The following is a 243,793-nucleotide window of genomic DNA, read 5'->3' on the forward strand; positions in this document are numbered from 1 at the left end:
GGACACTCGGCACAGTTTTTGTACTATTTGATCAGTGGGTCTGGTGCTATGACTCACTATTTTGCTCGGTGCTGCATCTGTTTCCTAACAGTCTCGACATATGCTTATGTTTGCTGTCTTGCTGGAACACTGTCGTCCTTTTCATACCCATAGTACTCGATTTTACAAAGTAGCTCGTCTTGTAGGATACTCACATGAAACTCAGCATTGAGACCACAATCTATCCTGGTCAAGTATCCAATGCTTTTGGCTATGAAACAACCCCATATCATCAGACTTCCTCCACCAAATTTGACAGTTCCTTCGATTTCTCGATCCATTAGCCCCCTTTACCCTTGTTTCTTCCAGACTCATTTGTACCCATCAGAGCAAAGTTTATTGACTCTCATCTCATCGCTCCAAATTACCCGTTTCCAGTCTTCTACAGTGCACTGTCCGTATTGTTTTGCAAACGCAAGCCGATGCTCCTTATGGCAATATTAAAGTCAAGGCTTCTTCACCTTTTTTCCAGCAACCATTTCAAACTTGTATAATGCACGTCGCACAGTGCTTGCATGGACAACTGTATCTCACTACTACAAAAAATGTTTGTGGCAGCCAGAGCAGTCATCTCTAGGCACTGGCGCAGTACTGCCTCCCCCTCTCTACAGGAATGGCTTCAGGAGTTCCTACACATACAGCGAATGGAGATAATGGTAATGGCAGACTCCACCATCTCTTCCAAGTTTGACGCTCTCTGGTGGCTATGAGTGGTATTCGGGAAGTTAGCTGACTTTGTTAGTTCATTCTCTTGAGCACCCGTTACCTGTTCTGGGTGTGTTCCTGGTCCTACGTTTTGGCTTGATGTCTCTCCTTTTCTCTTCCTGTTTCTTTCCTCTGTTGTCATCCCTGTCTCTATGTCTCCTTGTTTCTTTATTTTGTGTTCACCTATCCCCATGGGTACAATGCGTCTGTGGGGCCTTCTACATCAGATCCAAGTCTTTCCCCCACCCTTCTTTTTCATTATTACTACATATTGCTAGGACTTATTTTCTGGTTACCGTTGGTGAAAGCACCTTTTTGGCCTGTTTTGTTCTATGGGCCTGTGACCCCGACCAGCCTTTGTTTTCTTATGTTGTATTACGCTGGGTTTTTTCTCCCTTTCCTTTTATATAATTGAAAATTGTCAATAGACTTTGATTAAACATAAGGGGGATGGTGATCTGAGTCAACATGGCAGCATCCAATTACCACTTTTCAGTTCAGAACCGATTTAACAGTGCATAAGTTAGCTCTAGCATATGATGGTGAAAAAAGTCAAATAGATCTTTTTCTCTCTTATGGAAACTTTTTCTACAGGTTTACACAATATTTTTGGCATCTAAAAAGTTTAGCCCACAGTAATAAAGCAGGTAGACTTATGTGCTCAATGATTAAAAAAGAAAGGGCTAAATCACACATTGAAGCGATAAAGAACAAATTGGGTAACTAAGATCTGGACACAAAGAAGATAGCAGACTGCTTTCAAACTTACTATTCAGAACTTTATAATGTAAACACAACAAACCCCATTCTCACCCCAAAAGAAGAATAACTGAATGCTAGACTTCCTCATGGGCCTTGCCCTACCATTCATAAACACAGGTGAAGCAGAATTTTTACTGACCCTCATCTCACTTACAGAAATCACAAAACTAGTCCGTATCTTTTCAGTAGGTAACAAGAACCAAAACAACAAAGAATAAACCAACAGCAAAAATTATCATCTCAAATCATATGAATTTGCTAATACATATAATATAGCAATATCAAATCCAGACAATAAACCGGTAAAATACTAAAGACAGGAGACAGCTATAAAATATAGTCTTTCTCCACAACAATGGAGAACACACAAAGACAAAGAAAGTGGTATACGTGATACAGCCCCCTCTTGCATCATACCAAATATAACAAATCCACTTAGGGAAAATATAGTGATAAATATATAGTGGGGAAGGTAGCTCAGTAGCAGCAGCTGTGTAGACCCAACCATTCAGAGAGAGGGACACAAGTCTAGCAGCAAGCAGGTTTAGTTACAAAAACATGGCAAAATACTGTAAATAAACCTTCACTTCAAGTATAAAAAAACAAGCAAAATAAAATACAGGTTTAACTTCAGCAAAACAGTAAGAAACAAAATCCTGCTCGTCTGAGCTACTAACTAAGCAGTGAAAATAAGCTAACTATACATGTGGCTTACTAATAAAAAATAAGCACATGAACAAACAAATAAGCACAGTCTCACCAGACTCAGAGCGTCAGGACAGACCCAAATGCCTCCTTTTACTCCCTGGATCTGCACTGAAGTGCAGGAGCTGCAGCCTTCAGTAATGAGCCTAGGACTCACACCTGGGGCTGAGGCCTACTCAACACCCGCACTGGAACACACAAGTTAAAAATCTGGACTGAGATATAATGTGATTCCAGCAGTCTGTCTGTCACCTTCTCACTACAGATAGATAGATAGATAGATAGATAGATAGATAGATAGATAGATAGATAGCTCTGAAGAACAGTTGTAATCAAATAGGAGAAATTGTGTATATGTATAGTGCTATTACATCAGATAGTATCAATATTACAGCCTATACAATAATAGACATAGGACGATAAAAATCATCAACAAGCATAAAGAGCAGATATCATCCACTACAAAGTATAAACACATCCCCCTCCTCTGTAAATCTCTATAAATAATAGCACAGTGCTGCATAGTGTATAATAAACAAGGAATAATCAACAACCAAAGCAGAGAAAAATTATGTGCTAGATACCACCAACTTGCCTATCCACAAAATGATAGCTTCCCAGCAGGAAAAAGCTCAGGACCAGATAGCTTTCCAATGGTACATTACAAGAAGCTTCAGAAAACTCTTCTTCCACATCTCTCCTTGATGTGCAATGCCTTCCTACAAAAACATGCTCTGCCCAAACAAACCCCAGAGACACATATCATATTGAAAGCATAAGAGGGCAAAAATACGCTTATGTACAGCAATTACAGACCCATGTCACTCCTTAACCTTGACCTGAAGATTTGGGCCAAACACCTAATTCATAGACTACAGAACAAACTCCCATAATGAATCCATGATGAACAAGTGTGCTTTGTAAAGGGGAGGAAAAAAGACAACACAGGCAAACTCCTGCATGTGATTGCTTTAGCAAATTAAACTAGTTCCCCTATAGTCTTGCTCAGAGTAGACGCTGAAAAGGCATTTGATAGAGTGGACTGGTCTTTTATGAAAGCTATCTTTTCTGCTTTTGAGATTCCTGACTCCTTTATAACAGCTATATTCCCCCCTGTACTCCCCGTTTGAAAGTCAATGACACCCTCTCATGGTACTTTACCATACCAAGTCCCCACCACCACCCGTTTCGTCCTTGCCCTCAAAACACTACTGCAGGCAGTTTGCAAACGCCAAGGCATACAAGGCCTTCATGTAGGAAAACACATAATTTCGATCCATAGCCTTTGCTGATGACATACTTTCCGTTGTCACGAACCCCTTTATGTGACTTCAAAAACTGACATCTCTAATGACCCAATATGGAGAACTATCTAATTTTAAGGTTAATGTATCTAAGGGTGCATGCACACTGAGTAACGCCGGGCGTGTATGAGAGCCGTACACGCCGGCGTTACAGCAGGGCTGCTGAACACTTCCCATTCACTTCAATGGGAGCGCTCGTAACAGCGGCATTTACGAGCGCTCCCATTGAAGTGAATGGGAAGTGTTCGGCAGCCCTGCTGTAACGCCGGCGTGTACGGCTCTCATACACGCCCGGCGTTACTCAGTGTGCATGCACCCTAAATTGGGAATCCTGAACATCTGTGTACTATTCTCAGCCACCAAACATCTCCAGTGTAATTCACCATAGCTCTGAAAAATGATTACATCAAATACCTAGGGGTTAAGCTGGCTAGCAAAACTGATAGTGTGTATTCCAGGAACTTCTTACCCCTCTTACAAGACATTAAAGACCTACTCAAGGCCTATGGCCTTCCCTACAAATTCTGGTTTGTTAGGAAGAATCTACTGCAATCTTATATGGAACCCAAAATCACCTATATGATGCACTTGCTACCAGTCCATTTACCTTTATGCTTAAGTCCCTTTGCGGCTTTTTCTCTAGTTATGTTTGGAAACATAAACCACCTCCATTAGCCTATAGGTTACTGATCAAGAAAAGAGAAGAGGGAGGCATTGCCTTACCAAATAAATATGTTGGCCTACTACAAAGCAAATAAACTAAATAGATGGCCCTAACTAAGCTAAAATAAGATGTCCCATTAGCGACCTAGCAAAAACTCAGTTTCATACCTCCCTTTTGAGAGGTCAGAAATATATCAGTAAATTGATAATAGCCAGCATGCTCAGAGAAGCTAATAGCCAGCATCCAAGAGATGGCTGGGAAACTATATAGATGGAATCAGGAATCCACCCTAGGATTGATTGGCAAGGAAGGATGTCAATCAAATAGCTACTAACATTAACGCCTTAGTAACCAGAGGAACTGATAGCACTGACTGGACTGACACACTGCAACGAATACTCAGCTTTGCAAAAACAACAGGAGCAGAAGATCACAAATGGACATGCCTCCTCCACCGTAACATGTGACTGGAGGATGGCGCTGAGGTCCGAACAGGCAAAGATGTTACACTGTTTACTGGAAAAGCAGAAAAAAAAACCTTTAGAAAAGGAGATCAGTGCAGATGGAGTCAGCGTTTTGCTGTTAGATCAACTGTATTTAACAAAATTTGTCAGTTTAAGAAATGTAAACACTCTGTGGACACTTATAGACAGTCTCATATCAAACTTCACTATTGCAAAACAGACCTAAACAAAATTAGATTATTGGCAGTTAAAGGGTTAACCAGCCATTGTTTTTACTGCAGCAGTCTGGCTCACATATATTCTCCCTCACTTCAGTCTATGATTTCTGTCACTAATCTGCCTGTAATTGATTAAATCTGTCTAAACTTTGTTCTAATTTTCCTACTCCTAAGATTCTCTTGCTGTATTGCAGGCTTTGCTGTGTATTGCTTAAGAAGATACAGTAGTTGCTGTAGATCATGCAGTGATGAACAACACATCGATCCGCCACTTCTACCATAACTGAAATGACTTGTGTTCCTGCCCACAGGACCTTATATACCGTAAATTACATTAGTACTGTTCACCTACCACAGACTATTGGCTGAGACAAGGTCAGGTCACACCAGGACGTCGCAGTGACTCACAGATACCTGTGTTTACTACATGTAGCAGCAGCCATATCAGTTTGTCTGAAACAAATCACCATTTGTTTGGTTTTCTTAAAAAACTAACAATTTGGGTCGAACCCAGCTAAGAGCGAATTGGTTTGTCCATCTCTACATGTAACGGACTCAACTGAGGGTCTGTAACATGGATGTTCTGAATATGCTGGCTGAATATATTTCACAACATTTCAGCTCAATATCATTGGAATGTTGGAATGCTACTTCTCTTTCTTGATTTTCTAAAATACTCATAGTTTTTGCTCAGTGGTATATCATACTGTCCCAGGTACAGGTTCTCTCCCTTGGTGCAACATCCTGTCAGTTTTAACTGAAACAATTCACTGGCCACCAAATGATTTCCAGATTTACCTGATAGAAATCTTTGTTTAAATTTTTTTTAAAAATCCATGTATATAATTTGTTTACAAATGGTTCACATAGTGTGTGCTAAATGCTCATACTCCCAGATTTGAAGCATGCTTAATCTTTCACGTACAATATCTGGTCATGATGAATAGAAGTATTTCTGACCATGAGATGATATTATGTATTTTGCATTTTTTTAGAGTTTTTTTCTCTGCAGGCTTTATTTACAAGTTTCTGCTCTCCCTGACCTGGTGTTTAGATAGCAGCTGCCATGATGTCTCTCAAGCACTGCACACAGAAAGTAGATGAAAATATGCTCATCTAAGGGAGGTGTTCACACTACAGCCACTGTCCGCCCAGGGATTTCCGTCCCAAACCCCGGGGAAACTGGACAGGGGACGGCTTCCAGGCGGAGAGGCTGCATACGGACACCAGCAGTTCCATTTGAAACTCATTCAAATGAATGTATTTTAAAGTTGATTGCCAACAAGCTGTTCCCTGTCCAGGACGGAGACCCCAGAGCGGACAGCGGTGGTAGTGTGAACACCCACTAACTCTCAATTACAAGTAGCATCAAAATCATATCGGACATTATAGAGAACTACCAACCTGTATTGATGTGAATAAAGGAATTCTGTCCATGTACATGGTTTTTCTCTTGTACTCAGTCCGATCCCAAAACTAAACTAATCTTCAGAGGTTTCCTAATCTCTACAATGAACCCCCAGTTCTTGTGATCAGTCGGGTTCCCAGCAGTAAAATCCTTACTAATATAGCAGTTGTTCCCTATCCTATTGATATCAAATAACTTGTTCTTACTGGAATATCCCTTTAAATGTTATTGACAGTTTAGTAAAAACATTATAGCTGTTGGATAAATATGAATGCTCGTGGGCCACACGGTGGCTCAGTGGTTAGCACTGCAGCCTTGCAGCGCTGGAGTCCTGGTGTTCAAATCCCACCAAGGGCAAAAAAAACATCTGCAAGGAGTTTGTATGTTCTCCCCGTGTTTGCATGGATTTCCATCACATATTCCAAAAAAGACATACTGATAGGGAAAAATGTACATTGTGAGCTCTGTGTGTGGCTCACAATCTACATTTAAAAAAAATAAATATGAATGCTCATATGCCAATTTTAGTGTTGGGACCCAATGATTAATGTACCCACGGTATTGTTTATCTCATTTCTAAAATAGGTGAGGCTTGTCAACCATCTATAAAAAATAAAGAAAAGGATGGAAGGTATTCTATGGAAATATATTCCACATTAATACTCTGAAAATGCAAATGTGAGTGCAGTGCTCCTTATACATACACGATTAAACTAGTGATTGACTTGTGACTATTTTATGAAGATCTGGATCTCGTTGTTTAGATTTTAGGGGGTGCCATTTTCTATTCTAATATGCAGCACTTTGCTGTCTTTACTAAATAACTTAAAGGGATGCACGTCTTGTATTACAAGTGTTGCTGTCAACATTGTGTATTAATTAATCTTGAAATGTGTAAATGTATGTCAGCTTTTCTTGGAATTTCAGAAACACTAGCGTGTCTCCTCAGCTGTTTGTTCATTGCTGCATTAGGTTGCTTGGCCACTGAACACTTGCCTCCCTATGGAGATCACAGCATGTGCCTATGGAAACAACACATTATAAATCACATGTATAAAACTAGCAGATAACTAGTAAAGCAGAACTACCAATCCGATAATTTGGAGGAGTCGTCTCTCCACCACTGTGGGCATCCTATCTGCTGACTAAGCTAGTCCTTTTATACACCTGAGTATTTTAATAAATGAGGCCAATAGATTTTATATTAAACAATCAGTTAATTTTACATTGCGATTTTATGTGACATGACGCTTTATCTTTTCCTAACCATCATTGAAACAGATCAAAACATAATCATCTTTCATATATATGTTAAAAACCTAGTTGAAAAACCAGGGGATTACATCAGACCTCCAGCTTTGGAATAAACCTCCATGGTTTCCGCCAGTAATCCTTTCACATTGAGATTTATTCAAGGTTACAAAAGTTTATTGATACATATTCTGTTTAATTTTTTAAAAAAGAACATGAAATAATACTTTCATTTTTTTATTGTGTGTACATGGGGTATTGAATGTGTTTACCTTTGGTTTAGAGATGTTACTATGACCCAAACTAACTTCAGCGTGCGTCTGCAATATTGATGCCTAAAACAGACAGACATGTACTTCTATCTGTCTTAGCAGCAGATTTGATCTGGTTCTCCACTAATGGCTGAAACACTCTATTTCACATGAAATCTATAGTTTTATGGGTCATGACAACAGAGTTAACTGGCAAATTCACCTTTGAGGCTAGTTCAGAGAGACTTGCAGGGAACAGCTGTAAAAGCTCATGTAGTCTTTCAGCAGCCTTCATGGTATGTACACACTTTCCAACAGTACAATCTTCAATTGAGCTGTGAGGCAGATGCAATATATAAGCTTTAGAAACTATAGCAACTTGGCCTGGTCTCCTGCTACATACAGATGACATTTGGAAAGCTAAGAAGCTCTACAGTCTTTAAATAACTTGTTTTGTTGGTGCAATAATACTGCACATGCAATAAAATAAGCCATACAGTGGCAGGAAAGGTCAAGTCTATACTAAATGGAATGGAGTGGAGCTTTATATATATAGTGACACTTGTGCAGGACTGGTTGTGGTGGGGAGGTATATTTTTTCCCAGATTCTCAGATGTGAAGTGGCAGGCATAGGTCCTCACCTTCTAAGTAATTGACAGAGCGGGTATTTAAGAGGGGCTAGAAGGGCAGCTCTCTCTCGCCTGGAGACACAAAACTCCTTTCTATGAAAGACACACATGTGAGCAAGAGGTTGCTGAACTTTGTTTGTGAGTTAGCTAAGGTTGTTTAATGTCTAATTACTACTAAGTGTTGGACAGTCACAGATTTTCTTTTGTTGCTCTCTTCCTTTCTTTTTTTTTTTGTATATCTCCAACCCTATCAATAAAACCTGACCTAGTGTCAGCTTACACCTATCTGCTGCTGTTTGGTTTGGTTTTGATAAAACAAATACATGTTCTTTGACCTCAGCAAAGGCGATCTCTAGTGTAATCTCTCACTATGTTGACGTGTACACCAAAATACTGTAACATTCTAAAAAAATACCGCAAAAAGTATAGATTTTGTCTAATGGTCTAGCCACTTGTAAAAAGTAAAAGGATATAGCCCCAAATGGCTATATGTAAATTAGCTCTTAGCTAATTTACATAAAACCTTCCAGGGGTTATACTTTCTAAAATGTGGACAGTAAAAAACAAGAAAAGATAAATAAATTGTTCAGGGACAAGGCAACAATCAAATGATGTATGCCATTCAGTATTTTGTACTTGGTGATAGGTCCCCTTTAGGCGGCATGGGTAAATGCATGCTTTTAAGATCTCTTATGCCAAACTGGCAGCCTTCATGTGTCTGATGTGTGAGGCCTATTATATGATGTAATTGGAGCAGGAACTCCTATACATTTGGTATGTGTATATTTGTACATCTATGCATGCACTTTTTATATGCCTGTGCTCTGCATTCCCTCTATTATTATAATTAATAATAATACATTTTATTTATATAGCGCCAACATATTCCGCAGCACTGTACAATTTGTAGTGTTCAAATACAAACAGAAAGATACATTACAAAGAAAGTCATTTCACACAATGGGACTGAGGGCTCTGCTCACAAGAGCTTATAATCTATGAGGTAGAGAGGGTGACACAAGAGGTTGCAGGGGCGGCATTGCTTACACAGTGGTCAGACAATTTTATAATAGAGGTGACTGTCATTACACAAACATAAAACTTTATGAGCCCTCTATATATATATATATATATATATATATATATATATATATATATATATATATATATATATATATATAGTAAAAACTGTCAAACTATGTTCAGCATCATTAATCAGTCAAAAACACAATATAACATATGCATATGTGTGACATCCCCATGAAATGGCCTTAGCTGAAAGCATGTAAAGAGAGGAGAGAAGGGAGCTTGAAGTCAAGACCCAGGCCACAAGTAGAAAGGCTTAATTTTTACAGACAGTTTTTTGTGCAACAAGATTCTTAAGGGATGTCCAACTACTAAAAAAAAAATGTATCATCATGCTGATGATAGAAGAAAAAGCCTGAGGAAGGTAAAGTGTTTGTATCTAACAGTGTGTGTGTGCAGGGGTGTAACTACCAGGGTAGCAGCGGTAGCGGGCCCCTGAAGTGTGTGTTTTTTGGGTTTTTTTGTTTTGTTTTTTTTCTAGAAGGCCATTACCTGCTGGAGTATCCCCAGCAGGTAACAGGCCCTATTTACTTACCAATCCTTGCTCCTGCTCACGGCCACTGGCGCTTCTTCAGAGGCGGCTGTGATCAGGAGCGGGGATCGATAAGTGAGGCTGCGAGCCCGTGAAACCCAACACACTGCTATCATTATACTGTGGGGTCTTTTCAGACTCCAGAGTATAACGATCGAAGGGCCAGGGGAGGTGAAGAAACATAAAAATCACTATTACTTACCTCTCCTGGGCTCTGGCAGGTTTCAGGCCAGTTTGGTGACGTCACAAATGTCACGTGGGCCAGGCCAGCGTCATTATGCATCACGACACCGGCCTGGGTCTTGTGACTTCTGGTCCAACATTGAAGATGGCTGAAATCAGTGGGGAGTGCTTTGTAGCCAGAAGGAGGTAAGTAACTGTTTTTTTATGTTTGTATCCTCTCGTGGGTCTCTGATTATACTCTGGGATCTGAGAGTATGAGACCCCAGAGTATAATAATTGTACATGAGTAATAGTAATTGTACATGAGTGGTCTGAGAAGACCCCAGAGTATAACAATGGTACATGAGTGGTTCACCCACAATGGGGCATAATACTGTGAGCAGAGACCACTATAGGGCATAATAGTGGGTGCAGGGGCCACTATGGCGTATAACACTGTGTGCAGGGGCTGCTGTGGGGCATAATATTGGGTGCAAGGGCCACTGTGGGACATAATACTGTGTGCAGAGGCCACTATGGGGCATAATAGTGTGTGCAGGGGCCACTATGGGGCATAATAGTGTGTGCAGGAATCCGGTATATGCGGGGGGAGGGGGAGAGGATGGTCAGGGGGCTGGGGGGAAATGCTCACCTTGGGACCCCGCCATTCCTAGTTACGCCCCTGTGTATGTAATGTGTGATGGATGCAGTTCTATCCCAAGTGCCCCCAGTACCACTCTCATTTCCCCTTCCTGTATAGACTGTGCAGAGTACCACTTACATTTCCATTGAATCATATAGACATTGAACAGTACCACTTCACTTGTCCCATATACAGGTGTAATTCTAAGTATCTTATTCTTATTCTGTATATATGGACAGTGCACAGTACTACTTTTCTAGTCCTGTATAATGTGTGTATTTCTCAGTATTTTCACTTATTCTATATACAGTATATGGACACTGCATAGTATCACTTCTCTTGTCCTGTATGTTGGTTGTAATTCTCAGTATCTGCTTTCATTATTTATACAGTCATGGCTGTAAATGTTGGCACCCCTGAAATTTTCCATAAAATGAAGTATTTGTCCCATAAAATTATTGCAGTTACACACTTTGAAGAGGCACAAAGACAGCAGGGAGTCATGCCAGAACCCAGGAGGTAAGTTACAATTGTTTTATGTTTCTTCAACTCCCTGGGACCTCCAATTATTATGTATTCATCTCTTCAGATCCCCAAATATAATGATATCATTTTCGGTTTGCAAGTTTTCGGTTCAAACGGAACCACCAGATGAACCTCATGAGATGAGTCTTGTAACGTTACCCCAAAAATACTCTTGCTGAAGACCCTGTTTACTGATCCCCAATCCTGGCCACGGCCATCTTCGCTTCCACTTCAGCCCTCCAGGGGGCCCTTGAGTTATATACCACGTCACTGTCAGCAATATGGGAAGGTGGGGTCCCCAGGAGTGCTGAAGTGGAAGTGAAGGCGGCTGTGAGCAGGAACTGGGATTGGTAAGTAAATTTTAGGGTAACAGATACAGTTCTGAGCCAATAGTGAGAACTAGTACTAGATACACTGATCAAAATGGTATATATGGCACTGTGTGTCCAACAGCCTCTGTGCCGCACCAACTCCAACACCACAGTGGCATGCCCCAGATGGTGGGCATGGACTTGGTGGCACTGCTGGGCAGAGCGGTACGGGTAGGGAAATGCCAAACACACAGTGCACCACAAATCACAGTACAACCAGACACTGAGACACAGCAAATGTTTAGGGTAGTGGTGTAGGTCAAAGAAACCAGAAGGCAGTAGCGGGTGGTCAGCAGGTGGCAGCAGAGAGTCAAGCGTAGTCGAACAATCCAGGTCGTCAACAAGAGGGCAGCGCAGTACAGTGGAAAATCCAAAGGGAAGGATAGGCAGGCCGAGTCGGTAACAGGAACGGTATGGCAGTACAAAATCGGTGTTCAGGAAACAGAGGTCCAAATGCAAGCTGGGGTCATAAACAGGAGCAGGCACAGTACTTAAATCAGGAGGCAAAAGGCAAGGTCAGAGGTCATGGCAAGGGGTCAGAGCACAGGAAATCAGAACAGGAGAAACGCTTACTGTCAGGAACACTAGAGGAAACACTGAATAGCCAGCGGTGGTCCGGAGCCAGAGCCATCCTTAAACAGTCTCCGGCCCACCGCTAGGCTGAAAACCGGAAATCTCCTCTCGGGCTCAGGAGGAGACCAGCAAACCCCACAAATTGCTGCGGAGTTCTGGCCTGCCTTCCGAGACCCGAAAACAGGGGACTTGGGAGTGCAGGAAGGAGGGGGCCAGCAGCCTCCACACAGCGTTGCAGAGGCTCAGGCCTACTCCTAACAGTAAAAAGGGCACATTACCTGCTGGTGTTTGTTTGTAGGGTGATCGTACTACTGGGGGGTTCATGTATGGAGGTGCTGGACAGCCCGCCTAATCTAATAGTATGGTGTGCATTGTACGCCTTACATTATCATGTGACTATCATCTTATACAAGCTCTGTATGCATTTCAAATGCTGGCATTCACCCCCTCATGGATTGTATTTGTGAGTGGTTCCTTCATGAGTATTGTGCATCAAAATCTTCATCATATACTGCATGGGTCTGCCTGCATCCTTCACAGAAACATGGTATCATCCACATCAGGAAAATGTGGCCTTTTTTCAGTTAGGTTGTGTACTAGGACTGTGTAAAATATGGAGGAGGTGTAGAACTATTATTAATGGGAGCATAACATTTTTAGTGGTGCTATTCTATATAGTTACATAGTTACATAGTAGATGAGGTTGGATAAAGACATCAGTCCATCAAGTCCAACCTATAACCCTACAATCTCTACAGTGTTGATCCAGGGGAAGGCAAAAAAAACCTCATGAGGCTCATGCCAACTGCCCTATTTCAGGGGGAAAAATTCCTTCCCGACTCCAAATCTGGCAGTCAATATAAAAACCCTGGATCAACGTGTCCTTAAAATCTAGAGTCCATAACCTGTTATATATATTTTTTTTTATAGTTTCTTCTAGTTAAAAAGAAAACCTATTCCATATGCATGCCATATACAGTATGCCATGTACACATAGAGGATGGATGCTATTATCTGTCTGGAGCTTTCCAAGTACATAGGTTAAACTGACAGAAATACTGTGGACACAGCCTAATGCTGATGTTAATAATAATAATACTTCTGTAATTATTAGATCTACCACCAATGTAACCATGGCTAATGGTTTGTTGACTTAAAACATAGGGCTACTTTTAGATTTTTTTCCTGGGCCATTTTGAGCCAATTTAGTTTCAGAAATAATATCCCAGCCTGCACCTGCCTAGGATCCCTGACAGTGTCATACACTATGTTTTAAGCCAATTTATGTATTTAATGATAAATATGCAAAATGTTTTTTTTTGTCGAATCATACATGTTACTTCCAACATCATATCAGTGATGCTTTATTCACATTACTGCAGAATTTGGTTTTATTTTTTATCTAAAAAAGGGGTAGACATAATTTTTTGTGGTATTGAATATTATTGTAGACTGGCCCACCCAATGAGTTCAAGAATTAGTATCCAGATTCTCAAATATAAATTGTATATGAAAGTATTAACAAGTATTGGTTTGACGTTCCAGACACACACAGTCCAACAAAATTCAACGAGTGGTGTAGATTCAAGTCAGAGCTTATGTTAGTATGCACAGGCTTTAATCCTTAATAAGATATTATTTCTGAAACTAAATTGGCTTTTCTATACCAGCACACTTTTTAACGCAGAATCATGCTGGGAACAGTCATATGGCATGTCAGCCTTTTATTGACTGCAGATTAGTACACATTACTTTTCCTATTGATACAACAGTGTTATGTACATAATAATTTTGACTTACTGTCATATACCATTTCACAACAAATTAAGAAATCTTATGCTTACTGTCTCAACTTCATATGGGCACAATCGTTATTATTTGCTGTGGCTTTAAGACAGCACCACATGGTCTGGCAGATGTCTTATCACTAATCTCTGAATGCAGTATTTCATTATAATTAGCTAATTGAAGTAGGTGCTATATTAACTACAGACTATCACTAGACAGCTTCGTGACTCTGACAAGCTTGGCAAGATTTGTTTGAGTATTTTTGCTGTTTTAAATAGATTAGGGTGTACATTAAATAATTCCAGAAGTTAAGTATAATTTCTATGAATTTGTATCTTTAAAGCTAACTATATATGATTTATGACAATCAATTATGTCCATATACAGATAGAAGCAAAGAGTGAACAACTTAAGAAAACATAAATTGTGAGGCCTGGCAATAATTACTTAAATTATAATGAAACAACTCAATGTCATAGTATATGAAATATACAGTATGTATAGATAACCTCTATTAACACAACAAAATGACCAGTTAATGTTTCATTACAGCATCTTAAATTATTAGAAAAATAAATGTATGTCAATGTCACCATTGACTATATTATTAAAATAACCTTCAGCTAATGATTAAAGCAAACCTGTAATTTAATTAGACTTTTTGGCATACGATATTATCGTAACACTATTTCTGTTCATTATGTAACATATATTCTGCACTTTTCAGACTATAGATGATTTAGATTGCACACAGTCAGTACAGGAGAATCTGCTCTCTCTCCCACTCCAGACCAAGAACATGTAGGACATATGTAGAGAAGTAGATGGCCACAAGTAAAAGCATACAATGGACATAACCAAAGTGCTGCTGTAGAAGAGTTTTATTGTAACACATTTTCCAGTAAATACTGTTAGGAGTATTTTGGTTCATTGCTTTCTATTTTTCTTACCTGGGGAGTTTTTGGCTGCGCGGTGTCTGGGGTGGCATCCTGGCGCTGCGGGGTTGTCCTGTCGTGGGTATTGGTGCACACCTTCTGACTTGCACGCGCGCACTGTTGGTAGGCAGCTTTATTTCCTGGTTGATTAGTCTGTCCTCCCATTTGCACCTGGGAGGAGTGGTCTCTACTCTGTATTTAAAGAGGACCTTTCACCACTTTTGGGCACATGCAGTGTTATATACTGCCAGAAAGCTGACAGTGCGCTGAATTCAGCGCACTGTCGGCTTTCCCGATCTGTGCCCGGTGTGAAGAGCTTACGGCCCGGTACCATAGCTCTTCTATGGTCAGAAGGGCGTTTCTGACCATTAGCCAGAGACGTCCTTCTGCCTTGCGGCGCCAATCGCGCTGTACTGTGAAGCGGGGAGGAACGCCCCCTCCCTCTGCTCACACAGCTTGTCCGTAGACGAGCATTATCAGGAGCGGGAGGGGGCGTTCCTCCCGGCTCCACAGCACAGCACGATTGGCGCCGCGAGGCAGAAGGACGTCTCTGGCTAATGGTCAGAAACGCCCTTCTGACTGTAAAGCGCTACGGTACCGGGACCGATAGCGCTTTACACCGGGCACGGATCGGGAAAGCCGACAGTGTGCTGAATTCAGCGCACTGTCAGCTTTCTGGCAGTATATAACACTGCCTGTGCCCAGATATGGTGAAAGGTCCTCTTTAAACCCATGCCTCCCATGGTTCTGTGCTGAGTGTCTCTTTTACAGTGCTAGGCCTTAGCAGGAGGAGTAGGTGGTTATCTTGGATAGAGGAAGTTCCGTGGTTGGTTTTTGGGAGGTTTGGGTGAACTAGTTGGTGTGTGAGTTTTCCCTTCTGTGTTCACCAATCCTCCCTCTGTGTATAATTGACTGTGTGAGTGGATTGCCTTATCCTTTGATTTCTACTCAGTTTCCCTGTGTTTGTTTCCTAGTGTAAGGTACCTTCCCATATTGGTTTGGGGAAATCCTTTCCCACATTTTTCCTGTGTGCTGCTTGTGTTGTTAGTCAGCGCACACCCTTGTCAGTCCCTGTCAGTAGCAGCTTCACTTGTTCGTTAGGGGTGACCCCCTTTAGTCTCCAGTCCCTAGAGATCTTATAGGGCATTCCTTCTCCCACTTCCCTCTAGGCCTACGGTATCAGTGAGAGAGGAGCCGTCGGGGTCAGGCTTAGCCTGAGAACAGCCGACCCACACCCGTGAGGCAGGGACCGGGATAGCTAGTGGGAGTAGTGCAGGGCGAGATTTCCTACTGCTATTCCTTAGCCCCGTTGCAGCTACCTGGACTGACATAACAGTACACTCACCCGTAAAAAAAAAAAAAAAAGGTTCGTTTGCATTATGGCGGACCTGAAACAGTTGTACCAGGCGGTGCAGCAGATTTCCACTGAGATGGAGGGGATCAAGCTACGAGTGGATGCCATCCAAGCTTCTGACGTATCTCAGTTACAGCAGTTGGCTCAACACACAGCCTCTCAGGTGGAGGGCATACAGAGGCAGGTGAGTAGCGCCCCTGTGGGTCGGCCTCTGGAGCCAAATGTCAGCTTACCTGAACCCTTCCGAGGTAAGAGGTCAGATTTTTTCCGATTTCAAAAGGACTGTCTTTTGTATTTCCGGCTATGGCCGTTTTCCTCCGGTTCTGAGGTACAGAGAGTTGGGATTATTATTACTTTATTGAGAGATGATCCCCTCATCTGGGCACATTCGTTACCAGCCGACTCAGCTTGCTTACTAACTGTAGAGGCGTTTTTCTCCACAATGGGGTTACTGTATGACGATCCAGACAGGGTACGCACGGCTGAGTATAACCTACGACGTTTGGTGCAAGGGGATCACGCTATAGAGAAATATTGCACAGAGTTTCGTAGGTGGGCAGCAGAAGTACACTGGAATGACCCCGCTCTACTTAGTCAGTTTGAGACAGGGCTCTCGGACCAGGTTAAAGACCATCTAGTTTCTCACCCTGTTCCGAGAGATCTAGATGAGGCCATGCAGCTGGCAATTAGAGTTGGACGGCGCCTCCGGGAGCGTGGAGACAAGAGTCCTGGGGGGGTTAGCCCTCCTCAATTCTCTGTTTTTAGAGAGGACCCGGGGGACCAACCCATGCAGATTGGGGCCACTGTGCGAAGTGCTAGACCCAAGAGTGAAGGGTCCCGCACAGTACGCTGTTTTGTGTGTGGAGGGATGGGACATGTGGCAAGGGTATGCCCCTCCAGAGAATGGTTCGCCAAGGAGAGTAATAACCCCAGGTCTATTGAGGGTAAAGGGAGAAAACCTACTAAGGAGGGAGGTGTGTATGTTTCCTGTACTCAGACTGCCGGGTTGACCCTTGATGGATGGGTAAATGGGCAGAAGTGCCGGATTTTGGTTGATTGTGGTTCGGCAGTCAACCTTATTGACTCAGAGTTTTGTGAGCAATTAAGGGTGAGTCCTTTGGTCTTGAAGTCTCAGATACCAGTGTGGGCTATTGATAAGACCCCTCTACAGCAAGCTGTCATCTCCAAACAGGTGGAGGGTCTGGAGTTTATTGTGGGTGGCCACAGGGAAGAGATTGACTTGTTCTTGTTGTCTAAGTTACCAGCACAAGTAGTGTTGGGGTGGCCCTGGCTGAAGCAGCATAACCCTATTATCAACTGGGAGACCGAGTCAGTAGTTTCTTGGGGGCAGGGGTGTAATGGTCGATGTCTGCCCATATCCGTTATGTCTTTGTCTATAGACAATTTGCCTCAAGAAATATGTGAGTTCAGGGAGGTCTTTGAGGAAAGGGCAGCCAAGACATTACCACCACATCGCACCTATGATTGCTCGATTAAATTTATACCAAATGCAGTGCTACCCAAGACACGATTGTACAATCTCACTATTCCAGAGAGGGAGGCGCTCAAAGAGTATATTGAGGGGAGTCTAGAGGTGGGGCATATTCGCCCATCTAAGTCCCCAGTAGCAGTGGGGTTTTTCTTTGTAAAGAAGAAAAATGGAGGGTTGCGCCCTTGTTTGGATTTTAGGGAGATTAACAAGATCACGGTGCGGAATCCCTATCCCATCCCGTTGATCTCGGATCTATTCAGCCAGATTACGGGAGCTTGCTGGTTTAGTAAAATAGACTTACGTGATAGCTAGTGGGAGTAGTGCAGGGCGAGATTTCCTACTGCTATTCCTTAGCCCCGTTGCAGCTACCTGGACTGACATAACAAATACAATAAAATCCTAAAAAACAAAATAATATATGGCAATGTGTTTCGACAGAAATCCTCCACCTTTTTCAAGCTTATACACACTAGCAGAATGAGAATATTTAAATAGTATGAACAGAAGTCTGAACACCCATTATGGGTGGATCTCGCACTACAATCAAAAGCATTTGCTATGCCATGACCAACTTTTTTGCTAACATTGCTGGTTTAATATAAAACAAACCAGAGATAAGAATACATCCATTCTATTACACACATTTAACAAATAATATACAATGGCATGATATTGATGATTATGTAGTATATATATATTGAATGTTTTGTTTTGATATTGAAGCATAATATGGTAATCAAACAGTTATTTGATTTTATGTGCATTTCACATTGATCTGGTAATAGGACTATTTGTTGTTTTTATTTGCTTCAGTTGCAATGGAGATCTGAACACATTATGAACCTAGTGTTAGTAAAAATTTTATACAGTATTGTATATAAATGAGTACATTTCTGGTCTGATTAGACTTTGGGTCTTGTCGCAAGAGAGAGCTTCCCTGTTACCCTGGGGGCTACTATTGGGTAGTGTACCTCTTTGTGAGAGATTGTTGATTGCTAGACATGTCTCTATGATACATTCAAAGGCATTTGGCCAAATTCATAGACTTTGAGAAGAGACACATCAATGGACTGAGAGAAGCAGGATAATTGCTTCAGCATATTGCCTACCATCTAGGCAGTTCTAACCCTGTTAAAAAGGGTTTGGAGCAATGGTTACACAAGGATACGCAAACACAGCAAACAGGTTGCAGATGATCCAGACAGACCACCAGTGGAGAGGATAGTTTGATTTACCAACAAACAGAAACATCACCCACAGTTTCCTAATGCACCGCTCAAGCACACGTGGCACCTTCATTACAAACCACTGCCTCTGTCTGGATAATTTCCAGGTGTTAATCAGAAGGAAACTTGATGTCACAATGCTCATTACATCTCCTGCCATTGACAAACAGCCACTATATACTTCATTTGCAGTGGTTTTGTGAATGAGAAACTTGGACTCCTATGGACTGGAACCATATTAGAGCTAGGGATCCAACAATGGTCGGGTTTGAGTATGGAGCCACATAGTGAGTTCTTCAATTCGTCCTTTGCTGTAGGGCAATACATCTGTTGATCTGAGAAGCCATCGCATACGACAATTGGTCACCCCTAACAGTTATATGATGGACACTATGCAGCACATCCTGGGATCACATGTGTTTTCAGCAAAATAATTCTGACACATAGTATTCCAGGGATGTCTCTGCCAGACTGCAGCACTTATTTAGCCTGCCCAGCCATCAGATTTATTAAGGGTCAAGCATTTATGGAACCAAATGGCTTGTCAGTTTCAGTAACCTATTGAGTGTGCAGGCTCTACAGGCCCAACTGGTGCATATGTGGGCAAATGTGTCTCAGGATACTATACAGAACCTGTATGTCTCCATGCCCAACCATATCTCATCTTAGTGTACAGGGGACCCATCCGGGTACTAGAACCTCTTTTTAATTGTACAGTTTTCTTCCATAAATGTATCCCTTCACTATTATATTGTAAACATCTACATATCTCATCAGTACATTCATACATATAAAGATTCATTCAGCTGCAAAAACTCGTTCTCGGTGCATTATTATTTTTTGCCAATCATTATATTTATACTAATACATTCTATTGACAAACACAATATATAGTTGTAGTCAGATTTGCTTTGCTAATCTTCCATGTACATCTTATTGTGCTTTCCATGTCTGCTGTCATTCCCCACTGAGTTTTACCAGGGTTCACGGTAGAGGTTTTGCCCTTATTGATTATCCTATTGTCATTTGTCTTGCATTATAACAATACAAATTATTTGCTTACATTTAGACTTAGATGCAAAATTATAGCAAACCATAGCAACCAGCCAGCAAATTGGTCTCCTTGTTATCATGTACTGAGCAGACACAAGCTAATTATTATATTGTTTACTGCTAATTGCACATAAATGCTATGTTAAATGAGCTTGCAGACCCCATAGAACAACCTGCTAGTAATATCTGAAATAAGACCATGTCCAGAGAGATATACTAGAAGCAGCTGAGATGCAGTGCTCACATTCATTACACTGATAACACACCTTAGCACTTCCTTACATCACTTTATTATGGTCCCTTTTTGCTTCAATTTTTTCTTTTGTGTCAAAATTTGTATTGAATCCCAGGAAATGAGCATAGGCAAGAAGATTGAAGTCCTTTCTGAAACAAAAGTTTTTTTCCCTTTTCATCCTGTTTACTTCCTTCCTGTTTTTGGCAGATATAATGATACTTAAGGCTAATTCAGGCAACTGCAATGTGGATACATTATATTGTCTGTATTACAGCAGCAAATCCTGTCCTGACTGCATGTCTAATTCCCCTAACTAATAGTATCATAGTGATCTATGGTGCTGTATGTTTAAATCCCATGGTGGGGACAGGATTTGCGTGCATAATACAGCCTGTATAATACCACTGTCTGACATCAGTCTGAATTAGCCCTTAAAGGGATTCTATCACTAGAATACCCTTTTTAAACTAAATACATGCAGGAATAGCCTTAAGAAAGGCTATTCTTCTCTAACCTTTATTATTCTGATCTGGGATGCCGTTCCTTAGAAATATCATCTTTTTTCCTAATGCAAATGAGTTTTCTCGCAGCACTGGAGGTGTCCCCAGTGCTGCTTGAAAACTCTCTAGTGTTGGCCTTTGTCGTCTTCTTCTCTGCCTCCTGCCTCTTCTCTCACACTCCTCTTCTCCCAACCGGTCGCTATAGTTAAACACCCGGAATCCACCGTAATAGTACAGTGGATGTCTGGAAGGGGTTAAAGTTTTTGGCAACTTTAGCCTTACTTTTTTGGAATAAGCACAATAAGCATACCCTAATCTATAGTTATAACAGGTGCACAGAGGATCTCACATCACCACACTCATCAATCATCGTCCTCCATGGAACAACTCTGCACACAGTCCTGTGCATACACTAGTCTCCCATGCCGTGTTCAGAGGCTGCAGATAGACCAGTCTGGTCATGTGCCCTTCCATCACCAAAGTTTATAAGTTAGAAGAAATTTATCATCTAGCCACAAAACTTTTTTCACCAGGCTGCATCGTTTCTGTGAAGTAGAGTTTGAATTGAGCAGTGACTTCATTCAATATCTATTGGCCCTCCACCAATCAACAAGTTTTCCTATTCTGCGGATAGAGGATAACTTGGAATAACTAGAATATTCCTTTAACATAAAAGATGAAGCCTGAAATTTAGGATCACATAATTTATTTAAGGTAACTGCCCTTCTGTTTAAACCGTTTTCTTGCTCTGAATTCCCTTTGTTAAATCTGTTTTGGGAAAGAAGATGAACAGTCAACTCATATAGGGATCAAATCACAGCTGAGAAGAAAGGAGGAATAGGGTAAGGCAGAAGAAGAGAAACACACCTGTATTTCTGAAGCTAAAAATGCTTTACAACCTTATAGCTGCTGGACTACTTTTTTTGTATGTGGAAGATAGAGATAGCAGAATATCATCTTCTTTCCGTACAATCAGAAAGTATCCACACAATAGCTCAGGGAAAACTGACAATTGGACACAGTAGAAGGGGAAACAAATTTATACTACATGTCATAAAATGACCAGAAATGGTGTCATTCCTCAGCACTCTGTAAGTGACAGCGGATGTGGACCTGTTGTGCCACCTATGACTTTTGGATTTTATTTAAGTAACCTCCCCTGCCTTCACTCTTTAACATATATGAAAAATGGGGGAAAAAGGGGAATATCACAGCCCACTTGCGTGTCAGATGGAAAAGAAAATGTGTCTAAACACGTACAGTATTAAAAACAATCACGGATGTCCAGGAAAGTAGAGCTCCATCGGTTTGGATAATGGTGTATGATTCACAAAACGGGATCCAGCACCAACGTGATGTTTCTTAAAACTTAGCTTTTATTATTCCATAGTTAAAAACCATACATCAGGAATATTCTTTGAATCTGATTCATATATTGAACATATCAGCAACGTCCTAGCTGACGCGTTTCGAGGATGGATGATCCCCTTAGTTGTAGCCTGACATTATACCATACAGGTCTCCAATATAAGGATATCCACTGGTCAGAGCTAAATGGAAACACCTGACACTTTGACCAGTGAGCTCAGAACAACATATTAACCCTTAAGCAAGAAGGTAAACTAATGATAGTATGGTAATAAAAACAATAATTAAAAACATTGATACGTTGTTTCACCTAAATGATGATAATATAAACAATGGAATATTCACTAACAAAATTGCATCACACACTCTTATCAGAAATACTGTACATTTTTTCTTATAAAAAATCCCCCCCAGGAGGAAATTAAAGGAAAATAAGTATTATGATCGCTATCCACCCCTGTGTCTATAAGCATTCTCATGGGTGTACAAAAAAAGCTACTTATTACCTTCAAATAACACCTTGATCAAACAGATAATGTAAATAATTTAAATAAAGAAAAACAAGGAAAAAACAAACATAGCTCACGTCCAGAATGAACCGGCAAGACAGAACTGGCAAAAGGTTCCCTCATGCCCTTAACAAAAATGGCCTGTATAAACTCATTAAAGACACAGCGCATGCGTATTATTACCGCCTTGGAAACTAATCAAAAATAGAATCTGAGTAGAAAATCCCTTCTCCAGTCACTCAACTACAACTGACAATGATCGCAACAATGATGACATCCATCATGGAGGTAAGTGAATATCTGCACTTACGTATAACTTATATACCTTGTATATACGGGGAGGGAAAAAAGAGGGGGAGTGCCAATCCACAGGAGATTATTGGGCACGCATACATCACAAAAGGTATTCACAACAATCTAATAGATGTATGCCAGATCATTTCTACGGTTCAAACCACCAGGGTTTCTAGTGCCCAATTTAAATATCCAAAAGGCCTCCCTGATTCTCAATTTATGATCCCAATCCCCTCCCCTAATAGGCTTGTGTACTTTTTCTATTATTTTGAAGGTAAATGACGAACAATCGCCCTGATGTTCATATATAAAATGCTTGGACACTCCTGTTGATTTTCCAGAATTAGGATTGTGTATACTCTGGATATGCTCAGAAATTCTGGTTTTAACAGATCTAGACGTGCTCCCGACATAATGTAACTGACATAGAGTGCATGTAATCAAATAAACCGAATGATCAGTTGTACAGTTTACAAAATCTTTTATGTCTATGTGATCCCGAAGAATCAACAAAGGTGTTGCTTTTGTCCGCATGTTTGCACATTTGACATCTACTGGCTCCACATCTAAAAAATCCCTTCAGATGTATCCAAGTTTCGGATTTTGTTGTTGTTTTGCTAACATATAAACTAGGGGATAGATGATTTCCCAAGGTTTTTCCGCGACAAAATTACAGTCCCCAGACAACATGTTATATAACACATCGCCTTGATATAAGATAGGTAAATTCCTCTTGATGATATTGACTATACTATCATAATCATTACTAAATCTCGTTGAGAAATACAAAAGGGGCTCTCCTCCAAATTTCTTTTTTTTGTTGCTGTCACTAAATAACATAGTACTCCTATCCGAATCTATTGCCATGCGTCTGGCTCTCTTCAATGACCAATCTGGATATCCACGCTGTTTGAGTCTCTTCCATGTCTCCTGTGTATGCACTTCAAAGGAGTTGTCATCTGTACAAGCTCTCCTAATTCTTTTAAACTCACCTACCGGTAAGGATTTCATAGTATGGCGGGGATGAGCACTATGGGCATGCAGTATAGTGTTACCTGCATATTCCTTTTGGAACATACAGGTAGACACTTTTCCACTACTACTGTCCCCTTTAAGAGTAATATCCAAAAAGTTCACGCTATATTCTTCAATTTGATGTGTAAACTTTAAATTAAAGGGATTATCATTAATATAGCTGACAAACTGTGAAATTAACGATTTTTCTTTGGACCAAACAATGAGAGAATCATCAATGTACCTACCATAGTAGGCTATTGCCTCCCTATAGGAGTTGTCATTACAAAAAATATACTTCTCCTCCCACCAAGCCATAACTATGTTCGCAAGAGATGGTGAGAATTTTGCACCCATAGGGGCACCGCATATCTGGATGTAATATTTGCAATCGAATATGAAATAATTATGGCTCAGTAGGTATCTAATGACAGTAATAACCTACTCACATTGTTCGCCCGTTAGTTTTGAATATTTAGCCAAATGAAATTCCACAGCCCGCACAGCCACCTCATGTGGTATTGAGGAGTACAGCCCCTATATGGGGCTCACAATCTACATTTAAAAAATAATAAAAAAAAGAAACGCTGGCATTTTCCACATAGGTATAATAGGGGAAGAGAGTCCGCAGAGAAAAACTCAAAATACAATGAAAAATGCTGCAGAAAAACACACATCTCGCTACGTGGGGCCTTAGCTTAAAGGGGTTTTCTGGGACTATTCCCAAGTTAATGGCATCACATCTAATATAATCCTAGAATTCAACCCCATTCAACTGAGCTGAAAAAACAAGCACAGCTGATGTACAATGAGCTGTTCGTGTTGGCGTGTAATGTGAGGGTTTCAGTAATCAATATCATAGTTCCAGAAAATTATTTTAAGGCTAGGGCTCCCACATGGTGTAAACTCCACAGTTTGGCCGCAGTATAAATGCTGCAGAAAAAAACGCAGCACTTTACAGTTTCTGCATAGTGGACTAGCAAATCCTATCCACACAAATTGCAATATGTCAATTATACCTAGGGAAATGCCAGCAGTTACTGTATAGGTATAATTAAAACAGGGGAAACGTCTGCAGACATTTTGTGAAAAACGCTGCAGGAAAAATGACAATGCTGCAGCCTGCTATGTTGGGCCTTAGCCTAAGAAAGCATAAAGTAACTGCTGTGACCCCTTGACACATTTTCCCTGCAAAAAAATTATTCCAGCGACTCAACATTCATGGCATCTCAACAAACCAGCATTCAAGACAAGAATCCTGGTAGTGCTAGTGATATAACTTACCACCTTTATGATGGGAAAAATTCTTTTAATTAGGCCCGGTTCACATCTGTGTTCGGTATTCCGTTTAGAAAACAGAAAACCGAATGCATTAAAAAGCAGTTATAAAAGAAACCACGCAGACCTCATAGACTATAATGGGGTCCATGTGTATCCCGCACGGTGTTCACATAAATCATGCACAGAGAAAAGAACTTCCTGCAGCATGTTTCTCTCCACATAATTCGTGCAGACACGGCGTGGAAAACACATGGAGCACTATAGCCTTGCAGCGCTGGAGTCCTGTGTTCAAATCCTGCCAAGGACAACATCTGCAAGGAGCTTGTATGTTCTCTCCGTGTTTACGTGGGTTTCCTCCTTGTACTCCGGTTTCCTCCCACACTCCAAAGACATACTGATAGGGAATGTAGATTGTGAGCCCTATATGGGACAGTGACTGACAATGTATGTAAAGCGCTGCGGGATATGATGGTGATATATAAGTAAGCATAATAAATAAATAATATGGTCAGTGTGGTTTCTTTGCTAACTGCTTTTTAAAGTGTTCAGTATTCTGTTAGGGAGGTCCCCAAGAGGACTCCCCAAACGGAATACAAAACGCAGATGTGAACCAGGCCTAAGCCAATATATGCAATGCAATAAATAGTTGGAATAATCTATAACTAGCAGTAATATTTATTAATATTTTTCAATGAACCAGAATTATGTTTTGATTCACAAAACCAAGTCCGCGTCTAAGTGAAGGCGATTATTACACTCCTGTCCACATCACATAAAATCACATATTTCAAATGACTTTCAAATGAAAGCCTTTTATGTGTGTGGAAATGTTACAGACTTCTCCGATATACAAGAAATGCCATTTTGCCTTTAATCTCCCATTACAATGGATCCTTCCATTCACACAAAAGCAATAGGCATCCATATAAGTCTCATCGAAAGACCAAATGTGAATTTATTAGATGCATGTGAATTTCACAGCAGGTAGAAAATTTATAAACCTGTTTCTAATTTGCGCGAGCTTGAAAGAATTTCAGCAGCAGATGGTAACGAAATAGCTAATACAGCAATCCACAGATGTGGCCTATGGCTGCCTGCTAGGGAAGAAAGGGTGCTACAGATTTACACAATATACTCCCTACTAAGGATGAGACCGGGAAAAGTTTTTGAGTTTACCAACACATAAAGTATGTCACTAGACTCAGAGTGTATGAGATGTTATGGTGGCAGGGATGGTGTATTATACTTCCCCTGCCCATAGTCACAGCTTTCTCACACCGTTCACTTCTCTACTGCTCTTATATAAACATTATAATGGACACTTCCAAACCAAACACTTGGAATCAGTATTTATTTAGGCCGCTTCAGTAGTAGAACGCTCTCCATAAACTCAATACATTGCATTAGTACAAGACGTTTTAATACAATTTCATAAAAAGTGCTTTCTTGCCGGGAAAAAAAATCTCCATTGTCTGCATATTTTAGGCACACATGATTGTTTCCCTCAGGCATGCGAAAAAAATGAACATCAAAAGAAGAACATTTTAGTGTGGGAAGTTTTCAGATCGAACTGCAAGCATCACAGAGACCCTTCCTTAACAAAACCAACAGAGCAGCACTGATGTGCAAAACAGTAAGCGGAGAATTGGTAATGCTGGTGAATGCAGCAGCTGCTCGGGGGCTCCATATTCCTTTCGGGAGGCCAGAGCTAGCTTTACCTGTAATGACTGTTTGTGCTTGATTTTGCAAACGTCACCATATTTGTATGTCGTAATATAATAGGCTAGTTGTATGGATTGTCAGGCAAGTGGGCAGGGACAGTGTAGTCAGGCAAATGAGGCAAATACAATAAGGCCGGGCTCATATTTCACATGTTTAACTCAATTCTCATTCTTCAAAGAACAGAAAGCCTGAGGCCAATTTCACAGGAGTGTGAGGCTTCATATGGGTGCATGGCATACAGATATTAGTATTTCTAGGTAATATGGCATTTATACTGTTTCTGTATTTGCATTAGGAAAATTTCAGACATTTTAAAGTCTGTATTTCGACTTTAAGACTAATGGTCCAAACTAACAACAATATAGATCTTTATGAATCTATTCGCTAGGGGTCTCTATTAGCTGCATCTGGGATGGCTAAGCCCTCATTCACATGTCCAAATCTACAGGCATTTTACTTACATTTTTTATATATTGCATGTCTCTGGGTCCTTGAAAAATGGACACAGAAGTCATCTGGGTTTTTTTTTACAGACCCATAGGCTTTCATTGATGTAATTCATCCGTGAACAGAAGGATGTGCTTCCAGCTCTGACATGTGAATAAACATATTGAAATGAATGGATAAATATGGTATCCACAAGCAAGAAATGCAGCAGACGCAATGCGTACATGAAATTCAAACATGTGAATAAGGCTGACATGGCCAAATTATTTTTATCCAAAAAAAAAAACCTGTTGAAAATATATATTCATGCATTAAAAAAAACATTTTACATTTTTTTTAAATGTCAGTCTTAGCTGTGGAAATACAAACATTTTTTCTAAATGCTGTTTGTGAAATTGTCACCAAGATCACAGAAATAGAATCATACTATCCCCTTCCCAAAATGGCCATATGAAGGCTTCCATGCCTGGAATAGATATATTACTATTGAGGTTAGTAATAGTTAATGTAGCAAATCTCCCATAGACTGCAATACAGTTGTACTGAAGGATGTGGGATTTGCAATCAAACAATTGCAAGTTCAAGCCCTATAGGGACGGCTGAAAAAAAAAAAAAAAAAAGTTCACCCCCCTTTCCCTAGAACACATATAAAACTAAAACATAACTTTGAAACGCATACAAATTAAGTATATATATATATATATATATATATATATATATATATATATATATTATATAAATATTTTTCCCATATAGTGAACACCGTAGCTGGAGAAAAATTCTGAACTGCTGTTTTTTCAGTTTTCCCTCTGATAAAAATTACCCAAAATGATATAACTAAAAAAGTACACCTGGACCCTCAAAAAATATGATCTATGCATTCCTTTACATGGAAATATAAAAAAGTTATGGTGTCAGAATAAGGCGATTTAAAGATTTTTTGCAAAGTTTGGGATTTTTAAGGAGTTAATGTAAATAAAAATACATAAATTTGGAATCCCCAGAATCATACGAAAACATAGAATACAGGTGACAAGTAGAGATGAGCGAGTAGTATTCGAAACTGCAGTTTCGAACACCTCGCTCCATAGGAGTGAATGGGAGCGGCCGCCTACCGTCCGGCGCTTAGCCCCTTGCAGTTCGCCTGCTCCCATTCATTCCTATGGGAGCAAGGTATTCGAAACTAGAGTTTCAAATAGTATTCTCTCATCTTTAGTGACAAGTCATTTTGGCTTCACAGTGAACATTGCGAAAAACAAAGCCTGCAAGAAAGTAGCACAAATGCACTTTTTCTCCAAATCCACCCCATTCTGAATTTTTTTCCAGCCTCCCAGTACATTGTATAGAATAATAAATGGTACCATTACTATGAACAATTTGTCCCACAAACATTAAGCCCTCATGTGGCTCTCTGAATGTAAAAATAAAAAACTTATGGGGTTTGGAAGGGGGGACGTCAAAAATGAAAACTGAAAAATACCACCAGCGGTTAACAACCTTTGTTGGGATCTTTTTCCTTAAACAAGATCACTATCACCCAGGTTCAATGATACTGAAACCCAACCTAAAATTCTGTGTTTGATCTTAGCCTCATTCCCTGTAACTACATAAATAACTCTGTAAAACTTTCAATAAGATCCTGCCACAATGCATAATATTCTGCTGTTCTACACGTAGTTTATTTACCACTGGCAGCCAGAAATGGCCATCACAGAGTCCATTAATCCCTTTGACAGCTTGTTCACATGGCCCACACTGACTATGGCTATAGATCAGCCATGGTCATAATAGTCTATGTGATGTTTTGACTATACAACAGTCATCTCTGCAACAGATGCATCTTCTCAAGACAGACCACTTGTGGTGATTTAGGGGGAGGGGTGACTAAATTTACTACTGCAGAAACCTGAACTGTACTGAATTATGTGATGAAAATGGGATGACCAAAACAAGGAAAAAAATAATAGCATTCAGTACATTTGCCTTTTACACATTTTTCTAAATGTCTAAAATTGTTGAGAGCTTTAGACCTTCTGATTCGCTGATCTTTATGAGGATAGTTAAATTGTAGCATTTCATAATTGTTTTTTTTAATGTAGAGTGTGAGCCCCATATGGGTATACATTTTTTTCCCTATCAGTATCTCTTTGTAGAATGGGAGGAAATCCACACAAACATGGGGAGAACATACAAACTCCTTGCAGATGTTGTTCCTGGCTGGATTCGAACCCAGGACTCCAGCATTGCAAGGCTGCAGTGCTAATCACTGAGCCACTGTGTTGACCCTTCATAATTGTTGTCCATGTACAGTGTCCAATATTCCACAACATTCAACAATAACCATGTGTAGCTCACATAATGTAGGCTAAAACTCAACATAGTGATTTTTGTTTTTGAAACGGCAGCATGTCCGCTGCAGATTGAATTAGCCAGGCTCCCATCCACTTTGCAGGTACTGTAATACACAGAGGTTTTATGCCTTGCAATGTGGGGAACGGGCCTCAATCAGTATTTTACAAGAGTATTTGTAAGCCAACTACAAGCAATGGATCTCAAAACAGAGAAAAAGTATAATGGAAAGATTTGTTCACCTTTGGGTATATTCACACATAGCAGATGAGCTAAAGTAAAAAGCTTTAGAAGAACTACATGCAGTTTTTACAGGTGAAAAACATTTTTTTTTTCTCCAGTATTTTTCATTGCAATTTCACAGAGTTTTTTTTCTTTAGATTTTCTGCCCCTATTATATCTATATGGAAAGCACCAGCGTTCCGCAATCAAGTTGTAAAAGTGTTCTCCATTGGGCCAATGACTTAAGACTAACACCCTGTTGCACTACTTTTCTGGAATGTGCTACCTCGGGCAATTAGACTAACACAATTTATACAGCTTTAAGCACATCCTAAAGACTCACCTCTTCAGGCAGACCTATCACATTTCCTAATCTAAAACCTTCTGCAGTTAGGCTTCCTAAAACTAGCCCTCCTCTGTTCATGCTCCTGCATTACCCCACAGGACATGATGCCTTATCAGACTGTAACCTCACATGGCCAGACATATTGGATCTTTTCATAAAAGGACACTGGCTGGTGACAGATTTATTTTAGTTGTGTAATTAATATAATCTTTATGATAAAGACCGCTGGTCCACTGCATAAGCAATGACATATCATATGCCACCCCCTCTACCTAGATTAAATTGATTTATTACTTTGTAATATCTCATTTATGTCTGTACTTTTATCCTTCGATTTGTAAAGTGCAGATGAATATGTTAGTGAGATATATATATATATATATATATATATATATATATATATAATGTATTATTATTATTGTATTAATATATTTAAGTGTCTAAAAAGTATCTAAAACACATGATAAATGTGCACAGAATGTTATATAATAACATTATACCAGTATACTGGGGCATTTGGCTTGATAAATCTCCGCAAACGTCTTTCTTTGAGGCAGAATTTCCCCCAGACATACAGTAGTCATGGCGCATTAACTACAGTGGACTCACCAGTGGCTAAACTGCTGTGATGTGCAGCAAAGCCAATGTGATTTCACCAAATCTTATCCAAGAAATACCGCCCTGTTTCTGGAAGCTGGTGACCCAATACAGAAAAGTGGCTGACCTTATTTTTGCCAAAAAAAAAAAAACAGTAGTAGAGACATCTCCTGGAAACCAAGACTTATGCTAAGGTCGGTTGGAAACAACCATGGGCAACTGGCCTGCCATGAATTAAAAGAACGGGTGACATGGAGGGAGGAACAAGCAAACTGAATTCAAACGGACGGATGGCATACTGATGTGTGAACCAAGCATTAGTTTGCCTGTAAGAAAAAAGTCAAGATAAAACCCAAAGCAAAAGGGACTCTGCCACCTTGCTCAAGAATATTCAACTGGCACAACCATGTTACATAGCACATTACAATGACAAACAGCATACCTTTGTTAATCATGTCACTTTTGTAGAATTAGAGAAAAAGTGCAGTTGCTCCATTTGGGGCGGGGCTTCAACTCCCTGGGAGCACTGCTCTTGCTGGGGGATAGACTCTCACTGCTCCAGACAGCTCAAGTTCCACCCTACCACACACTAATTACCTAATTTGCATAATAATTGAAAGTTGTTTTTTTTTCTTACTCTACAAATGTGACATACATAACAAAGGCATGTTGTCTATCACTGTAATGTGCTCTGTAACCCAATGGTGACAGTTGAATGTACTTGGGGAGTTGTAATCCCTCTAAAATATCGGAAAATAACAAACACTCAGCTACAGATACTCCGTAGGTATTTATTAATAATTTTCTTACTTATATTTATTATTCTTTGACTTGTAGCCAAATTGTCAGACCTGAAGAAAACCTGCAAAACTTGTTAGGAGAGAAATTTCCCAACATAAGAACATATGGATTAATATACAAAACTCAGTTATGCAGATTATTTCATGGAGATTTTAGCCAAAAGTAGAAGAATATCCTAACCAGTGACTAAGCGGCAGGCTTGAATCACACAGCGCATCTGTGCCAAAAAAAAAAAAAAAAAAAAAAAATTATATTAAAAAATGCAGATGCTTTTTAGGCAAAAATGCAATGTGTAAGACCAAGTACCAAAAGTACTTGTAAAGTGGATGAGATTCTGGCCAATCCCAGGGACACACTGCAGAAAAATATCTGCAGCGAAAATGCTGAGATTTCAAAAACTGTGCCAAAAGCATGCCAATTATACCTACGGAAATGCTGGTATTTTCTGCATAGATATAGTAGGGATAGAAAGTCCACATAGGAAAACTCAGCTAACTTTCTGTAAAAAGCAATGGCGAAAAAAATGCTATCTTTTTTCAGCAGCGCTTTTTGTCTACTGCTCACTATGAGGGGCCTTAGCGTGATTATACCTATAGGGAAACCGTCAGTGTTTTCATAGGTATAATTGACATGCTGCAATTTCTAAAACTGCAATGGTTTTGGAAATCACAGTATTTTAGTTGCACATATTTTTCTGTATTGTGTGGATGGAATTCACTAGACACTGCAGGCGGTGCAAAAGGCTGTGGCTTTTGCTGTGCCATTTACACCTCATGGGGCAACGGCCTTAAAATGTTATTTGGTGTTGGGCTGGTGTGACTTCATCCTTGTGAGGGTGTGATCATACTTCTATAGTCGAAATTTGAATCTGTTTTGCTCTAAACACTAGTCTGAAATTCTCAGAAAATGCATGGACTTTAGGTCTTCCTAATTGAAAAATACTGCTAATGTATACCTCTTGAATACCCCTTCCTTTTTATGGTTCATTTGCATCTATTATATTGCCCTTGTTTTGTTTTGTTTTTTTTTTTGTCTGGGTGGGAGGTAAGATCATTAATCCTGGTCTGTTTGTTAAGGTTTCTATTACTATTACATGCAGAATATTTTATGTTTAACTTCTTATAATCTATTTTCAGCCATCAATAGCCATCAAAAGATAAAGTGGATTTGTGGAACTGGGAAAGATAAAAAAAATACAGTACATGTCGGGTAATATTGCATGAACTTACAAAGTTAAACATGCACAATTACCCGGTTGCCTAGGTCACTAAGCGATTCTCTTATAGTGCAGATGCTGACACAAAGTGTAGATACTTACACAACTTGTCTGCATGGAAAAGAATGTTATAAGAATCCAAATGGGTTTAAAGGAAAACAAAGGTCTATATCTATTCGCCAAGCAGGCAGGGAGCCCCCACATGTGATCGGGTTTTCTTATGTAAATTGCCTTGAACCACTGCATGTAATTTGGAAATGTTGGATGATAATACCCAAAACTGAAAAAAAGTTGAAATTTGTATATTATAATACTACAGTATATGACTAGAATTTTATTATAAATTATTTTTACTATATGATAAAGCCATGCTATTAGTAAGTGATTTTAAAGCCTTTTTTTTTTTGTATAAAGTAAAACAATACAATCCTTGTTTTCTGGATATGCAATGTACTGTATTTCTTTGTTAAAAGTTGTGTATGTATTTTTCCTTCTGAGAAATACAGTAAGAGACTAAGTCATCTGCTTTTATATAGCAGTGTTCAGTTTGTCTGTGGTCTGTTGACCTCAGGCCTAGGTCAAAAGTTGGTATTCACTGTAACACTCAAACACAGTGACAGGTAAAGTTTCACATATACTGTAGTCCATGTTATGAACCACACAGATAATTAGATGGCAAATGGAAACATGGTGGTTTTGTAGTAGGGTGGTAGTGGCAGGACAATGAGTTATAAGATAGCCATTACATGTGTCGTTCTTAGTAAAAGGGCAAAACGAAAACAAGTTAAAAAAAAAAAAAATTGTTAGGTCACTACTAGAGATGAGCGAACAGTAAAATGTTCAAGGTTCGATATTCGTTTCGAGTAGCACCTCAATATTCGACTACTCGAATCGAATATTGAACCCTATTATAGTCTATGGGGGGGAAATACTCGTTTCAGGGGTAGGTAACATTCGATCAAATTACACTTAACAAGTCCACGAGTGAGGGTCGGGCTGGATCCTCCGAGAAGTCTTCTCCGTGCAGCGTCCCTGCGGCATCTTCCGGCTCTGAATTCACTCTGCCAGGCATCGGGCCTGGGCAGAGCCAACTGCGTATGCCTGCACTACAAGCGGACATGCACAGTTGGCTCTGCCCAGGCCTGATGCCTGGCAGAGTGAATGAAGAGCCGGAAGATGCCGCGGGGAAGCTGCACGGAGAAGACTTCTAAAGGTAGGAGAAGAACCAGCGTTGATTGGCCGACTGTATAGTATTCGGCCAATCAATGCTGGTTCTGCATCAAACTTTCACATTCAAACAGCGAGTGGTACTCAATTGAGTATGAGTATTTCGAATACCGTAGTATTCGATCGAATACCTACTCAATCGAATACTATTCGCTCATCTCTAGTCACTACATAGGCAAAGAGGTCATGTAAATACTATCTAGCATCCTACTGATTCTAGTGGTAGATATATATAGAATATCTATAGGTTGCAAATAAAGACTTTGAAGTGAGAAAAGTTCATTGTATGCACAAAGACGAGGGAAACTGGAAAGTATTCATTAAATGTGAAAGACATTCTACATGATGTGTATCTTTATGCTGTCATAGGGTAACAATATACTGTAAGAATTGTAAATGTTTTCAGCGTTTAAATATTTTATTGTTATAATGGCAATTTCTACATTACATACAAGTAGTCCCTGATGTTCTCCGTTCAGCCTCATGGTCACAGAAAGCCATAGCACTACATTAAGCTAATTGAAATGGATCCTAAGGCTTAACATGCCTGATATCGTCTGATTCTGACCTTGATCCTTGTGGTCAGTAGCTTTTTTGTGCACTTTTATGTGTTTTATCATTTCATACTTTAATTTATGGTATACATAGAAAAACAGAATAATCGGTCTGATAACACACAAGTGACACCATTGTCATCACTAGTCTGGAGACTATAGTCTGGGTCAAGAGTGATGATAAAAATGAATTTTTTACAATTAGCATTATTAGGAGAAGGTCTACAAAATAACTGAATGGACACTAGTATTAGTGCTATAGGGAAGTTTGGAATAACACTGCATTTTAATGACTTTAAAGGGATTCTGTCATAGAGCAGGTCCCAAGGTTGGACCTCTTTTAAGAGCCAGAGCACATTGTCACTAAGTAAAGGTGCTCATGTACATTCGAGTGATTGCAGCCGAATCTTCCAATATCTTGTGTGTTTGATGTGTATGGAGTTGTCCCTCTTTCAGGACTTGTTTCAGACAAAATATGGCCTTGAGCAAATTCAAAAGTGGGGCAAAAATTTCTGACATATTGTACCAACAACACAATTACATTTAGTCAATACACATAAGGCCATGGGCAGATCATTGACCCATTGATATCTGGCATTTGGAGAGTTTCTAGAGCCTTAAAAGATTAGGGGCACAAGATCTGACTCCCTACACAAAATATTTTTTTTTATAAACATACAGTATATGGTTATGAGATAACACTATACCAAATATTACCACCATACAGTGATTAAATCTAACATCTATACCGGTATGGATAAAAATACAGAGGATAGAGACTAATGTTAACAGAAATAATTCTATGCAAGGTCCAAATTATCCCAACACCACAATATTACCACCATACTATTAGTAACACTGTACAAGAACACTAGACAAAGATAGACGTCAACACTACAAAGGTACTCTGTTGCCCCTACACACTAATGGTGCCTACATTTGTGCCCCCACATAGTAATAATGCTCCCTCTGCCCACTGCTCAGTAGCAATACGCAGCTTAATAATGCCAAAAATAATAAAGGTGGGCATTTTTATTGTGTGGGGTAAAACAGTGTTGTTATTACAGTTTGGGGGCAAAAATGGAATATTATTATTATTATTATTATTATTATTGATATATAAACCAACAATTACCCTCTTTGTGCCTCCTCACAATAATAATGACTCCCTTTGTGCTATTTAATAAGCAAGAAAGCCCACTCATAGGTTACAGTGCTTTGTTATTAGGTCAAGTGCTTCATTATTTGCTGTAGTGTCTCCATATTAGTTACAGTGCATACTTATAATAGTGCCAGTTACCCCTATTTATTACACAGGTCAACAACAAAAAAAAAAATTACTGGTGTCCAAAATATTTTAATGAATTTGGGGTATTTTTGGGGTGCTGATTCTGAATATGCTATCAGTTTTGCCAGATTGGCTCAAGTTTTTGAGATTTTTGGTATCTTATTTATAGCACTTGTTGGTAAATGCGACGCATCATCTCATTAATTTCTTTGGAGAACTGAGCAGTTCTCAATATAGTTTTTTGTTAATTAGTGTTCTAAAAGTTTGTTCATAGCTTGATTTTTGCACTAACTTTATGTTGTTGTCTGTTTTCCAGTGAAAAGCATGAACTCATCAAGAAGAAGTTGTCTTAACGATCCAGACTCATTCTGTTACATTTGTGGTGAATATACACTGCAAAAACATAGAAGAAACATAACAGACAAGTCTTGGGCACCACACATAGTGTGCAAAGCATGTATCGAATTATTACGAAAATGGAGCAAAGGACAAAGAAAAAGCTTCAAATTTGGTGTTCCAATGGTGTGGAGAGAGAAAAAAAATCATCATGATGACTGTTATTTCTGTGCAGTGCAAGTGCAAGGATTCAATAAGCATAAGAAACGAAAATGGGAGTATCCTAACATGGAATCTCAAATCTCAAAAACTTGAGCCAATCTGGCAAAACTGATGACATATTCAGAATCAGCACCCCAAAGTTACCCTAAATTCGATGAAATATCTTTGGCCCCAAAAATGCTGTTGACCTGTGTTATAAGTTCCCCTTATTACAGTGCCACTGCCTAGTTATTAGTTATAGGATCCCCTTATTATAGTGCCACTGCCTCCTTATTAGTTATAGGATCCCCTTATTATAGTGCCACTGCCTCCTTATTAGTTACAGGACTCCCTTATTATAGTGCCACTGCCTCCTTATTAGTTATAGGGTCCCCTTATTATAGTTCCACTGTCTTCTTATTAGTTATAGGACCCTCTAATTATAGTGCTACTGCCTCCTTATTAGTTATAGGATCCCCTTATTATAAATCCACTGTCTTCTTATTAGTTATAAGACCCCCTAATTATTGTGCTGCGGCCTAGTATTTAGTTAAAGGGCCCCCTTATTATAGACGCAGTGAGAGGGAGATAAGCCACCACTAGAGGTCCAGCACATAACAATACATCAATTGCGGAGTTCCATGAGTAGGCCTATGACAAGTATCAGAACAACTGTTATTAAAGGAGAATTGTTTGAGGTAAGACAATCCCTTTAAATATCACCTCCAATTTCAGAGCCTTGCTCCTCCACATCATTCACTTGTTAATACCTGACAAAACCATTTAGCAAACACATCCATTTGTCCTATATCACACAATGTTTGATACCGTCTGTGGCATTTCACAGTACTCCATTATTCCCAGTTAAAATGTATCACATTTATTCAAAAAACTAGTTGTCACGTTCAGGGAATGTGTGATAATTACATAATATAAAAAATATGCAAAAATGAGCAGTGTCACATGACTTTGACTATGTGGATTGTTTCCCATATATTTGTACTTAGTATTGTTAATTCTTAGTAGTAACAGCTCAAACAAAGTAAATACATATGGTCAGGGTCTGGGGTTGCTAGGTGGGGTGGCATAGACACACAAGTCCAGTTTCTTTACTCCAAAACAAAAGTAGAGTTTATTTTCACTCAAAAATATAGTGCAGCAACAAAAGGAAACAATACAAAAATAAATCCCTGCCCGGCGAGGCTCTACCTAAACATAGAATAGGTTACCTCACCTAGAATAACAGAAATCCAAAAGCCAGTAGAATCATTCAGGACACAGTTCCAAAAAATATGACCTCTCTCTTTGGCTCTCCAGCCAAGCTCTGCCAAAGTGTTGCTGCTGGAGCAACTTCTTAAGCCTCCTTGACGAGGAGACTCTCTGCAGCTGAGTCGCTGCCGGAGCATCGCCAAAGTGTGGACTGGAGGGGGTGGAATGACAGGTCCCACTACCAACCTACCTGTTATTCCCAAAAATCCAGCCCAATACTGAGCATTTACCAAGATGCTCAGCAGACAAAAGTTGTCTGCTAAGAACAAACATTCCTTGAGTTTTCTCATCTCACCCACCTGAGTAGTCTGGGTGAGATGTACACCCCTCCATTACCTGACCAGCCAGTGGCTTACAATATATTTTATCTAATATTGTACAAAATGCTAGAAATGTATAGAACTCTGCACAAAGTTATGCTTCAGACAGATATGTAAATGATTAGACATGAATCCTTCCATAAGAGGGTGTAAAAGTGCTTCCTCTATTGCCCTGTGTAAAGACTCTCAGAGGCTACTTTTGTGGAGTGTACCTCTTAGACTGTTGATGGCTTGACATTTCTCTATGATGCATTCAAAGACATTTTGCATAGATGACAGACTTTGAGAGAGCGTACATTATTGGACTGGAAGGAGCAGAATGGTGATTTAGGCCGCCATCTAGACTGTTCTGATCCAACTGTTAGGAGGTTTTGACTAGTTACATGAGGGCACACATACACAGCAACAGGCTTAGGACAGCGAAAACAGACCAGTAGTAGTGAGGATTGTTTGATCCACCGACAAGCACAAGCAGATCGCACAGTTTCCTTGACTACCATCCAGACATAGGTGGAACCTTCATTACACAGCCCTGCCTGCACCATTTCCAGGTTACTAGCAGAAAGAAATGTGGTGTCCTAGTGCCCATTACATGTCCTGCCATTGAGAGCCAGCCATCGTCACCTTGTTTGTTTGCAACGGTATCATGGCGAGAAACCTGGACTGCTCTAGACTGGAACTGTATTTTCTTTAGCAATGAATTCAGGTTCTGTTTGGGATCCCACAATGTTTGGGTTTCAGTATGGAGGCTTTGTGTTGAAGACTTTATTCTTGTCTTTGCTATAGAGCAACACACTTTGCCAACTTCTCAATTAGCCAGTTTAAGGCTAAGGCCCTAGGAAGTGGGCCGCAACAGAAAAGCGTTGTGTAAAAAACGTAGCGGCAACACATCGCGGTTATTCCTACAGCGCTTTTCAGAGAAAGTTCTTCTACAATTATATCTATAGAGAAACCAACGGCGTTTCCGTAGGTATAATTGACCTGCTGCAATTTCCAAAATCGCAACGATTTTCCTACAATGTATGGATGGGATTTGCAGGGATTGTAAAGTGCTGCGATTACGCCACGTAGGGCCCTGGCCTAATACAATTTCTTCCTGGTCTACTTCTCATAGATCAGCAATCTAGAGCTTCATAAGGGGAGTAATTTATCTACAGCAACAGTTTAATGAATGCAAATATTGATGTTACAAGACCTACACTGCTATATACGCTGTCCTTTACCTCCTCCATAAACTGGCAACACAGGCATGGGAAGCATTATGTAGTACTTAGACAAATGAAGTGGCCCTAATAAATACCCTGAACAAGAGCAATCTGTGTAATCTTTGTTTACAGTGTCATAATCGATGAAATAATATTAATCATAGAATAGTAACACACATAACTATTATTTATACAGGGCTGACATACATTACAAGGGATACAATATAAATACCAGAAACCAACAAATAGGGAGTGATATATGTATAGGAATGGACCAAAGTAGAAGGAGTGGATTTCTATCAATCTACATTATTTCTGGAGATTTTTTAATTAGCAATTGACTGGTGATAAGAAACAGTAGTCTATAATTATTTATGTATTTGTCACTTACTATTGATTTGGTTTCACAAATGAGGAATATTATAAACCTAGTAGTCTAGGTACTTGTAATTGGATTTTTTTTTTATTAGAGCACATTGATTCTTAAAAGGGTTTTTTGGGCAATTACATTTTTGGGCCATGTAGTCAGTAGTACACTTCCTAATATACATACCAATCTCACTTTGCGGTGGTTCTAAAATTTGCAGGGCTATGGGTGTCCCAGAAGTCTATGTTCTGCCCCTGCCTGACCCGGCTGAGTTGGCTACTTGACCCAAAGTTGGATTATCAGCAACAGAGGCAGAGTGTAAAGACCTCTGACCCCTACAGCACTCCTCAATATTAGTAAGTCTGCTTATATTGTGGCTATTCAGTACTCTGCCCAAAAGTGTAATAGCCCATAGCCCTAAAAATCAATGTACTCAAATAAAAATAGACTGTTACAAGTACTTAGGCTACTAGATTTATAATAATCTGACAAATACATGGCTGACTGTACCCGGTGCTTTGAATATTCTGCCCCAAAATGTATTTGCACACATATCCCCTTAAAAGGCATAACAGGAATATGTTATATCCTTTGGCAACTGCCAAACTCTGGCTGCCATGTTTATGTAACACTGTCATGGCTGTGCCGGCCATTTCAAAGTGCTAACTGAGTAGTGTGATACCCCAAGTCACCAGACAGGCTATAGCACATTATTTAAGGATATCTCAGCTACTGCGTGTTCACAAGGTACCTCTATGGAGTATGAGTTATTGGCCATAACCCTAATTGGATCAAAAAACAAGAAGTATATATTTTTTTTCTTTATCTCCTATTATTCTAAGGCCTCATATGGTTCTATTATTGTTCTGTACAAGATCTGATTTCTTCAGAATCAGGGCTTAAGGGTAAGTTCAAATGGTGGATTTTGTGGTGAGACCCGCCATGCAAGATCCGCTAAGTCTTCCCACTCTGGGCAGATTTCCCTCTTCTATTCACTTTAGTGGGAGGTTCGAGTGAAATCTGCCCAAAGACTGGGCAGGAGCCTTCTTTTTTTGCTAGCTGATTTTTTCAGCTAGTGGGAAAAAAAAGTGCCTTCCTTCCATTAGAATGAATGTCAGATTCCACTGCAAAAATTCCACCATGTGAATTTACTCTAACTGTACCTTTATATGCCTCTGATTTCATACAGAGGCATACAAAATTTTCCTGTCAAATTCCATATAAATACATTGCGCAATATAAATGATGTCATGTGCCATCAGACCTCATATTATGGTGGGACACAAAGCACAATATAGCAATACATGAAGTGCCTATGACTCCATAGTAAGCTGAAAGACTCTATGTTCTGTCATAGAAACTCCTTAGACTAAAAAAAGTAGACTTAAAAAAAACCCAAAAACTGCAGCAATACCACATTGTGTGGACACAGCCGGATGATGTCATTAGTGCTTAAATGGATATTCCCATGAACATAATCATATCTATATTTGTAGATAATTAAAGGGATCCTACTGTATCATTCAGAAGGTATTTTTTCTCCCTAACATGTCGGAATAGCCTTAAGAAAGGCTATTCGTCTCCTACCTTTAGATGTCTTCTCCGTGCCGCTGTTCTGTAGAAATCCCGTTTTTCGCCGGTATGCAAATGACTTCTCTTGCAGCACTGTGGGCGGGCCCCAGCACTCAAACAGCACTGGACCTTTCACTGATTTGGGCACATGCAGTTCTATATACTGCTGGAAAGCAGAAAGTGCGCTGAATTCAGTGCACTGTCGGATTTCCCGATCTATGCCCTGGGTAAAGAGCTATCGGTCCCGATACCATAGCTCTTTACAGTCAGAAGGGCGTTCCTGACGGTCTTTCATGTACGTCCTTCTCCACAGCAGTGCCTATCGTGCTGTGCGAGCGGGGACCGGGACCAATAGCTCTTTACCCGGGGCACAGATCGGGAAAGCCGACAGTGCACTGAATTCAGCGCACTTTCTGCTTTCCAGCAGTATATAGAACTGCCTGTGCCCAAATCGGTGAAAGGTACTCTTTAAGGCGATTCCGACATGTTAGGGAGAAAAAATACCTTCTGATTGATAGGATCCCTTTAAAAGTTAAACATTTTTGCAAATATAAGTAGTTCAAAAATCTGCAACATTTTAAAAATTTTCTCTATCTTGACATCTGTTGTAATGACATCTGTTATCTTGATCAGTTGCCAATGGATATAACCACAAATGCAGAAACTTTCTATGGTCTTGGACTTGTCAGGAACCCAGCTATGATTTTCTTATTGTGGCTGGGTTATCAGGCAGGCGCAATACATGTATCAGACAATATCCCGGCCACAATAAGGACACCATGGATGATTTTTCTGACCTTAAGAAGGTCCTGTATATATGGTCGTATCCACTGTGCAACTGACTATGACCACAAGTTATTTAAGAACATCTTTAAAACTCTTCAAAATGTTTAATTACTTATATTTGCAAAAATATTTAACTTTTAATTATCTGCAAATTTAAAAATAGTTATGTTAATGGCAATACCCCTTTCAGTTTGTGCCCTTTGCTATTGCATATAAATGATTGACAATGTCTAGTATTATTATTACTACTATTATTAAGCATTCTAATAATTGAAAATGCTAATATTATTATTACTACTATTACTAAGTATACTAATAGACAAGAGCAAAATGTACACTTCTCAGGCAAATTTTGGGGCAATGTGAATCTACATTGGCTATGTGTTGATTCTTCTGAATTTCACTGAATTTGATGTTCCTGACAGACCATTTTGCTGTCTACTTTAGTCTTCCTGCCTGCCACTATCTTGTCCTACAAATTCCAATTAGTTCAGAAGGCAAAGTTAGAGGTGAGCACCTGGGAATGGATGTGACTAGTTCTATTGTAAAGTACAATAGATGAATTACATAGTATCCTTGACTCTTTTGTCTGAATACTGTATCCCTCTTAAGAAACATAATATGTCTGTGTGATGAAATATCTATATACTGTATTATACTGTATCATAAGTTATGTGTCTATTTATAAATTTGCTTATAGTTCTGATTATTTTCCATTCATGGGTGTAGTTTGGAGATTGGTCTTTTGTATACTTGTCTGTGCTAGGTCTCAGTGTTTCCTGTGTACAGTAATAATAATGTGCAAGCTCAGGCTACAGCACTTCTAGTGGCGTAATAATCATGGTCGCAGGGAGTGCGACCGGGCCCAGAGGGGTACGGGGCCCGTGGCCAGCTTAAAATGGCTGGGGCACTGGACCATAGAAGTCAGGGAAAGCCTTGTTCATATTGTTAATGTATAGGGGCCTGACTGGGCCTCATTCCATTAATTGCCAGCTGAGGGGAGGTGTATAAATAAAAAGTACTTATGTTCACTTGTCCTGGGCTGCGCATCCGCTCTGGGGCTCTTCCTGGGGTAGATGCTAAATCCTAGTGAGCTAAAGATCCTTTGATGACGTAAGCTATTCGTGATTGTACAGGACAGTGTGGAACTGCATAGAATGCAGTCTAATGGAAGGTAAGGAGGAGAGAAGAGAACGTGTGTGAGCAAGAGGGATACATAGAGGGGCAGACTGTATGTGAGCAAGAGGGGGGAATGGGGGTGGAGACTGTATGTGAGAAAGAGGGTAGAATTGGGGGGCAGGCTGTGTGTGAGAAAGCAAGCAGAGGAAATGGGGTGCAGGCTATATGTGAGCAAGAGGAGGGAATGGGGGTGCAGGCTGTGTGTGAGCAAGAGGAGGGAATGGGGGTGCAGGCTCGGGGGGGGGGGTACTGTGAGCATGAAATACTGTGTGGGGACCACTGTGAGCATATAATTCTGTGTGGCGGCCACTGTGGAACATATAATAGTGTGTGGGAGTCACAGTGGAGAACGTAATTCTATGTGGGGCCACTATGGAGCACGTAATACTGTTTGGGGGCCACAGTGGAGCATGTAGTACTGTCCCAATAATTTTTACATGCCGGGTGCTTCGCTGCTCACTCACTGTATTCTTGATAACTGAAGTTGTGGGTACTAAAGCTGTATATCTTTCAAGTATCTGAGAGATCGCTTCAGTGCCCATAACCGCTACTATCAAGAATTCGCTGTACGAAGGGGGTAGAGGGCCCTGAACAAAAGTTTGCACCCAAGCCCACAAGACTTTAGTTATGCCACTGTTAAGCACTGTACTTTTATGCTTATATTAAATCTAACAATCTGAATAATATTGTTCATGGCTCTAAATGTCCTCACAAGTTTGAAGAGGGTAAATATCACTCTGGCATGTTACCCTTTTGTTTGCTATTGTCGGGTGGATATATTGGTGTCTTGCCTACCAGAAGTTGTGAGTGTTGGCAGCTATTTGTAGAGGTGATTGTAGGGGTCGCTTCACTCCTGTGTAACCTAGTGTGATAGGTAAGTTGGAAGAGACTGTAGAAATTCCTCTCTTCACAATCGCATATGCATGTGCATTGAGAAAGGTGTACAGATGGCCCAAATAACTGGTATACACTGAGCGCATTTATCTTTTGTGAGAAACCGATCCATGACACCTGTAATAGTTCATATAATTAGTAAATTAACAAATTTGTGGCATTTTTCATCCTATCCTGTTATTTTCCTTTTCTGTGTAATTTCTTGACCATTTCTTTTTATATTTTTCCTCTTTGTTTCTGTATCCATAAAATATTTCTCACTATATACAGCTTCTTTGATCAACCAGGATTCACTCTGATCAAATATCAGTGGAAGGGAAATCATTCCTTAAGGTCGGGGCTCCATGTTGAAAAAACGTCTTGAAATGCCACAGCAAAAAACACTACTAGAGGATGGAATTCAGGATAATCTCACCTACACATTGCAGAATAAAATCTGCAGCGGAAAAGCTGCGATTTCAAAAACTATTGTGTTTTTGAAAATCATAGCATATGTCTTTTTTGCAACATTTTTTGGCTGCGGCTCGCTCCGTGGGGCCCTAGCCTTAATATATAAAATCATTGTTTCTCCATTCGGTTGATTACAATTTGTAATCCATGAAACAAGCAGGGTCTAATATTAGCTACTGATACAATATTATAGGTTACGTCAGCTTTGTCAGACAATATATTGCTACACATACAATTGTTGGATTTGAAGGGTAAAATATTCACAGGCTTAATAATAAAATGTATCCAATAAAGTAACAATAATACAGAAATGACAGAAAAACGTGTTATGTTATGAATGAGCTAAAACTATTCTCATAAAATTAAGTTTTGCCCTTCCATAAAGTTATTTTTAATTATATAATTTCTATAGTATTATCAATGCACCCTTGAAAGTGAAACATTGAGAACTAGTGACACCTATAACACTGTAGTTGCTGGATTTGTGGAATATTCAACAATAAAAGAGACAAGTATCAATTTTTTGATTGTACATAATTACGGGGGCTGCCATCTTGCCTGAGCTTCTCCTCTGCTATGTGAACAGTAGTTTAGTAATACAGTATGTTTTACAGCATTTTCATGGCCATAGACAGTAATAGACTGGAGCCAATTCATTGAGGTGTCTGGGACAGTTTATACATATTCTATGCAGGGAGGAGGAGTGCAACACTGTGGTCAACAGTGAATGCAATGTGGGTTAGTAATGTTATCTATAGAAGTGTTATCTTCTATTTTAATCCTGTCTGTGATGTAAATGAGGTGACTTCTGTAAACCTTACAGAATTGGCAAGTGTAAGTCTATTATTGGGCCTAATGGAGGAAAAATGGTAGGCAAGACATGGATAATAATAATAAAAAAAAAATGTCAAAAATTCTTAAAAAAAAGTTTAACAAAAACATAAAAAATGGGTAAGTACATGTATGAGCCTTCTGTTTGAGGTTGTATCATAGTCTGTTGGATTTCCACCATTACTACAATTTTGCATAAAAGACCCAAAAAACACCTGGTAGCTACTTAGATCTTAGATAGTTAACAACTATCTTATGTCTATGGTTATTTTTAGAGAAGACAGAAGATATCTACCAGACTGTAGGTATTATAATAGCAGTGGCTGTGTATCTATGTTATTGAGTCTTTTTTGCAGCCACAATCCTGTGTCATATTACTAACATGCTAAAAAGAGGTTATTGAGACCTAACTTACTGAGTATCCATTAATCTCTTCAAAGTCGTCTCATTAGAAAATTAAAATGTAACTAAATTTGGGTGGAGGCAAAAAATAAGACTGGAAGTATTTTATATGAGCTTTCAAAGTTCAAAAGGAATCATCACAGTACAATAAGTGAATGCTTAGGACTAACATATCAAAACGTTTCCAAGAGCACAAACACACCCACCAACCACCAGAACACTCTCCGAAGTTCTTAAAACCTGCAGTCAGTTACAACTTTATAGTCGTGGCTGAAAAAAAATCTAAACATGTTGTGCATTTACTAGAGCTTAACACCCACCAGCCTTCATTCTGACTCACCAGACATAAAAGTGTTCTTCTGTCATCTCAGTCGTGTTTCTCAGTCATTCTGACGGGTTTCCTGAACATGAAGACAATTTTTAACCTGCATGGAGAGGAGTGTTTGTGTTTAACAATGGCCCTATCTAAGCATGTTTCATTAAGGGCTTAGCTGTGTGTCAGGCTTCTGTCATTTCTCTTTAAGAATGTGGTCATCCACACTACAGTAATGCTATTAAAACAACATCCTTGATACACCCAGAAAATGTCTTTATATAGTAAATGTCTCATTTCTCTGAGTGAAACTGCTAACTGAATAGGGCTGACTATTAGTACACACACATGCTAAGATACGTATCAGCATTACCTAAAGAAGTCTGTGCACAGGAGATGGACCACAATATTACTTGTCTAACAGCGGTGGTATATAAAATTGTAGGGCTGAGTTGTATAGTATATGTGTGATGAGAAACACAGGCCTCAGGTTACTGTTGTTGACAATAGATATGGCTACAAGTGAGTGCTTGAATATTTCTGTATCTCCCATACCATTCTGTAGACCAAGCACGTATGAGCAGACCGTTCTTCACCAAGACCAGTGGCCAAAATAGGAACGGTGAGGCCCCATGACAAACTTTTGACATGGCCCCTCCACCCCGTTCTCCCCACCACCACTGCATGCACTAATTTGTCCCACAGTGGCCCCTGCACACACTACTACGCCCCATTGTGGCCCTTCCACACAATATTATGCTCCATTGTGGACACCCATGAACAATTATTATACTTTGGGGTCTTTTCAGACCCCAGAATATAATAATCTGAGACCCAGGGGAGGATACAAACATAAAAAATCGCTGTTACTTACCTCTCCCTGACTCCTTTGCGCTCCGCTGATGTCGGCCATCTTCAATGCTGACCCAAATGTCACTTGAGCCGGGGCTTGCGACGCAACACATAAGGATGCAAGCCCAGCCCACATGACGTCTGTGACATCACACAAGTAGTCCCGAAGTCTGCCGAAGCCCAGAAGAGGTGAGTAACAGTGTTTTTTTTTATGTTCTCTCACCTCCAATAGGCCTCTGATCATTATGCTTGGGGGGGGGGGGATTTGAAAAGAACCCCTGAGTATAATGATAGTGTTTGTGGGGTTCACAGGCCCGCGGCCTTACTTACCAATCCTGGCTCCTGCTCACAGCCTTCGAAGAAGGAGAAGTGCAGGCAGCCATGAGCAGGAGCCAGCATCGGTAAGTAAATAGGGCCCATTACCTGCTGGAGTTACTCCAGCAGCTAATGGACTATTTAAAAAAAAAGAAAATCTGTAGTGGCTGCTGCCAGGCCCCCTAATGTCCTGGGCCCTGTGGCCCACTGATACCCCAATAGTTATACCCCTGACCAAGACCATGGCCCCCTAGTTCTTAGCATCAGTGTGTTCTTACCCAAATGAACTTCAATTTCTGTAACAGACACAACAGGAAATTCTCAAACATACAGTAATGAGAAATAAAAAGTGCACCCTCTTTGAATTATTTATTTTGCTTACCTACATAGCACCAACATATACCACAGTGCTTTACAAATATTGTCACCACTGTACCAAGTAGGGCTCACAATAATTATGCTTTAATGTATAAAGGATTCAATCTCAGATTACATGACACATTATACATTGTTATTCTTTATTTCACGAGAACTAGACCAAAACGCAGATGCAATGTGTGGAAAATGAAAAGCTTCCATAGGAATTATAAGGCCATTTCCAAACAATTTGAGGTCCATCATTCTACGTTGATAAATGTTATTCACAAGTGGAAAGCACAGAAGGCAGTAGACAGTCTTCACAAGAGTTGATGTCTCAGCACATTCACCCAAGGTCAGACACTGCAATGCTCAGAGAAAATGCAGATACTACAGGTCTCCGTCACCATGTGAAATGCACATCCACATCTGTGGCAGAGTCTGTCCAGTACATCTGAAATCCAGGAGGAAAAACCCTGCAAACCCGACATTTTTCAATTGCTGATGCCAGAGAGAAAATAATTAGAGATGAGCGAACAGTGTTCTATCGAACACATGTTCGATCGGATATCAGGGTGTTCGCCATGTTCGAATCGAATCGAACACCACGTGGTAAAGTGCGCCAAAATTCGATTCCCCTCCCACCTTCCCTGGCGCCTTTTTTGCACCAATAACAGCGCAGGGGAGGTGGGACAGGAACTACGACACCGGGGGCATTGAAAAAAATTGGAAAAAGTCATTGGCTGCCGAAATCAGGTGACCTCCATTTTAGACGAATAGTGGATTTCAAATCCGGGTCATATGAGAATGTGAACTTTGTGACTATGAGACAGGGATAGCTGTACAGGCAGGGATAGCTAGGGATAACCTTTATTTAGGGGGGAATGTTATTAAAAATAACTTTTTGGGGCTCTATCGGGTGTGTAATTGTGATTTTTGTGAGATAAACTTTTTCCCATAGGGATGCATTGGCCAGCGCTGATTGGCCGAATTCCGTACTCTGGCCAATCAGTGCTGGCCAATGCATTCTATTAGCTTGATGAAGCAGAGTGTGCACAAGGGTTCAAGCGCACCCTCGGCTCTGATGTAGCAGAGCCGAGGCTGCACAAGGGTTCAAGCGCACCCTCGGCTCTGATGTAGGAGAGCCGAGGGTGCACTTGAACCCTTGTGCACCCTCAGCTCTGCTACATCAGAGCCGAGGGTGCGCTTGAACCCTTGTGCACACTCTGCTTCATCAAGCTAATAGAATGCATTGGCCAGCGCTGATTGGCCAATGTATTCTATTAGCCTGATGAAGTAGAGCTGAATGTGTGTGCTAAGCACACACATTCAGCTCTACTTCATCGGGCTAATAGAATGCATTGGCCAGCGCTGATTGGCCAGAGTACGGAACTCGACCAATCAGCGCTGGCTCTGCTGGAGGAGGCGGAGTCTAAGATCGCTCCACACCAGTCTCCATTCAGGTCCGACCTTAGACTCCGCCTCCTCCGGCAGAGCCAGCGCTGATTGGCCGAAGGCTGGCCAATGCATTCCTATGCGAATGCAGACTTAGCAGTGCTGAGTCAGTTTTGCTCAACTACACATCTGATGCACACTCGGCACTGCTACATCAGATGTAGCAATCTGATGTAGCAGAGCCGAGGGTGCACTAGAACCCCTGTGCAAACTCAGTTCACGCTAATAGAATGCATTGGCCAGCGCTGATTGGCCAATGCATTCTATTAGCCCGATGAAGTAGAGCTGAATGTGTGTGCTAAGCACACACATTCAGCACTGCTTCATCACGCCAATACAATGCATTAGCCAGTGCTGATTGGCCAGAGTACGGAATTCGGCCAATCAGCGCTGGCTCTGCTGGAGGAGGCGGAGTCTAAGGTCGGACCTGAATGGAGACTGGTGTGGAGCGATCTTAGACTCCGCCTCCTCCAGCAGAGCCAGCGCTGATTGGTCGAGTTCCGTACTCTGGCCAATCAGCGCTGGCCAATGCATTCTATTAGCCCAATGAAGTAGAGCTGAATGTGTGTGCTTAGCACACACATTCAGCTCTACTTCATCAGGCTAATAGAATACATTGGCCAATCAGCGCTGGCCAATGCATTCTATTAGCTTGATGAAGCAGAGTGTGCACAAGGGTTCAAGCGCACCCTCGGCTCTGATGTAGCAGAGCCGAGGCTGCACAAGGGTTCAAGCGCACCCTCGGCTCTGATGTAGGAGAGCCGAGGGTGCACTTGAACCCTTGTGCACCCTCAGCTCTGCTACATCAGAGCCGAGGGTGCGCTTGAACCCTTGTGCACACTCTGCTTCATCAAGCTAATAGAATGCATTGGCCAGCACTGATTGGCCAGAGTACGGAATTCGGCCAATCAGCGCTGCCCAATGCATTCTATTAGCCCGATGAAGTAGAGATGAATGTGTGTGCTAAGCACACACATTCAGCACTGCTTCATCACGCCAATACAATGCATTGGCCAGCGCTGATTGGCCAGAGTACGGAATTCGGCCAATCAGCGCTGGCTCTGCTGGAGGAGGCGGAGTCTAAGATCGCTCCACACCAGTCTCCATTCAGGTCCGACCTTAGACTCCGCCTCCTCCAGCAGAGCCAGCGCTGATTGGCCGAATTCCGTACTCTGGCCAATCAGCACTGGCTAATGCATTGTATTGGCGTGATGAAGCAGTGCTGAATGTGTGTGCTTAGCACACACATTCAGCTCTACTTCATCGGGCTAATAGAATGCATTGGCCAGCGCTGATTGGCCGAATTCCGTACTCTGGCCAATCAGCACTGGCTAATGCATTGTATTGGCGTGATGAAGCAGTGCTGAATGTGTGTGCTTAGCACACACATTCAGCTCTACTTCATCGGGCTAATAGAATGCATTGGCCAGCGCTGATTGGCCAGAGTACGGAATTCGGCCAATCAGCGCTGGCTCTGCTGGAGGAGGCGGAGTCTAAGATCGCTCCACACCAGTCTCCATTCAGGTCCGACCTTAGACTCCGCCTCCTCCAGCAGAGCCAGCGCTGATTGGCCGAATTCCGTACTCTGGCCAATCAGCACTGGCTAATGCATTGTATTGGCGTGATGAAGCAGTGCTGAATGTGTGTGCTTAGCACACACATTCAGCTCTACTTCATCGGGCTAATAGAATGCATTGGCCAGCGCTGATTGGCCGAATTCCGTACTCTGGCCAATCAGCACTGGCTAATGCATTGTATTGGCGTGATGAAGCAGTGCTGAATGAGTGTGCTTAGCACACACATTCAGCTCTACTTCATCGGGCTAATAGAATGCATTGGCCAATCAGCGCTGGCCAATGCATTCTATTAGCGTGAACTGAGTTTGCACAGGGGTTCTAGTGCACCCTCGGCTCTGCTACATCAGATTGCTACATCTGATGTAGCAGTGCCGAGTGTGCATCAGATGTGTAGTTGAGCAAAACTGACTCAGCACTACTAAGTCTCTGCATTCGCATAGGAATGCATTGGCCAGCCTTCGGCCAATCAGCGCTGGCTCTGCCGGAGGAGGCGGAGTCTAAGGTCGGACCTGAATGGAGACTGGTGTGGAGCGATCTTAGACTCCGCCTCCTCCAGCAGAGCCAGCGCTGATTGGTCGAGTTCCGTACTCTGGCCAATCAGCACTGGCCAATGCATTTCTATGGGGAAAAGTTAGCTTGCGAAAATCGCAAACTGACAGGGATTTCCATGAAATAAAGTGACTTTTATGCCCCCAGACATGCTTCCCCTGCTGTCCCAGTGTCATTCCAGGGTGTTGGTATCATTTCCTGGGGTGTCATAGTGGACTTGGTGACCCTCCAGACACGAATTTGGGTTTCCCCCTTAACGAGTTTATGTTCCCCATAGACTATAATGGGGTTCGAAACCCATTCGAACACTCGAACAGTGAGCGGCTGTTCGAATCGAATTTCGAACCTCGAACATTTTAGTGTTCGCTCATCTCTAAAAATAATGGATACCCAACAGCCCCCATTATAGTCAATCGAGATCTGTTGTCGACTTGTCGTCATCTTTAGATGGATCAGTTTTATTGTTTAATTCCTTCTTGTCCTACAATGTACCAGAGGAACAGATTAAGCAATGCTGATGTGGTCGCATCCTAAATGTTCAAGTTCATGACAGTATTAGAAAAAGGCTGAACAAGATGTCTCATTTGAAAGGGTTGCCAGGAGAAAGCTTCATCTTTCTAAAAAAGTACACCCCAGCATGGATTTACAAAGAGACTCCGGCACATCCCCGAGGTTCTATGTCAGAAAAAAACATGGCAACCAAGGTTCAGTACAGGGGTTGTGGCACACGTGCGGCACAAGAACGGTTTTTGCACCAAATGTGCACCAGAATATCGCCCCTCTATCTCAGAAAACTGGTATAGAGGGATTGAGAAATCTCTCCCAAGTTGGGGCCCCACATGGCATGAACCACAGTGTTTTTCACTTCCTGCAAAGTGGAGTTGAAACACAATACAAAATCCATGTAAAAGATAACGGTGAAGGTATCCTAATAAAAGTCCTAATAATTGAAAGAATGTGTTTGCTAATACAAAAATGCAAATGTGTCGATCATATTCTTAGTATTTTGTATTCTAAAGTTGGGTTTTCACATGATTTTTTGGGAGGGGGTGTTCAAATGACTAACAATTTATTTTTATATCCAATCTGACACCACATAAATATTTTAGAAAGACAAGTAGGACTAGTTGTTTGTACCATATAAGGCATTGAAATACTTCCTGCCAGCACTATAAGAAGCAGATGGCTTTGCCCATGCATTGTTCTAACAGTAAAGAGATATTCTCATCTTATATTGTTCCTACCATACATCATCTTAGGCTGGGTTCACACAGGGTCTTTTGGACTGGATTTTGAGGTGAAGGGCGCCTCAGAATCCGGTCCAAAAAACGTCTATCCGTGACTGGATGCCTGTTCAGTGCATACAGCGCACTGGCATCCAGTTGTGGCATAGTCAGAAGGGAGTGTCGCGCCGTGGACTCTGCAGCGGATTCTGCCACGGAATCCACAGCAAAAAAGGGCATGTCGCTTCTTTCTTCCGTGAGTGGGAACAAACCGCTTGCGGTAAAAGGAAACCATTGAATTCAATGGAAGGCAGTTTTTTGAGCCGGATTCTGATGCGGATTCCACGTCAAAATCCGGCCCAAAAACCCTGTGTGAACCCAGCCTTATGGGTCTCTGGGACTCCCATAAATCCTGAAAGTGAACTGATTCAGCATTGTTTCCCTTTAAGAGGTGCAGCACAGTACTGTGGCCCTTTCATTCTCAGAATTGTGAGGGGCCCAAACTAATCATAAAGTGATGATATATCAATGTTATTACTTTAAATTAAGGTAAGCCTTTAACATATATAGACAATAGCAAATGGAGGGTATGTATAGACTGCCCTCTAGTGGAGTGGCAATTTAATTCTCCACTTAATACCTTGAAGATTATAAATAACCCATATGTGGAAAATAATGCCATAGTAGAATAAAGCTGTTAAGCAGGTAGAGAGCAGACTCAAACAGTGGGTGAAGCCATCTGGAAAAAATGCTCACATAATGCAAGCTTACAGCTCCCTTACTCAGAGCAGATTCTTACACTGTACATGTAATTACAGTTTGGAGGTGGAGACTACACATGAATACTGGGCTCAGTATATACCTCCTCCGCTCTGGCTGCTATGGTGGAATCATTCGCCTTCGTTACATAGCTATTTCCTTTATCCCAACCAATGATGGATTACAATAGATAAAGTTTGGAGAAATGTGTGTTTGTTCTGAGACCAAGGAGTGCTGACTTACTGCACTTACAACAACCCAAAATGTGAGACTAAGAATAAATCAAGAAAGTCATCAGTAATTGCTTTTTTCAGGGTGAACGCAGATGAGGTATTTAACCTATGAACCTCTGCTAAAAATACAGTAAACTATTAAGATCAGACACTTAAAATCAAGTACTTGTCACTAAATGTAATAAAATTAACATGTCTCTTTAAATAATTGTCTGAGTATTTTCAATCTATTATTCTCTGTTTTCTAATGTTACATTTGATGTGGAATTATTTCCATATTTGCCTTGTGTATCCTCCTTTTTTTTCACATAGGACTTTTCCCTTGTGAGAATGTTATATTGGAAAATACAACAAGACTCTCTTAAAACAGACGGTATTTACATAGCTCACTTCCATCCATTTACATAGCTCACTTTAATCCTCATTCTGGGATTGTGAGAGGAGGCATACGTCCCCCTCCCTCGGGAAAATAACACATCTACTGGTGTATACCTCGGATACCGAGCCACCTTTTCAGATTTTCACTACTCATAGCTGTTTTTCGTGTTAGTTCTTAACCTATGGAAACCATAGCCCTGAGTATAGAGATTCCTAATATGACATTTGGATACATTTCACTATCTACTATTTATGAGAGTTTGGACTGTCGCAAATGTAACTGGGAAGGATAAATTATAGAAATTTCACCATTGTTTTCTGTTTCTGTTTTTTTTTTTTTAATACTGTTTACTATATACAGTACTGTGCAAAATTGTTAGACAGATGTGGAAAAATGCTGTAAAGAAAGAATACTTTCCGACTAAGGTCTCGTGTAGCAAGGCACATAAAAAAAACACTGCAGCGGAGACATATCGCAATGAAAAATATTTTAATAATATAATAATAATACATTTTACTTATATAGCGCAAAGATATTCCGCAGCACTGTATAGTTTGTAGGGTTCAAATACAGACGAAAAGATACATTACAAAGAAATAGTCACTTCACACAATGGGACTGAGGGCCCTGCTCGCAAGAGCTTATGATCTATGAGGTAGAGGGGGTGACACAAGAGGTTGGACTAAAATGCAATTTCGTTGTGTTTACCTCTGCAGACATTCTACTCTTTTTCTGCCACTGTTTCCATATCTATAATTGACATGGTGCGATTTTCAAAAACGTTATAACTTTTGAATTGCTTTTGCAAAAACGTTAGTATTTTTGAAAATTCAGCATTTCCACTGAGGATTTTTTCTGCAGTGTGTGGTCAGGATTAGACAGAATCCCATCTACTTTGTGTTTCCGCTGCTACAAAAACGCTGTTTTCGCAACGTGGGGCGTTAGTCTCAAAAACAGAACGTTTATAATTTATTTTTGTCACACAAAACGAAGTGAATGAACAAAAGAAAAATTTATTTCTTATTAATATTTAATGTGACCGCCTTTTGGAGGAGAAGTCCTGGAAGTGATAATATGGCACCCAATGAGCTCTGATCTCAACACTGAGTCTGTCTAGGATTCCATGAAGGGAAAGAAGGATCTCAGCAAGCCTATATCCACAGAAGATCTGGGGTTAGTTCTCAAGATGTTTGGAACACCCTCGCTGCTGAGCTCCTTCATACACTTTGTACAAGAGAAGAACTGATGCTATTTTGAGGGCTGTTACACCAAATCTGGAATTGTACTTTGATTTCTATTTTATTCAGTCACCTTGCATTTTGGTAATTGGCAAACCATTAACACTTCTATTTTGAAAGCATCCTTACTTTGCAGCATTTAGTCATTTTCTGTCTAAAACTTTTGTACATGCGCAGCCTTCATTTCCTGCCGCCGGCTACGTGCATGCAAAGTGATGTTCTCCGCACACAGTGGTGACAGCGTGTGGATGAAGCTGCGGGACAGCAGCAATGTTGAACAGAACTAGGAGGAATCTGGCCTCCAAGTAAGTCTAGGGATGTAATGGGGGTAATATGTACTATACACCAACGGTTCTAGTATATTCTAGCAAATTCTTGTACATGCAAACTCATCTTAGGCCCCTCCCATAAAAGGTGGGCCTAACTGGGACATTATCTTTATATGTTGTGATTACGTAGTGTGCTACTTGTCTCTTCAACACTTGAAAAAAGGAGACGTGGTCTCCGAAATGTGTTGTGTGTTTGAGCCTACAATAAAGCATCAGATTTTCCTTAAGAAGCGCAAATTCCTCTCTTCATTGGAGTTTCCTTGTATGCAAAATGGGTGGGATTCTGGCTAATCGAATCAGCACATTGTAGAAAAAAAAGTCAGCAGCAAAAAAGCTGTGTTTTTAGAAACGCTCGTGTTTTTGAAAATTACAGCATGTCATTTATACCTACGGAAACACTGGGGTTTTCCTTAAAGGTATAATAAGGGCAGATAACATGTGAGATTGACTACGCCAGTGTTCCCTAACCAGTGACTAGAATGCCACTGTATAAGTGGGACACCTACATGTGGCTCTCCAGCTTTTGCATGACTGAAAATTAGCACTAGACTTAAAATCATATCACTGGCGTTTAATACTAGGGGAAAATTCATTATGTCTTATATTTCAGTCTTATCTTTCAAATGCAGATTTCCCTTGTAGTATCCATTATGGCTCATAGTGACTTGTGCACTAGGAGAGGTTGAGGCTGAAAAAAGACGTACAGTATGACCTGACATACAGTCTATTATCACTGGGCTGTAGGACTTTTTAATAAACGCGCGAGAGAACTCATCCAGGCGTCGGAGGGCTGTACGGACCTTACTGAGCATGCGCAGTACAATCTGTTCAGCAAAGATGTGAGGAGCGTACTCCGCGCAATTGCAGCCTTGGAAATATGGCCACTGGCCGGCATGCGCAGTCGGCTCTAACAGGGTCTCGCTGTCAGAGCCGACTGCGCAGGCGTCAGACATGACGAAGAAATAAGACGACAGACAAGGGGAGGAGGCAGATGAAGAAGAAGGACGCCCTCATTGCTGCCGAGACCTCATTAAGTACTGGTATTTCTAAGGAACGGTGCGATGGAGACCACATCTAAAGGTAGGAGATGAATAGCCTTTCTTAAGGCTATTCTGACGTGGTAATTAGAAAAAAAGTTGCTTTAATGGTAGAATCCCTTTAACTAAAAAGTGTGAAACAGCTGAAAATATATCTTATATTCTAGGTTCCTCAAAGTAGCCACCTTTTGCTCTGATTCCTGCTTTGCACACACTTGGCATTCTCTTGATGAGATTCAAGAGGTAGTCACCGGGAATGGTTTTCACTTCACAGGTGTGCCCTGTCAGGTTTAATAAGTGGGATTTTTTGCTTTATAAATGGGGTTGGGAACATCAATTGTGTTGTGCAGAAGTCAGGTGGATACACAGCTAATAGTCCTACTGAATAGACTGTTAGTATTTGTATTATGGCAAGAAAAAAAGCAGCTAAGTAAAGAAAAACGATTGGCCATCATTAATTTAAGAAATGAAGGCCAGTCAGTCCAAAAAATTGGGAAAACTTTGAAAGTGTTCCCAAGTGCACACACCCATCAGCTCTGTACAACTGGAACCATGACTCATCAGACCATGACACATGCCGCCACTGTTCCAGGGTCCAATGACCATGGTTGCGGGCCCATGTCAGTCTTCGAGCTCTGTGTTGTGGCATCAGCAAAGGGACACAGGTCAGGCGTTGACTGTTGAAGCCTATGCGGTGCAGTTCTCGGCATACAGTCCTGGTGGAAATGGGGTCCTGGCACCCTACATTGAAATTGGCAGCAATATGAACCACAGTAGACCATTGAGAGGCCAGTACAACTCTGTGGAGGTGACATTATGTCAGTTCATCGAACAACTGTGGTTGATTGGTTTACGCGGCTGCCAACATTGTCTCTGCGATATTGCAGGTCCACCCGAGACACGGTTGACCTTGGAAACCCAAATTCCCAGGTATTCTCCAAAATGCTATGCCCCATGCGTCTTGCACTGATTATCATCCCATGTTCAAAGTCAATTAACTCACGACATGCTGCCATGTTCACGAGACACCTGTCTGCATCAGACTGCTCAGATATCCTGGCGACACTAGTGCCATAGGTCGCATCACACTGTTTTAGCGTCATATCCAACACAACCGGCACTGGGACACGCCTTCCCGTGACTTTTGGCCATTGAGTGTATTATACTATAGATACTCCAGCCTTGGTTCCATATGCCTGATATTTTAAAGCTTACACTTCTGTCTAAATAGCCCCATTTTAGTAGTATTTAATAAAGATTTAGATTTTACTTAGCATTCATTCAGGTAGTAACCTAGCTTTATTGCATCCCCCAGCTATCAGTCATTGATCAAACATGTACTGTAACACTCAACTCATACAGGGTACTCCAGGACCATTGTTGTCATGGTTGGGTCCCTAGTGATGAGACAATTAGGGAATAAGTGTTTTAGTGGAAAACCCCTTTAATGTAAAGCCATTAGACATACTATAATTTATTACAATGATCAGTTCCCCTCTACAGTTCCTTTTCATACTACTGATACAGCAACATTGACAATACTTTAAATTGATTATTTGCACATGAAATATCCCAGAATATAGCTTTGGTTTCTTGAGTCTTACCATTGCTCATAATTCTAGCTTGGTTCCCTATTTTAAACCAATTTATCTTTAGTTGACTGTTTTTATGTGGCTTGGCAAATTTACAAGTTTAGTTTTCAGTTAGGGAATTTGAGGTCTCTTTTGAGAATTGCTTTTCTAACTGATTGTGTCATTTGTCACAAACATGGTCTTATATGCTGCTTATTGCTGAGCTTAGTTTAGCTATGACAAAAAACCTTACAGAAATCATGTGTTTTATTAGCCTGATTTCTTCTAGTAAATTAACATTTCAGTAAATCTGTGTTAGACATCCATGTGCGATAGGAGTTAATCCCACTATGGCCAGTGGCGCAAGAACGATGGCTGCAGGAGACAGGAGACATATAAAGTATTAGTTTTTTTTTTTCTTTTTGCAGGGGAAAATTAAATTAAGTATATATATATATATATATATATATATATATATATATATATATATGTTTTAGTACTTTCACACAATAAGTCTATTGTATAAATGCCATTTTGAAAATATGTTCCCATATTCTTATATATCTTTATATCATATATATATATATATATATATATATATATATATATATATATCTTAACTTGACTGGAATAGTGTTTCATGACAAAACAGTGTACCTATGAATCCTATACCCCTCAGTATGACCTGCACATTGTATTGACAGATCAGTTTCTTGTTCTTCCTCTATTTTCTTATTAGTAATTCTTGAAATGTTTACTATGTGCACTATAGGTCTGCTACCAAGAGAAGCCTTCCAAGTATATTGTAATCAGATCTCAGATCTTTATCATAATGACATAGTGATTAGTGAATTGTGTTTGAGTGTCCCTGTCATACATTCCACCTTTTAACTTCTTGCCTTGTTCCCACCTCCCCATGATCACATTTAATTATATACAAGCTCGGCACAGCTTTAACCTCTCACAAGGTAGGAAATTCGATATACTTTGTTATCTCATTGAAGCAATAAAATAAAGTGAGTTTGAAAAAAAATAGAATGGGGGTCTGTTGGAGGAACCCTACACATGTAAAAGAAAGCTATGTTTAAGGCTGGGATATGCTTAATACCACTGTGGAGCATTTACTAAGTGTTTATCTAACAATTTTGTGAGTAGCAGGCATATTCTTGATCTGCTAGCTATGTACTTAAGTTAAGGTAGGTTTTCCATTTCCATACATAAGAATGAGTAGTGTAGGTGCTGAATAGTAAATTCATTGTAGGATAAACAGAACAGGATTAACCACAAGGCAATCTAAAGAGATGGCAATCGTCCGGAGGGAATAAAAAGCATAAGCATGTGTCTCCTGCTAATTAACCTGGTGAAATCCTAATAATAGCCTTATGTTCCAATAATCTAGGACATTTCCCAGGAAAGGACACCAGGCCCCATGGCCTACTTAAAGACGCCTTGTTCTACCATGATTTGGCTGGTTGTTAAGGTAGCACCAAATTATATACAAAACTCACAATAAAATATCTATATACAGTATATCTTTGTTTTATCAAAAAAATGTTAAGTATTAAAATGAAGCGTCGCAGAATAGGTCCTAAGCCTAGTTATAAAGTATCAAATAATATCTAATAAATATGCTAAATAATCATGTAGTGTGTCCATCACAAAAGGTTCAATGGAGTACAGAGCATACTGCGCATGCTCCTGTAAGCGGCTACAAAAACATGGCCACCTACATGTGCATTCGGCTCTGCCTGCGGCCCGATGGCAGAACCGACTTGTGCAGGCATACAAGTGGGACTCCAGTGCCGGAGAAGACCCCCAGTGATGTTTGAGCACTGAGGCCCGCCCCCAGTGCTGCAAGAGAACTAATTTGCATACTGATGAAAAAACTGAATTTTTACCAAACGGCAGGGCGAAGAAGACATCTAAAGGTAGGAGAAGAATAGCCTTCCGACGTGTCAACAAGAAAAAAAAGTTTTTAATGGTAGAATCCCTTTAAGGTGCCTTGCCTGGATTCTGTTCCCTTGCATTGCTACAGATGATAGCTTTTTCCGGACCTGAGCCTTGTTCCTGATCTCCCTACTGTTGCTTCCTCTTCCTTTGGTTGTTTACCAGGTAGCTGTTGTGTAACAAAAAAAAAAAAAAAACATATTGTGGGAAATCAGTAGTAGATTTCTCAAATCCCTGCCATGGTAAAAACTGCCTCAAATGGGGTGGGCATGCTATGCAAAGGGTGACAAGTCCATATGGACATATTCTTCAAGGATCAAATCTGCTGATCATGTCTCAGCCTACATATTTTTATGGGAAGAATATCTGTCTTCCATGATGTAATTAGGAAGTCAGGTGCCTCAGTGTTGCAAACCAATAGAGGGCGCTCACTGGAATGTGCAAGCCTGTCTTCCCTGATGTAATTAGGAAGACAGAATCTCAGTGATATGGCCCAATAGAGGCTGCTCCCTTTAACATCACGCTCAACCTTCCAAAAGGCCTTTGTTTTGCAATGATGCTGGGATTATTACCAGGTATATTCTTCCCATGGTCCCTTGCCCAGTGGAGTGCTAAAGGCTTAATAAGTCTCCACACACCTAAATGGTGGTCTCTCCCCAAGGAGTGATGATATCCCCTAACCCTACATATTTTTATTAATATAAATATCTAATATATATATATATATATATATATATATATATATATATATATATACAGTCCTATGAAAAAGTTTGGGCACCCCTATTAATCTTAATCATTTTTAGTTCTAAATATTTTGGTGTTTGCAGCAGCCATTTCAGTTTGATATATCTAATAACTTATGGACACAGTAATATTTCAGGATTGAAATGAGGTTTATTGTACTAACAGAAAATGCGCAATATGCATTAAACCAAAATTTGACCGGTGCAAAAATATGGGCACCTCAACAGAAAAGTGACATTAATATTTAGTACATCCTCCTTTTGCAAAGATAACAGCCTCTAGTCGCTTCCTGTAGCTTTTAATCAGTTCCTGGATCCTGGATGAAGGTATTTTGGACCATTTCTTTCTAGAAAACAATTCAAGTTCAGTTAAGTTTGATGGTCGCCGAACATGGACAGCCCGCTCTCAAATGATCTGAAAACAAAGATTGTTCAACATAGTTGTTCAGGGGAAGGATACAAAACGTTGACTCAGAGATTTAACCTGTCAGTTTCCACTGTGAGGGACATAGTAAGGAAATGGAAGACCACAGGGACAGTTCTTGTTAAGCCCAGAAGTGGCAGGCCAAGAAAAATATCAGAAAGGCAGAGAAGAAGAATGGTGAGAACAGTCAAGGACAATCCACAGACCACCTCCAAAGAGCTGCAGCATCATCTTGCTGCAGATGGTGTCACTGTGCATCGGTCAACTATACAGCGCACTTTGCACAAATAGAAGCTGTATGGGAGAGTGATGAGAAAGAAGCCGTTTCTGCACGTACGCCACAAATAGAGTTGCCTGAGGTATGAAAAAGCACATTTGGACAAGGCAGCTTCATTTTGGAAACAAAAATTGAGTTGTTTGGTTATAAAAAAAGGCGTTATGCATGGCGTCCAAAAAGAAACAGCATTCCAAGAAAAACACATGCTACCCACTGTAAAATTTGGTGGAGGTTCCATCATGCTTTGGGGCTGTGTGGCCAATGCCGGCATCGGGAATCTTGTTAAAGTTGAGGGTCGCATGGATTCCACTCAGTATCAGCAGATTCTTGAGAATAATGTTCAAGAATCAGTGACGAAGTTGAAGTTACGCCGGGGATGGATATTTCAGCAAGACAATGATCCAAAACACCGCTCCAAATCCTCAGGCATTCATGCAGAGGAACAATTACAATGTTCTGGAATGGCCATCCCAGTCCCCAGACCTGAATATCATTGAACATCTGTGGGATGATTTGAAGCGGGCTGTCCATGCTCGGCGACCATCTAACTTAACTGAACTTGAATTGTTTGTCCAAAATACCTTTATCCAGGATCCAGGAACTGATTAAAAGCTACAGGAAGCGACTAGAGGCTGTTATCTTTGCAAAAGGAGGAGCTACTAAATATTAATGTCACTTTTCTGTTGAGGTGCCCATACTTTTGCACCGGTCAAATTATGGTTTAATGCATATTGCACATTTTCTGTTAGTACAATAAACCTCATTTCAATCCTGAAATATTACTGTGTCCATCAGTTATTAGCTATATCAAACTGAAATGGCTGTTGCAAATACCAAAATATTTAGAACTAAAAATGATTAAGATTAATAGGGGTGCCCAAACTTTTTCATAGGACTGTATGTGACATAGTGAGTAAACACCTCCAAAATAATATTGGCTGTAATAACAACATAAATCAAATAATATGTTATTTTCCACTGGTCGTTAGTTGTGATGTTATGTAAGGTTGTATACTCGGCATATGTAAACTGAAATGCTGTGTTTAGTAGAATAACTGTGGTTCTAATGCAGCACTGGAACAAGTGTCTAGTGATAGCTAAAGTTTGGTGGTGTTATTCCTGGAAAAGCAGTGATGAGTGTACAGCACCTCTACAGGCTAAAGTAGGAATTACTCATGGTATGGACTGGTCTATGACAAGGGAAAATATTCTACCAGAAAAATACTTTGTTAACCATTTCCTTAGTTATTTTCTAGCTTCTGTTAATAAAGATATACTAGAATACCCGGCTACCATATTTGCGCTGACATGTTATGTTATTATAATGTACTTCAAAATATTTCAAGCTAAACTTTTACATTCCCCACCCTGTTATGCTCTGCCTTCCAAAATGCAGCACAGCTGCAGCCTACGGTTTCTAAAAATGGATTGAAAGGGAAACTGGCCAAACCAAACTCTCAACCACTGACATGTGTTACACTATACCAGTCATCTCCTAGGAGGCAAAACCTGAACCCTAACAAAGCTTTTGCAAATTGAGCATTTTATTTATCCACTGGTATTATTTTATTTGTGCCACACACTTTCTCAGTTAAGGGGCAACATATGTTTCCAGACAAGGAAAAAGGGAACTGTAAGTAAAACAAGTTTAAACCGTGAAAGTATTTAGAATACAGATGTAAAATGACATGAAATGGGGCAAATTTATAAAATAGCTTATTCTACAAAAAGTGAGCAATTATTATTGGACAAAAGCCATAGTCACATAAGTGGAAATGTAAAATCCATTAGCCAGTATGCATGACATGTGTGAGTAAATACTTATTCATACTCATTCAGACACACCTGTTAGAGCAGAATACACCCTGGCTACTAATTTGCATAATACCAGTAATATCACACATATTCTATAAAATAAATGATTTATCGCAATGTGACAGTTTACCCTTTAAGAAACTCTTGTATAATATATTACTGGTCTGAGTTGCCATTGGCTCGCCAACAATTTATATATATAATGACAATAAAACCGCACCCAATATAGAGCTATAAGTTCTTTGTTGTCTATGCCAGTGAAACTAAAAATATGACTTATTATGATCTTGACAAGCTTCTTGAATGCGGCCACCATTCTGTGCTCACAATATATATTTTTATATTTCAAAATAAATCTTTATTTTTGTATAATAGAATTTACACTTCCGTGTATATACTTAGAATTTAATGATAAAATTCTGTCTATTTGAAGATACGAGTAAGGCGGCCTCACTACATAAAGATGGGTATAAAGCATCCATTCACATGCTATTTTATGGTTGTATGCAGGAAGCTGCTAAACTCCCCCTAGTGGTGACGTGACAGAATTTTATCATTTAAAGGGAACCTGTCCCATTGAACATGGTATCCCATTGACATGCTGCTTACTATAGAGAAGGTTAGTCAAGCAGAATCATCTATAGTTTGTGGAAAAAGATTCTATGTGATATGTATTACATTTATTTAACTTTCTGTCCTTTCTATGGTTAGAAGTCCACAAAGAAGTCTTATTAAGTGATTGACAGCCTTCCCTGTATGATTATGCTTACAGAGGTCAATGGATAGGACCGCCCACTGGACTCCTAAGCATAGAAAGAACAGCGATTTAAATTAATAAAATGCAAGTGATACTACTAGCTAGTCCAGAGGTATTTCTATGAACAGTACCATTAGCAACCTTACCTTCACCTGCATGGGACCGTGATGCTATTCTCCGCAAAGCACCTGGTTGCACAAAACAATAGGCACTGAAGTCCTGGCCAACACTGGTTAGACCCCCCCAAGTACGTTACAGACTATTATATAGCAATAATGATAATCTTCACTTCTCAAGCACCATGTTCAGAACTTTACAACTTTACTATGGTTGGAAATCGGCAACAGGGGCTCAACAAGTGTCACAAACTTTACACAACTGGAATTTATAGCAGGACTCTTTATATCTAAGGATAATACACAAGGACACATACCAGATAAAAGTAACACAAAGTCATGGAAAAATATGGTCTGAAGAGTTTTCTTTCCTACATCCAGATATGTTCATGTTTAAAGAAATCTGATACATGCCTTGAATTAAAATATGTTTGTTGATATATATATATATATATATATATATATATATATATATATAGTAACATTACATTCACCCATTTTCCATTATAACTAAGTAAGCAAACCAAATCTTATGTAAATACTCTAAAATGTTGTATATAGATAACACTACGGTTTCTGCATTTGCTTGTTGAATGGTGCCCGCCACTGTAAACCTTCTGTCTACTGCTATCTTCCTCCACTCTATCACAGACTCATCATGAACCTACTTAAAGAAGCAGCTTGAGCAGGTCTTCATGCTAATTTCATTCAAGCACAATGACTCCTGTAATTCAATAAAACACGATTTCAACAGGCTACAAGGTTGCATTCAGAATCTGGTTAAGTATACAGCCACCTGTTAGTATATTCTGAAAGAGAGGGAAGAAATATCTGTGTGATTGGTTCCGGAAAGCAATATGCTACAGTCATACTGCTAAAACAGAATCAATGCTATTAAAATATTCAATAGATTTGGGGGGTTTTTTTGTATCAAGTCTAAACTGGGCTCTATAAGATCCTATATACGATGACATTATAAAACCAGTATATTCTGTTATCACTGCATTAGTGGACCTGCTGCCACCTATATGAAATAATAATAAGGGTAGTGGATGCTTACAATGGTTACATCCGTTCATTTTATGAATTGCTCTATAAGGGATACATTTCCTTCTGCCAATACAAATTCTGCAAGCCTACATAATGTGATTGGTGAGAAATCTGCAGATGACAAGTATATTGGACACCTCCTGTAAGCAGAATTTGCATCAGCAGAAGGAACGTCTTCAGGGCTTTAAATAATAAACCAACATTAGGAATGTAATAAATATATGTACTGCTTAAATCCTGCTATTTTTAACTCAATGCAAGCTTCAACACCGAATAGTGAAGTGACTGACATAACTGGGAGTGTGCAGCGCATATGGTTAAAAAACAACAAAGCATTTTCTAATTTTCTTACCTACTTCACATAAACTACATGTCATTGCCAGCTGCTTCCCATACAATAAAACCTATACAGTACATAAAAAAAGAAAGGTTATTAAAAAAGCCCAAGTAGCCAGAGAGGGCTGAGCATGAATCAGTGCACAGCTGCCAGTACCCCAGCACATGTATAATACAATGATTAGTGTGTTAAGCAGGCTGAGGTCAAAGCGTGTATACAGGGCGTATTGTAAAGCTGCAGCAGACATATAATAGGTACATTTCAATTAGTGCCCAAGACTTCTGCTAGGGAAGCACATTGAGACGGATTGTGTAGCAGAAGAGCAAGCAATTGTTTTTTCCATTGGCGGTGTAATACTACTCAGCACTGCCTTGTTGCTTAGAGGGAGATGAATGTTCATCTATAGTGACAGTTTCCCCCTGATATTTTATGACACTGATGTCTGCCCCTCCCTTAACGCCTGTTCACTGTCTTTTCATGCTCTGTAACAAGAACCGCCGCCCTCACACATACATTCACTGCCTATATACATACATAAAAATACAGAGCTGATACACAAAACATTAAGATGTGATGTATTGTATGTAGCGTTCATGTTTCCTATTCAGGTATTACAAGAGATTTGCTGTTATTATTTGCGATTAGTTGTATATATAAGGATATAACTAGTTTGGGGCCCTTTGATATAGTATATAGTATAGTTGTTGTTGTCTGTTCATTGAAATATAGGTTATCCATGGGTCATAACTGTATACAGTAGCATTAAATAGGATGATATTGAGCTGCTGCTTGTCTGCTTTAGATGCCAGCTTTAACACTGCCCCCTCCTCCATCTAACAGATTTCTGAAGCTGCTATGTAAGCAGAAACATTCCTTCCTTCCCTGGGAGTTTGGTGTGGTTACTAACATAAACACGGCGAAGAGTATTCCCTCTCTCACCTATGTATATTCATATCTCCTCCCTGCTTTCTACTACTTCCTATCGCAACCCAAACAGCTTGCAAAATATACAATATATATATACAGGAGAAAATAAAAATCTGCATTTGTTTGTAAAATAAATTACACATGTTGAGTCCTCTCCAGAGACAGGAAGTTACAAATATACAATGTATAATGATAGGTGTAAATATGTGTAATGTATACTACACAGGGACATGTATAAATATAGTAACAACCATAATAATAGGATCATGCGAAAACAAAGAAGTTATACTGCTCACACACGGTGACAACTAATGCTATATATTAGTAATAATAGAGTCAACATCTAGGCCCCATATGTTACACCAGACTCATATCATCATGCACTAGCCCCCCTACATTCATCTGGCCTCCAAACAGACAAGTTCTTCCCTCTCGGCACTCCCACCCTCTACTGCAGATTGATATACAATCTGCCCCTGCCAGGCAATCTAAATATGTTACCAGGAGGAAAAAAGAGCACGGCGGAAATGCAGCAAAAAAACAAGAAAAAAAACAACTTGCATTCTTCATCTAAGCCTTTGGGGGAACTGCAGCATTTACACAAGTAAAGTTAACATGATGCAGTTTCCACAGTGTTTCTTTCTGCAATCTGTGGATGAGAATAAACAAAATTGTGTTCTCAGCCGCTCCAGAGTAATACAAATTACTTAAAACCTGCTGCTATTATGTAAGTAATCCCTTTGTTATAACCTCTTCCATTGTCATCCATAATAATAATAATAATAATAATAATAATAATAAATGTTATTTATTTAGTGCCAACATATTCCGCAGCACTGTACGTATTTTTTTATACACATCTAACCTCCATCCATAGTAGCAGGTGATCTCAGGCTTCATAAACCCATTTGGGTAGAAGCCCCACGCTGCAAAAACACAGTGTATTGGCTAAGGCAAAAAAAATGTTGCATTTTACAGTACCTGCAAAGTGTATGGGACTCTGGCTAATCCCATCCACACATTGCAGAAAAAATCTGCAGCGGAAAAGCTGTGTTTTCAAAAACATTGGCCCCGGGATCCACATCACCAGACATTTGGTCTGGTGACCCGGATCGGGAGTGCCTTAGTAACAAGTGTATTGGCGTTCTATGGACATCTTTGCTAGAGCAGGGAGCTATAAAGTCCCTGCTCTGACATAGAGGACTGCATAGAAGACGGGGTGCGATGACGTCACTGTATCGTGCCCCCTGTGCCGGACCCTGCTCAATAGAAGGGAAAGATTTTAGCCTCAGGACTTATTGGGGGATCGTGGTAAGGTAAGTAAAAGTAATTACTGTTAATGGGGAGGGGGGGCATATATTTGTTAACAGGGACTAGTTTTAATAAATCCAGGGTAAACATTATTTATAAGCGGAGGGGGGCTATTTATAAGGAGGGTCTATTGTTAATAAAGCTAGGCAAGTATTAGCCAACCCTTATTAATAATAGTTCACCAGCTTTACTATTAACAGTTACTCCTTATAGAGGGATTATTATGCTAGGGGAACTATTGTATGAAAAGGAAGTATTAATTATTATCAGTATAATAATATTAATATTATTAGTAAGAGATATTGATTTATAAGTGGGAACTATTATTCATAAGCAGAGATTATTATTTATAAGGGGGCACTGTAATAACTCATAAGGGGTTTTTCAGCCACAGACTGATTATTGATGCTGCTGTTGATCTATCCACAGGATAGGACATCAGTATGTGATCGGCCGGAGTCCAACTTGCTTCCTCGAGGTGCTGAAAGCTGCTAGTGGACAAGATGTAGCATTGCTTGGCTTCTATTTAAGTAATAGGAGTGGCACAGTGGTGCCATCCACTGTATAGTGGTGGTTCTGGGTAGTTGCAGTTCCTCCCTTATACATAATAGCCCCCTTATATTACAGTTTGCCCCCTTCCCTAATGCTGGCCCTGGTTATACTGTTTCCAAAACTCCTATATACCTCTACAGGAGTTAGGGCCCCTTGCACACAACCGTGGACTTAGGTCAGTGTGCTATTCAGGTTTTTCTTACTAGCACACTGACCCATTAATTTCTGTCGGCTCATGCACATGACTGTGTATTATGCGGACCAGAGTTCTGGCCCACAGTCCAGGCTGCAAAACTCGGGACAGGTTTTGTGGCTGTGCCCTCATGAATGAATGGGCCATGGAAGCACGGCTGGTGAACGGCGACACACAGATGACATCACAGCCGGCAGCCCATGTGCAACGGGCCTTAAGACAATGGCATAGAACTGTTGCCCGTCACTTCCAGTCAGCTCAGTCAGGCAGAGAAATGAATGGATAAGATGGAAATAACCCTTTAGCCTGGGTTCATACAGAGTTATTTTGGTCAGAAATTTGAGGCGGAATCCGCCTAAAAATCCTCCACCAAAAAATGCCTCACAATAGAGTCCTTTGTAGTCCGCTAGCTTTTTTTCCGCTTGCAGAAAAAAGAAGTGACATGAGCTTTCTTCAGGCGGATTCTGCCTGAAAAAACCAACAGGAGTCAATTTTTATGCGTTTTTTTTATAAAAACCGCTTCAAAAACTGCTAGCAGTTTTTTCAAGGTCCGTACATTGTGCTGGAGGGAAAAAAAAACAAAAAACAAAAACGCTTCAAAAAACGCTCCAAAAAATGCCTCATGACAAAAAAACGCTTCAAAAAACCCATTTCCTAATCCCTGAAGCAGACTTTTTCCTAAGCAAATTCCTCGACAACTAACAATGTGTGAACTTTCCCTTAAGGTTGCCATACACCTTCAATCTCTGTCAACCAATAGCATAGCTTCTCAAACCAATAGCATTTTTGGGCAGTGGCCCTTAATAGGAGCAGAAACTTACCTTTGTGTCCAAAAACCTTTGAGGCAATGGAGAGTTAGTTATGTTTTTATGGATATGCAAATGATCCTACAAGTGCGCTCTCCCCTCTGACATCACTGTCCAACGCTGCTCCTTTAGCTGTGACTTTCAGCGTCTGACTGTCTTACAGCTATGTGTAGGTAAATCAGGTTCCACCGAAGTCACTTACAGGTTGATTTACATATCAATACAGATATGATCATTTCTGCCATACATAGCACCAGTAAAGGGATTTCCAATGAACATAGCCATATTTAACCTTGTAGACAATTAAAGGTTAGAAAGTTTTTCACATATAAATAATTATAAATGTTGCCGGTTTGAATGCAGGGACTTTCTATGGTCTGGGACTTGTCAGAAACCCAGTCATGATTTCTTTATTGTAGACAGGTTATTAGGCAGGAACATTACATGTATGAGAAGATAACACAGTCACAATACAGAAATCATGGCTGGCTTTCTGACAAATGCCAGACCATAGAAATTCCTGCATTCATGTTTGTATACATTGGCAACCTATCAAGACAACAGTCTGTCACCACTAAGAAAGTTAGAGAATATCTTTAAAGAGGACCTTTCACCATATCCGGGCACAGGCAGTTTTATATACTGCCAGAAAGCTGACAGTGCGCTGAATTCAGCGCACTGTCGGCTTTCCCGATCTGTGCCCGGTGTGAAGAGCTTACGGCCCGGTACTGTAGCTCTTCTATGGTCAGAAGGGCGTTTCTGACCATTAGCCAGAGACGTCCTTCTGCCTCGCGGCGCCAATCGTGCTGTACTGTGGAGCGGGGAGGAACGCCCCCTCCCTCTGCTCGCACAGCTTGTCCGTAGACGAGCATTATCAGGAGAGGGAGGGGGCGTTCCTCCCGGCTCCACAGCACAGCGCGATTGGCGCCGCGAGGCAGAAGGACGTCTCTGGCTAATGGTCAGAAACGCCCTTCTGACTGTAAAGCGCTACGGTACCGGGACCGATAGCGCTTTACACCGGGCACGGATCGGGAAAGCCGACAATGCGCTGAATTCAGCGCACTGTCAGCTTTCTGGCAGTATATAACACTGCCTGTGCCCAGATATGGTGAAAGGTCCTCTTTAAATTTCAGAAAATTTTTTAATCACCATATGAAACTTTTATCGTTTCATTGTCTACACATTTAAATTTGGTTATGATCATGGAAAAAAACCCTTTAAGGCCAAGGCCCCACGGAAAAGAACCGCTGCGTAAACGCATTGTGGTTCTTTCCGCAGCGCTTTTAAGAGAAAGTTCACAGAGTTTTCCTCTGCGGACTTTCTCTTAACATTATATCTATGGGAAAGCCGCGTTTCCATTAACATGCTGCGATTTGCAAAGCTGCAACGGCTTTGCAAATCGCAGCGTGTCCGCGCTGTGATTCCTTCAGCAAAGTGGGGATGGGATTTGCCTGAACTGTACAACGCTGCGATTTTTCCCGCAGCGTCTCGGCTGCAGGCAAATCACAGCGTTTACGTCCCGTGGGGCCCCGGCCTAAGGGCCCTTTAATCTAAAATGCATTATCTCAATAATCCATGTACTGATGTTTATAGAAACTATCAATTAATTAATTGTCATCTCAATTATACCCATAATAAGTATGGCTGTTTGGTGATATAATCACCCACTGCAGATACAGGGATTTGTTCCAATATAACCTTACTTTGACTTTTTAGACTTTTACAGTTGTTAAGTGTATTTCCTTAGAATTATGTACAGGACACAACCTGATCATTGCAACATTTCTAAAGTTTTGCCTTTGTAGAAAATAAAAGTCATTGATAAACAAGTGATAGGATTGTAGGTGCATGAACTGTCCACATTACTATAAAATACTGAACCAGGAATCAATACATTAGGGAAGAGAAGGGCGCAGATGTAGTTCTTCTTATAGCTGCTTGTTCATGTTCTTGTCTACGCAGTCCAGTATTGCCATAGTGTTTATTAGCTTATATTCATCTTTTGCAACAGCTTATCTGAAATGTGCAGACTTCATGATAATTTACTATTGCAGCAAACCTCTCAGCTGTGTATTTACCCAATGACATATCTCGCTATAACCATAATAATTCTCACAATAAGAAAGTAGCACAATAATGGTGTTTTTGATCGTAGCAATGAGGCCAGGACATATCATCATATTTTCATTCTTATACAGTAAAAGTTTGCACAAGACTTTGAGAAACAACTAACATTAGGATCCCGCCAGGAACAACATCTGCAAGGAGTTTGTATGTTCTCCCCGTGTTTGCGTGGGTTTCCTCCCATTCTACAAAGACATATTGATAGGGAAAAAAAAAGTACATTGTGATCCCTATATAGGACTCACAATCTAAAAAAAAAACAAAAACAAAACAACCCTAACATTAGGATGGAGCAAATTGGTTTATTGTCCAGGGCTCCCATACCCAAGGACAAAGATACAGATGATATGGCAGAATAGGGAGCCACAGGCAGCTCTTACCTGACCTGTAGAGCTGTGGTGCAGGGAATGGCACCAGAACAAAATGCTGTCGCTATAACTATGCTATGGAACTACGTCCAACGTCTGTCACTAGACCGCTATACATTTCACCAGGGACCAAGTGTGGCACTTTAGATTAGAGAAAAGATTACACGTACAGCCCAGAATGAGAGGAGCACTGTAGAGAGCAGCAGCTCCGGCATGTCAGATGCCATTAGTGGTCTAGCAGGCCAGGGACAGCTGCTACTATGTTATTAACCTGGAGCCTTAATGACCTGTCCCATAAAATGAGTCTGAGGGGCTGAGGTCCTAAGCTGGGATGAGGACAGCACCTCTGGGAACCAGGAGTAGGTTAATTGTGTCATATTGCTGTAGAGTTGTGGAATTTACCATTACTGTATATATTGCCATCAGTCACTTTAATATATATATATTTCAGATCTGAGACACATCGATGCCATGTCCAAGAGCAATAATACATATTACTGTAATCTATTACGGGTTCTGCACTTTCTATAAACAGGTCATCAGCCCTCACAGGTTGGCTGGACATTGAGATTCAGTCCTTGGTAAGTGGTGCTCTTGCTATTGTATTGAATTTACTGACTTCTGACCTTTGGCGTTCCTTGTTACTTCTGTTTTCAATTTGGTACTGTTTGTCTCTCGGCTTGCTGACTTTGGTTCTGTGTTGTGTTGTCTTGTCCTGTTCTGTGTAACACTTATCCAGAGAAGGGACTGTCACCCAGTTATCCTCTATTGCCTAGGGTAGTTGAGGCAACTAGGCAGGGACAGGGGCTGGGTCAAACTTAGGACTCACTGTCTCTGTCATTCCCTTCCCTCCTGACTCAGCAGCAGCCTCCGGGGAATTGCTCAACATTATTATTGTGTAGGGGGCATAGATTTGCATAGACTAGACAGTATTCTGCTTCTTATAACACTTTTTGGTTGACTCAAGTTATATCTATATACTACTTGATTGTTAGCCAAGCTCCATGCATTACTTGTGTCTACTGAGGCACAAAGAGTGTGTAAAGCACTTAAAAAAGTACTCCTAACAAACAAAATCTCCCATGGTTATAAATGCTATATTCATGTAATTATAGCCCCCATTCTTATCTCACGACTGGAAGTCACTTTCTCCATTCATTCCTTTGAGATTGACTTTGAGTGTCTCATAGGAATGAATGGATAAATTTACAGTCTACACAGAAGATGATGTGTTAGTCAGTAAGTTTTATAGCCAGTCATGCGACACACCCTGAGAACAGAGGCTAAAAATATATAATAAAGCAGCTATTAAGTTTTTTGTTTGATTTTTAAATCAATATTGTTAATAACATGAGATTTACAAATAGAGGAGGGGGGAGTCAAAAACTTTTTTTTTGCTGGAAGCGCATCTTCAATATATGTGGCACAAAGTTTCTAGCTCAGTCTGGGACACAATTCTGGCACATTTTGAATAGTAAAATTCCCCTTCATTTTAAATGCTCTCTTTTGGCAAAATAATGTTGAGTTTGCAGCGTGGAGCGAAGAAGGCAGTTTGGTATATTTCCACACTTTAGCACCAACTAAAGCAACTGATAATAGAGAAAGTGATTAAGTTCCCTTTTTTTTGTAGGACATGCAAATAAAAGCCTTTCTATTTAACAGATTATTGGAGAGAACCCGCTGTTTGACTGCACAGTTGATGAAACGTCCTTTTTATTCCCTTTTCATACAGTTCTCTAGAAATGTCAAAGAACAGTAGCACCAACTACTGATAAAAACAACAGCACTTTAATGTAACCTGAGCATTTTCCCTTCTGCCAAGCTGAGACAGCGAGTACATAATAGAGATGCTTGATCACACTGCCATGTACTAAACTAAGTAGCGTGTAAGAACACAGCCCATATGGCCCAGGTTCAGCTGTGCAAATATACAAAAATTTACCTCTATATCAAAAGCATCTTATGCTTAAAGCATTATATTTAACCCTTTAAAGACCATGGCAGTCTTACCCCTCGTTCACATCTGCGTTTGGTAATCCGTTCAGGGAGTCCGCATGGGGACTCCACCGAATGGAATACCGAACGCACTGGCAAGTGGTGTGCAGTGAAAGTACACGGACCCAATAGACTATAATCGGGTCCTTATGCTTTCCGCGTGCTGCCCGCATGAATCATGCCAACATGAAAGTAGATCGCAAAGTACTTTTCTGTCTGAACACTGCGTGGAGAGCACACAGACCTCAATATAGTCTATAGGGTCCATGTGCTTTCATTGCACACCACTTGGCAATGTGTTTGGTATTCCGTTCAGGGAGGGTCCCCATGCGGATTCCCCAAACGGATTACCAAATGAAGATGTGAACGAGGGGATAGTCTTTGAAACCTGAAGAATTGTCACGTGGTGATCAGAACTTTTTGCTATTTTTTCATTCATAGGTCCACTATGAATATTACCGGAAGTCATGTGCTCCTAGAGCAGATGATATGCAGGGGTTTCAGGCTCTCGCAGATTTAATATTGATAATCTACAGTACCTAAGGATAGGTCATCAATATTAGAAAGTGAATAAATCATTTAAGGTTCTCTTCTGTGGTGCATAAACATTAGTATTTCATTGGCATTTTTTTTTGTTGAATAAATTTTTATTGAAATTTTTCAAAAGGAACATACAAAAGAGTGTGATGCGACGTACATATTAGAAACAGTAAGACAACATGTATGAAAAGACCATTAAAACAAAATGGAACAAGCATTGGCGTATTGTAAAACACCTTTTGACATGACATCAATTAAATATTGCTATAATATTCACCGGGTAAGGGTATGGGTATTGTATATTCCCTTGAGCCTTTACTGACCAGTAGCATTCCCATGCTTTTAGAACTGCAGTAACTCAATACCAGCCAGCCATTTTGAAATCGCAGCATTTCTGCTGCTAAATTTTTATGCAATGTGTGGATAGAATTAGGCAGAATCCCATTCACTTTCCATGGATTGTAAATCACGGCCAAAATGTAGCATATTCGCAATGAGGGGTTCCGGCCTAAAAGAGAGTTATTGGCAAATTATTAGTAAAAAATATTGAAACGTCAAGGTCTGGACATAGTGGTGTTTCTTTTAGAAAGTGAGATAGGCACTGCAACACTGAGAAATACAGTGGAGGCATTTCAGTCCATGCGGAATTTATGGGACACTCATTGTATACTGTGGGGTCTCTGATAGTTTCTCACCCCTCCCCCTTCCCTCCTGTCCTATCCTTGATGCTTTCCCCTATTCTTTAGTCCTTTTTCTTCTATACCATCATTATGATTGTATATTGTTTAGGTTCTTTTTCACAGAAAGTCTGCAGAGTTTTCCTCTGTGGGCTTTCTGCTTCCATTTACCTATACGGAAACCGCCAGCATTTCCGTTGATATAATTTACACGCTGTGAAATCCAAATTTCCACTGCAGATTATTTTCTGCAATGTGTGGATGGGATTTATCCAGATTCCCATCCACTTTGCAGTTAATGTAAAATACTGTGTTTTTTGCCCTTGGCGTTTATGTTACATCATTCCATCTGAAAACTGCAATACAAATAAGCCCCACTGAGTGGGGTGATTCTGGGTGCAGAACTGCAACATATCAAACTGCAAATCTATGGCAGAATCCGAGAACCAACATTGGACTCCTGTTGCAGATTCAGGAAAAATCCAACATGCAAACATAGTGTAAGGCAAGAGCTACACATGACATAGGAACTGCAGGATAGCTGCCAGCTGAATCAATACACAGTACTAGTGAGGTGGATGGAAGTTACACAAATCTCATCAACACATGGCTGAAAAAAATGTTGCATTGCCAAGGTTCAAAACTGACCCCGCTGGAGGGGTAAAACCTTTGCCTTAGGGAGGTATTCCCTCCTAGACGCTTTTCTTCTGCACTGAAAAGTACGACATAACACACTGTATCGAAATTTTCAAAACTCGATTCACATATAGTGGGGAAAAAATATTGTGTATTTAAAACCATGTTCTGGATTATCAGATCTGCAGCAGATCTTCAATTAAATAAATAGACAAACTATACAGAAAGGGGCCCAGAATAACAAGGATCGGTAAACATCCTATCCTACTAGTCCTACTAATATTATAAATGTGAAAGTTTGTGTTTGTGTTTTTGGATGTTTGTGTGTTTGTTACTCAATCACACAAAGATGGCTGAACGGATTTGAACGAAATTTGGCACATCAATAGTTTGTAACCTTCTATTAAAACATAGGCTGCTTTTTTTATCCCGGTAAATGACATGGCTTCATGACTGTTACGAATTTATATTTCACATACTATATTACACTGCTCCTGCAGCAGCTTATCTCAGGTTCTGATAAAGCCAGGTCTGTTATCTCTCTATGTAAATACTCATCTAACCCTCAGTCCATTCTGTACATGCATTTGCATATTATCTATCTCAGGATACGGAGTCGCCGCGGTCTCCTTGCTGCGCGGCGTCTCCCTGGGAGACGTGTTAGGAGTTCTATTGGGTGTGCTTAGGTCATTAAGGGTTAATCTTTTCCTTGCCTTCACTCTCCATGTCATTAGCCATCAGGTGTGTTTTTCTGCTGCTATTTAATCCCCACCCAGGCATGGATCCTTGCCAGCCATTCACTTTGTGTTTCCTGGTCCCCCTGCTCAGTCTGATTCCCTGTCTGTTTGTATTCCATATGTTTCTTGGTTTTTAGATCCGGATTGTATTTTTGACCATCCCATATCTCCTGGCTTGACCTCTTGCTCGTCTGACCTCGCCTTCTCTTCTGTGTCTTGCTGGGACTTGTGGTCCTCCCTGGTTCCATGCTGTTTAGTCTTTTGTTTTGCATTGCATTTAAACTGTGCTTTCTGTTTAGGTGTGACCCCGTGACTCCAGTCCCTAGGACTTTCAGGGCCTCCTCTCCCCTTATCCTAGCCGCCGGATAGAAGGTTAGGAGCCGTGGTAGGCGCACTTCAATTAGGAAGTGCATTGGTCTGCCTCATCTCAGACATTACAGCATAGTTATAGCTGCAGGGCCTGCGACCCCTTTTGTCATTAGTTGCACAGTGTTGCTTTCCCAGCTGTGTCACTTTGCACTGCCTGACCTTGACTCCAATCCTTACAATCTAATCTGCTCCAGGCAGTGCTGACACACAGGGATGGGAAAACACCTTTAATCCAAATTGACAGTTTGCTACTTTTAAACATGCCGGGAAAAAGAAAATCTAATTTGTCACAAAATTCTAAAACAACGAGAGCTATGAAGGTAGCCAGAAGTCAACAGAGTTCTCCTCAAGCGGAGCTGAGGGGGATCATCGGCGCCAGCAACACACTCATTACATGGTGTCCCAGCAAGCTGCTGAGATGCTGGAACAATGATGGGCACAGCGCAAGGAACGAGTTCAGCGACAGGCCAGCTTAACAGCTTCCAAAACGCCAGAGCAGGCGGATTATCAACGCCAACAACACGCTTATTATATGGCTTCCCAGTAAGCTGGCTTGACTGCCGAAACGCCGGAGCATATGGATCATCAACATCAACAACAAGCTCATTATATGGCGTCCCAACCAGCTTCTGAGATGCCCGAACAAACACAGGCATGGCGTGAGGAACAAGTTCAGCAACAGGACAGCTTAAGAGCTGCCGAAACGCCGATACAGGCAAACCATCGACGGAAGCAATTTGCTGAATATAGGTAGATCATTGATGCCAACAGCACGCGGACAAAGTCGCGGGCAGAGGCTAGTCTCAAATAAAAGAGAAGTACAACAATATAGCACAATGCCCTCTGCACAGCATCTTGCACATGACTCTATTGTGAACACTGTCTTATTGCCACTAAAATCCCAACATTTGCTAAATGTTATTCAAAATGAAGACAGAATAATAAAAACAGAGGAAAAAAAGACAATGAAAACTGCAATGCTATATGAGATAGTAAACTGCAGAACATGCCGCCGGTCTGTATGGGTGACTGCTTTATTTGAATTGATTTTTCTCAGATGTCTTGTGGTCTCTAAATGGCAAAATACATATCTAGTATATTGCACAAAATAGTGAATGGAGCTGTAGTGTACACAGATGTCACTTATGGGTAATGGCTATCTATAGTAGGACTGTACCAAGGGTATACTTGTAATGGTGGCTGAAACTGCACTACTACATCATGTAGCATATGATAGTTCTTTAATATTTCATTGGTTTGCCACTTTTGTTTCTGTAACATGTTAAATTATTGATTCAGACTGTGAAGTCGCTGTGGTGGAACAGTCCTATGGCCATATTTTCCAAACAACAGAAGTAGATTTTACATTAATAACTGTAGAATAAAAGTGCTGACACATGAAATTGTATGAAATAAAGGAGGAATGACATCACTATAACATGAAGGAAAACTATAAAACCGAAACACTTGAAAAACACGATTAACCAAAGGGAGGTTAATCCACCGAGCACAAAGTATTCCCATTGTGTAGAATTCCTAGTCATCCATGTGACAAGATGGATGCCGAACTATCAGGTACTCTATATTACTGAGCGGTTATAACAATGTATATACGTTGCCAGGTGACCACTCGGATTATACACAGCACACTACTTTACTACTAACTAGAATTCATTGGTTTGTTCTTATATTGCAATTTTGCATTCAGGTGTCATTTACTCTGTGGTTTACTGGACGGTGTACAAAGGAATATAAACTCTGCTAAAACACTAAGAATATTATTGCTAGATCAACTATAATATATGGGTATGAAAATTAGGTTCTCGGGGCACTTTCATCAAGTTGTGAGAGCCCATCTGCCAGCAACAATGCAAACCCCTTTAGATGGGACACTACGCTACAAAGCCTCACCTCTCTATGGGCCTAGGCCATCTCATGAATTCAGGCGAAGTTCAGTTCTGCCATAAGAAGCTCCATTTAAAATCATCCCCCATATACGCAATGCAACAAACTAACAATCTCCATCAGCACTGCCAAACAACATATGCTGATTCTTTCCTCTAACACAGACTTGGGCATTGTACAGCCCGCCGGCCACATCCGGCCCTTTAACTATCTCTGACTGGACTGCATGAGATTGTTGTACAGGGATGTTCCCCCTGTACTCAGAAAACACAAAGGCTGTTCCCCCTGTGCTCTGAGCACAGCGTTGTCATACATCCAGCGCCACCTTTCTTCTTTATCTTGCTCCGTCCACCATTTTCCTCCTCTTCTTACATGAGACCACCAAAAAATTGCCGACGAAACAGCTGACTGTCGATGTCCATCAGGCATTTTGTGGTGGTCTCATGTAAGAAGAGGAGGAGAATGGCCGACGGAGCAGAAGAAAAGCAGTGCTGGATGTATGACATTGCTGTGCTCAGAGCACAGGAGGAACGCACCCTGTACTCTCTGAGCACAATGAGCAATGAAGAAAAATTCATAAGTGGCGGCGCAGACTTTCAAGATAAAGATGCTACATGCTTTTAGTTTGAAACGTGTTTTTTAATGATAAAATCCCTTTAAGTTAAAGGGATGTTGGTGTTTAACCAGCATCCCTTTAACTTAGTCTGGCCCAATAAAACCTTTCCAATTTCTCATGTGGCCCCATGGGAAATTAATTGCCCACAACTGCTCTAGTGGATTTTTTCAGCTAGATCTTCATGCTTGATCATCAGGTAGATTCTGTCTGATAGCTCCCATTGAAATAAATGGGAAGAAGAAAATACCGCCCTGCAAGAGTAGCATTTGATGCGGAATTTGGAAATGCTGAAGATTCAGCTTCAAGTTCTTGTAGCTGAATTTTTCAGCTAGGAAAAATTCCTGCATGTGAACTGCCCCCAAAATGTATGAGCAGATGCATTGCCATGGCTGCAATAGAAATAGCAAACACAGAAAGTGATGACATTCTGCTAGCACTAGATGCATTACCGCTATGCTTACTGTGCCTATAAATACATAATATTCAGGTTCTTAGCACACATTGATTAAATTGTGAGAACCAATCTACTAGCGATAAGACAACCTTTAGATGGGACCCTGCACTACAAAGACTCACCTCTCCCTGGATGCGGATCTAGGGCTCCAAATGCTAAACTCGGCTCTATCACCTTCATTTTATCAAAAATGCTTAGAGTCCTTTCTGCTTATTATCAGATTTCGTGTAAATGGAGAAAATCTAATATTAAGGATTTACACACACAGCTATTCCATATGTGCACAGACTGCGCTATGTATTATGGATTTGTGCCATGTTTTTCATTTGCAGATCATCATGGAATCTATGAGAAAAAATCCTTAGTGTTTGGATGTACAGTTACACTACGGATTGATAGTTTTCTGTGGATGTTGTATGGGCATTCATGCGATCCATGCTTGCATTTATTAATTTACATAACTAAATTCAGTAAAGCTGCGCTACATTTTAATCACGGCACTAGAAAACAGTTATGATGGTAGTAACATGCAAAGTGGAGGCAAAGAGGGATTTGGAACCACATATTGACTGGCATATATGAATGATAGATCATTCCAACCGTGTGCTGGTATACGGCATATAGTGTTTTACATATAGAATCATGAATTTCAGATGAATCACTGACCTAACAGTAAGATTCAGCTATGCAGCGCTGGATCAATGTATTTATCTTATTATTAATGTGACATACAGGGTGATAGAGTAAGAGCTGAAGGAAACAGGAAATTGCTGTGAAGCAAAGAATTTGCACATAACCCATTCCATATTATTAATGATACTGGGAGGATTGGTACCTGCAAAAATAAAACATTAAGTGAAAAATTGGCAGCAGAATTGAGAGCTGTGGATTAGACAATCGGCAGAAACCCTCAATCCTTTTAAACCGATAATCAGTTAGATGTGAGATTTTATTCTCTTTCTGCACACACTATCATGCCGCATAGTGGCCCCTACATACAGTATTATCCCCCATAGTGGCCCCTGCATACAGTATTATGCCCCATAGTGGCCTCTGCATACAGTATTATGCCCCACAGTGGCCCCTGTACACACTATTATGCCTCATAGGTGCCCCTGTACACAGTATTATGCCCCATAGTGGCCCCTGTGCACACTATTATGCCTCATAGGTGCCCCTGTACACAGTATTAACCCCCATAGTGGCCCCTGCACACAGTATTACCCTGTTTCCCCCTAAAATAAGACCCCCCCCCCCCCTTCACCTTCTGGATCACATACAACCGGCAGTCATGCCGGCGCTCCGCTAAGGAAGCATCAGCATGACTGCCGATTGTTCCCCGCTCCAGCCGCTGCATAAGACATCCCCCGAAAATAAGAAAGGTCATATATTTCGTTAGATAATTTAATATAAGAAACTGTCTTATTTTCCGGGAAACAGGGTATGCCCCATAGTGGCCTCTGCACACAGTATTATGCCCCACAGTGGCCCCTGTACACACTATTATGCCTCATAGGTGCCTCTGTACACAGTATTATGCCCCATAGTGGCCCCTGCACACAGTAATATTCCCCATAGTGGCCCCTGCACACAGTATTATGCCTCATAGGTGCCTCTGTACACAGTATTATGCCCCATAGTGGCCCCTGCACACAGTAATATTCCCCATAGTGGCCCCTGCACACAGTATTATGCCTCATAGGTGCCCCTGTACACAGTATTATGCCCCATAGTGGCCTCTGAATACAGTATTATCCCTCATAGTGGCCCCTGCACACAGTATTATGCCCCATAGTGGCCTCTGCACAGAATATTATGCCCCATAGTAGCCCCTGCACACAGTATTATGCCCCATAGTGGCCCCTGCACACAGTATTATGCTCCATAGTGGCCTCTGCACACAATATTATGCCTCATAGTGGCCCCTGCACACAGTATTATGCCCCACAGTGGCCCCTGTACACACTATTATGCCTCATAGGTGCCCCTGTACACAGTATTATGCCCCATAGTGGCCCCTGTACACACTATTATGCCTCATAGGTGCCCCTGCACACAGTATTATCCCCCATAGTGGCCCCTGCACACAGTATTATGCCCCATAGTGGCCTCTGCACACATTATTATGCCCCATAGTGTCCCCTGCACACAGTATTATCCCCCATAGTGGCCCCTGTACACACTATTATGCCTCATAGGTGCCCCTGTAAATAGTATTATGCCCCATAATGGCCTCTGAACACAGTATTATGCCTCATAGTGGCCCCTGCCTGCCCCTGATGTAACCAAGTAGGTCTGAAGCCTTCCAGTACCAGGAGAGGTGAGTAACAGCGGGGTTTTTATATGTTCTCTCACCTCTCCTAGCCCTCCAATCATTAGACCCCAAGAGTATTATGATAGTGTTTGTGGGGTTCGCGGGCCTGCGGGCTTACTTACCGATCCTCCGCTGAAGGGGAAGTGCAGGTGGCCATCAGCAGGAGCCAGGATTGGCAAGTAAATAGGGCCTGGTACCTACTGGAGTTACTCCTCCAGGTAACGGCCTATTTAAAAAATAAATAAATAAAAAATCTGCAGCGGTATCGGCTGTCACTGGGCCCCTACTTTCCCGGGCCCTGTGGCAGTTGCTACTGATGCTACCCCGGTAGTAACACCCCAGATGCATTCATGGTATCTCTGTGTTCTTTTTATAGGTGTTATTTGGAACATTCGACTACACATTCAATAGTTTGGACAGGGACAACCATGGACAGATAGCATAGGGCTAGGACACTCTTATATTGACTCAATACACTTTTGGCATAGTGTATTATCACTTATTCCTGGTGGCATGTTTGTACATTGTAGCTACCAACCCAGTGTAGTAGCAGTTATTAATGTACTGGTGATTTGTGGATGTTGGGAAGCAACATGTGTCATTTTAAATCAAGTTTTTAGTTTCCTACTAATAAACGATAACAATTTTATACATATTCAGTGAGCTTTTCTATCTTTTTATTATTATGTTTTTTTCTTATAAAATATGACCCCATTCTTCATAGATTAGCGATGTCCACCATATTTCTTACTTTGTTGATTTCCAGGGAAATATGGATGTAGCATGACTGAATGTGAAGTTGTATGTATCAGTGATGAGTTGGGGGAATGTGGATGTAGCAGAGCTGAGTGCATGGAGGTAGCAGGCTGTATGAAGGGAGGAAACTTGGAAACAACAGAGTTATTGGTGGGGGAAACACTAAGGTAGTAGAGCTGTGTGTGCAGGAAGCAAATCATAGGGTAGCAACAGTGTTGTGTGCGTGTGTGTGTGTGTGTGCATGTATGTGTATGTATGTGTGTGTGTGTGTGTGTGTGTGTGCGCATGTATGTATGTGTGTGTGTATGTATATATGTGTGGGGAGGGAGCACAGCTGTCTGTGGAGGAAAAACATGGCAATCTCAGAGCTGGAAGGGCCACATCTCCACCATATACATTTACTATTCCTCAGTTATTTTATAGCATTTAAAGTAATCACCATAAATATCTGTAACAGCCATAGAACAGATGCAGAACATAAAAGTCTGCCTTATAACCTCAAGGTTTGCCACATCTTGTCACTGACTTAAATAATAAATTAAAAAATGTAAGAGAAAATACAGTAAAAATAAAGGTTGAGCATGGAAAATAAGCTATAGAGCAGGATAACCTGTAGACAGGGCTTTCAATTACCTGTGTGTATAACAACTTGTATCTATGACTATGAACAATCTTACCAATTACCAGTCCCTGAGATTTGTAAAGCAGAACTATATAGATCAATGAGTAATGAATACTTTATGAATATGGAGCTGGCTGGAAGGAATGAGCCTGTAGGTTCCATAGTATGAATTACATTTTTATTATTAATATACAGAAGAGAATATGATGGAAGATGAGTATCATAAGTCTACAATAGAAAAATACTGAAACTTTATAGCCAAGAAAATGTTTACACTGGGAGTCCAGGCTTTAAGCAAATCCACTATAGGCAAGAAATGTAAAATAAAATAAAAAAAACACTTGTTAATTCCTTGCTGGTGCCACAAGAAGTCTTTCATTTGTCTTTTTCTGATAATATGCCATATACAAGGTGTATTGTTTTACAGGTGAAAGGTTTTCTTTTTCAATGTTACCTGCTTTTAACCCATTTTAAGGGTCTTTCTTAGGAGAAGATGGTGCCAACCTAGGTTTAATATAGTCAATGCTCAATGAAGCAAAGCAAAGCAAATGCAAAGAAATCCCATTATGTTCCTAACTGATCTGCCCAGGATAAAAGGGAGACAACAATATGAGGAGGTTCATACTCTTCTATCCTTTCATTGGCCATTGCTGCTCTATAGCGATGGATTTGTATTGTCAGGCTGTTGTCTGACCATTAGCAGAGGTCACGTGATCAGAAGGATCAGGCCAGCACTATAAGGGGCCGCTAATGACTTATTATTTTCTTATTTAGATCCTATATAAATACTTTCACTGACTTCACCATTAGCCAGGCAAACATTTTTTTTCCCTCTAGATTTACTAGTTAATACTTGTTACACATTAGGGGTCTCCAGATTCTAACAAGAGCCCCATTTTACATATACAGTCATGTTATTGTAAATTGAGTGCGTATGTCAAAGGTGTAGGAAGGATTTCAGTAAAGGTTGCATGAGGACATACACATGCATATATTCCAACGTATCTAGGGAGTTTTCTTATGTATTTAAAAAGATAGCAAAATATAACTCTTTGTTTCTAATCTAGCTTTATTTTCTAACTATAGATTTTTTTTATAATCTCCATATTGGGTTTTAATTTTTTGTACAATTAATTGTAGATTAATACATATATAATTTGAATATCATCCAAAAACGTACATAGGGCTGCGTACATGAGAGTCAGGTTAACTACAGAAATAACGTAGACAAATTGCTGGAGTAAGTGAGACAATCGGAGTTTGACATAGTCTATTGAACTGAGATGGAAGGGGGAAGGAAGGGGAGGGAAGGGGGGATGGTAGAAGTGGGATAAGAGGGGGGGGGTGCATCTCATAAGTACATACATACGTAAGGAAGAACTGTAGATCTTTTTTTTAATGTCCATGATAATAGGAGCTGCCTTCTTGCTTCAACTTTGCTCTGTTAACAGCATTTAGTGACATGCTTTACAGCATGGCCATAGGCAGCGATAGTCTGGAACTGACTCACTAAAGTCTATGGGAGAGTTTTCTAGATCTAGGAAGGGAAGGGGGCTAGAAAAGCTGAGACATCATCTATTGTCAGTAGTGGATATAGTCAGGCAGTGGTATTATTTTCTATTGTCTGTGATGTAAATGAGATGGTTGTCGAAACATTGTCATTCTATTACTGGGCATAGTGACCAGATGGAAAATTGTTTATTCTTAAAAAAAAATTAATATAGTGATATGAATAATTTAAAAAAAAATATAAATATAAAATATATTTGTAACTTATGATTGTCTTTTTGTTTTTGTTTTTTTATTAGTCTGGTGACACATTCCCTTTAAGTTCTATAATACTGAAATCCACACTTAAAGCTCTTATATAAATTTTGCATATTACATGATCCTACCATCATAGCTCTTTCAATTTGTCCTAAGCCACTTCATTTTTTTTTACTTTTCCTGCAAACAAGTGGTTGGAAAGTTGCACAATATTCCTTAAGAATAACACTAGCCTTAAAAGGTCATCACAAAATAGATAAAAAGTGAACAATATTCCAAAACCGAAGATACCTATGTTTTTCCTATTTGGCCTAAATCACAGCCATAATTGTTACACTTATATGAATAAAGTAGGAAATTAAAACCACATGCAGCTTTATATAAGAACATACTCTACACAAGAAAGTGGTGAAAACCCTCCAGTTCATAAGTAGTTAAACAGGCATTAGCTGCATAAAATAATTGCCCATTAGCTACAGAATAAGAAACTACTGCTATTCCCATCATATTTTTGGCACTATAAATAGTGGTTATCAGATAGAGATTCTTCAGTAGGCTCAGTGTATACAGCGTGGTTCTCATTTTCCACATTACAGATGCATTAAGCACACATGTTCCATAAAATTCCCTGCCATCAGCTCCTTGCTGCTTCCTGGCTCCTCTCACTGCAGTGTAGTGCTTGGTAGAGCGCCACTTGCTGGCAGGCCTGACACCTTGTTTTCATTAACAGCTTCATTTATGACTTGAGCTGGGAGCTTTCTGGAAGGAATGCACTGGTGGTATGTCTACAGGACAAGTTGTACACTACTAATAAAAGCGATACAACAGTCCATATCCACACATCTAGAATGACAACACAGAGAGAGAAAACTTGGAACTGCTTCAACATGCAAGTCTCTAGAAACCCTGTAAGGCTAAGGCCCCACGTAACAAAATGCAGCAAGAAAAATGCTGTAGAAAAAAACATAGCAAAAGCACTTAGCCTTTTTTTCCGCAGCATTTTTCATTGCATTTTTGTTGAGTTTTTCTCTGTGGATTTTCTTCCCTTATTAAACCTACTGGGAAACCGTCAGCATTTCCACAGGTACAATTGACATGTTGTGATTTTCAAAAACACAACAGTTTTTTTTCTGCAATGTGTAGATGGGATTAGCCAGATTTTGATTCACCTTGCCGGTACTGTAAAACAATGTTTTTTTTATGCAACGTTGGACTTTAGCCAACTAATAATTTATGTAATGTTAGTCTAGACAGTCTAACAATATGCCTTGTCAAACATCAACTGACTAGTCTAAAGTAGTATTGTCTAAAATGTATATGCCCCAATGTTTTTTAAGGTTTTAGTTTTCTTTTCAGATAGAAGATACCTTGTATTTTTACACTTTTTGGATAAGGCAGTGAAATGCAGCTAAAAACACTGTGAAAAGAAACGCAGCTAAAATGCATTGCGTTTTTTCTGCAACATTTTTCATTGAATTTTTGCTGCGTTTTTCTCTGCACATTTTCTTCCCAAAAAATTAACATGCTGCATTTTTCAGAAGCCCACGCGTTTATCAAAACATAACAGCTGTGTGGATAACATTAAGCAAATTCTCATTCACTTTGCTGGTAAAACACAACATTGTTTTCTTTTTCTTTTCTTATAATCTCTGCAATATGGGGCTTTAGCCTTTTTCTCCTTTTGTTCTTTTTTTTTTGCTGCATTTTTTCACCTTTTTTTGTATTGTAGTATTTTAAACAGACATCTGTATGGTGTTTTTCAACTACTTTAAAGAGTATATGGGAAAAACAGCCGAAAAAAAATGCCAAATGCTCAAGAGCAGAATAAAAAACGCTTTGATCTTTTCATAATGCATTTTGCCAATGGTGTAACCAAAGTCTTGTGGGCCCAGGTGTAAACTTTTGTCTGGGGCCCCCTAACCCTCCGTACAACAAGTTTTTGGCAGTAATGGTTACGAGGGCTGTAGAAATATTTCAAATACTTGAAAGGGATACAGCTGTAATACCCACAATTGTAGTTAACAAAAAAATGATGAGTGAGCAGCGCAGCGCCTGGCATATAAAAACAATACTAGGAGCTGTGTGCTTTGGGAAACAGCTGATCTGCAGGGTCCTAACAGTCTAAGAGATATAAAGATCTGCCTCGTGAAACTGGACAGGAGACGGAAACCCGACGGTCAGTTTTCAAATCCATTCACTTGAATGGGCTTGCAAAGGTGATTGCCCGTGTGCATCTTCTGCCTGTCTGCGGGGAAACCGGTTTTTTTTTAGCCTGACACAAAGTCAGACATGGAGGACTCTGTGTCCGGTTAAAAAAACGGTTTACCTGTGGACAGGCAGAAGACGCACACATGCGGGCACCTTTGCAAACCCATATAAAAACAATACTAGGAGCTGCGTGCTTTGGGAAATAGCTGATCTGCAGGGTCCTAACAGTCTAAGGGCTCGTTCACACGTGGGGCGCCCGCGCGGGTTTTGACACAGAGAGAGACGCAGCTCGCCGCGGCTCTCTCTGGTCAAAACCCGCCTGCCACGACCAGTCGCGGTCGCGGCTTTCCCCTCCTATGTCGGCTCAAATGAATGAGCCGACACAGGATGGTGCTGCCGCTAGGCGGAAGCCGTGGCACGCTGGACCGCCTGAAGAAAGGACATGTTGCTTCTTTTCTCCGCTAGCAGCAGCTCGTCGCTAGTGGAAAAAAGAAGCCCGGCGGTCTGCATAGACCACCATTGTAAAGGGGCGGATTTTGAAGCAAAATCCGCTGTCAAAATCCGCCCCTTTGTTCACGTGTGAACGAGCCCTAAGAGATATAAAGAGCAGTGGGGTCCAACACCTGGGGCCCTTCTGATCAATTCTTTGAAGTTACTGTGGTGCTTTAGTGAGCGCCATGACGCCTTCCATTTACATTGCACAACATCAGTTTTATAATCGCCAAACAATGTTATTACATCCTGTTATAATAGTGCACGGCTGCTATAAAACAGATAGTGTGTGATGTGAATAGTGAAGGAACCCCACACAGTATTATATGATCCATAGTGGCCCCACACACAGTACTATATGCTCCACAGTGGTCCCCACATAGTATTATATGCTCCACAGTTGTCCCACATAGTATTATATACTGCACAGTTGCTCCCACACAGTATTATATGCTCAGCAGTGGCCTCCCCACACAATATTATACGCTCCACAGTGGCCCCCTTCACAGTATTATATGCTCTACAGTGGCCCCCACACAGTATTATATGCTCAGCAGTGGCCTCCCCACATAATATTATACTCTCCACAGTGGCCCCCTACACAATATTATATGCTCCACAGTGGCTCCCACACAGTATTATATGCCAAGCAGTGGCCCCCGCACAGTATTATATGCCCAGTGGGGGCTCCCACGCAGTATTATATGCTCCACAGTGGCTCCCACACAGTATTATATATCCAGCCCCACACAGTATTATATACTCACAGTGGCCCCCACACAATATTATATGCTCCCAACAGCCCCTCTCTGCTCTGGTGCTATTATTATACTCTATCTCCTCAGACCCCAAAGTATAATAATTGGAGGCCCAGGGAAGGGCAATAAAAATAGTAAACAATAATACTCACCATGCCTCACCTTTCCTGGTCAACCTGGCTCAGTCAGGTTGTCTTCAGCATCTTCGGCCATCTTCAGGAGCCCGTATTGAGGCTTGTGATTGGTCCTCAACAGTCATGTGGGGGCACACTGACTTTATTACACTACTGCAGTCCATGTGACCACTGGGGCCTAATCACAGGCCTCAGTCACATGACAAAACAGCCACGGAAAAGATGCCTAACCCAGGAGAGCTGAGTATATGTATTTTTTATATTCAGTCACCTTCACTGGGCTGCCATCTATTGGAAAGGGGCCAGGCGTTCCCCGACCACTATGATAATGGTCAAAAAAAGATTAAATAATTAAATACATGTTAAATTACATGTACACCTGAATAGTTTTTAGTTCTAATATAATAATAGTGATTTTTATTTTTACAGCAGCATTATATTCTGTAGCACTTTACAAATAATAGGGTTCATGTACAGAAAAATGAGACATTACAGAGTAATAAGACAATTTACGCAAAAGGAGTTAGGACCCGGATCGCGAAAGTTTACAATATGAATATGTTAGCTCTTATTCTTTATTATATAGTGAAGCCTCTTTGAAGCAACCTCCCAAAATGGAATTGAAAAGTAGTCTCCTAGTGTATTGTTTCTTAAAGAAGTCCACATGGTTAGCATTTGGTCAGTATTTTCACTCTTGGTTTTGGGTTATAAATACGCACCAGATATTGTCCATATAATGCTGGTTCCACACTTCAACTTTTTGGAAATTTTTGACAAAAAAATGATCTGATGTTACAAGGCAGTTAATAATATATTTTTTTTAATTCTTACATACAATGGGGCGACTTTATCAGTAATTACACACTACAAGCCAGTCTTGATGATCCATACAACAGCAAAGGGTTAACCCAATTTATGATTCAAAATAACCCACTTTAGTATTTTAGTTGCAAGTGGCATTTTTATGCCTCCCTCATGACTTTTTTTTTAAAATTAGGTGGACAGGGGGTGATTCTGATGCTATATTCATTACGATTTATGCCAATTTTGTACTCGATGCTTGAGCCTCTTCATGAAATAAGCACATTCTATGCCAGCCCAACCACCATGTATTTCACAAGAATCACTAAGATGAACAAATACCCAAAAATACAAAAACACCATTGAAAAAAATTCTGTTTTGTTTTGTTTGTTTGTTTGTTTGTTTGTTTCATAAAAATGCTTTACATGTGCGAATTCTACAAGAGTTTACAAAGGACAGGACATTCATTCAACACCAATGCATTTTACTGAATATGTATATTCACATGTCTGTGCTGAGAAAATCTCAACATGCTTTACTTTTGTCTGAGTCATGAAATGCCCCACTGGAGTCAAGGGGTCACTGAAAAAAATTGACATTATACAAGAGCCATCAAAGTTCAGTCTGCCTACCACTGATGATGGTAGTAAACACTGAAGGGAACCTTCTTTTTGTTTCTTTTGACTGGAAAAAAACTGATGCAAAAATGATGAAAACGGATGCTACTTGGTTAGGAAAAGCCTGACAAATGAAACAAACTCTGAAAGATAACTAAGGCCTCATGCACATGACTGAGTTTGCAGGCCGAGGCTCTTCTGATGTGGGGGGTCTAATGCTTGGTTCTATTCTGGTGATTATAGAGCAGGTCTTATCCTGATCCGTGACATTAGAACCGAAAAGAATTCCCCAATGAAGTCAATGAGGGATGGAGGGTACCCAGATGAAACTTGGATGTAAGGGTGGGTTCACACCTGCACTCGTCATCCAGTTTGTGCAATCAGGCCAGTTTTCTGCCTCGCGAAACTGGTCAGTTTTCAAATCCATACACTTGAATGGGTTCGCAAAGGTGACTGCCCGTGTGCATCTTCTGGCTGTCCGCAGGGAAACCGTTTTTTTAGCCAGACACAAAGTCAGACATGGAGGACTCTGTGTCCGGTTAAAAAAACGGTTTACCCGCGGACAGGCAGAAGATGCACACGGGCGGTCACCTTTGCAAACCACCGGGTTTCTGTCTCCTTTCCAGTTTCGCGGGGCAGAAGATGGAGATTGGCCATATTGCACAAACTAGATGACGAGCGCAGGTGTGAACCTGCCCTAATCTGTTTTTCACTTGTAGCGTAGTTTGCTGGTAGTTTATTACCACTCAGTCTTTGCTGTAAGTCAACGGTTCTCAACCTGTGGGTCGCGACCCCGGCGAGGGTCGAACGACCAAAAGACAGGGGTCGCCTAAAGCCATCGGAAAATACATATTTCCGATGGCTTTAGCCGCTGAGAAGCTGCGCTGCCTTTGCAGCAGGGTAGATCCTAGTGAGGTAAAGGACCTGTGATGACGTCATGACCATGTGATCGGACTCTGGTGTGGGCGGAGCTACTCAGTACAGTGACGAGTTACACAGAAAGGGAAGGCTGCAGTGAGTGGAGGCTGGAAGGTAAGATGGAGGGAAGAGACAGCAAGTGTAAGCAAGGGGTGGGACGTGGATGCAAGCAGTGTGTGAGTATGATAGGAGGGGATGCAGGCTGTGTGTGAGCATGATAGAGGGGCTCAGGCTGTGTGTCAGCAAGATGGGGGTGTTTCAGGCTGTGTGTCAGCATAATAGTGGGGTTCAGGCTGTGTGTGAACAAGATGGGGGACATGAATCTGGGGGCAGAGATGGGGACATGAATCTGGGGGCAGAGATGGGGGACATGAATCTGGGGGCAGAGATGGGGGACACGAATCTGGGGGGCAGAGATGGGGGACATGAAACTGGGGGCAGAGATGGGGGACATGAATCTGGGGGCAGAGATGGGGGACATGAATCTGGGGGGCAGAGATGGAGGGACATGAATCTGGGGGGCAGAGATGGAGGGGACATTAATCTGGGGGCAGAGATGGAGGGACATGAAACGGGGCAGATGAAGAGGTTATATGAAACTGGGGGAGAGATAGGGGGGGACATATAATTTACGGGTGACTGTAGGAGGATTATACTGTGTGGGAGCACAGGAAAAATAAATGAGAATGGGCAGAGTCAACATAAAAGTGGGCGGAGCCAAGTTTGTCGCAGCACGCTCTGTGCGCCGCACGTTTTATCCCTCTTTCTACTTTTCAAAAGTTGGGAGGTATGGGTTGTAGCAAAATTAAGGCCCGTTCACAAAGGCACAGAGGGGGCAGATTATGGTGCGAAATCCACGTCATAATCTGCCCTCTCACAATGGAGGTCTATTTAGACCGCCAGGCTTGTTTTTTGCGTGAGCGGCATGCTGACGCTCATGGAAAAAAAAAGTGGGCTGCCCTTTCTTCAGGTGGATTCCACAGCTCGGTGACCCGTGGCGTCCGCCTGGCAGTAGCAACCTCCCGAGTCGTCCCATTAATTTGAGCCGACTCCGGGGGGAAGCCGCGACAGTCGTGGCATGCGTGTTTTGACCCGAGAGTGATGCGGCTCCCCGCGTCACTCTCAGTGCCTAAATCCGCTATGGATCCGCTATACCGCCCCCTGTGTGAACTAGCCCTTACAGTTATGAAGTAGCCACCAAAATTATTTTTTGGTTTGGGGTCACCGCAACATGAGGAACTGTATTGCGGGGTCACGGCATTAGAAAGGTTGAGAACCACTGCTGTAAGTGAAGTCTCTGTCTACTGAGTACCCACTGAGGTGGTGTTTATATCTAGAAGCTGATATGAGCAAGCAGAGCTGATGTATAATGAGGAAATATATTGGGGTTGACTGAGCCTGAATGTGGATTATACACAAAAAAAATCCCAAAGGTTATATGCCATGATTTAAATCAGTGAGCAGCAATGGTGGGCAGCTGTCAGGATCAGCCTGCTGACAATATGGATGCTCCGCTGTGGCCAACACCACACTTATCCATGGCCAGTAAGTAATTCCTGCCCTTTCTATCATGACCCTTCCGACCAAAAACGCCAGGATAAGAAGAGGAGAGGACACCTCACAACTGGAAGCACCCGAGAAGAACTACTACCACCATCAGGTACAAAACAGATCCCCTCAACATTGCTCCAACTTGGGAGGTACGCTGGAGGAGTTGGTTGAATGTCCTTGACCTACCATTGACACTACTACTACTACTTCCATTTTTCAGTTCCCCCAAAGAGATATATTTGAAAGGTGTGTTTACAATATTATAAACATCGCACTTCATAAACGGACTATTGCTAAGAGATGTAGATCATGTTAAAAAAATGTATATGAACACATATAGTATGTAATCATTTTTAATATTACTCCAGTGTATCTAAGACAAAACAAGAATCAACTCTGCTTATAGTAAAATCCCTACCTATGTGTCTCCATAGTTATTGAGCACATTCAGATTCTGAGTATAGAAAGGTTCACATTCACCTCACATATGTATTAGCCTTAAAGGGGTTTTCAGGATAACCAATTTTTTTTACAGTCCTATGAAAAAGTTTGGGCACCCCTATTAATCTTAATCATTTTTTGTTCTAAATATTTTGGTGTTTGCAACAGCCATTTCAGTTTGATATATCTAATAACTGATGGACACAGTAATATTTCAGGATTGAAATGAGGTTTATTGTACTAACAGAAAATGTGCAATATGCATTAAACCAAAATTTGACCGGTGCAAAAGTATGGGCACCCTTATCATTTTATTGATTTGAATTCCCCTAACTACTTTTTACTGACTTACTGAAGCACAAAATTGGTTTTGTAACCTCAGTGAGCTTTGAACTTCATAGCCAGATGTATCCAATCATAAGAAAAGGTATTTAAGGTGGCCAATTGCAAGTTGATCTCCCATTTGAATCTCCTCTGAAGAGTGGCATCATGGGCTACTCAAAACAACTCTCAAATGATCTGAAAACAAAGATTGTTCAACATAGTTGTTCAGGGGAAGGATACAAAAAGTTGTCTCAGAGATTTAACCTGTCAGTTTCGACTGTGAGGAACATAGTAAGGAAATGGAAGACCACAGGGACAGTTCTTGTTAAGCCCAGAAGTGGCAGGCCAAGAAAAATATCAGAAAGGCAGAGAAGAAGAATGGTGAGAACAGTCAAGGACAATCCACAGACCACCTCCAAAGAGCTGCAGCATCATCTTGCTGCAGATGGTGTCACTGTGCATCGGTCAACTATACAGCGCACTTTGCACAAATAGAAGCTGTATGGGAGAGTGATGAGAAAGAAGCCGTTTCTGCATGTACGCCACAAATAGAGTTGCCTGAGGTATGAAAAAGCACATTTGGACAAGGCAGCTTCATTTTGGAAACAAAAATTGAGTTGTTTGGTTATAAAAAAAGGCGTTATGCATGGCGTCCAAAAAGAAACAGCATTCCAAGAAAAACACATGCTACCCACTGTAAAATTTGGTGGAGGTTCCATCATGCTTTGGGGCTGTGTGGCCAATGCCGGCATCGGGAATCTTGTTAAAGTTGAGAGTCGCATGGATTCCACTCAGTATCAGCAGATTCTTGAGAATAATGTTCAAGAATCAGTGACGAAGTTGAAGTTACGCCGGGGATGGATATTTCAGCAAGACAATGATCCAAAACACCGCTCCAAATCCTCAGGCATTCATGCAGAGGAACAATTACAATGTTCTGGAATGGCCATCCCAGTCCCCAGACCTGAATATCATTGAACATCTGTGGGATGATTTGAAGCGGGCTGTCCATGCTCGGCGACCATCTAACTTAACTGAACTTGAATTGTTTGTCCAAAATACCTTTATCCAGGATCCAGGAACTGATTAAAAGCTACAGGAAGCGACTAGAGGCTGTTATCTTTGCAAAAGGAGGATCTACTAAATATTAATGTCACTTTTCTGTTGAGGTGCCCATACTTTTGCACCGGTCAAATTTTGGTTTAATGCATATTGCGCATTTTCTGTTAGTACAATAAACCTCATTTCAATCCTGAAATATTACTGTGTCCATCAGTTATTAGATATATCAAACTGAAATGGCTGTTGCAAATACCAAAATATTTAGAACTAAAAATGATTAAGATTAATAGGGGTGCCCAAACTTTTTCATAGGACTGTATACAACTGACATCTGTAGATTTTTATACAGTTTAATAAAATAGCTGTCTCTTCAGTAAACCAAAGATGTCTGCTGTACGTCCAAAAGTGCAAATGGCAAAGTCTATTTTGTATCTGTTCCTTGTCTGTTAATATTTAACCAAATCACTTAAAAAACATTGTTTGCTTCAGAAGTTACATTTTAGATGTGAGGGGTAGAGGTGAGAAGGTCTTGGGTTTAGTCTAGTCACTAGTTTTATATTATATCTGTCTATCCCTTAAATCGCTTCTTTAGGCTGAGGGCCAATTTTCACACTGATGACCTAATCTGAGGATAGGTCATTCAGGGCCGCCATCAGGAATTTTGGGGCCCCATACAGCCTAAGTGTCTTGGCTCCCCCCCCCCCCCCCACACCATTTTAAAACTACTTTATTTTGCAACATACCAGTAATGTATTAAATTTACCTTTATTTAGCAGCATTACAAGGCTTAATCAGATTCTATTTGCAGGTAAAATCTGCTACGTGTGACAGCGCCTATAGAGAGCCAGCACCATTTATAAGAGCCCTCTTAATAATCCTCAGGGCTTTTTCATGTTGCGTTTTTGGCCTCCCTTGCTGGGATACGTTGGTAACCAGTCAGAATCAGCTGTCAACTTATCCCTGCACGAAGAACTGGCCATTAAAAAAAGGGGGGCCTGCAGTTCTCCGTGCAGGGATAAGTGGGTAGCTGATTGTGACTGGTTACCAACGTATCCCGGCAAGGGAGGCCAAAAACGCAATGTGAACACTCCTTTAAAGTGAAAGTCCCACCCCCAAACAGGCTGCTATGCTAGTAACATAGCAGCCTACATCATTATTAATATAAAGCACACATACCTTTGGAGGTATTGTGTGCCTTGTAGTTCTCCAGCTAAAAACTTATATATTATATATTATTGCCCCAGTTCCCTCTCCACAGTGCCGCACACCCGATGCCCCAACAATCCTAACCCCCCCCCCGTCCACCTTCTAACATCTTTCCATTGCCCCCTGTACCCATACCTCCCAACTTTTGAAGAACCGAAAGAGGGACAAAATGACGCGCTGCTGCAAATTTAGCCCCGCCCTTTTTTATGTTGACCCCGCCCATTCTCATTAATTTTTCATGTGCCCGCACACAGTATAATCCTCCTACAGTCACCTGTAAATTATATGTCCCCCCTCTATCTCTCTCCCAGCTTCATATACACCCTTCATCTGCCCCCAGTTTCATGTCCCCCCATCTCTGCCCCCAGATTCATGTCCCCTCCATCTCTGCCCCCAGATTCATGTCCCTACATCTCTGCCCCCAGATTAATGTCCCTCCATCTCTGCCCCCAGATTCATGTCCCTCCATCTCTGCCCCCAGATTCATGTCCCCCATCTCTGCCCCCAGATTCATGTCCCCCCCATCTCTGCCCCCAGATTCATGTCCCCCATTTCTGCCCCCAGTTTCATGTCCCCCCATCTCTGCCCCCAGATTCATGTCCTCCATCTCTGCCCCCAGATTCATGTCCCCCCATCTCTGCCCCCAGATTCATGTCCCCTTCATCTCTGCCCCCAGATTCGTGTCCCCTCCATCTCTGCCCCCAGATTCGTGTCCCCTCCATCTCTGCCCCAGATTCATGTCCCCTCCATCTCTGCCCCCAGATTCATGTCCCCTCCATCTCTGCCCCAGATTCATGTCCCCTCCATCTCTGCCCCCAGATTCATGTCCTCTCCATCTCTACCCCAAGATTCATGCCCCCCATCTCTGCCCCCAGATTCATGCCCCCCATCTCTGCCCCCATATTCATGCCCCCCATCTCTGCCCCCAGATTCATGTCTCCACATCTCTGCCCCCAGATTCATGTCCCTCCATCTCTGCCCCCAGTGTCATGCCGTCCTCTCCTTCATCTGCCCCCAGTTTCACGTTCCACCTCAGTGTACACATTAAACTTGCCTTCTCCTCGTTCCCCCGCTGTTGTCTGCGCGCCTTTCTCTCACTCGCGCACAGTTGTAGACGCGATGTGACGTCATCACATCACGTCTACACAGCCGGCGTGCAGCGGCGGCAGAGGTAGCTGGCGTGCAGCGGCAAAGCAAGGAAGTGTCAGCTCCTTGCTGTAGCCGCGTATGTGTCCGACGCAGATCTGAATTGAAATCGGACACATAATGACTGCTGTGGGCGCCAGGGGGCCGGCACACAGTGGCAGTCCAAAACCGGGCCCCCCCCCCCCCCCATTTTTCAATTTGGCCGGGCCCCTGACGCCAGTAGCAGTAATACTGGCCTATCGGCGGCTCTGAGGTCATTAGTATTAGATCATGGGGATCCAGCACACAGATCCTGCACTGATCAGCTGTGTCAGACATTCTGTGGCAGAAGTAGCTATACAGGGGATGGAGCCGATTGCTGATGGTTCCAGATACTGTATAAGACCTGCACTGGAGTATTGCTTCTCTATTTGTACTTAAAGCTTCAGTACTCTGGAATGGCTGCTATAGAGTGCACAGAGCCTTCAGCTTTCAGTTGCTTCCCTTGCATAGGTGAGAGCGCAAACAGCTGATCGGAGCAGGATCCAGCAGGATAATGAAAAAAATGAACTCTAAAAATGCTGTGTGGTGCCTTTCACCGTCTTGTGCATGAGGCCTTAGGCCGGTTGCAGATGATCGTATGCTTCCAGCCGTAAATTAATGGCACGGGCAGCACACGGGGACATACAGATGTTGTTTGCTGCCCGTGCACAGGCCATGCTTCTCCGACTCCTTTCATTAAATTAATAGGAGCCACGAAAGCAAGGGTCGCAAAATTGGACAGGAGTAGGACCTGTTCTATATTTTATGACAGGGACTGTCGACCCGCACATGTGACCGTGTAATTCATAGTCATGTGTATGGGCTCATAGAAATGAATGGGTTAGTGTGCTATCCGTGAAATACACAGGATAGGCTATTAATATCATAAATGACAGCTGTGAAAACTCCTTTAACCCTTCTATGATCTGGTTATTCTGTACTTACTGTATATAACAGACATCATTAAACTATTTTCAGTATATTCTGGTATAATGGTAAAATGTGATGATAATAATAATAATAATAATAATAATAATAATCTTTAATTCTAAGAAAGAAGTAGAATGACCATGTATGGGACTATGGTTATGAGAACGTCTTTTGAAGAAATGTTTAAAAAAAATTGACATTTTTTGGCATTTCCTCTTAGCTTAGTCTTCCATCTTGGGGGAAATAATGTGTTGCATTTTCTGTTAAGGGGTAAAAATCATTAGAAAAAATTCTTATACCAAGTTATAGCAAGTGTATAGCTTACAAACTATCCACAGGATAGTGCCTGAGGGCCTGACTTCTAGGGCCTCATCAATTTTGAAAACTGCGGGTCCCCTGTATACAGCATGAACGAGGCATGCGCACAATCAGCTCTAGGGGATGCCCAAAGAGAAGCCAAGTACAGCGCTGAGCCATCTTCAGCAGTCTTGTAAATATGAGTGAAGTGGCAGCACACATGTTCAACCTGCCACTCCATTTATACAGGAGTTCCGGGATCTCCAGTTTTCGTGATAAATGAGGATATCAGTGGTGAAACCCAACCAATAAACATTTATCAAGCTAATGTGTTAATAGCAGCTACATTGGAAACTTGTTGCAACCCTTTTAAGGTTTGGATAAGTCTTTATCGGTATCAGTTAATTGTGGTATGCCAACAATGAAGACAACTTGTGGTTGTACATTGATGTAGCAGGACGGTGACTGTTGCACAACATTGTGCAGTAATGTAGCAGAGCTAAGGTCTTAAAGCAATGAAGCAGGATTGTTGTTGTGCAGCTATTAAGCTGAAACCACTGGATAAGTTGAGGTCATGTGGTGTAGCAGAATGGAGGGAACTTTGTGTACCAGAAATGATGGTAGAGTTGGGACTATTTAGTGTTGCAGGGCCAAGACCACTTGTTGCAGTAATACCACTGGAGGTAGATGAACAGTAGAACATAGAGTAGCAGAATTGGCCCGGTGTCTAGCTATAGGGGGTGCAGAGGTAACACTTACTACCATACCCCGGGGACTCAGGGGTCCCAAACGTCTCTGTACAAATTAAGATCACAACAGTATTTTATATAGCACATAATATATGGGGCCCTATTATACATTTTGAATTGAGGCCCAAAAACCTCAAGTTACATCTCTGGAGTCAGCCACTAGTACAGAAAAGAGTGTCTCAAACACAGTGGGGTTAAAAAACAGGTGACAGCGAGTAAAAGCAGCCGGAGGGGAACAGGAAATCAGTATACAATGATGGATCTGCTAACATACAAAATAGCCTAATAATAAGTAGCCATATAGTAAAGGAAAAAAATGCAGTTTCCTCCTTTTTTAGCCTATAAATAGCATTATCAGTATGCAGTGTCTGGCAATGTGAGAGGCAGGACTGTGCACTGATAAGTACTGGGAAATACAAGGCAGCCAAGCACTGATGTAATCTCTTAGCTCCCTCTAGTTTCGTTGCTGAAAAAAGTTCCTATTTTTCTGTTACATTGTTTTACATGTTACAATGGCTTACATACACTGCAGAGTTAGAGCTAAAACTACTGAAAGAGCGCTCAAAAGTCTAGAATATGGAAGAGGAAAGCAAAAGCCTCCCACACATCTCCATAGCCTGTGCTGACCTGTAGTCATAAATGTGAATGCATCAGATTACCATACATACAATCCTGAGATGTTGTTCATGTCTATATGCTTCCATACATGATACAGTTCTTCTATTAATTCCTCATAAAGTCCCCTACTAAGCACAACATGGAAGAGCTGCTGTTATGGGATTATATCACTTTAAGAAACTCTACAATAAAATCTTATTGTCATCATTTATTAACTGTGCTTTCCTTATTTTTTCATCTGTGACAATATAATATGAAGGTAAAAATCTCACTCTACGCCCCCTTTGCAGACAACCGTGTGCTAGGTCAGTGTGCTTTCTGGGTTTTTCCCAGATAGCACACTGACCCATTCATTTCTATGGACCTGTACATATGACTGTGAATTGCACAGTCGTGTGTGGGTCAACAGTCCAGGCGGCAAAATATAGAATTTTATATCCGATTTTGCAGCCCTGGTTCCACGGCTCCTATTCATTAAATGAAAGGGGCAGCGGAAGCACAGCCAATGCATGGGCGGCAGATGGGTGACATCCGTGTCTCGCCTTTGCGTCGCCTGTGCCTTTCATTAACGGCAGCCGGTTAGCACATGTGCAACTGGTATTGCTATGGGTAGACAGCTGAACCACTAAGACTCTCTATGTGGTAAAGGTGGGAGACCAAATGAACAAGGGGGGATTTTTTCTTCATATCATTTGTGTTTTGTATACAGGACTACTTACAAGTAGTAAGATACTAAGGTACATTCATTTTTAGATTGTTTTTGCATGCAGTGAACTCTCTTACCCCTCGTTCACATCTGCGTTGGTATTCCGTTCAGGGGAGTCTGCATGGGGACCCCCACAAACGGAAAATCAAACGCAATTGCAAGTACTGTAAAAGCACACGGACCCCATAGACTATAATGGAGTCCGCATGCTTGCCGCGCACTGACCGCACAAATCATGCAGATTGGAAAGTAGATTGTGAACTACTTTCCTGTCCGCATGTTCTGTGCGGAGATCTGGCGGCAAGCACACGGACCCCATTATAGTTTATGGGGTGGTCCGTGTGCTTCTACTGCACAGCACTTGCAATTGCGTTTGGTATTCCGTTCGGATGGGGTCCCCATGCGGACTCCCCCAAACGGAATAGCAACGCAGATATAAACCAGACCTTAGACTAAATGCACACTACAGTGAAAAAAAGAAACATATTAAAAACAGATGAAGTTGTCAGTTTTAGGGTCTGTCTTTCATCAGTGTGTCACTCATTTTTCACCAGTTTCCAGACCATGTGTCAGTTTTAATGTCCGTTTTGCATCAGTTCTTAATTCTCAATGACAGAAACAGATGAACTTCATTGAAATATATTTTTTTATCAGTCAATCCACTCATCCATTTTTAACATCAGTGAAACTATCACATCCCTTGTATGTACCCTTTGGGGCAGATTTATTAAAATGGTCTAAAAGCTAAACTGTCTTGGTTGCCCATAGCAACCAATCACAGTGCAGCTTTCATTTTTCAAGAACAGAATACAAAATGAATGCTGCGCTGTGATTGGCTGCTATGAGTAGCTAAGACATTTCAGCTTTTAGACCATTTTAATAAAGCTGCCCCACTGACTCCCAGTATACGAAAAATGGATGTTAAACATCCATTTGCGGCTGAGGCCCAAAGTTGTGCTAACTAGCTAGCTTTTTTTGTTGCACATTTTGCCGGGGATTTTAACCAAAGTCAGTAGTGGATTGAGCAGAAGGGAGAAGTATAAGAACTTCCTATATATTTTACGTTCCTTCTATAGCCATTCTTGGCTTTGGCTCAAAAAAAAAATGCAGCAAAATCTGCAACAAAAAAAGCTGCATTTCCGCAATGTGGGGCCTCAGCCTTACAACGATTTTCACAGTTGTGTACATGGGGCCTTAGTCTCAGTTGAAATAAAAAATATAACTTGTATTAATTTATTGATTTAAGTTGCCAGGAGCAACTTCCTTGGCGTTGATTTGCATTAAAATTAGCAAACAGCGTTTATCAATATAGAGCAGGGGTAGGGAACGTACGGCTCTCCAGCTGTTGCAAAACTACAATTCCCAGCATGCATACTTACTCTGCTGTTCTTGGAACTGCCATGGAAGTGAATGGAGCATGCTGGGAGTTGTAGTTTCACAGCAGCTGGAGAGCCGAAGGGTCCCTATCCCTGATATAGAGGTTCCCTAGGGACATGTGCCCTTTTCTTCTCAATCTAGAGAGCCTTTCCTGAGCACTGGTTTATGGCAAGTTATGCCTTATACTAAACTCAGTGCATTAATGCTGATGAGGAAGGCTATATGGGTTAAAGAGGAGCTAGGAATTATTCTCTACTAGATGTGTAACATCCTTACCTGTTTGGACTTCAGTGCCATCCTCCGTTTGCATGCTACAGTGAAGAAAGCGTGTCCAGCTAAGATTCCTTGCTTTAGGTTCTTCTTGTACTGTCTGTACACTGTCCTATTCCCTCACCTCTGTAATTTATTTTCCAACACACCCATTTCTTACACCTTTGTTTCTCTCTGCTCCTCAAACAGTTAATCTTAGCCTTATCTGTGTGATTGACAGCCTATCTTCCAATCAAGTCTGGGGCGGGTTCTTTCTTCCTATATATTGTTTTCTCACACTCATCTTTGTGCATGCTACTTGCCTTTCTGTGCATGCTGGCTCTATACTCTTATCGTTTGTATTTGCATTTCTGACCTTTGGCTTTTCTTGTAACTGTTCTCTTGGATTTTGATTCTGTATTGTGCTGCTCGACTGGTTCCAACACCTTGTCTAGCTGACCTCCCATTTGTTGTTGTATGTCTTATCTTCATTCTGTGTTATCACTTATACCATAAGAAGGGACTTCTGCCTAGTTGTCCTCTGGTGTTTAGGGCAGTGAAGCAAGTAGGCAGGAACAGAGGACAGGTTCCGCTTAGGACTCACTGTCTTGTCGTTCCCTTCCTCCCAGGATTCATAGCAGCTACTGTAATTTAGTTTTGATAAAATGGAATAAAGGATAGCATTTTTCTGTGATTGTATTAGTCTCAGTTGACAAGTAAACCTGGCCATATATGGTAGATAATGATAGACAGACATGTAGACAAACAATCGATGATGGAGTAATACAGTTGAGTGATCCCACCATCAACATAAGCAACTAAACTGGTAGATTAGAGGGCCACATTAGAAAAAGAAAACAAAATATCTGACTGTGTACAGTAGGGCAAATGGTTGACTACATTCATGCAGTCATGTCATACACTCAAATGATGGCCTAAAATATCCAACAGGTCAGAAGTCTTCTGCTGTGAATGGTCAACCTCAGTGTTTTTATACCTCATCCATTGTATATGGGAAGTTTTTGGATGATGTCAATACCGCCCAATTCACCCCATTGACTTACAACTGTATCTACAGTGTTCCACCAAAGAATTTTTCATTTTGATAGAGAAAAAAGAGCTTTGTAATTTCTGTAATTAACCCTTTATATATCTAGCTAAAAAAAACTTATCTTGCAACTAAACTTTGGTGGTATTTGATGATAGAATCCAAGTATAGTATAATACGCCAATATAGAAAATATGCTCATCACATACTGCCAGCTACAGTGAGATGAAAATATATCTTGAAAATTAATATATAATGTGTATAATATATATATATATATATATATATATATATATATATATATATATATATATAATGTATTTCTCCTACTAAGTAGACTGATTTGGAAGAAAGAAATGTTTTATGAAGAGCTTATGCATAAGCTTTAGGACTGTGCAGAGTGTTGTTGCAACCTGCCATATCAGGGAAGCAGCTGTATACAATATACACAACGACCAGACAGCTTTAGTTATTAGTGTCATCTCAGTGGCAGTTTTGTGTATAGACTGTGGGACTAGGCAGTATTCTGCCTATGGTGCCAGTACACCAGATATAAGGAATTTCATTTCTCCCCTTGTATGTATAACTCCTGCTCATAAACAGAACAGTTAGGCAATAGCCGTGGATCTGAGCATTGGATATGATGAAATTCTCTATTTTCTAAGTGAAGGTTTGCCAGAGGTGCCTGTTTGCCTTTACAAATCCGCTTCTAGTCACTGAGTTTATTAACTGTTTATACACCAATAATCCAGGTAACGGCTTCCCTACATGTCCTGGCAGAAACACATATTTTGCTTCAGTGTTACAAGTAAAACACCATACAAGGGAGCAGGAAGGAAACATGAAATGTGAGAATACGATTATCAAAGAGATTCGGTTTCCAGTTCTCATCACAACTTAATATCTTTCTTTCATCCTTTCTTCATATTAAACTTCAATACAAACTATATTTTTTGAGTTGAGAACTTCAAACAGGGTCAATAATCTGAACAGAATATTGATAACATATGTGAGATTTCCCATGAATAGTCACCAATGTCCTCATACAAGTTGTCAGATCTTGTCCCAGAGGCAGATTCAGTATTGATGTGGCTCACGTCAGTTGCACACGTAGACATGTTTTTCAGCAGAGGCTTACACTTTAAACCTGCCGTCATGCAGTTAGGTGCACTGTGCATGTTTTAATTGGCTTTAAAAGCTCTTCAATAGCTTACATTCATAGTGTGCTTGTGCTCTTAGTGTTGCTTACACATTACATTACTGACCTCAGATATAACCTTTCTTATGCTCTTGTGTGTGTAGCTTTGACATCAGCTTTAAGTGTACCTTCTGTGAAACACTTACAATTCTCTTAGGATATGAACTTTAGTGTGTAAACTCTAGTTTATCATCTAAACTATATAAAAAAAAATACTCTGTACTATTCATCAGATTCTTACTTTTGTACATGTTTGTACATTGCATTTGTTTCATAATGGAACAAAGTAAGAGAAGACTTAAAGGGTTTGTTCAGGATATATTTTTAAGCTAAGTCCCCCATGCTCCCTCCTGCAACTTTATAATACATGTTTATTTAACATATTGTATATTTTGACAGTAATATATGTAGGTCATGTGACCTACATAAAATACATTTTTAACCCTTCTACTGACATAACGGGTCCTCGCTATAATTCTACCCCGTTATGTCAGTCTAAAGGCCTCGTTCCCCCCCCAGCCCCTTTGTACTTACCTTTCCCTGTAGATCCAGGTAGATGTGTCTTCCTGGCAAAGGCCGCGCCTCTGCTCTTCTGTGTGCTGGTCCCCCATGCATGTACAATGTGCAATAGTGCGCTCGGGAGCTGCACACTATACTCACCTGGCTTCTCTTCCTTTCCAGCTCCTTGAAGGACTGCCCTTGCTTCTTCTTGCTGGCATAAGATGGAATAGTATAGGCAGAAAGACCCAGGGTCTTGGACAGTGACTCCACGTTCTCTGGTACGAGCACACGACAAAGACAGAACAAAACAGCAGAACAACACAACGCGTTTTGGGCTTGCTAAAAAGCCCTTTATCAAGTACAACCAACTGGAAAAACTGTCTTTACCGTCTTAACGTTAATAATAGGCCATTAACATATACAGTCTTAAATAGAAAACAAAAAACAGACCTAAAGGGGATAGTATTGTAATCCCTAGAATGCTATCCCCTTTAGGTCTCTTTTTGGGCCCTTTATGTTTTCTATTTAAGACTCTATATGTTAATGGCTTATTATTCGCACAATGGTTTTCTGCTTTTTAAATAATTCTTTTTGAAATTTGTTTAATATGTTGGTTAAGATGCTTCTTTTTATACACTTTTTCCAGTTGGTTGCACTTGATAAAGGGCTCTTTAAAGCCCAAAACGCGTAATGTTGTTCTGCTGTTTTGTTCTGTCAGGAAAGAGGTTTAGCAAGATTCCTCGACTGTCCAAGACCCTGGGTCTTTCTGTCTCTATTGTATCCTCCCAGTGTATCAGTGTTTGCCAGCCTCTACACTGCCACTCTCACCTGGGATTGTTATCAAATGGTCGATGTTGCTGTGACCAGTTCACAACAACTAAAGGTGAGAGGCCATCTGGTTTCATCATTACATCATTGCATTTCATTCACTGTTGATATTACTCAATACTAGACTTAGTGCGCTCAGTGTCTCTGCTTTTCATTTATCGGTATGAGATGGAAGGCTGGGGAGATGCTGGCTTGCGCAATTGAGCATGAACCAAGCTTGCATAGTAGCAGGTATTCTCTCCCAGCCCAGTCTGCTCACATTCAGTTAAAAATATGCAAATCTGTTCTCCAGGATGTAATTAGGAGAACAGTGCACTCTGTACGCCACCCTCTAGAGGGCAGCATCCTTAACATCATGCATGATTAATTAATGATTAATTAATGATTAATCTATTTAATCATGATACGGATTTAATTGCCAAATTAGTATTTCTATTCCAAAAGGAACAGATTCCCAGTTATGGACAGCGCTGTTTCGGCCTATTGGGCCATCCTCAGCATAGTGTAGGGATACTGATTTGGCAGAGTGAGAGACTTTAGACCAGGGTCAGGGGATAATCATACACATCAGGGAGAGTGTGTGCCTACATAGGCAGTACGAAGACTTACAAGTCATTCCCACTCCGCTAGGGATTCTGGGTAAAAAATATGCAAATCTATTCTCCAGGATGTAATTAGGAGAACAGTGCACTCTGTACGCCACCCTCTAGAGGGCAGCATCCTTAACATCATGCATGACTCAGTTAAAAAGTCTATTTAATCATGATGCGGAGTTAATTGCCAAATTAGTATTTCTATTCCAAAAGGAACAGATTCCCAGTGCTGTTTCGGCCTATTGGGCCATCCTCAGCATAGCGTAGGGGTACTGATTTGGCAGAGTGAGAGACTATAGACCAGGGTCCCAGTGGCGTAACTAGGAATTGCGGGGCCCCGTGGCGAACTTTTGACATGCCCCCCCCCCCGACCGACACTGACGCCCTCGACCGACCCCCTCCTACGCATTTCTGCGCGTTCTATTATGCCTCATAGCGGCTCCTTAACACAGTATTATCCCCCATAGTGGCCCCTTAACACAGTATTATCCCCCACAGTGGCCCCTTAACACAGTATTATCCCCCATAGTGGCCCCTGTACACAGTATTATGCCCCATAGTGGCCCCTTAACACAGTATTATCCCCCATAGTGGCCCCTACACACAGTATTATGTCCCATAGTGGCCCCTGCACACAGTATTATCCCCCATAGGGGCCCCTGCACACAGTATTATCCCCCATAGGGGCCCCTGCACACAGTATTATCCCCCATAGTGGCCCCTGCACACAGTATTATCCCCATAGGGGCCCCTGCACACAGTATTATTCCCCATAGTGTCCCCTGCACACAGTATTATGTCCCACTGTGGACACCCATAAACAATTATTATACTCTGGGGTCTTTTCAGACCCCAGAGTATAATAATCGGACACCCAGGGGGGAGAAAACCATAAAAAAAACACTGTTACTTACCTGTCTCCAGCTCCTACGCGGTCTTCTCCACTGCCTTCTCCTCTGCCGTCCTTGTTTAATGACGTCTGACGTCACATGACTCGGGACGCATGTGACGTCAGAAAGGACATCAGGCAGGATCGTGGAGAGGTAAGTAACATGTTTTTTATGTTTCTTACCTCTCCCGGTCCGCCGATCATTATACTCGGGGGTCTGCAAAGACCCCCGAGTATAATGATAGCAGCGGTAGCGGCTGTCACCGGGCCCCCAATGTCCCGGGCCCTGTGGCAGCTGCCTCCGCTGTTATGGCGGTAGTTACGCCACTGCAGGGTACTTTTGGAATAGAAATACTAATTTGGCAATTAAATCTGCATCATGATTAAATAGACTTTTTAACTGAGTCATGCATGATGTTAAGGATGCTGCCCTCTAGAGGGTGGCGTACAGAGTGCACTGTTCTCCTAATTACATCCTGGAGAATAGATTTGCATATTTTTTACCCAGAATCCCTAGCGGAGCAGGAATGACTTGTAAGTCTCCGTACTGCCTATGTAGGCACACACTCTCCCTGATGTGTACGATTATCCCCTGACCACATTCAGTTAGTATAGCATACACTATAGACATTATGTGCAGCTGGCAGTCTAGCTAGGGAAACAGGGAGGCGGAGTGTATGAAAAAGGGAGGTGGTGAGTGAGAGAGGGAGGTGAAGTGAGGTATCATGGAACTTGTAGGTAATAAACCACAGAAAGATAGGGATGTGAAAAACCCAGAAATCACTCAAAGCATGAGTAAAGGTATTTGGTGACATTTATTAACCTATTAATAGCACTAATTGACCTTTTTTGAAAAAGATTCTTTTGCCCGGAAATCCCCTTTAAGTTACTGAACTTCTTTATTTCCTCCTTATTTATTTATTTATTTTTTTAAATGTAGATTGTGAGCCCCACATAGAGCTCACAATGTACATTTTTCCCTATCAGTATGTCTTTTTTTTTTTGGAATATGGGATGGAAATCCATGCAAACACGGGGAGAACATACAAACTCCTTGCAGATGGTTTTATGCCCTTGGTGGGATTTGAACACCAGGACTCCAGCGCTGCAAGGCTGCAGTGCTAACCACTGAGCCACCGTGTGGCCCCCATTTCCTCCTTATTTATGTCAGCTGCAGAAGCAGGTAGACAGGTAGGTGGAAACATAATCTGAATATTTTACGCGAATAGTAAATTACAAACTGTGTGTCTGTATACAGATCTGATTATCTGATTACAGCAGCCTCAGCACTGAGTCAAGAATACAGCCCCTGCTATATGAAAGTACACAGGAGTGTATTAAAGAGGACCTTTCACATTCTCTGGCACATGCGGTGTAATACACCACTAGAAAGCCGATAGTGCGCTGAATTCAGCGGCTTTTCCGTTCTGTGTTCCTGCTGAAGAGCTATCGGTGCCATTACTGTAGCTTTTCAGTGTCAGAAGGGCGGTCTAACAGTCAGTCTGGAACGTCCCTCCTCACGGTAGCATCTGTTGCGCTGTACTGTATGAGGAGGCATTCCTTACCGCTCAGCTGATGATGATGATGACTCATCAGCCTTCCCTGCTCTCACCTCCCCCTGTTTACACAGATCACTCAGTGCTAGAGCATGCATGGATAGTCCAACTCTGTTACTGATACTTTTGACCTACGTACAGCTGTAAAGCAAGGTGTACTCTAAGCTTCAAAGGCATACAGCACATACCGATGGAACTTGCAGGAGATGTGTTCAGGACTAGATTTAAACTTGGAATTTCCAGAGCAACACAACATATGGGGCAAAGATAACCAGGTTTGGGTCCCTGTCACCATTTTATTTATTTTTTTATGTTTAATCAAACTTTATTAAAGAGTTTCAACTATAACAGAAAAAGGACAAAAGCAATGCGAACAAACAGATGGTACGCAGGCCTCACCTGTAAACAAGAGGCTGGGGGGTAAGACCCCATCCAGCATTATGGAACACAATATGATACCAAAGGGATGGAAGGCCTATAAAAACAAAGTTATTAAGGAAATGGGGGCGAATAAACAGACAAGGAAAACACACAATAGAAACTACGGTCAAGAGAACACGTATGAGATAGGAGGGAAGGGGCAACAGAGGGAGGGTAGAATGACCAGAAACCTCCTCAAAGGGACGGAGGAAAAGGATAGTAAGGTGGTACTGTATCAGGAGAAGATAGATAAGAATTCAGTCGATTCCTGGAACACCACTCAAGGCCGCCAGAGAGTGTCAAATTTGGAGGGGCCAGGGGATTCCTCCGCCACCAGGGCCTCCCTTCTCCTTATTAAGAGAAGCTCCTGTAGAAATTCATCCAGAGAGGGTGCAACAGTGCTCTGCCAGTGCCTGGGAATGATGGTTCTGGCAGCCATGAGAAAGTATTGCAGGAGTTCCTTCTTCACCGCAGAAATCCTGCCAGGGATAACTGAAACAAGGGCCAGTAGGGGAGTTGCTGCGAAGGAGCAATCACACACCTTAGCATACAGGGTGAACACAGCATCCCAGAAGGGCCTAAGAATGTCCCACTCCCACCAGATGTGATAAAGAGTACCTTTTTCAGTACCACATGGCCAACACAGGTCAAGGTAGCAGTACCACCGAGACAGAATTTTGAAATTCTTTTCTAGCGCACTGCGAAGCAATGGAAGCTTATGTGCAAACAGTAAGGCCCTTTCCCAGTCGATTTGGGGGAATCCAGCATGAAGGTCTGACTCACAGGGGCCCATATAAGAGGAGGACCTGGGAGTAGAGTCCCAGAGAAGAACGCTTTAGAGAACCGAGAATGCACGCAGGTACATCAGGTGATTGGGAATGTTTTAGACTGGGTTTCAGCTTTCTAGGACGTACCTTTCCTGAAATACAGTATTCTCAGAACCTAATCTGCATTAGCTAATACAAGCCTACAAGTCTTTCACTCATATTCAGGCAATAGAAGCTCGCAGGCACTTAGTCTCCACATGCACACAGCTTTACTCCAGGATTCTATGACAACCCAGCCATTTTTCTTCACTGCTGTAGGTCAGCTTTAAAGGGGTAGGGCGTTATGGATGACACTGTCACACAATGTCACATACACACAGCTTTACTCCAGGTTTCCATAACAACCAATGACAGGTTTTTCACTGATATCCAAACTAAGATACACATGATCACATGACACTTATGGACCAATGGAAACTCACAGGTTCTTCAGTCTTCACATACACACAGCTTTGCACCAGGTTTCCATAACAACCAACCTATTCTTATGGGACCACTACACAAATAAAAATCAAATATACCCGTGCAAAGCCGGGTCCTTCTACTAATTTTAAATAAATAGAAACTTCTTCCAGTATTTACGCCATATATATTTTGAGAAGCGTATATTATGGACCCATATTTGGCACATTGAAAGAAAAATTCCACAGAATGCAGGGAGAGACCCTTATTAAATAAATTAGAGACTTGCATGTGCATTCTTCAAGTATTCAAGCAAGCAGTCTATGTATTACATAAGGTGTTCGCTCACTAAGCATTATTACTTATATCAGGGGTAGGCAACCTTTTTTGTTCGGCGTTCCGATTTAAATTAAAAAATCAAAGATGAGGTCCTCGGAGTGCCGGCAATAATTGTAAAGCTGACGACACCTACACTAAAGTCATATAGCACAAACCACAACATAGGGGTGCTGTCATACTGCGCTCCCAGCCACATGCGCTTACCACTATTTGCCTGGATACACATGTTCTTTTCCTTTAGAAGCAATGTAAGTACATGCGTAACCCACAATTAGTGGTAATGTATGTGACTGGGAGCAGAGTGAGGTCATACCTGTAAAGAGCTGACACACAATGTACCTGTATGCTCCATCCAGTCCTCGGCTGTTAGTAACTTCAGTTTTCTGTAAGGGAGCGTTCACACTACCGTCGGTGTCCGACAGCTAGTGTCCGCTGCTAATGTCCGTTCAAAATCTTGTGTGGATATTAGTATCGGACACTAGCTGTGTCTGTGACATTTTGCATTGATTTAAATGGACATCGGGTGCGTTCTTTTACTGTCTGTGGGTGTCCTTAAGTGTCCGTTCTCCAAGATGTCCGACTTTTCAAGTGGACAGCAAAACCCGACATGTAAGTTTTTCTGTCCGCTTGAAAAGTCGGACATCTTTGGGAACGGACACTTAAGGACACCCACGAACAGTAAACGAACGCACCCAATGTCCATTTAAATCAATGCAAAATGTCACAGACACAGCTAGTGTCCGATACTAATATCCACACAAGATTTTGAACAGACATTAGCAGTAGACATTAGCAGTGGACACTAGCTGTCGGACACCGACAGTAGTGTGAACGCTCCCTAAGTGAAACGCAGATTAATTTGTCACTTTTAGTTCCTGGCGGTGCAGTAACAGCAAAACGACAGCCAGGAATTAATGGGTGTCACACTTTCAACAAAGTGAATGCACTGGTGCCCAGGAACTGGATTTGGCTTTAATTGCATCAAAATCTGCAACAAATGGCACGGATGTGGTTTTCACTGACCTATACATTAAAAATTAATTGACAGGGCTGCAAATGCAGACAGATATAGGGTAGGTATAGGACAGATATAGGGGATGTATAGGACAGATATAGGACCTGCTCAATAGTTTTCAGCTCTTCAATTTGGCCCAGATACACAGCCACAAAAAGAATGGCTGTATATATGGGTCAATTGAAATATATAGGTCTGTACTTTATCCACAGTTGTAGATAAAGAGTCTGGTCATGTGCATTACAGGTTAACTCAATGTGCCTCATATTAATAGCAGTTAACCCCATCATGTCGCTCACATTAACCCCCCTGTGTGCTTTACATAAGGGACACTGATATGTGAGACATATGGAGGTAATAAGTGAACATCTTCATTATATAGGTCCTTCATTAGTACCTCCATATGTCCCACATATCAGTAACCCTTATGTGAGCCACACAGGGGTTAATGTGAGGGGCATGATGGGGTTAACTGCTATTAATGTGAGGCACATGGAGTTACTAAAACAAAAGTTATCACCCCAAATGCCTGACATTAATAAGAATAGTTAGTAACACACGTACCTGGTGTTTTTACTTTCACTTTGCTTCCTCTCCTCCTCAGGGCTAGTTCACACGTGGGCAAAGGGGAGGTTTTTGACAGCGGAATTCGCTTCAAAAACCTCTCCTTTAACATGGTGGTCTATGTAGACCACTAGCTTTTTTTTTCCTCCTAGCGTTTTCCGCCTGAAGAAGCGACATGACCTTTCTTCAGGCGGAAAACGCCTGAAGAATTGCATAGAAGTGAATGGGAGGCGAAAACCGCGCGGTAAAAAACCGCGCGTTTTTTTGCACACAAAACCGCGCGGTTTTTTGCAAAAAACCGCGCGGTTTTCGCCTGCAGTTTCTATAGCACATATAGGAAAAAAAAACCCTAGCGAAAACCGCTAGCGAAAACCGCGTCAAAAACCTCGTCAAAAACCGCGTGGAATGCAAAAAACAGCGTCAAAAAAACTCCTCGAGGTTTTTTACCTCGCACAAATAAGCTAGGCGGTTTTCACATGTGAACTGACCCTCAGGGCTGCAGACGGCAGGAGCTTCTCACATGTAGCAGCAGGTCCAGGGAGCCCTTATCCTGTGCAGTGAGAGGCTCACCTCTGATTGGTGGGCAGTGAGAGAAGGGGGCGTGTCCTACACCGCAGCTCTACCAGAGCACTGAAAGGACGCTCTCTCTCTCAATTAGTGTATAAAAGTTGCAGGCTGGCTGCCGTGCCAGCAAAATATGCCTCGCGTGCCAGACTTGGCACGCGTGCCAGGGGTTGCCGACCCCTGACTTATATAATACTGATTAGTTATTTATATCTATATGAGATGTGTGTGTGGGGGGGGGGTTATAACATTTTTTACTAAAAGTTAAGTATTATTATCTAGTTTTTGTCCATGAGTCAGCGATTTATGTAAATTTTTGGTGGACATTTCCCACAGTGAAGTGTTCTTAAGCTATACTGGTTTCCATGAATTTATTGTCTTTGACAATTGAAACGCTGTAACACATATCACAAATGTTGTGTCTTCATTCTATACCATATAAAACTTTTTGGTGGTATGTTATTATATCAACACTTTCAAAGTGATCTGGTTGAAGGACTTCACAGGAATAAATTTTAAACAACCAAGGCAAGCCCATGCTTTGTTGACCTTTCTATCTCTTTATATATTATCTTGAAAGAGACTTCAATAGATTTCAGAGGAGAAATGAATGTAAAGAGGTAGTATTTTAAAGAAATGTGAAACTGTCAAGCTGAGTAATATCCAGCTTTTAAAATGCCTTTTGATTAACATTAAAATGTCTTAATATAGCGCTAATCTTTTTGTATTATATAATGTCCTCTAATAGACTTAAATACTGTACTTACCTGACTACATTCTTATACCAGTTTCACAGTTCTCGCTTTTCAGTGGGGGTTATCCAGTCTGGATCACTATCTGGTTGTTTTACTAATGTGAACAAACCGAAAATTCCTGCTTGTACAAAAAATTACATTCAAATTCTAATGTATTATACATATATCTAATTGTAATAAATTTACATGAGTGTGCATTTCAAAGGCAATGTATATTGAACACAACCAACATTAGAAAAAACTTATGTTTTATATTGAAATAATTATAAAATAAAATAATCATATTTTTAAAGCTACAGTGTTGGCCAAAAGTATTGGCACCCATGCAATTCTGTCAGATAATACCCATTTTCTTCCAGAAAATGATTGCAAGCACAAACTTTTTGGTATTAATATCTTCATTTATTTTGCTTGCAATGAAAAAACACAAAATAGAATGAAGAAAAAAAAGTCAACTCATTGATCATTTTACACAAAACTCCAAAAATGGGCCAGACAAAAGTATTGGCACCCTCAGCCTAATACTTGGTAGCACAACCTTTAGACAAAATAACTGCGAACAACCACTTCCGGTAACCACCAATGAGTTTCTTACAATGCTCTGCTGGAATTTTAGACCATTCTTCTTTGGCAAACTGCTCCAGGTCCCTGAGATTTGAAGGGTGCCTTCTCCAAACTGCCATTCTGAGATCTCTCCGCAGGTGTTCTATGGGATTCAGGTCTGGACTCATTGCTGGCCACTTTAGAAGTCTCCAGTGCTTTCTCTCAAATCATTTTCTAGTGCTTTTTGAAGTGTGTTTTGGGTCATTGTCCTGCTGGAAGACCCATGACCTCTGAGGGAGACCCAGCTTTCTCACACTGGGCCCTACATTATTATTATTATTATTATTATTATTATTATTATTATTATGCTGCAAAATGTGTTGTTAGTCTTCAGACTTCATAATGCCATGCACACGGTCAAGCAGTCCAGTGCCAGAGGCAGCAAAGGAACCCCAAAACATCAGAGAACCTCCGCCATGTTTGACTGTAGGGACCGTGTTCTTTTCTTTTAAGGCCTCTTTTTTTTTCCTGTAAACTCTATGTTGATGCCTTTTCCCAAAAAGCTCTACTTTTGTCTCATCTGACCAGAGAACATTCTTCCAAAATGTTTTTGACTTTCTCAGGTAAGTTTTGGCAAACTCCAGCCTGGCTTTTTTATGTCTCTGGGTAAGAAGTGGGGTCTTTCTGGGTATCCTACCATACAGTCCCTTTTCATTCAGATGCCGATGGATAGTACAGATTGACACTGTTGTACCCTCGGACTGCAGGGCAGCTTGAACTTGTTTGGATGTTAGTCGAGGTTCTTTATCCACCATCCGCACAATCTTGTGTTGAAATCTCTCATCAATTTTTCTTTTCCGTCCACATCTAGGGAGGTTAGCCATAGTGCCATGGGCTTTAAACTTCTTGATGACACTGCGCACGGTAGACACAGGAACATTCAGGTCTTTGGAGATGGACTTGTAGCCTTGAGATTGCTCATGCTTCCTCACAATTTTGCTTCTCAAGTTCTGAGACAGTTCTTTGGTCTTCTTTCTTTTCTCCATGCTCAATGTGGTACACACAAGGACACAGGACAGAGGTTGAGTCAACTTTAATCCATTTTAACTGGCTGCAAGTGTGATTTAGTTATTGCCACCACCTGTTAGGTGCCTCAGGTAAGTAACAGGTGCTGTTAATTACACAAATTAGAGAAGCATCACATGATTTTTCAAACAGTGCCAATACTTTTGTCCACCCCCTTTTTTATGTTTGGTGTGGAATTATATCCAATTTGGCTTTTTGACAATTCTTTTTGTGGTTTTCCATTGAAGACAAATTAAATGAAGATAATACCAAAGAATTTGTGATTGCAATCATTTTCTGGAAGAAAATGAGTATTATCTGACAGAATTGCAGGGGTGCCAATACTTTTGGCCAACACTGTACACTTTAAAGGGATTCTACCACTAAAACACTTTTTTTTCTAGTTACCACGTCGGAATAGCCTTTAAAAAGGCTATTCGTCTCTTACCTGTGGAAGTGCTCTCCGCCGCGCCGTTCGTTCAAAATACCGGTTTGTACCGGTATGCTAATTAGTTCTCTCGCAGCGATGGGGGCGTCCCCATCGCATGAGCAGCGATGGGGGCATCCCCATTGCAGCTCGAAAACCGACCACAGCGCCGCCTCTCTGGTCTTCTGTATCCTCCCCTTGCATCTTCAGCGTCTGTCGGACGCCTGCGCAGTATGCTCTCTGTTCGGCGAAGATTGCCGAACGTACTGCGCATGCACGAAATTGCGGTGCCCGCACTATGGCTGGGACCGCAATTTCGCGCATGCGCAGTACGTTCGGCAATCTTCGCCGAACAGAGCGTACTGCGCAGGCGTCCGACTGTACGCTGAAGAAGCAAGGGGAGGACACCGAAGACCAGAGAGGCGGCGCTGCGGTCGGTTTTTGAGCTGCAATGGGGACGCCCCCATCGCTGCTCCTGCGATGGGGACGCCCCCATCGCTGCGAGAGAACTAATTAGCATACCGGTACAAACAGGTATTTTGAACGAACGGCGCGGCGGAGAGCACTTCCACAGGTAAGAGACGAATAGCCTTTTTAAAGGCTATTCCGACGTGGTAACTAGAAAAAAATGTGTTTCAGTGGTAGAATCCCTTTAAGGGGTTTTCCGGGCAAATTTTTATTATTGTTATTATTATTGTTTTGGTTTGTTTTTTAAATAAAGGTCTGGTAGTCCTATTAATGGGTTAATAAGTGCACTTAAATACCTTTAGCAGTATTTTGAGTGATTTCTGGGTTTCTCTGGGAGCTCCTGGGATATTCTGCATTTGTTTACATGGTGTAGTTTCCTGTTCTTTTATCCTACAACTACCATGATGCATTACTCTTCACTCACACTACCACCCCTTCTCACTCCATCCCCCTCTGTCATACCCCTTCTTGAATTCTCTAGTTAGCCCATTCACTACTAGTCCTTCCTATTTAACTCAGCCCCCCCAACCTCATCACCTGTTTTCCTGTCCAGATCTTCTGGGCACGGGAGATCATGTCTTTTTGCAGATCCAGCTCCTCCTCCTCTTGCCATCTGGCGACCCTTGAGCAATAGAGTCGGAGTGCTGGCAGACATCAAGAAGAGGAGGAGCTAGCCCCCAAGAAGGAAGTGATATTCCATGCCCAGAAGATCTGGACAGGAAGACAGGAAAGTTTGATGGATTTGGGAGGTGGTTTGTATTGGTGATGTTCCATTTCTGGAAATGAGGGAACAGAACATCACCAGAAAATCTGAAATTGTGCCTGGGGTCACCACATGACTGCCTTGGTGATATGGGTAAATATACATTTTTGATAAAGTGAGTATGTTACAAGTAAGGGAGAGAGTGTTTAGCTTAGTGTGGAGAAATGTGATTTTATCCCGGACAACCCCTGTAAAGCTAATGCCTCATGTTGCAGAAAAGCTGTTTTTTTTTGTTTTCAAGATTTTTCTGCAGTTTTTTGAGCCAAAGCCAGGAGTGAATTTAGCAGAAGAAAGAAGTTCTTTTTATATACTTCTCATTTCGGCTTGAAGCCACTTTTGGCTTAGACTAAAAAAAAAAACCGAAGCAAAATCTGCAACCAAAAAAGCTGTGTTTCTGCAACATGGGGCCTAAAGCTCCACATAGCGGGTCGCAGCAAAAAGCGTGGTGGAAATTTGGTGGTATTTTTTTTCCACAGCACTTTTCACAGAAAGTCTGCATAGTTTTCCTCTGAGGACCTTCTGTGCCTATTATACCTATATGGAAAATATGGAAAACACCAGCATTTCTGGTGATTTTGAAATCACAGCATTTCTGCCGTCAATACTTTTCTGCAGTGTTTGGATGGGAGTAGCCACAATGCCATCTTCTTTGCAAGTACTGTAAAATGTTGCAGTCAAATTGTGGCATTTTCGCTACGTAGGGCCCCGGACTAAAGGCGTTTTTCTTAATTTTTCAGTTTTCACATTATACACTAGAGGAGACACTTTACATTACAGGATGAGCAAATTATTGACAATCAGATACACCCTGAACATTTAATATACAAAAAAATAGAATGAAGTGTATGTGTGCATTAAAGACACCCTCAGGGAAGGGTTAAAAAAAAATAGCTACATTAACCCCATGGCAATAACTGTCATACATATACAGTGGATGAACGTTGGGACAATATAGAGCAGGGTCACAAGCTGTGCTTGCACCATAAGTAAAGGGTTCCAGCTGTGTTATACAGAAGACATTCACTGCTAACAACTACAGACAGTGACGGCACCTAATTGCCACCGTTCCATCTAGGCAGTTACCTCTCATGGGAACCATCATCTTTATACTGAGTGGCATCCCAGCAGTGTCATATTGGGCTGCTAATCCAGTTGTTTGTCAATAGAAGAGCAATAATATTAACGAATATCACAAAAATGCTGCAATGCACTATATGAGCGATTAAATGACCATGTATTCAAACCTCTTAGAGGGACTAAAAATAAAACCATAAAGATGTGTTAAATCTGTAAAAAGCAAACAAAAATATCAAAAATGTAAAACACTTTACCTATCTTCCATAATAAATAAAAAAATACACGAATTGAGTATTATCAAATACCGTATTTTGCGGACTATAAGGCGCACCGGACTATAAGGCGCATTACCCATGAGCGCCTTATAGTCCTGCCTAGGTCCATATATAAGGCGCACCGGACTACAAGGCGCAGCGCTGTCCGGTGCGCCTTATATGATTGAAAGCGGCGGCCGGCAAACTTTGCCGGCGGCCGCTTAACCCCCCGCGTGCCAGCCGCTTCTATTCATTTCAATGGTACGCTTCCATTGAAATGAATGGAAGCGCTCGGCACACGAGGAGTTAAAGAACTTCCTTCTTGATCACGTCGGAATAATCTCCTTACCTTTTTACCATAGCCAGCGCCGCCTTCTTCCGCAGCTCCGTCTCTGTCTTCTTTGGGCCTCATGGATGACGCATGCGCAGTCGGCTCTAACAGGCTCTCGCAGCCAGAGCCGACTGCGCATGCGTCATCCATGAGGCCCAAAGAAGACGACACGGAAGGCGCGAACACAGCTCAGGGAGAAGGCGGCGCTGGCTATGGGAAAGGTAAGAGACGAATAGTCTTTTAAGGCTATTCCGACGTGGTTAGGGGGAAGAGGTTCTTTTAATGGTAGAATCTAGAGTTGAGCGAGTACTGTTCGGATCGGCTGATCCGAACAGTACTCGCTCATCTCTAGTAGAATCTCTTTAAGCAGCGGCCGCCGGCAAAGTCTGCATGCCGCTTCCATACATTACAATGAGAGCGCGCTATTCAAATAGTTAGAGATGAACGAATACTATTTGAATAGCGCGCTCCCATTGCAATGTATGGAAGCGGCATGCAGACTTTGCCGGCGGCCGCCGCTTGACTCCTCGCGTGCCGCCACTTAACTCCTCGCGTGCCGCCGCTTCAAGCCTTATATAAGGCGCACCGGACTATAAGGCGCACTTTCGATTTCTGAGGAAATCAAAGTATTTTATGTGCGCCTTATAGTCCGGAAAATACGGTAAATAAAATAAGTGACTAAAAAGTTGTATGTCCTTATATTAGTACAAATAAGGAATATATCTAGGTTTCGGTATATGGAAACATAAAGGTATTTTTTATTTTTTTAAAGCAGTAAAACATAACAAAAATTGCTTAAATTTGGCACTAACTGTAATGACCTGCAGACTAAAGGTAGCATTTTCTGTTTTACCATGTAGTGAAGCATTGATCATACATCTACATACTCCAGACAGAATTTGTAAGATATTTACCACTTTTACATGCGTCTGTGTTTTTTTTTAGTGGGTTTCAAATAGAACAATTAGACTCCTCAACACTGAAATTTCAGCACCAAGAAGGAAAGGTCTTGGAATTCTGAAAATCTCAGGATTGATAGACATGTTAATATGCAAATTATATAAATTCTAAACAAAATATTCAGAAAATCTTGATTTATTCAGGAAAGTATGATCATGAGCGCCACTCACAGGAATACGTGCACTTACATACCGTGACATGCTATTAATGGTGTCTAACAAATGTTATGCCATGTTAAATGTACTTAGACAAGCAAATCATTTAGATTGTCTGCTGTCAGCTGCTTTGCAATTGCCAAACAATAATGCAACAGATAGGCCACACACACTGCTTATGGTAGTATGAGCAACATGTAGTTTGGTGTTGTCCTGTCCTGTACTACTGGTTCCATGACCAAATCAATGTAAGACTGAGCTGCTAATACACTTGAAATGAAGACTAGAGGGATCAAGCTACTGTACATTATGCCAGCCCACACTATAATCCCAGGAGTAGGACTGGAATAACATTCCCATGTGAAAGCCTCTTCCTGATCTTGCCCATGTGGTCCCTAGTTTAATCTCCAGCTATCATTGCGTTCAAGACAAAAATAGGACTCTACTCCAACCTCCATTGCCATCTTGCTGTGTACCATGATATTCTTTGAGAGTGTTGGCATAAAGTTAATGGAACATTGTAGCTGAACATCTGCCTTATAGCCCAATGTCATGCAAACATTTTCTTATGAAGCCTGCTGCCCCAGGCTTCAAATGTGACAAAAAGATGAAGAGAAATCGGCATCACTCCGTGGACGATAAAAAATTATTATTCTTTAATCCATATTAATGACAAAATACAAAAACGATACAAAAGAAATGAAAAAAAGGCAAGAAAAAACAGATGTGACACAATTTTCATATTGCAGTACACAATGGACCACTATGTTCCATTCTTCCATTCAGATGATACATCTGTGTAGAGGTTTGCCTCTGCACACCAATTGCCTTTGTTTACCTGATGAAACTTCCTGCTTTACAGCTTCCTGTGTAGCTTCTACACTAGTTCCTCTTACTCAGCCCCCTCCTCCCCTTTCACTCCGTTACAAAACTCTCCCTGTCTCACTATGCCTAGCAAGCCCACCCATTACTAGCCCCTGCCACTATCCCTGTCTCACTATGCCTAGTGATTTCAATCATTACTAGCCCCCTCCACCCTCCCTGTCTCACTATGCCTAGAGATCCCACCCATTACTTTCCCCTTCCACCCTTTCCTGTTTCTCTATAGCCTAGCGGAGCTTGCGCAGTAGCACTCCGGCGCCATTTTTGTGTAGTGAAATTAGGAACATCGCAAAAGAAGGAGGACGTCTCACGGAGAAGAAGCCAGAGGAGGGTGTCAACGATGGATGGCGTGGATGAGTGCACGAAACGCCCACCGAGCATGGTAATTATACATTTTTTAGGTTAATTTTTATTTTTTAGGTTTTGTTAGGTTTTTAGGGTATTTCTTCAAAACGGCGTGTAGCATTTTCCCCAGCTCCCCCATCGGCACTGATGTCTGGCCGTATGGAGGAGCAGAGGACGTGGCCTAATATAGCTGAAGGACCACCCCCCACTCGCCGAAGAGAGCCAATCATAACGCTGTATCACGCACCAACCCATCCACCGGCCAGCTGCAGATCCCCGCGCATGTGCACTAAAGCCACCATTGATAATTACGGAGTCGGACCACACCTCCGTCATAATACAGCCCATCGGCTGAATGTAAAAAAAGTCCTAATTACTTGCCATGCCGCAAGCATGCCTCAATTCAACCAGGAATCATCCGCAGGTAAGTACAGCCACAATCCACCACTCAGGATATCATATTCATATTAAAGGAATAGCAGAAACAGATGCAATCTAACCTGAGAGATATATAGCGGCTAATGGTCTTATCTAGATGAAATATGAACGCAAGATAATATAATCCAACAGCTAACGCTATGTGCCCGGAACTAGGATCCCATGAAAACTATATGCAGAAGCTGTATAACACATACCGCATATTATACAAAGAGCCAGCAGATGATGAGGATAAACGACAGAGACAACCAGAAATCAAATAAAACAGGAGTAGGAAATACCCTCATTCAGACCCCATGGTCTGACAGTTTTTAATATGAAAGTCCACCATGTCTCTCTCTGCAAAAATCTTTAATCAAAATTGCCACCTCTTGGTGACGGGGCCACATGTTCTATACCCTGAAAGCTGATACAAGTAGCATCTTCTGCATGTTCATCCCAGACATGTCGGGCTACTGTGGTGTCACCTTTCTGTCTTCAGAAATTGTGTCATACCATGCCTGATGAAGAGACTTAGTAGTCTCGAAAGCTTGCAATCTGTCATCATTTTTGTTAGCCATTAAAAAGGTATCAACTACTGAAGACTCTCAGTCTTTATAATACAAGAATAATAAACATGATGAAGTGACAAGACAGAGATAATTTACATGCCACAATACAATGGTAATGCGATGTCTCAGTAGGCGGATGTCAAACTCTGTGATGTCAAAAGGAAAATTTAGTGGATGCATGTGATGTCAGCGTGGAGCAGAATCAAGGGAGCGCGCACAAGAAGAAAGAATAAGCAACACAGTGATGTCATACTACAGGAATAATAAGTATAGGGGAGTCTAATGGACATAGTGGAGTCACATATCTGGAATCATAAACACAGTAGATATACAGTAGTGCGATAATAAACACTGGTATTCCCTTATGTGGCAGATTGGTCAATGGGGCTCCTCAGGCCTTGGGAACTCCTGATTTTATCTAGAAGGTAAACAGTGCAGCTGGACCGCCTCCCCCGGCTCCAGTCAGCCCTACATACTACGAGATAAGCCCCCCCTCCCTACAATAGCAACAGCAGCGTGAGTCGATACTGTGATATGTTTCTAACATCACCAAATAAATGCTAGCTTTCACACGTTTTTCATAGGAAATCTCCCCTCTAGTGTAAACCTGGAACATCTTGTCAGATGGCAAGCTGGGATAACAAGTATAAAGTGTCTACAAGCTTCACCGAAATGTGCGTCACTTGCTAACAAGCATCACAAAAACCTAATAATTTTATAAAGAACATCTCTGTCAAACAATGCAAACAACATTCATCTTCATGCTTTATGATTATACTTAATACTGATTTTCCTGTATATTTCCTAATACAAACCTGTACTTAGAAAAATACAAAAACTGTCCTTGTGTCTCCCCGTATTTCCATTCATTTTCTGCCAAAGGAGCTTTGTTACATCTCACAGCAGTAACTTGTCAACCAAGACAGAGCCAGTAAATTGGAAAACACTTTCCTCCCTCTGTACAGTTGTTTTTGAAAGGAAGTTGGTATGCAGACTTTTACTGGCGCATGGTGTACATGTCTGACTCCTGTGGTATGTGCATACAAAGAAGGCTGTCAACAGACAGTTTGGAGGCTTTGTATCTTCGCTCTGTGAAAATCTACCACTGTATGAGTAACAAATACTTTCCCCTTTTACTTATACCATAATAAAGTCCTTTTTATGAAATTATCAGGCTGCAGATCTGTTGACCACCACATTTCAATAACAGCATAGAAGAGCAGTCATAGAATCTCAAAGTGAGAATATCCATTGGGAGGCCATTTATTTTACCTACAACGTGGCAACTCATCAGAATGAGTGCAAATTGTGCATCTCTAAAAATATAGTTTCCTGCAGTATAAAGCTTCATACACTCACGTGTGGTATGGATTAAAGGGAGTCTACTACCACGAAAATACTTCGAAGCCACTTATATGCTTTTGTAGGGGTGGTTAACGGTATAGTGTATGTACCTTTTTTCAAGGTGTCAAAGTGTCTTACTGTTGAAAAAATTCTCTTATAGGTTATGACTTTTATAGAGCAACTAGAAACAACACTATCACGCACCACAAATATACAATTTACAGATGTAGCATAGTTATCCTGAACGTCTGCAATTAGTTAAGCTACTGCAATGTGATATCTTATCTAAATAAAATATAAATAAAAAAGTCATTGAAAAATGTTTTTCAATGGTTTTTGTTGTCTTCTGTGATAAGATATCCAATTAACCAATTGCAGAAGTTAAAGGGTTTATCCAGTTTCTAAAATAGATGGCCTATCCTTAGGATAGCTCATCAATTTTAAGATTTGGGGAGGTCTAACAACGACGCTACATGGGCACTTTAAAGGGGTATTCCCATAACTCTTGTTCTGCAGCCTCCAGGCTCTGTGCTCTCTTCATTTCCTGGATTTCTCGGCACATTGGTGGGCGGTGTTTCACTTGTTCTGCTATCTGCTATGTTTGCAGTCAGTAATGAGGGATTGGTTGTAAATGCATTACCACAGTATAAAGCTGATGTGGAAACTGATGTAGCAGTGCTGGATTTGAGTCAGCTTGCATTACATACAGAGGTAACGAACTCCTTATCTCAGCGCTTATCAGCCAAATTCAATTAAACCAGCTGATAAGTGGAAAAGCTGAAGATAGATAGCACAGTACGAAGCTCTCACCTCCCTCCTCCCCTATCTGAGGAGCTCCGTTGCTTGTCAGCCCCTCCCTCCCCCCATGAGAGCAGGCAGCTATGTCACTTGGGAAATGATCAGATAAGCCCAGTGGCCATAGAAACGCAGTGTCAACAATGAAGTGAATAAATTAAGATAGCCACCAAACAAAGCAGTTTTGATAAAGCAATGTATTTATGAAAAGTCTTAACTCCACATAAACTAGCAGTATAGATAGGATGCTTTTCATGGGACAAATCTTTAACATTGGGCCCTATCACCTCCCCTTGGCCGATGGCGATCCTTTGCGATGATTGCTGGTAGTCAATGGAGGGTTCTAAGGAGCTCAGAAATGACAGGCCCATAGGCATAGGGCTCTAAAAAAAATTGAATAAAAAGTGATCAAAATGTCATACATTCCCAAAAATATATAAATAAAACTTACCATACAAAAACAACTCCTTACACAGTTCCATACATGTAAATATAACAGTTTCATAGTTACAAAAACTACAGTCCTATGAAAAAGTTTGGGCACCCCTATTAATCTTAATCATTTTTAGTTCTAAATATTTTGGTGTTTGCAACAGCCATTTCAGTTTGATATATCTAATAACTGATGGACACAGTAATATTTCAGGATTGAAATGAGGTTTATTGTACTAACAGAAAATGCGCAATATGCATTAAACCAAAATTTGACCGGTGCAAAAATATGGGCACCTCAACAGAAAAGTGACATTAATATTTAGTACATCCTCCTTTTGCAAAGATAACAGCCTTTAGTTGCTTCCTGTAGCTTTTAATCAGTTCCTGGATCCTGGATGAAGGTATTTTGGACCATTTCTTTCTACAAAACAATTCAAGTTCAGTTAAGTTAGATGGTCGCCGAACATGGACAGCCCGCTCTCAAATGATCTGAAAACAAAGATTGTTCAACATAGTTGTTCAGGGGAAGGATACAAAACGTTGTCTCAGAGATTTAACCTGTCAGTTTCCACTGTGAGGAACATAGTAAGGAAATGGAAGACCACAGGGACAGTTCTTGTTAAGCCCAGAAGTGGCAGGCCAAGAAAAATATCAGAAAGGCAGAGAAGAAGAATGGTGAGAACAGTCAAGGACAATCCACAGACCACCTCCAAAGAGCTGCAGCATCATCTTGCTGCAGATGGTGTCACTGTGCATCAGTCAGCAATACAGCGCACTTTGCACAAGAAGAAGCTGTATGGGAGAGTGATGAGAAAGAAGCCGTTTCTACACGTACGCCACAAACAGAGTCACCTGAGGTATGCAAAAGCACATTTGGACAAGCCAGCTTCATTTTGGAAACAAAGATTGAGTTGTTTGGTTATAAAAAAAGGCGTTATGCATGGCGTCCAAAAAGAAACAGCATTCCAAGAAAAACACATGCTACCCACTGTAAAATTTGGTGGAGGTTCCATCATGCTTTGGGGCTGTGTGGCCAATGCCGGCACCGGGAATCTTGTTAAAGTTGAGGGTCGCATGGATTCCACTCAGTATCAGCAGATTCTTGAGAATAATGTTCAAGAATCAGTGACGAAGTTGAAGTTACGCCGGGGATGGATATTTCAGCAAGACAATGATCCAAAACACCGCTCCAAATCCTCAGGCATTCATGCAGAGGAACAATTACAATGTTCTGGAATGGCCATCCCAGTCCCCAGACCTGAATATCATTGAACATCTGTGGGATGATTTGAAGCGGGCTGTCCATGCTCGGCGACCATCTAACTTAACTGAACTTGAATTGTTTGTCCAAAATACCTTTATCCAGGATCCAGGAACTGATTAAAAGCTACAGGAAGCGACTAGAGGCTGTTATCTTTGCAAAAGGAGGATCTACTAAATATTAATGTCACTTTTCTGTTGAGGTGCCCATACTTTTGCACTGGTCAAATTTTGGTTTAATGCATATTGCACATTTTCTGTTAGTACAATAAACCTCATTTCAATCCTGAAATATTACTGTGTCCATCAGTTATTAGATATATCAAACTGAAATGGCTGTTGCAAATTCCAAAATATTTAGAACTAAAAATGATTAAGATTAATAGGGGTGCCCAAACTTTTTCATAGGACTGTATATAAATTTGGCATTGCCATGATTGTACTGACCCACAGAATATAGGTAATTTGCTTTGCATTGCTTTTTTTTTTTTTTATTCAAAATTTTTATTTGAAGTTTCGGATAACAACAAAACAAGGCATCAAACAGGAATGACAAGATGTACAAGAAACCGAATAACATTGTCTCAGAAGGAACAGTTATAGGTATAGGGCGCCTCTTCCAAAGCAAAAAGTATAGCAATGTATTCAATATACTGTATACACAACGTTAAAAGAATATATTAGCAATGACATTATGAGTAATAATAAAAATATCATAACAGAAACAGAACAAGCTACAAAGATGAGGATAAGTAATAATGAGTTTGGCAAAAAGTATGCAAAGAGCTCAATGACATTAATGGGGGGGGGGCAGTGATCAAAATAGGTACTAAGAGTATCAAAAACAGGAAATAGAAAATGTGCAATCAGAGAATAACTAAGGTACCATTACCACGACTGTGAGCCACTTATATCCAAGCTGGGACAGAGACGGATTGGAGAGGAAAAGCAGGAGAGGGGAGGGTGGAGGGAGAGGTAGTTAATAAAGAAAGTGATAAAGAGTCATAAAGATTCCAGAAGGAAGAGAGAGAACTTATACTGTAAGAGGTTTAGTATTAAGGGAAGGAGGGGTTAGGAGAGGAATCAAAGCAAGAAAGGAAAATAAGATGAAAAAGCTACTAAGAGAAAGGAAAATTAAGTAATGAAAGAGAATGAGAGAGAATGAAAGAGAAAAGGAGGACTCTATTGGCGAGTCTATTGCAGAATAAGTCTCAACTGTAATCTTTCAAATTTTCAGCCGTGGAGATCAAATGGTCAGATAACGATTATGAGATCTATTAGACCAGCTAAGGAGTTCCTCAAACCTGGTGATCTGGTTAACCTTCTCCCTCCAGCATACTATCGGCACTTTTTGCTGTAGCCAATATAGAGGTATGAGGGCCTTCGCAGCCGCCAAGAGATGAGAGACAAGTACGTGTTTCAAAGGCTTGTAGTCCTTGGTAGCCACAAATGGGAAGATCATGGGGGGGGGGGTAATCTGAAAATCCAGGTAACCCAGTGTTCTAATAGTATTTTGAATATGCGACCAGTAAGGTTTGATGATAGAGCAATCCCACCAGAGATGGTGGTCGTCAGCACTTGTCCATGGCACGGAGATGTTTCCGATGGAGCCATTCTAGTGTTCTGTACCATTGACTCCCTGTAATGAGTCAGTAACTCGTGTTGGCGATGGAAAGCAATAGTGAGGATATGGCACCCTATCCCTGCCAATAGCTCCCATAAATGTATGTTGGGTTGGAGAACTAGCTGGGTAATCACAAACCATATGTGTAACCGACTGCTCTTTGGTTTTAGTGGAGATAGTTTCCTGATTTTTCATTGTTTTAATTAGAATAATAAAAATGAAGTTTTACTATTATTTTGAATTACTTTTGTCACCCAACGGAAGTTGTTTTTCTCTCTGTGAGCTAAGTTGGTTTTTTTTCAGTGATATACTGCTACCATTGTAACTATAAAAAAAATTATCTGACTAATACTTACTGACAAGGTCAACCCTTTTAGTGTTTTGCTATTTTTCTTGAATTTTTTTTTGTAAAACAGAGTGGGGGACAGGCAAAGGAAAGGGGAGGAGAAAACTATTGTGCTAGTACCAACAATAAGCATGTAGATGGCAACAGCAACACTACTAACATTACTTTCAGTTTCCTGAGAATCATCATTTCTTGTGGCCTAGTCCATCACAATATTACATGCTGTACAGCCATTCATGTTGCCACAGCTAACACCACTCAGCCAGACATGTCCTGCAGCTTGGTCCATCCATTCCACTTTAAAACTGTTGGTGCCACAGTGTTGGCAGAACGAAAAAGGTCCCCACGTCACAAAAATCTGTGCCATTGCATCTTTCAATGCCATTTTGATTTCACATACTCTCCAATGAATGGATGATTTTTGATGGCTTTTTGTTTTGAAAAGCCACTTCATCACACAGACACAAATTGGTATCTGAAATAATAAGCCTATAGCACTTACAAATCATCAAAATGGGCTAATATTTCTATAAACCATTGCTTTTTGCAATATAACTGCATACTAAGTGTGTCTAAAACATGGCCAAGCACATTTTCCAGAAAAAAAGGGTCAGTTTTGGAGCATTTTAAATGTTAAAATGCATAAAAGTGAGTGGCAGCGCAGTGTAAGGTTGAACTTACCATTTGTATCCACTGATCACCATCTGTTTTGTATAGACATATATGTCACATTCATTTTGACATAACTTGGGCCATTCTTACCTTAGCTAGAAATTGGATAGATAGGTTCATAGGAACACTGACAGGGTCATACATTGTGTTTTAAGCCAATTTAAGCTATGGTTCATACCAAACTTGTTCGACCTGAAATAAATCTTAGACCCAAACCACACAAACCCGAAACCAAATACATTTTGAGAGCTTCGCCTATCTGTAATAATGTATAAACCTTATGTATATAATATATAACAACTAGTTACCGTATATACTCGAGTATAAGCCAACCCGAGTATAAGCCAACCCCCCTAATTTTACCATAAAAAACTGGGAAAACTTATTGACTTGAGTATAAGCCTAGGGGGAAATGTAGCAGCTACTGGAAAGTTTCAAAAATTAAAATGTTTTTTTGGGTGCTGTAGGTGCTGGATGCTGGGAAAGGGGAGGGGGTGTTTTGGTTGTCTGTCTGCCCCTTCCCTGAGCTTGAGGACTGGGGTTTCTTCCCCCACTTGGAATTCAGCTTGGCTGAATATAGGGTATCTGCAGTGCTCCTATTAACTCCTTCCTGACGAAAGAGGAGCACTGCAGATCCTATATTCAGTAGACTGGGCACTTTCAGACACAGGATACCTACTTTTATAATGTATTCTAGGGAAAGGAGTGATTTAGAACTTTTATTAATTTTATTTTTTTTATTATATTTTTTAAAGCTTCCTTTTTTTTTCTCACTATTTTATGGGAGATTCTATACATTACTATTGCGGCTGGTCATAGATACCCCCCCCCAACCCCCAAAAGAAAAAAATATATATATATTTGCTTGACTCGAGTATAAGCCGAGGGGGGCTTTTTCAGCACAAAAACTGTGCTTAAAAATTCGGCTTATACTCGATATCCTAGGTGTGGACATAGCTGATGTCAGTTTACACATGCAGAGAACAGAAACATTGGGATATTTGTCATCAGGGTGCGATATTTTGGAAAGAAAAAAAAAGGATCAATTAGTCGGAGTTCCTGTCAGATGTCATTTTGCTCAGTCAGACATGACTGCACATATTGCTGCTGACATGTTACTGGGCAATTCCAAGTTGTATTGGATTTCTTTCATGTATTGAAAATCCACAGACAAAATAGTAGAAAATAAAAAGCATATCCGGTTACCTAATGATGTTCTCAGCTGTAGATCTCTTTTTTTAAGATATTATTGACTTGGAGAACCATTGAAATAATGACTTTAGATGCATATGCCTGAAGGGATGAACACTGCACTCTAGATAGTAACTCTATAAGGTAAATTGAACATACTAAAAAATGTATGTATGAAAATTGGAAACCGCATTGTTGACTTTGAGATATAATGGGAAATAGGTCAGTGACTTGGTAACCATGGTTACTATTGTTGAAAAAGTGAAACTGACACCTTTGCTTATTTATGTGTTTAGTGCTTCCCCCTGGACATTATAAGAGGGGAAAAACGACACCAGTCCATAACGCTATAACCAGTAAAATATTACACGCTTACATCAATAGCTATGTGATAAATTAATATTTGATTTGGCCACATTTACACTAAAGATGGTTATATAAAAATGTAAAATTCTGGCAACTGGATAGAGCTTTTCATCGCTTCGATTTGGAATATCAATACTTTGTGCAGGACACTTGCCAGGCCTCGTGGAATCTGCAGCACGATGAATTTATACCACATCCCTCGACCCAGCAGTGGGTTCACAAAGCAAACAAATTTTGGGAAATAACCCAGTTTCCCAGCTGTGTTGATGGCGTGGATGGAAAACACATCCCGATCCTGAAGCTCTCAAGAATTGGCTCACTATTATTCAATTGCAAAAACTACTTTTTCGTGATTGTTAGGGCCACTGCTAATGTCCAGTATCAATTTGTGGCTGTGGATCTAGGGGTATATTAAGGTTATTAAGAACCCTGCCATGGGAGGAAATTATAATCTGCAAACATTACCTCCTAGGCTGTCTCCAATCTCTTGTTGATGATGAGTCCTTCCAAATATGTGAAAACTTGTTGAAGCCATATGCCAGTTGTGGATTTAATTCTGAGAAATCTACAAATACAGATGACTGGTGGAGTGTGCGTTTGCCATACTGACTGCTAAATGGTAGATTTTCACTAGGCTGATTCACTTAAAACTTTGATGATTCCATTTTTTTATTTTTTATTAACTGATTCACAAGAAATGTTCAAACTTGCATAGCTTAGAGTCATTTGGGCCTAGAACGACCCTGGTTGTCAGCCAGATGCATGACCAGTTTGCTGAATACAGCCTGTCACAGCAGGATGGGTGTATTGGCAAGAACAAATTATCTAAATTTTCAGGATACACCCTGAATCTCGACAGGACAATTTCTCTTTCATTGGAATTCATATAGTATTAAATATCTTGTGTGGATCACTAGATGCCCAAGCAAATTGTGTGCCACTACTATCTTCCCCTACATTAGTGAGCTGGAATGTACATTAGCTAAAAAAACACTCCCACTTTATTACGTAGGGAGGCCAAAATGATTAAAATGGCAGAGTTTCCTTGTCTTTCATACACATTACACACTCTTCCTATTATCCTAACACCTAGGACGGAGAGGCAAATACATTTCCTTTACTGGTCCTTTATATAGGGATTGGGCAGATCCCACATAGCATGGTAAATATTGCAGCAGCCCAAAGCAAATGGATTAATCAATTTCCCTATTATTCATCACTATAACACTGTGTCTCGTTGCATTGAATTGTAGATGATTGGCTCTATGGGAATGCTTGTTATGTGCACAAAGGGCTGATTTAACTATAGGTGCATCTGTGCAGCTGCACGAGCTCTATCGTTGCGGGACCCCCTCAGCCGCCCCGGATCAAGCGGGACAGTCCCACATTTTTGGTGATGTCCTGCTGTTCTGGAATGGATGCAGTGATTTCACCTCTATCTGTGTCCTTAAAACACAGATAGAGGTTGAATACTGTAGTGGAGCTATTAGTTCTGTGCACCATCATTCAGCCTTCGGCTGATAATGTCTGCAGCAGGGAAGCGCAATGAGCAGCAAGCCGCAGACATTACAGTCAGAGCTTGCAGGTCCGCCACACGGTAGTATTCTTTTTTTGTTTTTAATGTAAGATTGGTGATTGAGGGGGGAGAGGAAATATAGTTATGGGGGGCATTGTGGAGCCTACTTTCGAAAGGGTTTGCACAGGCCCCCCAATGCATTTAAACAGCAGGTAACCTGCAGCTTTACCCACAAAACATCATTTAAAATCTACTTGCAGGTGCACAATGCTGAAGAGACCAATCACAACCCTACATTCCATGAGGGCATGGAGGCTGGCATTTCAAATGCACACAGGTAGCACTTGTGTAAGGTGCCAGTCACATGAAAATGTGAGGCTAACACTCACTCATACTATCAGGACTCTGCCATAGTAGTATGGTAGTTTATGAAGAGGATCCACACAACTCATAAAACAGACACAATCTCTTCTGCACTGAATTCTATGTTAGTCTATACTTTGCTGTACTTTGGCCTGTACCAAAAATATTAATCTGAGATTGATTTGTTGAATGTACTTTTTGCATGGGCTTTTATTTTACACTAGTTCCTAACATATTACATTTGTTTTCTTTTAAAGTAAATAGCAGAAGTGATAATGTAACCGTGACATCATTATGGTATGGAGAATGTATACAATATTGCCTTTCAGCTAATAGCACTCTAGGATAGATTAAAAAAACCTGCAGCATATGGTTACTTATTATTAGCTAATGCACAATTAACAGAAGCCTGTGGTACGGTATTTTCCTTCTATATTGTTATTGTTGCCCTTAAGCCTTTCAGGGTGATATTTACTGATCTACAACAGGCACATCAAGAATTGGACTAAAGCTTTGTATGTAGACATGACAAATAGTCCTAATCACATCAACCCCCTCTACATAGCACTGTGCTTCCCTGCTTGTTAGATTGTATCTAGTGTATTGCCATGGTACTTAGTTAAATTATATTGATGTAACAATAATAAAGGAATACAGCATGCTCCATGTACTGGGCTCATTGCTTTCCTAATTAGCGAAACGAAATAAAAATTACTGCAGTGTTCTGATAAATAATATCTACGATCCAGCATTAAGAATAATTACATAAATCAGCCATACTTAATCAACATTTATTAAAAATAATAGCAATATTATCTCATACAGTAAGCGTAATCAGATTATTAACCATGATATTACAGCTGACTATCTACAGAGATGTTAACAGCCATTTAAAGTGTAAGGCTTGGGCCACACAGCGAATAAGCGGCAGCAGCTCATGTCACTTGAGCAAAGACTCAAGACCAACCCTAATGTTAGTGAATGAAGTTGCATTCTGACTCCCTAGTGTGCAATGTTTGACATTTTTGCAATTAGAATTTGCAGTCTCTGCAACCCCAAGGTCTGTGACTCCATTCACTAACATTAGTGAAAGATTTTTGGCTTGTATAGTGGCTTATAAAAGGAAGGGGGGGGGGGAGGTTTAAGTCGGTCATGAAAAGATTAACATTTTTGCACAGTTGTTACGCAACCAAGGAGTCCCATCTTCATGGATCCCTTAAACATTACAGTGTATGGAGGGATCCATGAAAACAGGTAAAAATTGACCATGAACCTTTATTTTGATGGTTTGTTACAATGGACCGTCAACATATTGGTATTGTGAATAGAACCATTCACATACAGATTCTGAGGAAGGAAGAGGTCCGAAACGCGTCAGTCTGACGCATCATGATTGCACTGTTTGTACCATTGTGTTTTATAAGAGGACTGTTCACTCTCTACTTAATATATCCTACCTAAGGTGTCATAGTAACGATATAATCAATTTTATTTACTTCATCTGGCAGTGATTTTCATATTATAGCAGATAGCTGTATTTTACACACTGTGAGCTGGAGTTTTCTTTCCAGTAGCTTACACTGCAACTGTTATGAAGTTTATTTAAGTATCTCTATAACACGGCTGCAGACAGAGGTATGAATACCGAGGTAGCAGCAATAGCAGGTATTACAGGGCCTGGGCATTAGGGGGCCTGGTAGCCGCCTGATGTTTTTTTTTTTTTCTAAATAAGCCATTACCTCCTGGAGTAATGGAGGGCCCCATGTCAAATGATCGCCTTGTGGCCCCGCCACTCCTAGTTAATCCACTGGCTGCAGCGTTTCCTTTCTTGTTCAGCTAATCCACTGCAACATTAGTCTTAAAGAGGACCTTTAAGACTACCTCACATGTCCTCATCGATATGCGTTATTATATACCGCTAGAAAGCCGCACTGTTGGCTTTCCCAGTATATGCTCCAGTGGTGGAGATATTGGTGCTGTTAGTTTCAGCACCAATATCTTCCTACTGTCAAAAAGGCAGGCTTCACAGGGTATCGCACATCGATGAGGATGTGAAAGATCCTGCTTAAGCTAGCCATACAAACAAGATACTGTAGTTATTTGCGGATCTTAGGCATATATTAGCTAAATTTGGTTAAAAAAATGCTGAGAACCTGATGTCTGTGGTGGTTATATACATAAGATTAATACAAGATGCTACTCAATGGAGGGGATCTGCCAGTGATCTGCAGATAAATTGCTCTATATTTATCTTTCTAGTTTCATTCCATTCAAAGTGGAAATTTTGTAAAAATGGCAAAAAGAGACAATGACTGTCCACAAGGAAATAAATCTTATACTGAAACTGATTAAGCATAAAATATTGGTGACAGATGTTAAAAGTGCTAAATCTGTACAGTTAGGGAAAGATCTATTGCATTATGGAAATTGGTCTTTTACATGTAGCTTATACATGTATTATATTATATGTATGTGTTAACCTGATCATGCGGTGACTTATATCTTACTAGGGTAGTTTAAAGGGGTTGTCCAACTCATTATTATATTATTTAATACTGCAGTTGAGGGGCCCATAAACGTAACAAACCAGTACTCACCTCTCCCAAGGCCTCCGATCAGCCTGTGGCACTGCAGAGGTGTTATGGAAGCCCAGGTTGCGTCAGCCCGCCTGCATTGTTGGGTCCGGCGTCTCTCACTTTCCTCTTGACAATAGGTCAGATGAGTTTGCTGGCCAATCAAGCACGGTAACACTGTGGTTATTAAACCGGGTCTTGGTACATTTGTCAGTGTGGACAGGTGCCAAGTCCTGCGGAAAAATGAAAATTCCATCTCCAAAAAGCTTGTCGGCGGGGGGAAGCATGAAGTGCTCTACAATTTCCTAGTAGATGGCTATTCTGACTTTGGTCTTGAAAACACAGTGGCCCTACACCAGAAGCTGACAAGGCTCCCCAAACCATCACTGATTGTGGAAACTTCACATTAGACCTTAAGCAGCTTGGACTGTGTCCAGCCTTGAGGACCTTTATTTCCAAATGAAATGCAAAATTTACTTTAATCTGAAAACACCTTTGACCGCTGAGCAACAGTCCAGAACTTTCTGATGATATTCTAATTTATTGAGATGCACTAGTAGGTTCCAGGCTATTTGTGTTAGGTGACCTCTGCAACCAAAAACATGCCTCAGCAGTCACCTCTTCACAAGTGGTGCATCACAGCAATCATGTGCCATTGTCAAAAGGTCACCGCTGAGGCCTGTGATTCACTGCAGACGTCCCCCTATCACATCCAGGATGTCAGCTTGGAGCCTGGATATAAACTAGCAGAGCTAGGGCCATGGAGAGGTAAGTATTCATTTGTTTAGTTTTAGAGTCTCTTAACAGCAGTATTAAATAATAAATATGACTTGGACAAGCCCTTTAAGGTTGGGTTTTACATAGTGCTTTTTTCCACAAAGATGCCTGTATTTTTTTTTTTATTATGCATGCATGTAGGTGGGGAATAGTGCTGTGTTATTAAATAAGACTGAGTCTCTTTGTAAGAAAACACAACTAAAACGCTGAGGAAAAAAAAACAAAGGATGCACATTGAATTTGTTGTTGCGTTTTTTTTCTTTCTTCTAGTAATTCTGTGCTTGTGGTCTCTGATCTGAATGGAGTGGTGGTTGGACAAGTGTACTCCAGTTCCATTAATTTCAACGGGACCACCAAAGGTATCTGAAATAGGGCAAATTGGGTGTAAAGTCAAGTTTCTAACAATTAATGTTTTGTTTAATCAAAAATCTGTCATGGGACGAGCTCAATTATATATTCCTACACGTAACAACAGGACAGTGGAGTCGGCAGGCCAAACCACAGACATTGACTATTTTCTCACAGCCCAACCCTTTCTCCTTCATATATGGCTGACCGCCATGGTCAGACAAGAGCACCAAAAGCTCCTGTAATGTATGAAAAAAGCCTGTGTTTAACTATTAAAATAAATATGTAACAATCTATACATCTAGTCGTACAACATCAATAAGTGTATAACACAAAATATAATAATGATTTTATTTTAAAGCCGAAACTACAGCCCTGCATAGAAGCCACAGATTTTTATTTAGCATACAGGGCATAACTAAGATACACAAATAAATAAAAAAAAACCATAAAGCTGGTGAGCTGCCTTCCCATACATGTGCACGCTTGGCATACATGACTAGAAGGACTGAAAGAATCTTCAAGAACATTTTTTACTGACATAATAGGATGTACTTACAATATTCTGTGGTCAGTGCATAGCAGCAGCCATGTTCTTTCAGTGTGGTGGTCACCTAGTTAAGGGAGCTGTACTTGCTTCTAATATAGGAGATACATAAGAGTACAGATCTTTTCTCTACTTGTTTAGTAACCAGGCCACAGCCGTTCATTCACACAGAGCAATGAAAGCAGAGTTAGTAAGGAAAAACAAGGCTACTTGAGATAGAAACTGAAAGGAGAATATTTCAGAAAGTAATTGATTTTACTATAAATAAGGACAGGGATTGCATAGCACCATAAATGTTTCCTGGCAGAATCAAGGGAAGGATGGAGTTTTTGCTGTATTCCATCTATCAAAGTAAGATGGGTATCAGTGAATGCCCTTATTACTGATGTGCATAGGAGGCTATGTGTATTACGCTGACCTCTTGTGGGTTTTGTATCAATTAGAAAATAGAGAACAATGAGCCTTCCAGATATATTTCTTCACCTTGCAATCTTGAGAAATCTCTTGGCAATCAGTTACCGATATGTCTGCATAATATGTACCGTTAATGTCTTACTTTTGATAAACAGGATGTAAATCTTCTTTATGGCTCTTCAAGCTGACAGATAATAAAACTGTCATGGTAGGAGACGTATTTATTAAAAATGGCACAGTCTTTAGGCAATATATTAATGGCAAAAACTAAAATAACATTATTATGATCATTAAATTAATATAAAGTCGGTGTTTGATTTGCTAATATTCTACATATCACTGCTCCTCTGGACAAGCGTGTAATTTATGTGAGTTACATTTGTAGAAAGATAAAGCTGAAAAGAGACAATGGGTGGAATTCATCAACCCATCTATGCCAGTTTTCTATCATAGATAGTGTAAGGCTAAGGACCCATGTGATAAAGCGCTGTGGGAAGAACCGCTGCGTGATCGCATTGCGGTTCTTTCCGCAGCGCTTTCAACAGAAAGTTTGCGGAGTTTTCCTCTGCAGACTTTCTGTTACAATTATATCTATGGGAAAGCCGCCGGCGTTTCGGTAGATATAATTGACATGCTGCGATTTTCAAAACCGCAATGGTTTTGAAAATCGCAGCGTGTCCACACTGCGTTTTTTTTCCGCAAAGTGGGCATGGGATTCGCATGAATCCCATCCCCTTTGCTTGCATTGTAAAATGCTGCGATTTTTCCCACAGCATCTCCACTGCGGGCAAATCGCAGCATTTACGTCCCGTGGGGCCCTGGCCTTAAAGAGGACCTCTCATGCATATGCGGTTTTAAATATCACTAGAATGCCGAAAGTGCGCTGTGGGCTTTGTGATGTGCCCCGGGGCTGGAGATATCAGTGTCGTTAATCTTGGCACCGATATCTCCTCACTGTCAGAAGGGCGTTGTGATTACACTAGTAGGGAGATATCGGTGCAGAGATTTAACGGCACTGATATTTCCAGCCCCATATACCGGGAAAGCTGACATTATACTGAATTCAGCACACTGTCAGCTTTCTAGCAGTATATAAACCATATATGCATGAGAACATGAAGGTTCCTCTTTAATGTGGCACATCTTTAGTGTACAATCATTTCCTGTGCTAAAGATGTGCCCCATTTTGCGCCTTGCTCGCCACCTTCTGAGCAAGTAGGTGGAGCACATCAGAGAGTGTGTGCGATTTATATAGGAACTCTATCCCAGTTCATGACTGGCATAGAGTTCTACTTCTGTGGCCAGAGCCCCTTGATAATTCAGGTTAGCCTCACACCAGGTGGAGCCTCCCATCACCCCCAGGAAACAAATCAGGGATAAATGCCAAGGCAAAGTAGTATAACACAGCACAGTGAGAGTAAGTTCACAATGAGTTTTTTGGTCAGGATTTTGAGTCCTCAAAACCCTGACCAAAACGACGGCTACCATTGAAGTCAATGGGAGCCGCTCAGGTCTTTTTTCCCGGAGCCATTTCTTCCGGCTCCTGGAAAAAAGAAGCGAAGTCCTCATTCTTCAGGCCGAGTCGCCTCACAATTCGGCCTGAAGACACACCCTCCTCCGGACTAGGGCCTACTCGGAGCAGAGCACACGACTGGATGCCGGTGCAGTGCACCGGCTTTCAGTCACGGCTACCCAGTTTTTGGATCAGAACCTGTGGCGGCCTCCGATCCATAAAAACCCTGTGTGACCTTACCCTTAAACTCTTTCAGTGACAATAATCTAATTTTGTGGGGGCCACACAGTGGCTCAGTGGTTAGCACTGCAGCGCTGGGGTCCTGGTGTTCAAATCCTGCCAAGGGCAAAAAACCATCTACAAGGAGTTTGTATGGATTTCCATCTCATATTCCAAAAAAAGACATACTGATAGGAAAAAAAAATCTAATTTTGCCTAAGTCCATCATATTAGCCAAAGCTACCACCAGTCAGGCAGATGTGTCCTGCAGCCTGGTCCATCATATTATTCCATGCCATACTGCCACAGCTGTCACCACTCAGCCAGACTTACCCTGCAGCTTGGTTGATCACATTCCCCTATACCACACAATTGGTGCCACAATACTGACATTAAAAAAAAAATGATTTCACATCTGCACACCCAAATGGTGAGGACAGGTAAGAACTTATTATTTTTCTTTTTTCAGGTTTTACCTTCCCTGGCCTCCTCTGTAACAACCCCTTTAAGAGCCAGATATACCTAACTAAATAACCCTCATTGACTTGACAGATATGCATTTCAGAGTGCCAGAAAAGTTGAGAAGGGACTGATGAAGCAAAATCTAGCTGCATAAATTCTGCTCTAGGTTTCTAAGTTATTGCACAGCTACCGTATTTTTCGGACTATAAGACGCACCGGACCATAAGACGCACTAAGGTTTTAGAGGAGGAAAATAGGGGAAAAAAAATTTTAAGGAAAAAAAAATTGGTGAAATATTTAATAGCCTAATAATATAATATTTCACCAATGTAAATAGAATCGGGGGCTTTCGGACACAGGGATACCAAATGTGTATGTGTTTCACAGTAATGTTTTTGTTTTATATGTATTCTAGGGATATGAGGGTGATTTGAACATATCTATCTAATCTATCTGTCTGTCTGTCTATCTATCTATCTATCCTCATCCATGGATGGAAAGAGACACCCTGCAGTGAAGCTATGCAAGAAGAGAAAAAGGGGCGGGCCAGACGGGTGAAGGAGGTGTGGTTTTCTAAGCAAACTTGAAAACACGCCTCTTTCACCCGTCTGGCTCGTCCCTCCTTCACTGCCTCTCAGATCTTGCTTCTGCAATGAAGCCACACAGGCAGGGAAGTAGGGGCGGGCCAGACGAGTGAAGGAGGCGTGGTTTCAAGCTTGCCGAGAAAACCACGCCTCCTCCTCCCCTCCTTCCCTGTCTGTGTTGCATCATTGCAGGAGCCAGATCTGAGAGGCAGTGAAGGAGGGGCGGGCCAGATGGGAGAAGGAGGCGTGGTTTTCTCGGCAAGCTTGAAACCACGCTTCCTTCACCTGTCTGGCCCGCCCTTACTTCCCTGCCTCTCATATCTCGCTCCTGCAAACACGCCACACAGACAGGGAAGGAGGGGCAGAGCAGGCAGGCACCGTGCTGCTCTCCTTTTGATTCTCACAGACGGGACACAGACGCTGCATTCGGACTATAAGACGCACACACATTTTCCTCCCATATTGGGAGGAAAAAAAGTGTGTCTTATAGTCCGAAAAATACGGTAACTAGTTTTACCTTTCCGAAAGAGCTGTCTGCCTACTATACGTCTGAAAGGCTTCTGACAGACTCCTGAGTGGAGTAGTTCAGCAGTTAATCTTGTATTTAGACCTATATATGAAATAAAGGAGAATTTTCTTTCTTAGTTTTAAGGATTTAGTGTCCGTTTAATACAAACCGCCATACATGTACATCATTGTGATTGTAGAGGGTGAAAAAATCTACAGCATACAATTGACATGCTCTGGATTATGTAATCTGCACCACTGGTCAACTGCAGCACAGATTTGGTGTGGATCTTTCTGTAGCGTGTGGATAAGATTACTCTCGTTCACTCTGCTGCTGCTGTAAAATGCTTGTGTGACTGTATCCTAAAAGAAAAATAATAGAAATTAGGTATCGCTAGAATTGTCCCAACCTGCAGAATAAATTTATCACATCACTAAAGAGGTAGCCTGGGCTAAAAAAAAAAATAGGCCGGGGTAGGTGAGGAAAAAAAAAAAAAAAAATCCAGTGTCCTCCCAGTGCAGTCCGGTCCTTCTGCTCCGGTGTCTTCTCAAAGTGAAACTGCTCGCCCCCTGTGACATCTCAGTTCCCTTTCGCTGAGGCTACTGATTTGTTTTGGGAGACCCTAAGACATCACAGGTAGTGAGGACACATGCCCTTCACTGAGGCCACTGATCAACCTCAGCAGTCATAAGGAGGGGATTTTTGCCGGAAGACAATAACGGACTGGGAGGACAGGACTTTTTTGAAAACTCTTCTGTGCCTTCAGATAATTTTTTGGGTGCCTAAAGAAAAAAAATAAGTATCCCTTAAAGAGCAGTATACTTCATACCAGTTTAGTACATATGGGCATTTAGCAGCCTTTGCTGTGCTATTCTTTTTATTGTTATTTTAGAACACAGACATTTAAAGGGATCATCTGCCATTAGCATACAAGGTCCACACCACTAGCTGTGATATTACAGTTCTGCCTCATGCACATGACTGGGTGTAGGCTGCAGTACAGCACACATCCCAGTGACCTGCTTCAGGTAATACAACAGAGCAGTCTTCCTAATGTTTTCAGGGTTCCTGTTCCTTTAACCACATAAGCTTCGACAGCAACGCCAGGAGTAAAGATGGCCGCAAAGTATTCAGAGCCCATCTATACTAGCTAAACCCTGAGGGACTACAATTCCCAGCATTCCACACTAGCTCCATACAGACAACATTTGCGGCCTTTATTGCTCTTAGTTATGAGGCCCGGCCGCTCAACTAACTTCTCCGCTGCCACGTCCGCCTCAGGGAACATTCAGCTGTACCACTACCGAGCTCCCCCGGCGCCCAGCAGCCTGCAAGTGACATCAGCGGCCATGACTCCTCCCTGCTCTGCTTCCTCCGCCGCGGACGCGTCTTCTTCCTTCTCCTCCCTCCTGTGTATGCTGCTGCTTCCGCCGCCGTTGTGAAAAAAGAGGAAGAAGCGACATTAACCTGAAAGAAAAAATAATCCGGGACAAATGCCGCGGGGCCGACCCCCGAAAACACGGGCCGGGGATGGATCAGGCGCAGGTAAAAAAATACTTAGAGCGGGTACATGGAGAACGGCGGCGGCGGAGAGGGAGAGAGGCCGGCGGTGCGTCATGTTACTTGTGTCTATAGGAGCGTATATAGTCCCCGGATATGGTGGAGAGGCCGCGCTGTGACTGTGAGACGTCTTCGCCCGGAGACAGGGCGGAATGATACGGGAGGGGACGCAGCACCCGAACTAGAGGCTGCGGCAGATGAGAGCGGAGCAGTGCGCGGGCTGGTTCCTAGGTGTGCGGCGCATGCTGCCTTATTATTATTATATGGATGGCGCCCGCACTTCACATGCTGCTGTTTGTGTCTGCTCAGTGACGTCATTGCTGGCTTGCATTACACCTCTCTACTACGTGGGACTGGCACTGCTATGTTGGATATATAGTCATAATAAAGCACATGTGTGAAGTGTATTGTATAAAGCAATATTCTGCCATAGCAGCTCTCAGTATTGACTTGCACGGGCTGAATGGATTTTGCATTAAGTGTTATTTAGTGAAAAGGGAAGGGGGTGCAGGGGGTTACATAGGCACAGTACATATCTGACTAGAGGAGTCCCTGGGTACAGACATGGTATTATAGTCACCAGCATGGTTCAGCGGGCGATGTCTTGTGAGCAAAGCTCTGAGGGTACGCTTATAGGCGAGTCAGACCCATTTTGTGGAAACAGCTTTTTTTGTTGCAGATTTTGCTCCAGATCTTGTACTAACTACAGAAGGAATGTGAACTGTAAAGAAAGGACTTCTGCTCCATCTAATACTGGCTGTAGCTAACAAAAACAACAAAATCTGCAAAAAAAAAACCCCCCAGCTTTTCTGCAACAGGGCCTTAGGCCTGGTTCACATCTGCGTTCGGTATTCTGTTCAGGGAGTCCGCTTGGGGACCCCCCGAATGGAATACTGAACACAGATGTGAAGCCGGCCTTATAGACATAGGGTTCTGGAGTGGCTTCTTTGTGATCATGCTTGGTCCCACTGGTAGGTCTCCACGTTTATGCAGAATCCTGATGACACCCCAGCCATGTTGTCCTGGTCAGTTGCCAATGGATATGGCCATAAATGCAGGAATTTAATATACTCTGAAACCCAGCCATGATTCCCTTAGGGTCCATTCACACGGAGGAAAATGGTGTGGAATTTGGTGTGGAATTTCAGCGCTGAAAAAAAGCCTCCCATAAAAGAAAAAGGAACTAATGGAAGTCAATGGGAGGCTTTTTTTTTTCAGAGCTGAAATTCCACACCAAATTCCTCACCATTTTCCTCCGTGTGTATGGAGTGGCCGGGAATGTTCATGTCCTCATGAAAGTGCCTTTTTTCTATACCGCTTTTTAAACTTTTATGAGATATACACATGTGTGATAAGCACATGATATGATAGGATATTTGTGATCTATTTCCATTGACTTCTATGGGAGTTACAGAAACCATTGATCTTGGAGATATCACTGGGGACAGGGGGTATTGGTAACCTATCCTTAAAGGGGCGCTATCATTGGGAAGTCATTTTTAACTAAACATATACTTTCATAGCCTTTGGAAAAGCTATTCCACACATCCTTTTTGTATGTCAATCGCCTCAGTAGTTTTTGAATGACCTTGAATCACCTTCTCTCCTATGTGTACAGCACAGGCTGCTGCTGCTGACTCATCTCCCTGCTCGCACACACAGCAGAGAGTGCTCGCTGAGAACTTCCTGTGCATGCTGGAGCCTAATTAGCTATATGAATAAAACCGGTCTGATTCAAAAACTACTGAGGCGACTAACATACAAAAGGTACGTGTGGAATAGCTTTTCTAACGGCTATATAAGTATATATCTGGTTAAAAATGACCTTTCCCAATAATAGAGCCCCTTTAAAGGTGTTTCCAGGAATTTGGCAACTAACATAGGAGGCTTGGGAAGGTGAAACAAAAATAATTAAGAACGAGAGATCTACCTGTCCTGTCCCCAGCGTTCTGTTGTCCGCCACCACAATCTTTTCAGTCGCATGCCATCAAGTCACTGACAAAAGTCCTGTGCTACACGAGGTTACTGATCTGCCTTAGCGCACAAAGGAAAGGACCCTGTGACGTATGTGAGTGATGTCCTGCAAGCAGCACTTTTCTCTCCGCTTTTTTCAAGCGGAAACCACACGGACCCTGTATAGTCTATGTGCTCCGCAGGTTTCCTAAGTTAACCGCTTTTTATGTGGATTAGGTTTCCGTTCAGTGGGTCCCTAAGCGGATTTTCCGAACGGAAACCCATGAACAGATGTGAATTGGGCCTAAGGCCCCATGTTGTGAAAACACAGCTTTTTTTGTTGCGGATTTTGATGTGTTTTTTTTCAGTCAAGTCCGGGAGTGGATTGAGCAGAAGGTAGAAGTATAAGAACTTACTATATGTTTTCCATTACTTTTTTTTAGCCATTCTTGGCTTTGGCTTAAAAAAAAATGAACACAGCAAAGTTAGCTACAAATAAATCTGAATTTCTGCAACTTGGGGCCTAAGCTTAAAGGGAGTCTATCATTGACATTAGCGATTTTTAACTAAGCATATATGTGCATAGTCTTTAGAAAGGCGATAACAGGCATACCTTTCCTTCATTGATCGGCAATGGTGTTTTTGAATTAGCCCGATTTTACTGATATGCAAATTATCCAGCACGGAGCACCAGAAGCCTTCTCGATGTTCCCTGAGCACTACTTGTGTCATCAGCCTACCCTGGTTCTCACCGCCCCCTTCTTTACACAGGATCATGCAAGCGGTGCTCCGTGCTGAATAATTTGCATATCAATAGAAGCGGTCTAATTCAAAAATTAGACCAATGATACTGCTCAGTATGCTCAGTTCTCCAGAAAACTACAACAAAATGGCCGCTTAGGCAGTACTGGGCATGTCTGAGCACCCATTTTGGTGTCGTTCTCTTGAGAACTGTGGAGGTTGGCAGACGGAGGAGGAGGGCAGAAGGAGCACAAGCAGTGAAGGGGTGGTATTAATGGTACGACGTGGGGTGTGCTTGGAGTCCTTGGGCAACGTCCAGGGTGCTCCCTGTGGTTCATTAACATAAAGAAATAAAGTGGTTTAAAAAGAAACAGCGGGAACAACAAAAAAGTAAAGATAATAGTAGAATAGCCTTTTTAAAGGGTCTTCAGACACGTGTTTAGTTCAAAAGCACTTTTTCCAATGATACACTCCCTCTAAAAATTGCTAATGGTCTGTGCCCCCTGTGCGCTGGCTGCCTCCATTTATTCTAATGGGAGAGCATACGAAAAATCACCAGGCATAAATTAATGCAAAAATACAAAATCTTAAATCCAATAAAAGTACACATATAACAAAAGCACATATAACAGATACAGGGAAACTGATATACCTAAAAACAGAGGCACAAGATGGTATGGAAAGATGTTACGAGTATTGTAGCAGCAAAAAGTGACACAGAGTACATACAATTAGCTGGGTGTGCAAGTAGAATAACACTGACACCCCTTGAGGAAGATATATAATGACCCATAAAGATGGCCCTGTGTAATAGTTGGTAAAAGAGGGTTAATTGTGCAAAAAGGATACCTGCATGTTATAACCAAAAAGGTCAAAGACTTGCCCCAAAAATCAATTGTGCAGTATATATGCCTGCATGCAGAAAGTAACTCACATGAAAGACCTTATAGAGGGATTAACTGTGCAATGTATGTGACTGCATGCATGAACCTATAGACAAAAGGACTTTTGCCCAACAATCCAGGGTTAATTATGCATTCTATGCATCCGTATGAATGGGTATGTGAGAGATTCCCCAAATACTTCCAGGGGTGAACTGCCAAGTTGCATAATCACCTCACCTAACCCTGCTAGACAATAACCCAATAAACACCATAAATCTAGTGTATAAATAAATGCATGAACGCTCACTGAATACTTTGTTCTGTACAAAGTTGAATGTGATGACAACAAAATCATACAAAAATCATCAATGCAAATCAAATTTATTAACCAATGGAGGCCTGGATTTGGAGTCACACCCAAAATTAAAGTGGAAAAAACACACTACAGGCTGATCCAACTTTGATGCAATGTCCTTAAAACATTTCAAAATGAGGCTGAGTAGTGTGTGTAGCCACCACGTGTCTGTATGACCTCCCTACAACGCCTGTATGACTCATTACGTAAGGAGACGCCATGGAGAGTGATCTGCTGCCTGCAACATCCTTCAGCATGACCGATTTGGCAGTAGGTCAGTAATGGAGTGGGGTGGCATTTCTATGGATGTCTGCACAGTCCTCCATGTGCTCGCAAGAGGTAGCCTGACTGCCATTAGGTACCGTGATGAGATCCTCAGACCCCTGGTAAGGCCATATGCTGGTGCGGTTGGCCCTGGGTTCCTTCTAATACAGGACAATGCCAGAGCTCATGTGGCTGGAGTATGTCAGCACTTCCTGCAAGATGAAGGCATTGAAGCTATGGATTGGCCCTCCGTTCTCCAGACCTGAATCTGATTGAGCACATCTGGGAGATCATGTCCATCCACCAACCTCACATTGCACCACAGACTGTCCAGGAGTTGGCAGATGCTTTAGTCCAGGTCTGGGAGGAGATCCCTCAGGAGACCATCCGCAACCTCATCAGGAGCATGCCCAGACGTTGTAGGGAGCTCATACAAGCACATGGAGGCCACACACACTACTGAGCCTCATTTTGACATGTTTTAAGGACATTACATCAAAGTTGGATCAGCCTGTAGTGTGTTTTTCCACTTTAATTTTTTTGGGGGGACTCCAAATCCAGGCAACATATTTCTTACCAGTTTTGCTTAGCGTTTTTTTTTTTTTTTTTTTTAATCTTGGAGTTCCTTTTGCATATGGCATTTCTCCAGTGTTTTTTTTTTTTTTTTTTAAGGCATTTTTCGTTTCCCTATAATGATATCAATAGGTGAATGTCTGACAAAGACACGGACCAAAAAATGGTGAAAAATTAGAAAAAAATGGAAGAAAGCAAATAAAACAACGTAGGGTGTATTATATTTTACTATTAAATAACATGTAACGTCTGGTCACAGCTTTTTTAACATTTTTCGCTGTTAAAATCGCCCCAAAACGCTGTAAAAAAAACGTCTGTGTGAAGCCAGTCTGAATGAGATATTTGCTTAGTATCACTACTACATGATAATTTGACCCTTTATTCCCTCCCCCCCCCCCCCCCCTTGTATGAAAAACTTTCAGATGGTGCGTTACCAGCAAATGCAGAGAATACCAGCTACCCTTTCCATGGGTCGTCCCATAAGTGTGACATCTGCATGCTGACTTTTAATAAAGAGACTCAATATCAGAAACACATGCGAGATCATGAGCGGAATGATAAGGTAAGGAACAAGTCACCAGATGCTGTATAAAGGTAAAAATGGCACTAAGATATTGTATTTTAGTAATCCGTGTTTTTTGTGGGCTTAGTTTTTTATTTTTTTTTATGTTCCCAAGTGGAAAATTGCACAAATAATCCTCCATTTTATGTGCAATAAGAAGATATACAACTTGCTCATAGGGAAGACTTAGCAAAGGTGCCCTGATAACTTGTGGTCAGGACCATGCTGTGTTTGCTTCTGGATTATGCTTGCAGCTTAGTTTCCGTTTTTGCATCTGTTAAAATGATCTGATAAGTGGATGAAAAGATGAGTATAGCATGGAATATTAATGCTGAGTGAAAAAATTTGGCTGTACTGAAAAGTCTGTCTTTTCCTTAGATTAGTGCTGAGTGTAGATGGAGCATACTAGTGCAAACTAGTGCATAGCATGTCTTGGAAAATGCAGAAACACACAAGGTGCCTGGTTTAGCTAGACAGCCAGCCAACAAAAGCCAGGAGTGAGCCAGGACCAGAGTGGAAAGTGGGCTATAGTGGAACCTTAGCTTATCAATAATTTGCATATCTTAGGCTAGGTTCACACCTACGTCCTGCATACGTTCTGGGATTCTGTTCCCCATTCCTCTTGAAAAATTATGAGAGAGAAAAGTCCTCCAAGCAGCTCTTTTCTCTCCGCATTTTTTCAGCGAAAACCCGACGGACTCCATTATTGTCTAAACTGTCTGTGGGTTTCCGCAGGTGACTGCTTTTTATTCAGATTGGGTTTCCGTTTTTCTCTATGTGTGTGTGAGCAGAGAGGATGCTAATGATGACTCCTCTCCCTGCTCTCACACACATAGAGAATAGCAGACGGTGCTCACAGACACTTCCAGGGTGCACGGTGGATGCTAATTAGCATATGGATAAAAACGGGCTCATTCAAAAACTACTGAGGCGATTTACATACAAAAGGTAGGTGTGGAATAGACTTTCTAAAGGCTATGCAAGTATGTGCTTAGCTAAAAATGACTTTTCCCAATGATAGAGCCCCTTTAATCCCACAGCAGACATTTGCTCTTCGTAGAACTGCTTTTCACATGCTAATAATGTATTTCCAGTAAATACCATGAAGCGTTTATATTTTAATGTGTTGTTTAACCACGTATACATATATCTTTGTTCTGCAGCCTCATCGGTGCGATCAGTGCCCTTTGTCTTTCAATATTGAGTTTAACCTTACACTTCACAAGTCCACACATAACGTGGATGATCCCATGTGTCCAGCATGCAACAAGAAGTTCTCTCGTGTGGCCAGTCTCAAAGCTCACATTATGCTCCATGAGAAAGAAGAGGTGAATATAAATTCTATTGTTATCCTTTTCTATCTAAATGCAGTATATGCTTTGGGTGAATATATTATTTTATGCAATTGGATGAGAATTTACCAGTCATATTGGTTGTCAGTTGTTAAATTCTTAAAAGTTTTACAGCAGGGGTCTCAAACTCGCGGCCTGCAGGCCAACTGCGGCCCTCAGGACAATAGTTTGCGGCCCCCGGCGGACATCCCGACATCTGCCGTAATAGTACGGCGCATGCCGGGTGTGTAACTATGGCGACCGCCTGGGGGCCGCCATAGCTGCCAGGTGTCTACTGCTTTAAGCAGTAGACAACCGGTGCTAATGTCTCTGATCGGTCCTGGGACCGATCAGAGGTATTAACCCCTCCAGCGCCACGGTCAAAGGCGCCGGAGGCGCCATTTTCCCAGCGGCGCATGGGCGCCGCCATTTTGCCAGTGATCGCCGGCGCCTGGAGCAAGCTCCAGGGCCGACGTCACGTTGACATGACAGCCGGGAGCCTTTACAAGGCTTCCAGGCTTGTCTGCAATCTCTTTCTGCATAGAGCAGCCTGCCAAAGAAATGATGATTTTTTGCAATGCATTAACATTGTAATGCATTGCATTAGTGATCAGACCCCCCTGGGGTTCAACTGTAGAAATTTTTACTTTTCTCAGAGTACAAAGCTAAGCAATTGATTTATTGGGCACTTTTTTTTTCAGATGTAGAAACTTTTTTTCTGGCCCACATTGATTGATTTTTAATTTTTTTTTTGTTATTTCTCTTAGATCCTCATCTGTTCTGAATGTGGTGATGAATTCACTCTCCAAAGCCATCTGTCATTGCACATGGAGGAACACAGACAGGAGCTGTCTGGTAGTAAGACCTACAGCTGCAAGTCATGCAAGAAAACGTTTGAATCCGCTCCACAGCTTAAAGATCACATGAAAACACATTTTAAAATTAGGTACAAATTATGGGGAGAAAGGAAAGATTCCAAAGTAGACATGCAGACTATCCTTTAGGCTAAGGCCCCACGGTTCTTCCCGCAGCGCTTTAAACAGAACGTTCACAGAGTTTTGCTCTGCGGACTTTCTGTTACCATTATATCTATGGGGGGAAGCCGCCAGCATTTCTGTAGATATAATTGCCATGCTGCGATTTCCAAAACCACGCCAGTTTTGGAAATCGCAGCGTGTCCAGGCTGTGGTTTTTACCGCAAAGTGGGCATGGGATTCGCATGAATCCCATCCACTTTGCAATTATTGTAAAATACCACGATTTTTCCCGTGGCATTTCCGCCGCAGGCAAATCACGGCGTTTCTGACCCGTAGGGCCCCGGCCTTAATGTCAAATATTCAGGGAAACAAGAATCGGATATTTACATATGTGATCATATTCTTTTCCTAGGTTAGTTAGGGCTCACACCTGCGCCCGGTCTCCGCTTTGTGGGTTTCAATCTTCTGCTGGCAGAAGACGGAAACCTGCAAAGCGGAGACCGGGCGCAGGTGTGAACCCACCCTTATTAGGAGCAGCTAAGCAATTTACAGAAACAGGATGGTCCTACATGGTCCAGGATGGTCATCCATATCTGATCTGTGGTTGTCTGACAGCTGGATTAGGCTGGGTTCACATCTGTGTAGTGTCTCTGCACCTAATCAGTTTCTGTGATCTGTCAATTTAAAAAACTGAATAGAACGGATGGTATTTTAACCATCCGCAGGTGTGCGTTTGGCGCATTTCGGACGTGTATCCACTCTTTTGGATGGAGACTAAAATTGAACTTGCAGCACTTTTGCTCCTTTCCAAAAAATAAAAGTGCAAAACAAACATCAATGTATCTATTTCTTGTTTATGCATTGGTGTCTATCCATCATCAAAGACTGATACTGACCCATACTTGTGTCTGGTTTTTTTTTTTTGTTTTTTTTTTTTTTTTTACAAATCTGTTTTGACTGATTTGCAACAAGTGGATACCTGGCACAGATGTGAACATGGCGTACACTGTTATGGCAATCGCCAGGCACCTTAAGCTGCTGCAGTGTTTTATATAAGATCCGAGTGTTGGACCACAACACAAAACATACTGATGAGCTATCTTATGGAGCATGCTGCGATTTCAAAACAGTCACATTTTTGTAAATTGCAGCATGTCAATTATACCTAAGGGAAATGCCGTCACTGTCTGTATAGGTATAATTGAAGCAGAAAGTCCATAGAGGAAAATTCTCTGGACTTTCTGTGAAAAGCGCTGTGGGAAAAACCATAATACGCTTCTGCCGCGGTTTTTCCAGCCACACTTTTTGGCTGTGGCTCACCACTTGGAGCCTTAGCCTAAAAGGGTTTTCAACTTTTACATATTCCTGTGTCTGGAAGAGAATGCAGAGGTACTATGATGTATTAAAGGGAACCTGTCACAGGGAAAAAGTTGTACAATCTGTAGACTGCATGCAATAGGGCAGAACGAGCTGAAAAGATTGATATAGTTTTGTGGGAAAAGATTTGTCATTGATCGACAGCCTCCCATCTATGATTGTGCATACAGAGAGCTGTGACCCTCTGAATCTTTTCCTAGAAAACTATTTATTAATCTGCTCAGCTTCTTCTGCTTGAATACATGCGGCAGGCAGATTGGGAAGTATTTTTTATGTGATGGGTCCCCTTTTAATAAGGTTCTTTGTGACACTATGAATAGTCATTTATTGGAAAGAGCATTCACAAATAATTCATAGAAATGTGGTCCTGAGGCCAAACCCCATCCACACATTGCAGAAAAATACACACGACAGAAATGCCGTGATTTCCAAAATCGTCACTGTTTTGTAAATCTCATCATGTCAATTATACCTATGGAAACGCTGGCAGTTTCCTTATAGGTATAATGGAAACCTATGAGGACTTTCCTTGAAAAGCGCTATTTTTTTTTTGCTGCCACTTGCTTCGTGCGGCCTTAGCCTTAAAGGGGTTTTCCAATATTTGTTTTGATGGTGTGTACTCTTGAAAGGTCATCAATATCTGATCAGTGGCCTTGACCCCTGCACTGATCAGGTGTTCGGAAAGCCCCATTGCTTGCACTAAATGCATCTTCCGTAGATGTAAGGATTTTAGAACAATTTCAAAAAGGAAACCCAATCTAGAAATGTAGTTTTTTAAGCCATCAGGATAAGCTTTCTGTAAGTCATTTACTAAACAAAGCGCCGACTGTTGAAATTCTAACCATCACTGATCCAAATTCCATTCTTGCCACTTTGCTATAACAGCAGTATTAATATCTCCTGTAGAGGCCATTCAGAGCTGTATCAGATTCTTTATCAATAATTTATTCAGAGCATCACTTTTAAGAACACAAAATACTGCTCTTGCAGAATTCTTTGAGTACTTGGATATCAGCCGTTCAGAGAATGTTGTCTCACTACTATGCATCTATGTCATTTCTGGCAACTGTTTTTGCTATCTTGCTCATATTTTGCCCTTATTAATTTGCAGGGTCACAAGTACTAGATCTTACAATAGAAACATAGATAGAAGTGGATTCTCCTACTCCTGTCCACACTGCGGGAAAACCTTTCAAAAGCCAAGTCAGTTAACCCGCCACATTAGAATACACACAGGTAAGCAAATTCGGTCCTTGCGCAGCTATCTAATAGAAGATCAAGGATTTTCTGTCGTTCATATAGTAAGCACACAGGAAGAAGAAAGAACAAGCTTGTAGTTAGCCTTGTCTGCTGTAGTTGCAAATACATAAAGAAATACAAAGTCATTCATATTTTAAGGTGAAAAGGATGTGTATTTTTATTGCTTTAACCCTGCTCTCATGTAACTAGATAAAACTTAGTTTAAGCCTGGCACATGAATTTTTATTTAGTGAGATTCACATACAGATGTACTAAACTTTAACTTGGCATTTAAGGCTGAAACCTCACATTGCGAAAACACAGGGTTTTACAGTGCCTGCAAAGTGGATGGGATTCTGGCTAATCTCATCCACACATTATAGAAAAAAATCGACAGCAGAAAGGCGGAAATTGCAGTATGTTAATTATACCTGCAGAAACGCTGGCATTTTCCGTATAGGTATAATAGGGGCAGAGAATCCGCAGAGGAAAACTGTGGAATCACAATGAAAAATGCTGTGGAATTGCTGGGGCCTTAGTTTAGTTTGCGCAGCACCAAAAATGTTATTAAACCAGCTCCAGTATCTTGTGGTTCCCAGAGATGTGAGTACAGCGCTAGAATTTTTTTATGGAATGGCTTGCTTAATTTTAATCGAAAAAACCCTGCTTTTTATTACCGTGTAAATGAGCTTCGAGTGCATTGGAGGCCTGTACTGGGGGCGGCTAGCATCATAGCAAGATTTTCCTTTCTTTAAAGAGGACCTTTCACCACTTTTGGGCACATGCAGTGTTATATACTGCTGGAAAGCTGACAGTGCGCTGAATTCAGCGCACTGTCGGCTTTCCCGATCCGTGCCCGGTGTAAAGAGCTTACGGTGCCGGTACCGTAGTGCTCTATGGTCAGAAGGGCGTTTCTGACCATTCTCCTGATAATACTCGTCTATGGACGAGCTGTGTGAGCAGAGGGAGGGGGCGTTCCTCCCCGCTCCACAGCACAGCGCGATAGGCGCCGCGAGGCAGAAGGAGGTTCCTGGCTAATGGTCAGAAACGCCCTTCTGACCATAGAGCACTACGGTACCGGCACCGTAAGCTCTTTACACCGGGCACGGATCGGGAAAGCCGACAGTGCGCTGAATTCAGCGCACTGTCAGCTTTCCAGCAGTATATAACACTGCCTGTGCCCAAAAGTGGTGAAAGGTCCTCTTTAAATACCCCTGTCAGAAAAAATTATGAAATTGGAGCTTTGCCCAACCTCCTCCTAGGTATGAGGAAGATCTTGCTGCAATGCTCAGCCGCCCCAGAACACTCCTTCTATGCTCTTTTGACTCATTTGTATAGAAATAACTTCATCAAAATTAAGTTGCCAAATTCTAGCACTGTGCTGACAGGTCTGAGAACTATAAGGTACTAGCATTGGTTTCTGGTGCTGACAGACTCCCTTTAACTAGTCAGTGAGTGGCGAGCAGCTTCATCTAGTCATGTAGCCTTTGCACTAAATCACACCTTGTGAAGCAAGCAGATTGGTAGGATATCGCGCTGACATCTGATGATGAGGGACTTGTCAGTCTTGCTACCCTGGGTGTGATTTAAGGCAATGACTACATGAAACGACTTTGCGCCCCCATGATTAGCCAAGCTAAATTTTCATATGCCAATAGGTGTTTTTGAAAGTTTTTAACTTGACTTTTGAGCAACAGAAATCTTAGTGAGGGGCACCATATCAAAGGTCATAAGTTGATGCTGAGATGGAAAAAACACAGGTTCTTTTTAAAGCCAGGGCCCCGCGTGGCGCAAATGCTGCGTTTGAATGTGGCAGAAATGCTGCAGCAAAAACACAGCGTTTTACAGTCTCTGCAAAGTGGATAGGATTTTAGCGAATTCCATCCACACATTGTGGGAAAATACACACAGCAGGCACATTGCTATTTTCAAAACCATTGGTATTTTATAAATCACAGCAGGAAACCTCTGCAGGCTTTCTGTGAAAAGCGCTGGGGGAAAAAGTGTGATGCGTTAAAGCCGCGTTTTTTGCTGTATTGCTTTTTTGCTTCGACATACTACATGGAGCCTTAGGCCGGGGCCCCACGGGCCGTAAACACCGCGATCTGTCCGCAGCGGAGACGCTGCAGGAAAAATCGCGGTGTTGTACAGTGCAGGCAAAGTGGATGGGATTCATGCGAATCCCATCCCCACTTTGCGGAAAAGATTGCAGCGCAGACACGCTGCGATTTACAAAGCCGTTACGGCTTTGAAATTGCAGCATGTCAATTATATCTACGGAAACGCCAGCGGCTTTCCCATAGATATAATGTTAAGAGAAAGTCCGCAGAGGAAAACTCTGTGAACTTTCTCTTAAAAGCGCTGCGGAAAGAACCGCAATGCGTTCACGCTTTAGTGCTGCGTATAAAGCCCATTGGGCCTTAGCCTTAAGGGGTTTTCCTAACAAAGCAACATATCCCCTGTGCAACACATGTTCATTGCTTGACTATATCCATCAATCCCATTTAAATGTACATAGCAGGGGTACGCCCTTCTGACCACATCTCCATTCACACTGGGGAGTAAGACATCTCTGCTCTCAACATTGATGGGAGTCCCAGCAGTTGTTCCCTGTTCTGTAAATTCTTGAAGAATGATATGTGGGTCTATGGAAAGTACAGTGTAGCAGTCTATACCCAACTATGCATGCATCTTCGAGGAGAGCCAAGCAACACCAAATATATATTTTTTTCTCTACAATTTACCAAAAATAACAGCCAACATTTTTAAGGAAATGTTGGATAATCATACTGCCAGCATTTACTTTGACCAAGAAAAGGATGATGTTACAGTAACCTGCACAAGTTTCTCCAGCTTTAGAAAATAACATCAGACACATATTTATTTGTTCAAGAGCAGCAGAAAAAAATGAGACTTCACATTGCTGTCAATAGGGATTGATACACCTGGACTCTGTACAGATCATATACTGGTGACCTATTCTGTCGATACGTTATCAGTATGAAAACGTAATTTGGGCCAGAAAACCTAGGCCAGGACCTCATGTAGCGGAAACGCCGTGGCAAAAACTACTTCAAAGTTTTGCTGATTTTTTTTTTTTCTTTTGAAATGTTGCCATGTTGTTGACTGCCTGGTAATGTTCAGACTTACCATATTCTTAGCAATATGTGTATTGGCCCTCGCTGTGTTTTAAATTAAGACTTATGTGGAAGTAGTTTTTACTCACCTCCATTCTTCTGGCTTTACTTCTTGGTTTAACACATACTGTGTTTTTTTATAATAATAATCTTGATGTTCTGTACAAAGTGATAACATTGCTTGCTCAATACCAAATCAGTTGAATTTGTGAGAAAACTATGATAGAAAATGCTAAACTGTCTCAGTTCAGTACATTAGTGTTTTGATGTTGCTTTGCCTTTTTTTTTCTTCTTCTTCGGCCACTAGAGGTCAGCCTTCTCCCATGAAAAAATAAATCGAGTTTGCTTTTTAAAAATTCCAGTTTTTGGTAACTTAGAGCTGATCATTATGCTATGTTAGTTCTTCCTTAAATATTTGTCAGGTTCTCTCTTCTGCATAATATAGGGTTGCTAGAATCCATTGAAAATGATATATTCATTAAGATTAAAGCACACTTTTGGCCATGCTTGTCTAGCGAAGCAGAAATGGAACATATTTGTGTGTAGTTTCTAATCTCCCACATCAATCAATAGTAAAAATAAAAACCTTTCCTAATATGCCTCTAAGGCTGAATTCGCACATCACAAGTTTATCAGTTGTGATCGTAATTATGTATTTAACATAGAAGTAGACCTAGGTTTATTGGTCCAAAAAATGGAAACTACAATTCAAGGTTTCCAAATGTAAGATAATTTGCTTGGGGCAAAAGAACGCGCTCTCTCTGAGTATTTATTAGCAGTTCAGTGTTCACCTGGACTTCAGAAAGGAATGATCTAGAGGTCCTGATATCAGACACTCACAGTGAGTCAATTGTGCAGCCAGCGAGCAGCAAAAGCAAGTGCCGTAAGAATCAGAAATATAGTGGTGGGTCTGAAGCACAAAACATATCCTTAGTGCGGATAGCTTTGAAGAGAAACCTGATAAAGGTATAAATAAGGTTCAGGATGGAAAGTGTTTGTAATAAAATCTAAACCCAAAAACAAGGGAACACAATCTGAGTTTACTTGTGGGAAGATCAGAAGCAACATCAGGAAATATTATCTCACTGAAAAGGTAGTTGAGGCTTGGAACAGGTGCTGTGATTTTCTAATATATTTGTGCAATTCCTTGCTCTTCTCATAATTTCTGTTTGCTGCGAATGAACAGGAACAATTTTGTTAACTTACAGATGCAGAAAAGCCAGTGAACCTAATAGGTCTAAGTTTTAAGGTTGGACTTATATAGTGCTTTATTTTCCTACTAAAATGGATGCATGTAGCTTTTAGAAATGCATTTTTGTGGGAAAAAGCAGTATATGCCCACCTTTAGACCAGAGCCCAGGGTGGAGTAAACGCCGCAGTTTGGCCGTAGCAGAAATCTCTGCAGACTTTCTGTGAAAAGCGGTGTGGGAAAAACTGTGTTATTGCTTCGGGCTGATATGTGGGACCTTAGCCTTACATTCACATGGCACAGCTGTGCACAGTTAAAACTGCTTCAGCAAAAACTGCATGCAGTTTTGATGCCGTTTTTAGTGATTTTTTAATACATGAGTATTCACTTTCAGTGACCTCAAATGGTGAGGAATTAGAATACAAGGTATTTCAGAAATCTGCAGAACCTGGAACGGCACAAGAATTATAATGGAAGGTGATACATTTATGATCAATGGGTCTCCGACCTCCGATTATTTTCCCTGGAACATAGTATTCATTTAAGTAAGAGTGACCATGGCTGGCCTGAGCCTACCCGAGCTCATCTCAGGGGCTTTCTGTCTTATAGTGAGGTCTACAGACTGAGAGCCCATTGTATCATTCTAAAACGTGTTGATAGGGGGTGACTTGACATAGCAACCTGCTATAGTTTTCTCCCCAAAATCTTAATTCTTACAGTATAGGGCTCGTTCACATCTGCGCCCGGGACTAGGTTTCCGTTTCCTGCACAAAGCAGGGGCAGGAGATGGAAACCTGCCGGCATGTTTCAAGCCCATTCATTTGAATGGGCTTGAAAAGTCTCTGGCTGTGTGCGCTGGTGAGCGTTTTATGCGCTCTGCGGCGAAACCGTTTTTTTAAAACTGGACACAGAGTCGGACATGCAGTACTCTGTGTCCGGTTTAAAAAAACAAACAAAAAAACGGTTTCGCCGCGGAGCACATAAAAGGCTCACCAGCGCTCATGGCCAGACTTGGCATGACAGGTTTCCGTCTTCTGCATGCGGAAGATGGAAACCTGAAAACGGAGTTCAGGCACTGGTGTGAACCCAGCGATAGAAGTACAATGTCCCAAAAAACTGAAAAGGAAAAATATATTTCTATGGGTCACTTATAATACGTATAAATAAAAAAAGACCTGTACGGAGCCCGGGGTATTCTGGACAGCATTAAAACTGACCTTTGATTTGGCTCTTTAACAAAACATTTCATGATAACAAAATGTATAAATTATGAAACAGTGTGCAGCTTCCAAATAGCGACTAAACGTAGGGTGGCCATGCTTATATCTGAGGATTGTACATACTGGACAAAAATCTTTGAATGTTGTCCAAATTTTGAGCTATTCACGCTGTGTATTGTGATATGTTCAGCTTAAGATACTGAAGTTCTACTTTATAAGTTGACATATGGGTTGTTTTGCATTTTATCTTACTGCCTTTGTCTATGTCAGTGATTCACAAACTTTTCAAGTGAAGTACCCCCTAGTGAGAAAACGCCCCAGCCGAGTACTCCCAAAGTAACGAACACTTGTAAATGTTCTTAAAATAAGTCGTCATTTGGAACCTTTGTTAAGAATTATGTAATGGACCTCCTGAAATTTTGGGGGTTCATCAGCCATGATCTACAATTATGCTCTGGGGTCTCTTCAGGCACTAGGGAGGTGAATAACAGTAACAAACAATGTTACTCCGTTCTCCTGGGCTCCGGTGCTGCTACCTGTGTTCTTCTGTTCTCTAGAGATGACGTCAGCCTCATCAGTTATGTAGCATAATAGTTACATAGTAGATGAGGTTGGATAAAGACATTAGTCCATCAAGTCCAACCTATAACCCTACAGTGTTGATCCAGGGGAAGGCAAAAAACCCCATGAGGTTTATGCCAATTGCCCCATTTCAGGGGAAAAAAATTCCTTCCCGACTCCAAATCTTGCAGTCAGTATAAAAACCCTGGCTCAACGTGCCCGTAATTATCACATTGCCTAGGTTTAGGGATTTACAATTATTGATCTTACAGTTTGTATAGGGGAATGGAATTATTTTATTATGAAATCCTCAGTTTACTACTGTTGGTACATTCCTGCAAGGTTTTGTGTTTCTTAGACAAATGCATATATGAATGTAGATGTGTGTGATATGCATGAACTCCTCACATCTTATGTTTTTTTGGAGTGTACATTTTGTTTTAATAAGGGGCCTGCTTGAGTGTGCATTCTAGTCACAAATTCTACTTTTCGGGCAAATTTAGCTTGCAATTAGTTTGTATACAATAATACAATAAGTTGTATTTTTATGTCTGAGAGCATAATGGCAGTTTTGTGGATTATGGCCAAGTATTGCATGGCTTCTGCAGCATTATGGAGCGTACAAGCTCTTCTTGATGTTGAGACTTGTGGTATATACTTGGTTATGCTGACAGTTTGCAGTATTCAATGAATACATAACATTTACTTTGACTTTGTAAACTCAATTATGTAAAAAATGAACATTGCCTTTGGATAGCTGTCTGTTAGTATTTCTTAAAGAATTGTCTTTATTTCTTCTTTAGGTGAAAGACCCTTCAAATGTAACCTGTGTGGAAAAGCTTTTAACCAAAAGGGGGCACTGGCCACACACATGGTCAAGCACACAGGGGAGAAGCCTCACGCCTGTTCATTTTGTCCAGCTGCATTTTCTCAGAAAGGCAATCTTCAGTCTCACATACAGAGAGTTCATTCAGAGGTAAATATACAGCCATCCAGTTACCATCTATTTTCGGAGTGTGATCTGACAAAAGGGGCAGCAGGAAATGATAGAAATAATGTTGTCTGAAGCATTAGTCATTCTGCAGCCATAGCATCAGTGTAAGCACTGTATACATGTATCCTAGCACAAGAAGCTTAGGAATGCATTTCCACATTTTAGTTTGTAGACAAGGCAGGTGTCAGGATTGTTGGAAATAAAATATAATAGACCTTAATGATAATGATGGAGAAAATGATATATATTCCAGTACTGTATAGTTTATTTACTGAGGATACTTCAGAAGGTATACAGTCTAAAAAAGATGCCCTTGGGAGAATCCTGAACACTGTAGACTACTTTGTTATTTCAGTCCGCCCAGTGCCGGCTGTACTGGACACAGCAGGGCTATAAAACCTCACTTTAACACTTTTAAGGAAAAAATAAAGAAGTTCAGTGATCTACTAGCACTGGACTGTGCTATAAGAGATTTTAAAGGGTGTTTCCCTATTCAGATGATAGGAGATAACTGTCTGATCGGTGGGGTCTGACTGAATTCAGGTCCTGTGTCTCCTCTTTGAAGGTGGAGGATCACAGCACTAGCTATTGTGGTCTGTAGGAACTAAAGTGCACCTGTGACCTGCTGTTACTACAGCATAAAGGGCACACGGGACCCCTTTCTCTTGTTTGGTATGGGGTCCCGGTTAGGGTTGGGCAATTTTTACCTAAAAATAAAATATCTATTTTTTTGTTTTAATCTCGATTTTAATGCTTTTGCTTAAATAAACTGAAAAGTACAGTGACTCAGATTTATTTGATACAGACTTCCCCATTTTACCACCAAGCTATTGACTACAATGAAGAAGCTGTTGATCATAGTTTGCGTGAGGACAAAGCCTGAATGATAGGTATCAGACTCCAGGACAGGTCTAGAGATATGATAGATATCAGACTCCAGGACAGGTCTAGAGATATGAAAGATATCAGACTCCAGGCCAAGCCAAGAGATATGAAATATATCAGACTCTAGGCCAGGCCTAGTGATATGAAAGATATCAGACTCCAGGCCAGGCCTAGAGATATGAAATATATCAGACTCCAGGCCAGGCCTAGTGATATGAAAGATATCAGACTCCAGGCCAGGCCTAGAGATATTAAATATATCAGACTCTAGGCCAGGCCTAGTGATATGAAAGATATCAGACTCCAGGCCAGGCCTAGATTTATGAAAGATATCAGATTCTAGGCCAGGCCTAGAGATATGAAAGATATCAGACTCCAGGCTAAGCCAAGAGATATGAAATATATCAGACTCCAGGCCAGCAGCTTCATGATTCAGAATTCAGTTAATGGAATTAATTGCACATCCCTCGCCCCAGCAGTCGGATCCCCACCAATTAGATAGGAGATCATAATTAGCAGAACACCCCTTTTAAAGCATATGAATACCCTTTGGAGTAATTTTGTATTTACTGCATTGGATGCAATATTGGGTAAAAAAAACATATTTGTAAAAAAAAATTTTTTTTTAAATATTGAAGGCTGCTCAGTTTTTCTTCTGTATAGTATGTTCTCTGATGACTTGTTTAGCCTCTCCCGTTGCATTCCTGCTGTCTAAGCTGACATCTTTGTAACTAAATAAAATGGAGGGATGTCAGCTTGCTTTTCGTGTTGAGGAGATCGGACAGAGGTGCTATAGACATTAGACATCAGATTTTATAGTGAACAAGACTAAGCAGCCTACAACGTGTGAGAATGCATACTGGCTGCAGAAGGCAAACGGTAAAGATTTTTGATTACATTAAAATAAGTTAGTATTTGCTTTACCAGAAAACCTGTATCATGTTCACTGTATTGTAAATTGTTTTCCCCTCCTTAACACCATTTGTTTTAGATTCTAAATGCTCTGCCATTTCATGTTATAAATTGTGTATTTCTAGGCTTTGTTGTCTGATACAGAGGTCCAAATCCCCTTTTTCTAACACAGATATAGAGTTACATACTAAAATTCCAGCTGCCTGCAGTCGCCACTAGAGAGCCCACTAAAAAAAAAAAAGTTTGCAGACACCTCCGATTTAGCTCCATAATAAATGTGTACAGTAATCCCACTGTAATAGTGGTTTCAGGCCACCAGACGTGAAAAGGGTTGTACTCATGCTGAACAGTAGACTCCCCTCTGTTTGACAAAGTGGAGAGCCACAAGAAAGTGTGTGTCCATTAATCAAAGTACCGTGTAGGGCCCCTTGTACATTTTCCAAATATGCCTTTCTTATTCTGGCATGCAGCTTCATTTTCATGAAAATCTGAATTTTATTCTTATTCAGATTAGCCTAAAAGGGCTTTAGGGATGTTTCTTCTCTTATTGGGGCTTCACACTTTGCTGTATATAACCAGCCCTGGCAGCAGACATGTCCCAAATCCCTTTTCAGCTTAGGGTTGGTTCACATCTGCTTTTGTATTCTGTCCTGGGAGACTCCTCATGGAGACCTCGCAAACGGAATACAAACGCAATTGCAAGCACTGTGCTGTAAAAGCACACGGACCCCATAGACTATAATGGATTGGGAACTACTTTCCTGTCCGCACGATCTCTGCGGAGATCTGGCGGTAAGCACACGGACCCCATTATAGTCTAGAAGCAGCCCTACAAAGTGATTAGTTTGATACTGATTTTCCTGCTGACAGACTCCCTTTAAATAATTGTTTATATTCAAGAGTTTTGGCATCCAAACCTGCAATAGACAGCTGTTTGCTATTGCAAAAGGGGTTTCAACTGGGATAACACCTTAACTCCATAATAGTATTAAGGCAAGCGGTAGAATTGTAGGTATAATGTCTATAAAGGTGTATGTAATTTTTTTGCACATACCTTATATCCTAATGACTTGAAATGTAACTTTTTTATGCTTATATTTTAGGTGAAGAATGGCGTTACCTATCATTGCACAGATTGTAGCTGTGTATTTAAGAGCCTGGGCAGTCTCAATACTCATATTAGTAAAATGCATGTATTGGGATCCCAGGCTGCACCTTCTTCCACTGGAACAACTTCACATGTGACAATGGTAAATTTATGTTTTTATGTGTTTTATGGTTATGGTCAGCTTTTATTCATGGGTATTGACTTTTGCAAAGTTGAATAGTCTAAAACTTCATCCCAATTATAATCAGCTACTACCGCCATGTTACAGAGCACGTTACAGTAATAAACATACTCTGTATGTCACTTGAGGAGAAAACTTAGGCTAAGGCACCACGTGGTGTCCCCCAGCAAAAAAGTGCTGCGAGAAAAACAGTGGCAACAGCACATCAGGGTTTTTCCCGCAGTACTTTTCACAGAAAGTTCACAAAGGTTTCATCTGCGGACTTTCTGCTTCAGTTATACTTATGGGAAAACTGCCAGCGTTTATGTACTGTAGGTATAATAGACATACACTGTGTGTGTTTTACCACAACGTGGGGATGGGATTTGCTGATTGAGAGAGCAATGGTCAATTCAGTCTCTGGCCTCTTACCAATTCAGTCATTGGTAAATAAAGAGGAATTTGAGTGGACATCTGTCTCAGATTCCTATTCATTTTCGCCCTCCCAGCTTCCCACAACAGAATGCCCAAATCGAGCATTGACGGAAGCTGCTGATCAGTCTTCGATGAATGGGCCTTATCAGCAAGGAGTCTCGAGCTACAGAATCTCTGGCAAGATTGAGCAGGATACTTATTATTTTCAGCGTCCTGCTGCGATCTCTGCCTCCCATTTAATTCATTGGGGGGCAAACTAAAGTTGGAATCTGATACTGATTTGGCGGCAGACTCCTCCTCAAAATCAGCAGCAAATTCAACCATATGAATGGTGCCTAAAAACTAGATGACTGAAAAACAAATCAGCCAATAAAATTGTCTTGTGCTAATCCATTAGCCTCTTTCTATCAACTTGGAAATTTAATTGAATACATGAAATAGGGCTTTCTAATACTGCAAAAATGTTATTGCATAAAACTCATATTCCTAAGCCACAAGGGGTCTCTGTAACAACATGATACCTGTGTTTTACTAAAACAGAGTGGGCCACAAAGTATTTTGTAGTTTATTTAGTTTTTTGACTACCATAGATCATCGTAAATTTAATGTAGATTGATATTTCATGTATTAATATCTCTCATTTAAGGATACATCCCAGCCATCTGCGATATCTGATACAAATCTTATGCAGCAATCCTCTGATGAAAAATGGAAAAATGTAAGTACCATAAATTTAAAAGAAATGTACATGATAGCTGTCCATCCTTTCCCCATCTGCCTTCTTCTGCTTTGTTGATCGCTTACATCGAATGGATGTTTTATAAACTTCTGGCTTTTCGTTTTACAAGGTCTGAGATAAAATGAATTTCTGTGCTGATTACACTTTTCTTGCTCTTCCAATCAATTGCTCGCTTCTTCCATTCTTTCTAGGAGCATTCATACCCGCAAGCAATCACGCAAACAAGTGAAATTAAGTAGTCCTCTGAAGTTTCTTTGTAGTTTTATTCCATGATAACTTTCTCTTCATTACTTCCATTTAACAACTAAGCATTTATATTATACAGCATATAGTGCAGAAGTGAATACTTGGCTTTTGTACTTTCACTTGCTTTAACCCTTACAGTACACAGCCATTTTCATTTTTTTTTTTTTTGGCTCCCTGCCTTACAAAAGCCATAACTGTTTTATTTTTCTGTGAGTATATATATATATATATGGGACACAATGTCTGGTGCAGGCAGGTGTATTTGGAAAAACAGCAAAAATAAATAAACCTTCACTTCGGGTACAAAATAAGAAAAATAAAAACCAGCTTTAGTTTCAGTAAAAAAAAAAAAAGTCAAAACCCTGCTCATCCGAGCACTAACTAAACAGTATAACGCTAACTATTCGTGTGGCTTACTACCAGCCACACGAACAAATAAAATTGCACAGTACGTTGTCTCCAGACTCTCAGAATTTCGAGACAGACCCAGCCTCCTCTCCTCCCAGGATCTGCCCTGAAGTGCAGGCTCTGCAACCTTTTATGGTCCAGTAACAAGCCCAGGACCCACACCTGGGGCTGAGACCTAATCAAGACCCACCCTGAACCACACAAATGTTAGAAACCTGGGGGAGATATACTGGGACTCCAGCACACAATATATTATAAATATGAGAGCTTGTTTTTTTGCAAGACAAATTGTACTTCAAATGTTTCCTTAGAATATTTTCGTACGGGTGCAGAAAATATTGCAGGTTACGCTAGGTTCGCACCTGCGCCCGGTCTCCGCCTGGGGATTCTGCTTTAAAAATGTGGAGAGAAAAGTTCTGCAAGCAGCGTATTTTTCTACGCATTTTCTGCCCTTTTCGGCAGAAACCCAGCAGACCCCATTATAGTCTATGGGAGAGGCACACGAGACCTCTCTAGACTGAGAAGATGGCAAAAAAAAAAAAAGAGGCAGCATCCTTTACACTGCAGTAGTAAAGGCTTGCAAAAAGGTTCTCTATCTACATTTAATAAATGAGGATCCAGGGCTAGCAGTGTGCGGGCTGCCATGCCAGTTAAATATGTCTCATGTGCTGTGTAATGCCGACCCCTGCAATAGACAGGTGTTGCATTAAAAATTACAGCTTGTCTTCTGAAAAAGAAGTTCAGCTGTACAAGTATATGGAGGGAAAAAAAATGTATGTCTTTTGGATAGGAGAGATGAAAAAATCTAAAACAAAAAAAAAATGACTGTGGCACTAAGTTGTATAACAGTAACTCTCTTCTCCAATTGTTTTTCGCATAATTCTAGCATTCCCTATGGAATAACAATATTCTTGTTTATAGCCATTACTTTGTTGTTGCCATTTCTTTAAAGAAATAGAGATCTTGTTGTTATCATTACCCTTTTCAAAGGTTGTATTTCCCTATACATTCTGGTACTGCCAAGACAGACTGATATGAATGGAAACATCATCAACTGGTAACATTACTAAACCGTAACACCAAAGATAAGTTACATTTGTGTAATACATAATGCCTATAGCCCTCACACAAATGTTCCTTGTTTTAGTATTAGGAAATTGTAAATAAAAATAATCCTGAATACTGAAGTGCCCTGCTCTTTTTCGACATCATTTTCAGAAGACACTGTATTTTTAACAAACTTTGCATAAACGTATAGTAAAGGTGATTATACGAAACTTGCCTCTTTTTGCTCTTATTAGCCTTCCTCCATAGTCCCCCTCCCTGCCTCTGCTAAAGGACTTTCACTCTGAAAATCTCTGTTCTATCTTTCTGGAGACAGCTCTAAAGTCTCATGATTCAGACACATGTCATATACACATATAACAGCTTCTCCTGAAAAGTTCATTCAGACACCAGATACGCTAACTACGCTAAATTGCATATTTCTGAGTCGTACTTGTGATTCTGTTTCCGAGGCAGATTGCCTATTAGCAGGAATAATATAATGGGGACAGAATTTGGCAGTTTAAATAACACTTTTGCAGACGCTTACAATTACGAGATAAATTGCTTCTACTCGTTCTCATTTTAAGCCTTGTTAATATCTGATTTTGAAACCAAACGTAATGGCGCATCTAAAGTTCTCGGTAGAAGTCAATTATAGGAATAAATGTCACAGTGGCTAGGAACAAAATGACATGAAAAAACAATCTTACTGTTTTTCACTTGTCAATATTTAATGGAGTTGTACCAAGATTTAAAGGGGTTTTTTGGGACTATGATAATGATTGCTTTGGCTTCTTCACAGCGTTGTACATTGTTTAGTGGCTGAGGTTGGTGTTCATTCAAATGGGACTGAGCAGGGGCATAGCTATAAGGAGTTGCAGACTTAGCAACCACTACCACCGGGCCTTCAAGCCTCAAATGGTAAATTGAAGGCCTGTTACATATTTTGCATAGGTGCCCAGGAGCTTCAGGTCACTCCTCTGGGACTGAACGAGCAAGCATGACCATGAATGAACATGATGTCACTGCCTGAGCAGTGGATGTGGAGCTTAATATCATAGATCTGGATAACCCCTTTATGCTGATGACCTATCCACAGTTTCTGATTAGTGGGGGTCTGACTGCCAGATCACAAACACAGGTTCCCATGTTCCCCTGCCACTCCACTAATAAATGTATAATTAGCAGGGCATTCTATATTTCTCTTTGCCAGTTCCTTAGAAGTGAATGTAGCACACATACTCCGTCACTACACTATTCGTGTGGGATGACTCCGGTTCTCCATTTGCTTGATCAGTGGGGGTCTCAAGCTCAGACACTGATCCTGTGGATATATAATAAATTTAAACTTTAGTACGACTTGTTTAAACTCTGCTTTTAACAATTTTGAGTTAAAACTTCAAAACAGTAAGTAGTGCTATTTATGGGCTTTTAATAGGAGCAGAAGCATACCTTTAGTTTTATCACTGTGGGTTTGAGATGTCACTCCACTTTGTAATTCTGTTTTGAAGCTGAAGCAGAACAACATCACTGCCCACCATGCTGCTGAATTTCCGTGTTTACCTGTTTTCTTCAGCTATACACCTTGCTTAAATTATCATGGCCAGTTTTTTTTAAAGAGAGTCTATCATTGCCTAGATCGTTATTTAAATAAGCATATCTTAAGGGAGCACCGTGGGGTGTTTTCCCTGTGTCCTGAGCACCCCTGTGTCATCAGCCACCTTCGTTTCTCACCGCTCCCTTCTTGGAAGACGATCCCTTCTTCTACACCTCTTCACTGCTTCCAGAGCAGCTAGTCACATACAGCAGATGTACGAGATTTTAATTGTGAAGTAGGAGGCAGGATGAAACGGAGGTGGCTGATGATGTAGCTGTGCTCAGGGCACACGGATAACACCCGCAGTGCTCTGTGAAGGTTAATTTACATATGAAGAAAACCGGTTTAATTCAAAAATGGCTGCAAGGATCAAGATAAGACAAGTATGCCTAGAATAGCCTTTCTAAAGGCTATGCAAATATATGCTTATTTAAAAAACAATTTAGGCAATGATAGACTCCCTTTAAGACTGGAGTGTAGTATACCAGTCTTTATCACCGGCAGCCGCAGGATGAGATTCAAGCATAAGCCTTTTCCTCAATTTGGAGCCTCTCAAGTGGTCCATGTACCAGACCTTGATATCTATACCAGCTGGGAGCTGGCATTGATTTCAGCCCTTAATTTTGCTTTCTAGCCTAAATAACGGTAAATTTGTTGGGCTTTGAAGAAGTCTCCTGTGCGTCACTAGTTGTTCCTTATTTGTTAATCACATCTAGATTCCTTGTATAAATAAAGGTTAAACCTTGTAGATGGAAGTAAATTCCATGTAAATTCCTTCCTAGCACAGCTGGTGGAACATGGAAAAGCTTCCCTTTCAGTCTAAATAAAAAGGATTAAATGGAATTTAAAAGACTCAAAACAGAATAAGTCACATAGAGAGCAAATGCAACCAATATATGGGCATAGCAGGCTAGCCAAGGGATACATACATATGCCAGGCTTGTGCACAAGTGCTTTCTATGTTTTAATTTGCCCATTTTTCTTTTCTTTCCCGCTTTTATAATATACATCTTTATTTACTTGGCTACATGGTTAATTGACAAGGCTTTCATTTTAGCTTTCTGTATGTCTTCTATAGTTTTCTTTTTTTTTTTTTTTCTGATCAAACAAGTTGGCATTTAATAGTGATTATTTCTTCCAGCAGGCAGTAGTTTTTCGCCCGGTGCCAGCTCAGACAGACACAGCAAGTGTCTCAGCTTCTGGGCAACAAGGACAGCAGCCGGTTGTGACAGATGTTATCGAGCAGATTTTAGAGCTGGCTGAGCCAGTGTCTATAGAAAGTCATCAGAATCAACAATCGGGGCAACCATTGAACATTGCGGTGGGGATTAATCGAGACATTTTACAGGTGTGTTGAAAAGGCAAAAGTGATTTCAGAACAAGTAATACCCAAGTCCGCCGTATAAGTGGCCCCTACCTGCATTATATTCTGGTGTGATGTGTGTGTTTAAGTTTCGCTAGTTTATACTGATTTATTAAGTTACATTTTAATACTGGACCATTCAATTACATTTGCTTTCAGATCTATGGTCTTAGTCAGATGTCTTACTCGATTCCATGTTCTGGTTATTCTAAATTAAAGGCTTGTATGATATTCAGTTTTTTTGATCCCTTTATTCATAAAGATCTTGAAGGGGTTTTTTGATCATTTAAAAATGTTTCAGCTAAAATTTATCACAAAGGTGAAATGTGTCTGTAAGCGCATCTCGCATACAGTCACGAGATTATGGTACTCTGCTTGTGTGACATCCCATACACTGAACACATGGCTATCTCCACTGGCTAATGTCACACATCTTGCTCCTGTTTTCTCCACTGTTCCCTGACATTCCCCCCCTTCTTGTCCCTTAGGTAGTTGTCTTTTACATGCTCTGCTGCAGGTTGTGCAGAGTCCGTGAGGAACAGAATAGTACAGGAATTGAAGTGCTGCCTTATAAAATGTAATGGAGGGTCATGCAGCTGTAAATGAAGGCAGCAGTTAGAGGGGAATGAAATCATGGAAGCTATATAGGACTTTTTATTGGTAATCTCACCCACAGCGAGCCCTAGCAGCAACAGAAAAGTTTCTGTACAAGTCATTGAAAATGAAAAAGAACTACTGGTAAGTAATAGAGCTCCACACGTAGATTGTGTTCAAAGGTAATTTATTGTAGAGTACTTTCGGTCTTTTTTCGACCTTCCTCAGACTCTGTTAATGCAGTAGTCCACAGGCTAGTGTATAGGGGGTTAATTCAGTGTACCTCCCGCCCGTCCGGGCCCGCATAGGGTCCGGGCCCGCATCTTTCACCTCGCCATAGGCACTTCCCTGCTGCGCATCTCTGCATTATTTTGCTTTTTACTACCACTGGATTAACCCTATGCGGGCCTGGACGGGCGGGAGGTACACTGAATTAACCCCCTATACACTAGCCTGTGGACTACTGCATTAACAGAGTCTGAGGAAGGTTGAAAAAAGACCGAAAGTACTCTACAATAAATTACCTTTGAACACAATCTACGTGTGGAGCTCTATTACTTACCATTTGGACGGGGCGGGACCCTATCTCCACCAACGGGACAGCAACTGTATCCCTAATTCAACATGAAAAAGAACTACTGGCACTTCTGATCTGGTGGCATAGTCAATTGTCTTCAACTCTGCCTCCTCCATAAGTAGCTGTTTTTTCATAGCGAGTCTGTGGGCTACTGTCTCTCCTTAGGAGAACACCAGAAAGGTCGAAGGAGACTTACTGGCATGCAATACTCCTCTGGGGAAACAGTATGCAGTTTAGCTGTCTTTCTCCAAAAATAAAGTAGTGCAGTGCCACTGTTGAAGGCAGCAGTTCTATAAGAAAGTGTCTGAATCTTTAAACAAGCATTGAAACATGATTTGGATGTAAGCACAACCATACACCCCACTGCAGACCACTGGCCCCTATTGCAGGGGTGGTGATAGGGGTAACTGCTGTGAGTAACTAGTTTAGATGCTGCTGTCAATGGTGACTATGGCATCTAAGGGGTTAGATGCCCAAAATTTAAAGTTCTCTTCAATTTCCAGCTACTGAAACTACATTACAGCTGAAACCCACTGCTCTTGGCACCTGTCCAGCTCCTGAGCCAACACCATACATTTACAGCATAGCGCAGCTAGTCATTCCTCATTATGCCATAGGATAGTGTGGTGTAAAATTGGTCAAATAGACTGAATACATACTTATATAACTAAGATTTCTAAATTTTTTCTAATATATTAAATATTTTCCTAATTTATTTTGAGGCTGGAATTGAAAGTCAGTAGTTTTCTACCAACTCCGACTCTACCCAAAAACTAAGTCTGTGTCTATAGCTGTGCGGCCAGCCCTCTTGCATGTTGATATTCTCTTGCAGAGTATTATTTTTCATTCCAATAGGAGAGAATTGACTGATTATAGAACTTTCTCTTTTTTTGATACTGTCATGTTAGCAAGCTTTAGAAAACAGCGGGCTGTCATCAATACCAGTTGCTCCACTTCCTAGTGATCCCAGTCAAGGAAAGACAACCATTCAGGAAATCGAATGTATATCGAGTCAGCAGATGGACTGCAGTGACCAAGGGCCTGCCATAGAGCCAGAAGATCAGGACAAAATTGAGAAGCCTGAAAAAAGAATTTTTAAGAAGAAATCTTCATTTGCACAAGGTAAAACATTGGTTACTGACTTATCTGAATTGTAATATGGTATTTGGTTCACACTTAATAACATTTGTTGTGTTCTCTTGTTATTTGTTGTGTGCTGTTCCTGTTATCCCTCTTGAATATTTGAGAATTGAGCACTAGGTATTACTATTCTGCCTTCTCAAAGGGGCATGTCCCCTCCACAACCATCATAACTAATTAGTCTCAGACTATGCATGAAAACTCCACCCAGTTGTCAAATTATTCATAAAAAATTCCAGAATTATTATTTCTAAGGAAATTCATATTTACATCACAGTATTGATGGCATTTGAAATGTAATTGCTGTGATTTCACAACTAAAAACTTGCAAGAAAATGCAAGACCCACCATACCCAATGAGTATTTTCTTGGAGCTCCACATCTGAATTAATAACTAAGATTGCTTCTCAGATAGTTTTGAATGGCACAAAAACTTTTCTGCTCTTCTAGATGACTGACCATGACTTTTCGACACTCATCAGTTTCAGGTTCCGTTCGAGAGGAAAGTGGGGTCCGGTGGCATGTTTGTACTTACTGTGAAAAGGAGTTTAAGAAGCCCAGCGATTTGGTCCGGCACATTCGAATACACACGCACGAGAAGCCATTTAAGTGTATGCAGTGCTTTAGGGCATTTGCTGTGAAGAGCACCCTCACTGCTCACATAAAGACACACACAGGCATTAAGGCTTTTAAGTGTGAGTTCTGCATGAAGTGCTTTTCTACCTCTGGAAGTTTAAAGGTCCACATCCGCCTGCATACTGGTAAGTAGCTTAACTCTTCATATATTTTTGTTTGTCAGTAGGAAGGTTTTATATTTGTTCCTGAAACATAGGGTCTAGTCGAAATTGTGCAGAGAATTCAGGGTTGGGGCCTGAGTGAAGTTTTGTCATACCGAGGCAGAGAATGGAGGCTCCTGCTCCATCCAATTGTCTTACAGCCAGGTACGTGATGGTGATGAGGAGGAGGATGGGGTGATGTGGTATGGAGTTGTTTTAAGTATGGTAACACGCCAAGAGGAATATAATGCTTATTCTACACCAGGTGATAATTTAAGGGTTTCCAGGTAATAAGCTTGAGAATCACTGTTGTGTGCTGTACTCGGCTGCTTCCATCATTTTCACGATCGAACATCAGCACATAAAGTAAACTGTTGTTCTGTTTAGGTTGTTCAGTTCCAAGCCATTGATTTCTAAGCAATCAAATATTTATTATCTGTCACGTGGTGTTTTGCTACCTAGTCTGAATGGAATTGTTTTTGGAAAGGTACCGTCCATTCTCCATTCATTTTAGTGGAACCTGTGATCCAATTGAGAAGAATGGAGGGGCGCAGAGCTGTCAGACCGCCGCTCAATTTAGACTGGGGAGCAAAATATCCTCATTCTATTATTAGTGGTGAGAAAACACCTTTAATACTATATAACTTCAACAATATTCAGGGAATTTTAATGTTTATTTATAGCTGGAAAGTGGTTACTTTAATATTGGAACTTACCAGCTATCTGCAGGGTTAGTGCCTGATCACTAGTGACCCCCATTGTTCACAGCAACTGAAGGTACATTACCTTATTTGTGGCTCTCAGCAGCTGCAGACTTGGGGTATGCTCACAAAGTGGAATTGTCTGCAGTGGTGCGTCTCAAAATTGGTGCAGAAATCTGCTTCCCATTTTTTTCATTGGGAATCAGAGATTGATTTTGTATGCAAACAAAATATGTTTCCTGCTTGATCGCGCTGTGGAATCCAGTTGTTGTTTCCTCCACAAAATCTGCAGTGTGAGCCACTCCACTGTTTAGGCTCATTCATCTAATAAGCGAGTGAACGCCAGAAAGGTGGAAGTCCACCTAAAATTAATGTTCCGTTTCCCCTTTGTGAACACACGCTTATTTGACGGTACTCAAATACAACAGATATCTCTTCCCCTGGGGCATATAACGGGAAAGCCGACAGTGCGCTGAATTCGGTCCACTGTCTGCTTTCTAGCGGTATATAAAACCACATGTGCTCAAGGACATGAAAGGTCCTCTTTAAAGCACCAGTATATACCACACTAAAATTATTGGTAATCTGATAACGTGGTCCCCTGACCAAGAATGGGTATGTGCCCTAGTAGAATCTATTGTACCTGCTGCCATGGGTTAACCACTTTATTTCCATCAATGACTCAACAGAGATTTGAATAAGCTTGACTTCTATCGCACTCTTACCCTTTTAACAAAATTCCAGTAATCATAAAAAAGATGAATGTATGTATACGATGTAGTGATGAAGAAGAAAATGACTACTACAAATCGTCGTGAAGTTCTCAAAACCTTGCTCTCGGCCACAGAGCCAGGATTGATGGAATTATAATGTCAATGGCTATAGAGAAAATACATTATTTAATTAGCCTTAATAGTATGCTATCAGTCTGTCAGACAGCATGGGATGAAAGTGAGATGGCGAGAGATCTTTCAGCATACCCTTATATTATGGTGTCATGTATAAAATCATGCTGGAGAGTGAACTGTGTGATAGGAATAGATTGCATAAAGTACATCTATCCAATTCCAGCTTTGGTAAACCAAAATTGTTAGGTGTCTATCGCTTCTACCTTTTTATTCAATATGGGTAATTTTTTTACTTACTGTATTTTGACAGGTCCATTTTGTAAAACAAAAGTTCAGGCATTTGATGCAGAGCTAAATCGGTTAAGGGAAGAAACAGACATTGTAAACCAAATAAAAGTGGAACATTGGGCATGATGGATATGCAGTGCTCATGGTGTACTGTCTTAGCTATTGTGATGCAATGCATGCTGAGAGTTAGGGCGGGGCAAAATAACCAAAAGACTGAAAGTCAACTCAGTTAATGGATATGAACTTACATTGATTATTTTTATTACTTTGCATCCATGCCATCCTCACACAGCCTCACATTGCCATTGGCTAAAGAATATATCAATAAATGTACACTATACTATGGCATGCAGTGGGGTCAGATCACTCGCATGAGCACTGCGGTCCCTTCAAATGGTACCCTTAAGATAGGTCATCAATATCTGATCATGATGAGGCACTCATGAGCACCCAAGCCTCTTCACTGTACCAGTGACATCATGTTCATCAGTTACATGTTGCAGCAGCGGCTCAATCCCACTCAAGTGAAATGGACTGAGCAGAAATATCAAGCACAACCCCTACACAATGTATGGTGCTGTGCCTAGTATTCAGTGAAGAAGCCGCAGTTCTCACCCAGGCACTGCAGTGTCTTCATTGAGCTGATATGTGGGAGTCCCCAGTGTCACACACCCACTGATCAGATATTGTTGACCTATCCTAACCTATCCATTTAATAATATTCGCTGACTGAATAATTTCTGTATTGTATTTGTCCTGTTAAATTAAATTTATATAACATGTATTTGTCTTTCATACATTTAGATCATTTTGTATTTATGACTTCATTTTTACCTCCTTTTATCTCTTCTGTTATAAACGTTAGGTGTCAGACCTTTTGCCTGTCCTCATTGTGATAAGAAGTTTCGCACTTCGGGCCATAGAAAAACCCACATTGCTTCACATTTTAAACAATGCGAGTTGAGAAAATTGCGACAACAGCGCAAGCCTGGCAAAGTGCGTGCTGGGAAGACCAACGTCCCTGTGTCAGAAATCCCATTGCAAGAGCCAATTCTCATCACCGATCTTGGTAAAGTAATGTTTCCTCTTCATCAGTTAATAGGTGTTAGATAAGAACAGACAGAGGAAAGATTGGCGGACTGTTGTATGTGCACTGGGGCAGTGACCATTTAATGGCTGTCAGTCAGTGGGTAGGACCTCTAACTGGACTCCAAGTTAGCTAAAATTTTAATGAATAAAATACAAGTTTTGCTAAACCTTAAACCGTGTATCAATTTTCTCATCTCCTTCAGATCTGTACCATGCCACTCACAGATTGAGCTTCATGTCCAACATGGCAGGTTCCTTTATCTGTTATACATTCATCCTGCACTTTGCGATCTCTGACTATTTCCCAGTTGTTGTACTGCATTGCATGAAGTCATACTTTAGACTTTAGAAGGCTGAGCCATACATAATATAGTTGGTCTTTCGCACTGTCAGTTCTGTATCGGAAATGGCAAGATGACCTATATTATGAAGGCTTTATAGAAGATGAAGGTAAAGAAACTCTGGCGTCTTATCGAGTGTTGCTAGGTAACCAGCACAAGAAATATGACACAGAAGAACAAAGCAAGGCAAAGAAAAAAATGTAAAGACGGAATAACACAAATCATTATAGAGGATTATATCTAACAACAGACGCAGGGAATGAGACGCTAGTTCATTATGGCTGTCTGCTATAAGATCTAAACATAGCTGTTAATAGATATTGCTTTATTCTTTCAGTAAACACAAAGAAGAAAAGTAAAAGAGAAGTAAAAAAGAAAATAGAATTCTGCATTAAACGCTAAACCCGGATAAGGATAAAATCATACTTTATAGATGCAGAACTGCATTTAACCCTAAAGGAACACTCTGTGCGGGGCCCTGTCCTAAGCATAGCAGAGAGTGTATCTGCTTTACCTGGAGTGTTCCTTGATACTACATCTAATCTGAAATATATTCGAGTGCTTACCGTATATCCTTCCAAGCTGTGTCATGGGGAGGATGATTAGGTAGAATTCACCTCTGCCCTTTGTTATTGTTTTTATGCATTTATTTCATTAATATTTTAATGTATTTAAAAATTGCAAGAAGAACATGCACATGTGAGTATAGTCTTACAAGTTCATGGTTACATTTTGTATATTGATCACTGCCGTGTGCATATTGGCATCTTCTCACCTGTTGCTCCATTAACCTTGTGTTAAAAGTGAAAAGTTCACAGGCAACTATATGCTACATACATCTTTAGCTGCAAGTAAGGCGGCTACTGATCTGTTCCCATCTTAAACATTAAATCAGAGATTTATTGTTAAAATTCACTAAACTGTTATATATAAGATTAGTTAGATCTTTAAAAATACATGTTTAGCATTAAATATGGATTAAAACAGATGGGGCTGTAAACTGTGCTATTGTCAGCTTTATGTCCCAAATCACTTCATCCTGTACATGGAAGAAAAATGCAGATTTCTTTATTTTTTTATTTTTGTGCAATGAAATGTTGAAAACTAGTAATTTCAGTTAAAGGGGGAAGCGACACATTTGCAGTTCCATATTACAATCATTTCTCTAGGCTCTGATTATTACAATTATTCCGCCTAATTGTTTTTCATGCTGCAGCTGTAAAGAACTGGTGACATGAATTGATATCTGTCACCATTCCAATCTCCGGTGCCCAAGATAGGAAGATGTTTGTCATTCACCTTATGTGGTTTTAAAGAGGACCTTTCACCATATCTGGGCACAGGCAGTTCTATATACTGCCAGAAAGCTGACAGTGCGCTGAATTCAGCGCACTGTCGGCTTTCCCGATCTGTGCCCGGTGTAAAGAGCTTACGGTGCCGGTACCGTAGCTCTTCTATGGTCAGAAGGGCGTTTCTGACCATTAGCCAGAGACGTCCTTCTGCCTCGCGGCGCCAATCGCGCTGTGCTGTGGAGCGGGGAGGAACGCCCCCTCCCTCTGCTCACACAGCTCGTCCATAGACGAGCATTATCAGGAGCAGGAGGGGGCGTTCCTCCCCGCTCCACAGCACAGCGCGATTGGCGCCGCGAGGCAGAAGGACGTCTCTGGCTAATGGTCAGAAACGCCCTTCTGACTGTAAAGCGCTACGGTACCGGGACCGATAGCGCTTTACACCGGGCACGGATCGGGAAAGCCGACAGTGCGCTGAATTCAGCGCACTGTCAGCTTTCTGGCAGTATATAAAACTGCATGTGCCCAGATATGGTGAAAGGTCCTCTTTAAGTCACTTGTTTTTTCTCTCTACTTTACACTGTTTGTGTTAATGTCTACTGGGTGTTTTTTTAAAGAAAATGGATTAAAGGTCAAGTTTTAAACCTTTCCTGGTTGAGCGGATCCATCTATCTTCCTTTCTATACCCATTATCATAAAGTTTGTTAGACTTATATTTTGTTTTTTAACCTCTTCTAGGCCTCATTCAGCCCATTCCACGGAACAGTCAATTTTTCCAGAGTTACTTTATTAATAGCTATACACATGAAGCTGATCGACCCTACAAGTGTTACTACTGTCATCGAGCTTACAAGAAGTCCTGCCACCTCAAACAACATATCAGGTAATGTAACCACTTCAGTACTGGGCCATTTTCTCTGGTTCAGGACTAGACACATTTTTGGGTTTTTTTGTATGTGCGGTTTTGAAGGCTATAGTATTTTTATCATTTGGGTCATTCAACTAATTTTTGCGTATTTTTCTGGTGACACATAGGGCTTTATTTTTATTTAGTTTTTATTTTTGCCTGATATATATATATATATATATATATATATATATATATATATATATATATTTAGTTTGGGGGGTTTTTTTATATCCGGGAAAATATAAACAAAAGAGGAGGGAAAACGCATCTGGGTTGTTGTTTTTTTGTTTTTTTCCAATAGCACAAAGTGCAACTAAAAAACATTTTTAGGACAGGAACACCGCGATTTCCGTGGGAAAAATTGCAGTGTTTTACAGTATAGGCAAAGTGGATGGGATCTTGGTGCATTCCATGCCCACTTTGTGGTAAAAACTGCAGTGCGGACCAGCCGGAATTTCCAAAACTGGCGCAGTTTTGGAAATTGCAGCATGTCAATTATACCTACGGAAACGCTGGTGGTTTCCCCATAGATATAATTGTAACAAAGTCCACGGAGGAAAACTCTGCAATCTTTCTGTTTAAAGCGCTGCGGGAAGAACCGCGATGCGTTCCCGCCACTGTTTTTCCCACAGCTCTTCTTTGCTGCGGTACGCCACGTGAGGCCTTAGCCTTAAAGGGGTTGGCCACTTTCAGACCAATATTGACAAACAATAAAAAGAAATACAATTTTCCAATATACTTTCTGTATCAATTCCTCACAGTTTTCTAGATTTCGGCTTGCTGTCATTCATTCTGTTACTTCTAGAGGATAAAACTCTGACCATGGTCATGTGATTTACGGTCCATGGTCATGTGATGAGCACACAGGTGCCGCTCGTTACAGTCACAGCACAGTAATCAGACATCTGCCTGGTAATCAGTTGTGCACCTGTGTGCTCATCACATGACCATGGACCGTAAATCACATGACCATGGACCGTAAATCACATGACCATGGTCAGAGTTTTATCCTCTAGAAGTAACAGAATGCAAAAGTAAACTATTACATTTCTAATTTGTAAAGCATTCTTTCTTTGGTACATTTTTTTCACACCTGTCTAAAACTTTTGCACAGTACTGCATGTTGAAAGCTTCCAGTATTCAGGCCTGTGCTCTGCTTAGCAACAAGAGAATTGACATTCATCAGAATGGCTGCCATGTAATGCCACATGTCCCCTGTAGTTAAAAAGTCAGGCTTCATCTGCTGTGCCTAATAACTGAAGGCGGTTGTTTCTGATCAGTCTTGTCAGTTGTATGAACCATAATAAAACAGAAATTTTATTAATTATAAAAAGGAAAGTGGCATTAATGCAAATCAATAAATATACAAAATGTACCAAAAAGATTGGTATGGGGTGAGCCATTCAATTCTCAATAAGTCCAACGGGTTAATTCACAAATTATCAGACAGAATCCAATGTTCCATAACATAATAATTTGTTGCTATGCATACCAAAGTATCAAATAAAATGGTCTTTCCGGTGTTCCTGTAGTGATATAGTGTAGGATCAGCTGGGATGGACTCCATCCATGTTAAAGGGTGCCCCACTGGGAAGCTGAACGTACCCTAATACACCCTGGACTGTGCCCTATACTCCCCAAAGCAATAATTCTCATCTTAAGGGTAAGTTCACACTGAGATTTTTGGTCAGGATTTTGAGGCCGTATCCACCATTAAAATCAAGGGGAGCCACTCAGGAGCCGGCTTCCAGAAAAAGAAGCGGGGTGCTCATTCTTTAGGCCGTTTCGCCTCGCGATTTGGCCTGAAGACACTCCCTCCTCCGGACTAGGCCCGCTCATTGTGCCTAATCCGGAGCGGAGTGCGCGGCTGGATTGCATCGGCTTTCAGTCGCGGCTACCTGGTTTTTGGACCAGAACCTGAGGCGGCCAATAAACCCCGTCTGAACTTACCCTCACAAGGAAAGTAGGAAACACTAGACCCTAGATACTTCCTATTCCTCCCTATACATCTCAATGCTTTTTGTCCTATAATCAAAAGGACTCCTTAGGAAATCTAGGAAATAACTAAATATCTAAACTTAGCCGGCCTGTATATACATCAGTTCAATACATTTGTTCAAAATTGCAGAATGGGATCTTAAAACACATACTTGACAACATGGAAGCATCATTCCTATGCAGTAATGAGCATGCCAGTCAATGTTTGATCATTCTATTCGAGGCTACAGTAAATTCAGAGCAGAAGGTAGTTAAAGGACATTTGGTAGATGATTAATCACAAACTTTAGATACATTTCAAGGGGAAAACCATTGTAATAGATTTGAAATTGAATATTACCAAAGCTTAAAAAATTGAACCAGACTATTCATAAATGTCACGTTCAGGATCAGTGTTAGAAGTGGCACCTAATCTGCTCTATTATATACTTGAGTAAATGTTGCATGAAAATCACTAATTTCTTTTGTGCCTTTTAGGTCTCATACTGGTGAAAAGCCCTTTAAGTGTTCTCAGTGTGGAAGAGGCTTTGCTTCATCTGGTGTTTTAAAAGCTCATATTAGGACTCACACAGGATTAAGATCTCATAAGTGTCCAATATGCAATGGAGCTTTTACAACTGGTGGCAGCCTCCGGCGTCATATGGGTATCCATAATGACTTACGACCGTACATGTGCCCTTATTGTCAGAAAACGTTTAAAACCTCTCTGAATTGCAAAAAGCACATGAAAACTCACAGGTAAATATTAGCTCAGTGAAAGTGCTATTTTGGATTATGATTTTAAGTACAATGATTTGCTTAACAATTTTGAAAGAAATTCTTACTTAACTTGATTTTTTTTTTTGTAGTAGATTGTGTTACGAGTCGGTATAGCCACTGCTAAAAATAGCTTTACAGTACCTATGTGAAATCTTTCTCTTCAGGGCTGAACTGTTTGTTCTGTGGACCTCTCCTTTCTCCTAATTCATTGCAAGATGTTGTCATTGTTTGCTTTGTGTAAAGATACCCACATAAACAAAGTTTGTTTTAACAATTCCAGAAATTCTTCCTTCCTTTTCTTTTACCCTGTTTGCTCATATTAGAAATCAAACTGATAAACATACAATTTTTTATTTATTAGACTCAGTATAGTTGTGATAGAAAGCCTTTATTTATCTCCAGCATCAGACAATGCCAAACTTTCTTCTCTTCAACTTTCATCTCTTGCAATTTCTGCTGACTCCTTCCCTTTCAGCGTAAATTTGTTATTTTAGCGGAGGTAGGGGGTGCAGGGTAACAGCCTGAGAGCAGAAAAAGGCATTTTCTTCTCATAAGATATATTACATATGTTATAAAAAAATTTTATCGTAACGTGTCCTGTTCATTTATTCAAGTTTGTTGAAATGTTAGTGACCATTTACGCTCCGCTGCTTTTGATTGGTTCCTCCCCTCTACTGTCTGCCAGAAGAAAGTTGAAGAAATTAAAAGGAAATTTTATCCCTCTTGTTTGTCAGTCTGCAAGAGTTTCTGCATGGTACTGAAGCAAACGGTGTACAATTTTTGATCGCGGGATGCAGCCAGGGATCCCCGCTGTCTGCTTGTTCACAGTGCAGGCTGAGAGTCATCTACGGACACTGGCAGGCGGGGCTGCCGCAGCCCCAGCCTGCCAGTGTCCGTAGATGACTCTCCAGCCTGCGCTGTGAAGAAGCAGACAGCGGGGGATCCCTGGGCGGCCACAGAATGCCGCTGTCTCCTGCTCTCACGCTCCGTGCCGGCCCCGCCCACATGCCTGGCCCCGCCCACAGTTACGCCCCACCCACATACCACCCCGCCCACAAGAAGTGGGTAGTAGATCTTTGGACTTGGGCATGTTACAAAGTAGCTCACATGCTGACAAAGTGTGAGCACCCCTGTTTTAGAGGCTGCTACCTCTAGGAGTAGTCTCCCTCAGTAGCTGGCTCAGGAGATGCTGATGCAAATAGACACGTTATCAGTGTATAAATGAAGATCAGGATAGTTGGAGTTAGTTCATATCTGTGTTCTAAGGCAGATGGCACAGATTCAGTATAGATAGTAGGTCAGGGCAGGTGGAACAGGTTCAGAGTCAAGTAAACAGGCAGAAGTGAGGACACAATCAGAATGCACAGTAGAAATCATACCTTCATGGGATGCTAGCAAGCTAACTTTTTTGCTCAGGTATCCTTCGATACAGGAATGTGTCTTATATAATCTAGTAGTGCAAGGGAATTGGGCAAGAATGATGTACTGGGTACCTTAAGGGAGAAGATAGGTGCTGGGAGAGGACTGTCCAGCACCTGGGAGAAGAACTAGTGTGCTAAGCAGAGCAGGGATGTTGGCAGTCCTGGTTGTCGGGTGAGTGAGAGGTAAGACACCAGAGCTTGTGACCAATGCTGCTACATTGGGTTTAGCCTGAGGTGTTACAAATGCATTCTTGTTGATTTTTAAATTTTAGGCCGGGGCCCCATGGGCTGGAAACACCGCGATTTGCCCATGCCCACTTTGCTGTTGAAACCGCAGCGCGGACACGCTGCGGGAAGAACTTAAATGCGTTCCATGGTTTTTCCCGCAGCAATTTATACCGCTGCGGGTCGTCCCGTGTGGCCTTAGCCTTATACAAGTGGTGTGCAGACACACCCAGCCCGTCTCACCCACAGGTACCCTGGGTGAATGAAATGTGGAAATGAAAGATTATTGAAATCTTTACTGAAAGGTCCATTTTATGCAGCGCTATTTTACAGGGATGTTTCTTTAAACTTTGGCAGTGGATCTTGTGGCTTGAAAAATCTATCTATCAAAATGTAATTAAGGAAATGGGTGGATTACAGAACCCAGACAGATTAGGAAAATTAGGACTGTTCAGTTTGTAGCAAAGTCGGTTTAGGGGGTGACCTAATTACTGTGTGCAACTATATCAGCGGTCAGACAGAGATCTGTCTAATTTTATACATAGGACTGTAACCTTGACCAGGTATATCCATGTCTAGAAGGGATTTATATACTATAAAAACAGTAACACCGTCAAATTAGCAAGTCTAGATATCTTTCTAAAAAGACGAAATATCGCAGGTTATCTGGATTTGGCTTTACTGAGCTATAATATGACTTTTAGAAGCTGTTTTTCCTTTTTAGATAATGGGTTGAGCAGCAGCATGGATGTGTGTTTTTTTTTTCAATTACGTTACTATGTATATACTGTATCTATGGAACTATTTTTAGTGCTACTATAAAATCAGAACAGTACACTTCTATCCCCAGAGTACAGCCAGATCTAAAAGCAATGCCGTACTGATGCAAAATTACGTTGAAGAGTTTGTTTTTTTCATGTTTTCATAAAAGCATTATCTATGGGGCCCTTTCTTCTATTTCCTTCTGGCCTAATTACAGTTGCAGTAATTACTAAACCCAGCCAAAGCCGCTATTGTAGTCTGCGTACAGTACATTTAGTCTACATAGAGTGTATGAGGGTTATTACCATGTTTGTTTGTTTTGTCGTATTCAGTGACAGCTTAGAACATTGTATCGCTTTTGTTCCCAGGCACATCTACCTAAATAATTACTTTCATATGTTGATGAGTGCATCCAGTTTGACGGAAAGAGCAGGGGTTCGGTAACGTAAACCACTAGGCTGACAGCAGAGTACACAACCAAATATATCTTTTTAAAATAAAAAAAAAATTATTCTTGGGTATGAAATGTTGACAAGTGAAGCCAGAACGAGTGCCGTTCTCATCTAATATAAACCCAGCTCGTCCTTTTTCTTTCAGAAATAAGTGTTTCCATTAAGATGTCATGTCACTTTGGCAACGTGATTTCAAAAAATTTTTCTGCTTTATTCAAATGCTGTGACAGAGAAGATTTTGAGATGATTGCAGATTAGAAAATTGAAGGACGCGCCTCATGTGGCTCTTCTCTAACTTGATTGGAATGAAATCTAAAAATGGCCTCCTTTTCTCTAAGCAAAATCTTGTTGATTGAAAGGCTTGTAGGGATTTAAAGGCCATTTGATGTTGAAGTAATGTGTGGAGAACCCTCAATTGGGAATCTGCATTTATTACTAAAACTGTAAAAACACTGCGCCCTGTAATTTCTCTAAAAGGAAGCATATACACCTTTTCCTGAATATAACAGCAGTTTGTAGGAACTGAGATCTTCGGTTAGTGCATAAAAAAATTTCTGGTGTTGGCACTCCTAACGTACTTGCATTTGCTTTGAAATTACATTTTAAACGCCTTTTCTTACAATGTTGTCATTCCTCTCATATACCTTTGGAAATCCATCAATAAATTGACAAGCAGTTGTTGCCATTAACCTTGTCAGTATGTCTTGACACATTCTGACCCTATCCAAGAAGTGTTGGCCGTGCCAGAGAATGTTGGGGCACGCTTTTCCCCTTGCCAATGGGATAAGTCTCAGGTGTGAATATAGTCATACATTTCTAGAAGGAATAATTGAGGAATGGGTCAATAAAAAGCTGTAAGAAAATATTCTCCAGCTTTGTGAGTAAACCACTTTATGTACTTTTTGGTATATGTGGTTTTGAAGGCTATAACGTTTTTTTGTGCAGTTTATTCAAATAATTTTTGCGTTTTTTTTCTCTCTATGGTACACAGGGCTTTTTGATATCTGGAAAATGTAAAAATTACCGTTATGGTAATTTTCATGTAGATGACCCATGTCACTGGGGCCAGGGCTAGAACCTGTAATGTTATAACTACATTTTTTTTTTTTTACTTTATTTTTTGTATTTTAATTTTATTTAAATTTTTTACAGATTGTATCCCCCCCCCCCCCATTGAAATCATTATAGACTCATAGACTTTTTTGCCGATTTCCCCTGTAGTTGGGGATGTTACATTAGCCTCAGTTATAGGAGGATTACAACCTCCTGGTAAACACTAAAGAACTGATCTGGGTGCTCTAGAAGCACATGACCGCTGGGCTGGGAGAAAGGTGCTTCATAGTTACTCTATATACTCAAGTATAAGCCGACCCAAATATAAGCTGAGGCCCCTAATTTTACCACAAAAAAATAGGAAAACTTATTGACTCAAGTATAAGCTGAGGGGGAGGAATGCAGCAGCTACTGGAAAATTTCAAAAATTAAAATGGTTGGAGTTGGATGCAGTAGTTGCTGGGAAAGAGGAGGGAGTGTTTTAGTTGTCTGTCTGCCCCTTCCCTGAGCTTGAGGACTGGATTCCCCCCCCCCCCACACTTGCAATTGAGCCTGGAACAGGAGAACTGCAGATCCCCTATATTCAGTAGACCAGGCGCATTCAGACTCAGGGATACCTAATGTGTATGTGTTTCAAAGTAATAGGAGTGGCTTAGAAATGTTATTTATTTTATTTCTTTATTAATTTTTTTAAAGCTGCTTCTTTTTTTCCACTATTTTATGGGAGATTCTATACATTAATGTTGCAGCTGGTCATAGACCACCCCCCCAAAATAAATAAATAAATAAATAAATAAATAAATAAATTGTGCTTGACTCGAGTATAAGCCGGGGGGGGGGCTTGGGGAGCTTTTTCAGCACATAAACTGTGCTGAAAATCTCAGCTTATACTTGAGTATATACGTTATATGAGCGCTGTGTAGATATCTGTAAAAATGTTGCATTTTTTCCCCCATAAACTTACATGGGGTGATGCAAAAAATACAGTTAAATTTCCGTGGTGGAAGACAAAATGCAATGAAAAATGCAAGAACAAGGTGCATTTTTTGATTTTGAATTATTTAAGTTTTTTTTCCCCTCAGTGGTTTGCCACAACATGTGGCTTTAGTCTAAAACACATTTGACTTGACTTGGTATGTATATTGTTTGAAAAGCACCAGTGGCTAATGTCAACTATAATATCTCATTTACATATGACAGAGGCAGCATTTACTGAAAAGCTGGATCAGAGAAGGCTGAAGAGCAAGCTGAAAAAGTGATGAATGCACCACATTCAGGTCCTCTCTAAGGCCCTGTTCACATCTGCATTCAGTATTCCGTTTGGGAAACGGAAACATATACGCATAAAAAAGCGGTTTCCTGGGAAAACACTTGGACCCCATAGACTATAATTGGATCCTTGTGGTTTCCGTTCAGTACCCACATGAAACATACAGAGAAAAAAGTGCTGCTTGCAGGACTTTTTTCTCCACATGTTTTTGGTGGAAACCACATGGACCCTATTATAGTCTATATGGTCCATATGTTTTCCCAGGTAACTGCTTTTCTATGCGTATAGGTACCCCCCCCCCCGAACGGAATACCGAACACAGTTGTGAACATAACTGCAATAAAATACAGAAATGCCCACCACCTTTTCTGGTAGTACCTCTGCTCCCACTTCTGCTGGCCACCCACCCTCGAGCGTTGTCAAGGTTTATAGCTGAAGAATCCATGACAGACCTTAATTCTAGATTTAACACTTCATGTTTTGAAGTTTTTTAGATCTTATGTGCAAATTACGAAACTTAATTCTTACGCTGCTGTAAAGAAAATTCATGTTAGAGGGCTGAGGATTATCGGATGTGTGCCAGGTAAGGGCACACATGGCCGCTGCATTTTCAGTTTCCATAAAGTGAAATTCATTCTCTGTTTGCAGAAACAAAATCACTGCAGAAACCTTACTGGGGTGTGAGCATGTTAATTGTAGCTGGCAAAATGCTTCTTTGCCGCCATATATGCAAATGCAAGGGGCTGTTTTTTCTTCAGCAGTTTTTTCTACAGCTTGTAAGCTTAAAGATTTCTTAATTACATTAATTGATCACATTATGTTTTACCTTGAATTTACAGAGTTTGAAGACTTCTTCCTTTGCATATAGACAAGGCCTTAACTCTCTGAAAATTGCACATCAAACATCATTTAGGTTGGCGACAGGAGCAATATTAAGAAGCAATACAAATCACCTCTTAGTAACTGTGTTACTATACTGGTGGAGCAAAATACTGTTATTACAGCTGACTTTTCCCACTAACTCATCAGAATCCAAGATGAGGCATTTATATTGCAAGCCTTGTCTTCTTTTTCTCCAGCTTATGATCATTTTGTAATGTTAATGCATGGTTACTCCAACAAACATTCTTCTAGTTCTGATCAAACCCTTAGATTACTATTGCAGCATTTCATGTTATAAAAAGTCGAAATCTTCTGAAAAAAACAAACAAACAAATATAACAGGAATGAACTTATTTGCATATAATCTAAAGCCAGGTCTCTTTCTTTTTTCTTTCAGATATGAAGTTGCTCATCAACTCCAACAGCATCAACCAGCACCTCCAGAGGAAACCCCGGTAGACCAAATCCATGTCTCTAACCAAATACAGGTAGAAATAGAAGGGACAGGTCTTCACCAGTCAAATAGTGTCGTTGCACAACAGGAAACCATTTTACAGCTAAGCCCACAGCCGGATATGGGCACAGTCTCGCCTGCGCTGGAACAGACGCTTGCTGATCAACCCTTGGAAACTGATGAAGGTAACCCAACTTCCACCCATGTGCTGTTTATCCCCTATTCATCTATATTATATTCCTGGGACACCCCGTAACGGACTCTGTATAGGATAATTGGAAACATCATGTTTTCTGAGTAATCCAATAGGAAGCTATGGGATGTGTTGCCTTACTTTTAAAAGACAAATTACTGTTTGGACCCACTCTTTCTTTTGGCTAGCAAATACTGCAAAATACTGAACAAAATTAAGTGTGAAAGTGTCCCATGTTCTGTTAGCTGAAGTACCGACAGAAAGTGATCAAGATTTAAAGGGGTGTTCTAGGGAGATTAAAGGGATATTCTATTTACATGATAGATGCTAGATCCAATTACTGGGACTCCCCCGTGATCACAAGGACAGTTCTCCCAAGTCCCCCATTTGTTGTTGTTGGAGATGACCAGGCGCTGTACTTGGCTTCTCTCTGGCCGTCCCATAGAGAGTAAATGAGCAAAAATCCAAGTGCTCAGTCGGCAATCCTTTCAAAGCTGTGTGTAGGGATAACCTGTAATTACAAGAATAGCCCTTGAAGGTAAGCATGTTCCTAAATAATATTTTTTTTCTGCAGCAATAGATGGTGTCTTGTAGTTGTCTCACAATATGTAAAGCATCAGGCTGGAAACTCTGTGTGTTCTTTAACAACTTTCTATACATTTTTCAGATAGATTTGTTACTTCTCAGCATGCTCTACAGGAGAACATTGTCCAGTTTGAACCCCCAGTTCTGCCACCACAGCCATTTGACCAGCAGGCTCTCTCTCAAGGTACTTAGTTTTAGTGGTACAGACATAATAAGACGCCATTAGATCTAATCATTTTCTCTAGATTGTGATTTTTTTCATATCTGTTAATAAAATTTAATTTTCCTAGGATTTACTGTGACTGATGGATTTAGTCAGCCAACAACATTCTCAACTGTGCAACAGCTGCAGGATTCTAGTACGCTCGAGTCTCAGGCTCTCTCCACAAGTTACCAACAGCCAGCACTTATGGAGGTGCCCACTGCAGATGCTATTAACGTGGTAAGCTTGCCATCCCCACATTATTTACACTCATTTACTTGTCTTCTCCCAAGTTCTGATGCTCTACTACTATATAATAATAATAATAATAATAATTTTATTTATATAGCGCCATCATGTTCCGTAGCACTTACCAATTAAAGGTTACATTAACTAACAATGTTACGTTGGTCCAGCCATCTTTTAATAAATCTGATCATATAACTGAAGCTGTATGAGCCTGTCACCAATGGTCTCTGTGAATATACAACTTACATATACAGCTTCAAATGTTTATATATGAGTACATGAATATTTTTCTGTTGTAAAGTAGAACTCCAACACAACAATTTTATTCTGTGGCCTGTTAGAAAGGTGCTTGATGTATATTATAGTGAAGGTAATCTTCTTAATGATTAATATATTAGCTATCCACTCTTTTCTGGTCCTCAACTGTATCATGTGACCAGCAATTAGATTCTCCAACTAACACAGCTTCTCTTCTGTATGGATAGGAAGTCAGTTTCTCCACTCATACCAATGAGAGCCTCATAAGAGTAAATGGCGAAACAAAGGCAGTCTGTAAATAAAAAGCTGTGTCAGTTAGGGTGTATTCACACGATGTAACGTGCCTCGTGATCTGCCGCATGCCACGAACCGTATACGTGCCAGATCACGCGGCACGTTACATCGTGTGAATGCACCCATAGGGAGTTTACTAGTTGATCACATGACAGATCTGAGGACCAGAAAACAGTGGATAACTCTTCTGCAGTACAATTTACATAATGCGCCTCTCTACCCGACCAGAGAATAAAGATTTTCGTGGGAGTTCTACTTTATAGGGATTCTATCATTCAGAAAACTCATTTTGAGGTAAGTATATGCCTGCATAGTCTTTAAAAATGGCTAGTCAGGTGCTGTCTCCAGTTCTTCCAAAGACCCCCCATTTCTAGTATAAAAGTATCAATTCTATATGCTAATTAGGCTCATAGAGCGCCCTGGGCGTTCCCCAAGGCCAGCGAGAACCCCTGCGTCATACCTCTGAAGCGCCCCTTCGTTGCTTGCACTCCAAAAGACCTCCTCCTCCACACGTCCTGTACCGCCTATATCTTCTGTCGCTCACTCTGGGTGGTGAAATCCTGTGCATGCGCAGTAACGCTCCGTTCTGAGCGGTACTGCGCATGCCCGAGCGCCATTTTGTTGTAGACCATGCAGTTCTCTACAACCAGTTCTCTCTAGTTTAAGGTGATTTTTTTTCTCCTCATGGTGCTAGTTGATGAAAGATCCAGCCCAGCCTCACGTTTCTGCCTTTCTTTTTCTCTAAAACTGTATTTCCAAGTAGGGTTCTATCTACAAGTCAACGCAGGTTGTTATTGTGGATATACCACTTTAATATGCTATATAATACTTATATTTATTCTTCTTATCCAAGACATTTTTAACAGCCATTTTCCCTGTATTTTACCTACGCTATCTTCAGACAATAGCAATACTGTTTTTCACATGTGGGCATTCAGTTTCTAGGTTTTTGACTTTTCTTCTTGACTTTAATACAATGTATGCCTTTGCACTCACCCCTATATTTCATTCCTGTGTAAAGGTCAGGCTTGAAAGCCTTTTATCAAGTACAAGTGCCTACTCTTCTTGTTTGGTTTCTAGACTGCCCGCTTAATCCAGGAGGACACACAGGAAGAAATTGAACTTCAGACACAACGTGGTCAATATCTGGAATCTACAGAAGACCAGAGCAGACGTGCCTACAGGCCAGTAATCTGTGCATCTGTTTTTAGAGATGGGACGACTAACATGTAGTATTTATACATGTCTCATGGTGGATGTAAAATAGCAACATAACACAGGACCTCTATACTGCATCTGTAAATCTTCACATTCCTTCCTTTTTTTAATACAGATGTGAGTACTGTAATAAAGGCTTCAAGAAGTCCAGTCATTTAAAGCAACATGTTCGATCACATACGGGAGAAAAACCATATAAGTGCTCTATATGCGGCCGTGGTTTTGTTTCATCTGGAGTACTTAAATCACATGAAAAGACTCATACAGGTAATGTGTCTTAGTGGATATGCACTAATGTTTCCAGATTTCATATTACATTCTACCAATGGTTTGTAAGTGTCTTTGAAGCGCTAAGTGATCGTGAAGTTTTCTTTGCCTCATAGCGCCATCTAGTTTCATTACATGACTCATAGTATATTCATTCATTGTGTTTTAATGAATATATTGATACAGTGCTCAGCTTGACAATTTATTACTAGCCAATGTTTCTTCATAACATTGCAGGTAATCCCATTGGGGCAGATTTATTATGCCTTGCACACTAAAAAATGAGCAGTTTTCTGCAACTTTTTAAAAGCTGTGACAATTTTGCCACTTTTCCGAAAAAAAGGGGCTGAGGTAAAAGCAGGGAAAATTATCATAATTTACCCCAGAAATCTGGCATAAATGATGTACGCCAGCGCTATGAGGCGCACCCTCCGGAAGCTCCAGTGCCATGAAGACTGGCAAGAGTAACACCAGTCTTGATAAATCTGCTCCATTGAGGTATCACAATGTGTCACACTTAAATGACAAATTTGTTGTCTCCATATCCAGTAGTTATTGTCCTATTGTTGGTCAAGTTCAATTGAGAGTGGAGTTAACAGAGGAAAGAAAGAGTTAATGGTAGAAACTCCAATCTACAAGAAAATGTAAAAAAATATATCCCCGTGATCAGACTGGATCAGCATTGACGCAAGGATTCTACTACAGAATTGTAGATTGTACAAATCTATTCTTCTGAAGCTGCATTTTGCTGGTTGGGCTTTTTTTTTAGACAATGTTATGAAAGGCGCATGGCAGGGGCAGCACTATCTGCATAAAATGCCATTTGGGTCAAAATTAGTCGTAAACGGTTTTAAAATGATGAAAACTCAGGTTTTTAACATATTTTTAAGAAATGTTTCTGGGAAAGGGACTTAAAAATGTAAATCTACCTCATAATGCTCTCAAAAAAGGGCTTGCTATAGGTTTATTATATACTATTCAGTTAAATCCTTGTTCTGGTCTTATAGTCCAGTGGACATGATGACTGATAGCTGTCTCTGTATGCACAATATTACAGGAGATTTGGTAGGTCACACAATCATTAGATGGCCCACCCACAGGATTCCTCAGTCTATACAAGCAAAGATTTCAATGACTATAATACAAGTTCTACTGATATTATTTTCCCTTCAAAATTATATCCAGTATTAATCTACTCAACTCCTCCTTTTCTGTAAAGTGCTATTTATCCGGAGGGCAGCATATGACACGTTCCCATTAAAAAGTACCTCCTGCTCACTGGTTTCTGTATGGGCTGTCACCCAATATTACATGCCTAATTATGTGGCAAACCGGTGGAAGCTTGCCCTTCTGGAGCCTAGGAAAGCTCTGTGATTGGCCGGTTTCTGGTCTATTTTGTTAACAGCTTTTTAAAATTCTTATGTCATGATGCATTACATTCTTTGGAATGAATATAACAACAATGATTATTACATTATGCATATATTCCATAGCGTTGGCTGCTTTTGCATATGATAATTACATTTTATATCTCATTCCAGGAGTTAAAGCTTACAGCTGCACAATCTGTAATGCTGCCTTTACTACAAATGGTAGTCTAACCAGGCATATGTCCACACACATTAGCATGAAGCCCTACAAGTGCCCTTTCTGTGAGGAGACATTCAGAACAACAGTGCACTGTAAAAAGCATATGAAGAAGCATCAGAATATTCCTCCAGGTCTTGTGCAAGAAAATGATGGGACCACAAGAGAGGAAGGCGAGTCTCTATATATTGAGTGACCCACTCAACAGGCTTGTGTGTTTTATATGTATGTCACAGGTGCTATGGAACTGAGCTCCCTCCATACTGGATACAAGTTGTGTTACACAGTTGACATGTACAGCATCTTCCCATATAAGTGATATTGCAAATCCGGAAATGTTTAAGGGTATGTTCACACGGCAGAAAGCGTTTCCGCCGTGTGAACTCTCCGCGTGGCTAGCCATGACAGGATTTCCACCATGGCATCCTGCTCCTGATGAGGCCCGAATGAATGGGCCTAATCGGGAGTGAGTCTCGAGCCGCGGATGCCGTGGCTGACTCCGCCATGAAATCAGCAGCAAGTTAGGGCATGTCGCTTCTTTTTTCCATTTTTTTCCGCTAGAGGGAAAAAATAGAGGGCGGCTCCTGTTCAAATGAATGGATTTTGAAGCGATTCCGTGTCAAAATCTGCCTGCAAAAAACTCTGTGAACTAGCCCTAAAACATCTCCATTTTATAACTCTGTGTATTAATTAATTAAAATTAAAATAATAAAAAATAAACATTATTGTATCCCTGCATCTGAAAAGTCCATCAAAATAATAAACCATAAAGAGAATTGGTATCACTGCATCTGAAATGATTAGATTTATCCTTCACCGTCATGAGCCATCATACCATGTATCACCAGGGCCACAGTTTTATAGCTCTGGCAATGGAAATAAGCATTATTTATCACAAGTGTGACTATGGGACTAGTCTGTAACTGGTAAGAGATGGGATTGCCATTTAGCTTATATCAGAAAATATCAGTAGTCTGTGATCTAGAGCAACCTGATTCTGTTAACATTAGGTCTTTATAGGAAACTCAAACCCTTTAAACACCACAAAGACTTCTGTTCCATGGAGAAAACAAAGTGACCATCCAGATCAGTGTCAACTGGTGTAGAATGTTGTGTCTAATTTTAAAGAGATTTTCTACCGGTAAAACAATTAATTAATTAATTAGTTAATTAATTAATTATATATTACTTTCACATAGCAGCTGGAAACTGGCAAAAAACATGTGTCTTGTAGATAGCAGAAAATATCTGAAAGGCCATGAGCGTTATCCACCATTTGTGCTTGGTGAGACCATATTTGCAATGTTATGAAGTCTGTATCTGTTCATTAACATTAATGACTCCATTTGTTTAGGAGATGTATGCCTCGATGAAGATGATGAAAACGGTGAAAGAAATGCATCACGGAAATCTCGTCATGGAGTCATAACTTTCACTGAAGAGGAAACCGCTGAGTTGGCAAAGATCCGGCCAAGAGAAGGCGCCACAATCTCTGAGAAGGTGCTGGTCCAATCTGCAGCAGAAAAAGATCGGATAAGTGAGATTAAAGATAAGCAGGCTGAAATGGAAACTGAGCCCAAATTTGCCAACTGTTGCACATATTGTCCCAAAAGCTTTAAAAAACCCAGTGACTTGATCAGGTATGGTATTTATATCTCATTCTTTCATCTTTATATCTTAATTTTGATAAAACAACATAGAATGAAAGGTATTTACATCATAAGGAGATTGAGAACACATTTATTGTTATGGTAACATATCCCTGACAAAGTAATATCAAATTGATGTTAATGCAAGAAGTTCAGGTTGTCCTTCCATAATCTGCCTCCTTCTTTGCTGGAGTCACTAATATATTTTCATGGCTTACCGAATATACTCGAATGTAAGTCGACTTTTTCAGCAGTCTGTCAGGAACGCCCTTCTGACAGGGAAGAGGTAACTGCACTGATGGCTCTTGCCCCAGGGCTCATACCGGGAAAGCCGAGAGTGCGCTGAATTCAGCGCAAAGTTCCTCTTTAATGCATGATCCTAGGGCTGTTTGAGTGAGAGAGTTATAGAGCTGATTCCTCCTCTACCTAGAGAGTTCAGTATATGGCAGCTAGTCTCTACCCATCAGTTCAGAAACTGCAAATTCCTGATACAGCATGCAGTGAGGAAACTGTTAAAATTGCAGAATATAAGTTATGTAATCACAAGTAATAGTGTTACTCCTAATGTACATAAAAATGGCTTATTCTGATAAGTTAAATGAAAAGACAGGTACAGAATTTGATTTTGGCATGCTGTTATATATATGTTTTCAAAAATCTCTCTTGTGAACCAAAAGCTTGTCCAGTGGCGTAACTAGGAATGTTGGGGCCCCGTAGCGAACTTTTGACATGGGGCCCCCCCTAAAGACCCCGACTGACCGCCTCCCCCCCGTATTCCTTAACACGCACTATTATGCGCCATAGTGGCCTCTGTACATGGTATTATACCCTATAGTGGCCCCTGTGCACAGTATTATGCCCCATAGTGGCCCCTGCACACAGTATTATTCCCCCATAGTGGCTCATACACACAGTATTATGCCCTATAGTGGCCCCTGCACACAGTATTATGCACCATAGTGGCCCCTGCACACAGTATTATTCCCCATAGTGGCCCCTGCACACAGTGTTATGTACTGTAATACATAATACTGTAATAAGTTTGCTGCCTGGGGAAGAAGGGCTTACAATGACACATTCAGTGTCTGTGAAGAGTGTTCTCACATAAAACACTGTTAACAGACACTGAATGTGGCATTATAACCCCTTCTTCCCCAAGAAGCAGAAAGAGCAGCAGGCAGCTTGCCAGCACAGTACTGTGTGCTGACAGCCTGCCCTGCTCACATGGGTTAAACTCACCAGTCTGCGCTCACTCTTCAGAAGTCTTCAGCACTGCTCTGCTCCCTCCTTAAGTTGAATTCCCCGACACAGCTATCTTCTTCCTGCATGATGTCTCCGCCCCTCCCCCATTGTCAGGACGCACGCTGAGGCTCTTTCCCGCCCGGAACCCGACACCTTAGGTGGCCTCGGGCCTCAAAAAGTAAAACTTATTTTTTATTACTTTTTTTTGGCGTATTAACTAGTGAGGGGGCCCGGGACCCCTAAGGTGTCGGGCCCTGTGGCAGCTGCTACCACTGCTACCGTGGTAGTTACGCCGCTGAGCTTGTCAATGACAAGTCATATAACAAGTCATTTACCTGTGGACATTTTTCCTAGCATACAATAATGTAGAGATTTAGTGATGAAGTGTTACAGTATGCCCGATATTAAAGCTCTGAATTTTTTATCTTAAGTAGTATTTTATTTTTGTGTTTTTGAGCTTGTACTTTGCATTAGAAGCACGCCTCGTATATTATCTGCTATTTGTCTGACATAATTTTCAGAGCTCTTCAACAAGTAGTGATTGGTGATTGCATCTCTGTCTGATCTGATCACCGCTACCCTGCAAATAAATATGTTGCCGGTTATTGCTGATGATGTTTATGATAAAAATGGATCTAAAATTTCATTGCTGAAAATGCACAATTGCTTGGAGAATGTTTTCAAATAGATTAGTTCATATACTCATTTCCAATAATGTTATGGTAATGACATAAGTATGCTGCTATCAGAAAGTTTTCGCTTGGAATGAATATAAAAACATTTTGGTTAATGGTTATATTTATTGAGCTTAATGTTTTTGGATCCAGCTAAAGAGTTTGCATCTGTCTTTCTTCTCTGTCCTCACAAGCACTTTCCGTGCAGCAATATAAAGCCATTGCCTTCTCTGTGCCATGTTTGATCCAGTCATGTTAATTACGCAAACCTAATCGGCTATATCAAATTCTTGTGGGGACATTGATCACAAAAGCTGGGGTCACAAAAAAGACACTAAAAGAGAAAACTTTCATTGAGCGTTATCTGGGACTATAAGATTACTACTTGTATATGTATTATAGAGTGAAAATTGTGAAACTGACGGAGTAGAGGTGGAGCAATGGTAACTCTCGATAGCCAGTAAAGTTTTGATCCTCTTTTAAAGAAGACCTTTCACCACTTCCGCTAACTCCCGTTCTTAGCATTTGTTAATAGACTTTCCTCCACTGTTTCCAAGCACAGTTGGAATTTTTGCTGAAGCCCCCTCTCCCAATTTCAAAACAATTAGTGCATTTACTTTTGGTACTTGATATGCTGTGTATACACATTATGGTCAGATGCACAGTGTCAGGCAGGAGCAGGCAAGGGTGTGTGACCCCGAGCTCCGATCAGAGATGGACAGTGTCAGAGCTCGGAATCACATCTCTCCTGCTGCTCTTGTCTGACATTGATCACCTAAAGTGAGACTAAATTTAATACTCAGGAACAGTTGGGGCTAGAGAAAAAGATTTAACTGTGCTGCATTCAGTGGATCAGACTGTAACCAATCTACATCTACATTATGTATGAAGTTGTTTTGGTACCAGTTCCCTCTATTTACGGATACCTGAGTTTTCCTCAAAGTTGAATTATCTGTAGCATCTTGTTGAGCAGTCTGTTCTATGGTTGTATAAGCCATCATACATGTTATCATAGCAGGTTTTCTGTTGCTCATAACTCTATTATGGCTGCAGCACATTTCACATTCCATCCTGAGGCTGGGGATGTGTACAATTTCACTGTTTTATTTCACTGTCTAGTGGAAATAATTCTCCCTGCTATAGCGTTTTTATATCAGAACATAATTATATCTATAATATATTTTATATATATATATATATATATATATATATATATATATATATATATATATATATATATATATATATAATTTTTTTAAATATTTTTATTTATTTATTTATTTTTTTACTACCCCCTGAAGTACAGCTTTTTTTCTGATATATAGGTTAGAGTCACATGAATCAAACAGTCTTTTTCCCTTGTGAACCGATCCCTCCTTTGCCAATATATTCATTGCTGCGTTTGTCAATATGCAATTGAGCTCTTTAGCATAATGAGGTTTTTGGCGTTACTCCAAAGATTGGTAACGCCCCCATTGCTCCAAATAGATGATTTGCATAGTGATGAAAACAGAGCTATATCTCAAAGGAGGCACTCATTCACAAGCGAAGGACTCCGTTTAATTCAGGTGACCCTAATCTATCTGTGAGACTGGGTTGATATGCTGGATTTTGGTGACAGTCTCCCTTTATGGGGCTAGTCAAATTTACCCATTTTCCACTCCTTTTATAAGCTCATTCCCCGGGCCTCTATGCTCAAAACTTTATATCCTGGACAGCCCTTTAAAAATGTTGATCTTTATGTTTATACTCTTTACGACCGAAAAAGTCAGTGTTCTTTAAGCATAATGTTTCTTTTCCTGAGCTGATCATAAAAGAGTGACAGAGGGTGGAATATATAAAATGAGACACTCCAAAAGCAGAGACATGTATAAAAAACTGAAGATCTGCATCTTTGGTCTTAGCAGATCTGCATAAGTCTCCAAACCGTTATGAGTCACTGATTTTCCTGCACAAGTATACCTTCCAAAATAAGGTGTATTTTAAGGACAATACAAATTGTGATAGTATTTTGTAAAATATACCAAACAAATATTCTCCTACCTTCCAGGCACATACGTATTCATACTGGAGAAAAACCCTTTAAATGTGATGAATGTGGGAAGAGTTTTACAGTGAAGTCAACACTGGATTCCCATGTGAAAACCCATGCAGGTTAGTACATAGACATGTTACTATGCAGTATCTTCTGTTCATGATCCACAGCAAGATGTCTTCACATAGTAAAGCTTTTATTTTATCAAGCCATGCCACTTTGTGTTCTCTAAGAATAGGGAAAATAGTGTGTGCCCGCTGATGGGGTATAGAGAGGTTTCTGGAAAGGTGATTCTGAAAAGAAATCTTATCAAATTTGTAAGGCTTTGAGAGTGTAGAAATAATATTAGGTGCACGATCTGCACCTAAGAGAAGGAAATTAGCTCAAGCAAGAGAGTTCATGGAAATTCTTAAAAGAGTTGTCCCGTTTCAGAAAATAAAGGTTATTGATGGTATAATAAAACGGTAACACTTTCTAATATACTGAGCTTGAAAAAGTGCCAAACAGCACGAAACAGCTGTCGCTCTTCCTGTGTGCCTCCTCCCGTGTATGTATTTTTACTTGGACTTCAACAATAAAGATAGGATTTTATGCATCAGGTGAGTGCCAAGCATTTTTTCTACTTTTTCACACTTTCTAATATACTTTGTGTATCAAGTCCTCACTGTTTTCTAGACCTCTGCTTGCTGTGCTTTGTTGTTACTTCCAGTGGATAAGAATCAGTCCATGGTCTGGTGATGGACAAGGAAGTACACAGTTTGTTACAAGACGTTAGAAAACTCTGATGACCATGATGTGACTCTTATCGAGCTGTGCAGCTGTCTTTCATCAGATGACCATGAATAAACAAAGATCTAGAAAACTGCAAGGAATTGGTACAGAAAGTATAATGGAAAACTGTATAACTTTTCATTATACAAAGAATAACATTTATTTGCCGAAACTGGATCTGCTTAGCTCCTTTATCTCAATTAGACATTGTCTATGGCAACATGCACACGACTATGAAAATACACTGTGGTGTGTATGGGGCCATAGACGTTCATGGGTCAGTGTGCCAGCTGAGAAAAACCCAACTAGCCCACTGACTGTGTACATGGACGTGTGCATGAGGCCTAAATGCCATCACCTACTTAAACATTGAATCTAACCATGTGTTATGGCTGCAACCTGCATGATACCAGGATCATATGTCGTGTTACAGACCACACATCTCCTCAACTTGGCCCTGGGTTTACTGTATTGGCCTGCACCTCGCCAGATCCCAGTGGAATAGTTTTGGAGGAACAAAAGATTTGCCATCAGTCAATCTGCAGTAAATGTAAAAAGCTATTATGTCAATCTGGACCAGCATCTTTAAGAAAAATTTCTAGCAATCCATATTATAAAGAATTTAGGCTCTACTGATGGAAAAACGTATTCAAGATCTAAAACATCTTCAGTATTTAATGTATGTTTATGCAAGTCTGTATATAAATTTAGAGGACTTAAATACATACAACTTTAGTTGTCAATCATATTTTAGATAGATAGATAGATAGATAGATAGATAGATAGATAGATAGATAGATAGATAGATAGATAGAGATATAATGATATAATGTTGTAAAGTAACTTTATCTTTTACTGATCTGGTGATTTGTTATCTGCTTTTGATCTCCAGATCTAAGTTCAGGATACTGCTGGTTTTCTGCTGTCGCTTTTTGTTGGATTAATGCCAGGAAACTAAATCAGATATACCGTATTCTACATTTAATGCAGATTTAAACTCCTACATGCTATTCAGATGAGGCAATTTACAGAATCCAGTAGACTAGGGTATTTTACATGAAGGTGACGAGATGCTTCATGACAACTTAAGACTGTCCTCCACAAGTCTATGGATACTCGTACTATGGTTGCCAAGTTTACTTGGTCTGTCGGCCCCTTCACACTTCAACTAATGAATAATCTGTGGTTAAAAAAAGTAGTTTCCAGTGAACTGTTGCTCATTTCTGTCAGGGATATCCTCTTTTAGGCCAGCTGTCTGAAAACTAGTCCATATGTTGGCCATACTTCTGTACTATACTCTGTCCAGAGACCCGGATTCACAGTATCAAATCTGTGATGCTGTAAATAACCTCTTCTGTCCTGGCGTGATTACAGTATGGCACAGTAAGTCTAGGTTCACATCTGTGTTCAGGAATTCCGTTCCCCATTCCACTTTAACAATGCGGAGAATAAAGTCCTACAAGCAGGACATTTCTCTCTGCATTTTTCGAGTGCAAATCTGGCGGACCCCATTATAGTCTATTCAGGTCTGCTTGGGTCCCTTGAAGAACAGAAACCCAAGCGCAGATGTGAGCCTAAATATACCATAATTGATAACTCCAGACAGAGTAGAGTCCTGGTGTATACAACTAATATACAGTCTGTATATTTCAGGCCGTAAAGGTTCAGCTGGCCTTGGGATACTGATTTCATCAGGATCATTCTTGCAGCTGGCTGAGAAATGTAAGCTCTTATAACATGCTGAGACTTCCTGTTTTCTGTAGGAGATTACTTTGCGTCAGCTTTCTCACTTCTCAGCACACTGATGGCTACAGCTATCATGTACATGTAGACACAGAATCCACTAGTCTAGTGATTTTACATCTTATTTACTCCCCTCTCTTCACAATGACCTTTACTGAGTTCACAGGGCATGCCTAGAACACTCTCTCGTACAAATGAATAGGGTGTGCTCCAGACTATTATGTCAGCGGCCCATGGTGTGCCTATAGGAATCAGGAAGTGACAGAAAATTTAGTGGCAAAATCTGGTATTACAAGATATTTAGGATGTCTTTAAAATATGGATATTGATTTGGAAACGCATTCAAACAAACATTAAAAACATTCCCAGAAATTCTTAAAAAAGTTTAACATAAAAACAATAGGTGATTTACTGGCAACACATTCTCTTTAGGTAGTGAGGACCACCACAGAGGTGAGTGTTAGGTTAGACACCTGGAACCCTCACAAAGCAATATTTAGGAAAGAGCAGGTACTGAAAACTATTGTATGCTGATGGCTACTCCTGGAGTAGCTCCATACTGACAAAGGTTTCTTGGCTATAATAACTATAAGAAGCCTCAGATTCAAAATGGCTTCCTAACTAATAGAGTAATGTAAGAGAACTTTAAAAAAAAACAAAAAACTGATAAAACAATGCTGAGATAATCCTCTTTTTATGGATGTGCAAATCATCCTGCAGGAGCACTAAGGGTGGGGCCAGATATGATTCAAGGGTACAAGAGTGACATTGGTGGGAAATACCTTTATTTACATATGTAAATAAATGATTTCTCCTTGTATTTTGGACCTGACAGACTTCTTCTAATTCTGACTATACCAGTATATCATAATGCTAATATTTCATCCTCTCTAACCACACAATATAACACTTTACTTGGCCTGTTTCGCAATAAAGCCAAAAAATCCAATGTCAATAGCTGAATGATAGATAAGAAGAAATTCTTTTTTTTTTCTTATTATTATTCTGGAAACTCATATTTGGGAACTTTTTTTGCAATCTTTTTGTGTGTTATTTAAGTACCACTACTGAATCAATAAAAGCAGTAGAGAACATTGTGGTTTGGAGTAAAAAAATAAATAATAATTCGGGAAAAGCATTATAATAAAAAGCTATATCGACTTTCATTTCATTACCCAGCTAAGAGCTTTTGTACAAGACAAATTGGGTGTCACTGGGGGATAAAATGAACAGTCGTTTTAATGAAGTAGAAGCCAAAAATGTTTTTTGTAATATCACTTTTGAGCTTTTTAGAGAGAGCCTGGAGCAAACTATGCTTAATTTTGATACAAACATTGGGATTGGGGTCAAAGAAGTGGAATGAGAATTGAAGATCGTATCAGACAAATTCTCCTGTGATAGAGATCCAGTATTACTTAGAGGAGCTACTTGTGATAGGAACACATTGCAGCCGTAAATGAATCCCAATTGGCGGTCGTAGTTTTTGGGTTATTGCTATGTCTCCTGTTTTACCTCTGTTTAGAGTATAGGTTAATTGTAGTTTAGACATGATGGTAGAAATAAGTTGTCTAACAAAAAAAGCTGTCAAAATGAGAAAACACTGCTTTAAAATGAAAGGTCCTGCTTACAGTATGTTCTGACACATCATTGAGATGGAGTGGTAAATGTACCGTAGCGCTTTTCATAACTTGGCACTGTATGACGGCACTCCCGTTGAATCGATTAGGATTTAATGTGTGGGGTGATAAAGGGGAGCCATTATTTACTAGTATGAATGTAGGGGTCATTATTCACACTTTGTTTTGCCATCACAAATAGAGGTTGGCAGTCAGTGTTTTCTATAAAATACATCGCCTGTGAAAATATTTATTCTCATGTAATATTCTTTTTGCCTATTCATATCTCTACAGGCCAGAAGCTGTTTAGCTGTCATGTCTGCAGCAATTCATTTTCTACCAAAGGCAGTCTTAAAGTGCACATGAGACTGCACACTGGTGCAAAGCCATTTAAGTGTCCTCACTGTGATATGCGTTTCCGGACATCTGGGCGCAGAAAGACGCACATACAGTGCCATTATAAAAGTGATTCCAAAAAGGTCAGGAAGCCTGTTGTGCGGAGACATCTTTCCCAGAATGCTGCTCCAGTTCCCAGTACAACTTCCAGCACCGTGGACTCCCTCCAGCCCATTAATCTACTGAACACCTCAACAACAGACCCCAGTGTCTTTATTACCAATAGTTCTGTTCTATCTAGTCAGTTTGACCAGAGTTTACTCCAGCAAGGTCTGGTTGGACAGGCAATTCTTCCTGCTTCAGTATCAGGTAAGGACAGAATGAGCAGATCTTGCTTACATTTGCCTTTGGCGGTATTGAATTTTTTTTTTTTTTTTTTTATTTCCCCTCTCTTATTTCTGCTAGAAGTGTATGAATAAATTGAATGTTACCAGTCACTCTGACACTGTCCAGAGAGATACAGACCTTTGTGAAAGTGAATGGTAACACATAATTGTCACTTATTTATAACATTCTAAGGGAGCGTTCACACTACCGTCGGTGTCTGACAGGTAGTGTCCGCTGCTGATATCCATTCAAAATCTTGCGCGGACATTAGCAGCGGACACTACCTGTGTCCGTGACATTTTGTATTGATTTAAATAGAGATCAGGTGCGTTCTTTTAGGGTGCATTCACATGGAGTAACGTGCCGCGTGACCTGGCACATTTACACTGTGTGAGATTTTGCGGGCCGTATACGATCCCATTGATTTCAATGGGAGCGTGGATCGTAAACGCCGCGTTATTTTGTGACCGTGATTTTGAAATCAATGGGAGCGTATACAGCCCGCAAAATCTCACACGGCGTGTACGTGCCAGGTCACACGGCACGTTACTCCGTGTGAATGGGCCCTTACAGTCCGTGCCTGTCCTTAACTGTCCGTTCCCAAAGATGTCCGACTTTTCAAGCGGACAGCAAAACCCGACATGTAGGTTTTTGCTATCCGCTTGAAAAGTCGGACATCTTTGGGAACGGACACTTAAGGACAGGCACGGACTGTAAAAGAACGCACCTGATCTCCATTTAAATCAATGTAAAATGTCACGGACACAGCGAGTGTACGATGCTGATGTCCGCACAAGATTTTGAACGGATATTAGCAGCGGACACTACCTGTCGGACACCGACGGTAGTGTGAACGCTCCCTAAGAGGAATAACAGAGATATCGCACGTTGCAAAGCTGTAAAAAATCACTCAACATTATTATGTCATAGGATTCAATAGAACAGATCTTTCAGAAGAGCTGGCAGGTCCTCTTCAAATGGAATGAGCCTCCAGAAAATGACCTATTTTTAAACCAAGCTTTTATGTCCAACATGTCTTCTATAAGGTTCTAAATTACCACTTTCAGACCAATATTGAGAGACAAGTGTTATTGTTGGTTTAATAAAAAGTTTTCCAATTTTCCAATATACTCTCTGTATCAGTTCTGCACGGTTTTCTAGATCTCTGCTTGCTATCATTCATTCTGTTCCTTCTAGTGGATAAACATTCTGACTATGGTCATGTGATTTATGGTCCATAGTCATGTGATGAGCACACAGGTGCAGAGCTGATTACCAGGCAGATGTCTGATTACTGTGCTGTGACTATAACGAGCTCTGCATTGGTATACTCATAACATGACCATGGACAGAATTTATATGGAAAGATAAGACCAAATATAGTTCTGCAGAAATGCCCTCATTCCTTATCATGAAGGTAGCTCAAACTGGTTTAGACTAGGATTGACCATTTACTAGGCTTTGAAGAATAAACATTTAGATATATTACATTTTTGGTTTATTTTTTGGCCTGTTGTGTGGGAGGAGGGATCTGCATGGCCAAAGCCAGAATTTTTTTTTTTTTTCTAAAAATTGGAACACAAACTGTAACAGTGTCTAAACAAAACCTTAGTGGGGTAATGTAAAATGTATAATTTTCTGTGATATCATTTTAATATCTATTGTGATGAAAAATCATGTGACTTTCCAATTTATGTAATAACATGTTTGTATAATATATATTTTTGTGCAGCTGGTGGAGATTTAACCGTTTCGCTGTCAGACTGTAGCTTGGCCACTCTGGAGGGAATCCAGCTGCAGCTTGCTGCCAATTTGGTTGGACAAAATGTGCAGATATCTGGAATAGATGCCTCGGGCATTAATAATATAACACTACAGGTAACAGTAAATATTATACAACCAGCAGTAAAGTTAGAGATGTTGTTCTCATTGACACTAAGTATGTTCTTCCTTCCTTTCTTTTTCTTTTTTTTTTTTTAATTTTAGATTGACCCCAGCATTTTACAACAAACACTACAACATGGCAGCATTATACCGCAGCCACTTACTGGTGACCCCACTGCAGTACAAGCCAGCAGCAGTTTACAGACCACTGAGAATGCCGTACCTGCAAATGTTGTACTTCAGCCTATCGCAAGTTTGTCACTTCAACCTGCTGCTACATCATCATCCAATCTGACTATTGCCCCCATCACTGAGCAAGAATCCGTACTGTCTTCAAGCACTGCAAGTAAGTTTCTTTAGTGTCATCATCATCATAGCCTTTTCTTGTTATCATCATAAATTTATTTTGCGTAGATTAGTATTCCCATTTTAGACATGTATAGTATATTCATTGGATCTTGCATCTGTCTTATTATTCAGTGGTCTTCACCTTCAAAAGTCAGCATGTACAGTCCAGGTTTTATAGTTCAATCACAATATGGCATCCTCCAGAGTCCACCAAAGGTTTTCAATATGATTATGGTCCTATAATCTCAATATTTCATCTCCTGTGAATCTCCCGAAATGTTGAGACTATGGGACCGTAGTCATATTGAAAACCTTATGTTGGTAAAGAATGCAATAACTGTGGGAGAAAATGGAGTATACACATTTCTATAACTTATAGTAGTTAGAAGTCTATGTCATAGAGAGAAAAATCTAACTTTATTTTACCCTCCTGTTTAATTCTGTAGTTGAAGACAGGAAGACTGAACTATACTTGGACCTATTTTCAATTAACTGCACATTTTAAAGGAGATATCCAGGATTTTCTTTTTTTATGACCTAATCGTAGAATAGGCAGTGAATATCTGATCAGTGGAGGCTGGCAGACTGCTCCTATGTGGATCAGCTGTCAGATGTTTAAGGCCTATCTCAAGGTTAGGCCTTAAAAAAGATAATCCTAGATCATTTTAAGTATATATAAGTATATCTTCCTCTTTAAGGGAACCTGAGTATCCATGAAAAGTCGGGACATGTGCAAGTTTTGCACAGCCAGTAAAGCTGCTTAGTGTCTGTTATTATTATTATTATTTATTTATTTATATAGCACCATTAATTCCATGGTGCTTTACATTTGTCTGTGAATAATATCCCGTCTGTAATCACACAAGTAGCCAGAAGAAGATACAAGTACCGTATTTTTTGGACTATAAGGCGCACCTGCAATAAAAGCCTGCTAAGGCATCTAGGTTCATATATAAGGCGCACCGGACTATAAGGCGCACCGGACTATAAGGCGCCTGTTGCTGCTTCTGTTCTGTGTGAGACACAGGGGACAGAAGCAGCAGCAGCTCCGGGGGATGATGCGCTCCAAGCTCTCCAGTGTGACACAAATTAGGTGGGGCTGCGGCCCAGGCCCCGACCACACAACAGACTGCTGTGAAGAACACGTAAGGCAGCGAGGGGGCACGGCCAGCAGCCAACATGGCCGGACGCTGTCCTAACATCGCGCCACAGAGTGCAGCAGTCACGGAGCGGTCACTTCGGCGCGGCGGAGAGACCAGCGACAGCACGACCGGGACCCAACCAGTTGTATTGGGGAAGAGACAGCTTCAAATTGAGTTTCTGCAACTTCCATTAGAGGTAGGACAGATCCATATATAAGGCGCACTGGACTATAAGGCGCACTTGCAATTTCTGAGAAAATTCTAGTATTTTATGTGCGCCTTATAGTCCGGAAAATACGGTACACAGTTAGACGTTTCTTGCATTGTAAGATGGGAGAGTCGCAGAAGCTTCAGACCTTTGCACAGAGCAGGCTGTGAGGATAATCAAACCATCTTCCACTCACTTTCTATATAAAAAAGAAACCACATTTTTAATTAAAGCACATTACACCGTGGTCCAGAATGACATGCTCTATGAAATGAAACTAAGTTGTCTGAAAAGTTAGTGACCAATTGACGTACAGCTGTACATCTTTCTTTTCTCTCATTAAATAGAAATTAAGTTTTATTAAATGGGTTATGTGACAACACATAAATGTTACCAGTGCATTCCCTAGTGATTGGAGAAACTTTGTTACTAATATATAGAAGTATATAAGCATGTAAACCAGAGCCCCAATGATTACATATACAGGGCACAGTGTGGTGCCACAAGTCTTTGCATGCTTCCTCGCCTGTTACCACTCTGGCTCTGTGTCGTCACCAATTTTAGTCTACTTCTGCTACACGTCCATAGTTTAGAAGAATGTCGGTCATATGATTGAGAATTGAAATACCATCAGGAAAGGCAGAGGAGCGAGATTTCCGACCCCTTGTTTCACTCTGCAAAGCTGTTATTGAGGACTTCAATGTATATTTGTAAGAAAGTTTATCCATTGTAGTGAATGCACTGATGAGCTTTAGTTCTTCCTACACAAACCATTAAATTATTATTTAAAATAATAATTAATGTAAAATATTTTGATTTCCTTTTCTTTGTTGTAAAACTTTTATATGTTTCCTTATTATTGAGTAAATGCATATATAACTTATGAAACAGCCATATTCAATAACTCAATATGAATCATTTTTTATTCCTATTGTATTTGATACAATTCCCTGCTTTGTCCATGGGTCAGATCGCTCATCTGTATTGTTGTGACCTGTCTCTAAACCCCAAGATATCATGGTCTTGCTCATGATATCTTAGTCTATTTAATTTAGAAATGGAAGAGAAAGAATAGTATTGCCATTAATTTTTTGTTCAGTCGGCCATCTCGTAATAAACCTGCAGCAAGATACTGTATAGAAATTACTTTTTCTATTTTGAAGTCAGAAAGCCTTGAAAAGTTAATCAAAATGCATAATTGTCCTGAAAATCTATGCAATACCCCGTGGAGTCATTTATATGCAGCGTTGATATTGACTATGTTTCTGCATGCAGATGTGGTATTGACAAAGTGAAGTCTGAATTACAGTTGTAATATGCCATAAATATTATAACCTTGTGAGAATATGTTTTACATGATCATTTCTGTCTCTACAGCTGGACAAGATCTTTCCCAGGTGATGACATCCCAAGGCCTGGTATCCTCCTCTAATGGACAACATGAGATAACCCTAACCATTAATAATTCCAGTTTAAGTCAGGTTTTGGCACACGCAACAGGCACCACTCCTACGACATCATCTGTTTCCCCACAGGAGATCACTCTCACTATATCTGGTTAGTTTCTTTCTTTGTGTACAACTAACGTATTTCCACTTGGTATAGTCACGAAGGCTTATGTAAAGGTCATACTTGCTTTTTCTTACCGTTGGCAAATTCTAGCCATGCGCTGTACTAGACAATTGATAGACGTAATTACATATTCGCTTCCTCCTCCAAAATGGCGGTTAAAGGGCATCTTACTTTCTGAAACAAAGTAATGGCTTTCCTGGAGGACTACATTGCAGAATCCCACTGTAGTAAACTATATGACTATGGTAAAAATCTATTTCCCCCTAGATGTAGAGGATACCCTCTTGTCGTGGTTACAGGTCTCAGTATAAAGAGATCATTGGAAATAACTCTGTACTGTTCATTCATATATTTGTACATTTTCACTAGACCGCCCTAGGCCGTCATTTTCCCAAACTCAATGGTACAATGTTTAATAACCTGTCTTTATACTCTAATCCACCCATTCCCTTAATCACCTTGGTCGCCCTCCTCCACGCCGGTTTTGGAAATTGCAGCGTGTCCACGCTGCGTTTTTTATCGCAAAGTGAGCATGGGATTCGCTTGAATCTCATCCACTTTGCAATTTTTATAAATCTTGGCCTGTGTGTGCAGACATGTTGAGAGCTCAATAGTACTCCTGTGTCTATGTCCTTGTTCTGACTATTTTCTTTATGTAGGACAAGATATCATGCAGCTGGGTCCTTCAGGAAGCAGTGAACTGAATGGAAACATGAGGCTAAATACACCTGCAATTACCAGCCAGACTCCAGAAACCTCACTATCACTAAGCAATGATCATATGCTATCACAGGCCACTACACTAACTACAACTTCAGGTATCACACTACAATTTACCTCTTTATTACCTCTTTAATGCGCATAAAGCTTTTTTTTGCTTAAAGAGGACCTTTCACCTCATGGGGCACATGCGGTGCTGTAATACACCGCTAGAAAGCTTTGCCATTGTGTGCCCCCAGTGAAGGGATATCACTGCCGGTACTGTAGTTCTTCACTGTCAGAAGGGCGTTTTTGACAGTCAGTCAGGAACGCCCTTCCTCACAGCAGCGTCTGTAGTGCTGTACTGTGAGAGGGGGCGTTGCTTACTGCCCAGCCATGACGCTGAGTACTCATACTCATCCTTCTGACAGTGAAGAGCTATGGTACCGGCACCAGGGGCACAGAACATGAAAGCCGATAGTGTTATGAATTCAGCACACTGTCGGCTTTCTAGCAGTGTATAAAACCGCATGTGCCACAGGAGATGAATGGTCCTCTTTAAGAACTCCATGCAGTTTTATTTGCAGTTATAAGCAGCACATTTTTGCTCTGACAGTAAACCAGATGTTTTCAATATAATATCCATTAACATACAGATGACATGCCAAGTAATATGTGCTACTCGCTATAGCTTACAGTTCTTCACTTAAAAGCACCATGTTTCCCAGCCTCAGTATTGAAATAAAATTCATATATTTCGAGTGCTTAAGCGAATACATTGGAGAGTTCAAAACACATTTGGTGAAAACCTCATTTTATTAAAGGCAGTCTGTCTCCAGAATTCAGCATATCAACCCAGCCCCGCAGATAGATAGATTAGAGTAAACTGCAATGAAATATTGTTTTCCCCTTGTGAATTGGTGCCTCAGTTGGTGAGATACCACTTTTTTTCTCTCAGGTGACTATGTTAGCACTAGATTTCCCAGCCTGTACCATATGTCGGGAGAAGGACTCCTAGCATTATAATTATGTATGATGCCAGGAGTCTACTCCTCCTAGCGACATACTGTTCCATAGTGATTAAAGTACAGGACCATATGTCACTGGGGGGCGGGGACTCCTAACATCATGTATAACTGTAATGCTAGGAGTCCCTCTCCCAGCATCATGTACAGGCTAGGAAATCCAGTGCACTCATGGAGGAGTCTCATATCTGAGACTTGGTAGTGTGAAAGCAGCATAAGGCTGTGTCCACACGATGGGTTTTTGCCAAAAAAAAAAAAAAAAAGTGTGCATTTTTAAAATCCACCCTTTTCTGCCAATCTGGCAAATGTCACTAACTGCTTGAATAGTGGAAAAACCTTTAAGAAATTCACATATACCATTACTTACTTTTGTTATACACATGTAAAGGATATGTCTTGATTTTAGTAATGCTGAATGGATATTTGTATCTTATTAGAACTTACCACATCGACTGGCAGTCTTCCTTGCACGACATCAATTACTCAGACTCCTGTATCTACACAAAGTCTGGTTATGCCATCTGGTGTTGGAGGAGATGGGAGCGTAACCCTAACATTGGCAGATACAGAGAGCATGCTGACTGGGGGACTTGATGCTGTGACGCTTAACATCACTTCTCAGGTATTGACTATATTTGTATCTGTACTACACACTACAGTTATAGCATGGCATAACACATGCATTAGTAATGCCGATACAGTGTGAATGGCAGTTGTGTTACATTTCATGGTGATGAACATCGTAGGCTGGTCAACTCCTTGAGCTTTAATATAGATGGGATGAGTGAAAACACTTGTAAGACATTGGTAAGAGGAGGAAAGAAACATGAGAATTATGATTAAGTGAAGAATGCCTTACATTTTATGGTGTATGTAATGAACAAACATATCACTAAGAGGAGGACAAGAACGTTATAAACTGGAGAAATATGAACATATTCCCCAAGCACAATGGAGATTTGGATATAATGAAAAGGAAAGGAGGATAAGGAAGCACAAAAGAGTTTATGTGGGATCATACACAATGTTCACATTTTACTAGAATAACAGTCTGCAATGATTTTCCTATATAAACCAACTTCATACAGTGTGTTTGAGCAAAGATAGTGGATGTATGGTTACATCCTTTCACCTCTTATGTTACAGGGGTTGTCCAGGCAAAAATAGACAACCCTTTTAACTTCTAAATCAGCCGAAAAAATATAAAATGCATGCTCGCCTGTCCCCGATGCTCCAGTGTCTTTCCGTGTGTCCCGATTGTTTTGCTCCTGAGGCCGCTGATCACATGACCACTGAGGCCAGTCAGCAGTTTGAGCGGAACTCAGGAAGAGACCTGGGAGAAGCCGCCAGAGCAGAAGAACCAGGACGCGCAGATAGACACCAGGGCATCGGGACATGTGAGTATGCATTTTTTTTTTTTTTTTTTTTTTTTTTTGGGGGGGGGGGGGTAATTTAAAAGTTAAAAGGGTTGCCATTCATTTGGGCCTACTCCGGAGCGGGAAGTCGCGGCTAGCTTCCCACGTCAAAATCAGGACCAAAATATGCAGTCACTAGCCCCGTGTGAACTAGCCCTTAGGGAGGCAAAAGCCTGTATGAAGTTGTTAAAGGGTTTTCCAAGATTCAGAATGTATCACCCAAAATTAAAAAATATCTGATTGCTGGAAGTTTCACCAGTAGGACTCTCGCTAAACATGAGAAAAGTTATCTTTCCCTGTATGAAAGGAGCATCAGGGACATAGGGATCTGTTGGTGCAACAGTATGGAAGCAGGGCTAGGTGATATGTTATGATGTGGAAATAACCCTTTTAACTCCTATGAGTGGAGTACATTACTGTAAATCATGTTATCTCCCATTTCATAGAACTTTTTTATTTTATTTTTTTAAAGTGTATATATAAATGTTCTATCTTGCTTGCCTTAAAGGGATCCTATCTTTCAAACACACTTTTTTCTGAGTAACACGTCAGAATAGCCTTAAGAATGGCTATTCTTCTCCTACCTTTAGATGTCTTCTCCGCACCGCCATTCCGTAGGAATCTTGGTTTTTGTCGGTATGCAAATGAGTTGTCTCACAGCACTGGGGGATGGGCCCCAGTGCTCAAACAGCACTGGGGTAGTCCCCAATGCTGCAAGAGAACTCTCTCCAGAGCCACCTCCATCTTTTTTAGCAACATCCTCTTCACCTGTCTTCTTCCGGTGCAGGTGTCAGACTTCTAGGCCTCGAGCAGAGCAGACTGCGCATGCTCACAAGCCACAAGAAAATGACCACTTACACAGTATTGTAAGAGGCCATTTTCTCGTGGCCTGTGGGTATGCGCAGTCGGCTCTGCCCGAAGCCTAGAAGTTTGAAACCTGCACCGGAAGAAGAGGATGAAGAGGCCGATGCTGACGAAGATGGAGCAGTCGCTTCCTTGCTTTGGTCCACGGCCGGTATTATTTAACATTACCACCACATTTGTAACATGTGTGTCCTTGTCTAGATGGCTACATAGCAAGTATGGTTGAAAAAAGTCGTTAATTTCCAACCTAATAATTACTTGCTTTGTTGATCCAGAGGAAGACTTAAAATACCCCCTGTAGGACTAATTATTATTGGTTTCTACTGACTAAATATTCTTCCTCAGGATATTTCATCTTCTAACATGCCTGTTATTTAAAAGGGCTGATCCCTTGCATTAGAAAGTGCCCAATCCACTGGCGTTAACCTTGACAGTACCGCATTTTACAGGAGCTGCTTCATGGTGTCCTGTTATAGCGGTACTAGGAGACTGGGATCTAGAATAAGGAAGTATCTGCTTTTCATTGAGTCATTCACAAGCGCTATCCCTTGACCTTTCTGTTTCTTTACTGTTTCTGGATGGCCTTTTGGTGAAAAGTTTGACCATCTAATTCTTGGTGTGGATGATGATGTGTTTTGCCCACTCAGGACCCCCAAAGTTGAATTAATTGATTTTACGATGTTTATATTTGATACCCCAGATTTTGTTCTACTTTTGGGTCAGCTGAAACTAAGCTGCTAGGCCATTTATAGTATTTGGTTGTTACATGAAGTTCAGTGGTAATAATTAGAATGCAAACCTTATAAACGATAACTTCTTGTATGGCAATAACTGAATAATAACTAAAACTGTACTTCAACCTTATTAAGTGATTTTGTGCAAGTTGGGTATTTTGGTTCCGTTATTATAGTATTCGCAAGTTTCTACCTGTGGTTTTATTTGGACTGAACAGGTCTCTACCGTAACTGCTGTTATTACACTCTGAAGTCTCTTTAGACCCCAGTGTTAACTATGGAGAGGTTCTGGACAGGTGAGTCCAAAACAATATATAATAATGTATAATTATATATAATATATAATAATAAAAAACAATATAACAAACAATATTACTCACCTTCGCTGGTCTCCAGTATCTGTCCCTATGCTCTTCGGGCCTCTTCCAGACTCCTGAATGACATATAAATAAAATTGTGGTTCTGGTTCAGGCAAGTTTGGTTGACTGAAACCTCCAGGCGAATCTCGTAAGACAAATCTTGTGAGGTTCATCTACAACGTACTCTCCTCCTGTATACTTCTGTGCCCCAGATCAATAACCAGCTGTGTTGGCAAATGGCAACAGTTAATTACGAGGTCAGATTATAATGAGGCAATTGAGCAATTACTTGCCATTGGGCCTTGGGTTACTCAACCCATTTCACCCATATTATAATCTTCCCCTGGGGGTGTGTTTTAAAAAAAAAAATGGCATGGCCTAAAATAATCGTAATCACCATAAAATGCAGTCGTGTTAAGAATCCATTTTCGCTTGGTTCCCTAGCTGTACTTGTCTACTCCTGGCCATCTTCTTTACCATTCTCCTGTATGCTCAAATGCTTCCTTTGTATCACCCTTTTTTTAAGCCTCTTTTGATTTTGGCTCAAAAAAATGCAGCAAAATCTGCAACCAAAAAAATGTTGCATTTCTGCTACGTTAGGTCTCATGTAGATTCTGCTATGAGAGTAAAACCATAAATGTTACATTTACATTTTTATAGATAGAGAACATCTGGGATATTTCTTCAGTCCTAGGAGTGACCTTTATCTTTTATCTCATTTTATCTAATCAGATTAGTATAAACTTGTATAATTAACACGGTCCTAACACCCACTGCACAATTACAGCAGATGTCAGGTCTTTAACATGGCGGCTGCTCAGGAACTGAGTGGTTACCATAACTGGTAGATCTTCGGTGGGTCTATTAAACATTGTAGACTTGGTGGCAATGCCCACACTACTGTTGGCAGCCTTACATCAGGACTACTGCTAGTACAACTTGTTGGTACTGTTACTTTGTGCATGCAATATGTTATCTTGGAGACACCATTCCACAGAATGGCTATGCTCACTGTAGCCATTCTTCCTGGCTTATGTGCACTAGTACAAGGGTGAGTGGGGGAGAAAACATGTCTGTTGCCCTGTAGAAAAATGCACAGCTTTTCTAAATTATTGATAAGAGCAAGAAATACACAGAGCGGCCAAAAGTCATGGGAAAGTACCGGGTGCGCCGTTAATAGTGGGTCACTCCTCCGCGAGCCCTGATAACTGCAGCAAGACAACAAGGCATGGACTCCACAAGGTGTTGGAAGAGTTCTGGTGGGATATTAATCTTTTGCAGTCTGCACTGCAGCCCACAATTGGTCCTGTATAGTTGGCACTGGGTCCATGAAGCGGACACTGGTATCCACAGCATCCCATAAATGCTCTATGGGGAAGATTTCAGGTGAACGGGAAGGCAAATCGAGAGTCGTGAAGTCACTGGTATGTTTATTAAGCCAGTTCCATGCCACCAACAAGCGATGACATGTTGCATTGTCCTGTTGGTACACAGTATCCCCATCAGGGAACTCCAACATCAGAAAGGAGTAGAGATGGTCTGCCATAAGTTGCACGTTTTGGATACCGGTCATTTATCCCTGTATCTGGACAATGGGGCCCAATTGCGACCATGTGAACACGGCCCAGCCCATGACGGAACCACCTCCCACCTGGACACATCCCTGTTGGCATGCAGGATCCATGGCTTCATGGGGCATACGCCACACTCTCACACGCCCATCGGCTCTGTACAACTGTTACCATGATTCATCAGATCATGCCATATGCCGCCACTGTTCCATGGTCCATTGACGATGGTCACGGGCCCATGCAAGTCTTCGAGATCTGTGTTGTGGTGTCAGCAAAGGGACAGGCGTCGTGCATTGACTGTTGAAGCCTATGCGGTGCAGTTCTTGGCATACAGTCCTGGTGGAAATGGGGTCCTGGCGCCCCACATTCTAATTGGCTGCGATTTGACCCACAGTAGACCATCGAGAGCCTCGTACGATTCTGCGAAGGTGACGTAACATCTGTTCAATCGTGGTCGACCGGTACACCGGTTTACTTGGCTGCCAACGTTGACTCTGCGATAAGAAAAAATGTAAAGGATGAGGTGGCACTACTGCATGCATACAAACTATGCTATGAGAGGTCAGGGGTAAATTCCATATACTTCACTGGTGGTGCTCACAGCAAGTAAAAAAGTTCATATACAGTCCAGAAAATAGAAAAAGCTGGGCACTCATCGTTGGAAGACTATAAAAATATTTCAAACCTTTATTTCAAACATCCATGTAAAATACAATATGGGAGGAGGCACGCCTGGGAGAGGAGAGCGACAGCCGTTTTGTGCTCAACCTTGAAAAAGTGCTACCAGCACGAAATGGCTGTCGCTCTCCTCTCCCAGGTGTGCCTCCTCCCATATTGTATTTTACATGGATGTTTGAAATAAAGGTTTGAAATATTTTTACACTCTTCCAACAATGAGTGCCCAGCCTTTTCTATTTTCTGGGTTGTCTCTGCGATATTGCAGGTCCACCCAAGACACTGTTGACTTTGGAAACCCAATTTCCCAGGTAATCTCCACAATGCTATGCCCCATGCGTCCTGCACCAATTATCATTCCACGTTCAAAGTCACTTAACTCGCGACGTGCTGCCATGTTCACGAGACATCTGTCTGCATCAGACTGCTCAGATAACCTGGTGACACTAGCGCCATAGGCCGCATCGCGTCACACTGTTTGAGCGTCATATCCAACACAACCGGCACTGGGGCACGCCTGCCAGTGACTTTTGGCCACTGATTGTATTTGATGATTTATTTCTGGGTTTAGTAATGCTTAGTACTATATTAGAAATGCATTTTCTAGGCAGCCAACCCACAGACATACAGTGAGAATATACAAATGCAGATGTTTTCCTCTGTTTAATTAAAACCCAAAATTCCAGTTCTGCAAAACAAGCCCCCATACTACACAGCTTGGGGAGGGGGATTTCTTAAGAATGGTGTTTTCTATGCCACTCTTAATAAATTTCCTCACTTCCAGCAAGATGCACCAGAATTAAGAGGCTCTGGCTTCTTAATAATTCTATTGTATCTTGTGAGAATTGTAATCTCATATCATGTATACCTAATACCAGTTTTCTGGCATGAGTTGACCCCCCACGTTGCTGTTTCCACTTTCATAAAAAGTGGTGAGCAGGGCAGACTTCCTTGGAATAAATCAGAGCTGTGTCAAAGATGTCCTACGTCTATATTGGTTTTCTGGTGTTCCTATGTTAGTAAATTTGCCCAAGTATCATTTGATATAAGAATTTTTTCTGCAGGGCATGCATAAAGATACTTAGCCTACAATTATAGTCCCTGAATTTAAGGTGAGCCGCCAAACTGGAGCCAGTTTAAAGAATATTAGGAAATATCGGACTGGATTCCTATACATCACCAGAGCTTAGAGCTGTAATAGGGTCCTTGAAAAAGAAATCTGCTCTATAGATGGCATCTCATCTCTAGAAAGTCAGAGGAAAGGACATTTCTTCATATTTACCTTTTCCTTTAATGTGGTGAACGCTGACAAGAACAATCAGCATTTCCATGTACCAAAAAGATCCATAATCACTAGCTCAATTCCAGTCCAGGTATAGTTTTAGGGAGGGCAAAGGTAAGACTCCCTACCTAGTACTAGAGCCTGGAAGCCCCAAATTCTTTTTAAAGCATAAGAAAGCACCAATTTAATAGATAACACATGGTGAACAGTGGCCTTCATGTTATGCCTCTGATTCTAGTGTTACATTCTATGTATGTGTATCCTTCTGGTTCTATGGGAAAAATATGTAAATCTGTTTCCCAAGATGTAAATAGGGAAACAGTGCCTCTATTTGCTGCCCTCTAGGGGTTATTCCCTTGAACATCATGCCCAACTTTCCAGCAAGCCTTTGCTACAATGATGCAGGATTTTTCCAAGTCAGTATCCCAGCTGTGGACAGCGCTGTTTCGATCTGGTTGGATCTCTTCAGCACAACCTAGGGAAAACTGACTTGGCAGAGGTGAGATACTTTTAGACCAGGTTTTGGGGATAATGTCACTTCCTAAGGAGAGACTACCTTCTCAGACGTATGGAGTCTTACAAAAAGTCATTTTAGTTCCACTGGGGGGATCTGTTTCCCTATTTACATCTTGGGAAACAAATTTGTATATTTTTCCCATAATCCCCCCAGTGGAGCTAAAATGTCTTTTTGTATGACTCCAAACACCTGAGAAGGTGGTCTCTCCTGGTTCTATAAGTTGTCAGCTGCATAGTAGCTTACATAAAAATCAGAAAACACATATTTGCATTTTGTGCAAATTGTTCCCTCAGGCTTGGTTATAGAACAGTCAAGTAGGACTATATGCGTATATATGCATATAATGTGTGTGCACAGTATGTGCATGACTGTGCCAGCATACAGTGGTTGCTGCTGTTCTGTAAACAGTCTCTAATATTTTATGCAAACACAACACGAAATAGACATGTGTGGTGTGTAAAAATGTAATTTAATATACCCTCAGCTGTGTCTCATTTATCACACAACGTTGTGCCAAGCCTGTTTTGTATCTGGATATCATTGGTGTAAAAATAAAGTAATGAGAGATATTATAGTAAAACATTGACTGAACATAAATTAATTGCTCAATATGTCCCTGAAAATAACCGTCAAGGGGAGATGTTAATTGGCACAGCTTGCACGGATTCATTTCTAGTAAGTCTTCTTAAGTGGAAACCAAGTCTCGATGCTGCTGAAGACATTAGTGCTAATACAAAGAGGCTTCTGGGTAAGCACACTTAATCAAGTTGTCATTTTGTCTCGTATGTAGGAAATGCAATTTGAGGTTTGAGAAAATACTATTGGCTGGACGGCTCTGACAAACAGCACCTGGTGCTCACAGCTTAAGTAAACAACTAACCTTATCAAGTATATTTTCTAAAAATAACAGGCTGAAGGATGACTTGGAATGACCCGGATCTTGTAGAGCTATATTTTTAAAGATTTTTTTTTTTTTACCAGAGCAAGTATTACATGGGAAATAAACCATGAGGAATGTGCTTCACATTTAATTATTAATAGAAGTTTTTGGACTGAGACTCACAATATAATGCTCTATAAAAACCCATCTGCCTTTTATCTTTATATAGCCAATCGATCAAACTGACAGGGGATGCTTGGCTGAAAACCTGGGGCAGTAAACCTGATTATGTAGGGGCCACATCACATTCTCCTGTACACTTACAAAGGCTAGCGATTAAATGTAAGAGCATCGGAAAGCCACAGTGGGAGGGATAGGGGAAAGTCAGCTATTAATGAGTTAAATCATGGGTACTGCTATAGAGCTTAAAATAGGTTTTATGTCTGAGAACTAGAAGCTGAATTTGTAATACACAAATAGAAACGGTAGAGATAAAGGGGTTATCCAACTTTGGAAAACAGATGGTCTACCCTAACGATAGGATGTCAATCTTACACTACATGTAGTACAGGTGGAGAGCAGTACACTACATGTAGCACAGGTGGAGAGCAATACACTACATATAGTACAGGTGGAGAGCAGTACACTGCATGTAGAACAGGTGGAGAGCAGTACACTACATGTAGTACAGGTGGAGAGCAGTAAACTACATGTAGCACAGGTGGAGAGCAGTACAGTACAGGTGGAGAGCAATACACTACATGTAGTACAGGTGGAGAACAGTACAGTACATGTAGTACAGGTGGAGAGCAATACACTACATGTAGCACAGGTGGAGAGCAGTACAGTACATGTAGTACAGGTGGAGAGTAATACACTACATGTAGCACAGGTGGAGAGCAGTACACTACATGTAGAACAGGTGGAGAGCAATACACTACATGTAGCACAGGTGGAGAGCAGTACACTACATGTAGAACAGGTGGAGAGCAGTACACTACATGTAGAACAGGTGGAGAGCAGTACACTACATGTAGTACAGGTGGAGAGTAATACACTACATGTAGTACAGGTGGAGAGTAATACACTACATGTAGCACAGATGGAGAGCAATACAATACATGTAGTACAGGTGGAGAGCAGTACACTACATGTAGAACAGGTGGAGAGCAGTACACTACATGTAGTACAGGTGGAGAGTAATACACTACATGTAGTACAGGTGGAGAGCAGTACACTACATGTAGTACAGGTGGAGAGCAGTACAGTACAGGTGGAGAGTAATACACTACATGTAGCACAGATGGAGAGCAATACAATACATGTAGTACAGGTGGAGAGCAGTACACTACATGTAGCACAGGTGGAGAGTAGTACACTACATGTAGTACAGGTGGAGAGTAATACACTACATGTAGCACAGGTGGAGAGCAATACACTACATGTAGTACAGGTGAAGAACAGTACAGTACACTACATGTAGTACAAGTGAAGAGCAGTACGCTACATGTAGTACAGGTGGAGAACAGTACACTACATGTAGTACAGGTGAAGAGCAGTACACTACATGTAGTACAGGTGGAGAGCAGTAAACTACATGTAGCACAGGTGGAGAGCAGTACAGTACATGTAGTACAGGTGGAGAGTAATACACTACATGTAGCACAGGTGGAGAGCAGTACACTACATGTAGTACAGGTGGAGAGCAGTACACTACATGTAGAACAGGTGGAGAGCAGTACACTACATGTAGTACAGGTGGAGAGTAATACACTACATGTAGTACAGGTGGAGAGCAATACACTACATGTAGTACAGGTGGAGAGCAGTACAGTACATGTAATACAGGTGGAGAACAGTACACTACATGTAGTACAGGTGGAGAGTATTACACTACATGTAGTACAGGTGAAGAACAGTACACTACATGTAATACAGGTGGAGAACAGTACACTACATGTAGTACAGGTGAAGAACAGTACACTACATGTAATACAGGTGGAGAACAGTACACTACATGTAGTACAGGTGGAGAGCAGTACACTACATGTAGTACAGGTGGAGAGCAGTACACTGCATGTAGCACAGGTGGAGAGCAGTACACTACATGTAGTACAGGTGGAGAGCAGTACACTACATGTAGAACAGGTGGAGAGCAGTACACTACATGTAGTACAGGTGGAGAGCAATACACTACATGTAGTACAGGTGGAGAGCAGTACACTGCATGTAGAACAGGTGGAGAGCAGTACACTACATGTAGTACAGGTGAAGAACAGTACACTACATGTAATACAGGTGAAGAACAGTACACTACATGTAATACAGGTGGAGAACAGTACACTACATGTAGTACAGGTGGAGAGCAGTACACTGCATGTAGCACAGGTGGAGAGCAGTACACTACATGTAGTACAGGTGGAGAGCAGTACACTACATGTAGAACAGGTGGAGAGCAGTACACTACATGTAGTACAGGTGGAGAGCAATACACTACATGTAGTACAGGTGGAGAGCAGTACACTGCATGTAGAACAGGTGGAGAGCAGTACACTACATGTAGTACAGGTGGAGAGCAGTAAACTACATGTAGCACAGGTGGAGAGCAGTACAGTACAGGTGGAGAACAGTACACTACATGTAGTACAGGTGGAGAGTATTACACTACATGTAGTACAGGTGGAGAACAGTACACTACATGTAATACAGGTGAAGAACAGTACACTACATGTAGTACAGGTGAAGAACAGTACACTACATGTAATACAGGTGGAGAACAGTACACTACATGCATTACAGGTGGAGTACAGTACATGTATGTAGCACAGGTGGAGAGCAATACACTACATGTAGTACTGGTGGAGAGCAGTAGAATAGAAGTAACACTGCAAGGGGAAGAACTGCACAGCCAGCCAGTGCATGCACTTCAGTAATAAAGCACCCACTGGTTTATACTGCACTAGATGTTCTACACTCCATGTTGAAAATACTGGAGCTGGAGGCGCTGTTGTAGTATAAAAGGAAGATATTGAGAGTGCCCTAATGTGAAAAGTAACCCACAAAAATATTTGTTTTCAACCAGTTTTGTTCTCTAACAATAATATAAAGCCATACAAGTCTCTATGCGTATTGCTGCTGCCACTATCTGTCTCAAAGTAGATTGAAATGTTCACTTAGAAAATTGCAGGTGCATTATTGTAGATAAGAGAATAAAGTCTAATTATGTTTACTTTGTTGTGTGTACTAATTCTTGTCTTAATGTATTTCACGGGGCTGCTTTGCATGCATATTATTTGTGTTACTTGTCTATAACAGAATATAACACCCAGAACTCTAATAGCTTTATAATTATATGAAACACCTAGGATGGAAATATACATACAGTGTTGGCCATGATGTGAGATGTGAGATGTGAAGGGTGCCTTCTCCAAACTGCCATTTTGAGATCTCTCCACAGGTGTTCTATGGGATTCAGGTCTGGACTCATTGCTGGCCACTTTAGAAGTCTCCAGTGCTTTCTCTCAAACCATTTTCTAGTGCTGACCTGAAGTGTGGGGTCATTGTCCTGCTGGAAGACCCATGACCTCTGAGGGATACCCAGCTTTCTCACACTGGGTCCTACATTATGCTGCAAAATTTGTTGGTAGTCTTCAGACTTCATAATGCCATGCACCCGGTTAAGCAGTCTAGTTCCAGAGGCAGCAAAGCAACCCCAAAACATCAGGGATCCTCCGCCATGTTTGACTGTAGGGACCGTGTTCTTTTCTTTGAGGGCATCTTTTTTTTTTTTTTTTCTTTTTTTTTTTTTCCTGTAAACTCTATGTTGATGCCTTTTCCCAAAAAGCTCTACATTTGTCTCATCTGACCAGAGAACATTCTTCCAAAACGTTTTTGGCTTTCTCAGGTAAGTTTTGGCAAACTCCAGCCTGGCTTTTTTTATGTCTCTGGGTAAGAAGTGGGGTCTTCCTGGGTATCCTACCATACAATGCCTTTTCATTCAGACGCTGACGGATAGTACAGGTTAACACTGTTGTACCCTCGGACTGCAGGGCAGCTTGAACTTGTTTGGAGGTTAGTCTAGGTTCTTTATCCAACATCCGCACAATCTTGCGTTGAAATCTCTCGTCAGTTTTTCTTTTCCGTCCACATGTAGGGAGGTTAGCCACAGTGCCATGGGCTTTAAACTTCTTGATGACATTGCGCATGGTAGACACAGGAACATTCAGGTCTTTGGAGATGGACTTGTAGCCTTGAGATTGCTCATGCTTCCTCACAATTTTGCTTCTCAAGTCCTCAGACAGTTCTTTGGTCTTCTTTCTTTTCTCCATTCTCAGTGTGGTACACACAAGGACACAGGACAGAGGTTGAGTCAACTTTAATCCATTTCAACTGGCTGCAAGTGTGATTTAGTTATTGCCACCACCTGTTAGGTGCCTCAGATAAGTAACAGGTGCTGTTAATTACACAAATTAGAGAAGCATCACATGATTTTTCAAACAGTGCCAATACCTTTGTCCACCCCCTTTTTTATGTTTGGTGTGGAATTATATCCAATTAGGCTTTTTGACAATTCTTTTTGTGGTTTTCCATTGAAGACAAATTAAATGAAGATAATAATACCAAAGAATTTGTGATTGCAATCATTTTCTGGAAGAAAATGAGTATTATCTGACAGAATTGCAGGGGTGCCAATACTTTTGGCCAACACTGTAAATGGGAATTGACTGAATTGTAAAATTCTCAACTCAAAATTATATGAAGACACCAAAGAAATGAACCTATATGTGAAATAGTTCAGTCAAGAGCCATATTTTAGTATATTTAAATTTACCACAAAACATGCAGTATTTAAAGTTTTCCAAGACTTTTACATAGAATAGGTCATCAGTGTTAGATTGGCAGGGGTCTGATCATCTATTTGAAAAGGTTACAGCGCTCGGCAAAACCCCTTTAGGCTAAGGCCCCACACAGCGAGATGCAGCCAAAAATTGCTGCGGGAAAAACCATGGCAGAAACTGATTGTGTTATTGTCCTGCAGCACTTATCCCTATAAACTATATGGAAAACTTCATCATTTCCATAGATGTAAATGACATGCTGCAATTTGCAAAAACACTTAGTTTTTGAAACCACATCATTGCCGCTGCAGATTTTTTTTCAGCAATGTGTGGATGGGATTAGCCAGAATCTCATCCACTTTGCAAGTACTGTAATATGCGGCATTTTTTGCTGTGGCATTTCCACTGTGGCTAAAATGCCGCATATTTGCAACATGTCCCGGCCTTAGGCTGAGGCCATACGTTGAAGCAGCTTTTCTGCCTGAATATTGCAGTTGTATATTGCAATTTAGCAGTATATAAGTTGCATTTGGCCACATTTTCAGTTATAATTCTGTAGACTCTTCTCTGAAACACTACATTATATTATATTGATTTTTCTTCGTGTGTCTCAAAAACAATGTCTGCAAAAAATAGTAAATATTGCCATAGGTTTCTGCTATGAATTTCCAGAAAATTCACTTCATATTTGTGGCAATTCTCGCCAGCCTTGTTAGATTTCGTACATTCATCCCTCAATGGGATCGTTCATCATGCAAGCTGGTTGTTTTTGATGTTTTTGGCTAACTACTGGCCAAAGATATCTGATACTGCCAATCTTCTTTTGTCAAAAAATTTTTAAAATTTTCAGCCAATAACCAGCCGAGATCTGCTATTTTAGCTGATGAAAATGTAATGTGTACAGTCAGTTTTACCGTTAAAATCGCATCCTGTTTCCTGCAGACGAGCCCTGCTCAGCCTCAATGATGTCACATCCTTAGTAATATACTGTATATATTTTAGTGGCTGTGGACCACTATGAGGTTTTGTCTATATATGTATATATGTACCGTATATAATCGAATATAAGCCGAATTTTTCAGCCCAGTTTTTGTGCTGAAAAAGCCTTCCTCGGCTTATACTTGAGTCAGCAAAAAAAAAAAAAAAAAAGTTTTTTCTTGAGGGGGGGTCTATGACCAGCCACAATATCAATATATAGAATCTCCCATAAAGTAGTGCAAAAAAAATAAAATAAAAGATTTAAAAAATAAAAATAAAAGTTCTAAATCCCTCCTTTCCCTAGAATACATACAAAAGTAGAGAATGACTGTGAAACACACACACATTAGGTATCCCTGTGTCTGAAAGTGCCCGGTCTACTGAATATAGGGTTTGCAGTGCTCCTGTTCCATCGGGAAGGGGTTAATAGGAGCACTGCAGATACCCTATATTCAGCCTGGCTGAATTCCAAATGGGGGAAGAAAAAAACAGTCCTCAAGCTCAGGGAAGGGGCAGACAGACAACCAAAACACCCCCTCCCCTTCCCCAGCATCTACTGCACCCAAAATCTCCAACCATTTTAATTTTTGAAATTCTCCATTAGCTGCTGCATTCCCCCCCCCCACGGCTTATACTCAAGTCAATAAGTTTTCCCAGTTTCTTGTGGTAAAATTAGGGGCCTCGGCTTATATTCGGGTCGGCTTATACTCAAGTACATACGGTGTGTGTGTTTATATATAGATAGATATATATATATATGTAATTTCTTGAGGCGACCATTTAACATACATCAATGGGGGAAGGCGGGAAGGTGATTCATTTAATAGTATGCTTGAAACAAATGATGGAATTTGCGCTTTATTTTCTAACAGATTTGCGTCTGTCTAGTACTATCTATGATTTCTCATAAAGTGGCTGTAGCTTGAATGGTGTTAAGAAAATGGTCAAATTGAACAGTTTAGCTTAAAAATCACATTTTATAGGTGCAAAATCACTCCATTCTACCCTGGCCCAAACCTCTAAATAGCTGCCAAACATTAATAAAAATGATGTCGGTTTTCAAAAGACAACCCCAAGTTGATTAAGGGTTAGCAACTATTTGATGAATTTGTCTCAATCTGTGCAGTATTTTGTATATCTTATGAAATATGTAAAGTTATTTTTAGGTGCATTTGATGAATCCCGCACTGTCACTGCACCCTGATAAATTCATAGAGCCAGCAATGTGCAACAGTAGAAGAATTTTGACAGTAAATGTATTGTAGTATGTAGGAGACAACATGTGTTTTATACATACCAAACTTCCTGCTCTCGGAGTTTGACCACCCTATCCGATGATAAAAAGGCAAGTCTATAAAATGACAGCATATGGTAGCTCTGTTATTACAACATTTGTCTTGCGTCTGATGTCTTTCAGACTGAACTTTTAATGCCTTCTCTAAATCATAATTTATTTCACTTGCTGTCAGAAATAAGAACACACTTCGCTCCTACATCTTAAGTGGTTTGGTCAGAGTGATAATAAAATACATTTATTGTAGAGCAATGTCTTTCAGAAAAGTTTGGACATTGATCAATTGTGCGAATGTATTTTATAGAGATCTGGCAACAGAACTACAATGATGTCATTGGCATGACTATTCTGAAGACTGGAAAGTAAATATGTCCTCGGATTAGTTAAAATGGAGGTACTACAACAGGCAATAGCAACCTTTGGCACTCCAGATGCTGTTATACTACACTTCCCAGCATACACACTCTCAGAGCATGCTGGGAGTTGTAGTTTCACTACTCCTAGAGTGCCAAAGATTGCTGATCCTTGTGCTATGGGTTTTAAGTTATGAAACCAGCTTTTGCCTTGATCAAAATCCCTTAAAAACAATTGAGGACATTTATAGTCATGATGTTAAAGGAACTTGCATATCATAGTTACATTTCTACTGATGATGTCACCATCATTATATGTGTTTTTAGTCCTTACAGTGGGTGTTTCCTGACTTTACATGGTTACATAACTGTTATGGGAATAGGCCGGGTGGTACATGCCTCCTCATGTTTTTCAGTTGGGAAAAGCACCTACTGCTTACGTGGTGCACTCTGTACGCTGCTTATGATGTTTTAGGTGTTACCCTTTGTCTCAGCTACAGTAATCCATTGCTAGGATAGCCATTGTGTTCTCTGAACTATATACTGTATGCCAGCTGTAGTGACCCTTTATCTTTAGACAACACAATTCCCCAGTAATAGTCACCAATAGCGCCCACAGTGTCATTTATGCGAGGGTCACACCATCCTCGTCTCTCCATTGTTTAGGTCCATTAGGAGACCTGAACAACAGAGAAGTAAACTGCTAAAACAGTAGTAATATGCTGTAATGACTATAATGGGGTCCATCAGGCGTCTGTCTTTTGAAACTGAAACCAGCGGAGTAAAAAGTCATCTGTATGGGACGTTTTCCTCTGCTGATTTTCAGTGGACACTGCGATAGAGTCTCCAGTGGAACGCAGCCTCAAACTCCTACCAAGGTTCAAGTCATAGTACTTGAGAAGTTCTATCATAAAAATATACACATATCATGTGGTTTGTAGTTTTTGCTTTTTAGATTTGTCAAAAAAAAAATGTACATCTGATTTATAAAGTGCTACAGAATATGTTGGTGCTATGTAAATAATGTTGTTTTTTTTTTTTTTTGTTTTTTTTTTAAATGTAGATTGTGAGCCCCACACAGAGCACACAATGTACATTTTTCCCTATCAGTATGTCTTTTTTGGAATATGGGATGGAAATCCATGCAAACACAGGGAGAACACACAAACTCCTTGCAGATGGTTTTTTGCCCTTGGCAGGATCTGAACACCATGACCAGCGCTGCAAGGGTGCAGTGCTAACTTCTTAACCACTGAGCCACCGTGTGGCCCCCAACATTTATTATTGTTGTTATTATTATATAAACATGTATTATTGCGTCGTGCACTTTTGCATCATGATTATTTCTTACTGCCTAAATAGAAAGTATTGCACAAGAGAAGCACTATCCTACAAACATTGTAGAGGTATGTATTACTTAGTATGTAAAATTATACTGTAAGTGCATGTCACTTGTACTAATAGGCTACTACAGTGCTATGTCACCTGTAAAGTTCATCTCTTCTAGCTTTCATGATTCTTTTTAATAATGAGGCTGACCTATTTTGCGTTTACTTCTTTTCCACCAGAGTCAGCAGTTCCCTGGTATTTTGTCTGATAACAGCTTATCCGGACAAAGCGGAGGTAGCGCCCAGCAGGTTATATTGGTCAGCCACACAGCTCAGCCCTCCAGCAATACCAGTGACCTCAATTACCAGGTATTGTCCTAATGCAGATGTAGAACAGATATGAGCTGTTGTTTCATGGTGTTTTCACAAGAAAAGGGTTATATCTAATTTAGGCTGGTCTTACACAACTGTAGTTTAAGACCGCAAATGGTCTTATATTGGCATTATATTCTATGCGGCCTCTTACACCACCGGATATTTTATCCGTGGTGTGCCGGGCCACAACTGAGGTCCGCACTTTATAGAACATGTCCGTAATGGCCGTGAATTGCGGCACTGCACGGACTCGCCCATAGAACTCTATACTCGAGTCAATAAGTTTTCACAGTTTTTTGTGGTAAAATTAGGGGCCTCGGCTTATATTTGGGTCGGCTTATACTCGAGTATATACGGTACATCAGTGTGCTTTTCTTTTCACATATTTTATATAATGTAGGTGGAAGTGAATAATGCAGCTTAACATTTGAGCTGGTTGTTGGCACGGATGCATCTAGCCCATCTGCTGCCTGTGGTGAATAGTGAAATGGCGCCCCTTAACCCCAAATGAGCTCAATAAATTGTATGCAGCAAAAGAACAAAGTTCAATACATAAATTTGGAATCAGAACCAATATTTCTATACAGTTCCACAACCAAACTAAACTAAAGTTCCATTTTTAAAAAAAGTGCTATTGCAAGTATAGGATGCGTATAATTACACTGGTCAACAGCCAAAATGTTTCGGGCATCAAACCAGTTGTTCTTAACTAATTTTGGGGTGCTGAGATTGAAATTGATGCTAAAATTTTAAAATTGGCTTTACTTTTCATGATATAGACGTGCATTTTATATTTCTATTTATATTTGGTTAAGAAAGCCTACCACCTGTATTTTGGCTGCAAAATAGGCAACCAGGAAAAGAGTTGGGCTCCACACATATGCTGTAATACATGTTCTTCAAATCTCAGACAGTGGTTGAACCGGAAGAGACAGTCTATGCCGTTTGCAGTGCCAATGGTCTGGAGAGAGCCATCTGACCATAGTGACAATTGCTACTTCTGCAAGGTGCCTCCAATTGGGAAAGGAATTTCAAAAAGAAAGAAGTGGACTTTACAGTATCCGAGTATTCCATCTGCGATACGCCCAGTAGCTTATTCTGAAGAAGTGCCAGTTCCAAATGCTCCAGAAACATTCTCGCTCGGTTCCACTGACGAGGAAGAAGAAGGAGTTTGTCATGAACCATCTACCTCGTCAGATCCAGACTTTCCTGCATCACTCTCCACTGAACCGCACCTTATATCGCAAAGTGAACTTAACGATCTTGTTAGAGATCTAGACCTGCCCAAGAGTAAGGCCGAGTTCTTAGGTTCCAGACTTCAACAGTGGAATCTGTTGGCAGATGATGTTCGAATTTCTTTCTTTAGGAACCGTCAACAGTCTCTTGTCCAATTCTTCTTCATGGAGAGTGATCTTGTTGTATGCAGTAACGTTTGTAGTTTGCTCTCAAAATCAGCTATAACCCCGATGAGTGGAGGCTATTTATCGATTCATCAAAGCTAAGTCTTAAAGCTGTCTTACTTCACAATGGCAATGCACTACCATCAGTTCCAATTGGTTATGCTGTTCACATGAAGGAAACCTATAACAACATGAAAGAGCTCTTGAGATGCATAAACTATGATCAACATCTGTGGTGCCTCTGTGGTGACTTGAAGGTGGTAGCGCTAGTGCTTGGTCTACAGGGAGGATACACCAAGTACTGCTGCTTCCTATGTGAGTGGGACAGTCGTGCAAGATCAGAACACTACAAGAAAAGAGACTGGCCACTCAGAAAGTCACTGCAGCCAGGGACTAAAAATGTGATGCATCCAGCACTTGTTCAAGCAGGAAAGATTCTGTTACCTCCTTTACATATCAAGCTTGGTCTTATGAAGAATTTTGTAAAGGCAATGGATAAAAATGAAGAGGCATTCAAATATCTCCTCTGTAAGTTTCCAAGGTTGAGTGAAGCGAAGATAAAAGCAGGAGTCTTTATTGGTCTCAGATTCGTATGCTTCTTCAAGATGACGAGTTTTACCATTTGCTGCGTGGCAAAGAAAAGACTGCATGGGAAGCATTCAAGTTAGTCGTGACTAATTTCTTGGGAAACACCAAAGCAGATAATTATGAAGAGTTGGTTGAAAATCTCCTGAAGGCATATAAAAACCTGGGATGTAACATGTCTTTAAAGATTCATTTCTTACACTCTCATCTGGACTTCTTTGCACCAAACTGTGGAGCGGTGAGCGATGAACTTGGTGAACGATTTTATCAGGAAATTGCGACTATGGAAAAGAGATATCAGGGTAAATGGAACCCATCAATGCTTGCAGACTACTGCTGGACAATTATCAGAGACAATCCCATGTCTGAATACAAGAGACGTGAGTAAAGGAGCCGAATAGCAATTCAATAAGGATCTACGTTCCAAAGTTCAATAAACATACTTCATTTGTAAAAAATTCTTAGATATGACTATAAATTATAGTTGATTTTAGATAGAACTAAGTTTCCTAAGAATATATTTCCAAAATTTTAAAAACAGTAAACTTGCACCTCTATTATTGCAGAAGTAATAAATATGTATCATATTCTATACAATTCACAAAACAGTAAAATGAGAACTCTTCGATATCATAGAAACTAGAGCCAATTGACAGTTTTCCTTGTGATATTTGAATTCAGCACATAAAAATCATTAGGGAATGACTCATTTAATTTCAGAAACAAACAACTTTTGAAAATTTGTTGACCAGTGAATTATCACAGTATTAGTGAACGCATAATTAGCAAGTTTATACCACAGTTATATGGGGGTTTTTTATGCTTTAATACTTTTGCACAATAAAGATGTTTGTTTCGCTGTAATCAAAAAGCTAGAACATATGGATTTTACCATTGATGGAGGTGTGGGAGAGGAGCACACACATCACACACATTCTGTAGCCAGAGTGGCACATACTGGGCACAACTAAACACATAGCATGAGGTTCCTAGGCTGCCCAACACTGCCCCACCAATGGAACTTAATTCCGCAGTGGCCAGCCCCTTCACTGAGAAAGAACCAGCACCGAACCTGAACTGATACTATATGTCAGTGCTGGTGACACACAACACACAATCCCTTCTCTCTAGGTTGCTCCACCTGAGGCAAGATGCTCAACTTGCCTCATGGCAGAAGTGCCCTTTGATGTCTATGAAAGATATGTTACTAGTCTAAGTAGAAATATTCACTGGTTCATTAGTGATAATTTTAGTGATTTCCTAAAATAAAATAAAAAATTCCTATATTTTCTGCATATGTACCGTATATACTCGAGTATAAGCCGAATTTTTCAGCCCAGTTTTTGAGCTGAAAAAGCCCCCCTCGGCTTATACTCAAGTCAGCAAAAAAAAAAAAAGGTTTTTTTTTGTTTGTTTTTTAAGGAGGAGGGGGGTGTCTATGACCAGCCACAATATCAATGTATAGAATCTCCCATAAAATAGTGCAAAAAAAAAAAAATTAAGAAAAATAAAAAAATAAAAGTTCTAAATCACTCCTTTCCCTAGAATACATTCAAAAGTAGAAAATGACTGTGAAACACAAACACATTAGGTATCCCTGTGTCTGAAAGTGCCCGGTCTACTGAATATAGGGTACCTGCAGTGCTCCTGTTCTGTCAGGAAGGGGTTAATAGGAGCACTGCAGATACCCTGTATTCAGCCAGGCTGAATTCCAAGTGGGGGAAGAAAAAAACCCAGTCCTCAAGCTCAGGGAAGGGGCAGACAGACAACCAAAACACCCCCTCCCCTTTCCAAGTGCCCAGCATCCAAAAACTCCAACCATTTTGATTTTTGAAATTTTCCAGTAGCTGCTGCATTCCCCCCCCGGCTTATACTCGAGTCAATAAGTTTTCCCAGTTTTTTGTGGTAAAATTAGGGGCCTCGGCTTATATTCGGGTCGGCTTATACTCGAGTATATACAGTATGTTCTCAAAGGCGTATACAATATTCAAGTCCAATGATTCTGCCAGCCAATGCAACTAATTCCATTTGTTTGGGATGTAAATTCTCCTACAATAAAGGATGGTACAGAGATGTCAGTGAAGATAAAAAGTTGCTGCCTAGGTCTTTGTCAGCAGGGCCACATTCAGGACTAAAGTAATCCTTTTAATTTTCCGTAGACGCTAACTTTTTTTTTATTTATTATTTTTAGGGCTTTGTTTTATTTGTAGTCACTGACAACTTTTGTTTTATAGGTTACAGACGAGACTCATATAGAAAAGAACAGTGATCCAGAAAAGCAAGAAAGGATCCATCAATGTTTTGAATGCAACCATTTCTTTCCTTCAGCTGCGACGCTGGCAGAACACAACAAAGAAGCTCATGGGAAAGAACGGATTCACGTGTGTCACCTATGCAATAAAGCCTTTAAGAGGGCATCCCATTTAAAAGTAAGTCTCCTCCTTTGGATAGTGAATTAAAACCCAGTTTGATGTAGATGATAACTAAGGAGATATTTTTCATATACCAACAGGAGCACATGCAGACACATCAACCAGGACCCTCACGAAGTTCTCAGATGCCAAAATTATTCAAGTGTGATACTTGTGATAAGGCATTTGCTAAACCAAGTCAGCTTGAAAGACACAGCCGCATTCATACAGGTACTATATAATAAGGTACAAAGCATAAAGAAATATGTATTTATTTCTTATTCGTATATCTTATTTTCATTATTGAAGCTCAACTTTGTAGTTTACCCAAACTCCGTTACATAGTAGATGAGGTTGGATGAAGACATCAGTCCATCAAGTCCAACCTATAACCCTACAATCCCGACAGTGTTGGGATTGGCAAAAAAACCCATGAGGCTCATGCCAATTGTCCCATTTCAGGGGAAAAAATTCCTTCCCGACTCCAATCTGGCAGTCAGTATAAAAACCCTGGATCAACGTGTCCTTAAATTCTAGAGTCCATAACTTGCAATATTTTTTTTCAAGAAAGACATCCAGGCCCTCTTTGAACTTGTTCAGTGAATCCGCCATCACCACTTCCTGGGGCAGAGAGTTCCAGAGCCTCGCTGTTCTTACTGTGAAGAATCCCCTTCTATGTTTCTGGTGAAACCTTCTCTCCTCCAGCCGTAATGGATGTCCTCTTGTCACTGTCACTGGCCTAGGAGTAAAAATATCCTTAGAAAGTTCTTTGTATTGTCCCTTCATGTATTTGTACATTGTTATTAGATCTCCCCGTAGACGTCTTTTCTCTAAACTGAATAACCCCAAGTTTGTTAATCTATCGTTGTACTCCAGTCCACCCATTCCCTTAATCATTTTGGTTGCCCGTCTTTGCACTTTTTCAAGTTCACTTATGTCTTTCTTGTATATCGGGGCCCAAAATTGCGCACAATAATCTAAGTGTGGCCGTACCAGTGATTTGTATAGAGGCATAACTATGTCCTTGTCATGAGAATCTAGACCTCTTTTGATGTATCCCATAATTTTATTTGCCTTGGCAGCAGCTGCCTGGCACTGGTCACTAAAGGTAAGCTTGCTGTCCACCAAAATCCCCATGTCTTACCCAGTAATTTACTATTAAGTACGTAATCATACATTTTATTACGCCGACCAAAGTGCATAACCTTACATTTGTCAACATTAAACTTCATTTGCCAAGTCTCTGCCCATGCTTCCAGCTTTCTTAGATCCCCCTTGTAATATTCTACTATCCTCCTCATTTTTGATTACCTTACAAAGTTTAGTATCATCTGCAAATATAGACACCCTGCTTTGTAAACCCTCTACCAGGTCATTAATAAAGATATTAAACAAGAGAGGACCCAATACTGACCCTTGCAGCACCCCACTGGTGACTGTGACCCAGTCTGAATATGTACCATTAACAAGGACACTCTGTTTCCTATCAGTGAGCCAGTTGCTAACCCAAATGCATATGTTTTCCCCCAGTCCCAACATTCTCATTTTGCATACCAGTAGATAGATATACATTATTGCCAAAAGTACATGGACACCCCTCTTAATAATTAATTTCAGATCCCCAGGTTTTAGCCATCCACTGCCATAGTACACAGGTACGTAAAATAAAGCACACAGCCATTCAATCTCAATAGACTAGCATTGGTAGCATATGGGTCATACTGCAGGGCTTAGCAACTTTAAGCATGGCAGGTCATAGGATGCCACTAATCTTTCTATGACATTTCAAATCTGTGCGGTCTCTCTCCCTGTCGCCTCCACACCACAAAATGACTGGAAAATAATTTTAGGATTTGCTAATGATACTCTTAACATTTAATGTCAGGAAATGGTGGAAAGCACATTTTGTAGATGACCTGACCTGTGACAGCCATAAAGCTGAAGCTCTCAAGCCAAATTCCCAGATCAAACAGCTAGATTATCTATTTATCTCTGCCTTCATTTGACAATAAATATTTTTTCCTGTAAATTGCAGTCTGCTGGTCACTGAAAGGATTTAATAGGTGGCTGGGCACCGAACTACCAAACCCAATATTTTTTTTACATTAAAAACTATATGTTATGTATATTTAATAAGAAAAGAATCATTCATTTTACTAATGCAAATGAGAAAAAAACAAATACACGATTGTGATAAACTCAATAGTTCTAACCACGGCCTTGTAAATCTGCAATGTTACCCTGATCAGATTTATTCCGAGCACTATCTACATGGAGTTAGTTTATTCTCCCAATAGTCGCTTGTTTCTTTTCTTTTTTTTTTTTCTTTGTTACTGTTTTGTGTTTCCACAATTTTCCGCCATCTTTATAATACTTGCCTGTGTGTGGAAAGTCCCATGTGAATATGGTGACATGGATTGGTCCATACAATAGGGCAGAATTTTACAACTATAAGAAAAATGGCAAATACATTTCCTAGGTAAAAGGATAGTGGTTTTTACTTGAAAATGTTTTCTGATGATTTACTCAGCTATTAATGTGTGGGCAGAAGCTTGTCAACATAAACCTCTTGTATGATCGGCCTCTATGGCAACGTAATTCACTAATAAATTCTTCAGTTCTATGAGTGCGGTCATTACTATTAAATGTCTGCTTGGTTTAATAAGACCAATAAGCCCGCATTTCATCCACATGTATGCTATGGGCTGTTTTTTCTCTCTGCTTGCTCATAAACTCCAGGCATGCTTTTTTATAAAATCTAGTGTTCCTGGACTGTGCAGAACGTCAGTACTGTGATGGTTCTTGTGACTGACAGGTGATGCTAGAATAACCTGAGTGTTCATCTTGTGAGCAAATAGAAAAAAAAATGCTTTCCCTCTACAACAAAGAAGAACGTTCCAAAATGATTTTTTGTTATGTAGTTGCACTTTGCTGTTCCCGAAGAACTTCTAAAAAGCCTTGAGTATCATTTCATTGTCTGGGTAAATGTGCAAGCTTCATATTCTAACAAATCTCCCAAGCTTTCATCTTCTTAATATACGTCATTAAGTAGAAAAAAATGTTTGCCGTGTTCTCAGAAGGAGTTTATTCATAATGCATTTTGTAAGATGCAACATACTCTCTCATAATTGCTTCAATTTTCCAAGTCTTTATGCCTTTTTTTACTTTCTGCATGCTTACATTTAAACATATAGGCAATAACTTTAAATAGGCTTGAAATTGAGAAGATAAGGGAGAAAAGTAGTGTGTTACAAGATAATGAGTATGTACTTAAAGACAATGGCAGAGTAGTTGGAGAATCCAATTAACATACAACACTGTAATAGTAAAATTGCAGCTTCCCAGAAAGCTTCATATTCTTGTTATAAAGACCAAGAAAGTGACAATTCTGTTCCTGGAAGCTTTAACCAGATCATCAAGGTTTGCATTAAGTAGATACGATATGGTCAAAAGTGTTCAGATTCATTAGCCTTCTTCTCGCTAGTCTGAGCATTGACTGTCGAGGTGAGTGAAAAATACGTCTTTGTGAAAGGTTCATTATCTATCATGCTCCGTGTCATAGAAGCTGAGAACATTTATGAGACAGAGGATGGTATTATTTAGAAATGTATAACTACCTCATTGTTTTCTATTACTTCCTGTTCACACTTGGATGAACCTGAATATTTAGATACACCACTACAGGAAAGTCTTCAATGTCTATATCCCCAACCACAAGCGTCGTGTGCCAGCGGAAAGACCTGGCAATGCACTACTGTACTGTTAAGACTTGTTGTATTCCTAATTGATTTCTTACTGAGGCTTTTTGTCAGATATTGCCAGTATGTTGCCTGATGCTAGGTTTATACTTTCACATCCGCTTTCTAAGTGGGTTAGGTTTCTGTACTTTGGGTCCCCAAGAGGATTGGTAGAATGGAAACATAATCCTCATAAAAAGCGTTTACCCATGGACTCCATATACTATTGTGGGGTCTATGGTTCCCATGCTTGCTTGACATTAGCATGTATTTATTTACTTTTCCCTTCACATTATATAAAGGATTGTCTAGGTTAGGTTTCTAATTTTTCTTAATAGGACTAAAAAAGCATGGCTACTTTCTTCCATAAACAGTACCACATCTGTCCTCAGCCTGCGTGTTCTTTTGTAGCTCAGATACATTCACTGTGTCTAGGAAAAAACAACCATAATTTTCTTTTCCTGAATTCTTGGATAACCCCATTAACTCAATAACTCTGTACATGATGCTGTGCATATACGCCATACTAGCATGGCGCTGTCTTGTCACGGACACAGGAGCGGTGCCTGCAGCATGACAACTTGGTCTTGGTTATGTAATACAGCTGAGACCCAAGACTAAGTGAGTAGAGTCAGAAAATACTATGGCTCCAGCAGTTTAACCCCTCAGATGCCATGATCAATAGCAATCACAGCATCAGGTAGTTAGAGGGCGAGATTGCCCCCACCCTTCAGGCCCTCAGATTCCCGGAGATAAGATTGCAGGGTCCAAGGGGTGGCAATGGCAGCCAGGAGGCCAAACAGCAAGAAGTATCGCTGTACATTGAACTGGGAAGAACCACTTCAGGAACATAAAAGTTGTTTTTTTTTTTATCGACAATAAAAAGTTTTAAACAAACCCCATTACAATTTACGTTATGTTCAAACGACAGAAAATGAAGAGGTTTTCCCCTTCATTTTCCATCCACTGGCATTTTCAACTGTGACCAGATGCCGACGCATCTTTAAACACCATTGAAAACAAATGTATAGACCGCAATAGTCCCACAAATAGCAGTAAAAAGTGATCAACAAGCTGTACATACCAAAAATTGGTACCAATAAGAACTACAACATACCCTTAGAAAAAAGAGCCCACACTTAGTACTAGCAACAAAACAATATAAAAAAAAAGTACCAGAATATGGTGACCACAGACAAATCCGTTATTTTCGAGGAAAAAAAAAAATTACCCACCGGACAAAGTTGCCATATCATTTTTAATACAGAGCAAATGAAGACAAAAAAATAATTACGATAGAATTGTAGGTTTTCCTCATATGGACCTAACAATGTGAAAAGCCAAAACATTATACGTACCCTGAAATGGTGCCACCTGAAAGTACAACTTGTCGCGCAAGAAATGAACCCTCACGTGATTATTTAACAGAAAAATTAAAAAGTTATGAATTTTGGAATTTGGAGATAAATATGAAAAAAGGAACAAGGACGAGCAACTTTTATGACATGGACATAAGTGGTCAAGCATTGTTCTCAGTGGGCTTTTTAGACCACTGCTCTATTCAAACTCTTTCTAGCCGCAGTCTGGTAGCTGGGGGTACAGGGAATCGGGTACCCTGTTCTACTGATTTGGTGGGACCTCCTCCCGCCTAATGGGAAAGGTGCAAATTGCTTATGCTTATGAAGGGATCCCTTGCCAGTAGTTTATAGAGTGGAAGGAGTAGCGTGATATAATACAATCTTCAGTAAAAGGCAGCTTCCTATTGTGCAAACAGTTGTCAGTTACAAAGTAGGGCCGCCCACTGGACTCTCTCTCTATGGAAAGTAAAGGGATGTAAATGAATAAAGGTCGATTTATACAGAATATTTCTCAATAAATTCTATACCAATTTGTCATCTCCTCCTCCTCTATACCATGCTGCCTCTAGATCAAACACCATGTTCAACATGAGAGATTTCCTTTTTGTGCTCATATTGGGAAACAGGGGGCATTGCTTTATTGAAACGCTATTTGTGGCTGTGACTATTGACTTTGTAGCTGTTTAGAGTGCTGGCTCACACTTTGTACGCTGTACAATTAACTGAAAGAGCAGCCTTTGTACCAGCCCCAGGAGAGTGCTGTTATTTCACGGTCTTCTACTTATGATCAGTAAATGGCCATTAACTTTGGTTAAATTTAAACTTTGCCGTCAAACCTTCAACATACAGTATGCGAAAAACCATGAAAATATTTACCAAGCGGAGGAAATCAACAGCGTCTGTTCATTATGCTATAAAAGGTGATAAAAGTTACAAGCCCTGTTATCAATACGTTTCAAAACGCTGTGCAGAACCCGTTCATTGATGGTAATACTGATAATGGAGGACATCAGACAGCCAAACAGGCTTTAAGCTTCTTTGACACGTCTTCAAAAAGCTTGTCTGTAACCATTCATGTCCCCTAGATTAATTAGACATTGACCTCGATTTCAATTAATAAGAAATATGTTATTCTCAAAGAACGTTGCTTCAAAGATTTTTTTTTTTTCTATGCAAATTCATGATTCTAAAAAGTTCTGTCAAAAATGTGACTTTTTTATTATGTGATAGTATAAAATATGATTTCTATAGATACTTTTTTAAAATGGTCCCCCTCCCCCTTAGACACTTGTGATCCATTCACATGCAGCCCCCAATTCTGGGGCTAAGGGATAAGGGAAATCCATTTTTGACTCTCTTCACACTCTTTTTTTGCTATGGATTCACAAGGTTTTTGCTGGTCAGAACAGTAGTATCCTGCAGTATTATATGCAGCAAAAAATAATAAAAACTTCTAATGAACCATCCAAGTTTCTGTCAGGTTTTAGTCAATATAGAAAGAAAGGATCCATTACACACACCATAACTGATAATGGAGGATCTCCATCATGGCTCCTGTAAAATAATGGCGACAGTCAGAACACGGCCCAAATCTGTGGTAGATTTGTGGACTAGAATAAGCTCTTTGTAAGAATGGAACAAAATGGAACAATATATATCGAAGATATCATTTGAAAATGAACTGGAATAGGGACAGTCACTGGGGTGGCTCCAAACTGGTTGATCCTTAGCCGTATGTAGCAATGGAGTTTGGGATTTTACCCTACACAGCATGAATCTCCTGACAAGTTCCCATTAAAGTGGACAATTTAATAAGTGCTGCTCACAGCAACTGCAGTTAGTTTTGGAACCAAATATGCTATTTAGGCTCTGGACTCTCAGATGAGTGGTGTCAGGTAGGAAGAGTTGTGATTCTGAGCTCTGACACTGTCCACCAATTGGCAGGCACCAAAACTAACTGTAGTGATTGATAGGGCAAAGTGTAAAGGGATTCTCTGCTTTTGGATTGACCTTACTTTAAAAAGGTCACATAAGCAGTTTCCAAAATAAGCCAAGCCTGGAACAGCAAATGGTCAGCTGCGATCTGTTGGGAATCCTAGCACCACAACTGGAGAAACTAAGCTGAACACAGTGTTCTTTAATGATGGCCAATGAGGTCTTGGTCCAGGTCACACAAGTGGGAGTGATTCTGAGCTCTGATTGGACAATGTCATAGAGTACTGAATTACACCCCCCCTTGTCTGCCCCTCCCTGGAATACCCACTTGATAATGGAGAGCCTAGTTATCATATCAAACACCAAAATTAAATGCACTGCTCGAGAATTATGGGGGGTAGAGAGAGTATTTTGGCTACTCCAGAATGATAGGAGAGTAAGGGACCATACACGTGACAGAAGGACAGTCTGTGTGTCGGCTGCTTTTTCCAGAGTGATCATGGCCATATAAGTGGAGCTTACTTCATCATAGTGAACTCCTGAACAGCCGGAGTACTATGGTACTGAACTGAGCCATGTAGAAGCTTACTGCATCATAACGCACTGCAATGTAGTAAATAAAATTGACATAGTAGTGTTTAGTTGGGAAAATGCGGTCCAAGCAATTTTGTTTGAATGACCCCTTAAAGACCCTCTTTGTATTCACTATAGAGTCTGACCAGGAGATGAAACTTCTACTCCTAGATCAGAATGTCCTAATGGGATATAGCTGGCGTATGAGAGTGCTGCTCTTTATTCTTCTTTTACTGTTTTTTAGACACTTGTAATCATGTAAAGAAACCTAAAGATTGTATCTATGGTTTTATTTGTTCTTACTCCCTGTAATCTTCGATCCATTAGGACTGTGCTTGGTCATATAAGACAAGGTTTATTTTCGCCTTTGCTGTAATAATCCAGACAGAAGTAATAGTATTTACAAAGCAGACCATTGGTTTGCATATTTTAACGCTGAAACCTATTTCTAAAAACCCATAACAGTCTTTGCTGCTTTATGCCATCAGGTTACTAAGGACCTCTAAAAGTCTCTTGGAATATGGTAGAAAAGTAATTGTATTTCCATGTAATGATACCGCATCTCAGACAGTGTATGTGCTTGCAGGAGAGCGTCCTTTTCAGTGCACGTTATGTGAGAAAGCTTTCAACCAGAAGAGTGCACTGCAGGTGCATATGAAGAAGCACACAGGAGAAAAGCCTTACAAATGTGATTACTGCTCAATGATGTTCTCCCAGAAATGCAATATGAAGCTTCATATGAAACGGACCCATGCCTACCCCGGTATGTGCACCCTGTTTTAGGATTCATCATAGTGGGAACTGTTATTATTATTATTATTATTATTATTATTATTATTATTATTATTATAATAAACTTGTCATTTTTGCTTTGGTTTAGCCCACCTAGGGTCACATTAAAATTAGACATCTCCCGAAAAGTCACTTTTTCATTGTAGATTTTTAAAATATGTCTCAAGAAAATATAGCTTGTACCTAACTAAGGTGCCCTAAGTACTTTTTAACCCCTTAGAGACATAATGATTTTTAATCTTGAGAACTAGTACATTTTTACCTTCTCTGTCCCAATTATTATTTATTGTGTTTCTTTTTTAGTCTAGCTGTATGACACATTGTAGTTTGCAGGATGAATTGTAGTTTGTGTCTGAGCTAGTGTCTTACACTTGAATCATTGGGTCAGGGATTAAGAGAACTTCTTAAGGAGAGTGCACCTTTGCAGGTGTATGGAGACTTACAAGCCATTTTCGCTCCACTGGGGGATTCTGGGGAATATGCACATCTGTTTTCCAGGATGTAATTAGGAAAACAATGCCTCTTATTGCTGCCTCTAGGATAGCCCTCTTAAACACCAGGCATGGCTTTTTCAGACGGCCTAATGCCATGATGTGGGATTATTGACAAACTAGTATATCTAGGAGTCTGTTCTTTTTGGAATAGATATACTAGTTTGCCAGTAATCCCACATCATGGTATTAGGCTGTCTGAAAAAGCCATGCCTGATGTTTAAGGGGGCTTTCCTAGAGGCAGCAATAAGAGGCATTGTTTTCCTAATTACATCCTGGAAAATAGCTTTGCATATTCCACTTTAAACATGTGCATTGTAACATTCCCTTTTTGGAAGTCCTATAAACTTTCATAGTGATAGTGCATATGAACCTCATTGATAGTGTGACCCCAGCAATCATTCACTTGTCCATTATGTGTAATTGTTAGATTCATGTTTATCTACCATCATATTATATTTCAGACCTTATAGATGGAGTTTCTATGCACCAGGAAGATGATGAAGGTGGTGAAGATTTAACCCAAACACTTGATTTGGAAGAAGTTGTCCAGGAATCATCAGGAGATTGGCAATGTGGCATAACAAATGTTTTCCGATGACTCCCACGGCTATAGTTTACTAATATGTGTGTGTGTACATGTATACATACACTGTACACAAACACACACAGACGTAGCAGAGTTAATCTGAATTCTGCAAATGGTTAAACTGCTGCAGCATGGTATTTTATTACAGAAGACAAAAAAAATTCATTGTAAAAACATTTTGCTTTTTTATATATGATAAGATATCATGCTGCATTTGTTTAATGTATTGCAGAAGTTTAGGTTAACCCTACTACATCCGCACACACATACACATACTGTAAATATACATTTGAGTTATTATGTAGATTAATTTCATTCCGGACATTTATTGTCATTCAGGTGCTATATAACTTTGAGTTATTGACCAGTGTTCATTGTATGTGATACATTTTCTACACTTCTCAGGTACCTCTAAGACATTGGGGGAGTGTTATCAAACCTAGTGCAATAGACAAGCGATGGATTTGTTCTTGGGGACTAGATTCAAGCCTTTATTGTAAGGCCTTTGTAAATCTTGATGTGATAAGTTACTGTTACAATCCCCCTCATACGTCATTTGTTCTAAATTCTGCATTACAGTTGTTTATAGATTTCAATAACTCTTGAAACCCAAGTGTCACTCTATATACTATACAGGTGTGTAGTTAATTCACATTGTGTAGTAAAGATTGTTGCACTTAAGTTGCCCGCTAATTAAATGTATGTATTTGAGTTATTGTAGATATGTATATATGTGTATATATTCCTATCTGTATGTGTATCTATATAGAATTGCGTGTTTGCGTGTGTACATAGGCACACTCATACGCACAGTTTCTAGAGACACAACTCTTCTACTGGTAGAAAGCACTGCAGCCTTTTCTTTTTTTATTATATGGTAAAAATTAGGTTACCGACCTGTGTTTGGAAAGTGGCTGGTCCATTTCCACCTCTTAGTTACATGATAGATACTATTTTTAAATGTCTGTGACATCTACTTCTATAATATTAATAAATCTGATGGTTTCATTTTATACTTCTATTTGTGCTTTTGTAGTCTGAATGTGTGAATTAATAAAAAAATAAGGCTAACTCACCATTTACATGTCCCCCATTCCAATGCCGACAGTCGACTCACACACTATAGCAGTGTTATCCTTTTTACACCAGGTTAACACCTGAATTGGGTTTCCTTTCTTTAAAAACAGAAACCCAATCCACTTAAAAAGCGGTTACTCGCAGGCTTTTCTCTGCATTTTTCAAGCGGAATGGGGGATGGAATCCCCGAATAGTCACGGAACGCAGATGTGACCGTGGCCTAAGCTGGAAGCCCCTTTAATGCTATAGTTTTTGTTACCTCTGCATAATATTGTACAAAATCTATTTGTATATTTTTGTTTGTTTTCACATATTATGTTTTTACCACCCAAAATGATTGAACCAATATGGATTCCTCCAGTTATAATTATAAACCTCAGATTCCCACAATGATTCAACTCAGGCATCCAGTTCAAGACTGCCTATCTCACAGAAATAGATTTTTTTTAAAGGTCTTTTCTGAAGATTTTGTCAATTTCATGGAGGTTCAGACCAATTTATATGCACAAATGTTTTTCTCCTGGAACCCCATATATTCAGTTGAGGTGATGACATTTTGGGGCCTGATGCTGTATATGGACATTATATACAAAACCCCACTATTCTGTGGCCAGGATATTCTTTGAAGCCATCCTGAAATTTCTGCAATACCATGACTATACACAGGACTCACCTCTGACATTTAATATAATCCTTTAATAGTCCCACAGTGGGGAAATTTCAGTATGTTACAGCAGCATAGTAATACAGATACAGGATAATACACAGTAATATAATACAGACGTAGACACACATATGCTGAGAAGAGAAGATATACTAGGAGTCCATAGCAGCTAAGGAACAGAAGAAGAAAGAAGGAGGACTTCATGGTCATCGTTATAATCATTAGTTCTCTGTGCGGAGTGATCTTCGCTTGGTCTGATGTAGATTATACAGCCTGGTCGCGGCTGGAAGGAAGGACTTGCGATAGTGCTCCTTCTCACACTTGGGGTGAAGCAGACGGTCACTTACAGTGCTGCTAAGTGTGATCAAGGTCTCATGCATAGGGTGGGATTTGTTCACCCGCATGGAGGTCACCACGGACAGTTCCTTCTGTCACCCACCACCTGTACTGGGTCCAGGGGGATCCCCAGGACAGAGCTGGCCCTTCTTATCAGCCTGTCAAGTCTATTTCTGTCCCTGGTTGATATACTGCTCCCCCAGCAGGCCACACCGAAAAAGATGGCGGAAGCAACCACAGAGTTGAAGAAGGCCCTAAGAAGTGTAACCTGGACTCCAAAAGCCCTCAGCCTCCTGAGCAGGTAAAGTCTGCTGTGGCCCTTTCTGTGCAGCGCCTCCAGGTGATCAGCCCAGCCTAGTTTATTACTGAGGAGCATACCCAGATACTTATAAGTCTGACTATCTCAATGCATGTCCCTTGGATCTCCCCCGGGGTCGGAGCACTTCTCCGTTTGCTAAAGTCCACCAACATCTCCTTGGTCTTCCCAGCATTAATCCTGAGGCACCATTCAACAAAGTCCTGGTTTAAGTCTCTGTATTCCCTATCGTCTCCATCAGTGATAAGGCCTACTATAGCAGAGTCATCGGAGTACTTCTGTAAGTAACAGCTGGATGAGTTGTGCCTAAAGTCAGCAGTGTACAGTCTGAGGAGAAATGGGGCAAGAGCTGTACCTTGTGGTTCCCCCGTACTACAGATCACAGTGTCAGACACACAGTCCTGGGCTCTCACATACTGAGGACGGTTTATCAGGTAGTCTAGGATCCAGTAGGACAGGTGATGGTCCACTCCACCATGGTTCAGCTTCTCCCTCAGTAGCCCTGGCTGAATGGTGTTGAACGCACTGGAGAAATCAAAGAATATTATTCTCACAGTGTTCCCAGGTTTCTCCAGGTGAGAGAGAGCTCTGTGAAGAAGGTGGATGATAACGTCATCTACCCCAATGCCCAGCCGATAGGCAAACTGGAGGGGGGCCAGAGCGAAGATCACTAGGGGGCGTAGGTGTGTCTGGACCAGTCTCTCTAGGACCTTCATCAGGTGGGATGTCAGTGCTACAGGTCGGTAGTCATTGTAGCCCTTCTGGTTGAGTTTTTTTGGTACTGGTACCACACAAGATGTTTTCCACAGTTGAGGTACCACTCCCAGCTCCTCTTAAAAAATCAGACCAAGCCTTGATCATTATAGTAGCAAATTTGCAAAGGCATGCAGCCCATGAAAGGAAGGAGAACAAACTACCCATAGTTTAGGTGTTGATATCACCCACCATTCAGGAACTTTTACTTTCACTATGTGGGTGTGAGCTGTCGGATGTGGCTATGACTTCATAAAAGTACTGCAGCCGAAAAACTGAGTGAATACTGAGGCAAAGTTTGGAACCCTGCAGAAGGACCGTTTGCATGACTAGGGTTCATTTACCCCAAACTGTTTTATACTGTAGCTACCATCAGTACTATTATAAGTGCAGGTTTGGAAGCTAACTATGTGATTGTTGTATGGGGATACCTGGAAGGAAGCATGGATGAATCAGTATTTGGTTACTTGGACAGACACTGTCCTTCACTTAAAGAGGACCTTTCACCATTTTGCCCACAGGCAGTTCTATATACTGCCGGAAAGCTGACAGTGCGCTGAGTTCAGCGCACTGTCGGCTTTCCCGATCTGGGCCCGGTGTGAAGAGCTTACGGTCCCGGTACCGTAGCTCTTCTATGGTCAGAAGGGCGTTTCTGACACTCAGTCAGAGACGTCCTTCTTCACAGCACAGCCAATCGCCCCCTCCCTCCCTCGCCCCCTCCCTCTGCTCGCAGTACTCGTCCATAGACGAGCATTATCAGGGAGGGAGGGGGAGTTCCTCCCGGCTCTCACAGCACAGCGCGATTCGCTGTGCTGTGAAGAAGGACGTCTCTGGCTAACTGTCAGAAACGCCCTTCTGACCATAGAAGAGCTACGGTACCGGACCGTAAATTCTTCACACTGGGCCCAGATCGGGAAAGCCGACAGTGCGCTGAACTCAGCGCACTGTCAGCTTTCCGGCAGTATATAGAACTGCCTGTGGGCAAAATGGTGAAAGGTCCTCTTTAAGTCATTTCCGTCTCGCTTTAAGACCCCTATACTTGCACCTGAGTCATTTTGTGTATGTTGCAAAAGGGACATATGAAAAGATACCATATGGCTCTGAAAAAATCTATGGCTTCAAAGCATACCACTCATCCTTGAATTACTTATATTATAAATTGCAACTTCTTTACCCTTTTCCTTTGCAAGTGCGACATGGTACATAAAGATTATTTCAATTAATAATTTCCTTCTAAATAGTTTTCTATCTATTCTAGTCCTATTGTTTGCTCATACAGCAGTTTACACCCACCTATGGGGTATTTTTGTATTCAGGAGAAATTGTACCTATGGGGTCTGTATGCCTACCTATAAATATTCCTTGAGATTGTAAAATAGTTTTTGGTAGTTTCTATCGGCTTCCGTACACACTACAGAAGGGGTCCTCAAACTTTTTAAACAGGGAGCCAGTTCACTGTTCCTCAGACCATTGGAGGGCCAAAATATGGTTTAAAAAGCTATGAACAAATTCCTCCCCACACAGTATTAAATGCTCCACAGTAGCCCCCCCTACACAGTATTAAGTGCTCCACAGTAGCTCCCCCTACTCAGTATTAAGTGCTCCACAGTAGCCCCCCCACACACGGTATTAAATGCTCCACAGTAGCCCCCCCACACACACAGTATTAAATGCTCCATAGTAGCTCCCCTACCCCCCCCCCCCCCCCCCCACGCATCCTCCTTTTCACCGCGGGCACTGATGACTTACATCATTGCGCCTGCATTGGGGCAGAAGTTACATTCTGCAGTCAGTGTAGGCTGCGCGGCCTACATTGACAGCTTTCATCTGTATTTGCATTTGCACATACAGCCCAATATATGTGCATTGGGGCCCAGGATCTTCAAGTTGGTAACTCAGTTCTCTAGCACCTCAGTTGTAATAACAGTATCTGTTGGCGGCAAGACAATCTCACAAATGTATTTGTATACAGCTCTGTTCAGTTCATACATCTGCTTGAAGCAAATATTGTTTTT

The 243,793-nt window shown here is 40.8% G+C and overlaps 1 protein-coding gene across 2 annotated transcripts; it reads left to right on the top strand.

Moving 5' to 3' along the window:
* Positions 1 to 140,888: 140,888 nt before the first annotated feature.
* On the top strand, positions 140,889 to 238,760 carry ZNF236 (zinc finger protein 236). Of its 2 annotated transcripts, none has more exons than XM_075270739.1 (33): positions 140,889 to 141,013; positions 146,221 to 146,360; positions 147,524 to 147,688; positions 148,459 to 148,637; positions 151,157 to 151,281; positions 158,195 to 158,367; positions 161,286 to 161,432; positions 162,532 to 162,603; positions 167,064 to 167,270; positions 169,365 to 169,578; positions 170,079 to 170,357; positions 173,075 to 173,278; positions 175,667 to 175,811; positions 178,314 to 178,574; positions 185,058 to 185,299; positions 185,975 to 186,076; positions 186,183 to 186,334; positions 187,976 to 188,079; positions 188,229 to 188,380; positions 189,922 to 190,140; positions 191,322 to 191,607; positions 195,583 to 195,686; positions 199,992 to 200,402; positions 202,153 to 202,298; positions 202,407 to 202,650; positions 205,380 to 205,559; positions 206,234 to 206,392; positions 207,736 to 207,920; positions 224,627 to 224,755; positions 228,981 to 229,175; positions 229,259 to 229,388; positions 237,347 to 237,523; positions 238,508 to 238,760. In XM_075270739.1, the coding sequence occupies exons 1-33, from the start codon at positions 140,962 to 140,964 to the stop codon at positions 238,642 to 238,644; spliced, it is 5,817 nt and encodes a 1,938-aa protein (XP_075126840.1). In that variant the 5' UTR covers positions 140,889 to 140,961; the 3' UTR covers positions 238,645 to 238,760. The 2 variants fall into 2 exon arrangements, with proteins under 2 accessions (XP_075126840.1, XP_075126841.1); XM_075270740.1 differs by having other exon boundaries at positions 167,067 to 167,270.
* Positions 238,761 to 243,793: the final 5,033 nt, after the last annotated feature.

The sequence above is a fragment of the Leptodactylus fuscus genome, chromosome 4 (assembly GCF_031893055.1).
Source record: "Leptodactylus fuscus isolate aLepFus1 chromosome 4, aLepFus1.hap2, whole genome shotgun sequence".
Taxonomy (NCBI): domain Eukaryota; kingdom Metazoa; phylum Chordata; class Amphibia; order Anura; family Leptodactylidae; genus Leptodactylus; species Leptodactylus fuscus.

Excerpts from the sequence above, each read along its gene's own strand:
- ZNF236 (XM_075270739.1), top strand. The coding sequence starts at position 140,962 with ATGCCGCGGGGCCGACCCCCGAAAACACGGGCCGGGGATGGATCAGGC. Across the intron at positions 161,433-162,531 it reads CAACTTCACATGTGACAATG|GATACATCCCAGCCATCTGC; the intron begins GTAAATTTATGT and ends CTCTCATTTAAG. Across the intron at positions 224,756-228,980 it reads CCAGTGACCTCAATTACCAG|GTTACAGACGAGACTCATAT; the intron begins GTATTGTCCTAA and ends TTTGTTTTATAG.